At 40.0% G+C, this 288,358-nt stretch overlaps 5 protein-coding genes across 21 annotated transcripts; 3 read left to right on the forward strand and 2 right to left on the reverse strand.

The window, feature by feature from the left end:
• Positions 1-65,454: 65,454 nt before the first annotated feature.
• On the forward strand, positions 65,455-135,978 carry gulp1a (GULP PTB domain containing engulfment adaptor 1a). Of its 14 annotated transcripts, XM_020099744.2 has the most exons (14): positions 65,455-65,790; positions 93,888-93,973; positions 112,530-112,611; positions 121,801-121,862; positions 127,763-127,834; positions 130,511-130,609; positions 130,700-130,837; positions 130,941-131,057; positions 132,099-132,185; positions 132,861-133,091; positions 133,276-133,414; positions 133,557-133,651; positions 134,658-134,668; positions 135,141-135,978. In XM_020099744.2, exons 3-14 carry the CDS (start codon positions 112,584-112,586, stop codon positions 135,160-135,162), a joined length of 1,101 nt encoding a protein of 366 aa, XP_019955303.1. In that variant the 5' UTR covers positions 65,455-65,790; positions 93,888-93,973; positions 112,530-112,583; the 3' UTR covers positions 135,163-135,978. The 14 variants fall into 14 exon arrangements, with proteins under 14 accessions (XP_019955303.1, XP_019955302.1, XP_019955296.1 ...); XM_020099737.2 differs by lacking the exon at positions 134,658-134,668 and having other exon boundaries at positions 65,461-65,799; XM_020099740.2 differs by lacking the exon at positions 134,658-134,668 and having other exon boundaries at positions 65,461-65,799; positions 93,891-93,973.
• Positions 135,979-136,884: 906 nt separating this feature from the next.
• Positions 136,885-174,038, reverse strand: col5a2a (collagen, type V, alpha 2a). Its single transcript, XM_020099713.2, has 54 exons — positions 173,687-174,038; positions 156,463-156,684; positions 155,993-156,012; positions 155,867-155,899; positions 155,722-155,754; positions 155,408-155,461; positions 154,382-154,474; positions 153,847-153,918; positions 152,439-152,483; positions 152,262-152,315; positions 152,119-152,172; positions 151,493-151,546; positions 151,299-151,352; positions 151,047-151,100; positions 150,880-150,924; positions 150,540-150,593; positions 150,316-150,360; positions 150,035-150,088; positions 149,723-149,821; positions 149,506-149,550; positions 149,318-149,416; positions 149,171-149,224; positions 148,874-148,981; positions 148,210-148,263; positions 147,987-148,085; positions 147,829-147,882; positions 147,593-147,691; positions 147,444-147,497; positions 147,177-147,230; positions 147,036-147,089; positions 146,872-146,925; positions 146,665-146,709; positions 146,482-146,580; positions 146,287-146,394; positions 146,111-146,164; positions 145,839-145,892; positions 145,507-145,560; positions 145,347-145,400; positions 145,138-145,245; positions 144,900-144,953; positions 144,652-144,705; positions 143,704-143,865; positions 142,675-142,782; positions 142,400-142,507; positions 142,258-142,311; positions 142,075-142,182; positions 141,786-141,839; positions 141,474-141,581; positions 140,736-140,789; positions 140,500-140,607; positions 139,985-140,291; positions 139,457-139,638; positions 139,118-139,360; positions 136,885-138,114 (listed from the first exon to the last, which is right to left on the reverse strand). The coding sequence occupies exons 1-54, from the start codon at positions 173,775-173,777 to the stop codon at positions 137,968-137,970; spliced, it is 4,485 nt and encodes a 1,494-aa protein (XP_019955272.2). The 5' UTR covers positions 173,778-174,038; the 3' UTR covers positions 136,885-137,967.
• A 25,084-nt stretch (positions 174,039-199,122) lies between these two features.
• Positions 199,123-251,374, forward strand: slc4a3 (solute carrier family 4 member 3). Of its 4 annotated transcripts, XR_011244356.1 has the most exons (24): positions 199,123-199,369; positions 206,636-207,041; positions 218,082-218,250; positions 219,172-219,422; positions 219,639-219,826; positions 224,166-224,392; positions 233,293-233,438; positions 234,261-234,441; positions 234,642-234,777; positions 241,216-241,399; positions 242,105-242,210; positions 243,197-243,381; positions 243,572-243,791; positions 244,285-244,500; positions 244,593-244,741; positions 244,862-245,056; positions 245,190-245,381; positions 245,839-245,928; positions 246,028-246,194; positions 246,313-246,566; positions 248,094-248,263; positions 248,655-248,828; positions 250,038-250,204; positions 250,465-251,374. XR_011244356.1 is itself a non-coding variant. In XM_020099763.2 (23 exons), exons 2-23 carry the CDS (start codon positions 206,988-206,990, stop codon positions 250,113-250,115), a joined length of 3,732 nt encoding a protein of 1,243 aa, XP_019955322.2. In that variant the 5' UTR covers positions 199,123-199,369; positions 206,636-206,987; the 3' UTR covers positions 250,116-251,374. The 4 variants fall into 4 exon arrangements, 3 of the variants coding, with proteins under 3 accessions (XP_019955322.2, XP_069389225.1, XP_069389226.1); XM_020099763.2 differs by having other exon boundaries at positions 250,038-251,374; XM_069533124.1 differs by lacking the exon at positions 199,123-199,369 and adding an exon at positions 199,413-200,015 and having other exon boundaries at positions 250,038-251,374.
• Positions 251,375-254,334: 2,960 nt separating this feature from the next.
• On the reverse strand, positions 254,335-259,198 carry LOC109637372 (receptor activity-modifying protein 1). The gene is made up of 4 exons (XM_020099657.2): positions 259,097-259,198; positions 258,220-258,265; positions 257,231-257,369; positions 254,335-256,116 (listed from the first exon to the last, which is right to left on the reverse strand). The coding sequence occupies exons 2-4, from the start codon at positions 258,263-258,265 to the stop codon at positions 255,846-255,848; spliced, it is 456 nt and encodes a 151-aa protein (XP_019955216.1). The 5' UTR covers positions 259,097-259,198; the 3' UTR covers positions 254,335-255,845.
• A 4,793-nt stretch (positions 259,199-263,991) lies between these two features.
• Positions 263,992-287,630, forward strand: igfbp2b (insulin-like growth factor binding protein 2b). The gene is made up of 4 exons (XM_020099644.2): positions 263,992-264,412; positions 277,562-277,713; positions 282,050-282,190; positions 287,282-287,630. The coding sequence occupies exons 1-4, from the start codon at positions 264,049-264,051 to the stop codon at positions 287,438-287,440; spliced, it is 816 nt and encodes a 271-aa protein (XP_019955203.1). The 5' UTR covers positions 263,992-264,048; the 3' UTR covers positions 287,441-287,630.
• The last annotated feature ends 728 nt before the right edge of the window (positions 287,631-288,358 follow it).

Raw genomic sequence — 288,358 nt, forward strand, 5'->3', positions numbered from 1 at the left:
GTGATTTCAGCATTTACCGGTATTTTCAAATTCACTTGACTGTGACTGATTTAGCTGAGACACGAAAGCTTCGGCTTCTGAACATGAATTAATGAGAAAAAACAAATCAAAACACGCACACGGTCTCCAGAGGCAAACAGTAAATATATAAATGAAAACTGAACTGCGATACAGTATGAGGAAAAAAACAGACAACCTGACAAAGACAAAGGGAAACACAGAGACTCTAAACACAGAGATAACTGAACACAGGCGAAACACATGAGGACAGGTCCAGACAATCACAAGGGCAGGAAATAGGACAAGGATGGAGGTAATGTAATGGAGATGCACAAGGAGTTTCAAAAAGAAACAGGAAACAAAGACTTCTGAACAAATAACCAAACACAGAACACAACTCCAGCGATGCAAATCCAAGGAAAACAAGGTAAACATCCATAATTTAGTCCATATGGTTTAAATCAAATTTAAACCTCAATATATATTCATCTTGATAACGTACATATAAACTGTATTCAGGCACAGAAAAGGAGACATAACATCTTGTAATATAGCAACTTATCATTTTACTGACAGATAAACAATTGAGATGCAGCATGTTGATGAGGTTTTCAAGGTGTTGCAGATTTCCTTTCTTTTGAACGGAGCCAGGCTGTTTCTCCATGTCTCCCTCTTTCTCTAGCTTCATGTTTTGCATATAGGCTTAACGGGATATCAATCTTCTCACATCTTGGAAAGAAAGCAAAGTTTTTCCAAAAAAGAGAAAACTAACAGGCTTACACTAATTATTTGGATATTTGAGGAAGACCCGCCTCCTGTTTGTCAATGCACAAATATAATCTGGCTCCTGCACTTTGTTGATTAGCCTGCACAGTCCTTAACTTTTAATGAATACCTTTGGGGTGAGGTGGAAAGATCACATGATCACTATTCATAACTCCACAACATTGTGCTGCTGTTTATAATAGACTTCAGGTTCAGATCATTTCTGGTTTGAACACTCTCGTTCAGTTCATTTCAAACCTATAGGTCAACACAACCACTGACCAAATGACCATGGAGCTTAAAGGTCAGGAACTAACTAAGTTATAGCATGGTTGTTTTTGTGACTGTCATGGTAGTATTGATAGTTATGATGAAGGTTTATAGCTTTAAAGTTACTTACTGGGATCTCTGTTGTTAGCTTCAACTATAGGTAAAGTTTGGGTTGGTCAGTTGTTTCGGAAACTCTTTTTATCTTCTCATATAACTATATCAATATATTAAATAATTAAAAAAGCCAACGACCAAAGTCCAAAGTCAACGAAGCATTTCATTTGGTCCAACGTTGAGTTACTCAGAAGTCAGCTTCTAGTGTAGTTTTTATAAGAGGGCTGATGGGAGGGGCTGGGATGTATTAGTTGCATTTTTGCCTGCTCTTGCTAACTTTTTCAGGATTACCAACCCAAGCGGTATTCAAATTCTTGACTAAAGATATAAGAGTGCCATTGATCAATTTATATATTACAGTATATGTATTGTGTATAAATTCTAAATGAAAGAAAGTGAAGGAGACTGTTTGCCAAACAGAGTGTTCGTGCCGGTCTCAGATGGTGCTGCAGAAGCCAAGAAAAGCTCTTCTTCCAGACAAGACTGTGACAGGGGGTCCTGGTTCAACCCCCAGGAACAGCTGGGAAAATCTGTGCAGGGAAAGTTAATATTTGCTTCCTCTTCCCTGAAGAGGAGTCAGCCTCCTGAACCTACGTCTCTCATGGAGATGATAAACAGCCAGCAGCAGCAGTCAGCAGTGACACGGTCAGTTCCCAGGAGAGAACGTAATGAGTGTGATGCAGAGCAGGAAAAGGGCAAAGATGCTCAGTCTACCTTCCTTTTGCAAATAAAGGCTTGGAATTAGGCAATACAAATCAATGAATCTCTCCAAACGTCCTCAAGATAATTGATTGTGATACGATCATGGAGATGTTATTAACTTTGTGACTCAGTTGAATTACATCAACCTCCCTGAGTAAACTATGACTATTTCATTTTGCATTGGCCAATATCAAACTGAGTAGCACCTTGAGAAAGTGTGTCATGGTTAACTAATATCTGAGGTGCAGTCTGCTGTGTTCAGATTTATAGAGCAGTGTGAATGTATTCAGCTTTAAAGCACATTCCACATGATATAAATCAAATTTAAGTTGACTGTAGCACTTTGGCCCCAGAAAACGAACTCTAACAGAGCTATTGTACACAATTTGAACACATTGGAAAAATTAAGCACCGAGAAAGAAAGATATTTCCTTCTGGAGTCGGTGGAGACCAAAACAGAGCAAAATGAAGAGCAACTATTAGATTCACAGAGAAACAAATGAATGCTAAAGTTGGCAAGTGTTTGCTAACATGTTCGCCAATAACAATTTGTGGCATAGGCCTGAGAGTTGCTCACACCTGCCCCCAAGAGGTCAAACAATGTAACAGTTCAGGTTGAACCTAATCGTTAACACTACAGTGGGCTTTTGGTTGTTCATGTTTAGCCCAGAATTGAATAAGCTGTCTGAAATTAGCTGTGTAACAAGGAGCAGTATGTATTTTCTGTTTACATTCATCATTTCTGATATAGTAGACTAAAACTGTTTTTAAGATGTGTTTATACAATTCATAAGAGGTAACATTATATGTATAGAAAATGTAAATAAATGCATAGCCAGATGACATTATCTCCTGTTTTCACTATTAAGATTCCTCAGAGAAAAACAAAACCAAACTTGGAACAGGGTGAATTATGTCCATGAGCACATTTGTCCTCGTTTGGAGAAAACCAGCATGAATCACTTGGAACACACCACAGACTTGGTACTTTGTTAGTGTGTTCATTTCTCAGTGTGTATACGCTCAGTTGCGCATATACGTGCACATGTGTGGGTTGTCAGTCGGACAAGAATGTGCCTGCCTGTGAGACTAATCATGCACTCACTCTCTTCAGGGAAACTGTGCCCCAGTGGTCTCGCCACCTTCTGAGTGGGAAAAGTGAGAGAGAAAGTAAAAATCCCATGGTCAGATCTGAAGGAAAGCTCCACTGGAATTTCCTGTGTTGTAATTTTCCCACGATATCATGACCTCAATATTTCTCACTCAAAAACCATGTGTTGGAAGAATAAACTGCTCACACTTTGTGGAGTGGAGCAGATGAGTTGTCATTGTCTGTCGTCTGTCCTCAAGAACAGTCTGGATAAATGGTTGGATAAACAAACATTATATACAAATGAATGCTACTATTCATTCATTAAATCATTTACAGTTTGTTTAGAAAGAAAATTGTATCTAACAAAAGTGATGTTTGTCTTTTGGGACTTTATTCTATACATTTAATATTCACTGCTTAATGTGACATGGTATAGAATTTACAAACATGTATAAAAAAGCTGCTGTTGACAAAAACAGTACAGCTTTAACATTCAGTGCAATATGCAAAACAGTGGCAGCCAATTCTTAGTACTCTGTTTTAGACCTGTGGTTCCTGAGACGGGGGCAGGATCACAACACGAACCTGAGAGGTCCTGAGATGATTCTCAATTTAGGAAAGGTGAAAAAAGATTATCAAATTTTGTGAATTTGTGCATATTTATGTCATTACCGTATGAGTTGGGTGCATCCAGATAAAAATTGGTGGAACAATTTCTCAAGTCATTTGTTATCAAGCAATTGGAGGGAAAAACAGTTTGAAATGAGAGAAATGAAGGGGTGAACAGTGACAGCATATTGGTTATAAAGGAAAGAAATAGAAATAGTCAGGCTATGTTGGTGGCGCAGCGTGGTGATTTGACAAGGAGACTAATGAAGCCTTCAGTGAGGTTGTTTAGATGGTTGTTGGGTTACACGAAGCAGCTGACAATTGACATAATACTTGTGAGCAAAGCTTCAGATCAATAATTAAACTAATGAGTCAGTACATATCTTTGTTTGACAAAGGATGGGCCTTTAGTATAACCCTGCAATGTGGGTAGAAATATGTGGCCACTTATAAAACAAAGTGCAGAGCGTGAGTCACATCTACAACACCAGCTGGCTTTAATGTGACACCCCCCATACACACTCACACACACTGGATCCTGTAACCACCTGGTGCACTTCATTATCCGTCTCGATGGAATCTCAGTAACTTCTCGACGGCACGGCGAACACAAAGCTGGTGCCATGACTACAGTCCAAACAATCATCCACCACAGCGTTACAAAATGTCTCAACTGTTCTTTTCCTTCTCACCGCAGCCTTGAAATTTAGTCAGTTGTCAATTCACCACCTGGAGCTGGAATACGAGCCGTCGCTCTGATGTGGAGTGGAAATATCATATCACACTGTACATTACTGTTTATAGCCTGGTACATCTGTTCCTTCAGCAGCGTCTGAAACCAGCTTACATTAATCTCAAGTGTCACTTAAGTACATGAGACGCTTTAATTGCATCTCCAGGAGGTGATGAGTCATTTTACATCTGGAGGGAGACAAGCTGATATTATATCATCACTCCTGAATATGCAGAGAAAAAGAAAGTGTTGATGCTTGTTGTGCTAAAAGTCACATTAGGGGGGGAATTTAAAGTACATTATTGGATAAGCACTTTTTAATGTCTTCTGTGCAATTAACATTTAAGCTGTGCAAATGGAAACAAGTGAAAATCAAACATCATTTAGTGTCACATGCTCAGTGCCACTAAGTGTCATAGTCATATTAAAGCAGACACCATCAGAGAGGGGGCATATCCACAAAGTAGTTTGCAAAGGCTTATTGGGCTCGAAAGTAAATCAAACACAGAGAAAAGATGAGATGTCGATTAAGGATTCCTATAAACCCGTCCTTGACAATAAAAAAACAAATATTCTCTAAAATAAATCTTTATGTCTGATGCACCTCCACATTAAATGCACTAAAACAATGTGTTTCAATTGAATAAGCCTATATATATATATATATATATATATGTCTATATACACTACTTGGATTGGCAAAAGATGGACCATTATTCACCCAATAATTTTAGCTAAAGATGAATGTATAATTTTTAAATGTGTGTACATATATATATATATATATATATATATATATATATATATATATATATATATATATATATAATTACTTCATCTACTTTGACGCACGTCAGACCATATGACTGTATGGTGGACAACACATTCAAGATTCAAGATGTTTATTGTCATGTACACAGCAGATAAACACAGTTTACAGCATATAATGACATTCTTACTTTGTTTTTCAATCTCCCAGTATACAAATATTATAAAATAAAATACTATTATAAGAAATATATAAAAATAGAAATCATCACTTTCTCCCATAGTACAAAATAAGCTAAATTATTTGGATGTGGATGCTGACTTAAATAATGGCGTTTCAACTTGTTTTATTAGCATCAAATATAATTTACTAAGTAAAATTAACACTTGAACATAAATCTGCTGTATTTGCTGAAGGTTGGCAGTTTGATATGGTCAGAATACTTGACATGTCTTAATTTGGTTGTTTATTCAAAGTATGACCTTATTCAGGTTAATCAGAAAATACTGTTGTACTGTACATGACAGTTAATGTGACAGTGACACTCAATGTGAGTATCATCACTGTATCATCAGTATGTTTCTGATTGGAGGAAAAAGACTTGTTGCAACTGTCTGCCCATCAGCACAACTGGAAGAAAATAAGACTTTTATTTATTATAGTTCTACAATAAAAACACAAATATAGTGTGAAACACTTCTCTAATTGATTTAAATGTGTTTTTCAAAGAGAAGACCATTTCCAGAAGTGACCATTTCACATTGTCTGATACTATATCTCTCCCTCTCAGCATGAATGGGTCATATCGTGCATTCACAAAAAAACAAGACCACTGGAACTTGATTAAATTGGAATTACGAACAAGGCTTATGTCAAACAAAGGAGCCTACGGGGATTTCAAGCTCATATAATTAGAAATAGGTTTATAAAGGCTTTGTTCTGAAATTAAAGGTTCATGTTCAGTCCCAACATGTGAGAATGTGACTGCGGACTCTGTGAAACTGCAGAGAAAGAGGAGGAGAGACAACGAGACGCAGGGGTGACACATTAGAGCAGGTCACCAGAAGAGAGAGGAAGCACAGGAGGAGAGGTGAAGGGACCTGACATGAGCCAGCAGGTGAGCCAACGTGCAGAAGAAAATCTCAACTAAAGCTGCGATGTGACAGTGGTCCCCTCACAGGTCGTGGTCAAGGTAGCTTTCCAGTGTCATCGCTGAAAACTGTCATGGTGACTCTAAAGACTGAAAGACAGGGTAGAATGGGTCACTTTGCAAAATGATAAAGGTTTGTTTGAGGACACCCCAGTATGCCTAACCTCTGGAGGATGAAAACATTCAATGATGAGCAACAGTACAGATGGAAACATGCAGATAAACTGGAGGAGTTACAAGGACAAATGCTCCTATAGATGAAATTAAGACGCTGCAGTCGAGTTGTTTTCACAAACACATTCTGACAAAAACAATGTTATCAAGTGTTAATTTGTCTTGCAGAGCAGGGCACAATACTAAAATGTAAGAAGGTACTTAAAATACACGGAACAACAACACAAGAAATTTCCAGACAACACATTTCACCCAACTAGGCATTGATTTCTGTGCCAGGGCCATCTAGTGGCCAGAGGCATCATATGTTTGAAATGTCCGTCCCATTCTTGTGGACGACATCTCAAGAACGGCTTCAGGGATTTTTCTCCAATTTGATTCCAACATTTAGTTGAACTCAAAGATGAACCAATTCGATTTTGCATGTTAAAGATCATAGGTCAAAATCACTGATTCGATTTGCGTGGTCAAATGTCACGGTCAGAGTGGTCTCACTAAACAGGAACATGATATCCCACGTCTGGATTTAGGGATTGTTTTGCAAATTGTGTCCAGTTGTCCCTCGGACAGTTTTTTTTAAATAAACTGAAACTGCACTGGTTGGTGGAGGCATACAACTGCAGGGCAGTAATCCAAATTTGAAAGGAATCAGTGGAATCCCGTTCTGCACTTTTCAAGCCATACAAGGTTGTGCTGTAGTGTTTGTTTGAGGAAGCTGTTTCTGTAAAAACCAACTGTGAGTAAATGATGATTATGAAACAGGATATTAATCTGTTCTGGCAGCTCATGATAAACAACACCTTATGTTGGATTTTTGGTGTCTCTGTTACTTGTCCAGTCTGAATTGCTGAATATTAGTGTGGCTGTATTACATCTTCATTCTTGTTTAACTAACAGGCCTTTTATGGTTGAGCTATGGAAGTTACATGACTGTACAACAGGAGGATTTTTTACAAACTTCTTTTTTTGAAGAGGGCTTGGTTACATTGTTTCCTTGAAGTGCTCCGAGTTTACTGACAATTACTGACATATTTCATAAGATGATGCACCAGTGAATGTGTCCTTGAATTTAATTTGTAGTTTTTCTCTGAATGAATATGTGATGAAAAGAAAACCTTGATCATTTCTGATGGCTGAACTTTTATTTTCCTTGTGTGCAGGTCGTGAAGCACACGGGACTGTTCCTTGACAACAGAATCATAAATGACACACTTGATGTATTCAGCTGGTCAATGTGGGGATGCCTATTACTGCCTTTAAGTCAGAGAGGGACATGCTGATAAGCCTTTGTCTAAATAATTACTTTTCGTCTGAAATGAGAGGCCATGCCCTCGATCCATTTTTCCAAATGACAGGGGCTTCACCTCTGCAAGCTATTCTCCTCCGCTGCACAAATAATGGGCTTCCTCTGAGGTGATGCAATCACGTCAGGCGATGCTAAGCCAACTCTCTAAAGCCTTTTTAATCGTCTCCTCCTTGACCGCTGATGCTTTGTCTGCAGGGTCCCAAATTCAAGAAGATGAATTGGGCTGTGACCCATCTACTGGATTATTTGCACCATCAACGTTCAATATGCATATCATTTCCTGTGGTTGCAGTCTCTTGGGTGAAGCACTTATCAGCGTCAATAGATTTGACTGCTGCGGGCTGCTGTACTGTGTACCACACCTAACCAATCAGGGAAGAAGCCACAAACAGTATCATCATTACATTCACAGAGTTCTCCAAATCCAGAGGTGTCTGGAAATGTCAGTAACAGGGACGTTCAGTGCCAACAAACCTCCCCGCTGCACAAAGTAATTAAGGAAGTTAGAAATCTCGGAGACTGCCGATGAAACCAGCGAGCAGAACAAACCACTCTACACAATAAAAATAGATGCTATCATTTAGAAAAGGTTGTGTGCAGTGTGCTCAATGTTTGGTAGGACAACAGTAAGTGGTGCAATTCATTTGAAATCTGCTTTTTGTGTAAATAAATTAATTTCAAGTTGAATCTTTCAACAGAGATCGTGTCTCCTCTTGCTGGAGGATCAAACTGAGGTGGGGTGTGACTGTAACTCAAATGCACTTGTCCTGACAGCTGCTGGTGATAACAAGAACAGAAGTGCTCGTGCTCTTAACACAGCTATTTATACGTTTGTGTAATCTAAAGATACTAATCTTGTGTCAGCATGGATAACTTGTCCTTGTCTTAAAATTACAGTGAGGCAGAGCTACTGTCACAACAAGGGTTTGACCACGTGCAGATGGCTGATTTTCCTTTATCAATTAAATTGTTTACTTACGTTTCTTACAATTTAATCAGTGTTACTTTAACAAGCTGTTACCCATTAACACATGCAGCAGCCTCGCAGCAACATTAGCAGTAATTAGGAGTTGTTGTTCTTGTGCTTGCTGCCCGATGCTGAGACTAATATCAGGCTGTTAATCTGCTTAATGTTTCACTATTTTCACCAGCTAGTTGCTAATTTTGTCTATTTGGTGCTACAAAGGTGGCATACTGTGAGTTTATCAGAGCTGGTTTTACTGTACTTCAGAAGATGTTTCAGATATCTGTACTTTACTTGAGTATTTATATTTCTGATGACTTTTTACTTTTACTTGCTACATTTGAACACAAACATCTGTACTTTCTACTCCTTACATTCTCAAAACTAGACTGTGGCCAGTGATTTTGTTTCTCTGGCCCAGCTCTGTGCAGGTTGTTAACAAAAGAGGAAAACTATCCTATTTTTCATTTCACTCAGTTATCAAAAGAGGCATTGTGTATCATCGAAGTTAAAAATGTATTTTAACTTTTGTACCTAAAGGAGTCTTTTTTTACACAAGTATCTGTATTCTTACTTCTACTGAATATAAAGATGAATGACACATCTGCACTTCCTTCCATTATTTAGAAAGGAAGCCAAAGTATCCCAATAAGAACGCTGCCACCTTTCACTGATCTCTTCAGTGGGAAGCAGCGATAGTGGGACGGGGCCGAGGTGTTGGGTCTCTGCCAGCACACGCACTCAATCGTGAGCCGGCCCCAACTGTCAATAATGACGTTCAACACCATTTTTATAGCATCAAATAATAAATCTAAAGCAAAGTTGCCGGAGAAATAAGCACTTGGAACATACATCAATGCGATCAGAGGATCAATGTGATCAGAGCTGTACCTCAAGTGACTGAAACCATCATTGCAAAAATAACTTTTTTAAGGGGCTTTGGTGAGTAATCATGTCGGCCATCTTTATGTACAGTATATGATTACACACTATGAGTGAAACCTTCTTCATAACATGTTATTCCACAAGTTAGCATTTAAATAGTCAAATAGAGTGAGTCATCATTTCATAAAATGTATTAATAATTATACTAATAACAAAGATAATAATACACAATGCCTAAATGACCTGATGGAAACTCTCAGGTCTTTATGGGCTAACGTCCTCCTATAAAACAAGACTGTTTTCTGATCAGAGGATCAATATAAAGAAGTTCTTACACAACGAGCAGTTTAAACTCTTTTTCAAAGACCGATCAGACGAATCATCCAGTGCTTGAAATTGAGTTTTATGATAGTTGAACATTTGTATTTATATTGTTTTGTTTGTATTGAATTGCTGAGTTTTTAGCTGTTTAAACATCCATCTTAGGACAGACAACTATTTCAGGCCATGAAGAAAATGTATTACAGCATCATTATGTTTTACCCTAAGGTGCATTCTCTCTGCCATAGTAATATGGTTGGAGCAAAGTAACCAAAATGAATTGTTGTTCCTTTTATCCATTAGTAATCCCCAACCTAACCAAGTCTTTATTATTGTGGTCATGACAACGAACATGCTCTTGATACCTGAGGAGGTACTTATCTTAATTCAAACATTTTAATAACCAAGTTGTATTTTGCTCACCTGGGTCGTGTCTAGAGGTTGGGAAATAAACTTATTTGGATGTCATAAAAAAAACATGTATAACATATTAATGGAGCTGTAAATTTGAAAAACATTATAGATGTAAGAAAACGTCTTTAGGTGTCAAAAATGACTGAGCAATGGGAGTAATATTTTCTACAGATGTCAAGACAGTGGCTGATGAATTTCAGTCAAAGTGTTTCTCTAAATAGACAGATAGTGTTTTGCACAGACACTTGATGTTTGAGTGTATCTGGAACCTGTCTGATCAATAACTCTCTTCTGCTACTGTGTGACAAAGGTACGGCAGTCAAAGCAAATCAATCAAACGTCTCTATTTCTAACCTCATAGGTCACCAGTCGTTTAAAAAAGAGCTTCTTGCATCGAGAGCAACTCATATGTTGAGCTTTGTGTCTATCAGTAATGCACTCCTCAGGGAGGAGAGTAAGTTACATTACTTGGCTCAACATTGTGGACTCTGCCTTTGAGGGCAATCTTTTATTAAATCAAACAAGATGTCCAATAGTTGGATTTGATGCAGCGACACAGAGTAATCTCAGCGTGAGCTACAAGTCATAACTGCTGCTCCCTGCTGTCTGTCCTGACAGTTTATACTAGTGGGAGGAAGAAAATAAATAAACACACGTCGAAAGTGTGAGGAGGAAACAAGACACGAGAAATACCAGACATGATGTAAACAGAGACAAGATGAGCAAAGACGAGGAAATGTTTATAATTTATCAGTGCAGAATATTTAATTTGGTGATTCTTAGATAGTTGCTTGTAGCACTTCAAGTGTGTGGCGTTACATTCTTAACACCATGAATCATGTTTATCTGCCTGGGGCTTCATCCTCTCTTCTTTTTGACAGGTTCCTTGTATTTGCTCTGAAAGTCTTCTTCCCGGGACCTTGTGCATGTGAGCCGTCAATACTCGGCCAGATCCCTCATTTGCTACCTGTCACGGGCTTCAACAACATGACTAATGTGGTAAATAAATGAATCTCTCCCCCTCTGAGTCCTTTCAACTAAATGAAAAGCCGCTCAGCCGCACTGAGCTCTATTTTGAGGTTAGACTGCCTTGATGCGTCTGCCAGGCTTCATCAAGCAGCATTAGGAAGGAAATGCACTGCTGGAGAGGAAGCGGGAAAAGAAATTCTATCATAATCAATCCAGCGTATGAAGTGCAGCTCAGTTTTTACGGTGAATGGTGTTGGAACATTAAAAACATCTGCCTTAATGAACCCAGACTGACACATTTTATATATATACATTCAAAATCTTGGATAACTGTGGTTGTGCACGTCCTAGGCACTCCTGCTATACATATAATAAATATACCATCATACAGATTCACTTCAATTAACTCGAGGTTCTTTGCTTTGTTTCAGTTTAATCGGGTGAGACACACACACATATACAATAAGAGGATGTTACATATGGGTCACAAGGTGGTGCAGTAAGAAGGTTTCTGGTTTGAATCCTGGTTCAGTGTCTCCAGCTCCCTTTGGTTGATCGGAGACTCTTGACTGTAAGTGTGAGTGTGTCTCTGTATATTGGCCCTGTGATGTGCTGGTGAGCTGCTCAACTCCCACCATGATGTTCACATGATAAGTGGGATGGATAACAGAATGGAATATTACTTATTGGTTTTGGGTTACAAAAAATTCAAGTTGATTGCTTGTTCCATTCTTAGTCCCCAGAGTGAGAACATTTATTTTAACCCAATATGGGGGAAATGGACAGATTATTACTTGTATAGACACTTTTTTTTTCTGATTATACAGATAATATTTAAATGTTGGTGTTTTTAATTAATAAAATTTTTTGCCAATAGTATTTTGTGTCCCTCTGTTGTATTGGTTTATTCCTTAAAGTAAATGAGCTTAATATTCTTACAGCATTGATAACTGATTATTTTAAGCTTTGTCACAGACATATCAATAAATATCCAGCTGCTGAACAACAAACAAGTGCCTTTTTCTCTGACATAACGTTGCCAATGGGTATAGGGTATAATAGGGTGCTTGGACGTGTCAAAGTGGAATATTTTCAATTGGACAACTTTTTTATTTAATTTAAAATTTTTGAAAGTCAGAATTACAAAGTCGATTAGAAAATTATGAAAAAGTGATTTTCTGTATCCCCCCAGATTCAGTTCATCACAGGCTGGAGAGAATAGCTACATGCAGCTGGAAAAATAGAATACGTTAAAAGTTAAGAAGGTCAGTATGTGGGGTGTAGTGACATCTAGTGTTGAAGCTGCATAATACAACTTACACCGCCCCTTCATGGAGAATTTATGGTGGCCTTCAGGTATCATAAAAACACAATGAACATTCTCCAGAGCCAGCGGCTGGTTTGTCCATTGTGGGCTACTGTAGAAACAAGGCAAAATTTAAATATGAAGGGCTCATTGGAAGATAATGAAAACACTTTTGGTTTCAGTTAAAGTCAGTATATCACTGGCCTTTAACTCCATGATCTTCTTCAACGAAAGAGTAAAAAATAAAAATGTAAATATAACGAGAAAAATCCCTTCTCCCTCTGTGAGCTTGAGATGTGACTGATCCCCTTTACTTATATTAGTCTTCATATTTAAACTTATTGGCAAATCACATTCAGAATGAAGTGGCACGTTTTCTTTTCACGTCTTGTAAAGAATAAGCACATCAGGCTCTTCAAGTATTGACATCAAACAGCCAGTGAAAATGTGAAGTTGATGGAATTGTGGCATTTGCAAAAGCATCCTTTGTTCCTGTTAATTAGCTGCCTGAGTTCCCTTACATTATCTCATATATTCACATTTATGAAGCCATGTGAGAGTATGACGCGACACAGTATTCAATGTTTTTCTCCTTTGCTCGTCTTTTGCAAACACGTTTAACTGAAAAGCAAATGCCCATTCGAAAGGAAATTATTTTCATCTTTTTAATATAGCGATTTCCCCAAGGACAGCCCAACAAATGTTTCATTATAATTTTCATTCTTTCAGCATGAGTCTCTGTCCGTTACTCAGAATCACATTCAAACAATGGTGGGGATCAGTGGTGGAGGTCAGCGTCTGCGCAGGGCAGCGAGTTGAAATGCCGCCCATGGGGCCAGTGGCTGGCATCCAGGATGAAATGCAGCAGGCCCGGCTGTTTGGTGGCTCACGCCCACCTCACGCTCTGATGGCTCTGAGGATTCACCTCAGCTCCTCTGCTCTGCCATTGTTCTCCAACCCCGGAGAGCTGCTCCCCGGCAAGCAGACAAACAAAAACCGTTAGATTTCATGTATATTTATATACTGTAGACTTCTGTCTGACATAAATATCTTGAAATTCACCTGTATGTTCTGAAACAATCTGCATGGAGTCTTCTTTCCTTGCAGTTGCAGTTTTCTGATAGTGACCTTACAATAACCCATATTGTTTCCATTCCTCCTCACATCAGTGGAGTGTTTCTGTACATTCAGATCAGTGTGGCTCAGCACGGCCGCCGCTTGCTGCGAGGCTGGAGCAGAAACGCATGTCGTCACGGCTCGGCTCGGCACAGCGTGGCTAAAGTGGACTAATGGAAAAACCCTAATGTAACTGACCCTTTTCTAAACCCTTCCCCCAGAACAGCTAGTGTCCAATCACTGCTTAGCAACTGTTACTAAGCACAGGGAGCTTGTTAAAGTGCAGAGTCCTCCTCATGCTGAAGTGTTGTGCATGGGGCTTTAAAAAGAGCTCTACCGCTCGGCCTTAATTTCCAATATTTTCCATGTCCTCTGCATGGCTCATAAAATGATGCTGACATTTTGCCTTGAAAAGTGGTTCTTAACCTTGGGGACATAGATGACATAAGAATATGAAGTCAAAAAATGTATAAAGAACAATAAACAAACAAAAGTGTGATGATGTTGCTGTGCTTACCACTACAGTGGCACAATGACAAATGGAAAAAATACAAAGGTACATCACAAAACTCCCAAAAAATAAGGAAATACAACAGCAAATCAAAAAGCTGCCACAACCAATCCATTGTTTGTTCTTATTTGCTGCTGTTTCTTGTGATTTGTCTTTTTGTTTGTATCGTCTTTCTATTGTTTGTGCGTTCTCTTTTGTTGTTGTGATTTGCACTTCAGGGCCACTGAAGACCTTACTTATTAATTTCTCTCCCTATCATTTAATCAAATCAGAATGAATATAAGTTGTATTAATACAGCACCAAATCGAAACATGCATAATCACAAGGCACTTTACAGTAAGGTCGAGACCTGACGATATTAGAGTGAAACCCAACAGCTTCTATGAAGACTTGATGCTGTTTATGGTGTTGGCTTCAACTCTTCACAGCTCCGGGAGGGGAACATGCCAGGAAACACTGGTCATGACATGAGAATTAAATCTTACTTACTGAAACTAGGGACATTCGTTTTTTAGTCCAGTCAATCATTCCAGTCCAGTGTCATGAACTTGATCTGTTAGAGGGAGTTTTTCCTCTCCACAGTCGCCTGTGCTTGCTCATTGTGGGAACTGTTGGGTTTCTCTATGTTAATATTGTTTTAAGGTCTTGACCTTTAAATGTAAAGTGCCTTGAGATAATGTAAATTATGAATTGCCACTATATAAATAAAATTGAATTGAATTGAATTAAAAACAGGCTGATGGATTTTTTTTCCGAGGTGGCACAAATGTTCACTTGGATTCAAGGATGAACTTAATACATTTGAACTAAAGGTCAAGATCACTGTGGTCTTCAAAACCATGTTTTTAGCCAACATTCCAAAACTCTTACACTAATTATGACAAAGTTTAAGAAACTGTATAAAATCAAGGGATCACATTTCATAACCAAAGGGTCAAAGGTCAACTTCCCTGTGGCCTCAGTATGTTCCGTAAAAAACTTCTCTGGCAATTCCTGAACATCACTCAGAGACAGAAGGGAGGACTGAGATCCTATTTTTCACAATCTGACATATTGCAGCTGACATATCATAGCAAGGGAGTAATCGCTGTATATTTACTTAGAATGTTGCTTAAATTTCTGCTAGGAATTTCAAATGGCAAATCTGAATCATTTTTACTCGTCATCATGAACTGCATGCGTCAAGAAAAGCTAGAAAAGTGTATGCACAGTAACTACGAGGGTCACGGCTTAGGAAAAGGACCAAAACATAAGGGACGTCAGATTGGCACCACAGCAGCAACATAAATCTCATTTAACGTATACCACAACAGTGCGGTGTTACATTATTAACCACCTCACCTCGACGTCTCCGTGGCTGTCAGATCGGTCGTGACGAAAGTTTAAAGTTGAACAAGCTGATGAGTTTGGGTATCAGCAGCGCCACGAGGCAGGATGCTGACGCGTCGTCCCGTAACTTCATTAAGGCAAGAACGGCTGCGAACCTGAGCCGACGAACCAATTTTGCGATCTGCCCGGTTTTAATCGGGAGCAGCGGATTCTGCAGTGTCAGATTGTGTGGCGTTGTTACTCACTCCACCTGAGGGGACTGACAGTGGTGGTAATAAGATTCTCAGGCACCCTGTCTCTCATACACATCAGCAGCACTAAACAGCATGAAGAGAGTTGGGGATTACGGCTTTAAACCTCCTCCAGCTGGATGAGAGGCTGTTGCTTGTTCTCCTTCGCAGCTTTCTTCTCTTTCCCCTTAACTTTTCATTGCGTCACAAAAAAACATGTCCGCAATTGCTGCTTTGTGGGAGTTGTGCAAATGAATCAAGTGCAAAATACTTTTGGTGAGCATTGTCATCTAGCACAAATTAAATTAAGCAACCAACCTGTTCACACGCTCTGGGCAGGTGTGTAGTGGACTGTACGTAATTTAAATGCACTCACACTTCAACGAGCCAGCGGAACACCAAGATCCCAGTGTGTGTGTGTGTGTGTGTGGGGGGGGGGGGGGTTAGTAACCTCCATGTGTTGCACCAGTTCACTGTTCTGAAAGTATGAGCCCAGACAGCACCAGTTTCTGAAAGGATACAAACAGTGCACAGCAGAATGATTTAATATGAACCTCCTCCCTCTGGATACTGGGCTGTGTATGATGTAGGTTAAAGGGGACCTGGGAATTTCTATTGCTATGTAATAAACCACACACTTAACACAACAACACAGCCCACAACACAACAAAACTAATCCCCTCTTATGAGCCATTGTCAAATGAACAAACACTTATTAGTTCCTGCTTGACTTTTGTCTCAAACTGTCTGGCAGTGGTCTGTGTCTCTCACTTTCTGCGAGTTTTTCTGGGTTTCCCCCTTCCCATGTGGCTGTCCTTTGTCCTTTTGTTGTATTTGTTTGTCTCTTGTGGGCTGAATGTGGCGTCTCAGAGACTCATCGTCCAATAAACAAGTCTGATGCAACACAGAACCCCGGATCAAGCCTCCAGACTCAGATTCTTGATTCCCTCTTTGCTGTGCGGGCATCGCTAAAATTCTGTCTACCTGTTATTAAGTCAGTGGTGGTTCCTGATGAATTTCTCTGGAGAGCTACTGACGGTGACTAAGGTGACCCATTCAATAGGAACACCACCAACACACACTTAAAATAACAACAGCTCGGAATTATTATTACTTGGGAGTGTCTCTATGGATGATTACATTTTTGGAGCTGATCAGTCAGGGTGGGGGGATGAGAACGACATGCTTGTTGCATGACTGCACTCAGCTAATGTGGTATCTGCCAAGTTTATGCTGAATCCTGCCTGCCTTCCGAGGATGAGAGAGAGAGAGAGAGACAGAGAGAGAGCGAGCTGTCCTCCTGTTCGTTCCGATGCAACCCTGGCCTACATTTACTGGGTACCTAAACTTCGGATCCCATAAATGAATAACCAGCATTAACTATATGATCAGCACTTGCACACGCAGCTCTCTCTCATGAGGGATGGGGGGGGGGTGCCTGGAGATGGCAGAATTTGCTGGTTGTTGAGAGGTGGAGATGGTTTTTTTGGTCTCTCTGTTGGAGTCAGATCCTCTGTCATGATCTGGATCTCAGTAAAGAAAGTTACAGGTTCTCTACAGGACATTGGTTATTTGATTCTTTTAAGCTAACAGGACCTTAACTGGAAATAGCACCTCAGGGTGAACTGGGAGTAATTTTCTGATTAGGGTTAGTGATTCCATTCCTTGTGAGCTCACACTTTGTTCCAACATTTGTCCTTGAGCTGATCAAAGATCCTGAGGTGTAAACTAAAAGGGAAGAAACCCTCTACATAGTGGCAATCCATTTATCTCCCTGAATGGGATGTCTCATCTGACACCTGGGCCCCCTGTGTGATGTCTTCTTCAGTGATAGCGACCGATTTATATCCAGCTCTGTTACTTTCCCTTTTTTAAGAAAAAAAAAACAAGCCTTAGAAAGCAAGGTTAACACGAGACAGAATGAAATAGAAACAGCAGTTGTCTACAGACAGAATCACAGAAACAGTAAGGCAGTTAGAAAGATAGTATCGGTCATCAAAGTGATTAGAGAAGCCTCTTACTTGTATCAGGTTTGTGTGAAAGCAACGGGGAACACATGTAATGATAAATGTGCACTCAGACTTCTGAGGCAGATCTGAATGCAATGTGACCCCCATTTACTCCCTGGATGGATAATGGGTTTTATCCTCACAAAGAAGCTTAACAAATTGAAGAACAGAATGAAAGTGATGTGAATTATAATATACTAGTGTGTGTTCTATGTGTTAATGAAGCAGCTTCAGAATTATACCTTGTCATTTGTCAAAGGGTTCAATATACTGTCACTTTTTCAATAGTCTGCGTTGAAACTAAGTGAAACTTTGCGTTCATCCTACCTCTGTCTGTTAAGCATTTGACACAATTGTCGGAGACAATTTCAAAACTTTTCAAAAACAAAAGCTTTGTAGATCAGCTCGATGTAAAACACTGCAGCAGCCAAACGAACTGTGGCGGCGGGGTGTGGTTAGGGCGCCAACTGCTGGACAACAGGGAGGAGTGGCTCAGCCGGTGATCGGACAGCCGTGCAGAATCAGGTGATCAGGCAATCAATAAGAGCACGCTGGTAACCTGGTTCTGCTCTCTCTCTTGTAGTAGGCTGGCGCCCTGAGACCGGAGCAGCGGCGGACGTGTGTGGATGTGTGTGTGTGGGTTGAGAGACCCGTATATATATATATATATATATATATATATATATATATATATATATATATATATATATATATATATATATATATATATATATATATATATGCATGTGGTTGCCAGGAGAGGCAACCAGAATAAAGACAGTGTGAAAATGCCATTCTCTCCTCCCGTACTTTCCCGGAGTGGGCCGAGTAATCCCACACCAACATTGCCAATTTATCTGCAAAGTAAAAGCACAAACAGGAAGTGATTGGGTGGGAGTCCTTGCCCTCACAGAGATTAACAACAGACAGATATGTTGAAATAAAAATTAGAGATCAGGGGATGATTTTGACTCACGATTTGAACAAGCTGGCGACCACTGCTATAGTTCAGCCGAGGACATAGAAAATAACACGTTCAACACCACAGACAGAAAATAACACGTTCAACTCCACAGACAGAAAGCAAAGTGCCCTGTCCCCAATGACTGCTGCAGAAAGCTGGTCGCCTGTTTATTCGTATTTTTATTCATATTCTCCAAATTGCACCAATATTGACACTGCATTTCCCTGGGCCCTCAAGAATATATCCACCAAGGGTGAAAAAGATGAACGATTCACAAGATATGCTTTCAACAGACGGACTGGTTATATACTGGTTGATATATGAGCTTGAAATATACACATCTCCTTTCACCCCCTTAGCTGACAGATACAGATTTTTGAACCTTATGGCAACATCCTCAGGCATCCTTGATCATTTTCTCTCAGACTGTGACATTTTAAAACAACAGGATAAAGACGACTGCCAAATATACATCTCCCTGTCAGCACTTCACTACAGCTATAGACTTCAATCACCAATGAACGGTATAGAGGGAGAATGTGTCAGAGTGATGAGGATCTGCATTTTATAGCTTGTACTCTCAGAGGCGGCTTGCCGCTGTACCCCGGTTTTGCTGCTCGATAAAGCCGCACTTGTGAGCTGTGAAGTTATTTTTCGGGAAGAGAAGTCCTTTCTGCTTTCTTATTTAGAGACTTCATCAGCGCATCTGCTCCATTTCCCAGAGGAACCATTTCCCTTGTCAATAAGATCTTGTTTTTCTCATTAACAGAAGGTGTTTTTCTTTCTACTCTCTTTTAGCTTAAACTTTCCAAACTGACTCACTGGGCTTGGACTGGTCATGACTGCACTTTCTAAGTATTGTGAGTATTGTATTAGATATCAACTGATAGTAAATATTTACAATCCCTTTCTACAATGGATCTTTCAATATTATGAACAATTTTCTTACACATCCACTTATTCAAAAGCTTTTCTTCTATGGGCTGCAGACTGACTTGTGGACAGACTTTGACCTTGTGTGCTATTGACTGGTGTCGAAATCTTTCGAAGAATTTCTGAAAGCTTCTGATGGATTAACACAAATCGCTGAAGCAACAGTCTGGAACAACAAGGCCTCAAACTTTAATAACAAAACAGGCCATTTGCCTGTGCTGTAAAAACCACCCATTAGATTTGATTGCTTGGTCAAGATCAGAAAATGATCTTGGTCACAGTGAAACCACAGGTGATTGGAAACTAACTGATGTCTCTGGTGGTGAAGTCATCTGATTTTTATGCTTGACAATTAAGTCTAACCTCTGAACTTCAATTTTCACAAATCACTTTAATGTTGCCAGCAGCTTTCTTTCTTTATCTTTGAAATTAATAACTAAATAAAGAAAAGGTGGATTGTTTTTTTATGAAGAGCCACATTACTGGAGAGCTCAGGGTCATTTTACCCCAGGTAGTTTTATAGACTTGTATCAGCAATAACATGGCTGATGAATGGAGCAGATCATCATCACCCTCCCGTCCTGCTGATATCTGGCACCATGGTGGACAGTCAACAGTTGTCTAATGAGTCTACATCTGTGTGTCATACAAACATTGACCTCAGCTTAATTAATGTTGCCACCTGCCTCCCACCAAATGCAGGAGCTTTGTGTGCATTGTGATTTAACGCAGACCATCTTTAGTTCAGTTAAAATGACCTCAAATCTGTTTAACAGACGCTATTGGTCATATGTCAAACCATGAAGATTAAGTGTGCAGCTACAGTGCACCCACCAATAGAAACCCAACATCCTGAGAACAGGTGAGGAGCCAAATGAAGATGAAACACGAGGGCTGATGAATCAAAGTTTCTGATTTGATTTATGGATTCTGGTTGTAAGGAAGACTGTGGAACCTCAAAACTCCAAAACACAGTCAAAAAACAGAAGGAAAAGAAATGAGGACAAACTCATGGGAAACATGCAACAAGGAGAAACACAAGGTTTAAATAAAAGGGCTAACAAGACATGGGTAAAACAAAAAATGGTGGAAAGGTAATCAGCAAAGCAGGGAAACCAGACAAAGACAGGAAGAGAGACACACAAGGAAAGATGTTTCACAATATAAAAGGAAATAAAGAGAGGTATGAATCCAAAAGTCCAAATATCCAGAAGTATGTCCAAACACAAGGCGACTATCAGTCCATAAAATTCAGTCCAAAAAAAGTCCAAAAAGTATTTTTAAAACATCTCAACAGAAAAAGTATCTGAAAAGTTCAACACCCTGCACCGGGGCAGAATCATGACAACCAGTGGGTCACAACAGAGAATAGGCCGCCACTGATTCTTCAAATGTTTTTATACTCGTCATCTTATACTTGCATTTGCTTCAATTTGGCTGAGCACTTGATATCACCTTTTCTATGTGATGAAAATCTTTCCGGTGACAGCTGGAATCTCATATAGTCAAAGACCAGAGCGCCAAAAGGGACTTGATTGTAATAATAGTTCTGATTTTATGTCAAACCTGTCTCCTAGAACGTATGTTTAAAATATTTGAAAACATTTTCTCCACCACCAGCTGTCTAACTACGACTACTTTCTTATTGTTTCATGTCACGTCAGTTTTTCTAACCTTATGACTTTACCCATTAACTGGATGAAGACGTCCTGATGAGAGGAAAAGAAACAACACAAGTCAAGTCCACTTTTAGTATCATTCATCCACATCCAAAGTACACAGTTTAAGGAAACATAAGTCTACATATAAAAAATACACCAAAAAACAATCAATGTTTATTATGAAATGTTCCAAGAGTAAAAATAATGGTGGATCGTGGCTGCAACTGATTGTGGATTATGATTATAATTAGATACTCAGATATATAATATGCTTACTCATAAGTACTACCGTTACTGAAAACACCTCTATCATAACATCTGTCATTACCGCTCCCTTTTCATATAAATATTTAAAACACAATGAGACCAATAGTGATTTGTGAATATGGGCTATTGATTGATTGATTGATTGATTGAAAGATTTGTATCATCTTTAGTGAAATACAGTCACATATTCAACTTTAGCTCATGTTTTTGAGCAGCAGCACCTAATGGACAGTGAACGCACCAGTGGAAAACTCTGAATATTCCCACTGGGAACGTTTTTTTCCAGTCCAGAAGCTATTCCGTGCAAGGAAGATGTTCATGGCGTATGATGGGCATAAATACTTCAAGACCAGGGTTAATTATAGAAAACTGAATGTCCTGTCTGACTTCTTTAATATCCAACCAAGACCAGAGTCATTCCCTCATGTGGACCAAACACCTTGATTTGAAAATCTAAACAGGGTCGTTTTTAACTTTTGAGCATTTATCTGTTAAGGAGATTTATACAACACAAATAATCTGCGACATAATTAAACACACTTGCAGGTCATTACTGTAAATCAGTGTAATGAACAAACTAATGAATATGCAGCATCACATTGTTCATCACAGTGATTGCATTTTGCCACTGATGCGGTTCCTGTGTTCATGGGTATTCAGATCACATGTAGCCCAGCCAGTAGTAAATTGCTGTGCGTGGCCTTTCCCTGCCTGACCTTTCAGTGATGAATGCAGGGCCAGTGCCTCTGTGTTAACCTCCCAACACCTCTGACACCCGCCTCCCCTCAGCTGCTGCCTCTGACATTACTACAGACAGATGCTGGACATTTTGTGGGCAGTGTGTAATGAATGTGTTTGACAGCACATGAAACCGAGAACACTGAACGGTCCAATAGTTCCTTGAGGAATATATGTTCCATGTTCTGTGTGGCACCATGCTGAATGCTGAAACATTTGCTTTGGATTTTTAAATGCATGGATCCCCCGTGATCCTCGTGAAAAGAACGAACAAACAAAGTTGACTCTGTTGCTGTGGCATTCCTGGAGACTTTTTCATTTTCTAAATGATGATCGTGTTTTACAGCTCCAGTCTCACGCCCATGACTTTGGCCATCAATTCTGCTGGTAATGACAACAGTGTGTGTGACTCTGAGATGACTAGATGTAATAATATCCCCAACAAAATGCTGAAATTGAATCTAAATTTATGAAACAATGCATTAGTCTACCACAGTCTGGTTAAGTTTGTGTAAACATTGTGTTTAAGTTAAACAAAACATCCAAACTTGGCTAAGGTTTAGAAAAGAATGTGGTTATGATCACATAAAAAGATTCTGAACATCTTGGACGTAATCATCTGAACACACAAAGCAACGGGATAAAACCGAATCAAGGGAAAATGAATTATTTGAGAGCAGGACACAAAGCACTGGTGCTCCAGAGCTTGACAGTTTTACACCTAAGGCCACAATCACAGGTATTGTTCAACTAAAACATGTGTGCGACCACAAATCATTTCCAATCCAATCACACAAATACCAAACGTTAACAAGATGATTTCAGGTTGTCTTGCAGAGAATGTATAATAATGTCAGTGTGTTCAAGTTAGCAGTTCATCTCACTTTAAATGTAATATAATCATAAATATACATAAATATTCATGGTAGATCAAGAAAGTGTGTCTATCACTAATAAATAATAAACACGTGTGTGTGTGTGTGTGTGTGTGTGTGTGTGTGTGTGTGTGCGTGTGTTGTTCAAGTATTACAGATGTTTTGAGGACCTACATCTGTTTCCACAGTTACATTATGAGAACTTGTCTTCCTAGACCAACATAAAGTAAATCATTCTATAAAGACATGTTCTGAAGTTAGGTTAAGGTTAAGATTGGGTTTAGGTTAGAGATAGGCTTAGGGTTGGGCAAGTAGTAACTATGGTCACGGTCAGTGTTGTGGGCTCGTTTGTTGGGGATTGATTTACGATGTAAAAATACTGCTTCATTTTCTTTCATTAAAGTTCATATATTTAGTTGTAAGGTGTCGGTTTGCACTATCCGGCTTGAAGTGCTGAGAGAAAAGGGATTGTTAGGTGGGAATTGAGGGATTTTGTGTTTGACGTGTGGACTCTTCGCAAACAAGAATCCTATCCAGTCTCTGAAAGTGACTTCAGATGATTTGATCTTCTCTTTTTTGACCTGTGATGAATCGTCCAACTTCTGCCTGTAACTGTGACCACACCAACACACTGTTATTTCAAAACCACGATGATGACATGAGTCACACTTCCTGTGACGCCAGTGAGAGGCATGTGACTGAATGCAGATGACACATGAGCTACTAACGACCACAGTCCAACTTGTGCAATGGCTTTTATCAGAGTCTGGTCAGCAGGGGCTGAGATAATGCATGTGATTAATACATGAACAGGGAGAGCTGATGTGAAGTCATCTCCCTGATTTATGATAAGTAACAGATAATGGGCCAAAAGAAAATAACCTCATGTATTTCATTCAACAGCTCACACTTAGATTCCTCTCTCCTGGGATTAGATTCATCTCTCCTGGGATCCAGTATATACTGGATTTTTAACACAGAATACATACACAACCAACATAGTAGTATTACATCATAACCAAACATGTGACATATAAAAAACTATAGAGGAAGGAAGTCAAATAACTAACTGATCTCTGTCATCATTTGAAAGTATTTTCAACATAAGCAACACAACACTATTTTGTTCCCAAAGTCAGAATGATGTCTTCTTGTTAGCTATGGCAACGTCAGCTAATGATCGTAAATGAGAGGTCTCTGTGTAATTCAGAGAAGAAAAGAGGTTAAAGGCATCAACTGGATGTAAAGAAGGACGCATCTCAGCTGCCAATCATAACGCTTCACAGTCGAATGTTTCTCAAAACAGTGATTTTGGTAGATGTTTTATGTCCAGATGACATAAAACATGTTGGTTAAATTAAAAAGTTTATTAACACCGGTCTGCATATGAATGCAGGTAAATACAAAAAAGATTGCCAATGCATTTAGGTTAACATGTTCCACCTCTTTTGCTCTCAACGCAGACAATCAAAACCTGCTCGAATGTGATTGGTCAAATGAGAGACAGAAACCAGAAGGCTCGTCCCATAATCTTGTCCATCATCTTACAGATTCTCTAAGTTCACATGTGAACAAATGAGTAATTTAAATGTAACAGCAGAAATATCCAATATGACCAAAAACACAATCTTAGAGAAAAATCTATTGTTCGTGTCCCCTCCGCGAGGAGGCAGGGTTTAGGAAGAATACACTTAGACACATGTCCTGCAGCTTTTGACCACATCACATGGTCCTCATCAGCAGACTGAGCTCGGTTCATGATTAAGAAATTATTAGTGACAATATCAACAAAAACCAGAAGTATTGCTATTATCCAGTCAGCTTAGTGTACTTTTCTTTTTTATGTTGAGGAAAGTTGAGGATATTTTTCAAAGAGAAGTTACAATGGATAAATTCTGCCTCCTGCCTCTTTGAACGCGGGTTTCACTGTGTAACAGGATTTCATTTTCAGTGCTGATAAAACATAAGCTACATTTATTCTGAGGAGAAAAGAGAATAACTTTATGTCATATTCTCTATCATTTCTTTTTAGCCACACAGACAGAGCCCCTCTTATCACCAGTCTTACCTGGTCCGTCTTCCCTATGCCTATGTTCCATGATCCGTTGGGTCGTGAATTGTTAACCCTTTCAGTAAGTATTTCAGAACCATTGTTTTTCTATAACCACAATGACCTTCACATTGTCCTCGCCTCCAGACATTCCATCGTCCACCTGCCTGGTTTTTATCCTCCAGTATCTGTCGGGTCTTGTGTAATGGAATTTTTTCAATTACGTACACACATTCAAACACTTTCTCTTTTGATCTGTCAGTGAAAATCCACACGTTTCCAGTGTGAAGACGTTCTCTCCACTTCCCCTAAAGCTCTAGGTCTTCATTCGAACACCAGCTTCCTTTCGTTCAGCTTTTGGTACACAAACGTCAAAGCATGTGGTATATCCAGAGTGAATAATCTAATCCGAGCCCACACAAAGTATTTAAAGAAACTTGTGAGATCAAAGTTGCACATTAATCGGAAAATAATTTGCATTGGGGGATTTGCTGCTATGTTTGTGTTTGTTATTCAGGGAGGTCTTAAATGACTGATGCAGAGTTTGTTCTGAACAGTTTGTTCTTGGCAAACAAACCATTTTCTATCCCTTCAATCAATAGCAGGTTTCTTGTGAGTTGATTGACCTTCTCACACTGCCGTGATGGTGAAATACGGAGTCGTGAGTCTCAATATCTCTAACATGTTGCGACGCCACATGACAGAGTGTAAATAAAATAAAGCCTTGTTGCCTTGAGTGTCGGATTTGGCAGGCAGATGCTGCACTGTTTTACATCTGTGTCCAGTCGTGTGCTTCCTTTGAATAACAAGTACACTCCCGCTCCCTGCCATACTTATGATTGTTGATGGCAACTGTTGAAAGGATTCTCTTTCTATTATGTAAATCTCCTGGGTCACGCCATATTTGCACTGGCCTTTTTTCAAAGAGAGGCCAAGTTGCACTCACATCTGAAGTTTCTTAAATCATCTCTGAGGAGAAGCAGCAGATTACCAGAAATACTTTTTATTTATTTTTTACACAAATCAGAATCAGGAATACTTTATTGATCTCAGGGGGGAAATTGTGTTTGTTACAATTGCTCCATTCATGAGTAGAAATAAAAGCATTTAAAGATTAAAAAAGAAATATAAAATAAAGTATATAAAATGACAATATTGGCAGTATTATTTATTCATTTATTATTGAAAAAATGTTAATTACCTTTATTCCATGTCTTGTACCTCACGGAAAGAAGCACAAACCGTTATTGCTTGGTCATAGAAAACTAAAACAATGAGAATTCAAAATCCATACATTTTGTATTGTATGTAAATGCAAACAATTCCAACGCATCAGCACAAGGCGGTGTCTTACTCGTATCGATTTCCTATATCTACAGCACAACCCTGCACTCATTACGTCTCCTGAAAGAACACCATCTGTATGCATATGTATGACTCCAGTCTGTGTGTGTGTGTGTGTGTGTGTGTGTGTGTGTGTGTGTGTGTTTTCTTCATGAGAGTTTTTGTAAATCTCTTCGTTTAAATCACTGTTGCCACAACCCTGCGACTTATCTGTATTGTTCATGGTTGTGGTAGCGTCAGCAGTGCTGTATTCACACGTCATCTGCTCAGACACTGTGTGACTTTGGCCACTTTTGGAATTCTGGCCGCAGCTTTGTTACCTCAACGATAACGTTCCAGTGAACGGTTGAAGTGATGAGTCGGGGACTTTACACTGCAGTGTTGATTCCTGGATGAGCTCCAGGTGGACTTACACAGGGTGATTGGGAATGGAAGGATGGCTAAATTGCCACGCCCAGCACACACACACATACACACACACACACACACACACGAGATACATCAAACACAGCCTCAGCAGAGCTCTTGCCACTGCCAAGAGCCAACTGTCCCCTTTAATTCAATCAAGCTGCGACAAATTGCACACAGTCATAGAGGTCTGTTCCCTAAATAGGTTAGTTTTTTTTTACTCGATTTCCATGAGTTATTCTCAGGGAAATAGGTGAAAATGCCCTGTCTCCCATATTCAATCTTCCATGTCTCGTCCTTCCACCTTAAATATTGTGAAAATCCAATTTGTGCAAAACCCTTCTGACAAACAAACATGGGAAAATATGGACCTTCCCATTTTCACTTGCAGTCTGTGCATTTCATTTTTTTTATGCACTGTAATTAATCACAGTGACAAATGTGTGTTTGATAGGGGCAGAGGTAAGAGAGGAAGGGTGCGTCAAGAAGAGGAAGGTGAGTGAAACTGAAGTGAAAACCATGTAAACATGTTCTTCACAGTAAACTTGTTGGGATTGTGGATTGGGATTTTTTGATAATCTCCTGGTTCAGTCTGTTTCTGTAGGTTTTGTGACTTCTCCTCATGAAGGGTGTGCCGCTGGCTGGGCGTTGTCACCTGTTCCCTCATCTCCCACAATTCCACTGCTGCAGTATGAACCTGCTTGAAACACCACCAGCACCTTGTGGTAAAAACACTTTTAGCCGACTGCTTGAGACCTTGGGCCTGGACCCTCGCTGTTGTTCCTTTCTGCCCTGGTTCCCTCGACCTTTGGTTGGATGTTCCTCTCTGCCAAGAAGGTTCTGTTCTAACCCCTGTGTGTTTGTCAATAGGATTATTTGCAAAAAACACAACACAGAAAGAATCCATCAAAGTTTGGCGTGAATCTGGAAAATCATAGTCATAGTAAAAAGTATTTTTAATGTTACATCTTTTAACATTTCATAGTTTTGATAAGAACATTTTCAAAAGCCTTGTTCAGCTTCAATGGAGGTTAAGGTTTCATGATCTGCATTGTTTTGTTGACTTAGCTATAAAGTTCGAGGGGAACTGTTGAGCCTTGGTGGAGGTATGTGCTCTACTGAATGCTATTCAAATTATCTTTTGCTGTTGTTCAGCCCCCCCCTACAATATTGCTTTGTGTAATTTCCATTACAACTTTGCTTTTGAACCGTCTCAGTCTCTTTTTTTCCAAAACCGAGTTGAGCTGAAAAAACAGAAAACTGTTAAGAATATATTTGGCCAGACAAAGATGAACTTGATGAACTCAACTTACTTTGAGGAGCCTACTCTTTTTCTTTCATAGATTTTTAAGCTGTTTTTGATCTCAGAAAAACACTATGGAAACAGCAGATTCACATAATGAATTATCTTTGGTTTAATCACTATGATTCTTTCCTCTTTCAGTTATGTTAGTCATTGTCATTGTGAATGTGGTCGGGCACACGCGGGCCTGGTTAAAATTTAGGTTGAACTTTCCCCATGAATACTCAAACCATTTAAAACAACCACAGATCTTCTGCAGTGAAGCAGGTGGCAGCAAATGGTGGAGAAAATGGATTACAAAATGGATTTACAACTGAAAATACACTCATTTCAACGTTAACAACTGTAAAATATATGAAACTAATATGATATTAAGCCAAAAGCTATAATCTAAAAGTCACTGAATTATGGGGAGGTAGTAAATGATGGCTGGTTACAGCTGCAGACAGTGGGAGCACGTGTCCATTCAGGTTGTTATCGTGTTACCATGCACTTGTGCTTTCTGCCTCTAAATGGAACAGAACACGCAGTGAAGATGACGACAGAGAAAGAATGGCACTGTTCCCTTTGCAGTAGAGAGCCATGAGATGTGGAGGAAAGCTTAGTGGACCTTGTGTAATGATTTACTTTAATATTCATTCATTTCTTTTTGTGAAGCTGCTGTTTACAAGGTTAGGAATGAATGCCCACACAAACGCACTGAAAAGCTGCATGTTTACCACCAGCGTTATATTGCGGAGGATGTTTCCAAACACGAGACACTCCACAGTTTGCTGTGTTGTGAGCAGCAAATTGAAATAAATGAGAGCTTCGCTGATTATTAATTCTGCATCATCACTGACGGCTGTGGAGCTGCACGACATTCACGATGATCAAGTGTCACACTAGAATCATATATTTCACAGATGCAAACGCTCAAATGCAAATGTTGAAAATAAAGTGGACAATATAGAAATAATACATCAGGGAGGTATTGCAGCCTCCACACACAATTGTCATCCACAATGGATCAGTGGATACACATATAACAGTATAACGATGAACATAACACTGAAAGATAATCTCTGGAAGATTATATGTCCAATTCACAAATACGTTACATATCTGCATTCATTTTTGAAATTGCACAACATGCACGGTGCAGGGGGATTAATTAGTTGGTCTCAAAATGTATTTTATTAACTATCATAACAATGTTTTAGTTGTGATTCCTCACTCGTTACCCTCACTACTGTCTCTGGGTATTGTGGGATTCTTTAATTTTACATTTGCAATCGTATACTGTCAGTATCAAACGCCTCATGCCCCCAGGACGTCCCTGTTAGACCTCTTCCTTTCTGTATGTTTATTGTCATAGCCGCAGTTCCATGAAGGGGGAAAAGCTCTTTTGATTAGTGTTCCCTTTGTTTCTTCTGTTTTTGTCTATGCTCAAAGTTTAGTGATGTAAAATAGAACAGCATCTTTGAGCTGGAACTTTGATGTGATTCGGTTAATGGGAGCAGGAAAACAGTATCTCACTGTCTCAAGTTTTTTCTACTGTTGGGAAATTATACAAACATTTTTTTTATTCTCAAGTCTGGTGAATGCAAACAAATGAAATAGGTGTTAAAGAAAATTAAATAACTGAGAGTTGGCTTTGACCTGAAATATGGCTTCCAGGGGTTTAGTGTGCCTCTGTATTCTGGGATAAAAGCACAACCAACAGCAAACAGACTAAAACGCCTTTGTCTCGATGAATGTCTCCCTGAAAGCCCACGTATGTTGATGAGCACCTGTGTGCCGACAAAGCCAGTTTCCCCTCAGCACTCCAGCAGAAACATCAATGTTATTGCTGCTGACATAGCCAAGCCCCGACTCTTTGATTTTTTTCCCTCTTCCATGCGCTTCATTGAAAACTGACTGAAGGCACATTCAAATGTCAGTGTGCTGCTGAAATAGTAAAAACACGCTACTGATCTGCCAGACTGCATCCACATAATGTTTTCGACTTTACATTTTAACTACTGCATCACTGAAACATACAGAAAACTATGCTGTGTCTTTTTTTCACTATAATCTGTTTACATTTTGAGATTTTGAACTGTCGACATATTAAAGCTTAAAAAGCTTAATTTTAATGAAACGTGGAGAAAATGGGCTACTAACAGTGTTGGTTAGAGGCAAAATACTCCTCTTCCTCCTGTAAGTATTTATAATCTATAAGAATATTATAATGTATTATAAATATATAAGTCATATAAGAAATGAGCCCTCTTGTTGTTTTATCCTAAATATAGAGATAAGCAAGTGTTGTGGGCTGCTGTAAACAATCAGCTCAAAGACAGATTTGATTCGTTTCCATGTGAGTTTATTTTTCTCATGAATCTCTCATAGATGTATTTGTCTTAAAGCTGCAGATGTCAGAGGCAGTTTATTTCAGTAGATGTGCAGAGAAACACTGCAGGACCAGAGATGGGTAAAAAGAAAAGCACCCTACATTCACTATTTCAGTAAATTGTATTTACAGACACAGCTATTCTGATATTAACCCAATTCAGATAATGGTGCTCAGAAAAAGCAACTATCAAACTAAGACATGCAGGGTATTCTGACTGTGTGAAAATAATGACTAATTCTAAATAAGGTCAATCTTCTAATACAGAAATAAAGGTAAATATAGTCAGTGACATGCAGCAGTTAGAGCTTCAACAACCACATTCAAATCAAAATCAAAAAAATCTAATCCAAGCAGACTTAATTGTCATTTTACCAGACAAACAACAGTCATGCAGGCAGAATTCAATGACGTTTCCCTGGATGAGATGGAAAAAAGGAGATAACACAAACAAAAACACTATGAAAAACAGCCTTACAGAACCTTATCCAACCCGAAATATCTAACGATAACAATTAGTCATATCTTTTTATACTCAGAAATAATCTGCATGTTTTGGTAAATGTAGTCTACTGTGATTATAAAAATTAAAAAGAAAGATAAAAGCAGTGACTGTGCTTCATGCAAGTCTTCATTAACTGTATCTAAGTAAGGACTCTTCCTACGTGGATGGGTATACGTGATGGTGTGCTAACACTTGTGGAAACATGAAGGTATATAAGGTTGGGCTTCTCTCTACATGCAGGAGCACATGTAGGAGAGTGTTGCCACTGGACACATCTGTGCACTGTGTATGCTCAAACTGAGTTTCCCTTTAACAGTGCGCTCAATAAAAACATGATTAAGGCAGAGTGAAAATATGGGGCTCGGCTGGAGACTCCTGGGAACAAATCTTGATCTATAGTAACTACATCAGCAAAATGTACAAGTCAAATCAGTTTCTGTGGCTATCAACCATCCCTGATCCATGGGGTCCTCTCCCCTCGCTGGAATCCATTCTGTGTTTTCATATGTCCAGGTATGCATCAAGTGGCAACCTCATGATTCAACGATGAGTGCCAGTCAGATATAATTTGAAAAAAGCAGCAGTTATCGCTCCACGTCTTCCATATATCCATATACTCTCCATATGACTAACTCTTCTTTATTGAGTAAGCTGGTAATAGATGTGGACATAAATTAACAACAGCCAGTGTCCCTGGAGAACACTCTTTGATTTCCAGCCTCAGCGCTCGAGGCCCTGCTGCTACTTCACTACATTTTACTACTTCTGCTACTTCAGTCAAGATTTTTTCCAATTATAGACTATATGCACTTCACATGCGACTATGCTACAGTGTGCTTTACTAGGTCTGCTGATGGTTGAACCTCAGTCAGGTCTTACTGTACTCCGGTGTTAGAAACCCCTCATGCGACTAAAAGCTGCTGCCCCACACCTGCTCTCGCCCCCCTCCTGCGGCTGCATAAGCCTGCGTCTCAGTTCCCGTCCTGCGTCATTCTCCTTAAAGTACAAAGGTAAATTAGAGAATGGCAGAGAACTGATAGGTGTCAGTTTGAGTCTGAATTGCTTCTCTGGGGCTCCTCCACACTCGGGAATGTATCCTGTCAAGTGCTTTGACCTTGGGAAACTTTTACTTTGCACCCAGAAGAGATTTGTCAACATTCCGGTGGAACAGCTCTTCATCATAGCTGGTCGAGGAGTTGAGGATGTGAACACGTCACACGTCAGATGGTATTAACTAAGTATAATTTAAAAGTCACAAGTTCTTCCACAGCTCCAGGATTTAATCACTTGTCTCTCTTACAAGCTGAGCCTCTCACTGTCGCAATGTGTTGTATTAGACATTTTCTCACATGTTTTATTTTAAGAGAAGGGTTTGAATTTAGTTGGATTAATTTGTATTACTAATCTAGTCTGACATACCTTTTACTTTTGGATCTACTACTACGACAACTATACTATAATTGCACAAATGTGTCTGTCTGTCGAACACATATCTCACGGCCCGTTCATCTTATCGACTTCACTCTTGGCAAATCTATTGTAAATTGTCCAGGGAAGTGCAACATCGATTTTGATGCAATTTGGACACGAGACATTCAAAATGATTACAGAGCTTTGCTTCTCAGTGGGGGCAGGACAGCAGGATAACAGTCAGTTTGCGGACTGAGTGTTGAACATGTCTTCTTCTGCGTCCTGGAAAAAACCTACAGCAGTGGTCTGAAACTGTCTGAGGGTCAAAAAAGCCTCCAGATCATTCTGAATTTACTTTTATGCCACCATATCAGACTGTCCCAGACGCAGACAGACTGACCCACAACGGCAGTCGTGGTAATTACATTCACAGAATCACTTCCTATTTGTCTTCAAAGTAAAAGCACAACATTGTTTTTGTTGCTGCAATGTCTCATACTGAGTGTGATACAGATATTTTACTTTGAAAGTTTTTGAACTTGTGTCTGCAGATTGTGTTGATGGCTTAACAGAGTCTGAAATATCAGACAAAAACATTCACTATTAAAAATTCATTGTAGATAAACCAGATAGGATATCACAAGGTTGTCTAACTTCACTCTGCACCATAGACTGTTTATAAAAAAGCTCTGCACACAATGTCCAGCACATAAACAATAAAAGTGACAGTTTATTGTAGAACTGTCTGAGGAGGACTCACTAATGACATTGCTCTGGAGCTATTTCATAATTATTCACAGAGGACAAGAGAACAGCCCATTCCAAACAGGCAGGTTTACAACAGGCTCTGTACTAATCAAATATAAACACATGAATCACTACAATAAAACCAGATGTTGGTGAGACTAGGAGACACAAACATCTGTCAATACATTTAATGTAACGCAAGAATATTTGAAAAAGAAAATCATGGATGAAGCCTCAATATCAAAATTCAATGCAGATGAACAGCACGTCTTGTTGCCTTTTCATTTATCTTTTATTGACAAAAGCCAAAACGTTGAGTATCAGCAGCCTTATCCTTGAACGGAAGACTTGTTTTAACATAAAATTATATTATATTGATGGAAGAAATAAAGGAGAAGCTTTGGGGGAAACAAAGCCTGGAGGATATTAAGCATCTCATAACAGCAACATTCTGAAACATCTCAAATAAAACCCAGAGTAAAATAAACACATTTCAGTGCAAGTGAAAAACAGTCGTCCCTGTGGCTCTGTCTCACCTGAACACTTTGGATATGAACCGTGAACCACCATGCATGAAGCACCAGACTGATCAGAAGCTGCGGAGCCTCTGTTTAAAAGTTCACTGCTCCCGTTTGATTGATCATCATACTCATTAATTTCCTCGGGTCTCGCTCCTTTAAATTCATGAGGCGTGATGAACGATTTGAGACTTAATTGGTGAAACAAGCATCTCCCTTTACTCTCTCTCTCTCTCTCACTCTAACGCTCCCCTCCCTCCTTTCCCCACAATTGACCTTCAAAAGTGACGAATGTGAAAGCGGATTGAGGTCAAGAAGACAGACATGATGTGTCTATTTGCTAAATTACAGTACACGCAAAAAAGGTCAAATTTGCATGAGCTGCAGCAGGTGTGTTTAGTGTTGGATGATGCTGACACGGTGGGTTTGTTTAAAACAAGGTGGCTGGCCGAGCGTCCCTCGCAGCCTCGTTTCACAATGAGACTGATATGATCTGTGATATCAACCAATGGTCTCTGTGCTCCGAGGTGGAGCAGTGTGAATAATGACCTCAGACACAGTGTTTCCTTTGCTCGGCAGGGAGAGTGACACAGATGTCACAACAACAAGTCAACACCTTGATCAGTGTCTCCTGTAAGAACACACTGGTTACCATCTGCTCCTGACAAGATGTTAACTGATTGGGGACATTTGGTTGATACACTTATTCACATTGTTTTAGAGAGTTAGGCTACATCCATACATGTAGTTTTTCTGCTATGTCTGCTGTCCACACTACTCCCAAATTGGAATCTAATTGTTGAAACGATGAAGTAGACTCTCACAACCGCTCGCTGATTGTGTCTTTTCAGTCAACAACAACATGGCTTACGCTGATATGGAAGCTCCAATCACATGACCCTCTTCCAGAAAAAAAACAACAGACCCTGTTGTCTTTGCTAACAGCTGTCCTGTTTTTAAATTCAGCATTTTACAATCATAGACCTGCATCATTTCTATTTTTAAAGGCACATGCATGTCGAGTGCATGTGACTGGTCATGTGATTTGCATTTTCATGTGTGTTAGAATGGACTGGGATTAATACTGATACAGAGCCACAATGATTGTATGGACAAAGATGGAAAGCATAGAAGTGAAGATGTAGCCTTAGATGATACGTTCACGCTCACTAACGTCTGCTTCAGTTGTGTATGTCTCTCCGGCTGAAGTCTTGTGCAGTGAGAGCACGAGCAGAGGGCACACATACAGACAGGTCAGTTAATGGCAGACAGGTACAGAAGCCAATCCTTTCATATGGTCTGGATTAAATTATTTTTTTTACAGTCTTGCAAGGGCCAGAGAATTTGTCTTTTTTAAAATGTTCTTTTCCTCCAGGGAGCCATGTTTAATTCACCACTCATACAAAATCATTCCCATTCATCCATTGCTTTATCCAAGATCACGTCGTGGAGGCAGTCAGCCAAGTGGTCATTTCACATTTCCTAATTGATCCACAGCAAAATAATTACCCTTGCAGCCAATCAAAACTTTTCTTGCCTGAACTTAACCGCTGGATAATTCTTTACAATACAAATGTTGCACCATCACTGCTTGACCTGTTGAAGAAGTGAGGCAACATCTCTCCTGAAATCTCAGCGATCTGTCCCATAAATCTGGGATGTGACCTGGTTGCATTCATTTTGTAATTTACTGCCCACTTGTGGTAGCATGAGGCCAGGTTGACTACCAGCTGGTTTCATGGCTGTGACTCTTAGACTTTATACAAAGATGGACGACATGACAGATGCACAACAGTGAAGCCAGGTCAGTTTTCTACAGTTGAAGGAAGTGAAGATGCGTCGGTTATCTTTATTCAGTGGTTTGACCGAGGGGAGAGCCGCTTGTTTTGGACTTTTGCACATTGAGGATCAAACCTGCTTTCTATCTACTGTTTCCTTTCACCACTCTAGCATAAACTCAATCAGGAAGACTTTCCATATGTCCCATTTATTCACAATTCACTCTCACTCTGTGCGCCTCTTCTAATCATGTGACTGTTGGATGTTTACAGTCATCAGATCAGATTTTGTAATGATCTCAATCGGCCAATCAAGTAGTTGCTGACAAACTGTGAGTATTTGTTTTTTGAACTGGACCTGAAAGCAGACATGGAGAGGGATTGGTTAGTGAGAGAGAGCAAAGAGTCTTTAATGAAGCGCAGAGGCAGACAGGTAACAAGCTGGGTGCTGGCTGAGACTGAGCCTGTGATCCAGTGAGCTGGCCATCCTGAGGCACATAAGAGAAAATAGCACCAGGAGGTTTCACTACAAGCAAACCAAAACAGTTGTCACTAGAAGGCATTAAGATCGGCCGAGAGTGTGTACCACTGACTGAACAATCTGGCCGTGAGTGGAGAGGAGACTGGGGTTCTTGTAGGCTGCTGATGAGGTGATTGTGACCAGGTGATGGACTCGGGCCAGGTGCCAGGACTGCTGCACTCACACATTCTCTCACATCACACACACACACACACACAGGGAGGAGGTTAATAGGAGGGGAGCGGAGAGAAAAGGGAAAACACTAGAGGAACGGCCTGAACCGTGACACAAACTTTATAACTGTTCTCCTCTAGCTCGCTGTGAGCTGTCATTTCAGTGACTTGCCGTAACCCTCCTCCTCCCCAGTTCCCTCCATTCTCCATTTCCAGAATCCTAAACGAGCCAAACTGAGTCCACACATCTCATATCATCAGATCCTCAACATTTTCTAGATCCCATCAACCACCTGCACCCTGGAGAGCTTCCTGTGCTATGCAGCCATGCCCCCTTTCAAGCTTGATGACATCACAAGGGGTCTTAGTGCCAAATAGACTAATTTACACCTCATCACTTTCATCTTTTAGACTTTCACAAAGTCTCTCCTGATTGAACTGGTATTATTATCATCACACTGGTTATTTTGTGGCTCAGGCGTTATTTACATTCAACATCCAGATGACTACTATCACATGTGTGACACTATTTCACATTGATGATGGAAACTTAGTTGAAATGGTTTCAAAGTAACTGTATCATGAGCTTTAAGTTACTTCGTATACAAACCGTGTTATTATATAATATTTTTGATCCTTGCCTAATGATTTATTTGTGCCCATACTCAGCTATATAGATGCAACAAATTTTGCAGCTGCACTTTTAAATCTGTTTAAATCTGCATTTCTTTGCAACCACTTTGTTTTCAACACTTCAACCTCTTGCCAGGTTTTCAATTCACTCCTCACGATCCACTGTTGATTATTCCAGTCAAACTCCTGCTGGTCTTTGTGGACATCTGCAATCTGCAGTCTCTCTCTTTCTCTGTGTGTGTGTGTGTGTGTGTGTGTGTGTGTGTGTGTGTTGAAAAGAAAAATGGAAATTGCGATGCAGCCAATGGAGTCTCATAGTTAAATGATTAAATCCTGATGTGTCCAGCACAATCACTTAGTTTTATTTATTTCTATATTAACACAAAATCTGCCGATTAAAACACACAAAATGCTTTGTGTTCGATAGTGAATGGCATAAAAGTGCAGCAAAGTGCCCTGTGTACATACACAACAGTGTGACGGCCCACGCAGTAAAATTGAAGCTCCTCCAGGAATATATTTATCGGCTATGTGACTTGTTTCATTGATTCATCATTAATCCAGATCTTTGCTGTCTCAAGCTTGTCTGCAACAACAAAGTAGACTTTATTCCCTCAAAAGAAAATGTCTGGAACCAGAGGCTGCCCCAAAGGGTTCACAGGAACAGCTTCGATGCCAGCACTTCAGCTCAGGACATAATGCATCCTTGTCAGAGAGATAAACAATAAAAGATGTGGCAGCACACACTCTCTTTGTGTAGCGTAGTACGCCAGCGAACCTACTGCCCAGGGCAAGATAGAGATGCAGGGGGGAGAGAAGGAGAAAAGCACTTGGCATGGAGATCGTAACAGATGCTCTGGCACAGTGGGGAAGTTTCAGTCGGCTCTGCATGGGGGCTGCTGGGAGGCATTGTTTTTAGCACTATATATACATTTATTTAGAATGATGTCAGGTATATGGACTGCTGTGTAGTTTATACTTTACTATTCCCCATGGAGGAGTTATTCTTATAGGTATTAGCTAATTAGTTTCAGGAAACATACTGTGAAGTAAATCTTGATACTGCACAGTACACTAAATATACATTCTGCCAATTGTCAGCTGGAACATTGTTTTTCTTCATAACCTGCACAAAAGATTAGATTTATCAAATCAAATAATTTAAGCCATCAATGTGCATATAGACATTTAACGTAAACTAAAATATCAAACAAAAAAAGAGTTCATGTTGTAGAACAGGTTAGTGTTTGGTGTCTAGGCTCTGACTTAATCACTCCCCCAGATATGATTACACAGATGATGAGAGTGATGAGCAAATACTCATAACCCCCGTCAGAGCCTACAGGTGGATTCTGGGTGGGGTGGAGCAACTGGTAGCAATACTGACACAGCAGTGGGTCAAGCAAAGGGAGTGATGGGAAATGTTCTCTGTTTAAATAGACCGCCCAGAAGGTGGGTGTGTATTATAGATGATTGTTGATAGCGAGGTATGTCACATGATGTATGTCACATGATTGTAGCACTGCAGCTCAAGTTGGCAGCCTGAACAACAAGCATTGCTCCAGTTAGAATTCAAAAGTAAAGTGCATTAAACTGTCTCTTGTACTACAATGCTGCATTCTCACCAAACACAAAGCAAATCTTCGTGTTGCGTTTCTGGCGTGAGGATCATTTGTTTTCTCACGGCACACGTGTAAGAAATGGGAGTAAACTGGAATTGAGGAGACTACTGGCGCACACAACTCAGGGAATGTCTTCTCCGAGAGCTGCGTCTGGATGACTGCAGGTTCCAGCTCTACCTGAGGCTGACCAGTGTCCAGTTTGAAGACCTGATGGTTTGGTGCCAGGATCAGTAGATGTAAGTCAGCCTTTTCAATGCTGATCGGCTTTTGGGACATTGCAGCATGCAAATGTTTTGTTCAAGTACAAATATTTCAATATATATAATCTTGAAAAATTTGCTTCACGCTTGGCATAAACACACTTTTTATTTGAAAGCATTGTAGCAGTAAGTTAAGTGTCAGCAATCACATGTTTTGCATTACAATACATACACATGTTACAATACAAAGGGTGGTGAGATAAGCACAGGGGATTTCCGAAATTGCTTTTTGACAATAATGCACGAGGGGATCATGGAGGTCCCATGACCAGTTCAACCCTCTGACTTTGAACAGAGGCTACAACTGGTCAGGTAGGTGGCTGTTCCATGGAAAGGACTGGAGATATTAGAGAACAGTACAAACATTGCCATTCTAATATCATCTCACATCCCAAAATAATATGGGTGCTAATCCTGCTGATCTAAACTTCCACCTCCAAAGAGATGTATACAAGCTACTACCTGTATTTGTGAAAAAAGTGCAATTACATTACATCAAACATCATTCAGCTGATGCTTTTATCCAAAGCGACTTACAATTTTCTTCAAAAAAAGTGCTACAAGTAAGTGCAATAAATCAGTGCAACTATTTTTTTTTCTTCTTTGTCTGCGGTGGAAGATGTTTCTATAACAACGATATAATGCCAACTAATAATAAAGTGGAGTCACAAGGTTTATTTCATTTAATTAATTTATAAGCACAACATCATTCATCAGGACTTCCCTCAATGGGCAAGTCTAAGCCAGCTGGCTAATTTTCAACCGCAGTCAGATGTCTCTGAGAGCCATGTGGGTGTTCTTAATGCAATATTCAGAAAACCCATGTTTGTTAATTGGATCTGTGTCCGTAAGGTGAACTGCAATCAGCATCTTGTTCTTACTGCTTGTGTGTGCTTTCACTCTGATGTAAGTCAGCCTCGGGCAGATATATGTTACATATACATATAGTACAGTTTGACTAACCCTATATGTTTATAACATTCATTTGAATTAATGCAGTACCCATCCTAGAAATGCTGGTTTGGAATGTGGTACTTCTGGTTGCAACTTTCTTTCTGAAACTATAAAAATGGCCTGCAGTGATACTCTGCAAGTAAAGACCTGCTGCAGGACTCTGTCCACAGAACCATGAAGCTGCAACCCTGCTGCTGAATATTCAAATCCGACAAAGGTCGGCTCATTACGCGGAACTTCGAAATGAAGAATCAGTTGTTGTTGCCGTTGTCAACAACATCGCTTACGTTGATGAGTCCCAGCCGCCGCTACCACAACGGGCTGGTTGGCTGGCTTAAAAGTTTATTCATATTGAACTTTTTCAAAATAAAATAAGAAAACTTCCTTATTTTCTATTAAATGTTACACTGTAATGCTATGAAAATGTCCAAATTGCACCTAAAAAGGCAGGCAGCTATTTCTGGATAAATGATCAATGTAGTTTTTAGCAAATGTTCTTCGAACTGGTGTAAATATTGCATTTTGCTGTGGACACCATGTATGTGACACTGTAACAGTAAGGCTGATTGATGTGGGAGACACTGAAGAACAACGTATATCAGGATGGAGCAAATGATACTTACTTAAACGTATATATATATATATATATATATATATATATATAATTGATTTTTTTCATGTCATTTCTGGAAATTGAAAAAGATCTATTGCCGCCACCAGACTTACATTTGTACTTAACAGAACATATTGCCCAACTTAAGCTGCACAGGTAGAATTCATAATGAATGTAGATATCTTGTTTGATGGAGCTGAACCTAGATTTAATCGAGCGGTGTGATAATAAAAGGATTACTGAGAGTGCATCGTGAATCACATTAATCACGCCCTGCAAAGCCATGAGACGAAGCTCTCCTCCATGTCGATCTCCTAATGAGAGGTTTCCCACTGTGGCCTTGCTGAGAATGCCTGCACTGTGTATCATTTCCGGCCATGCACACTAATAATAAGCACTGTGCTTTTCACTCGAGGCGTGGAGAGGGGCTGATTGCTGGCCCATGCTGTAGCCCTGAATGCTCCATTCACGTGAACCATGTTGGCCTCAAAACCAGGCCCTTCGCCGGGGCCATTTTGCTTTGCAGAGGAGGAAATGAACAAATCACAACTCTTGTGTTTGTTTAGTGGGCTGCTCCACTGGGGACATGCTTGCCTGGTGGACTGCCAAGATCCATTAAAGCCTTGCCCCACGTTCTTGCGTGGCCTCTTGGACGTTGGCAGCTTTTTTCAGTTGTTCTACACAATTGTTTTATTTCTCTCTGCCTCTCTCTGTCTTTCAAAGGCCCTCTGTCTGTCTTTGCAGCTAACGCGCTCTGTGACACCTAGGCCAAAGGATGTGGTCTCAGCACATTGAAAAGCGAAGGAAGTGTTGATAGAGCAGAAAATTGCCCTTGTTGGTCCCTTAAGTGAGGCTGGGAAATTAGATAGCCGTGGTGATATACCTCCATAGCTGCCGCAGAGGCTCCACTTAGCAGCATACCACACAGGGCAGCCATCGACCACTGCTTTTCAGGCAGTCTCAGCCTTACCTGCTGATAAAAGAAAATCAAAATGCATTCCGACTCGGGGTAAGCACAGGGCCAAACCCAGGAGGACGAATGACAGCCGTGATCAGTGGCCTGCTTTTGTGTGTTTGTTTGTTCACCTTTTTTTTTTCCATTTTTGGCTGGCATTTAGAGCGAGACTAGCCATCGGGGGGGTGAAAATGCCTGAGTGTGGAAACATGTTGAAAAATATCTGCAGATGCATTCCTCACCCACTGCATTGTCATTTAATTTCTCCGAAGATGAGATTCTGCTAGCCAGGGTAATATTGCTGCAAGGCATTCCCACTCACACACAACCAACAGCAGGCCTTCCAGCAGTCTGATGAGCTGTCAGGATGCTGTCACTATAATAGAGCTATAGACTGACCAGTAGGTTGTGTAGCCAACAAAGCAGTTGGTTCTTACGTCCTTCACAAAGCAGTAAACAGTATATTTCAAAAACAGTTTTCACAGAGAAAAATAGAGAAGAAGACCTCAGTGGATAATCTCTATTCTCAGAGTGTCACATGTGCTGATTACATGTGAGGAATTCATGATTATACAACCAGACGATTATGCTACAGCACACACACGTCATCCATGCTCACTGAATTGATATGCTTCAGACAAACATTGTGGCTCCTTCCTCACACACTGGGTGACAGCCAAACGGGAGCGTATCCAGGGGTGGGGCCAGGGGAGCGCTGGCCTTCAGCTGAAATCTGTCCTGTATGAATAAATATTTACCGACAATACTGACCTTTGGCACTTGGTTAAGAAATTGTATTTCCTAAGAAAATCTCTGCTAATTCCACAAACATCTGTCTGTCTCACTGTGGAACACATACGTCAAATATTGTTTATCTCATTGGTTGTACACTTTGTTTTTGATTGTGAATCGCCAGAGAAAGTGCAGTGCCGAGGTTGTGCAATATTATATAGTATCATGGCAATAACTCTAATAGTATCACTTCCTCTTATGTAAACTGTCTTCAAAGTTACAGCACACTTGTTTTGTTGCTGCAAAGCTGAATTACAGCTTTTATTTTGAAAAATAGTGAACTTAACATACCTCTGCAATAGGCAATATAATTTATGAACTCAACATTAAATCATTCAAATGTATATATAATCCACGCATATGAACAGTAATAAAGCAAATTCACTTCACTCTGCCCCATACACTGTTTATTAAAAGCTCTGCACACAACATCCAGCACACAAACAATAAAAAGTGACAGTTTTTCTGAGTAATAATTCTGAAGTAGCTCAGGAGGATTAACACAGAACAAGAGAACATCTCTTCCAAACAGGCACGTTTACAATATATGTGCTGTATTCAATAATGTGTGGCTCTGCTCAAACAGCAAACAATAAACTAGGAATTACTTAAATGTGCACTTTCCTGTATAATACAGTACAAATCCCTCTCTGTCAAGCTTTGTCTATAAGGCAGCAAGTACGACCAACAGGTCTAAACAGTTTCCTCCTGAAATCCACTCAGTGTTTTTATGCACCTTCCTCCCATCGGGAGTCTTAACGGTCGGAGTGCAAATTTCTTTTCTGATGAAATCTTATATATGGTGTGATTACTCTTAATGAGCCAATCTGCTGGCACCCTGCTGTAAAATCCTGCTCTTAATGGTGTTAATGTGCACTAATGTGAGACCACATTGCCTCTCGCCTAGTTAGAGACCACACTAAAATATAATAGCTCCTCGAGGAGCCTTCATATGGCCTATTCAGAATTTGGGTCAGGTTTTGATTGATTAAACTGTAATACATTTAGAAATTTGGCTCCATGTAGGCTCTTAATGTACACACAACGAGGTACGAGCTTTTTATCAACAGGATGTGATTGCACTCTTTACAATCAGGGTAAATAGAAACATTTGCTTAAAGCAAATAAAAACAGCCTGGTGCAGCGCATTAAGACCAGTGGTGTTTTTGTTTGTGCTCATGATTTCTCTCACACATCTTTGAAGGCAAGAAAAAAATCAATGTCTGAGCTAAGTGATGAATTCCTACTGGCCAGCAGCAGCGAGCACTGGCACCACCAGCTGTGCATCCTTGGGCAGTCAGGATCCAAATAGAGGCTCCAGATAATGTGCTGGAAAACAATTTCACTCCTCACAGATGAGCCATAATTCACCCTTTAAAGGCTGCTCTCACCATGACATCCTTATCAATGCAGCATGCTCCCTCAGGCTACTGCCTCTTGATTGAAGTCTGAAAAATGTATTATTTTTCGTTTTAGTGCAGTTCATCATTTCCCCTACTGTTAGGAGAGGAACGTTTTGTAACTGACAAGAGGAGCCTATTTTTTTCTATGATAGATCCTCAACTGCGCTTTTCTTTTCTTTGTTCACTCTGCGTGACTGTTCCATATCAGAAGGGATGTGTGAAATTAGAGGGGGTTGGCGGGAATTTTGTCATCTGAGATATATTGTTTGAAGGGGTAGTTCACCCAAAATAAAAATTGTAATGCGAGAACTTGCGAGTATCATGAGAACCTCACGATAGCTGCAATTACTGCAGCGGTAACTGGGAGGATAACAACCGTGGTCATTTAGGCTAAAAACATGATGTAAATGACGCCATTTTGAGTCAATTTGAATTTCAAGGCTTACGGACACTTGGATGACATCACAGGAGCAGTATGGAGGCATTTTCTGTTTTTTTTTTTTTCTATTTATGTTTGAAGAAGTGGTCACTGCTATAGAAGTTATCTGGAAGCTTGTGAAAGGAGAACTCAGGCAGCAGCTGATGCAAAAGATTTTAATGTGGACTTGATGCATCAAGGAGACCAGAAGGTGCCACAATATACAAACAGTAACAGAGTAACATGAGAAATTGTCACCCCCAAGTCTGAAGATGCCTCCCACAGTATCCCCATATATCTTCCTCTACTTGTGTCAACCATTCTAACAGCACATCCATGAATGGCTAGAATTGGTGTAATAAGCAAAAGAGTGGAAGTTGGTGTCTCTCTGTCTGGAGCATCTGAGTCAGATATGAATGTCTCTGAGCGTAGACACTACAATGAACTGTTGGTTGGTACTTTATCTAAAACCTGACCTTGGGTACTGCTTAGAGAGAGAAGGGAGTATCTGTGGATTTACCCAGGCACTCTTCTCTTAGTGGTGTACAGATATAATGTAATATACACTATATATACATAATATGGTATATAGTGGCATATACAGTAATGTGTGAGGATATACAATAATTCCTCAACAGTGACCAGTTACTTCAATTTTATTGGATTTGGCTGCAACATTGTTTACCCCTGAAACCCCCAAAGTGTTTTGTGGACTTGAACACTTCACCAACCCCTCCATCGGCATAGTGGTGAGTTAATTTTCATTTTTGGGTGAACTATCCTTTTAAGCTGTGTTAAAGCAAGAAGCTGGTTTTCTTGACTGTTGCACCATTTATATGATGAAACTGCAACACCAAAATTTGTCTTAACTCAGTGTGATGAAACACATATTTCAACATGACAAACAAAGACCTCCAGCCCTCAGCACATTTCATCCCATCACTTAATTTTGAAATTGTTTAACACCCTCAAGATGTTTAATAACAGTTTAAGACCTGGTTCTTGTGTTCTTATTTTTTTTAAATGTCACAATAGTGTACAACACTTAATATTTTTTACATGCAAATGCCGGCACTGCAGTTGTGATCCATTTGAATCTATAATTTTGCGTAAACACGAGTAAGCAGAATGTGGAAAACACACAAATTGAATTTCCAGCTGATGGAAGCTATATATCGATGAACTGGGACAAGGAATAACGGAAAACACAAAATAATTCATTCCGAGCATAGATTATCTAACTTGCAGCTTGTCCACAGGACATGAGCCAAACAGCAGGCGGCATCAGCATGCAGGAAGCTATTAACGGATACAGGGGTGTGTCTTGGCTAGGAAAGTTCAGTCAGGGAAGTTTGTTGAGAACAATTGAGGAACAAAAAAAATCTGCTCCCACTTTGCCTGAAACATTACTAGGAGTTTAGGAGGTGGACTATTGCCAGTGTTTACTTTTGGTGGACTGTTTGAGTTTCAACACATGCACTGTGCTTTTGAACTAAGTAGGATTTGTTGCATTGCATATCCTCCTGACTTTCCAATACTGCACCGCCATCCTCGCCACAAACAGGAAGAAATGTTGAGGTGTGAAATTAGGAATCACTTGGAGCGCCATGTGTTCTCCTCTCTTATCAGCTGACCCATTTTTAATGGGATTTCCAGCTCCGTATGTGCTGCGCTTGTGGGTGCAATCTTGTGTGGTGAACACATTTGGTCATCGCCCACCGAAAGAGAGAATTAGGGCTCCCATCATCCTCCTGTCCACACATACACATTCATTTACAGTATAAATGTGCACCCCACCAGCTAAAATCCCCTTACATGAATACCTGTGTCACACGAGCAGACAGTTGCATTTTATACACACTCAGAAACCAAGTTTATTAATAAATGTGCCTGTAGAGAATTGTCATCATTATGTGGATGAGTAAATTCACAGCTTTTACAACACACACACCAGGACTTTGCTTTTACCTCCATTAGTTGTGGATGCCTTAACCAAAACCTTATCCCTCATCTTAATTAAAACCTAACTCCAACTACAAGTCTCATCTCACCACAAACTTTACAGGACCTCTGAAATGAGGTCTACCGGTCCTGAAAAGGTCAATGTTTATACTGAAAAAGGTCCAAAAGACGTAACACGAATGCATGGGCACATGCACTCTCACACACACACACACAGACACACACACACACACACACACACACAGTCATATCTCCACCACTTCAAAGGACTTACATGATTTCCTGGAGACTTATTCTGACCATAACTATACTTGCCTAACCCGAAACCTAACCTTAAAGCATGTCTTCATCTTACACTTAATGATTTATGGTATGTGGACTTCAAGTCAAGTCTCTGTAGTGTGACCAGTGGACGCTGCCTGGCACTGCTGCAGGACTCTGAACATCAAAACTGCACTCGGAGATTTGTACACAGACCATTTTCATTCAATAATGCCAGTGTTGCTTTTTACAAAAAATAGCATTATTACTGATTAAAATTGTACAGATTAAATAATGCCAGAATTAGCCTGGAGAGGACAGGACCACGATGGAAATAAAATATGGTCACATTTAGAGAAACATTTTTTGCTCTGTGTCATGTTTCAGTTTTGTGCACGGACATGTTTGTGTCACATGCACAGTATTGAACTATCCCCTGTCAAACGTGTACCCTCAGTATTAGCACTTATCATTAGCTCTGTTGAATACATCAAAACTATATATACAAAGAGAAAACATATCTGGCTGTTTAGCTGCTTCATCAAGTTGAAATTCTATTTTTCATTGGTATAAGAACCATAGAAATGTGCAATGCTCCACTATGTTCGCTGATTAGTCACTAACTTTGTTCATCGGCAGGCTGGTGTTTGCCGGCACAGAGTTTCTGGCTGCAAATTATGAGAGACGGAAGAGACTGAAGAAACAAGTAATTGACCAAAGAAACTAAGCAGTGAGCTAACACAGCCCACAATGGTTCCATATAAAACAGAGAGGAGCTGCAGAGTCTGGTGATTTGTCTCTATGAATTCATCCAGAGAAGTGACCTTTTAAATATCAAACAGAAGATGTTCAAAAGTACATTCACTTCATTACTGGACTCATGTAAAAATTAAAGATTTAGGTACTTCTCACTAATACTCCACTGCATATATCAGCAAATATCAGTACTTTCTACTCCAGTACATTTTTAAAATGTGTGTTGTTCCATGTCCAAACTGATATTTATAAAAACAATCAACAAGTGGGGGATTGATTCACTGATCCAATCAGAATGGACAGGTACGATCATACCCTTCAGCAAAAGCATCACTGGTGAATTTTTGACCATTAGGTTCCTGTTTAGTTCCTGTTTCATTCCACATATGCTCACTTCTCTCTCTAAGCAGTACCCATGGTCATCAAGGGCCAACCAACAGTGCATTGTAGTGTCTACGCTTAGGGACTTTCATATCTAACTCAGATGCCCCAGACAGAGACACAGTGACACGATGTACAGACACACTGTGATTCAAATGTGCATACTTTAGACTTAACTATCTAATCGGATGCAAACATGTACTTGTAACATAGAGAGTCACAGCAATTATTGCCATTTATGGATGTGCTGTTAGAATGGGTGACGCAAGTAGAGGAAGATACAGTATATGGGGATGCTGTGGGAGACATAATAATAATAATAGCTTGAATTTGTATCGCGCCTTTCAAGTAACCCAAGGACGCTTTACAGATATCTGTGAGGACATCTTCAGACTGAGGGGTGACAGTTGCTCATGTTACTCTGTTAGTGTTTGTATATTGTTGCACCTTCTGGTCTCCTTGATGCATCAAGTCCACATTAAAATCTTCTGCATAAGACATCAGCTGCTGCCTGAGTTCTCCTCTCACCAGCTTCCAGAAAACTTTGGTATTGATGTAGTAGACTGTTCCATTAGGGAATAGGTTACACTCAGTATTTGTACCTTTAATACTTTCATCCTATTGAGACACAAGTACTTACTTTTACTCAAGTAAAAAATGAATGTAGTACTTTTACTGGAGTATACTAAAGTTTGAGTACATACAATTGTGGCTCAGGAGAGGGATCTTCCACAAGTCAGGGTCGACAGCTGGATCCCAGTTGCCCCCATTCCTTGGCAAAACTGTCCTTGGGCAAGATACTGAACCCCAAATTGTCCTCGAAAGATTTAATGCTAGTGTGTGAGTGATGTACGAGAGCAAGTGCTGCACATAAATGCGTTATATGAATGTGTGTGAGAATGGGTGGATAACAAAAATGGAGCGACGCTTGCAAGTTAGTTCAGGCAGCCAACTCGAGCTGCGCTGCTCCAACCATGCGACATACATCACATGACATACCTTTCCTCTCTACAATCATCTATAGTACACACCCACCTTATTAGGCAATTTGTTTAAACTGAGAAAAATTCCCATCACTCCCTTTGCTTGCCCCACTGCTTCATCAGTATTGCTGCTAGTTGCTTCAGTCCCCCCACCACCCCACCATCCACCTGTAGGCTCTGAAGGGGCTTATAAGTATTTGCTCATTACTCCCACACAGAACCCTGATTTCTGATTCAACAAAATATATATGTAAAGTAAAAATTGAAATTATACCTCACTAAATTGAACACAGTCCTTTTCCCCAGTTGGAGAGATGCAGGTGACTAGAATAAAAAAGCCATGTTAATATCATGTTATCATGTTATTTAAACCATTTCCATTATTCTTAACATACCTCTGTTACTTGGCCTAAGCAATTCCTCCAAGAGTCTCACATTTTTTAAATTATTTAATAAATCTTGAGAATGATGCAATGAAGTATAAAATGTTATTCATGTTCTTCAGTTTCACTTTCAAAGTCATCCCATTAAACACATTCTCTTAAAGGGATCCTAACAAATCAAACACCAAACAAAAGCTGGCCTCTCAGGTTTGCCTCAATGCAGGAAAAGGGGGAAAGGTGAGCTTCCCACCCCCTTTTATAGACTCTGTCCCCTTTACCAGGATGGCTGGACTCCCTGTTACTTTTCCTTCCACACTTACATAGCTGGAGACCTTATTTGGATACAGCTGATCAAAACAGGCAGAAAGTGGTAACACTGGCTCTCCATCATTGGCAGAGCAGATGGTTGCACTGAGCCAGACAGAGGCCTGCTGCACACCACAAGAGCCACAGATTCTGTACAACAACCCACATTAACCCTCCTGTTAGAGTCTCCTCCTTATCTAACCTACAAATCTGTCTTGTCCTTAGCTTGTTGGAGAAGTGATCAAATAAATTCTCATTTGGCAAGAGAATTCAAGCCTAATGTCAGTTTGCAGGTGAGTTGGCTAAGTATCTGCTCAGCTGCAGCACATTCCAGAGGATGTGAACAAGTCTTTAAATGTCACTTAATTGTGGTTAGGTGCTGGTGTGCTCTTCACTCCTAAACAGCACTAACGATACACTGGCCACCAGTGACATATGGGCAATAACATGAGTTTGTTTACTGCCTCTTGGTCCCTAAAGTGTAACAGGGGTGCTCCTGCAGCCTGCCTGCTGCTGTCAGTGCAACACAAACAATGTCTTACGCTGCCTGAGACAAAAAGAAGCATTGCTGATATTAGATTTAATCATGAAAATCTATTAACAACACATGGACATTATTTTAGACTGGTAAGGGAGATGAATGATTCCAGTTGGATTGTATTATTGTGTGTCACTGTATTGAACTAATGCCAATCTATACATATACAGTCAATAAAGTCTAGTTAACAGCAAACATTAGCTGTTAACATTGCAATGGAATGAATCGTCAAATAGTCTCTAATTTCTATGCACTTCTATACAAACGTCTCCACAGTATCATGAACTAGTGATTTCAAATTACATAAGAGGTTCCATTTATCTACTTAGTTTCAGTATGTAAGCCTCAATTCCAACACTTATCAAGACTTGTATTGTTTTTTAGAATGCGGACACTAAATGTATAAGCTTCCTCTTGAGATTCACCTCATTGGAAGCTTCAAATGAAGTTCTTGTTCTTCACATACCACAGACACACACTGTGGCACAGTGGTGCAGTGCTGAGCACTATAGCCTTTCAAAAGAGCCAGCCAGTGACTGTCCATGTCACCACATGTAGTTTGCATGTTCTCCCTGTGCCTGCGTGGGTTTGTGTGAGTCCTGTGATGGACCCCCTCCCCCCCCCCCCCCCCATGACCCTCAAAGAATAAGCTATATGGTTGGATGGATGATGGATGGTGCACGGCCACTTACACATGTCATAGATTAACTTCTCCTCAGTGATGAACTGAACTGCTGAATGTTGCATCTTAAATCTTTGATTCTATGGTTGCCTGTTAACTTCATACGCTCATTTTTTATTCAACACTTTCCAGAGCAGAAATAAACCATGCAGAAGCCTGTATAGTGAGCACACACACACACACACACACTGAGTGTGTAGCAGCCACTCAGTACCCAGATGAAAAGTCATCTCTTTGTGGCCTTTGATCCTCTGTTTCTCTACATCCTGTTGTTGCACAGAGCTGGATAATGATTCAGCGTTGACGCTCCTGAATAATATATCTCGGCATGGATGCAGTAATTCTATTTCAAAGCAAGGCTTTGGCCTTGTCACATCAACAACGAGCTACAGCAGCTGAGCTGAAACTAACCAGGCCTAAAGGTCTAAACAATGGATCTGAGACTGTAAATCAACCTCTGGACTCCACATATGACCTTGTTAGTGGAATCAAGTCGTGCAGAAAACAATTTATTAACTACGGTTGAGACAATTCGGTTAACCGAAAAAGTCATGGTCACTGCTGTGTTAAAATAGCTGTTTACATAACGGGTGATGCCACAGATGGACATTGAAAGACTGAGCAGTAGCCTGGTAGCTCCTAGCCTGTCATAAGGCAATGAACCATGATGGCCTTCAGGGTGATCACAGTGGAGTTCTTTATTCTCTGAAGCGATCTGTATAACACAGTAAAGGAGCATTACATTGCAGAAAAAGCAAGATCAGGTTTTTCATCCTATACATTTTCCACCTTACAGTAAGAAAAGGCAAATGCTGCCACAGGCCCCTCAAAGGCAGCTGTATAGATTTATGTTTACAATCCATAAAACTCCATCATACAAAACCAAAATTATCACTGTCGTAATGGTTCTGCTCCCTTTATTAAGAGTCTGCTATGTTGTGCTCAAAGTTACCTTGAACCTCTGACAGGCCCAGAGCAAGGTTGTGGCCACAGCAGTTATTCTCCTGCAGCCATGAACCATGAGTTTTCTATTTCTCTGAGAATAAAAGGACATAACATAGTTTACTGCTGACTTAAAGGCACAAGCTGTAACAAGCATCTGACCCATAACGCACAGACTAACAGTAAAATAAATCAACTTTCGAGATTGACGTATTCATTTCTAACAGCAAAGTTCTGGTGGATAGTCACCAACAAGATGTAAATAACCAGCAGAGCTCCATTCACAGACCTAAGTGGACACCCAGGTACACAGGAGAGTAGTAAGCCATTGATGCAGTTGAGAGCAAGGGAATGTATTGCTTTAAAAGTTTTCAATGACATTTTTGAGATCAGAATGAAATCAATGTATGTGTAACAAGTGACCAGTACAAGTTGTGTTCATATCTCTTGGTGCGTGCTTCCATCAGAGCAGCCCTGACTGTTGCCATTGTACAGTTCATTACACTTATCAAGACAAGAGAAATACAAGCATGTATGACCTTTGGCTATCCAGTTGGTGACACTTATATAATCCAGTTGTTCTATGTTGTACTAGTTGTACTATGTTGCTATTGGAGGATGGAGCACACGCTCGACCAATCGTGAGTCAGTCTCAACTGTTAATCATGATGTTTCACCCTGTCATAGCATCAAACAGCAAATTAAAACTAAGCAGAATAATAAACACATACTGTAGATCAGTGTGATAAGGACTAGGCCATGCTAAAATAAAGAAAACAACATTTATTTGACGTGTAGTTTGATTTTTATAGTTTGGCCGATGTCCCAACCACTAACACGGAGAAGGTGGGACCTATAGTGGAGCCAGCCACTGGATGGCTATTGAGAAGCTTTGGCTGCATGAAAAGGACAGTGTGAATGCAGTATGGAGCTTAAGCCAGGAGGTGATTAACTTAGCCAATGTAATAGAAGAACTGCGTATACCACATTCGCTGTAAAATCAGACAGACGGTGATTTATCATTTCTGTTTAACATTCAACAAATGAGCTCAGACATTTAGATTTGTGTCTTTTAGTGCTTCAAACAGAGCCAGGCAATCTGTGTACCTTTCCTTCCTGTATTTATACTTAACCTGATTGTTCCATGGTGTGAAGCACCACACTTAATGCAATGACATGAGAGGGATATTTATCTTCTATTAACTCTCGGCTAGAAGGCAAATAATCATTTAATGCGATACGAATATCAATTCATAACATTCTTTGTGTCATTGAAGTTAAGCATATTACAGTGGACCTGAAAAATATCTTGCTGTGAAAAGCCCCAAACTATTTTGCAGCATCTTATATCAATGCACAGTTCAACTGTCATGGATATGGGTCAAAAAGAAATGGTAAATAATTATTAATGTTGAATTAATAAAAACTGTCAACAGCAAATCCATGTCAGACATTGAAATTTCAAGAGAAGGAACCTCAAGGTCGGCTGATGTAGAAGTCACTGGAGAAAATCTGTTTCACGACAGGGATTTGAATGTTTTTACTTGACAATGCAAGTTTTTCAGTAATCAGCATATTTCCTGCCTTCCGTTTTTTTAATTGTAAGTTCTCAGGAATTAGTTCATTTATTTTTACACCATATTTCTCCAAAGGATAGTTCATGCACAAAGACAAAAGTTTCCGCCAAACATATTCTTTCTTTTTATAGGTTGCCGTCACAGCGGGATGGTTTAGTCCTACAATAAATGGCATTGCATGGTCACACAGACCTACGAGAACCTGAATCTGCTGCCGTCAGGATTGAGAATGAACCTGGTTCATGCACTGAAGCAAAAATGACAGTGAGCCCCTCTAATCCACTGCTCTAATCCACTTCCTCGAAAGGCAACTCGCCTGCTTTTAGCCGAGGTACAGAGCCAGAGCACCTGATTCAGCAGGCATGCTCGCCAAATGGCAAAATGAAATCTATTGCACACAATTGGAAGAACATCCTGTTATCATAATGCGATAAAAGAGAGAGAGAGAGAGAGGAATTTAGATACATGCACTGTGACCAGTGACGGCTTTGGAGGCATTAAATTATTTATGATATCTCTGATATGTTCTGTGGAATTCTCTCTGTGTTAAAGGAGAATAGAATAGATGAAATGATTGTGTTCACTACCTTCTCTGGAACACTATGAGCTGTATGCAATAAAATACAGGACACAAAGTATGTTTTATTTTTTTATGTGAGGGAATGAAAGCCAGTGATCCAGTTTTCCATTTTTTACCCTCCATCTCCTCTCTTGCTGTAATATATCGTATGTGCCCATATGCCTGAGGAAATACTGTGGGCGGAGTCAGTAGCCCCCTTTAAATTAAAGCTCACCTAGCTTTATTGTGCTGGGAGGTCATGCTTAAATTTCATACATTAAATGTTTTATCATGTTACATAACATGATACAAAAGTATTCAGTTACAAAGAATATCTATTCTTTGTAACTGAATTGTTCTTGTTTTTATGTATTTAATTGTCGATTTCTATGTATTTTTAGTTTAGCAGGCAGGAGGTTAGTCTGTTTTCAATCTCTGCTGTAAATGTATGTCTGACATGATCTTAGATGTACTTATTACATTCAGGCTTTTATCCCCATGATGGTCCTGCTTGCTGATGGAGAATGGTGTAAGTTTGCTGGGGGATTTCTCAGGCCCGCAGGCCTCTTATAACAAGAGCACTAATTGGCAATGTCTTTAAATAGGGTCACTTAAGATTAAAGAGGGTTCTGCATTGGTCTCTTGGAGACTTGCCTTGTTATTTGATTGATGGGGTTTGTGAAATATGTAAAAATGATGACCTCTATATGAATGAAGTTTTTGTAGACCTAATCTGTCATCTAAAGAGAAACTCAGCACATCCTTATGAAAGAAATCAGGAAAATATGGGCAAGTCTTTTCTTTAAAGTGACAAAAAAGCAGTGGGTGGAAGTAAGAGATAAGCACAAACCTGTCTGCCTGTCTGATATCCTCTGAAACAAAAGCCAACAAGGTGAAGTTTAACTAGGACGGTGGAGTGGGGCATCGCTGCTCGTGATTTTAAATTGAAGTTTACAGATACTGTCCGTTTTAGGGTGCAGTGCAAGTTTACCACGTCTAACACGCTGTCTCTGGCTATTACCTCAGGTCCAGTCTGTTCTCTTTTGTGTTCCACCGAGGATCACAGTAATGAGGGTAATAACGTCAGAAACACACAGACTCCTCAGCTCAGTAATGGAGGTTTGATTTAGTTGTATCTGCCCTCTGGGTCTGAGTTGCCTGAGGCTGAATTCACACTCAAAGCTTTTAGGTCCAGTTCCTTTTGTGTTTGACTGTTTTAATGGGCTGTACGTTTCTGTCTCTTACTATAACATGAAGTGAGTACATACATAGGGAGCAATTAAGTCATTATTGTGAGATCAATAAGAGTCAATAAGAGTAAAGCAAAACTGGTTCATTTTTAGCACATTAGCCTGTATTTAATCCCACAAACGTCTGGATGTGGAACGCACATCTTGTAAACTGTTCATCTAATCAGTTTCACACATGGCATCTGTAATGTAAATTACCCAAGAAAGTCCAGACATGCACTACTTTCAAAATGAATAGAAATTGAATAAGCAGGCAACCAGCTCTCTGTAGCAGTCAGTGGGGTCATCATGCCTTCAGTCTACAGATCGAGTTGAACATGTCTTCTTCAGATTAACTTTCACAGTAATCAACCACTTGGTCAAACTGCTGACCAAAATCATGGCCAGATTATTTTAATAATTTAATAATTTATATCTCACCAGATCAGATTGAGAAACAGACACAGACCGACTGACCTGCAACTGGTGGAGGTCTCTGTCAGGACAACATTCTTAGAATCACCTCCTGAGTGTCAAAGTAAAAGCACAACATCTAGGGTTTCTTAACAGTCCTCTGAAATAGCCGACTTGTATTTGATTATAAAATCTTCATTGCAGATAAACCAGGTAGGATGCACTAAAGTTTTCTAACCTGCCTCGCACCATAGACTGTTTATACAAAGCTCTGCACACAACGTCCAGCACACAGTACACAATATAAAACAGTATATTGTAGAACTATCTGAGGAGGACTCACTAATGGTAGAAGGTCATTTTTTCCATTTTTGCTTTTCCAATGCTGATGACCAGTCAATGAGCTTTACAGTAGAGTTTTACATTCACACACACATTCATACAGTGCATCTACATGCAGCACTTTCTCTGATGATAAGCAATTATTCTGAAGTAGCTCTAGAGCGTTAACACAGGCCAAGCAAACAGCCCATTCCAAACAGGCAGGTTTAGAACAAGCACTGTAGTACTGCAAATTTGAACAAGCACCAGAAATATATGGATACATACAGCGATGGCTCCTAAGGCTGATTAGATAATAACATCACTTGTCATGTATGAAGCTAAAAAAAAAACCCTTTGTCCTCGGTGTGAAAACAACCAAAGGACTTCACCACTAGCACATTTAACAAGGATGCGGAGAGGCAATTACAGTTGTTGAGAAGTTTACTGTGTATGTCGTTCTTCCTAAGCTCAAAAATGTTTTGAATAACCATCACGATGAGCACAAGACATTGAACACCAGCATTTATATTGTGGACTCCCACGAGGCCACAGCAATCACTTGTACTCGGAGTGAAAAGGGACAAAGAGAGAGAGATGGGCCTATTTACAACCATAATAATGGTTTGTAAAATTGACTGTGCATTCAAACCGAAAACCGACCTCCACATAACACACCGGCGCTCTCCCTGCACGGGTTCCTGCAGACAATGATCCGAAATGAAAACTAAGTGCTGGAAAATGAGTCATGTCCTTTGCAATACTGTTATAAGGATTCAGGGACACTTGAAACTCTGAATCACATCAATTCAGTGAATTTATAAAAGAAGTAGAGAAGTATTTTTATGCAACCACAACAGCAACTTCACTTGTATAGTTACAGTTACTATCTGCACATCTATCATAACCCTTTATGATTTATTTTAGGCAAGGCAATTCAATGTTTAAAGCACCTTTCATACAAAGAGTTAGATTCAAGGTATATGTACAGGGACATAATAGAAGAAGCCCAAAAATACGGGGACGAAATTAAGAGAATATTACATATAAAATTACATTTTGATAAAATAATATATATAGTGTTATAACGGAGGGAAAAACATTAAGAGAAATAAAAAGGATAAATCAAAATGTAAAAATAGATTGAGAGGGAAAAAAGGCAAAATGATAAAATAAAATGTTTTCAACAGGGTTTTTAAAATTGCAATGGATGGGGTATTCCTGTGATCATCGGGCAGTTGGTTGCAGTGCTGTGCTGCATAGTGACTAAAGGCTGCTTCTCCATGTCTAGATTTTAGATGGATCAGAAAATGACTCGATTCCTCCTTCTGGAGGTCAGTCACCAATTTTATGCTTCTGTCAGTTAATTTCCAGGACTTGTGCAGCAGCCTTAGCATCCTCACTTCCTCTTTTTTTGTCAGATTCAACATTCTGTCCTTTTGATGGAGTTGCTTTTTTTCCCTGAGAGAAAAAAAACGTGATTTTCTGGTTAGAGTCAGTCACACAAACAGACCTGAAAACAGCCCATAATGATGATGACACATGACAGCATTATGTCACAAAGCTACACGTTGGTGTAATTGATTGTGACCCAAATGCGAGAAGCTCGCCGGCTGAGCCGAGTCTGAGGTTGTGTTTTATCCTGATGCTGCCATATTCTGGCGTCCTGCCTCCATCAGATCTCCTCAGTGTTTTATTTTGCCGCTGCCACCGCGCTATAACTCTACATTCTTCAAAGATTCATGAGGGGCCGTTTCTTTTACCTTGTGAAGCTTTTAAGATCTCACCAACAAGCTCGGCTGGGCGTGTAGCTTTGCCCTTTTCTTGCTTTGTTTAGAGATATTACCAGATCTAGCTTGAATAACAAGGTCAGCAAATTTTAAACTCAAGGTGAAGCAGTGCCATCTTTGCAAGACACGTGATGTAAATCCCAATAATGGTGCAATTACATTTCTTGCAGGGGGTTATTTTTATATTTAGAGACACATTTATAAAGTGACCTCATTGGGAGCTTGCTTCTGTTTCGGTGTCCCCCCTCTGCCAGCATCCTGAACACCTAGTAATGGAGGACGTAATTGATGTGAGTTAGGCGTGACAATGCATGCATGCATGAATTTTTTTTTGCCGATACAAAGCGGTTGAAGGCAGATCCCTAATGGTTGCTTTATGTGACATCAGTGCTCTCATCTTCTGGTGAGATTGGCTATACAGGGTATAATGCTCTACTTTTGAAACAAAACCTAGCTCACAAAGCTGCTGCATGGATTTCGAATCCAATTACTGCAGCAGCAGATCACAGGGCTGCTGAATTTGAAATAAGCCTGCGCATAAATGAAGGGTTGACTTGATATACTGGTAGTATACACCTTAGAACAAAAATACACTGTACATTGTTTTCTTCAAATACATTTTTCCCCTATTAATAATGTCAGAAGGTTTGTACCGTATATTTCCACGTCTTTCTCTTTTGTATATCTCAATGTCAATTCACATTCTACTATGTTATAATGGAGGAAAACCGTTAAAAGGAAGCCATTAGACAGAGTCTCTCAGAAGGACGCACTGAAGCTCAAGTATCCAAGCAATATAGAAACATAGTAAACAAAGCATGATCCCTCTACAAAGACACAGCAATATAACCTGCATATACTAGATAGAAACAAGGCTGTGAATCTCAAACTGTTGTGCTGTGCCACTGAACTTGCAGTCCCTGAAACTGTGTATATTGGCAATTATGGGTCTCATTTTCTTGGTTTAATTCCAGAAAGAGACAATGATGCCCTTATCATCTCTGCTTGGGGAGCGTTGAGAGGAAAGCATGGTAATTCTCTGCTTGTGCACCTTTTTTTTTCCATTAATCTTAGCAATGGTGGCTGCGCTGATGAGCTGCAACAATGATGGATATGTAGATGTGTGTCTTAATGTGCAGAGCTCATATCACCAGATGGAAACGGATGAACTTGGTCTGCAGGCGATGAGTATATTTTCCGAGAAGGAGCCCCGTATTATGGCCTGAAAATGGGATTGAAAAAAAACTGGTATGAAATAGAGGCTCAAACAAGCTGCTGAGGCATAAAGAAGGACTTTCAGTGCAACTAGATAAAAAAAAAACTGTCTATATAAGAATTAATGATCAGGATGGCGATGGGGCGAAATTCTAATCTTTGCCTGAAAATGGCTGCGACACAGACTGTACACTAAAACTTGTCAGAAACAATCAAGGAGACGGGTTTTGCTCCCAGTTAAAATCAGCAGGCTTTGACGTATGGAGGAGACAGCATCTGTAATGCAGGGAGCTGTTTTTATAAAGCATATTTTTCCATGGCACGCACTGTGAAACAGAGAAGCTCCCAGACAAAAACAAAAAGTGGAAAAATCTATGCAGTAAAGGTTTTTCTACATCAGTATAAACATATGGCCACAAGCACAAGCACCATTTACTAATATAAATAAACTGTATGATAAAAGTTCATACAGTATAAGCAATATTTGTTTGGTTGGCTAGCCCGGGGGGGGGGGGGGTTATTCCAGGATTACACTGTTAGACACAAAATGAAGGTTAATTATTACGACACCAAAGCCAGACTCAACAAAAACAACACAACACACGATATGCCAAACCTGTAGTCTCCATCAAGTTGTCGAGCAATGCTTAGCCTGCCGCAAAAATGGAGCCTCATTATGTCTAAGAGACGGTGGCAACTTTCTACTGCATTTGCATTTTTCAGAAAGATGTTTTAGGTCTTGCACCACTGTCGTCATCCACAGTATGTCCACAGACCCTTTGACACAGCAAACAGGGGAAGCAATAAAAGGCTTTACTAACACTACATCCAGTTAGTCAACTCTGTTTCTCATAACTATAATTCTATTGCCTTTTTATTATTTTGTCTAACTCTCTTCAATAGTTTTATCTTATCTTATCTTATGGAATTATCCAGCCTGATATCACCAAATGCCACTAATCCATTTAGTGTGTTATCACTATCCTCCCACCCACCTCTTTGTGATTAGGAGAATAATTTCCCCTTTACTCTAACGTTAACCAAAAATAATGCTTAAAATGTGTAGACGTAACATGCAAAATATCCTGAAAGCATTATATGTAATTCTATGAGATCACATAGAATGAGGTTATGATGAGTTTATCGGTGCTGCTCCGGTGTTATTGTGTTCTGCAATGTGTTCACTTTTCTCTACATTCCAACACAGATACACAGTGAGTGAACAGAACACTGCAACTGACTCATCCTTGACAATAATCTGATGATCCAAAGAAACACTTAGCTCCACCCACCAATCATAACAAGCAAGAAACTGTCTCTTAGTCATTTCCTGTCTGAAACCCAGCAGTGAATACTATACTTATAGTCAACAGTATAACGTTTTCTTAAAGCAACGAGGGCCCAATAAATGTTTTAATACCAATGCTTAAACTCTGATTACTCAGTTATGGGCTGGGGAAATAGTAAAACAACTATATAGCCTATGTAACAACAAGGACTTGAAGTTGTGGGATTAGTTGGTGATTGGATTGTTGGTGCAAATCTTTCTGATCTGTCATCATCAACATCATGTCAACATCAGGCGGACTTACTCAACCCTCAGTTTAGAAGAATGTTGATCAGTCAGTCTTCCTCTCCCACCTCGAAGCAATCTCCAAAATGAAGTCATTTTTTTATCAGTTGCTGATTTGCAAAATGTAACATGCTTTCATATCGTCTCGCCTTGATTACACTAATGTACTTTACTCATGTATCAGCCAGAGCCCCCTCCACTGTCTATCAGCTGATACAAAATGCTGCTGCCCAGTTTATCACTGGGACAAAAAGGCTTGCCTCCCTACACTGGCTCTCTGAGAATTTTGTATTGATTCTAAAATCGTATTGCTCACTTTTAAGGCCTTAAATGCCTTGCTCCCAAATATCTTTCAGATTTATGGACCAGGTATGTGCCCCCTCGACCTTGGAACAAAGAGTGACTGAGCTGTTGCAGTCAGAGCTGCCATATTATGGAATTTGCTGCACATTGAACTCATAGACTTAATTCTCGAGCTTCTGTAAATCCCTTCTTAAAACGTTTCCCTTTATCAAAGCTTTTACAAATGGTTGACATTTGTGCTTATTTACACAGTTTAATCCTACTTATATGCTTTGTCATACACGTTATATTTTCTCTGCTCATGTTCCATTCTTTTATCCTCATTTTATCTACTTTTCTGGTGTTAATTCCTTGTGAAGCACTTTAAAACTAAAGAAAAAGTGCTACGAAAATGACGTTTATTATGGGATATTAGCTTGACCTTAATCATTAACTTTGTCTAACCTCTTTTGTGACAGTTCAAAGTACCACGAAAGCACAACAATAGCAAGGTGTCGGCCCATCTCTCAATACTTTTTGTTACTTTGTGGAATGAAATTGAATGGGCCTGAACCACAGACATGGATGGAGTTTTTTCTTTTAAATAAAGAATTGGTGCGTTGTCTTGCCTAACTTTTATTTCTCTCATTTTTCCTTACACATACAGTAAACTTGGTGAGGTCACACTGGGCTAGTGGATGCTTTGAGGCAATGTCACTAAAGCAGATATTTGATTCCTTTCCAAAATCTCCCTCTGAGCCAGTTAAGCACCGAAAAGAGAGAGAAAGAGAGGGACAGAAAGAGAGACACCTGCACCACCCAGGTCTGTGCCAGCAGGCTGACAGCAACAGGGGCAGCAACACTCAGTAGTAATACTCCTTCCTTCTCCGCCTCCTCAGGCTGTACTCAGGAGGCAGATGCATAATGTGCAAGGCTCAATGCATCAGCTTAGCAAACTGCAGATACATTTTTTTCTCTCTTCTTTTATATAGACCTACAAATAGAAAAATGGGGCAGTATATTTAACCTTCATGCAGATGAGTATAAAAGAAAAATAGAATAGTAAAACTGAATTAATAAATAAAGGAAAATATTAATATGTGTGGCTATATGTTGTTATAGAAAATTAAGACGAATAATGTTATGTATGATTTAAGGCATTTAACCCATAGATGAATAGGAAAAGGGAACACATGGATCATACACTTTTCTTTGGAAGTATAACACCAGATTTTGGACATTTTAAAGGCATTTTACAAACTATGTCCATTATGACCCTCCAATATTCCTCATTGCAAACTTCAGCAATTTTTGTGGCAGCCCATCAGGCACTTTTGAGAAAATATGCAGCCACAGTCTCAATCTGAACCCACAATCTCATCCTTCCAATTCACAGCTATCAGTCTTTTAGCTGTCTGGTTTATTAAATTTGTTTGGTTCCCTCAGCAGGAGCTATTTTTCTGTTTGCCTGAGTTAGTTTGGCCCCATGTTCTGTTTTCAGGCAATTTATTTTTGAAATATATAATAATATGAGGAGCCAGCCTTCATCCAGAAGTGGTGTCCCCTTCAAGTGTAGCCTTCAAATCTTTGTACCTTGAAGGACCTATGATTTTACTCAAGGCATTTTCACTGCAGTTCCCTTTTAAAATGATATATGTTTTACAGTTTTCAGGTCAATACGAAATTGTGTGACTCTTTAATCCCTCCTTTGTTTTTATCCCTTTGTTAGTGCAGGTGGACACAAATGCAGAAGACAAGTTTAGGTAAGAAAACAAAAAGGTATTTTAATTCAACAAGGCTCTTTCAGAAAGCAGGGTAAAAAAAATATATATATAATCCGAATAAACTATGCACAGAGAAAGACTAGAATAACCAAAAGCACAGGAACACATGACTGATGTGGAATAAAGGAAACAAGACAGACTGACAGTGACAAAGGGAGGCACAGAGAACTCAGAGCAACCAACCAAATAGAACACAAATCGTTCAAGAGGCAGAATCATGACAGTTTTACTAAAGATGCTTTATAAATACCGAAATCTCACCTAATTTTACCAAATAGTATATCTTTAAAAAATACCGACAATTTCCCACAGAGTGGTTTTTACACAATATCACTCAAACTGGATAAAAGGAAAACTGGATAAAAGGAAGGTGTAAGTGGGACAGAATCAAAATTATCTAGAGCGCCCATGGTGGAGGACAATTAGCTTTTCTTTTCCTGACAATAGGAAAAATAGGCCACAAAATATCATCACACTTATTTTTTAATCAGAGCCTTTATTGCCAAAACCCACCTCTACCATTTATGTTGAGGAAATGTTTATATTAAGTTTCCAGGGAAAATAAAATAGTAAACTATCCAATCAGCAAGCTCGCACTTCTTCATTCTTGCAGAGGGGCCTGGTCCATTCTTTTGGTTTTCTGTCCTGAGACGGGTCAGGCCATTCATAACCAATGGGAATGCAGCTGAGGCCTTGGAGGGGTGAGTTTAATCTGCTATGAGGATAGTCTTAAACAAACTGGACGGTATATTTTCTCTAAAAGAAGAACAAACAACTACACACTGTGGTCACTATAAATTCTTCTGTGGCTCTGAGCTACGTCACATGATTCCTGACACATTTGAAAAAGTGAATAGGTCTAGTGATGTCACGTTAACAAAGCATATATAATACTGAGGATGTTGTATGGTATTATTCAGATTTCATATTCATATTATTTATAATCACTGACATTGAAATCCATCAGAGGAATTCATCACTGGAAAAACTGTCTGCACTAACCGCAAATCTGGAAGGATTGTGCAGTGTCATCAAGAAAGTATCTCAGTAAAGTAAGGGAATATAAATACTGTGACAGGGCTGGGCTGATTTTCTTGATACACTTTTAGCAAACTTTAGCTGCAGATGAGTGGAAGCCATTTGAAGCTGACTGTCAGCTCCTCTGACACCGAGGTCCATAATCCTATGCGAGATATCTAAGCCACTTGAAAAAAAAGTAATTCTCTTTTAAATGCTTTAAACAAGAGTCTGGATTTGACAAACGTGGCCACTTTTCTCTGTTATCATGCATGCAGGGACTGACCTATTTGGTTTTTGTTTCGAGAAGGGGGATTTATATCAGAGGGATTTATATTTTTAGTTATGGTTATATTATATTGTATTTCAGTACAATGCAATGTGTTACTGATCTTTGCAAGAAGCTGACATTTTGCTTTTCCCTAACCAATCTACTCAAAAGCATATTGTTTCTGCAAATTTATTTAAAAGGATATACTGAAAAACAATGTTGAAATAAGCATTCCGATTCTTCAAGGTTGGCTCAGGTGTCCGATGATGTCTGATGTTTATAGACCTTGACTGGTGTCCACGCTGAATTCACACTTGTCTAAACAGGTCTCACTGCTGTTAGTATCTGAGCGTCCAAGGTGTCTGAGACGGGCAAAACTATTTTCAGCATTGAAGGTCCCAGAGCCACAGTAGTCTCCATTTTTAATTCTTAGACCCCCCACAAGTGTAACTGGTTGTGAAACTGTCTTATTTTAATTGTGCTGCCTATTTATGACCTACCAAAGCAAATAAGACAATGAGGGAGAAAAATTGCTTTGTCTTTAAACTAGGCTATGCGCTAGGATAAAGGCTAAGTTAATGGCTAACCCAACCAGTGTCCCCTAGTCTGTTCTTTGCCAACTCCAGGTCTCTTGCAAACGAGATGGATGAGATAAGAATGAGAATTACTCTACATTACCTCATCGCTATGCATCCTGCAAACAGCTGTGTGTTATAGTGAGGTTTGATATTCCAGCCAACTGGAAGGCCATATACATTGAGTGACTTAGTATTGTCTCGGGTGGGATATTCCCTTTGCCCTCAAGAGGAGGGGGAAGTATGGATTTCTTGTACCTGTACAAATGTATTTAATACTTTTGTTAAATCAGTTATAATATTGTTAAGGACTGTCTTTACTGACAGTTCAGGTTTTCATGACAGAGGACAATGGGAACGCTAAAGCTCTTTTGTCCACAGAGGCGCCAAAATCAATGGAAATGAAAAGTTCCTTGTAGGACCTTTACAGAAAGAAGACATTTGCAACAAACAGGACTCCTAGTTCTGGCCACCTGACAGCACTGAGCAACTGAGGGACAATGGCCACCCATGGCCTTGGATTCAACTGTCGTTCATTATAGTTTAGCTACAACACTTAGCTGTTTTTGTCACTTGAGGGGACAGTCTTTTTTCTAGATGCTGAGGCAGAAACTCCAGGTGAGCATCTGCCCAAAAAGCTTCTTCATTAGCAAGGCAGACATCTAGCCTACTTGATTTGTATTTTCAAATAGTAACATATGTTAGGTGACTTAAGTGTCTCTCCATGAAGATATATTTAAAAATGCCTTTAGATCACAGTGCTGGGACTGAGACACACCTTCTTACCTTTCGCTAGATCTAAATGATCTAGGTTGTCTAGCCATGAGAAACAACTCCAGTAGCACCAGACACACTTTTGTGAGCTAAATGTTTAATGAAGTAGGCCTCTAGTCTCCAGAGTTTCCTGACGGCCAAGACCGTGGTCGTCCCAAGCTGTTTGAACCGTTGGCACAGGCAGCTAGAGCAATGACAGCCAAGAGTAAACTGTGTCTGAGAAACATAGTGGTCCCGAGCCGTTTGAACCACTGGCACAGGCGGCTGTCTCAGCTAGCTGTAAAACTGTGTGTGTGCGTCTGTGAGAAAACACAGACAGCCGAGGAGCATGGAAAGGATGGGGAATGTCTTTGAGTGGTCGAAGATGTGGTGGTTTAGTTTCAGCATAGATTTATAAATTAGCACAGCTTTCTAGATTCCCACTATGAGCGCTCGCTGTTGGCGGGGGGCTGCTTACCTTTGAGTCGAGGGTGTTAACATTTTTATACATGCCATGACGTGGACGACCCAAACTGTTCACTCAACATGACCACTGACCCCTCAAGGTCGGGGCCGCTTTGAAACAGTGGGCGGCGTTGCGGGGCCATGTTTGACCCATAAAAGGTGATTTAGTAATAAATGTGATATTAAAACCATTTAAACAAAGCACTCCTGTAATTTCAACAATAACATTTAAAGGAATAGCTTGTGTGGCTTGTGTTTGAATGTGAACACAGTGCCGGGCTGAGGATATCAGAAGAGGTCACCATTTCGATCCAGTTATGAGACTCTAACCATAGCGGTGACTTGATGATGAGTGAATTTTCATTCTTCAGGTGAACTACCCCTTTAAGTTACATAACTTGATTGTTTGAGGGGACCCCCCCCCCCACCCAGATGTGAGCACCTGCCAAAACCCCTTCTCCACCAAATCCCTTGAGCAAGGCATGACGCGCAGCAGCACACATCCACTGGACGTGCGTTTTAAAACCTGACTTTAGTTTTCTTCTGATGAGCTCGGGGATGGTGGTGGTCGCCTCCCCGCTTCTTTCCGGCGGCGTCGCCCCCTCCTCCTCCTCCTCCTCCTCCTCTTCCATGTATTATTCAACTTGAGACCACAGAGCCCGGTGACGTCAGAGAAGTCGCCGAGCCGCCGCCGCTGCTGAGCCGAGAGTCGGAGGAGAGGGAGCGAGCCGCTGGATGTGGAGCTCGGACTGTGGAGCTTTTTTTTTTCCTTCTTCCTCCTCGGGACCGCTCGGACTTCTTCTCCCCCTCAGAGTAAGTAAAGTGAGTCTCCCCTCCTTTCCTGCACGCCTTTCTTTTGACTCCTGAGATTCCTCCGCTGCTGCTGCTGCTGCTACGGAGTTAGCCGTCCACTTCCTCCGCGGCTGAACACTGTGGTTGTGTGTGCGACTTTACTTCCGACACCTCTGTTCCCTTCTCCGCGTGTCGGTCCGGGAACACGCCGCTGCTGTGCCTCCACCGCGGGTCTAACGGGAAACTTTAGTTGCGCAAGTCCGCGCAAGGTGGACTGAGCTAACCCGTCGAGTCCGTCCGCTCTGCGCGGTGGAAAAATCTCCATCTTTCACCACGCGTCACTTTAAAGTTAAAAACAAAACACGGGGAGAAGAAATGTGCGTCAGCTCCTTCTCCTGACTCCTTCGCTGGATGTTAACTCGAGTCGTGTGCAGTCGCTGTGCCGCTACTTCGTAATGATGGAGGAATAAACAGTGTAGAACTGTGCACGTCGGACCCTCACTCTGCCAGCGAAAAGTTTCCACATTCATCCATTAGAATATTCTGTGTTAACATGTCTAACGCATGTTTCTTGTTGTTCCCTCGCACAACCAGACTGACATGTAAATAAATAGTCTATGTGAAATTAGTCCAAGGGAAATATATGAGAGGGGGGGTGGGAGTGTTTTACTTCTTGCAGTAAAACAATCGGAATCCTCTTCCGCAGAAAGTCTCTATATCTGACACTGTTTCTGTCACGACTCTGTCCAGATCTGGAGTCACATCTGTTCTGCTCTGTGACCAAACATGACACATCTCCCAAGGCACTGCTTTACACTTTGGCTCATGCGTGCTGTGGCCGTGTGCAGCCTCCATATGGATCATGCATACATGCATGCATGTCTCTGAGAATGTAGGGTAATCCTGTTTGAGAGCATCACTTGTATTATTTACTCAGGCAGGGGAGGCACAGCCAGACACTCAGAATGAACGAGCTCTGCGCTTTTTAGCTCTTCATCTCCACATGTCATGATATTTTGTCTGCGTAATTGCTTTCAGCCCCACAACAGAGGATTCAGCCTGGTGTCAGCGTTGCAACTTGTTTGGTGTTTCTGAAAACTTCAGTAATAAATGCAGCCAGTGCTTTGAGGACGAATAAGCATCTGTCACTTCTAGTTTCCCTTTTTCCCTAGTTCTCCTTTCTTGGCTGAGGAGTCACGGACTTCTTTGGTTGTGAAACAGAGGTTTGAGAAAACCTGTTGAAGTCAGCCCTTTTTGGACAAACGTACATGTGCAGTTTCCAGTCTGCCTCTGAACTGGTTGATGGTGTAACATCCAGTAAACGATCTGTGGATTATGTTTTTCCCAGCCACTAGAGGCAGTAATTGAATAGCTGTTCTCCAAGTGGCTCATAGTGCATGCTGTGGAAAATCTGCATGAATTAGCCTGTGGGCTTCTATTAATTGAGATTCAGGGGGACAGCTTTCACTTCCTCTAGCTGCTTTACAGCACTAAAACAATGTGCTCATGGAGATCTGAAATTAAGAAGCATCACATAAAGGTCATATAAATTTATAATAGTCTTGATTCAGCTGAAAATGTCTGGGCACCCAGTGCGATGCCACCTTTTGTTTTATGGAGCTGGATGAGCTTTGGCTTAACACAAACATTTCTAAGAGTGCGGTTGAAATATAGCAGCCGTGCAATACCTTTTGCCTTGTGTTCAGGTGCCATCAATTCAAGTGCATATAAGATATAAAGTTCTTCTCCATTCAAAGTTGAGCCAAAGAGTGCATTGATCCTATACATTGGGAGGTTATGACAGTGTTTCTGAGCTGCAAATGCACATATTTAATACACAGTCTTCCGCAAAATGCCCTTATTTCACATAAAGATATGACTATAATAACCCAAACAATATTGATTTATCAAGACACATTTCCATGAAAACAAAAGCATCCTTGTGGAGAACACAAAGACGAAGAAGGACATATTTTCAGCCCATCTCTGCTCCCGCTAGTGTCAGATGATAACTGGCTAACTAATGGCTAATGTTAACTCTTGGCTGCTCTTCCTCAATTGCCTCTATTTATTTACAGACTTTTGGCAAGACCTTTCTTAGCTTGGCATGTCATGTGTTGTTATTTTCAGAACAAGCCAGGAAACTCATCAATGCAAGACATGGTTTTGCAAGATATTTAATAGCAAAATATTTACTTGATGAAAAATTGTCATCTACGTTTGTGAGTAATTTTTTTTTAAGAATTATTAAAACTGATACCGTAACTATACACTTGATTTAGTGACATTTTATTTGGATTTCTTAATACATGCAATATTACCCAAATAACAAGGGAAACCCAGAATCATATTTACTAAGCAAAATAAAAGGACACAACAACAAAAAACAATCTCAGTATCTCAATAAAATTGAATATCATATAAATATCAATAAATACAGATAAATTAAACAAAATATATTATATATCACTATATCTAGTATCTCTATCTAGTATTTCCACATTTTGGTGAGACCAAGCACAAATTCAACAGACGTACCATCCTTTATACTCTTATTATGATAATATTGTCCACCTCGAACTAATACCTTTACTGACCACACTCTTAGGAAAGACATTTTATTTGTACTTGGGATATTTTTCCACTGCAATTTGAGTTGATTTATTTTAGTCTTTAGTCTTTTCCATGTTTAAATGATCACACGTCTGTTTCTTCCAGTGGTGTAGTGTGGTCTGTATTCGAGTCACTTTTAATATCATGTTATATTGTTTCATGGGGTTTAGGTAGTATAGGTAGTATAGGTATGACTTGTGTGTCCATACTCAAGCCTGAGGACAGGGATGTGGGGGTTTGGATTCAAAGTGAAATGTAACACTGGGTTCAGTTGCATCAGTACATTAAGCACTGGCAGCCACACAGTCAAGACACTGGCTTTAAGATACTTGCCGCAGAAGATCAGCAAGGAAATGGGTGGGTGGAGGTGGGGGGGACACAATCAGTCACCTGCTGAGCTGAATCAGACTTCTCCTGCCATCCTGACTTCTTCTTGTTATCAGTGTTGTTACTAGAAGATGGATCAAACTGTGTGACATTGTGCCTCTCCTTTGCTTCTCCCTGAAGCCTAATATTCCTAATAGTTAGAGGAGAAGTGATTAGTTGAAATATGGTCTGCTCCTGCTTTGATAATTAATGAATTCTTTCAGTCATTTTCTGAGCCAGAAATGAAGAAAGAAGTAATAATAGAGGGTTTGCTGCTCGTCTTTGTCATCACTGTAAAGTGAATATATTTGGTTTTTGACTGGTGATCAAACAATACAAAGAGATATTAGGACCTTAAGACCTCTCACTATTTTACATATCATATGCCAAATTGAAAACAAAAATATTACCATAATAAAATATACTGAAAATTAGTAGTTGTATTAGTGAGTTTTCTAGACATAGCTGTGGCACTCTCTCCTCAAGCTGAATTATTATTTGTCACTTTGTTTTGCAGGGTGAAAATTACATTATAGTTTTTGACAACATGAAACTTCATATGATTCACATTTTGAAATATAAATATCACCTACATTTATATACATATAGGTATATATATATATATATATATATATATATATAATATTTAGAATAGCCCAACAGAAGTATCTGTTTTGTGTGTTTGATTTTTGGAATAATTGTGTAAGCTTTAAGATGACAGCAGGGAAGTCTGTCTTTGACATACCATAGGCTACTCTACATCACAGCATCCTTCACAGGCCATAATAAATGAGTGAGTATATATATCAAACTATAATCTCTGAGGTCATGGCAGGAACTGTTTCTCTTTGGTGACTCATCTGATGTCAAATGGTACTGATGATGACGATGATGCTAATCACAGCTGATTTTAGCCAAAACAACTTTCTCAAATAAATATTCACCTCAGTAGTGGCATGCACAGTACACAGATAGTACTTGATGCCTCATATCAAACTCTGCAGTGATTTCATGCACAAACATGTTGGTCAGTATTTGTTATGTCTGTTGTTTTTTGGCATTGTGTTCCAGATAAATAATCTGCTTTGTTAAGATTCCTTAAAGCAACATTTACTTTGCCTGTTTTAGCAGTTCCATATTACTAACAAAAATCAAAACGTACTTGTTTAACATTGTCTCAGTTGGTTTCTGTCCTGCAAAAGCTGCCTGTTGGCCAAATAAACCAACTAGAAATGTTATTTTCAACTCATCCAATTAAGCTTCCGACTATAATGATGCTCGACTTTGACCTTTTCTATCAGAGCAAGTGCATCCTCACAAATTAGACACACTGGCTTGTCTTTTATGTTAACAGGAAATAACTTTAACAAGTAATTGTCCAATTCTCTTGTAAATGGAAAAATATCTACTTTTCTTGTCTTGACAGTCACCATGTTGCTTGTCAGCAATGGTTTAAAACAACTACCTGTGTGTTTTCTTCACCCTGACTGTGACCTGACAGGCAGACAGCTAGAACAGACCACCCTGAAGGACATGTTGATCTACTGTTTTTATGTTATTTTATGTTATTTTAGAAATACAAAAAAATCTCCCGGATTTTTTTTCTTTCTCTGCTACTGTAATGTTGACAGCACTCATATTTTACCCCTCCTGCATGCAGTCAGTAGGTTCAGCAGACACTTCATGTACCAGTGCGCGATCCCACAGTGACTGATTACATCATTACTATCTGCCATCGCTTTCGAATTCCTCACTGTCTCCAAAAAGTCCTTTCCACCCTAAGCTATTGGAAAGCAGAGGTGACTCCGGCCTCATTCACCATCAGAAACTGTCTTCCACCACCATCATTGTATCTGTTACCTCTGGGATCACAACAGAGCAGGAAAATTATAATGCTAGTAATTACTGACTCAAAGTTTTTATCGAGTCTTTTTCAAAACAAAATCCTCCTTATGCTAAGGCTAAATCAACACCAGTGACTTGCCTGAATCAAGATAATTGATATTTTTGTCTTGCTGGGTGAAGCTGTTGACTCTCGAAAATGTCAAAGCCTCTAGTGTCACCATCTCTGTGATTGAATTAATCTACTCAGCAGTTATCATACATCTCAATTAATCATGGGCTTTGACAAAGGAGATAGCTGAGGGAGCTTTGGGTCTAACCATGCTGCTGCCTGTTCATACTCGTGTCCTGTTTCTTTTTGTCGTTTTGTCTTGGATGAGACTGGTATTCTTTTGTTAACTAGAGGCTCCTTTCAAGTGCTAATGGGTCTTTTTTTTGGTTCCCATGATGTGTCACTCTATAAGTATATTAAGATCCACAAAGAGGGAAAAAAAAATAAAAAATTTAAAGTCCTAGACACTTAAAAAGGTATAATTTACTGTCAGAGCTTTGATGTTTGAGCTGAAAATAATACTTTCCTGCCACGGTCTGCAGCACAAATTAAGCATGATTTTATACTGTGATGTATTTCGAAGAATTTTTAAGTGAATTGAAAAGATGTGACACTATGACATTTATATTCAGTCTGCCATAATAACGTGGATCCAGGATATGTTCACAAACCAACAGAATGCAAATATTACACATGTTTCATACAGTGAAAAACAAGTTTATAATTTTCAATGTCACATCTCAAAAGATCAAGGTTTCTGTGGCGTTTTTATCTCTGTCAGGTCAGAATCGACCAATCCAAACTTAAGTCATGCCAAAGTAGTGACAGTGCTTCTTCTTCTTCTTGGTTTATCAAGAACTGTTTCAGAATAGATAGAAACATTTACATTTAAACAGTTATGTGGACCTTGATATGTCAGTAAAAAATGTGATAAGGGGGAATTTAAAGAATCATGACTAGTAACAGAAAGTGGAACCACATAAAACATTGTAAAAAAGCCTTAACCATGAACATTGTCTGGTCTGGACAGACGGTTTACTGTAGCTGGACTTGCCTGCTTATGAAGCCAAATCAGTTGAGGGTAAATACAAATTTTAAACAAGTGAAGCAAACAAAGTTCTAATTACAACCTTCAGCATGATAAATGAATAATCTTTTTGGCCTTTCTCCTTGGATGCCACTCAACAGACCGGACCAGAAATGGTTGAAAGTGTCTAAACAGGATCAGAATTTAGTACTTTCTGTGCAGTTTTGTTTCACCATGGCACCTGATTGTGGTACCAATGATCAGTCTCATTAGTTTTTTGTCCGTAAACTGTGCATATGGTCAAAATTGAAATAATCTGTGGAACAAACAGAATTGTGATAATGATATAATTATAATGATGGTGTGTCAAAGCCCTTACTATGTAAACAATATCTTCTGTGTGTAATGTGGGGTGAAACCAAATGGTTCTGTAATCATAGCTTAATTAAATTAAGGTTTAAAGTTAATCTTTTAATGCTTATTAACACACTTTATCTTGTAACCTTGTATTTTTTTGCCTCCACGTCTGTAACTATGGCTACCACCACATTTATGGGTGCTCAAAAGGGCGCAAATGTATTCGCGAGATTGAGTTTGATGCCAAAACTGTGTTGGTCTGTATCTTGCATAGACATTTGCATTATACTTGTTGCATCTCTGCACCAGGTTTACGATATGGCCCATTTGTCTTTAAGCTTTAACCACAGCCCTTTAAACCTTATTTTGTAAGGTGGACAACAGAAGATGTATGAATGTGAAATGTGTTTTTGTATTCATAACCATCTGTTGAAAATTGACATTTGGAGGAAATGTCTTTAACTGTCTGCGGGATATGCCAGAATGTAAGTAAATCACAGCTTAGACAAGGGAAGCCAGTGATGGAGAAAAATGAGCAGGCGAGCGTTTGAGAAGAAAGCTCCCATCAGCCTCATTACATTATTGCTTTCAAAATGTGACTTCAGACTTTCTCTCATTCGAGACAAATCCCAGCCACTAATTTTATTTGATCTGGTCTATGGCTTTCTGAGCAGCCCTACATGCTGGGTGCTGTTTCTGCCTATGTCATACTTTTTTGCTTAGTTGTACAGTTTCAGTCTATTCATTTCATTATTAATTTTCTTTATTCCTTCAATGTGTATTTTACCTGTGATGCACTTGTCTTTGTGTTATTCAAAACTGAGTCACATCTGAATGTCAATGAGGATTGCTTGTCATAGATTGGACATATAAGGTTGTACATTTTGATTAATCAAAGTCTCTCTGCAATGCAATTTCCTGACAAACGTGCTTCTGCCTGTGTAGGGGATAAGCTAATGGGATGGGAGACATGGCTTTTTGCAATTAGTGCTCATAGCTTTCAAAATTTAATAGTGATGGTCACTATGAATGGAGTCAGCAAGCATGGACCGAATCCTAAATCAGCTTGTAGTTTTGACATTTTGCATCTTTGTCCTTATCACAACAGTGAGCTCCAACACATATAAAGGAGTTGACCTTTAATTTGCTGTGGAAAACAAAGCTGTTAAACTTCTCTTTAACTGTGTGTTAATGGTCTGAAATATTTCAAGTGTCAATCCATAGGTTGATGTATTGCATATTTTTTGTTTTGGTGGTAAATTTATATTCCTGCTGCTCAGTGTATGATCAAGACCCCTTGGCAGCTTATTCAACTCATGGCTTACCCACACTGTAGTACAGATTTAGTTATCCACTCAGTCATGAAAGCCTCAATTCCCCTCGCTCAAACATCGAATGAAAAAATCCTAGTGGCTAAAATAAAATGCCTTTGCAAGAAGGTCTTGGAATCCAATTAAAACAGAATGGCTTCACAAAATATCTGAAGGACAACTTGGTGATTCTATGTCACATCAACAGATTGTAAAATATGAAAAAACTCAATGTAAACCATGCAGGGAAACATGATAAGTTTAACACAGCAAGTAACTGAAAACAAATTTAGACAAAACACCATGTCTGACACCTTGGTTTTGCTTTAAAGTATTATGAGATTATTTTCTGCATTTTGTTATTAAAATGCTCTTCCCTCAAAACTCTGAAATTTTGAACCTCCTACGAAAATACTATAACACACACACACACATATATATTTATTATCTAAAAAAACTATAAGATCTGAGTGTTGTGGAAAATCTGCTGATCAGTGGTCAACTCATCAATGATGAAAGCGTTCAGGAGCCCTTTGACATCTTATGCTGAAATATTTATTGAAGCTTGGCCAAGGAGAAAATCAGAATTCATCCACACAACATCTGTGCATGATGCTCTCTCATATTCTGAAGTCTGCTTTCCTGCAGTCACACTTTAAACCCCAACAGATCATTTAATCTACGGGTCTGCTTGTGCCTAAACAATTAAATGTATTTTCTAGTTATGGAGACAGTGTTGCGCAGTCTCATATCTGTGATGTCTAGGGAGTGAAGCCTTTGACCTTCGCCAAGCTCTCGCACTTCTCAAACACAGCAGCCTGTTGCACTCTGATCCTCGGTGTTAAGGAATTTTCATAGACACTGTCTCTTGTCCTCTCTGGGGCAGTGTGAAGATATAGTGGACTCCAGAGCATGAAATAGTTTATAAATCAGTTTTCAGAGAGCTATAATTTGACAAAGATATCTAAGACATTGAAGGAACCTTTTAATGGAGAAGAATCCCTGGAAATATCAAGCATGTTGCAGGAATAGGTTAAAATGTAATGATGCAAGGAACTTTTCAATTTATCAGTAACGCCTGTTTGTTGGGTCACAACCCCTTTTTAAAGCCTCCGTATCTCAGAAACTAAAGAAGATATAAGTAAAACATTGTGCACACTACTAATTGAAAACTATAATGGGCTAGTTGGGTTTGTGATATCACTATATAATACAATTAATATGAAGCAAATCGAATGTGTTTATTTGGGCTTCTCTGCTGGTTACCTCTGCCAAACTATTAGACTGATTACCGTGAAACTTGGTGAAACTATGGGTCATGGAAAAACCTGCATGCTTTTCAACAATTCCCTTGATTTCTCAGAGAATAATTCATTGATCTTGATGAAAAAAACCAAGACATGTTTAAGAGGAATGTTATTTATGAGTATGTGCAATTTGGTGCAGATCCAAATAAAGATTTGCGTCAAGTAAATTTAAATGTGGCAGAGGGAACTGTTGGCCCGGGGTATGCACTCTACTAAGTGCTATTGTAGTTTGACATGGAATGAGACATCCACTGAGGAGATGAGATGATTCAAGATTTGTTTGTCTTATTGAGTTATCTATGTGAATATGGACGTAGGCAGGAAAATATGCAGGACTGGCTAGTCCATCTGCTACACTGCTACATTAATGCAGCACCAGTGTCCCATCCATTTGACTTGCATTTTGTTAATATCGGGAACGACACTTTCTCCAATGAAAGTTATGTTACTTGAATAGTTTTTAGTAATATATAAGTAACTAGAATTACTGCACTGTGGTTCTAGCCCTCTGTCAACCAGTGCAAAAATTTGAAGAAATTCCCTCAAGGCCTTCTTGAGATGATTGCTGGACAGAAAGACAACCTGAAAACTTGATCTACCAACTGTCGGACAGGTTTCAGTAAAATGATAGAAAGACATTTCAGTAAATATCTTGGTAGCAATAAGTATAAACAAATATAAGATATCCTTATCTGAAACATATCTTTTGAGTATTCAAACCCAAAACCTAGAAAACCAGTCTTAAATCCATTATTAATAGCATTATTAAAGAACAGTAAATGCAAAGGAAAACCTTTTAGCTGTTTGCAACTACAATGGCGTTAAGATAGCTTTAATCACTGAGATTTGCAACCAAATGCTAACTCCTAATTAATCTGATTAATTGGTCTAAGTAGTTGGAAAAGCAGAAGATCTATACATATTTTGATGTCTGGTATCATACAAATACAGCCACTAGTGAGCTGGTGAGATGAAGAGGTGTAGGTGACAAGCATACAGTATGATGCATAATATAGTGTGACATTTTCCTTTTATTTTTGGACGAGAACATGGAGCTTGGGGTATCAGACATTAGCCTCAACTAGGCTCCTCCATGTATTGCCCTTTGTCAATTACTGAAAAGCAGTGTGCACGGCATAGACAGGCTTTTGATATCTATATTTCATCATGCTATCACAGATTCTGCTCAGCATTCATGGAGCTGACAAATAGCATTTAGATCTAATGGCTCTGAGCAAATTGGACAGGCAGACAGACTAACACTGGTGTTTCAATTTGGCTGAGGCTTTATAACGCATGTCTTCTTGATCTGGCCCCCAAAGAATACGCCCGTGCAAGGCATCCCTAGCTAACTCAAGAAGTCATCAAGTGTGAGCAAAAAGGACTGCTTTTTATGGCTTTTTTATTTCTTGATGAGTACCATTAATTTCAGGGGGCAGGCCTCACTGCTTTGCAGCTGGCATGTTTTTTATTCACCATTATCCTCCTGCTGGTAATGAGTTGGCAGAATTATGTGTTTTTTATTAGTGATGTTTAGCACTTTAGATGGGAGACTGGTTTCTCTGTTCATTCTCTGAGTAGACTGCATATCTCACCCTCACAGGCCTGAATGGCTATTTATGTGTTGTGGATGTTTTGCCAGGGCTGCAGTCTGGAGTAAATACTTATACTTCTCAAGTGCATTATTTATTTACTTCTACACTATCAGCCTGGAAGCTTCCCCCATAAAAAATCATTCACATTAAAACTAATGAGATTTATTTGGGCTCATTACAGTTCCATTTCCCTGTGCATACATAGTCAGGGTTTTAGTGTGGTTCTAATACTGTTATTTGTGCCACACACACACACACACACACACACTTATATATATAAATATATATATATATATATATATATATGTCGCTTTCCAACTTAGACAAAAAATGATAAAATTGCATAGTCAGAATTATTTTTTTGTGCAAAAAAGTCTCTGGACTACACTTCTTCAGTTCTGTCATTTATCCAGTTTTTTTATGAACTCCAACCAGACACCAATTTTTGCATCTGCTGTACAAAATCTGGCATGTACCCAAAGCCACTTCCCATGCATCTGACATTCTGTCAACTTTCCAACTCTTCTTTGCTCTAGCCAATGGAAATCATAGTAATTGAATAACAAACACGGAGGAGATGGCACAGTATGGTAAGGAATGACAGGCATCAAGTGGTTTTCAATCCACTTGTAGTTACATTTTTGTTTTTGGTCAAGTTTAAATTAACACATCTTGAAATTGCAAATTCATTTAATGTGTGGCTAAAGTGGGACAGTTGCTGATTGACCAAAGCAAAATGTAGTGAGGAAGCATGGAAAAAGACTATAAATCATGACGCATGTGATTTATGTTCATCATGATTTATAGATAAACTTCCACTCAGCAAAAATTAGACTTAAATCAATGCATATATATATATTTTTTTCCCTGTTCTGGTCTCCACCAATGTTACTATCGACCTCAAGCTGTTAATGCTTCTGTGTGTCCACCAGCTAGTTGCTAAATGTGTCTGGTTGCTGTGAACTATAGGTTGTGGGCTGTCAAATTTAAACAATGAGCTTCAAAGCTTTGCAGAGCTTGGTTCATAGTTCTCTGTAGCTATTTTCTCCCGAGCAACAACTCCACCATTACATAGTGACTAGATCTATTGATAATATGATTTCAAATAATTTAATTAAAGTGTTTGTTCTGGAAATGTTTGATTTTGTCTTGTCATAGCAAACTTCCACATTGTATTTTATAGCTGTGGACTTTATATTTAACACTACTGCATAATGATATATCAGTAAAACCAATAACTAAATGACAATTGGATAGTACAACTCTAGTGTATCCCTGTAACAACACAAGAAGATGACCTCTCATTACCTTGTTAGTGGCATTTAAATATTTAATCGTGACTGAATGTAAATACATAAATGAAGATGATGGACATGGGAAATTGAATAAAAATCAATACTTAAAAATAAGACCCATCAAATTTTCTGAGGTGGTAAATGTAGATTATTTTCAGTCCCCTGTTTTGTTGTGTCTTTGCTTTATCTAGCTCACCAGCTTGGTTGGTGGTTGTTTAGAAAGCTTGTCTGGCAGTAAGGCAAAAAATGAGGCCAGTGAGGAAATCCAGTGTGTAATTGCAGCGCTGACAGCAGTCCGGGTTAGCTCTTTGTGCAGGGGCCGAGAGACAGACCTGGAGGGAGACTCTTCTGAGACTGTTGATGCAAGCTTGGTTGGATCCTGTACAGTCTCTTTGGCCCACTGCCACAGCAGCTATAAGATCATTCTTTCGGAAGAGTTATAAAAGAAAATTGTCCCTGAATTATAAGTGCTTCCCTCACAATAATTTTTACCTTAATATCCACTGATCAGCCACAACATTTAATCACCTTCCAAATTTTGTGTGGTTCCAAAACAGCTCTAACCCATCAGGGAGCGGACATGTGTGGTGTGCTCAAGAGAGAGAGAGGAAAGGTAAGACATCTGGGAAAGGAGCACTGCACACACGTAATGATCTATTATGCTATTAGAAGTGTAAAGAAATTGAGGTCATTTTATATCTGTGTTAGGACAAATAAGATGTCTTATTAATAATTGGAAAACATGGCACTTGCTACAAGTGCACCAAGAGTAAGGCTTACTGCAGCAAAATCGAATACTATGGATGTCTACAGGTACGAGCAATTTAAGGAAAACATTTTGGGTGGGCAATTCACATTTATATGTGGCATAATCATAAAATCTAGCTCCATGATTAACTAGGAGTCTTGAGCTCTAGTAGGCCTGGGCTGATAATCAATAAATCAATTAATCGCACGATAAATTAAAATGGAAAACTCAATAATTTTGCTGGCCTCGATATATATCGCCATGTGCATGCGTGTTTGTTTTCCTGGTCTCTCGCCTCCAAGCAGGCTGGATGACAAGAGGGTTCACTCTGTGCTCGGTGTCAGCACCTGGGGGCATTTGTTGCGGAATGAGTGAACCCTCTTGTCAGTCATCCAGTGTCTTTGTCTCTGTGGGGGGAGGCGGGGCCGCTAGCATTGGCTCCACACACAGAATGCAGCAAGTGAGCGTCGTGCGGAGCAACGCGAGGAAAAAAGATGATTGCAAAGCCAAATGCCACAGCCCCGGTGTGGGAATGTTTCGGCTTCAAACCGAATGTGCAAGGTGAGCCCATCAACACGGACGAGCCAGTGTGCCGACTTTGTTCAAAAGTGGTGGCAACAAAAAAAGGCAACACAACAAACTTGCATGCCCACCAAAAAGCATAACCACCCAGTTTTCCCAGCTGGGGAAAAATACTGCACCTCGAGATGCAGAGCCTTCGTCCCGACAGTCAACACTCACTGAGGCGTTTGGTTGACAAAGTAAATGTAAACGGAACAGCGCAAAATGGTGTGTGCTCACAGAAAGTGTAGTTCGCGACATCGCTAAAGAAATGCTTCCGTTTAATACAGTTGAAAAGCCAGCATTGAGAGAAATGCTGCAAATGTTTGACAGACAGTACAAATTGCCTGCGACAAAATACATGTCACAAATGGCCTAAAAGTGCAATTTTGTTTGTCGAGACTTGATAAGCCATTTTATTTATTGTTTTGGTTGTGTGTGGTTTTATATTTGAGTGCTGTTTTTTCTTAACAGAGACGGGGTCTTTTTTATTGTTTTTGGTTGGGATTTTTATTCAAGTGCAATTTTTGCTAAGACTGAGAGTCCATTTTATATTTTGTTTATTGTTTTTTGTTTGTTTTATTTATTTAGGATTTAAACGTTTAATTACAATTATGGTACAAAATGGTAAAAAATAATGAGAAATAAAAGCTCATTGTATTTGAAAGGGTGTGCATTATTATGATATATTATCATGTTGACAATAACATCGTTTATCGGCAATAATTTGTGGGACAATATATCGTCCAGCAAAATTTGTTATCGTCCCAGGCCTAAGCTCAAGTTATAAAATCTGTCTATTAGTTTGATATATTTCAGCTGAGTTTGCGGCTGAGCTCTGCTGTTGAATTAGATCAGCTAATCTACTTCTGAACCAGATATTTGTACAACCTCATCTGCTGTATGATTGTCTTTTCACCTGTCAGCAGTCTCCGGTGAGATGCTCTGGTATGTGCCAGGACACAATGATGGAGTTATGATCAATAGCATATTTCTCTGACTGTATGGAAATCTAGAGTGGCACTGGTTAGTAAGCAGGATTATGCAAAAACTACAAAACAGATACCACAACATGTGGTGGAAGGATGTGGTAGGGGTCAGGAAAGAACCAATTAAATTTTAGTGTGTATCAGAATCTGATTTTGTTCCAATTGTTCCAATTGCTCAACAATTTTGTGATTTCTCAGAGAATAATTCATGGATCTTGAAGATAAATATCAGGTGTGTTAAGCAGATTATTGGGCCCTAGAAGATGCACTCTATACAACATAATGTTCTCAGTCTGTAAAGTTGATAGTAAATTATAGGCCACACTATTTGGATACAGCTAATTCAAAATAAACAGCAATCTCTTTACAGATTAATTCAAATGTTTGTCAGACTACTTAAGGGACAAAAACACCACCAAAGCATAAGATATATTGTTGCACCTGGTTTTATAATGCTTGCTGAAAAACTGTTGAAAATAACAAGTAAGGAAGAAAGACAGAAAATTGAATAAAGGAATGGGAGCAACAATCTGATGAGATGACGCCTATCTCAAGTTGTTCTTCTTGTAGTTGTAGGACAAATTTTGTATTTTGGCCAAAATTAATGCTGGCAGACATCGATTTACTGTTATTTTGAGTTTGAATTCTTCTTCTGACAGAGCAGTGGGTTTCAGGGAATTAAAGAAATGCCAGCAATAACAAATGGAGCTCTTTCTGCTTTGTCTTGTCATGCAGTCACAGCCTGTATTCTTGATTCATTAAAAACGCTACTTTTCAAACTTTCATATGGAAAATTGGAAGTCAGACGTTTCAGACACTTCAGACACAGGCTGTAGTTTTTGGTCAGTCTGGTGCGCCAAATTAGTGCTTCTACTGGGGGGGTTGGAAAAAAATGTGAGGGCTTGGTCATGCTCTGAAACCTTGCTGTAAGTTAAACTAGCCTACATTTGCATTGACATTTTTTTTGATAAATCTGCTGTGGGTACTTACAGTTTATTGTTAAGATGTGAGAATGCCCCACAGACTATATCTCTGTGACAGTTTATCATAATATGTATTAATATTCTACCTGTAGTGTACAATGTACAGGTTTTACTAATGCACCTTCTCAAGCTTCCCCACTCACAAACAATGGGTATTCAGCCATCACTGTCATTTCCTCAAAGCACATATTTTCCCAACCTTATCTTGACCTTTAAGAGCTGATGTCCCAACTTTGTCATTCGTTTCAGCAGACCGGGCTCATCCTCTTCCCTCCCTGGCTTCTTTCTTCTGCCATACTTTGCTGTTTCGCCCCCTAATTGTGTCCCCTTCATCTGTCACAGCCCTCTCGCTGTCTGAGAGGAACAGACAGTGATGGATGCTAATCACTTTTCCTGTGTGCCCGTCCACTCCGCAGCGCCTCGACAAGCTCAGCCCAGGCTTCTCGCCTTAAGCCTGTGAATAAATGAGCTGCTCTCCTCGTTGTCACTGTTAGTAATATACCTGTACATATTATAATTGACTCTGAACAGATGCAGTTGTTATTTCATTTGAAATTCAACACATATATTCCTACATTTTGTCTCAGCATATTTGCTGACTGAAACATATTCTGTAACTTGAAAATTAATTTTAATATTAGCTTTGTTGTTTAATACATTTGAGCGTACTGTGTTTAATATTTCACTGCACTGCGGGATTGGAATTCTGAAAATCCATTTTCAGTAATGAGCTGCTGACTTCCTTTGTCAGAAAAACATTTCAAGCAGTTAAATATTGATGAGAATCACTCATGGCTGTATTGAAAAGAGAACATTAGCTTTCAAGCGATGCCGGATTGCTATTGTCTTCCAGAAACCTGGTGAAAATATTGAACCATGTGTCAAAGGGGGCAGCGTTTAGCAGTGTCATCTTACAGAAGACATTTTTGGGTTTGACCCTGCTGGCTGACCAGTGTGGAGAGTGCATGTTCTCCCTGTGCCTGCGTTTCCCTGGTTTCATTGCACAGCAAATAGACAGGTGATAAATTAAAGACCCTACTAGGAGATTTTAACTGGTTATGAAACGGTCTTATTTTAATATTGCATAAAGAGGCAGCTTTATGACCTACACCAGCAAATAAGAAGAACATGGAGAAAATAGGCTTTTTCTATAAACTATTCTCAATGTCCGTGGTTGGGACGGATTACCCAAGAAGCATGCCGGGCTACGCACTAGGCTAAAAGCTAACCCGTACAGACCAGCATTCCAGAGTCTGTTCCTCGCCAACTCCAGGTCTCTTACAAACAAGATGGACACCAGACAGCTGTGTGTAATCTTTGTTTTTTATATGTATATTTACATGCGCCCAGGAACCGCTCTCTTAGTTTGCATTTGGAGCATTTGTTTCATGTTATGTCAGTACAGTAAAAAAGAGCTGCAATGTTTTCTTGGTATGTCCTGAACTACATATTTGCCTTTTTTAACTTCTGCCAAAACAAATGCCCATGCTGTCTGGACTAAGGTTTATACGACAGGTAACAGTGGAGACACTACTGTTTTTTTCCACAAACTCTACTGAAAAGTTCCTTGCAGGAGCTTTAATTGGAGACCCTAAATTGAGTCTGAAATATTGACTATGAGCACGGATGTCAGTCCTGTGATAGAATGCCGACCCATCCAGGTTGTACCCTGCCTCTTGCCCAATGTCAGCTGGGATTGGCTCTAGCCCCCCTGTGACCCTCAAAGGATAAGAGGTATAGATAATGGATGGATGTCTAAAAGTAGTAAATCGAAGGGAGCTGAACTTTTGTCCTCAAAGATAAAATTAATTCTCCTTTGTTTCTGGACCCCTTGAACTTTTTGTGTTTTGGATTGTGAACCAAAATACACAAATGCAACTGATAACCATTTTCATTATCAAATAGATTTGCTGATTATTTGCCCTAGACATGTCCCAGAAACAATAAAATTACCTTTAATTTAAGATTAGTTAAATCGCTTGTTTTGTCAACCCAATACGTCAAAATCCAAAGCTTAACTTTACTATCAGATAAGACAATAAAAGCAGCAAAAAGCAGTCTTTGGAAGCTGAAATATTTGATATTTTCCCTGAGAATACATCTAAAAAGTAGCTGTCAGTAAACTTTCCATCAGTTAATTAATCTGTTAAATAAATTGTTAGGAAACTATTTTAAGATGCATCATAAAATGGACCTTAAAATATTTTTCCACCACAGGATAGACTCAGAGGAACATGCTAAATAAAAACCTGTATTAAGTTATTTTTTCTTTTCTTTTTTCTTCTATTTTGTTTGGAGAAACTGAGGATGATAAAATTGTCAAAAACAGAGGTCTACCTTTTGAAAAGTCTCATCATTCTTCAAAATATTCCCCTAAAAAAGTTACCTACCCACAGTGGATTATGGGATTGTAAGGGCTGTGAAATATACTGGTATTATGTCCTACACGTTTGGGAAATGAGGGCTACAATGCCGGAGCCTGGAGTTAAGTTATGTTCAGAAATGATCCAGCCTGTGAACAATATCACGACTCCTGCTGAAATATAATATAGTCTGAGAAATCTCAGGCTCATTCAGTCTGGTAATGACATGTTTTACTGGCCAGTGAAGCGTACACTATAGTAAAGCTTTCATTGATCAAATATGTCAATAACATTTCATGGTGATTTTTTCACTATAGCTACATAGTTAAATTGACAAATGTTTACTAGTTGTGAAAGGTTGCCAGTTCAGCAAACCTGTATATAGACGACTTGACTGCTCCTAAGTGCCTTGCATAAACCACACCTTCTCCATGTTAGTGGATGGGACATGAACCAAATTCATTTAGGTAGTTCTTATCAGACTGATTACATTACATTTTTCCAATAAGTTATATTTTAACTAGTTATTTAATGCTATGAAAACAGGGTGAGATGTCATGATTGACACCAACGCTCCAAATGTTTATATTTTGGCTTCATTTCTTGATAGCAGGAAAGTGGAAACACAACCCATCTTTACACTGTCTATGGTTCAGCATCAAATGTTTTTCCTTAATCCTTCAGCTCTGAAAAACAAAGACAGTGACAACTCTTGCTTTGCTTGCATTTCTACAATGTCTTTGATTCGACTGAAATAAGCATGCTTATTAGCTAGGCTAAATCCAGGTTGCCCCTCTCATCACTTTCCAATACTGTAATGTATAGTCTGCCCTAAAGAAGTAATGATGCTTTAGGAGCAAATTATAACCTCTTGTCTTGTAAAACAGTGTCTGTCGCTCTTGGCAGGTGACAAGCACCACCACCCGCTGCCAAACCAGAAAGCTTTGCTGTCGGGTGGGCTGTGATGACAGTGATCGATATGTACAATCAAAAAGGTGCTAACCTGAAAAGCCCAGAAGGGAGGTTAGACTTTTGCACAAAATATGTCTATATAAATAGTTGATTTCTATTCAGACAGTTGTTGTAATACTGTGGCAAGATTATTAGCAGTGTCATGAATATTGTGTTATCATTGATTAAATATGATAATGTTAGAGATAACAATTTGTTTCTAGGTTGGGGCTTAATAGTCTAGCATTGAAAGATAACTTTCAGCTGGTTTACATGCTGTAATTCGGTCTCACATAGAGTCCGGGCCTGAATAAAAATTGAGGAATCCTGGCTTTTGAGTTGAACCACTAAATCAAGATGAGCTGGGAGAAGTCTGAAGTTGTATTTGGCTTGTTTAGTTACCCTCAAGGCTATTTCCTGTCACAGCTCCTCTGTACACTGACAGAGAAGGATAGTCCCTGGGGAGATTGTTTTGGCCATGGGCCCAAACATGCAATGAACTTTAAAGTTGGCATGAGGTCTGTCCTTATTTGTGTGAGTGGAATCCACTACAGTGAAGTTCAGTTCATGAGTCTAACATGCACAAGTGAGCAGAAACATATTGAAATGCACAACCTCCGTACTGAAATTAATGATTTAATTAATTAATTAATTGGCTCTAAAGTCATCACGCAGTCCCACTTCCAAGCAACTTCACCAAAAATACATCAAAATATTCTCCTACCACAAAAGGCACCTTAGTTCAAAGAGAGGTGCCAATATTGCCCTCAGTGGCTGAATCTGGGCTCAGTGAATCTCATTCAGTTGAACGCATTAATGAGCTTCTAACTTACTGTCTGACCAATGCAAGCATAGTGCTGATTAACAATGCTGTGATTGTAAGATCATGGTTAGAGCACTGCATAGCAGCAGATAGGAAATAGTAGTGAATGGTTAACATGTCGTCTTTACGAGCTGCATCTCAATCACTATTTCAAACTTGTTTGTTTGTCTGACGACAGAAAGAGAAAAACATGTCAATGAGAACAGCTTTATTGGGATATTGTCTGCATTGATATTATGTGTATGTAAGCACAGAGAGCAGGAGAGAAGCAAATAAACAAAGGGCTGAACCAGTTGACCCAATAACTTCATGAATTTGCTACTAAGTGTATTACTTTATCCAGCATCATTGAGCAAGTATTAAAGGCGGCTTTAGCTACCTTCAATTAAAAGTAATTGCAGCAGTTACACAACAGTTTCCAACTGCATCCTCAATGTGGGATAATGAACACTCAATGTCCAGCCAGATTGCACAGCCCTAAAGTATCTTTAAATCAGTTTTATCCAAAGTGACTTCCAATAAGTGCATTCAACCATGAGGGTGCAAACTCAAAACAGCAAGAATTGCTCCAAAAGCGAAACTACAGTGTGCAACTTGACTTAGACCATGTTCTTAGCCAAGGTTTAGTCGGAAGAGATGAGTTTTATCTCATTGTCATCCATCTTTACAGTGTTACACGGTGTTAACAGCGTCCCGCATTCACTTCCAGAGGCGACAATAGAGATAATGAAAACTGATGATTCGCCATCACAGGGGCGCAGACCTCTCATCTAACACGTCCCTGTCAAATTCAAAATCAAAACTGAAGTCAGCTGTCGACACATCACGGCCGCTGTGATGCTTACAAAGGTCAACAAATTCAAAGGTCGCTTTGCCCAGAATAGATTTAGACACCTTCTGAGAAAAAAGCACAACTGAGTTGAACCTCAAGATGAGTCTCTGAGTGAAAGTCTTCTGACTGAATTATGTGGGTGTATGAAATGCAGCTTACCCTCTCGGTGACACTGTGCTGATTCACTCACTAAAGGGCATTTTTCACTTCTCTGACATCTTTATAGCCTGGATTTGAGTCCCATGAGCTAATGTTTTTAAATTGAAAAGAAAATAATGAATCTATTACTATATGGTATATTTACACTCCTATTGCTCAAACTGCACTAAATCCTCTATCATGACAGTTGTAATGTTAAGCATTGATTCAACTTCATGGTCATTTCGGAGGCAGCAGTTTGTCTTGCTGTCTGTATTACATTTTACAGACAGTTGTTTTCTATTATCTTGACCTCTCCATTAATATTGATTAGATCAATGCTAAAGAAGAGAAACAACTCTTATGTCTTTCCCATAAAAAGGAAAGTGAAACACATTTGTGAGGCTGGGAGTTGTTGAAGAGTGCTACAAAGGACTGTTTGTGAGTTTAGATGAGAGTGTTTTCAAGACGCTCTCTGCACAGTCAGGAAGCAGGGATGAGCAGAGTAGAGCCCCTGTGATGCTCGATTGGCAACTGGGCCCCAGGGGGTGTGTGTGTGTAGGGGGGGTAGTGAGACTTTGACTCAAAGATAGATAAAGTGTAACAGCAGGCTAGGTGTACCATTTTCAGTCCATTTAGTGTTGGTTGTGTAATCAGTTCTACATGGCAGCCAAGGCCATGTGGATGTCTTTAGATGCAAACTGTTTCTACCTGTTTAAACACTGGCCATGATATTCTGAATCAACTATCACAGTAATCTAGCCTACTGGAGATAAAAACATGTTCACCCTTGCTTTGCATACCCTGAAAATAGGGGTTAAAATCCTTCCAGCCACTACTATGTAAAAGAGGTTCAGAAGTATCTCTGCCAGTTTCAGAATTTTTCTGGGACTCAATTGATTCCCTGAGCCTTTGGTTTTTAAGATGCTTTCACACATGCCCTGGACTCCGGATAATCTCCTGAAACCATCCAGAGGGGCTATATATGACAACGCAAATGTCCCTCAGTTAATGAGGAGCTCCTCTGGCCACCCCCTTAGTAAAAGTTCTGCATAATGTATGTTCATTTTCACCTAATCATACAATATGACATTAAAAGGGCACTGACTGTTTGCTCCCAGCTACCGCTACTGCCATCAGTACATTTCGTGTTCATTAAAGGAATATGCTGATTTCCGAGTTGTTGTTTCTGCAAGCTTACATTTATCCATCCATGCTTTGGCTCATTTTTGTGGCCATTTTTGTTTTCTTTTATTGTTTTAAATCTGGCAAAGAGAGACAATGAGCCCATTCTCAATACCGCCTACAGAATTCCAATCGACTCTGCTTCTTTGCGAACAAGGTAAACCGCTGTCAATGAGCACACAAGACCTATTTTAGTATTTAAAGGTGCAGAACCAGACTATGATGACTTTTTAAGAACTGGTAAATGATCAACCTGATTCAAGATGTCATTGCACATATCCTTGAGAAGTTGGAAGAAATTTCCATCGTGGAGAAGTTGTTATTCATTGTTTGTCCTCACTGTAGATCCATGTTCGCCTGAGCCCCATCAAGGCTGGTAAAAACATTTATAGTCTCCAGATATTTGGGTCTTGGAAGTCTTTGACTCTCTATTTAGTACTGCCGCCCATAAATATTCTCAGAAGGAACAGTATCAAAGAAAAAGGAACACAAATACATTACAAGAGTGAGGCCGCAAAAGCAGCTCTCTGGGTGTTAAGAAACCTCACAGCTTTCGTTTTAGGAGGACTTTGATAAGACACTCAGTGGGTCATGACTCCAGTGGAGATATCGTACTCACAACCACAAATACAATCATGAATAAGAGCAGCAAGCAAATAAATAAATCAGACCACCTAGCATGAAGTTTGGTCATGTATTTTTGTTTGTGTGATCGTGTTGACTAAAAGGTGACATCTAGCTGAGTGGGGGGTCATGTCTCCACTTTGTCTGTCAAAGATAAAAAATGTTCAACTGTTAGTTATTTTAATTTTGATACATGTATCCAAAGTTAGAGCATTTATGAATTAACTCAAGTATCCTAATTTTATATTCAGGTGAGAAACCCATTTGGGTTACATTGTCTGTTGCTTTGAGAGAGTAGTAATCTGCCTTATGCTTTTCGTGTGATGTCATTTATCTTTTCATAACCATAAGAGAAAACACTGGAATTCACTTAGACGCTAGCTCGGCTAAGTGGAATCAGAAATGCGGAATGCTTTAATATTTATTTCAAATCAAGTAGGTGCACTGAGAAATGTTTTATCAATAATACAAATCCCCTTGTTGCAGTTGCTTGTGAGCCAGCTGTCTTACTGTGTGCACACCAGGAGAGAAACTGATTGAGTCTGCTTTGCTCAGATGGAATTAAAGTTCAACCTAGCTTGACTGAAGTTGACATGGAATATCAGTTAGTCTTTTAACTGGGTCAGGTTGTACATTAAAGCTGCTGTAAGCTCCCTTTCTTTGACATTCTCCTGTGCGTGTGTGTGTGCGTGTGCGTGTGTGTGTGTGTGTGTGGGTGTATTGCTGGCAAGCTCTCCAGTCTTCTGACGTGAGCATAAATTGCGTTTGCACCCCTTACACATTTATCAGCTTTTCAATAGATAGACTTATTCAGACCTTATTTTACCATTAGATGTCCAACTCAATTTTCTCTAGCTTTGTGATATTTTCCTACACCTCCTTGATGTCATTTTTGAAGTTTTCCATCTTTCTGGGAATATTTTGCTCGCTAGTTTATTGCTCAGATGTTTGGATGGAGACAAATAAAAAGGAAAGAGACTGATTTAAACCATAGCACAGTAAAGGTGACAATCAACTCTAAAATCTGATTCTATGCATCAGTTCTCTCTCAGACCACAAGGGTTTCTTCTACACGTATGGCTCCTCTTTATATATGGGTTCATGTCACCCATTAATGAATGTAGTAGTGCTATCTGTTAGATTGGGGTTAGGTTAATCAAGTCTCCGATAAGGTCAATCAGAGACTCTAAATTGATCGTATATGTGAATGTGAGAGTAAAAGCTGTTTGTCTCTGTAACGGCCTATGATGGACTGGCAGCCTGTCCAGGGTGTAGCCTGTCTTTCATCCAAGGTTACCTGGGATTGGCTCTAGTTCCCTCATGCACCCTCAATCGGTATAATGGATGGTGTAGAACTTGAAAAACTTCACACAGCTTCTCAGATGCTTTTCCATGGTGATTATTCGCTTTGCTTGCTGGCGTCCTCCATTTCAGAAAAAAAAGAACATAACATTACTGGCTTACTTTACTGATAGGTCAAGTTGACAGTGAGTGCTGTCTGCTGGATTACAAGGCAAACCACATGAACAGTCTGATACCCTTTTATCCATAAAAATATTTAAATTCAAACCAGTCATTACAGTTCGGATGTCAACCTTTTCCTCACAGCAAGTTGAGATCTTCTCATTCCTGTTGTGCATGTTTGAAAGCTGCAGAACAGATACTAATAAGAAGCTATGGTTGTCAAAAGTGAGACCTCGACCTATTGCACAGATAGCTCTTGTTATCATTATAGGAGTTTTCTCTTTATTATTTATGCCACTAATTTGGAAGCAAAAACCAGAGTCAACCTGGGAGTATCTGCCTTCACCTTGTGCCCAGATCTCAGCTATAAAACCTGTAAATTCAATCCTGTCATAACCAAAATGAATCATGGCCCAGTTTACAGAAATAAGATCCAGGTTGTTAAAAGGGACTTTTCCATTACCCGGATTATCAGTGATCTTGTAGTCAAAGTTTTTAAATTAAAGTTATAATAAGGTTGAAATTTCCATTATGAGATTTCATCTAAAACGGCCTCTGATATACTTTATATTTCATGGTGGTCTTATTTAAAGCACACAGTCATAATCTTTTCTCATTGTCCTTTAATGCTGTGAGAGCACTAATGTGCCATGAAGGATGAGCTCTTTGGGAAACAAAATCTGTGCCTGTTATTTAGAGCAACAATATTTTCTCAAGTTTTCCAAAGCCGCAGCATGTTGACAGTCTGTGATGTCTGAGTGCAGGTCAGAACGCTGCAGGTTTTCTGATAACCATGCCAGCTTGTACCCTTTTTAACACACAACCTGACATCTGCCCGGTGCAGGCAGAGTTCTGCCCCTCAGGAAGTGAGATGGGCCAGAGCCAGTATGGTGCTATCAGTATGTCCCCCTGTCTCTTATCTACCACTTCCAGCATCTTGCCAACTAGATCTGTGCTGCTGCCCTCATCATGGTGTTTCATTATCAGAAAACGCATGTTCAGAGCCCAGAGGGACAAAAACAAGATATTTATGAAACATTTTTTTAATGAGAATTATTTCACGCTATTATATATATACCTTGGCTTTATAATATTAGATGTCATGCGCTGTATTGGGTTTGCTATATTGGTATTAGACATAGTATAACCTCTTTTTGGATCGTAATCCTATTTTCTCCACCAACTATCTTATTTAGTAATTACAATGTTTGTTTCGTCATCTACTGCAGCACTTATAGTCTGACAAGTATGCCATTCTTAGAGACCCTGGGCTGGGTTGATGTTTTCCAGTCATGTTTAAGACTGGTGCAAATAAAATAACTTCACTTAGAATAATATATCAAGGCTTGTTTTCTCAAGTTTGTTTTTTCAAATTGACTTTCTGTCTAGCTATCAAAACATGCCTGAGAGGATTAATCCACTAAACATTCCTCCCTTGTAACAAGTAGCCCTCCTCTGCCCTCTGGACTTTAACCTTCTCACTGCCAGTACATTTTAGATGTGATGTTTGGGGAATTTGCTTCTAATGACGAGGAGCAGGGTAAATTAATTTCAATTGATATGTACTGTCTGTGAACTTTCATTTTATACCATTTTTTATTGTGCACTTAAAAAGGGGAGAAGTTAGACTACAGTACTACTTCTTGAACTGTACTTATAGTGCATCAGCAGGTGCAGAAACCATAGACTGTATATAATGATGGACAACATGACAACTCCCCAAAAGTGAAGCCAAAGTGTCTTGATCACCACCTGGTGACTGGCTGCAGTTTAGGTCTTAAGTCCATGTTAGCGGATGTGACATGGACCAAACTAAAATGCAAAATTCCATGTCAATTAAACTTGTCTCAAAGATGATGTCTATCATTTTAGGTAGTACTTATTACAATGTTTAGTTTATCTTTTGGTGTGTGTTTCAGCTGGGCCTCATTATTTCAACTACAACCCACGATTGCTACTGCGCACACTGTGGCTCCAAATGCACAAGATGACAGTGTTCATACACAGGATATTTTGTCTTTTTTTTTCAGAATAGTGGAAGGAAGTAGAGACACGTCATCCATTTGTATTTAAAGTCTATGGTAAAACACGATGGTCCAACACTGTCAGAGTCAATAACAAAAGTGGGCTTCATGTACTTCCATCGTTCATCACTTTCAATGTAATGTACATCATTTTCAGTTTTTTATTCCTTAACATTTCACTTTTGACCTTTGTTCCATTCGAGATGACTGACTAGACAGAAATTTAAAAAAAGATGGAAAATGGGGGTGTTGGAAACATCCCACTGATAGTTTATCCCACAGTATAAACTATCAGTATACTGTGCACATTTAACACAGAGGGAAATGCTGAAGAAAATCCATTTTGCATTATTGCTCAGCTGGAAATTATTGGAGATATTCTTTCTTGTCAGATTTGTTTTTTGTTGCATTGGAAATGATAATATGTGAAGGGAAATAATAAAAGTAGGTTCACCTTAGGGGCGATCCAATAGCCAAATGATTATGGAGTATAGCCTACCACATAGTGGCATATGCTTCGAGCAGCAGATCCTCAGTTTGTTTCCTGCATGTTTGTCTCTCTGACCCATTTTCCTGCCTCTCCCTGAAAATCTGAATCTGAATCTGAATAAAGGCAAAACATATTATATATTTAATAAAGGTAATTAAACAGTTTATAAAAAATCCTTGTTCCATATATACACAGGTTTTGGACTTATCTGCATCTTTTCACTGTTGGTAGTAACAAGTCATTTTTCATCCCGTGGATCAGATGTTCATGAACTTGCAGAGCAACAAATATGATGAACTCAAAATCTTGGTAATGAAATTCAACACCAGTGTACAGAGAGGTGATTTGCAGAGGTGGAACGTAACGAAGTACAAATACTTTGTTACTATACTTAAGTAGATTTTTCAGGTACCTGTACTTTACTTGAGTATTTATTTTCCTGACGACTTTTTACTGTTACTCGCTACATTTGAACACAAATATCTCTTCATAATCTCTATAACTTTCTACTCCTTACATTCTCAAAACTGGCTCGTTACTTGATTTTACGCACTAACCCCCCCTGCTTGGGGAGACGCGCAGGCCCCGGCGGCATGTTTGCCATCGGGAGGGCAGCGCTAGACCCTAAGTGTCCTACTGCCGTGGGCAACAGAGATCGAGCTGCTGTACCGGTAATGGTCCTTCCTCAGGTTCACCCAAGGAACCTTGTTACAACTTTTACTTCCTTTGGATAGTCAAGTTTGGTCGTGTTCTTGGTGCTCTGCCAGGACCGTGACCAACTCCGGCGAGGCAGATCCAAGGACCTAACTCAACCATCCAATCAGTAGTAGGGACGGGCGGTGTGTACAGAGGGCAGGGACTTAATCAAGGCCAGCACATTCTCCATCCATTTATTTCCTGTAAAGAATGATCCAGGTGCTCATGCAGGACCTCGGTTCAGTTCAGTCTTTATTATTCTGTCTGAAATTTGGCAGCAAAACTAGACTGTGCCCAGTGATTTTGTTTCTCTCTCTGCAGGTTGTTAACAAAAGAGGAAAGGTATCCTATTTTGTGTGATACAACTTTTTGTGTATCATGTAAGTTAAAAATGTATTCTTACTTTTGTACTTAAGTACATTTACTTGAGTAAAGGAGATGAATCAGTAGTTTTACCAGTCTTTCTTTACTCAAGTATCTGTACTTTTACTTAAGTAAGTAATGTGAGTACTTTTGCCACCTCTGGTGATCTGCAGCAGCAAATACCAGAAAAAAATATTTCAAACCTAATCACCCAGCTGCCCTTTACATCTGTGAGTGCCATTCCTTAAAATTCCACAGACTTGCTGTGCTGCAGGGTAGCATATAATATAACAAAAGTTTGTATATCAACAACCAAGCTCAATCTTAAAAATAATGTGTTATTTTATAAATGACTCATCTGAAATTTGACATACTCAAAGATAGGAGAGTCTCCACAAAAGTCGAACCAGGGTTATGTTGGAGGATGGGAGTTTGATTTCAGATTTGCAAGGGCAGCATTTCATAGGTTTTTCTTTCCTTTCAAGATGGCATTTTTGAGAGTGATTGATCAATGTGTTACTTTGCTTTTTTTAGACCATTATTTAACACTGAAAGCTCACAAATCTCTATTGCGGATACTGTGCTATAAATTCATTACTTAAATTAATAAAAAAGCTTTATTATCTTGGACAGAAGGTAAAGCTTATGGTGCTTGAACAAAAACATTTCTTCTGTGCTTCCAGCAGAAAGAGCTGAGTCAGCACCTCAGTCTTCAAGCATACATTAAAATAATAATTATGGGAACATGTTCTCTGTGTTTTTATGACTGTAATTTATGTTGTTATTCATGCAGACCTGTTCTGTGTCGCCAGTCATTTGTATTTTATGCTGTCTGATCCATACACTTTTAAAGTGTTGATATTGAAGTGAATCGGAATTCTATTTGTCAATCAAATAAAAAATAGCTTTTCGGTGTGCCTTAATTTTTGAATAAATGCATGTATTTTTTATTTCAATTAACACATTCCTTTTGTTACATGAAATTGAATTAACAAACACCTTGTTAACAGATAAATACATATTGTTTAGTATGTAATCACTCCAGAAGTTTCACCGACCTTGTTTCTCTATTTCAAAACTTGATATTTAATTGTTTTCTCTTGTCTCCTCCTGCCGTCAGAAGATGCAGCACCAATGAACACCCATCAGCCTTTAGATGTGTGAGGCACAACAAAGAAACCTGAACATCAAGAGTCCACAGTAACAGTAAGACTCCTTATCTGCTGCCTTCTGACTGCCTGAGAAATTATCATTATCATTCTCATGCTAATGTTTATGCTGAGTAAATATATTTTGATTACAAAAACACTCACACATACAGCATCTGACACATTCCATATGTCTCACTATGCTATTCTGATACTAATATCAGTGTTAAAGTTACAATTTAATGGCCAAACAATAATGACACCTTTTGCCTCAAGTTTAGCTCCTGATATGCTTTACTTTCATAATGCAGTTACTTCTTTCAGTGGATACGATTTTTGGGGGAAAATGAGGGCTCGATTTATGGCACAAAGGAAATGCTCCTGACACTAGACATCCAGAACAGAAAGATGATTGTTCTTTTGTTTTCCCTGGTAGTTATTGGTAGCTTTTGAATGATCAAAAACGGAACAACCGCAGTATCATTACAAACTTCATTTGACAAAAGAAAAACTCCTATTAGAAGAGGCAAGGAAGGTGAGGAGGTGAAACAGGAGGAAAAAAGAGTGATCCTTGGATGGGTGTTCACTTGAAAGTCATGGTCGAACTAGGAAAGAAACCCTGGACTTAGCAGTAGCCATGTAGCTACCACTAGAAGCCAGAAACTATCATATTTTTTTGCATTGTTTCTAGTGGTAGACTTTCTAAAACGAGCAGTGAAGGAAATCAAGGCGTTGATGAAACTTAAATTGATCTAGACTTTTTAAAAGTGGTACAAACATCAGTACCACTAGGAAACACTGGGGAGAAAACTTGTGTACTGCCACTTTAAGTAAAAGAACAGGGGTGTTTTCTAAATGATAAATGTGCGACCTGTTTTTGCAGTACATTTTTCCAGATGGTTTTTATCCATTGTCGATTTAACTTTTTAGTTATACATCTAAGTGCTTATTTCATAAGGAATGTGTTTTTTTCATTCTGTGCTAAAGTAAAATTAACCGACAGTCACACATATGTCAACAAGCATTGCCTCCTTTTTTGTCATTTGCCTCTCTAGTTTGAAAGTGATGCTGCATTAGATATTTCTGCCCTGTAGATGATACAGTCCAGTGTTGGACGTCTCCCTTTCCCTGTCCATAGAATGTAGTGATCCAAGTATCTGTCACTGGGACGTCAGGTTCCATCGTCTCTCACTGAGTATAGTTTGTTAGCATTTCCTTGAGCTATCAAAGTATATTCTCTGTTAGTTACTGTTTCAGACTAACAGTTCGTCTGGAAGACCTGGCTGCTAAAGTGTCTTTTGAGATTCTGACAACCAGCTAATTTAACACGGTTTTAATATGGTATTTTAAATATTTAATGCTAACCTACACAGTTAAGTCTGCAGAATCCTTGTACATTTGCAATGAGCATTTGATTAGTAAATAAGCGATGAGGTAAAAATCCAAACTAGAAAACAGCCTCTTGTGTCGTCTTCAATTTGAGGCATTGATTCAGAGGCACAGTCAGGATGGAGAGTTATACAGAGGCACAGGAAAGGAGAGTGCCATGCTATAAAGTTGAACCTTTGATGGTTATAGAAAATGTGATCAAATATTTTCTTACCCACATCATGAATATATTTCTACTGTAGGAGCACCACGCTTACCATTTAAAGGAGGACAGTTTGCAGAAGGTCTTTATCGCATACACCATATCTGAGCTTCTGATGACCTTTTGGCTGTTGCTGAGTGCCTTGTCTTCTCCTCATAGACAGTTTGAGTGTCAGTGAGCGCATGCAAGGCCTTGAAAATCTTTTCATGTATAATTTGAGAATAAAGCTTGCCAGACTCCCCAATGCAGTCAGTACATTCAAAACAGTCGCTGACAGTAAAATATGGCCATGTATAAATGACTTTGTTTTGAAGCTGGGGGATGTCTTATCATGCAGAAACAGGGGTGTAGATTAGAAGTAAATTATTGAGGTAGATTTGGGTCCATAAATAGTCCAATGTAATCCGTCTTTTAGATTTATGAGTGTGTCACATCATTTAAAGTGCTATTCATTGTCTATGAAACAAAACCACAGTCCTCAGGCGATTTCAGGTGTAATGGCTACATGCTACAATGTTCTATCACCTTATTCCCAAGACTTTTTTCACAAAATGACCTTGTTTAAAAGTGAAATCTAATGTTCTTTAAAAGGCATGGCAAGTCAAAAATGTTTTTTTTAAAGGCAAGATGAAAGGGGAAAGAATTAGCTAGTGAATGGCATACTTATGGGAAGCAGTGTAAGCATCCATTCATCATCAGCCTCAGACGAAGGACCTTGACAGATGTGTTGAATCTTTTGTCCAAACACTTTGGAGGAGCTGCCCCTCCAGATATGCTCTGCTTTGTCAGCTGTTTCCAGAGATGGGGTCAGGATGTGGTTAGCTTACTGTAGCATAAAGACTGGAATCAGAGCGAAACGACGAGTTTGGCTTCGTCCAATACCTCTAAAGATGACTAATTTGGTTTGACCCATGCAACTACAGAAATGTAAAATCATGGCCTTTTGTTTTTTTTGGGAGGGAGTAGTGTGTTAAAACAATCTGTTAATAAACAACTCTAGAGTTATCCACTAAATATTTCTGTGCAGCTGTAGCCTGGGATGCCGGATATTTTCAGTTTCAAGTCTTGCACTGTCACTGTGAGGACAAGCTTTCAGGTGGCTGCTTCCATTAGCCAAAAAGGTATCTATTAACCAATGTTGTATTCATTTAGCAAGGGTATCCCAGGGTGAATGAATACAACATTGCACCACTTTACACTAGTTCACTGAACATGTACTTTTAAAAGGATTTCAGATCTAGACGGTTTCTACTAATATAAAAGCTCTCATAAATAAAAACCACCCTGGGTTTCAAAAACCACCCTGGGTTTCAGACTGTGACTATTAAGTCACATTTTGTGACTATTTTTGGAGACAGTGTGACTTCATTTTATAACAAGTGCAACTTGAAAAGATGCTCCCTGTTTTTTTCTTTTTAATAAATCCATTGAGGGAACTAGCCTGGAGTAGTTTGATGCTTAGGAGGCTGTACAGAGGAGGTTCAGTTAGGGCTGGAAGGCCCAACTACAAGGTGCCAGGCCCCAGTGGTCCTCTGGGGATGTGCTCTAAGGGGAAGGGGAGGAGAGGAAGTGATGATGATGATTTGTTTTACTTAATGCTAATGTTTTAAAAAGCACCATTTAACTTAATGAGACCTCTTAAAGCACTACTTCACTATGTGACTTTATAATCAAACTGCACATTTCTGTAATGTGTGAACATTTATTTGTAAAACAGTTAAGGTGGGGAAAAAATATGGATGTGTTGCGTTGCATGTTGTAAGTAGTGCACCTTCATTTTGTGTTGGTGCTACTGTCATTTTCACGTGATTCAATGTACATTCAAAGATGAAGATATGATTCTAGTGTGCAGTTCTTGCACGTTGTTCTTAGCATGGTTTCACATGAAGATTTATGGGGGACCTTCACTGTGACAGGCAAGTGGGACAGCTGCTGCCATTTGGTAGACATCCTACACACTGGGATTAAAGTTGTCCAATCACCTTGACAAATTTCTGTCAATTTGATTCCAGAAAGGCTGTTAATGAGATCAATCTATATAAAATATGATTTTACCTTTAGAGGGCAATACCCAGAACTGGCCCTCTAGCCCGTAAATCATCCATTGGTCCTGATTTGTTGCTCAGTGTAAGCTAACTGGAATTTGTCCTGGTGGAAGGTGGACTGCAGGAGAGCGTGCTGCTTGTGTATTTCAACCTCACCAACCCCCAACACCACCGTGTCAGAAGATTTCATTATTATGTTTTGATTTAATCCTTGTACACAGAGTTTACTACACATTCTGCAAAAATACGTATCTGCAAAGAAGTTAGTCTATCATCACTTCCTATTCACAGACATTCCAAAGAGGTAATTTGGAATCAGAATAGACAGAAACATATTTCATATAGACCAATCAAAAGATATTTTTTCTCCTCCTGATCTTTCCCATCAAAAAAACATCTGAAGGATACACTTCGGTGCTGCCATCTTTGGAAATGTCAGACATGCAAGATGTTTCTCCATGAGAACGGCAGTCTCTAACTTCTTTAAACAGCATCCATACACTATGTCATAACATTTTGTACCCCTGTGAAATACCACAGACATTTCTCAGGCAACATGTCTTGAAATCCTAATCTAATTTTTCAGCTCCTTAAATGTCCCTCACCTGTGGACTTAAAGTGTGTTACATAAAGGTGAATCACTGCAAACTGATGGTTGGGTCTCACTAAAATCCTTTTACAGTGTTCCTTATTTTCTCCCTCCATTACTTCCCATCCTCAATAAGCATTTATCATCATGGATTACACAGTTAGAGAAAGCAGTGATCCAATTAAGGCATATTTGGTACAACTCATTAACCTCTAACAGCTTAATTTGGTGATAACTTGTTATGTGGACTGTATCCTCTCTTGCACAGTAAAGCATAAATTATTGAGAGCAGTATTTGTTCTGACTTTTAGTATTTGAATTATCTGGAATTGTTATTGCTTCGCATTTTGTAACGTTTGAATTATGTTTTACGCTTCTCCGTCTGTCCCATTGTTTGTTAATATCTCGAGGGAGTTTCTTCAGATATGGCACATACGTTGTCAAAGGATGAAGTGATGAGAATGATCATGGGTGTCTATGACCTCACAAAACCTCGACCACGTGGGGAGTATGCAGATTGTGTCCTTGGAGGTAAAGTGCAGGCTGAAGAGTTAATAGGTGGGAAGGCAGGCTGACGAGCTAGCACATTGGTTGACAGAACTAACTGGAGACAAAAGAAAGGGATGTAGAGGGCTGCACGGGCGGTTAAAAAACACTGCGAGATTGGGAAAATACTAGTCTACAACAGACACAAATCTGGCACCTCTAGGTTGAGGCTACACACCTGCTCTGTTCTCCCCGGTCAAAGTAAGCTGCTTTTCAAGGAGCGCTATTCCTGACCAGTGTGTCAAAAGACATACAGGCCAGGGAAACGAAACAAACAACCCCATGAATCTCTTTATTAATAGCCTATACAATGACATGTTTTCTCATGCGGGACGGGAGAAGACACATGAAATCAATGCATCTCTATTATTGTGCAGGCAAAAAGTTTTGCGGGTTTGGGCGGGAGTGGACATACACATTGCGGGAGCGGGCGTGAGTGTAACACACACATTGCGGGCGGTAATGGTCAGAAATTCAGCGGGAGCGGGATGAAGAAAACAGTCCCGTGCAGGTCTCTACTGGGATGCTGAATCTTATGTAGTGGTTGATGAGGATGAATCAGGTGCTCGATGATCCAGGTGGAGGGACGAGTCATCACCGTGCCCAGGACACACACATGGGAGAGAGGGAAAGAAAGACACAGAAAGAAGAAACGGGGGAAAACACAAACAACAAGGACAGAGAAACATAAAACCCGGAGTCATGGCAGAACTGGAACCGGAAAAGCATGTAGTAAATTAATTGAACAGTCAAGTTGTGAATTCCAAATGATGGGGAAACAATCCTCCATATGGGACACTAAGCTGGACATGACTCTTCATACAAGAAATACAGTTCAATACGTATCCCGAGGTTCCACTTCTCAGTCACTAATGATACAGAATAAATCAGGTTAGAACCAAATTAAATGCCAAAATCTCAGGGTTAGTGACCACTTAAGAGTCAGTTGAGGTCCTCTTGTACCTGCTGCAGGTGAAACAGGTGAAATAAGAAAACTGTGGAATTCAAGTTAATTTATTCACACCACGAGTACAGCATGACAGCAAACATAACATGACCTATTGAGCTATCAAGAGCAAACATGCAGTTGACAAGAGGAACATTAACAGAAGAAACCCCTCTGCTTTAACCTTGTACTTCATGATATTGCATGGCAGGTCTATTTTAATTAACTTCCGATTGTAGAATCAGCAAAACACACTGGTTCATGACCTATTGAGTTTCCTGCTGCACATTTTAGAGGTACATTTAGTAAGTGTGTGATGAATGAAGACAATGTTTATGTTTTTAGATGTTCCATTGCCGATGGCTAACAATTATGAGAACACATACTGTAGTGGGTCATTGTTGGTCTGCAGATTATTGCATGCAGTGAGGTTTTTTTTCCCCATTTTGTTATGTTTCTGTTCATATGTAAAAAGAGACGGTAGATAATTGTTAAAACATTGTTTTTGAGCAAGTAAGACTGAATGAATCATTCTTTTTTAAATGTTTTTAATTGTAACTCAAATTTCACTGAGTAGAAAACTACTGTGCAGGTTTTTAGACTGACAGCTCCCTGGTGGCCCTTTTAGTATGCAACCCACAGAAAATCCTTTTTTAGTTCATTTAAGCTCCAGCATGGTTCATAATTATGGTCTTTTGTCTGTTTAGTGAAGTACCAGCTGAGATTTTCATGTGATGTGGAAACATTTGTTTATTTTTTTCAGGATATAATTGGGGTGTTCTCTTCCATACAGTCTTTTGTTGTCTTTTAGTGGGTTTTTGGGATCCAACTATTGATGGCCTGAGGGACTACAGGCACTTCCTGGGTTAGCAGCTTTTAATTGCCAGCTGTGTGTTAAGAAGACTGAAAAATTCCAAGGGGACGAGCGACGAGTAGTGCGTAGTGACGGTCACCTGCAAAGAGCTTCTTGTGTTTATTTGACAATATGTTATAACAATGGACCCTGGGTAGATCCTAGATAGGTCCCCAATTTTCAGCACATTTTTATAGCATCAAATAACCATTAAAACGAAGCTTACCAGAAAAATGAGCACTTGAACAGAGTGAAGCTCCATACAGCGCATTTTACATTTAGCATTTAATTCAATTCACTAATCAATTTTTGCATGATCGTAGAAATCACTAGAAATTACAATTTATAAATAGCATGGCATACTGTCGTTTTATATTTTTGAAATAATTCATAGTGTCAAGTGTTTTCGGTATCCCTCATGACATCTTTGTGCTACAATTAGACAAGTTTGTTTTAAGATGGTTGCAGTAAATATTATCATGAGGGTTTGCACAAGTTAGCTTCTAATCCAAGAGATGATCCTTTGACATCTTGAATACACACACGAAAACAGCCTTCATCATGTCAAATATTTCATATGAGAAAAAAAGAATGATTGGGGGAATTTTAACCTCATTACAATGCACACAGTTTTTCTGAATAACTTTAGGTCACCACAGTCTAGATAATTCATGGGAAACACTGGATAAGCTGTCACATTCTGTTTTTAGTTGAGGGCCCCCTCTGTGTGCTGCAGACATTGAAAAAAGCAAGAAAGTAAAGTAAATTGAGCCACTAAAATATAATTTGATTAATTGTATGTATGTTATTTCCTTTCTCAGGATGAAAGCCAAACATTCCCCAACCACTCACCTGTAAGGATTATCTGCGTGATCGCTGCAGTGTGAGAATAAGCCACACATAGTTATTAAACTGTTCATGTGAGAAGTTATATTCTGCAGAGAGGTAATGTTGGTCGTTTGCTGTTTGCCCATAAAGCCGTCAACAGCAGGCAGCTGAGATGAGATGGCTGTAATAATAAATGATGAATGTTATTTACTACAGTAAAGTTAGTGAACTTAAATACTTCTACAGAGCCTGAGGGTGACTGCCGCAGTAGAATGCATGTACAGTACTAGAGCGAATCCTATGATATATTTATCCTTTACTACCTTGACTTTGTTTCCTGTAAGACTTTATAGGCTGACTAAAGCATCTCTGTTTACATTTTAATAGTCCAGTCAAGTTCGATTTATTCATACAGCAGATTGAAAACATCAGGAGTTGAGCCAGAGTTTTTTACAATCATTGCAAAGGAAAAACCAAAGAATGGATAAATAGAAAGTAAAGAGAGCCAGAGGAAAAAAAAGTCGGACATTAAACTAGAAACAAAATCAGATTTAATTAAATGCAGGATTAAAAACTTAAAATTAGATTTGAAATTATTGATAGTGGGACAAGATTTAATGTGGAACAGAAGACTATTCCACAGCTATGGGGCAGGAACTGAGAGATCAGTGATATAATGAGGGGGCAAGACCAGGGAGATTTTTGTAATTTAATTGTAAAATTTGAAAATCCAGTTTTTCTTTAACTGGTAGCCAGTTTTGTAGAGTTTGCCAGAACAGGAGTGATATGTTGCATTATATTTGTACCACCCTGCCACTGCATTTTGGACCATTTGTAATCAGAAGATTAATTGATATTGACAATAACCCTTTGCTATAAACTGTATCTAATATTTATGTGTTCTGGACGAGCAATGAGATGTGTGTTTCACAGTTGGTTGATGCATCACTCTGGTCCAGATTGACGTCTCTCAACATCTATTGGATAGAATACCATTACATTTTTATATAGACAGTCATGGTGCCGCATGGATGAATCTTAACTTTGCTGCTCTCCTTTATTTCTAGTTATATGAACAGGTTGAAAGTTGAGACTTTTAGTGAAATGGATCAGCATCTATTCAATGGATTGACATTGAGTTAGGCAAAATCCACACCACTATGGTTTATTTGGCTTTTTAAAATCATGTTTCCATTCACGTTGACTGGGCATGTGTGTAAACAGGAAACAGATTGTCTACTATGCAACCAGTGGCTTACTTACAGGAAATACAGTGTTGAGAAACAGCAATGGTGAAAAGTAAGAGCAGGGATTTCCTTTCTTGGACTGACGATGGGGGTGGAACTGTTTACAAAGTTGTACCTTCACTGCAGGTAGTCCAGTAGTGACTGATTGAACCAATCAGAGAGTGAACATGGGTGACCGTGCCATCATTTACAAACATCTCTGTTTTTTCCTGTCTATACAACATCCGAGAGTTTTCAACCTACGAAAGGGCTTGCAAACTTCTTCTGATTAGGCACTTGGAAAAAAACAGAGTAGCAACAGGGATGTATTATAAAAGAGGTAGCAGTGTGGATGCAGCTTGAATTTGTCAGACATATTCAAAATGCTGACAGAAATGAATCCAGTGAATTGATGAATTGCAATATTTTGTATGAGTTTCAGTACTTTACTAATATCTGCCTACGATGTGCGTTCACAGACCCTCTGACCATCGCTTGGCTACATCCACTAGCTTTGCCACTTCCAGGCTTAAAACACGGTGTAAATGACCTGGTTTGAGTTGAATATAAATGTCGGGGCTTGCGGACACTTGGATGACACCACACGAGTAGTATGGAGGCATTCTTCTGTTGTTTTTTTTTTACTTTTGAAGTGTATGTCGCCACCCGCCATTTACTTCAATTGTATCGGTTTCATCCACAAATCTGTTTACCCCTGAAAATCCAAAATTGTTTCATGGACCTAAACACTTCACTCTTTGTTTGTGTTGCATGTGGAAGGCAGTTAGTCACAAACCCTGCTATTAATATTTGAGTTTGAAAACCCATGGGTTTTCAGAATGATTTAACAAAAGAGCTTTGTGACAACTGTCATTCAGGGATTACAGTGTTAGTTGTTTTGATGCTGTCTTGTTACAAAGCTATAGCGCCTGCGCTTACACTGATTCATGTCAGAGGACGGTGTCTCTGAAGCTCTCGCATCTGAATCAAAATGAATTTTAAGAAGTGTTGGATTCATGTTTAAAGTAGGCTAGATGTAAATCATTTCACACAACACTTGCTTGTGTTGTGAGATAGTGTAATGTAGAGCAGCAGCTGATGGAAATGATTGCTTGCACTCTTGGCTTTAGTCATCATCATTTTTGGCTCAGTGAGTGGCACAGGGACGTTTTCCCGCCATGCTTACTGAAAAAAAACATTGCAGGTATAACACACTGCTACTTTGCATTATTACTGCTTGGATGAAACACAAATCATGTTGAGGCTGCAAATCTGAATGAGAGTCCTCTGAGATGCTTCTCATTGAAATGCGCATTCCTGCTTCTCCACCCACTCCACACTCCCACACACACACATCCCAAGTGAAAAATGAGATAATTGGACTCTGAACTTGTATAAAACCACAAGAACTGCAAACATTAGTGCTGAAAGAGTTGGAGGTGGGATGAAGATGCATCGCATCCTCTGCATATTTTTTATTTAGTTTACTCTATTGTCCAGCTTCATTTCTCTCCTCGTACATTTTATCACTGAACATGAAATGAGGGGAGAGTTGCCGTAGCCTAGTTATCAAATGAAGTATGAAAATGTGACTCATTGATATTGATTTCACATGTTGACCTAGATGCATTGGAGTTGTTGTTTCTTTTCCACTGCTTTGAATGTTGTGTTGCTTCTCAAGACAAGTTTTTAAACATACCTGTATGAATAAAAAGGTATATACACCGGACAAATAAGAGAAATTGTGTCACATGTCATTAATTACAACTTTATCATACAAATGAAGTGGGAAAAATGTGAAGTATCTTTTTCTCAGCCTTTTTACCCATTTTTCCCTGGGTGTGTGTGTGTGTGTGTGTGTGTGATATAAAAGGCCTCCACTTTCCCGGAAAGTGTCTGGCCCAGCCACTTCCCTTACTCCCTCCCACAGCTGTTCATACAAGATGCAAACATGAAATGATACAGGGCAGAGTAAAGACAAACCCTAGAAAAATAAAGTGTGAACAGCCCAAATCCTGTTTTCAATGGCCTCTGAGGCACAAACCAAAGTTCTGCTGGCCAGCAAGAACACATCACCACCACCACCCTCTGCCCTGACCAAGCTGAATAAGCAGGAGAAGAAATGTCCCTCTCTACTTTGAATAACTGTCTGGAAATTGTTTGTGATCTTGAGTTTGTTTTTCACATAAACAACATTTTATTACAGCTCCTTAATGCTCCGGTACAAGATACACAACAAACTTGGCACATCAATAAACTAAAGGTCCAAAGCATGCTCATTATATGTAGGTGAATGTCTCCATTGTTGGGAAACATGATGAAGACCATTTAAAATTCCACTGCAGCGCCTGATCAAGGACAGCTGTGAATTTCCACCATTTTTAATGAAGATGCGTGATCCATTTGTATACTACAGTGTATTTTTACTTCTTATTCATCCTTTCTTAATAAAAAAAAATTGGCCTTTTTTCCAAACTTGCTCTTCTTTGTTGAAAATGTACATAATACAACACTGAAGAAGTCTTAAAAATTGGTCAGATGCCCTTCCTTAAGCAGTTGTACTTCCCTGAGACACTCGAATGGCTGTGAGGGAGTCAGACAGACAGTTTCCTGATTAGACCCGAGGGAGAGAAGGTTTGCATGAAGTTGTCAACGGGGGACAAGAAAGGCTTTGGTTGTTGGCCCTGTCCTCCTCTCCTCTCTTTGACAGTTCATCTGTGTGACAGAAAGGACAATCAAGTGACAGATTATAAAGTGGTATACACTGGGCGGCTGTGGCTCAGAAGGTAGAGCCGGAGGTCCACTAACCAAAGCACCAGCGGTTCCGGGTCTCCTCCATTTTGCTTGCCAAAATGTTCTTGGGCAATACACTAAGCACCCCCCCCGACGGCTGTGCCTGCAGTGTGTGCGAGGTATGATAGATTAATGTGTGAGTAGAAAACTGTGCTGTAAAGCACTTTGAATGGTCATCAAGACTAGTAAAGCACAATATAAATACATATCATTTCCTCTCAACTCTCAGGACACATTTTTTTGGCTTTTGTGTTTCTGTAGAAAAAAAAAAAAGATTATTTAAATGATATAATCCCACTGAGAAGCAGATTTTTGTCAATTCACATTGTTTTGCCTGAGTGGCTCTTTTGATTGATCTCCAATATGTTGTGCTGAGGCTCTTGTGAGTTTACCTTTCCGATCAAGAATCACACGCAGCAGAAACAGGGCCAGACTGCAACCTCTGGCATGTTGGCTTTATAGGTCACCTCTGGTATGTAACGGTGCATCGCAGTGAAACAGTTCCTGTCGAAAGGGGTCTCTCTTTTTTCGCATGCAAAACTCCAAAAGAATCCATTTTGAACAAACTGTGGGCGGAGGAGGTTGGGTTTGAATGTCAAGTATCATGTGTCTAGGAAAAAGCTTCTTGTTGAGTTTGCAAACCCCATCATCTCTGCTTACTGCAGTCCTTAGTGTACCACCATCTGGCCCACAGCTGAAAACTATTAGGATCTGCTGGAACTTCCTCCTCTCTATTCCTCCCCAGTTTGAAGGCAAGTAAGTAGCTTTTATCTCAGCTCTGTTGCTGTTTGCATGTTTCTCTCCATGGATCATTTTATGTGTTTTTCCTTTCTTTCTTCTCCCTCTAAAGGCTAGCAGTGCTTTTCCTTGATAGAGTACGTAAGGGTGCTGCATTTGATCCACGGCAGTTTAAGTGCCAGGCTGTGAGAGAGGAAGCCTGGCTTTTAGATTATACACCAAGACACCACGGTTGATTCGGCAGGAATTCTGGGACGAAATTCACAAACAGCTTGTAGTTTGCGATGTGTTGTGTGTTGCACTTATTCAGTAAGATTCCAGAGCTGGTGAGAGCAAAGAGAAGCAAACAAAGGATCTTTGTTGATTTTCTTGTCCAAGGCATTATGTTGGAGCCACAGTGCATGCACTGAGTCTATCCCATGTTAAAAGTCTGCAGCCTTTTCAGGGCATATGGGTCAGATTAGTGTGTGGGTGAAAGGCATTTGTAAATGGGATATTAACTTTGCCTTCTTTCTTTCTCTTTTTTCTTTATAATAAGACTTTTTAAACATTGACTTTTCGTCAACCTTCAGCATTTGGATTCATTTTGTTTGTTAAATGGTTGTATGGGCTGAGGAGTCGACATCACAGGGTCAAAGTAGGTCGCGCTCACTTCCAGAAAGTTTCTTTCCCAAATTCCAATAGTTTGAGTCACAGAAGGTGAGTTGTTCTGACTCTGGGCTTTGTTATTGCTTTGCCTTCAGATCATCTTTTGTATTGAAAGGAAGTAAATGAAGAGCATGCTTGTATGATTTTACTTATTGTCTATATGAATTTAAACTTAAGAAAGTGAAGACTACTGTTCAGTTCAGACTACATATTATGTAAATTCCAGGGGTTGTACATCTAAATGCAGAGATTGTGTATGTATTTTTCAACTTTTTTCTAAGTGTCATTGAGTGGTTTTGATGAGTTTGTGTTATAGCATCATGTTAGAGAATAATATAGAGTAACTGTTTTGGGTTTTAATTACAGTTTAATTGTGGTTTGTGGGTTTTTATTGTCCATTTAATTTGGTTATTGGACCTAATAAAGTTGCAAGATTCATAATGATGGAGGACAAATGTGGTGTTAGGTCTGCTGAGTGTACCGTGAGCCAGGTCTGCTGAGTGTACCGTGAGCCAGGTAAGGACTCTGTTGTAAGCACATTTCAGTGTGTGTGTGTGTTCTGGTGAGGAATTGAGCAGACCTAACCTGCTGCTCCCACTGCAGCGAGTAAACACTGAAAGGGACTGAGGAAGTTTGCAGCTCAGTGTTAAGTTACTGTGTGTGTATGTGTATGTGTGTCTCGGGGTCGACGCTTCTCCCAAGGGGGTGCTGTTGAATCACCAGACAGGAAGCTATTAAAACAGGCTGAACACTGGGGCCGTCTATCATAAATGAATGACATCACAGTCAGGTGTTAGGCGTGGCACTGAGTTATATCACAGTCTCCCACAAACAAGAAGGTAGCCAGACTTTGCTACATGTTGCCAATCCTTCATGAACTTAAAGCTCTTAATAGGGCATTTTAGGGAAGTACTGATTAGGAGAGGAGCCAATCAAGTTCTGTCTTTTATCAGTCTGTATCAGAGATCAAATTGCAGGTCTCTGTTTGTTGTCACCCATTTTACTCTGAGGATGTCGGCTGTCAAATTTGCCTCGTAGTGCTTTTTAAAATATTGGAACACAGCTACAGTGGGGAGCTAATTTAATAGTTTTCCTCTGTTTTTAAATAGGCTGCATTCCTCAGGTGCACCACACCCCTGGTGGGCTGCTTCTGGTTTTAAATATTTATTTTTTGTTTATAACTGAAATAAAGAGAGGTTGTCTAAATCCTTTCTATATCTCATGCCACAAAGGATCCACAATGTCCTTTATCCCTAGATTAGATTTTTTTTTTTAAAGAGAACAAAATGACACAACATAAAACACCACAAACCATTAAAGGGTTGCTGTATTCATAATGATGTTCTCCCTTGCAACAAAAATATGTCAAACTTGCTTTGAGGATGAAGGCACTTAAATCCAAAAAGCTGCTTCTCAAAAAAAGCTGTAGTTAAGTACCAGGGCCACCACTGCCAAGTTCTTAATTTGGCAGTCTGAGATGTGCAGAATCCTCTCCCACTGTATTTGGTGAAATGTAAACAATACTGTGCTTGTTCATCTACCCATGCAATGCTTTGAGCAGCAGCACGTTAGACCTGTAAATAGGGAACAGGTTGTTTTTTTTCTCAGCAGCAGAGATACTATGATTTGGCAGACTGAGGAATGTCCCAGTCTCCACCCTTAAGCTTGTTCCATTTAGAGTTTGCTCCTGCCCCTTTCCAGGGCCCGTGTTGCAGGAAAATATCCCCTTACAGTAAAAACCCACATACATTGTATTCGTATCTGCAAACTACATTTTCCTCAGCTATACGCCATATTAGTTTGTACTATTGCTTCACTTCACTTTTTTTTCCACAAGTACTTATGTTGCATCCTGATGATGATCATTTAAAGTCATTTTCCCCCTCTTCAGTCGACACTTGTAAACTTAAGCTGGACAAAAACAACACAATTTGATTGTAACGAACAAAAATGGCAGTTGTAATTATTTGCATAAAGAGCAGGAAGTGAGATCCAATCACAAGCGGTCATTCAGGATGGATGGTACCTGTGTATTGTCAGTTTGTAATCAGATGAGCTACTGTGCACTTGTGATGGGATCTTTAAGGATTGAGATCTGCTGCACTTAATCTTCTGAGGTCCACAATTCTTACATGGAGCAACCTGAGGTCCACAATTCTTACATGGAACAACCAAGACTATTCTGAAAGGTGACCACCTTTCCAAATTGAGCAATCAGAGGAGAAGAGTCGCCATAAGGGAGAGAAGCTAATTAGCAATCTGGCTATCCTATGTGATGATGGGAGAAACATTCTGAAAGGCTGCTCTCACTATAGCACTCCACTGTTTGGGCTTAATGGCAGAGTGGCCAGAGAGAAGCTCCTCATCAGGGAAAGACACGAGCCTGAAGGACCCTCAGACTGTGAGTAACAAGATTCTCTGGTCTGATGAAATCAAGATTTAACTGTTTGGCCTTAATTCTGAGCATCGGGAAAAACCCAGGCACCGCTCACTACTTTTCATTTCTCAGTCTAAGAAGACAGTTTGCTTAAATCATTGTGAAGCCACTTTTATCTAAATTAAGAAATAATTGGAGCTTTGTTTGAGGTGTAGTTTAAGGATGGTTTGTTTATCATCAGCTCCTTCCAGTATAATGCATTTGACTCAATAGCCTGAATCTATCATTTCGCACTGGCACCGTACTGCTACTCAGTCAAAGCTAATGACCCATTACCCTCCTGCATTACTGTGATCGATTTGTTTTCACATACTTAACTTTTTATTTTATTTCTCAGCCCCAAGGGATGATTGGTTGATGATGCCTGATTCATAAAAGCCTATTGTCTGAATGGCATCATTTCTGTCAAACCCTTCGTCCCTGTACAATGCAGGAATTCATTTTGAGAAGTGGAAAAACAAATCTGGGGTCTCTTTTATTAAATGTAGTTATATTTAAGTATTAAAATAGATTTGATAATTAAGTCATAATATTTGTATTGCAGCTCCAATAAACATGGAACTTAATCAAAATATAAACTTGTCCTGAATATATTCAATTAGTTGTGCTTGTTCGTGTAGTTTAAAGGTGAAGATCCAGCTGGTGTTTACATTTAAATAGAGGGATCCAATTGCAATTTAACCATTAATTGAGGACATGATGGATAGGTTCTGTATAATGTAAACAATACATAACAATGCATAACATTACTAAAAACTAAATACATAAATTGGCTGGGATAAATTATGCTTACAAGGTTAAAGCATCTGAGGTCATCAACAGGAACCTATATTGATAACAATGTAATCACAGAATCGTATTTGATGTGGTTGTAATGAGGAACTAGAGTGCATACTAGTCTGATATAATACAAAGAATATAAATAAGATACCAGAATCAATTAGCACACTAAATTCAAACAAACAATGATGGCCATGTGCTCTCAAACAAAAGGGGTTTTGGCTGAAAATACTCCTCCCTGTCTACAGAGAGGTAAATCCTTCCACCCACACATCACCTCACAGGATCTACACCCAATCATTCAGACTTGACAGTCTTTATTAAAGTAGATGTCCCTGATTTAGTATATCCACAGTAGAGATCATCTTCTGACCCACTAGAGTTGGTCTGCTTCCAGATTATATCCAGTTAAATCTGATGTGGTGGGGTACCATTGTATTTCTCAATACAATATATCAATATCTGTAATACCTGAATAGATCTGAGGTCTGTAACATCATCCCTGGAGAAAAATGTGTCTTCTGATGCGAGACGATGGGGGTGAACTGTAATGCTCTGAAAAAATGACTCACATTTCTACTCTTTCAACCCTTTGTGTCCGTGTGTAAGTTCTTAACATGGTATGATTCTTCAAGGTCTGCAGTTTTTTGTGGCTTGGGTCTAATTATCTGTATGTGAATCAGGTCGAAATATTTTCCTCCATGTTTGCCTTCCTGTATACCAGTATGCATCGTCTCCATTAACCTTGTTGTCAAGTAAGCAGTGTAAGTTCTATATCAGCTATCAGAAAAATATCAGTGCAACACATTCTTTCTCCATAAAAATGAAAACTTATTTTGACTATTCTGGTCCGCTGAAGAGAGCACACAGTATTTCATAATAAAGCAATGTTTCGGAGGATACAACATCTTGTCAGTTTGGTTATTTGTTAGGTTTGTTTTTCAGTCACTAAAAATGTAGAGTGACTTTTCTTGATATATTGAAAACACCAGAGACGGGAAAATGCAATTCATTTCCTAAATTGCCCAGTCACAAGTTTGTTTGCAAAGGGCACAGATTGAAGTAGCTGTTGTGGAGCATGTCTTGCATATTTTCCCACAGTAAAAGAGCAGAAAGAATATTGATTGTGGAGCTCGCTGACAGCTACCTCGCCCTGGACACTATGTCCTTGAGGTCCGCAAGATTGGCGAGCTCTCATGAGGAACTGAAGCAAAGGACTGAAAACAGGCAAGGCAAGGAGTCACATTTTTGACACGCTGCAGAAGTGGACATTTTGCATTTGTAAAAGAAATTGCTCCTTTTTTCTTTAATGCAGCGCAGTGTGGGTCGACTGCACCAGTTTCTGTGTAAGAGCATGTCAAGTACCGTAAGACTCAGAAAGAGAAAAACTGAGCACCTTGTTTTTTCGCTGACTTCATCCTGGCTGTATGAGAATGAAGTAATAATATAGTACCAGCACTGTTTGGGGTAGGTTGGGTTATTCCATCCACAATGTGGGGAAATTGTCTTTCGCTCCACAGGACAACAACAAAATAGTTTAAAAAAAATAATTTTAAAAAACTGTAAATCTGGAGAGGTCTGAGTTCAATCACAAACAGTTGAACTTCAACAGACCCACTACAAAAATTTCAGTACCCTCTGCTCAGGATAAAATATCTCTTGTAGACATTTTTGGTGGCTGGTGGCTGTTGAAACTTCATCCCAAAGAAAACATTTGAAATTTTGTATGCAAAGGATAGAACGGATCGCTTGTTGTGTCAAGAGCTTTCTTTTTGGCATACAGCTTACACCTGTCACTTAGTTGTATCTGTGGTTTCCCTCTGATGTTGCTTGCCGTGTTAACCCCTGTTGACAGTTTCACTTAACATTGAACTGTCCATACCAAGCAACCATGTCAGAAGACAAGATGCTTTCCACCAGATTCCATGAATTACATGAATTTTCACCCCCAAGTATCTATAGTATCTATAAGCTTAGTTATGACCTCTACATAGCCATTTTAAAAACAATCTGTTTTATCTGTAAAATTGAGTTGTCCATCCATATATTCCTGGGTATTAAAAACATCTCATATTTTCAACAGGGTGCCCTATGATTGTTTTTGAGATACTTTTATTCCTTATAAATCTGAAGATGATTAGACGTTAAGCATCTCTCGTCATGACTTAGCTTATAAAAATGGTACTGGATTCCATCTCTGTAACCCGTGAATGTGGAGTGTGTAGCTGAATGTGTTTTGGTGGATTGAACAAGTTGCACTTTGACAGAAACAACTGCTCTTTTTCCTTTTTGGAAAGATTAGAACATAAGGCAACACACTGTAAAAGAGGATGGGAAACAATGTTGCATTATTGCTTGTCTTTGATAGAGATCACCAGTCTCAGGCAGGTCCAATGCTTTAAAACAGTTAAGGCAGCGAGCACTTTATTATCAGCACTACAAGGTCAGGAGTACAGACTCCAAAGATGATGAGGCCTGGGACTTTCGGACAGCTAAACATTGCCTCACCCCCAGAAGAAAACGTCAGACTTTGTTTTTAGACTTCCTTAAGGTCAAAGCCATTTTTAAATGCGTTTTTCCTGCTGCTTTTCCAGGTGGAGTATTGGCAGTAACCCAAGAGGGACCTCATAGACGCACATTTTTCCACTATGAACCGCGCCTTCAACAGGAAAAAAGGTGAGCAAAAAATACTATTCCAGCTCAACACAGAGCCTTTCTGTCAGATGTTTCTATTTCTCTGCTGTGTGTGTTAAAGCTGAAACATCGTCAGCTTCATCTCTTTCAGTGTTTTTCTCTGAAATAATAAGGATTTATCTACACGTCGTGGAAAAAGATTTAGCTGGATCAACCTCTAACTGTTCCTGTTTCAAGTTTATTAAGATCGGGTTACTCATTTGTCAATCATGTAAAAAATAAGTTTTTGTTTTGAAGATTTTCTCAACTTTAGCCCTATGCAGCTCATTAATTCTGCAGGACTGTGAAGTTCTAAAACTTGAAAGCTCTTGCGAAAGTGACATACTGAGTGATGTGTTTATTATTTCATCTGATTAAAAATCATGCACGATGCAACTTCAAAGTTTGTATGACCGACAGAGGCTGCAATAAACCATTCCAGACTTAAGTTTATTCATTCCACAAAGCTGTTAATACAAGAATACAAACCAGCCACTAAAACTAAATGGACAAACGGCCATAACAACAAAAACAATCTACCGAGCTTTTGTCTCAGCGGAGGGGGTTGTGCAACACTTGTGTCTTGAGGTGACCCTGGCCAAATGTAGAGGGGGGGATATTTGGGACTGCAGTTTGCGAAACAGTTTGATGTGTTTACCACCATCTGTCCCACTCCCTCTGGTGGGAATCAACACTCCTAGAGAAGCAGTGGACAGTGTTGGGGAAAGTGTCCAGGGTCCAGGTGGTGCACAAGGCTTTAATGATATTTAGGCGTTATAATTCACTTTTTCACATTAGTTCCTCCATTTTAAGATGGTGATCAGGTGGGGCAGGCATTCTGGTCACATTTTATTTCTGTTTGATTGTGTGTGATAGAAATACAGCTCCATTCCTCCCATTTTACCTGGGATTTGATTTCTGGGAACTCCAGCTGCTACCCAGAAACTCGAAAATGTACTGCACCTCTTTGCACTTGTTGGAAGCTGTTAAGGGTACATCCAATCATCCATCCGTCAAATCGTGTTTTAAAGCCTTTTCACTAAGAGGACAACAGTCCCCTGGCCTCTGCAATGCGATAATACCTCTGAACACCAACAGATGCATGACCTTCTCTCTTGATTTAATTCCTACAACTTTTGTTAAAATCAATCTGTAGCGAGCAATGCCAAAAGGTTACTGACAGGTTGTTAGGTGAAAGCTTTCCCCACTTAGAGAGATGAGACCTTTTTTTCTTTTAGAGCATGAACCACAATGTATACAGAAATACCTGGAACCATGTGTATGCACAGTATATTTTATTTCTTGTATGCTTGGTGTATGCTTGGTGTCCCAGTTTCCTGTGGCTGAGCAAACTGTTGATGAATGTTTATCCTCCAAAGATTTTCACATTGAGGTTTAAATTGGTGTCTGAATGAGCTGGTATCTCAAAGTGTTCATAATGGAAATCCAATGATGAGGAAGATGAGAGGAGGCATGGTGCAGTTGCTCCTCCGCGGAGGACTCTGGACTTTAATGGATTCAAGAGATTTGTGTCTTGTGTCATCATGCAACAAATGGAGCGAACCCTGCGAGCTAGTTCAGGCCACCAACTCAGGCAGTCATGTGACACACATCATGTGACATACCTCATTCTCCACAATCATCCAGGATGCACACCCACCTTATGAGGCGACTTATTTAAGCGGAGAGAAATTTCCCATCACCCCCTCTGCTCGCAGTGCTGCTGCAGTATTGCTTCCAACTGCTTCAGCCCCTGCACCACCACAGCCTCCACCTGTATGCTGCGACGTGGGGCTGCAAGTATTAACTCGTCATTTCCATCATATCTGTGAAATCATATTGGGGGAGTATTTAAGTCAGAGCCTAGACGCCAAAAACAAACCATGTTCTACTACTGCAATAAACGTAAGAACGTGATTTGTCTGACTAAAATGGGGGCAGCAGTAGCTCAGTCCATAAAGATTTGGCTTGGGAACCGGAGGGTGGCCGGCTCAAGTCCAGCATGGAAGGTGGACTGGTTGCTGGAGAGGTGTCAGTTCACCTCCTGGGCACTGCTGAGGTGCCCTTGAGCAAGGCCCCATACCCCCCAATTGCTCACGGGGCGCTTCTCCTGGGGCTGCCCATCACTCTATTCTACAATCTCTCTCCAATGTGTGCATGTCTTTGAGCCCTCTGTGTGTGTGTGGGATTGGGTTAAACTGCATGTATAAAAATTAGTGTAAAAAGAATTTCCCCCCTTGTGGGATTAATAAAGGAAACTTAAATAAATTTTTTTTTCAATGTATCATCACATTTGACTAAAGTTGTGGATTAATATTGCCACCACATTCCCTGTCAGATAAGGGACTTTACATTTGCATCTGACAACCTCCCACAAGGTTTATTTGCCAATGATTTCACAGTAGAGTCAAGCTTGTCTCTTGTTGTGCCAGTTCACGCTGGTAGAAGTTGTTCTTGAAAAGCCTTCAGATCATGCAGGCCCACATGTACATAAATGTCCCACAGTTTTTATTAATGTGTATGTCTGTGCACCTTGCTGCTGCTTTTTGGCTGAGAGTGAAGGCTGGCACCAGCAACAGATCCACTCCACTGATTTACCTCCCCCTTTATCTCTGCATCTGGCTGTGTTTTTGGACTTGATCACGTCTAGCAGGTAATGCCAGCAGGGATCTTGATCATTTTTATCTCCCATGTTTATTGCCCCATGCTCTTGGACGTGAAATGCATTGAGTAGTTTGACTCTTACAGGGGGATCATGCGGACCCTCTTGTAAGTCACAGAGTAGCATGTTGTGAAATACAGCTTTATATAAAAGGAATCAGAGGAGTGAAGCATACCCTGTGTGCAGTATATACACCCCAGAGCTGCAGAGGTATCTTGGAAAATGTTTTTTTTTTTTTGGCCATATTCTTGTTGACCTGAGCTTAAACCGATCAGCTCTAAAAGTTAACCATGTGGACCTACTCTCCCAATTTACATTCAAGTCTGGTGAAAATCCATGCATGCATATTTTGTACACACAGGCACGAACACAGGTGAAAACAATACCTTGTGCAGGGATGTCACAATAACAGATATTTGACTGTGACAGATCAACAACGTGAAAACATTTATTTAAAAAAGGTCAGCACTTCATTTTGACGGGCTGAAAGTAATGACATTCATCACATTATGAGCTGTTGTTACTTTTAACTAAACAAGAAAATGTTCAACAACCAGCCAAAGAAAAGCAGTTCCAGACATCGCATTAGAGAGGTTAGTGTGATAAATGTGTTCTGTGATTTATTATGGTCCTAAGGAAGGATCTTATAAAATTGAAATGGCCCTCAATATGAATAAAGGTTCCCTACCCGTGCATGGTCTACATGATAGCTGGTGAAATTAAACCAACCAACGTGGCTGGGTGGAGAATCAGCCTCACAAAGTCTTCAGAACTGTGACGCTGTGTTTTTATTGTTAGTGAGGTCAGACGTCCTTCATTCATCATTATGATGGAATCAACAAAGCATTCATACAGAAAATGAGATGGAGGGGATACATGGGCTTTAATTTCCCTATGGCCATGTTAACTGAATAACTGGAAAATATAAATACCAATATAAATGCTGCTCTAAGTTTAATTTGTGGATGTCTGATTGCCATGTATTGAAAGGACACTGATGTGAAAGGAGAGTCTGGTGCTGTATGTGCCTGAATCCCTCTATAACTGGTTTATAAAGCCATCCGACGAGACCTATGATCCATAAGCATTTCCTTTTCTGGCTCTGTATAATCCGTATTAGCCTGGAATGGGGCCCAGATTTCCTTCTACCAGCAATATTTGCAGCACTTGATGGTTTTTGAAATTGAACAAACTCTTAACACACCTTTCAAGCAGAATGTACAGGGGCTTTATTCAAAACCATAAACCTTTACAATATAGAAAGTACATTAATGCTGCTATGAGGAGTACCATTTTGAAACCTGTTACTGTAAGAGAGTACATCTATGAGGCTCCACATGTAGATTGCTGTGTATCTGTATCAACTTGTATTAAACTGCTCCATCAATGACTCTTGCGCAGCCGAGACAAAACCTCAAGCGAGATTTTCTCCTGTCAATATTTCTGTCATAGCAACATCCTGCATAGACTGTCTTGCACTTTTACCTTTGCTTCATACACTATGTTAGTACTTAATGAATGGAGCCAGATGGATTTATGTGCCCACGCAGTCATACAGTTTAAAATGCTTCATCTTAAATGGAATACACAACCTACTGGGCCTCAGTAGAAGCGTGGTGTAGCTCTTCACTGCATGGAGGTTGTCTCCTGCATGATGGAGAACAGTGCAAATCCAGCAAGATGTCAGTGTGTCAGTGATTGAGCACTGCAGTGAATTAGGCTATTGCCTGCCCACTTCTTGCGGCCGTATAGAAAGACTGTGCATTTAAAAGCTCTAAAAGCAAAGAGCTAAGCTCAGAGAACGTTAAAGAGGGGAGAGCCCAACACTAAATAAGTGTTGACTAGGTATTACATACAGTTGGTACCGTTCTTGTTGTTTCCATCAGTAATAGAAGTGGTATTGTTATAAATATTAATACTAACTTTTAATCCATTGTGAGGATACAGGTCTTACATAGACAATTCATTTTTGATTTGGTTAATTTGACAATTACCTGAAGGAAGTCACCCACCTTTACATAGACAAAACAGTACCCACGCTGAGAGCTGTGCCCGTTAGCCAATTGTTTTCATTTCAGTGAAATATCTTATATAATATGATTCTTTTTTCAACTGCAGGACCATAGAAAAGTGTTTTTTTATCTTTGGAACCACATCTCATTGAGGTGCAGACTATCTTACCAATGCCTGGCTCCACTGTAAAACATGAGATAAAGAGGTGTAAGATAAATCCAAACACAGCTGTAAGGTTGGAGATAAGACAGATTGTTTGTGATGAAGGTCTAACAGATCAAACCACTTTTAATTCCACAAATGACCACAGTGTGCAGGAATCTTTTCCTCCCAAGTGACTTTACAAACGTTTCTGTTCATCCATCCTATTCTTGTGAAGGCAAAAAAGTTGGTATGAAAAAAGCAATTTAACGTGTGTCCCTGCACACATGTTTGAAAAATGATGAAGTGATCAAAGGTCAACTTTACTATGATGTTGGCTAATGAAGACTATGTAGCCATTGTTTGGGAAGTATATTAGCACTGAAAATACTACTTTACGCTTTATTTGCCTTTTTAAATTGTTTGCATTGAACCCAGGATTTTAAGGTTCAGGTTAGATTCTCCTTAACATCGTGACCGACAATGGATGTATGTTCTACAGTAAATTATAGAACATTCTCAGTACACATTCATGCTCGATGTTGGATATGTTTGTGTGTTCATTTCATCCGTTTTCATGCATGTCCTCTGTAGGCTTACGATAACCAACTCAACAGATTAAATGGAGAAGTACTGCTAGGATTCATGGGGGGCAGCGTTGCCAGTAGTTCAAGCAAGATGACCATAGTAATAATGCGTGGATTGCAGTAATACAACTTGTGTGGGTCAGGTGGGTAAAATTGTAAAAATTTACATTTCTTATTAATAGCAATTGGGTAGGGGTGGGTGAATGACAAACAAAGATCATTTTTTACATTAATGCAATGAGTGCTGCGTTTGAGGCCAGACAGAATGTCACTTTTTGTGCAGTTTGCAATAGTCTATGAAAACATAGGGCCCTTTTGTTTGCTCCAAGGCACACCGTGCAAAGTTAAATGTCCAGTGTGCAGTCTCTGTGCACATTTGGTATTTTGGTCACATGAAGTGCCTGAAAATGGGGAGCGATTGAGATGTACTGGTTGTGTCAGCGGCCTAATAACCAGACATCATTGTATTACTTTTATCCTTCCCTTTAAGTAGGTTTATCCTATGAAATGTATATTTTTAGCAATGGGAGAGTGAGAGTTTACAGCTTTACCATGTGATTTTAATTAAAATCATCCTTCTTAAGTGTAATATGTTACCATATTATAACAGCAGAGGTGGAGTGGAATGGTCATGCGGGTGCGGGTCTCTAAATTCTAGAAAATAATTCTGCCAGGTGGGTGATGGGCGGATGAGTCAAGCGTACACGGGGATACTGATGTCATCAGAGCTGATCTGCACATCTCTAGACCATAGCACTCTAAGAAGAAATTGCAACTATGGTAGAACTTTGAGGACTGGCTTTGCGAGTTTGTAAGAAATCATATGTTGCCCACCTGTTAACACAACCTCTTCCATCATTTGCATTTTTGTTGCTGTCAGACACTCAACTCTGCAATGCCCTCTATTGGATGTTTTGCTCAACAACTGTGTCAACATAAAATATGGAGGTATGAAGCCAGTGCCGCTGACATTGTCTGAATCGGACGTATCAATTTATACGTAAAGGCAGCATAAACAAGCCTAATAGTAATTTGCGTATGGTCATAATAACCTCACTGCTTTGGTATTATTACGGGGTTGCTAAATTATAAAATATCAATTTTCAACCCATGTGATTTCACAGAATGAAGAAACACGAAGGCATCTGTTGCTAATAGCAATAGTTACTGGAGTGTAACATGCATGAAGTGACCTTTATCCTTTCACAATCCCAACTGGCTCTGCAGGAAAGCAAGCAGAGTATAGAAATGATGCAGCCTCTGTGTCTAGAGAAAGTTCACTACAGCGTGACAGTGATGCATTGACACTTTTTCAGGCAGTCATTCCTTGAATTTTTCTCCCATCCATACCCAGCATCTGACAACTCAACCTCACAGAATGACCTTCAGACACCATCACCTATCGTCAAGCCCCAACAATTAATCTTCTTTTGTGACAACCTGGACACACTTTTGGTGTGTTGTCCTGGTTGCCATTTTATGCAGCAAAGGACTTGGAAAGAAGACAACCCCCCCCCGCACACCTTCCCTCCTTTAATCAGAACGGTGTCTGCTAAAGGCTTGAAAAAAAACCTGTCAGCCTACCTGCAGTGCCCTCACCACTCCTCCTTACACTTTCCTGGAATTTACAGTTCCTTAACCTCCTTAGCTGCGCACGAGAGGAGGAGATACATCATCCCTCTATCAACTGTCATTGAAGAGTCCCTCAAGGAAATTGATTGCACTTTGGAGGAGACTGTTTCCAAGGTACAAGCAGGGATAATCTCATTGCACAGCTGTTACAAACGCTTAGGAGGAGGACAAGTTAAGTGGAGGAAAGGCTCCCAGTTCACAATGCAGTATCTGAGAAGTGAAACAAACTTTACTTTTCACTATGTGTTATGTTGCTTGCCTCTGCATTTGTTTAATTCTTGCCATCAGAAGGATGTTCAGATAAATAAAACACAATCCCCTTTATGAGTCAGGCATTTTGCAGTTGTTTCCTTAAATAATATGATTGATTAGCAAACATAAGCAATCAAAAATAGCAAAAGCGGGCCACTGATTTAACACTAATTATAATAGACTTAGAATTAATCAAGCCAATTAGTCGACAACAATAATGTAAACAAAGTGATTACGGACTTTTGTAAAGAACATGGTAAAGTTGATTCACACTGTTTCCATCACCAATCAAAACTTGATTAACATAATCAACCGACAGTAGTTGAGTGCCCCAAGGTCACAGTTATTCATCTTTTGTCACAACATTCATTAACGGGGCGATAAGCCATTTATGAATGGGAAATGAAGAATGAGAAGGATCTCTAATCAGTAGATGATTAAGAAATGTTGAAAACGGCATAATTGGACGCTTTGAATTTTTTCATCAGTGACCTGTAATGATCCCTGAACCTTGGTTTAATCTTCAAAGACCGTCTGCAGGGCAAGTCGGTTATTAACTGTGTGTGCCGTGTAAGAATGTGCCAGAAATCATACTGGCACTTAAACAAAAATATTAAGGTTACTGGAAAAACTCTGGAAATTGAATTAACTTGGAAAGCCACAAAAAGATTCATGTGTTTTCGTTCATGGAATATACTTTATATGTTGTAATATTGGGATTTCTTAGACCTGATGTGACTATCAAGACATTGTTTTACACTTTAAGTCTGGTTTCAGTAAACTGTTGAGTTTAACCCAGTTACACCAGCAATAACACATTAAAAAGCACATTCAGTTTTCATCTGGGGTAATTTGTTTATGAGCAGGATTACACAAAAACTGGACAGATAACCATTTCAAAATGTTTAAAAAAATGTTTGTGCGGATCTGGATCTGACTCTTAAAGGCTCAGTGTGTAGAACTGAATGATATCTAGTGGTGAAGTTGCATGTTGCAGCTGAACACCCATCACTTTACCCTCCCCCTAGCCTTCAGTGGTCATAAAAACTCAAAAGGTGTTAATTTGTTCCAGTTTGGACGACTGTAAAAATCATGGAAGCCTCCATAGAGAGGACCCGCTCATGATGTAAATGTAAAGTATTTTAATTTAAAGGGCCCATCTAGGATAAAGAAAACAACAATTTGTACAATTTAGATGAAACACAAGTGAAAACACTAGGATTTTTTTATATTACATTTCTGCCAATAGATCCCTTTCACCTAAATCTTACACACTGGACCTGTCATACTCTAACTCCACAACTTGTGAGGTATGTAGTTTTCACACTGTGAAAACATAATGATGTTTAAATGAGGCACATATATTTCACAAATAGTCTGAGCTTGCAAGGATACATCCTCACTTTAATTTGTTCCCCCTATAGAGCACTTTCACCTGGTCACATCCATGTTACTTTGAATGCAAAGCACTGCTTATTAAATTGAAATTAGTTGAGTCACAGCACAGCAGAGAGATGGGCTTGTAGCCAGCAGGTCACTCATTTCAGTTTCCTGACTTTCAGCTTTCACCCTTTTCTAATTGCCACCATAGGTTTGCCCTTGAACAGAGTGCTTTACCCCCAGTTGTTCCAGCAGGGCTGATTTGTGACCAACAAATGTGCTGTGGTGGATTGTGGCCATATTGGGCAACTTTCAGGTGAAATAAGAGAAGCACTAACGGAAAAAAAAACCTCTCTGCTTAGAACTTTAGGTTCAGTCACTGCTTTTTCTGTGACATTTTGTGTTTGTTGTGTAATATTCTTCTTGACACCTTCTGTCACTTGTGTGAGAATTTACCTTCTTGTGTAGCGGATTGTACCTCTGCTGTATTGAACGAGACTGAGAGAGCTGTTTGTATCGTTTCAGATAAATCATGGATGCACACCCCGGACGCACTGGCCAAGCATTACATACCCTACAATGTCAAGGTATGTGTCACTGTGAGACTCCTTGTTGAGCACTTTAACTGTATTATAATTGAATAGACAAAGGCATGGGGGCAGTCTGATATTAAACAATGGTTAGGGGCTTTTACATTGAGGGGAACAGGGAAACTCCTGTCCTGTAGCAAAACAATCTTTTTCTTCTGCGTATGGGCCTCTCATCCATTTAATTCACCGAAATAGATTTTTACAATCAATTTTAAAATACAGATTTTCAAAAATAGTGGCTTCTGTGTAGAGCTGCACAATATCAGGAAAACATGCGATATGCAATAACACTGTTTAATATTGCATGACAATATGACTTGCAATAAATAAACACAAGCAGTCCCTGGCTACTGACACAGAAACCACAGACAGCTCCACAGCCGCGAGGAGGCACACAGCCCAGCCTCAGCACAGACACCAAGGGAGCCATGCCCATCTCCACTATGTCCACTTGCAGTGTTAATTTGAAATATTTTTATAAATGCTTGGACAGTGACATTTTTTATTTATTTTTTTACGTTTTTTAGCGGCTCTGTCAGGCATTTACATCCCCTCTAGTGGTTCTTTCATTCACACTGTGTGCTAACTGCGTTAAAGCAAACGGAGCGCTCCACCATCTCCTCCTGTTCTACATATATGTACTGAGTTTATAAATTCTGTTGTTTTTACTCAGAGTTTACACATGTCCACACTGTGGTGGGAGAGAGACAGACGAAAAGAGCAAGCGAGCGGGTGATAAATGCTCTGCTCTGAATAAAGATTTAACTCATTAATAAAAGTCTCGATCATGATGTGATGATCAGTGTTGATATTGTGGCAACAAACAAATCAACTTTAAACTGTAGCGAGTCAGAGATGTCAACAGAGAGGGAGAGGGAGAAACAGAGCCGCAGAGTCAGTGTGGGTGTGTGTGCACGCTCTTTCCCCTCTGGTTCTGGGATCATAAATAAGCTTCACAATTATTTTATATTATCAACTGCTCATAGTGATGAATTTTACTCTGGACAAACGTGATCACTACAAATTTCTAAAGTAGAGTTTAGTCTGGAGGAGGCAGATCGAGATTTGACATAGCTGCATTGCTCCTTCGAACGTGTTTTCTAATTCTCTGTTTTCTCTCTATGCTCTTCTTCAGACAATGATTCACTAACAGAAAAACCTGTCAATGATCTGAATATCTTTCATTTATCATCTAGGGCAGCAGGGCTGTGTCTGATCAGCCAAATATATTGAAATACAGAGTGTGAATGCATGGCGCATGAAACACCATTTATCGCTGTTCTTTGATATATCGTGCAGCCCTACTTCTGTGTATCTGTATGAACATGTTTGGGAAACGATGATGTCACAGCTTACATGGAGGATGCCCACTGTTGCTTAGCATAATGATCAGTTCCAGAAACAATAACACCAACCAGTTTCTCTACATTTGGTTAGCATTGCTAGTTCTTATTACAAATTTCCAGCTAACTTTAGCATTACTGCACCACATTCTGCTTTATCTGCCTCTCCCAATATTTTCTGTATCACACCATTCGTCTCTGGTATTTGACAAATCGTTGATGTTGACTTTATCGCCACCTACTGGCCTGTTATGCCTTTTTGTGAGTTTGTTGTAGTGTTCTCGTCTGAAAGGAGATGTTGTTGATGAGTGTAGACGTGGCATGATAAAGTAAAACCAAATCCTTTTTGTTGTTCCACCTTTGTGATTGTTTGCTGTCTTTATTGAGACCTGTCAAACTGACACACTTTAGTCCAGGTGTTCCATGATGCATTTCTCCTGAGACAACCAGGCCTTTCATTGAGGACAGCAGCTCACATTGTGTGATAATGTCCAGCTAAATGAGCTTGCCTGTCTCTGGATTTACTGTCTCAGGTTGAAGATGCATAAAGTTTGAGTTGCAGAGTTAGAGTAGGCTTGGGATGGAGCCACCAGAACAGTTCAACATCATTAACCCATTTGATTTCTCATGTTAAAACCCCCACACTCATCAATGATAATTTGGATTTTTTAGTAAATTTGATTTTCTTTCCAGCACACCTCAAGTATGAATTGTCAAGAAGTGGATTTGCTCTCATTTATCTTCCAGAGCAGCTGTTCTCCCTCGGTGCTGTGATGAGGGAAAATTCTCGTCAAACTTTGAGAGTTGCAGAGTGGCTGTGTTTCAGCCTTCCTGTTTTGTTTCTTTTTTAATGACTGTGTCATTCGAGGGGGATGGGTGTGTTGTTTACGTAAAGTGACTCATGCGTCTGTCGAAGCCTGCCAGAACCCCTGATGCAAAAGTTGAACTTGAAATGAAATGGCACACTCAGTTCTGACTGGAAACATGGCCTGTTACAAAACACCAACCAGCATGTCTTGATGGAGCAGTGTTTTACTTGGGGAGCTCTCCTCTGTCAGACTGCTTTTCTGCCTCATTTAGACAAAGAGTTTCTCCCCCAAGAGGCTCAGCCTACCTCCCCGCGCTACACAGATATAATGACGGACCTGAGGTGGAACTCTGAAACTACCAAATCCACCCAAATTGCTTGAACTGGCAAAAGACATCTCTAAAATCAAAGCAAGTTGTCAGTTTCCATAATGTCTGCATATCCTCAGCTTTCACTGACGAGCTGCCTGTCGGGATAAATTTGAGCAGATCTGAGGACAGCAGCCGTCACCGAAGGAATTCAAAGGAATGAGATAGCTAAAGTGCTGAGAAAGTGTTTGGCCAGTTCTTGCTGTTTAAAGCCCTTAGAAAAGTTGAAAAAGGGCTCAGTTAGCATTTCATTTTATATCTCCATATAAAAGAGAATGGGTCCTTGTTCTGCCTCAAGAAAAGATCTCAATTTTCACTGCTATTGATTCAAAAAGGTTATTAACATCTTTGATTTGTTAAGACTAGCAACGTCTTCCTCAAGGGTCTCTGAAAGTAAACCTGAGATGAGACATGTGACATGAGTATTGGCAGACCCTTGGGTATTGATGAGACATTTTACTTCACATTTTCTGTAGTTTTTGGCAATTACAATCGACAGTTAAAAGTCAAACATGGTGGGCATTTAATTTTATATAAAAAGTATTTTGGGACTTTCTCCTTACTTCTAATAAACCCTTTCAGACTTTAATGTCAGGAATTAAAATGTTAATGCTTTTTTATTATTGAATAGTCACTTAAGAGCTTAATTATTCTTTATTGTTAGTAAAGTTTCAGAAAGTGAACTATGCCCATTAAACTTTTCTAGAGCCCAAGTCTGGGAAATTCAAAGTAGTCGATCTACTCTCAGAACTTCAAGAAATCCTCACACCAACGAAGCTGCAACCAGAATGGAGTGATTGACATTTGTGCTCAAGAAAAGACGATTAATAAATTGAAGAGCAAAGTATGTGACAGCCCCAATCTCAAAATTTCACTTTGCTCAACCCAGAGACTGCAACACATAAGGAAGAAACCACACCAAAGTAACACACCAAGTGAAAACTTGTTTTAACAGCAAAATGTAATTAAATGAAGCTGCAGGACTGTGGAAGCCTGGCCGAAAGAACACAACATGAGAAGACCTGGACCAGCCACGCAATGGGCTGTCGGATCCAGAAACTTCCCCCTGACTATCTGAGTGAACTAACTAAGAACAAAAACTGAAATACCAGACACACAACTCAATGAAATAAACAGAAACAAAATAAATTGTGCCATGTTGCTGGCAGCTACTGCATCTCCATTGAAGGAGAGAAGTTTCCTGCTCTTCAGTCTCCCTTAAATCACCTACCATGTAATCATGGTCATCACGTTCACCTGAGAGAGAGAAAACGAGTGAGGGAAAGGAGGAGGGGGAGAAAAGGGGGAGCACATGACACCCCCACCCTGATTAAATGTTTTACAGGTCTGTCCTTTCTCAATAATTCCAATAGATGTTTCCTGGAAAGAAACATGTAATTCTGAGTTGATAATAGAGAAAAAAAAGAGATGCAGTTGTTGAAATTAATGGAAGCTGTTGAATTGGAGAGATGTTTCCTTGAAAGGACTGATTCATTTTAATTAAGAAAGGTCGTATGGAACTGCAAACTAAATTAATTCAATATGAAAATTAATCAAGAGCTGAAGGACGGGAAACATTTCTTTCTTTTTGAGGAAGAAAAGATGCACAGGTTCACTGCTGTGTTTTACTGATAACTACAAGCGCAATGATGATATTTTTCAATTAATCAATGCCAAACAAAATATTTGTCCTTTATCGATACTGAAGGAGCCACATGTCAATAAACCCTGCAGCACCACCACCACTTCAATGTCACTTTAATGTCCCGAAATTCCACATCAAAGAAAGACGGATCTCAGAATGTGGCGGTGCTTGTGGTATTTTCCTGATTAGAATTTTGTTAACTTTATTTTTTCATGCGGTGACTTGGACTATCACATACCTCTACCTCTCGTCTGTTTCCCTGCTCTGCCACTTCTGAGACGTCTTTATGTGTTTTACTGTTGTATGCTGTCGGTGCTTTTTGGGCTCAACCTCTGTGAGTCTCTGATATCCTCAAGTGTTATCAAGAAAGAACATGTCAAGAGGTGAATATCTGAGCTATTGAGATCTGACATCAACAATCATTTCACATCCAGAACCCACTTCGGCTGCACATGACAGATCCTGTCCTTTTTAAATGTTTGTTGGTCTCAGTGAACATATGACATCTGTGTTTTGTCTGGGGATATTTTCTCGAATATTGTTATTTGAGATTGCACAGCTGAGGTGTGAAATCTCACCATAGGGAAGGAGGGGGGCAGGGTGGGTTTCGTTTTTCCGCCACGTGCACCGGTTGATGGATGAGCCTCCGAGCTTGGCCTCCCTTGTGAAACCTCCCCAGCCGCACCCCAGAATGCACTGGTCAAAAACAACTTCTTCTCCACTCTATTCTGGGCATCTGTCATCGGAGCTCTCACAATGTTCTTAGGTCTGTGTGGAGTACATTTGTCATACAGGAGTGTGTGTGAGTGCTGACACTTTTTGTATAAAGCTACAATCTGTTTTCTGGCTGCATTGATAGGTGACACTGTTGTGCTGTCTCACTGGATTTAGAAATGTAGAAAAAGAAATTGAAGGCTCTATGTAGACACAGAACAAATACTGCAGTTTAATTAGTTACATAATTTGGAAGCTTAATTCCTTTTTGTATTGCTGTCAGGCATCAGCAAAATAACTGTGAATAACTGATTCAATTAATTGTAGATAACAAAAATAAAAATGTTTTATAGAAGCACCAAGACAAAATAAACCACATATGGACTACAGCATCATTCCACCTGCAGCATAAGGACAGCAGTCGGCACGAGTTAAATGGACATTAGCAGAGCCAAGTCATGGAAAGCTTCACACAGATTTTCTTTCGCTGTAAAGACAATCCATGTCTGTCTGCGCTTGTTTGCTCTGTTCCGCTGGGAGACATTGTTATTTTGTTTTCCTCAACCTTTGAGGGGCCGACACCAGTGTTTATGAAGTCTGATATTGGAACAGGCTCCGCACATTAAGCTCAGGAGGCACTGAAGCACGCTGTGTGTGTGTGTGTGTGTGTGTGTGTGTGTGTGTGTGTGTGTGTGTGTGTGTGTGTGTGTGTGTGTGTGTGTGTCTAGCTGCAACAATTGCTGCTGTGCCTTCCAGATGGAATGCACCATGTTCAGGCACAAAGGTTAATAGCTCCATCTGTTGGAGGATGGCAGAAGTGCTGTGCCTAAGTGTTCACTTCTTTGTGTGTGTGTGTGTGTGTTATGATAATATAAATATTTGCTCCGCTACAGGTCAAGGACTTGAAATACTTTTCCACAGTGCATTTTTTCCTCACCTTTCTTTGTTTTCATTCTTTCCTACTTTTGTTGCTCTACTGTCATCTCTCAAATGTTGCAACTCTCTCCTCTCTTTTCTAGTTCCTTGGAAACACAGAGGTTGAAGCCCCAAAAGGCACAGAAGTTGTAAAGGATGCGGTCAGAAAGCTTAAGGTAAAGTCTGTCCTCTGGATAAACTGTAGCCCAAAGCACAGATTGTTTTTCAGTGAGCGGATTGGACAGGAGACTCAGACCAGAGAGGGTGGGTGGGGAAGTGAGTGACAAATGCTCCCCTCCCTCAAACCATCAAGGTGCCCTTGGAGTTTTTCAGCTCCCTAGTGGGGATGCTTTTCACGACTCGATAAGCACAGCACTTAGCTATGTAAACACTCCTCAGGTATAAATGACATTTGATAAAAGAGAAATGTATCTGCCATTAAAACCTATTGTTAAAATATCCTGAACATAAATCCTTTAACATTTTCTTGATACAATCACTGACTGGTTTTTAATAAATCATGTCAGTGCAGGTACTTAACACGGTCAGAAGTCAGTGTCACTAGTAGTTCCTCATAAACTCTGTGATCTGATCAGATGCTACATGTTAAATTGAATTGAATCAAAGCTGCAGGCTCTAAAACCAAAACAATAAGCTGAAAGGTACTAAAGACACGTAGAAAGGACATTACAGACATGTCTCTTTTAACATCATTTCAAATCTATGTAATTGTGATCGTGGAGTGGAGCCTCTGACACACGACCAATCACAAGTCATCCTCATCTGTCAGTCATGAAGTTTCACTCAGTTTTTATAGCATCAATAACTAATTAAAAGGAAACTTAATAGGAACATGATACAAACAAAAATCTGTCTGATAAGAACTGTATCTCATTTGTACTTTGACTATTCAGTTTGGTCCATATCCCATCCAATAACACAGAGAAGCTTTCATGTGGAACATCTTTACATACAATCTGTGGTTTGTCATTTCAAGTGGCCGCTAACATTACACATATTAAATTAATTCAGTGTTGGTTTAAAAATATTCATTATTCCAGCAGACACTTATTGAATGGGGGCATGACCCTTTTGTTTTACTGATCATCAATGTTAGTTTACTTTCACTAGGACAGAACATTCCTCAACTGAGTGTCTGTGTTACCACAAATCAAGAAAATCCCCAAGAAACTGCTCAGTTTATCATTTTGACTCTACTGACAAAATTCTCATTCGTCATTTACCGATGTAATTAGAACCCGATTTCATGAAACTCAGCCCGAATTCCTTTCAGGACACAGACCACTCAACATCAGTAAGATTTATATGGGTAAAACTAACACTGTTAGCTTGTAAGCATGGTAACTGCTGCGACTCAGGCGTCTCTCTGTAATGTGGCTGTGCTCGCTGCCTGCTGGCCTCCCCTCTGTCTCCTCCTGCCAAGTGTAGAATCTGTGAGGCCACTTGTAGGGGAGGCTTGTTTTCCCAAACCCACACCTCTATTGTTACATTACATTTGATCCTGAAAGCCTGTTTGGAGACCAAGGTTACTCTGCCCAGATAAACTGAGAATCTGGACGAGCTCAGTTATATTTCCAAAGTTCATGTGGAGGAAAAAATGTGTTAGAAAAAGACGATTTGAGAGACAGCCTTGAAAGTTATAACATGTGTCGTTGCTCAAGATGAATCTGGTTGTAAAACATGTTTTCTCTGCGGTTCTGTTCATGTTTACATCTGCAGGCCAAAAAGAGTAGATGTCCTCAATCATTGAGGCTGAACTCAAGGTTGCACAAGGACTTGATTGCAGCTGAATACATCATCTCACCTTAAGCCAAAGTGTTAGAGTACAGACTGTTAAACTCCTGCATTATCTTTTTGGCACACGCTTTCATAAACACACTTTGTCCCTTCACAAACTGAATAAAGAACTTGGGTAAAGTGTGAGCCACAGGTTTGATGGTCTATGGCTTCATGAAGATTTGTCTGCATGTATATGATAAAATCCTAAATAATCGTTAGCTGTTATCGGCTTGCTGTAAATTTGCTTACTAATGATGCAGTTTCTGCTCAAGAGAGAGTTTTCACTCCCCTTTTAACAGACAATTTCATTGGTTATCGAGCTGAAAACTCTGCCAACTGCAGTTGGCATTTAAACCATTTGGCAACAAAACTGTGAAAGACTTAAAATGTGCTTAAAAGAGTGACCCATTAGATGGATTTCTTCTGGCGACTTCTATAAAACACTTCACCTTGATGATTAAATTATCCTAAACACTGTTTCATCACCATTTAACTATTTAACATGCAGCAGCTGTTTTCTGTTCCCGTCCTTGTCATCCTGTAAGTTTTTTTGGTGTCACGGTCTCCCCATGCTTGTGAGCCATTATTTTCAACTGTTCAACTCTTTCTACTACCTACCCAGCACCACGCAGCTAACAGACAAATAAAACCAGCAGCTTATAAACACAGTGGAGCATTCAGCAGTTGGTGGTGACTCAAACTGAGCTAAAATGTCAGTGACTCCTCGGCCCCTTGTCCAGAAACTAGACTCAGGATCACTGGTGATTCTTTCCTGTGTGTGCCAAATGTGTAAATAAGCAATTGGTTGCTATAGCACGATGATCATAACAACTGTTTGATGTGTTGTTGTGGTTTCAGCTTGTTCTGTTTCCCCCCCCAGTGGCAGAAAGTGTAATCAAACAGCTTTAAAGGTGTGAAAAGGGTTTATACTTTTTCTTTTTTAATGAGACTTAAAGTTGTAGTATTAAATGTGATAAGCATGTGATATTTGTTCCTTATGAACACTGCTGCATTAATAGTGTGAGCTTATGAGTTTTTTCCCCATTTTGCAGTTTCAGAGGCACATCAAGAAGTCAGAGGGACAGAAGACTCCCAAAGTCGAATTGCAGATTTCCATTTATGGCGTGAAAATACTAGATCCCAAGACAAAAGTGAGTCCAGGATTTCAATGACGGTGCTTGATTGGTGCATTGATGCTTTGAAACGGGTCAATAATAAACATATTGCTTCTGTTTTTCCAGGATGTGCAGCATAACTGTCAGTTACACAGGATATCCTTCTGTGCAGACGACAAAACTGATAAAAGAATATTTACTTTTATCTGCAAAGACTCTGAGTCCAACAAACACCTCTGCTACGTGTTTGACAGTGAAAAGTGTGTAAGTGTTTCCTTGTCTTTTTAACAACAGATTGTAGAATCCTTGCATATAATTGTTTTTTTTCAGTGAAATCCTCACAGTCTTTGTTCCTTTCCTGCTGCAGGCAGAAGAGATAACTCTAACCATCGGTCAGGCCTTTGACTTGGCCTACAAGAAGTTCCTGGAGTCTGGAGGCAAAGACGTGGAAACCAGGAAACAGATTGGGACCCTTCAAAAAAGAGTACGTCTCATATCCATTCACATCCAGTTAGCTCAGCTTGTTTGCTCTCACATAGACTTTAATGGACTCGTACCATATTGCTGTCACATCGATATCTTTATAAATTTACACAGAGCTTGTTTATATTAATTGTTTTATCATCCAGTCATCATCATCCAGTGTGGAGAGTCACGCTGCGTTGATTGAAAAGTGCCAGTAATGAATATTAATGTTCTGATAATAGGGGGTCAGAGTGTAATGTGCACCCTGCTGATAAACTGCAGCCTTAGCAGTGGTTTTTATTTAAACGGTTGTTTAGTAAAACATTTGTATGAATCTGCATGAGTGATGTGGTATTTAAACAGTGTGAGCTGCACTAAAAGGTTCATTTGCAGTATAGTTTCTAAAATGTGTTTAGCTATTTGCTACGCTCCATATCAACACTGTGAACTCAGCTTTTACTGAACATTCATCAGAGCTTCACTGCTGAATCTACACAAAGAAAACAAAGAAATAAGGCAAAAAGATCCTTCTTCATCTTGCAAAAAATATATATCTTTAAATAAAACCCAGTTATCAACAGAGAAAACATCAGTTATCAATAGCAGTTTTAGGACTTCCAGCAAAATAGACAAGCACTTACAAATATGATGTTTAAAGTTTGATACAAACATTTAGATGATATGATGATGATGAATATTGTGTATTCATATTTCTACTGTCAGACTGTTTATTCCAACCGTCTTCATCTCAGGATTTTTGTAGCATCTATGTACACAGCAGATTTTTTTTCTCTATTTAATTCAATCAATAGCAGATGTCTGCTGCAATTCACAATATGTATAATCATTTCACATTATCAAATTAAATATTGTGGAGTGAAAGCCATGAATACTCAAATGTAGTTTATCAGAAAAATGAAGAATGATGTGATTTCGCTTATTCGTGTTTGGGTTTTCACAGGTGAAAAGAGTTGATCAATATTTTCCACCTGTGTACGACTTGATGAGAAACTCTGAAAAAACCTCAGTTAAATAAGATGTGTCGATGTCTGATTTTTAGATTCAAGAACTGGAAACGGAAAACTCTGAGCTAAAGAAACAGCTTCAAGATCTTGAGGAGCAGCTGATGATCACTCATGCTCCACCGGTGAGGAGACAACAACAACCTCTTCAGTTTGACACTGAACAAAATGTGGTTCTTAAATGTTGGAACGAGCCCAGGTCACTTTTTTGAGCAGATATTGCCATATGTGAAAATAGAGGGAGGGTGGTACTGTATATGCTAAAGTGTGAGCCAACTGTAGCATAAGTAGAGTCATAAAGGCACCGACTTGGCTAACATCAGCTAACATTAGACACCTTAATCAGCACAGTGGCTCGTGTGCATTGTTCCACAGTCTGTAATGTAAACTACAGCTTTGCCTCTAATCTAACTGCCAATTTATTTTAAATGTTTCCCATCGGCTAAACATACACGACCGACTTTAATTATGAAAGTTAACAAAATGTGACTATGCAAGTTTCCAAAGTATTTTAGGGGACAGCTGGTTGTGCTGATATTGCTCCTTTGATTAGAAGCTCCGCCTCAGGCTCACGTTTGAAATGACCAACCCCACCCGGAGGGACTCTGCAGGGGTCTGAGCCGAGTCTGAGGCAAAGTAATCTCACACCTGATTGGTCTGATGAGGAATGTGATGCATCCACAACCTCACCGGCTCAAACACCAGCACTTGTGACAACCTCCTGCGAGCGCAGTCATGCACACTGAATAATATTGTCCCTCTCTGCTCGTGTTCTTTCTTCGACCTTTTTTTTCTCCCAGCCGCTGCACATTAACGCCTCCAATGAAGCGTACATGCTGCAGAGGCCCTCGTCTCTCTTCTGGTGTCACAGCATCAAGTCGCTGTCCTGTCTGGAAATCTCCTCTGTCACACTCACTCCTATGAGCTCGCCAGAGTCCAACTTGTCCAGCGGGCTACTAACTCCTCCGCCTGCCAAACCTGCTCCTCTTCCTCCTAAGCCTGCTGAAGGATACAGCATCCCGCGGCCTCGCGTAAACATCCTACGCTTTCTCTTTCTCTTTCTCTCTGCTTTGTTGCTTTCCCTGAAGCCTTATTATTTTTCACCTCTGTCTGCTTCCTTGTTTTTTTGCATTTACTGCTGTTCCTATATCTTTGTAGTTTGTGCATTTTCCATACAAGTAAGATCTCCCCTTCACCATTCCTCCTCCAACACAGGCAGGCAGTATCTCCATGAAACCGCAGTCCACAGACGTTTTCGACATGGTTCCCTTCTCCCCTGTGACACCGCTGGTGCCCACAGTGGCCAGTAACGGCTGTCCGCCACCACCGCCGACCACATTGCCACCAGATATAAGTGAGTGATAACTCTCTGACATGTTTTGATCAGTTTCAAGAGTATCTGTCGCATGATACAAAGAAAATATGAAATCAGTACCTATTGAAGACATGTTTCCTCTCCAGTCTGTGCCATATGTGTGTGCTGTGTGTGTTTGTAGGGAAGGACTTGTTTGGTTCAGAGCCTTTCGATCCGTTCACCTGCGGGTCGGCCGACTTCCCTCCAGACATTCAGTCGAAGCTGGATGAGATGCAGGTGAGGGTCTCCTGTCTTCTCTTATTGTCACTGTCTTCCTCTTGTTTATAAGAACGAAGCCTCCGTCCCACGGGCGATGCCTCAGCTGAGCATTTTGGAGTATTTATTAAAACTTCATATCACTCTGTTCTGTTCCCTTCAATGTCACCGAGGGACATTTTGACGTGTCTGTGGTCCGATGGATCAGTAATTGAAACAGCTGAGTTTGATATTGGATTCATTCTTCAGAAATAACGTGGCTCATCAGACACAGCAGTAGCTCCCTCACCCCCCCTGCTGCCTGGAGGTTATATAATTTAAAACCAGGCACAGTGTTTTTGCAAAGGGCTCGACCATGTTGCATTGTTTCCGTTGGAGGCGACAGATATTACTCCCCCCCCGAAACTGAAGCCAAAGCACATCGATCACCTCCTGGTGAAGATGGCAGCATTTATATCCAGGATATTTTGGCTTCATTTCTGCATAGTGGGAGCTGGAGGTATAGTTGCGTCGTCCATATTTATATTATAGTCTGTGCTGCTGATGCTGCGGCTCTGTGGTCAAGCTTTGGGGCGACGCAACCATCGCAAGAGAACGCAGAGAAATGTTGCAAAGGGACTTGAGTTTGATCATCTGATTCATGGAGTCACATCAAACACAGAAGGAGTGGTTTCCATTAACAAAGCTTCATAGATTCATCTTGATTCATGTGCAAGACAAACATTTTTTTTTTCTCCACTAAAAATCATGTTCAATTCTCCCTCTCTGACACAAGTGGGTTAAACCTGACTGGTCTGTTTAAGTCGTCTCAGGCTGGAAACAGTTTTCATTCATCATCAGAGGAGAAGGGACACTTAGCAAAGACTCGCCGACTGAACACAAACTGCTGAGTTCTAGCTGTGTGTTGCCAGTAGGAGGTGTTGTTTCTCTGACTCCTTTTCGGTGCAAACTTTTCCTTCCTTCTCTCCTGAACTTTTATTAACATCTGAATTCATCTCTTATCTCTCTCGTCCTTTTATACTCGCAGCGTCAGAGATGGTTTGTACTCTTTGCTCTGTGTGTGTGTGTGTGTGTGTGTGTGTGTGTGTGTGTGTGTGCTGTGACTCTGGTTGTGTTCCTGTCTTTGCATGCATGTTCTAATGTGCACATTGCATGTGTGGTTGTGTCATTCATGAGGTGTCTTGCTCTGCAGGGGATGAGCTTCTTTTGTCTCTGTGTTTTACTAACCAATGTAAGCGAGCACGTTTATTGTAAAAATGAGACGGATGCATTTGTTACATAACTTTTCATTGTGTTAATAAAAGCATGCTTTTGTGTTGCTGTTGTCCTTGCACTCGAGTTTATGATCTTGAGTAAAGTGCATGTTGAACTTTTCCTTCTTCTCTTAACCTCAGAGCTTATAGACCCTTTTTTTCCACTCACATTTGTCCGTGTTGATCAGCGACATGTTACCTCACGTCAGTGTTGGCGCCCGCCGCGTGTCACAGCTGTTTCCTGACTTTTCTTCCAGGAGGGGTTCAAAATGGGACTAACCTTAGAGGGCACCGTCTTCTCCCTGGACCCGCTCGACAGCCGCTGCTGATGCCAAGAAGACGCTCCTCGCCGCGTACTTTTAACTCGTTTGTATGAAGAAGTGCCAAAATCCACTCCACAGCTGAGTCAAGATGTCACACTTTTCATCTTGAGGTTTATATGCATTTGCATTTAGATTGGTTTTTTCGATATATCAAGGTGAACTTAGATCCATTATAGAAAAGAACTATTTTTGTATAAAGAATAAAATGGAAGGAGTCATTTTGAGTACCTTTGATTGCACAGGCAATGAGAGATGTAAATAGTGGGATATGTTGAATGGTACGCTCCGTGGCAGGATTTTCATATGAGACCATTTTGTGTGTATGCACCATTTGAATTGTGTATTGTTGACACATTCCTGTTTGTACGCCGAACACAAGCTGGCAAGAATTAAATAAATGGAACCTGTATCTTTAACACCTTCATCTTGCCCATAACATCACATACTGTAGCTTATTTTACTCAACATGAAGTCACACATTATGTAGCTCATTAATCCAGTTGAGATATGTACATGTATGTTGCTTACTTACAATTCCACCTTTTGATTTGAGGATATTTTTGTTGTTGCTGTTTTTTTTGTTTGTTTTTTAAAAGTATGAGTTGGCAGTTCCATATTTACGCATCATCATTTTTACCCTCCTCTCTTCTTGAACCAGAAGGCACTTTTCTGGACAGACTGTCCATTCATGCAGTACTAGTCCCATTATTTTACTTTTGGTTGCATTGACTTTGCTGTTAAACACATTAAAGAAAATCTTACTGAAAAGAAATTACTCATTGATTATTTTGTCTGGTTGAAAGAATTTTTGTCTTTGGACTACTGTAGCAGTGGTGGCACGGTGGTGCAGTGATTAGCACTGTCGTCTCACAGGACAAGGTATCTCGGTTTGAATCCTGGTTAAACTGGAGTCTTTCTGTGTGGAGCTTTTCCTCGTGTCTGTGTGGGTACTCCAGCTTTCTCCCACGGTCCAAACAAGCAGATTGGGATTAGGATAATTGATTCAAATACATCAATGTGAATGAATTTTTTCATTAAAAACTCAAGACAGATTTGGTTTTAATATTCCCATTAGCAATCTAACATACTACAGTACGGTGGTGAGCAAGGAAATAAAACCTTAAACATTCGTTAGCATGCCTTCATCAGCATTTAGCTCGCTGCAGTTGACTCTGCAGATTTTATTCAAGCTCAATACAAGTTCACTTTGGCTTCGGAGAGTTTGTTTTCAAACCCTCCTGAGGCCGAGGCTATTCTCTGATGGCAAGTTTTATTTAAAGGACCAGATAAACTCCTCCTCAAACAAGAATAGGCAGAGAGAAATTATTTTCAATATTTATTTTCCAAAGGATGAAACGCATCTGCATGTGTGGAAGTCTCCCTCCTCTTCCTCCCCCTCGTGTGCTCTGCCTCTCGGGCGCTAGCAGGCAGTCGAGCCTGGTGAAGTGTCACAAATCTATAATAAATATTATTAAACATGAGCCAAACGGTCACAATGGAATTACTTGAAGGCACATTCACGGAAATTTGAAAACAAAGCGCTTTAACATTAGAAACAACTGTTTGACTTTGTCAAATACATTTGCTTTTTTACACAACAAAAATCTGTGAGTCTGTGTGCAAAATAACAAAGTTGAAGGACCTAACTGTACCTGAAGTAATATGACAAGAGCTTGGGGGGATTTACAAGCATTGTGTTTAATTTGTTGCATAGCAAGAAATACAAAGCAAACAGGCACACACAGCCACCTTATTCTATAAAAGTGATTATAAAAAAAGAGCATATAAGTCCAGGATACTGCAAAGGGGGAACCGACATGCATAAAAATAGAATATTCTGTGCTACCTTATACTGATATAAAGTTTTAGGGAAAGAAACGTGTCACAAATGACCACACACCAGTCACACGACACCTCATTCATCTCTCCATCTTCGACAGAAAGGTCTTTATTGGCATCCCCAAACCCTGCCCTGTACCGCGTAGCCGGGAGAAGTGCACAAAGATCACACTACTTACAAAACAGCACCGGTGAAAATCAAAAGAAAAAATTATAATACACATAGTGTCATCGTTTTCTCAGTTTCGGTGACGAGGTAGCTAACACTGAGGAATCGACAGTCTTAATGTGTCTTTAATGTTTCTACGTGATCGGTACAGAGTTTAAAACAACTGGATACAGACACGGCTCCATCAAAACTGTCTTGAGAAAATACCGGAGCTGGTGAACTTGTCCTCAGCTGTATTTGTTTCCTCAATAGCACCACAATCTTGTTTCAATATTCAGACAATGAAAACATTGAGAAATAAAAACTTAATAAAATTTTTTGTCGGGAGTGACATTTGACTTAACTCCAGCTGGGTTTTTTCTGGGATTGTAAACAGCAGTTACCAATAATATGTTAAAGCTTCTATATTCATGAATCTTTGGCAAAGTGGATTTGTAAATTAAAATGATGGTGTAAAGATCTTTGGACCAAACGAGACCACAGTGACCCTCAAAATGCACAAAGCTTGAAGTCAAACATACGCAAGAAGACAGAGGAATGATACCGATTTGTACCCAAAAAATTTATGTAAATTCCAAACATTCTTCTAACTTACAAATCGTCGATGTCTTGAACTGGGTCGAAAAGGCACAATAAATATCTTGCCGCAGGGCCAGAGTAGTTCTCAGTACTTGTATGTACAACGTGGCTGATCGCGTCAGCTGTCAGTTCAATAGTCTCAGGATTGTCCTCGACGCCTCCCAGCTATCGTTCTTACAAGAAGCACACGGGCCCGATATCGATGCCGAACTCTTGATCTGGGCCACCAATGTCCACAGGGGCAAGATCCACAATAGGAAGTCTTGCTGTTTTCTGTGTCCTGTACTCAAACACGGTCTTGCCCCAGTTGCCATTCGCTTGCTGTGGAAAGAAGACAAACAGAAACTTGGTAAGCGTCTTTCTTTAGTACACCTCAACAAACATGTTGCATTATCTTTTTATAAAATGCAATGTTCACGGTATGCCTGAATCAATAATTTTCTTGACCACTCAGTAGCACAACAAACTGTAAACTCAACACAAACATATTGTAATTTGAATTTGTCATAGCTAATGTGTTAGCATCAATATTTAACATTGATTCTTCTTTCAGCTCTGTTTTGATCACTAACTTCAGAGGAAAACATCTGGTTCCTCAATGATGATTTTTCTAAAGATGGACGCATATTTCTACTCCTTCCCACAATCCAGAAATCAAGTCCAAGTATCCCAGATATGAAGGGAACCATCTTTCATCGACGGTGTCATTTGGAACCAGAGTGTGTTCAGTAGCAGTTGGGGGATGGAATTCATTATTAAGGTCCAAATGTCAGTCTCAGCTGTCCATCATAATGTTTCACCCCATTTCTTTATCATAAAATAATTTAATAAAATGCACACCTGCCGGAAAAATGAATGCTTCGACAAACTTGGGTGTGATAAGAGGCCATTTTTGAGCCAAAATATTATTTGACGTGTACTTTGACATTTGGAGGAGGTGAGATTTGTGACCTATACTGCAGTCAGCCACCAGATGGCAATCATGAGGTTTTGGCTTCACTTTTACACTGTCTATGGACTAAACTAGGAGAGTCAGGGTTTCTTAAACAATGAGCTGAAAGATACTGACGTGCTTCAAGGAACTCAAGAGGAAGAGTCGGGTGATCATTTCTATGCGTGGCCTCTTCAACAGCACATTTATAAATATAATTTAATTGTATAAAAATATTGATAATGGAAGCTTTACGTAGAATCTGCTATCTCTGATTTAGTCATTTCATAGGCTTAGTTGAAAATAAGAGGATCATAAAATATGGCTGGCTATCACTACATTGATACATTGAATAATGAAGGAGTGTAAGAGCAGTCATGAGTGGGAACTTACAGAGCAGGAGTCCTGCACCACTGTGTATCTGAAGCGGTTGTTTCCCTCGGCTTTGAGCTCCAGGTCGTTGGAGCCTTTGAGGATTACGGCTTTCTTCAAGTTGCCCGTCTTCTCATCCTTGTAGCCCACAGAGTTCTTGCAGTGGTAGGTGACGGTCTGGGATGCTTCTTTGGAGAGGAGGCGGATGAAGGTCATCTGAACAGTGACGGAGTTTGCTGGCTGATCTTTGTTGCCGTAGGTAAACTAGAGAAACAAATACAATAACGAAGTCAGTAACTACTTTCCTGTGTGTTCGTCATTCACAGCACTGCTTTCAACATCAGAAATACGAGAGCTTACATGTGTTCCCCTGTTGATGTCGGCTCCGAACCACACAGGCTTGTTCCTGGAAGAGCTCCACCACGATTTACGAGGTATGCTGGCTGGGTTGGCGGAGATGCAGGTCTCTCCGGTGTCCATGTTGCAGTGCACTTTGATGGCGTCCTCTGCACTGCCTTGGTTTGGATCCACCCAGTACTCACCTACATAACATAACAATCAGGTGGTGGTGAGACTCTGCACTGATTTATTCTGCAGCTGCTGTGGTCAAATAAAGAGGTGTTATAACATGATAGCTTTGCTTTGACAAGATGTATTATGTAAGAAAAAGAAGCACCAAGAAGATGGAGATGAAAAAACACTGCACAAGAACATATAAACAGAGGACAAGGACAGAAAAATAGGATATTCCACATCCTGTGAGACCTGCCTCTCATCATGTGTGTCTGTTCATAACAGACAAACAAGAACTGGTCTGTATTGCTTGACAGAATCTGTGTGAGACAAATATGTTTAAGTCCTGTAAACATGATGGTTGCTGTCACTCACCACTCTTCTTAGTGGGGTAGCATCTCTTCAGGTCGTCGCAGGTCCTGGCTGGATGTTTCCTGCTGCCGTCCGGGCTCTTCATGTTGTCGATCTGGCTGCTGAGGGCCTTCAGCGTAGCCTGGACGCTGGGGTCCACGACCACGTTGCCTGAAGAGTTGCTGTTGGGCAGAGCCTCATCCTCGCTGAACTCAGGAGGAGGAGGAGGGCCAGAGTCATAATCCTGAGGGCCGAAGAGTTCGTCCAATGCAGCCGTGGGAGGTCCTGGGGGACCGGGAGGACCTGGGGGTCCGGACTCTCCTGGAGGGCCCTGTGGATTAACAGTGTCACTTCTGTGTCTAACAAAACTTTTGTTTCTATTGAGCATGTTTAAAGCATGTTCAGTCTTTTTTTTCATTGTTACTACCTAACACAAAGTCTTTCTGTTTTTCACCAGGTTTGCTGCTGTCATTCACTGAGTCAACATACTGTACATATACATACTACATTCCTCTGTGTACTGCATAATGAGACGATACCTCTGGTCCGATTTCTCCGCTGATTCCACGAGTTCCAGGAGGTCCCATGGGCCCCGACTGCCCCAGGTATCCTTCCTTTCCAGGAGGTCCAACAGGTCCAGGAGGCCCCTGAGTCACATTACAGATAATAATTGTCAGCATTCAGGATATTGATTCCAAATTGAATGTCAGAGTGAAACTAATATAAGATAATATTCCTTTTTCTTTTTCAGAATATTACAAAATATGTCATTTACCCTGGTGCCGCTTGGTCCAACGATTCCTGGAGCTCCTTGCTCACCTGTTGTACCCTAAAGAAATAAATATTCTTTAATCTCTTTTTGCTATAAATACAACATAATCTGTTAAACAGCAGGTCTATCTATAGGTTTTTATTCTAAATTATTCAGCTCAAAGCATATTGTTTCCACTATTCAGATGTAGTTTTACTACCAAAAGACCAGGTTATGGGAAGATGTGACAAACAACTGCTTTCTACTTTGAGAGAGAGAATGAATACTGCAGATTTGAGTTTCCTGGTGTTTTAATGATTAAATCTTCCATGTACAATAACTCTGGGTGGTTTTCAATCTAACATACTTTAGAAATTCTTATTGAAATAAGTTAAAAAAGTATTTGTCACTCTTGGGCCTTTCTGTAACTATTGAACTTGATACTGTTGGGCTGCTCCTTAAAATGACACACTACTGCACCTTTATGACACAGTGTGCAGCAGGGGGCCCTAAAGTGCTTTCACACTTATTACAAAGTATTTTTTTCTGTTTGACAGTGTTGGCAGGAGACATGGCTGATATCAGTCAGTTCCTGTTCCTGGGTTGGTGCTCTTGTGTAAAAAAAAAAAAACAGACCCAGGGAGCACGAGAAGTGAGGAGGAGACTTTAGATCAACCATCTTACTGAACCATGCAGAAACACTGTGAGTCGGTAAAAGCTCCTGACAACAGACTCTCATTACTGAGCATCTCTCTGACTTACCGGAGGTCCAGGGAGACCCTGCAGACCAGTGAACCCTCGATGTCCCTTCTGTCCTCTCTCTCCATGATCACCCAGGTCACCCTTATCTCCTCTTGGTCCTTGTGGTCCCTGAATTTGGAATAATTTGACACATGTGAAATTTGCTTTGAAACAGGGACATTTTCCTTTTGGTTCTATCAGCTGTTACTGTTGAACTAAATCAGTCAGAACAAAAAATATAACCTACAAAGCATCTAGAGTATGTCATCTCTTTTGGTGTAATCATATTTCACATAATGTCGAGATGTTACAAGTTTGATATCGGACACTCACCACTAATCCTCTCTTTCCAGCAGAGCCAGGTGGACCAAGAGGTCCTCTTGAGCCCTGCAAATGAATCGGATCATTATCAGACCCTCAGGAAGCACAGAGCTCTGCCAGCACTGAGGAACTCCAACGCAACAATCATTCCTATCAATTCATATTAAGTCCAGTCACAATCCAACATGCCTCCAGGGCTGGAATTAAGAATGCACTCATGTGTGTTACTCTTTTATTATTCTCCTCCTAATGTGCAGAGACACAAGCTCACAAAAACACAGGTGGAAAAACGTCCACTTACAGCGTCTCCTCGTCTTCCAGCATCACCCGGGGCACCCACAGGACCTGGGGGGCCAGGAAGTCCCTGAGGACCAATCATACCCTCTGGACCAGAATCTCCTCGCCCTCCCTAGAGAAGTAACTACCGTTATTCACCAAAAATACATAAAACAACATGTAGCGCACAATTTTACTTGTCTCTTACTCTTTGTCCAAGAACGCCATCCTTGCCTGGTGGACCATCAGATCCTGCAGGGCCCTGAAGAGCACACAGAAACACAATAAGACATATGACAACATGAGGGAAAACACTTTTTACTTGTGACCAAAACAGATTTAATACTTACATCAGGGCCTGGATCACCACGAGGTCCATTAGCACCAGGAGCACCAACTGGACCTGAGGGACCTTTATCTCCAGATGATCCTGTGGAGCCTTGTTTCCCTGGTGGACCCTAAGAAAACCAACAGGGACGTCATGATGCAGCCCTTAAAGGAGTTAAATCCCCCCCCCCCCCCCCCACCACACAGTAAACAGAAAAACGGTACATGTTTAACTCCTGTGAATGACATGAAGACAGAAGCTTGTGTGCAGTACAATCAGGACATTAATGATACAGACCCCTGGTCCTGGAAGGCCTGGCATCCCTCGCTCTCCTCTCTGACCAGGGAGACCCACAATGCCTCTTTGCCCTGTAGTTCCAGCTGGGCCTGGAGGACCATCAGGACCCTGAAGACAAGATCATCACACAGAATATTGAGACTAAACACAGACCTAAGTGCAATATTACACAAAAACCTCCATTCAGATTACCATGACATTTTTATAGATCAGGGCATAAACCATTTGTGGATTTTTTTTAAACTTTCTTTTACATTATGATTTTTTTTATTTCTCACCACTTCTATAATTCATGGATCTCGGTGAAAAACATCTGGTTATTTTGGGTGTGTGATATTAGTCGATTGAGTTTGAGTAATCTGGTGCAGATCCAAATAAAAATATGGACATAGGGGATTTAAATGTGGTTTCATAAGTGGACAGCTGGGTGTCATTCTAGTTTGTTTGTTTGTTTGTTTATTTGACAATAAAATTAAAATGATGACCAAACATGATGAAGGGATGGGACGTGGACCAGGAAAGAAAACTTTTTGTACACATCATACTGTAAGTCATTTATCACTTTTTAAATTAGGAAGTGAGCACATTTTCCATACTCATCAATTTCACAGGAAACAATGAGGAACTAGATGTAAATAATGAGACATTATTATGAATTTGAGATCCTACTTTGTATAATTTGGTGCAGAACTCTCTTTTTTCTTTTGTTTACTAATCTATGTGATAAGAGCGAGAGCTAGGCATTTGCAGGACTGTTTGGCCTGGCAGAGAAATTCACTCCACTGAGTACTATTCTAATTTCTAAAATGAATTCGTGTTTAGGAGCGATCAATAAACCCTGCAGTTATGATTAGGGAATTAAAATGAAACCAGTGTGCTGCGATCAATAAATAGACCTTTTACTTTACAACAATTTTAGTGCAGCACAGAGACAAATGTGGGTTTCATCAATTGAAATCCTCTTAGTTTGAGGAGATGTTTTTTCTCACAATATTCCAATTTGTAGATTCTAATTCTCATTGAGTTTACCGTGGGTCCGTCCTCTCCAGAGTCCCCTTTGTCTCCTGGGCTACCAGTTGGTCCCGATGGACCTCGCTCTCCTTGTCTTCCAGGGGGTCCATGGTCTCCACGAAGACCATGAGGTCCTTCTTTTCCTGGAGGCCCAAGGGGTCCGGGTTCTCCAAGTGGACCCTGGTGGGAGTGGTTTCAGTCAGTCACACTGAATTCGCACAAATACATAAGCACTGATAACTCTATACTTGAAAGTAGTTACAGTTACGAACTATGTTTTTGTTTGTTTGCTTTTAAATGATTCAAGAATCACTTTTTTTAAAATCTTCTTATCATTATCAGTTCATCTTGCGATTTTTGTGAGCTTTAACAGAACGGTCTGTAGCTGTGTGTGTTGGAATGTGAGTAACTGAGGAATGAGAAAATCCTCATGCTAATGCATCACAGATGTTGTTAAGAGGCCCACTTCTCTTACTGACCAGAATCATATGAGCAACATGACATGCATCAGAGTGTGGACACTTCAATGAGGCTTTTTCCAATTGGTCAATATTATCACGTTTTAAGCAAATGGTCAATCTAGTCTATTGCTTCTGCAATCTCTTTATTGTGAGACAGGTGTTGTTGACTCCTGTAAGGCATCTGTCTCCCGTTATACAGTTTATAATTAATAGTTTATAATTCAACCCATCATTGTCTGTGTGTCCTTATTGTATTCAGTGGAGTCATAAGTAATTTCCACAAGAGCTTTCTGTTTCATATCCTACATATTACTGACATCAAGGTTTTACATCACTTGCACTTTTAGTGCAGTATGTGGACAAATATTCAGTAATAGTTGGTGCAGTTTGATCAAACTCAGATTTGATATCAGCTACTGGAGTCTGTTACAATCATTTGATTATTTATATATGACATATTTCCACCTGGGTCATTGAATGTGTTTTCAGCGATAATGAAACTTACAGTTGGGCCTGGGGGTCCGACTCTTCCTGCAGATCCAGGGAAACCAGTGGGACCCTGAGAGCAGAGAAATAACACAAGGTTCTCAGATGCTGCTTTGATAACAGAGAGCAACAGCTTCTGTTTGACAATATTTCAAAAATAAGAATATATATGATAAGATAAACAATCTGGAGTAATGCTCTTCCTTTGCTCATGCTCATCTAAATTCACTGTCTAATAACTCCTCTGTAATTATGAATTGGTCTTACTGGTGCACCCTGTGTTCCTCTTCCACCCTTCAGTCCAGCAACACCAACTGGCCCCTGAAATGATAACACGTGATTAGAGAAGCACTTATCAGCATGTATTGAAATCATCAACACAAACTGGACGAAACACATGTACGACTGATGACACTGTCTAGGATATCATGTTCTTGAAACAAATATTTTCAAAGCAATCAGCTGACAGCATTCTCCATGTATTGTCTTTATATTTGCAACTCACAGGAGGTCCGTGAGCTCCGGATAAGCCTTGAGGTCCTGGTGATCCAGCATCTCCTTTCTGGCCTGGCTCTCCAGGCTCTCCCTTGACTCCAGGTTGACCATCGGGACCCTGTAAATTGTAGGTAATGATGGAAAAAAATCGATTAAATAAAAAAATTAAAGTGAATAAACTAATGTGTACTACCTGATGAGTGTTTTTAAGCTACTTACAGGGGGTCCAGCAAAACCAACAGCACCAATTGGGCCAGGGTCACCTCTTGCTCCCTGTGGTAGGAGATGTATATATATATTATTTACATATACTGCAGAACAATAAACAAGGCCAAACCAGATTATGTACGAGTTGAACACACAGGACAGGTCAACTCACAGGCACTCCTCTGGATCCTGGTGGTCCAGCTGGTCCTTTGGGTCCAGGTTCTCCCTGCAGAGATGTCACGGTTTTAATGAAAATAGTTTTTACGATAATTTGTTGAGTCTGTGCCGTTCCAAAAATCTAGCATTTTATTGTTCATAAAAAAAATGACTTCACAAACTGGTAGATGCAGCCAATAAAATAAGAGGGAAGAACAGCTTAGTGGGCATCCTGGGAACTGACGCTTTGCTGAAAACAACTTCACTTCCTGCAGCTATAAACTTGAGTCATTGTGACGTGACTAGCAGCTCTTATTCATGTGTGCAAGAAACAAAAGAAAACTGTACCTTCTCCCCACTGGGTCCTGAAGATCCTACTGGGCCGACAGGACCTGGGGCCCCCTGTTGACAGACAAGAAATGTGGTGGGTGATGTGGCTCATCACTGTTACTAGGAACTTGTGCTGTCACGTCAGCAAACAGGATTCTTTGAACAAGCTGAGACAAGTCTCAGGTTTGCACTAATACATCTTCAGTTGTAGATTTTTTTGATTTTCTGTGTTTTTTAGTTTAGCAGCGACTGTGTGTGTTAAAGATGTGAGTGAAAGATGTGTTCCTTACTCTTGCTCCATCATTTCCAGGTGTACCCTCTGATCCTTTCTCGCCAATTGCTCCCTATAGAGACAGCAAAATAAACATTTTACATTCAAGGTTGATTTGTGCTGTTATTTGGAGTATATGCTATAAAACAAATTTGAGTATGAATTAATATGAGAAGAACATGATGAGAAACTGACTCTGTCCCCTTTGGGTCCTGGAGGGCCAGAGATGCCTCTTTCTCCTGGCATCCCCTGAAGACCTGGAGGACCCACATCACCAAGTGCACCAGGAGGACCAGGACTTCCCTTCAGTGAGAAACACCAAAGGTTGAGGTTTTGTTTTTGTTTGTTTAGTTTTTTTATCCATTAATGGTTATGCTACTGCAATAGTACCTTTGGTCCATCTGGACCAGGTGCACCAGGGATTCCTTTAGTTCCCTGCAGACCATTCGGGCCCAGGTCTCCTCTCTCACCAGGAATTCCACGCTCCCCCTGAAGAAAAAAATATCATCAGTCTCAGACAGTTCAGGGTCACTATCTATTTCAGAGTAACTCAGATTGAAGAAAGTCACTTACCCTTGGTCCAATTTGACCCACAGACCCAAGCTCTCCAGGAATACCCTGAAAATCACAAACACTGGTATCATCTCATTCATGATTACTATTGTTTATGTCATTTTGAATGACTTAACATGGGTTTGGACACTAAATACCATTAAAGTTTTGATGCAGTAAGAATGTGATAATGCCCAAAGCAGGATTGAAAGCCTCTGTTACACTCACTTGATCACCTGGTTTTCCAGATTCTCCAGGAGGGCCCTGGTTTCCAGGCAGACCCTAAAGAACACAAAAGAACACTTAAATATGTCCATGAGAGCATGTCTGCAGCACAGTGTGATGTTTGCAGTTTTTTAATATTTCATCACCAGCAAAATACAATTACATACCTGGAATCCATTTACACCTGGAGGTCCTTGCTCTCCTCTTTCTCCTGCAACACCCTGTGAGTAAAAACATTATTGAGAGTTATTTTTAAAATCAGGGTTATAAAAAAACCAATAAATTAAATAGAGAAAGCAAACACTTACAGCTGGACCAGGGGGACCAGCAGGACCAACTTCTCCATCTTTTCCTGGAGGACCCTGAAAACAAGTGACTGTTGAAAACCCGCCCACTGCACATCCAAGATATAAAAAATTACATAAATGTGATAAATAAACATTTATCAAAGACGGTTCAAGTGACAGAACCAGTCACCAGCATACACATATAAACAGTTTTCCTTTTGTTATCTGCTCCCTACTGACAGATACATAATTGTCCATATGTGAGTAAAGGTGTGGAACAATACTCACTCTTTGACCTGCCACTCCAGCAGATCCTTGTTCACCTGTCTTTCCTGGATCACCCTTTCAAAATTAAAACGCATTTCAGAATGAGGACGATACTGTAAATGATCAGACCGACTGTTAATGTAAAGTGTTGAGTGACTCAGCAGCCTTACATTGAAGCCCTTAGGGCCTGGAACTCCCATAGTTCCTGCTGGACCTCTGTTTCCAATGGACCCTGCAGGGCCTGGACGACCATCCTCACCTGAGGCTCCCTAAAGAAGAAGCAAACATCACTGTCGGCTCACCATCACTGAATTTATCATCACCTTCAAGCTAACTTGGGATTATAATTATTATAAGACATTTTACACTATGTCCAATGAATTTGTTATTGAGCACTGTGACCTACCAGCGGTCCTGGCTTGCCCTCTGCCCCTTGGACTCCAGGGGTGCCAGTAAGACCCTTTGGAAAAAAAGATTTAAAAAATGCATATTTGTTGTGCAGACAGAAATGATGGATTACCAGATGGTCTAGCTCAAAGGTAAAATGTCAAGCTTCAGTGTTACCCTTGCACCTGGTAGACCAGGTTCTCCTGTACGGCCAGGATCTCCTACAGAAGCTTTGGGTCCCGGGGGTCCAGATGTTCCTCGATCTCCTTGAGCACCCTTTAGAAAAAATATAAAGATGATTAATCCACAATGATGTTAGTACTGCCGCAATTGTAATACTGACGCATATATTCTGAAGTAAACCAATATATAGAAATAGTAAGTGTAAAATGTATTGCACCTTAGGTCCTGGGAGCCCATCAGCACCGGGGAATCCTCTGTTACCAGGAGCTCCCTATGAAACATGTCAACCAGTTACATACCAAAATATAGTTAGACTCTAAGTCACACAAAAAGGTGGTCACAACTAGTTACTAGTTAACAGGATCATTGGAGTAAAGATCACATTGTCTTAATAAAGTTCCCTAAGCAAAAAAGCTGCATCTAGATCCATAAGAGCAAATGTATCATGGAAAACCATCATTCATCTGTAATTTCAGAATCAGAAATACTTTAATAACTTTAATAATCTCCTTTGGGGAATTCAATAATTTAAACCATCTTTATTTCTGGTAAGTGTGAGGAAGGTCGCTCGTCTATAGGAGAATCAGACTAAGCAGTTTGTCTAATTCTTGGACTGTGGAAAGGACACACGGACACACGGACACACACACACACACACACACACACACACACACACGTTTGCCATAATCCATGAGTCCATATACTCCCTTCATAACTGGTATCATTTCCAATGTCACACACTAATATTGTTCACTGTCTGCCAGATTTTTCCTCAAAGGGATTACTGTTCTGAATATAACTCATGACTGCAATGACCCCTGACCCAAAGTGCAGCTCTGTCACTGATGACTGTTACAGTAGGAGGCAAGACGCTGACTCACTCTCTCACCAACAGGACCAGAAGGGCCAACAGACCCAGGATCTCCACGTTGTCCTCGCTTTCCTTCCTCACCCTGAGGTCCAATCACACCCTGGGAGCCTGGTGGACCCTAGAAAGTTGACACACAATCCAGACAACACATTAAACCAAGAAGCAAGACTTCCTTATTGTGCATGTCGTTGTCAAAAGTTAACTAGTCTGACTTTTACTTGTTTATTTAACTCATCCAAATTATTCTTAATGTCTTAAATAGCAGAATAGAAATCTTGACATTTCTGCAGACATATTTGAAACTTACAGATTCTCCTTTGGGTCCAGCTTCTCCTTTAAATCCTGCAACACCAACATCTCCCTGTAACACAGACATTCAAAAATGTTTAGTTTGGATTTTTTTAAAACTACAGTGACCAGAACTTTCACAGTTTTCAAGAAAAATCCACATTACCAGTTGTCCCTTGATACCAGGCTGACCGGTGCTTCCCTGAGGTCCTGGTGGACCAGGAGGTCCAGAATGGCCGCCAGGACCTTGTGGACCAAGATTACCCTGTGGAGAGTAGTCTGTCATGTTACATGTGACCTCAATGTATTCATATCACATATATACACACTGTAATTTAAGTAACTTTTACATACCACTGGTCCTTTGGCACCAGGGCCACCATCTGTACCCATGGGTCCCTTGGAGCACAAAAGTTCTCCAATTAGACCATCAATTCAGAGCACTGAGCAGTGATGACATTAGCTATGATGATGTTTCCCATCACAGCAGATCTAAAAAGTTTCTTGTTAAAAACATCCTTATGATGTTGATGTATGTGATGTGTCAGTATAAGTAAAGCAAGGAATTTACCGTCATGCCAACTGGTCCAGCTCTACCCTGATGACCTGTCTCTCCTCTCTGTCCCTGTGGGCCCACAGGACCCCGGACACCTGTGGGGCCAGGTTGTCCCTTTGGAAAACAATCATAAATCCCATTTAAATGTTTGGCTTTGAATATATTGGCTTCACTCTTTATATTTGCTTTCAGCAATAAGTCATACAAGTTATACAACATACAGAGAACCAAATATTCACTCTTAATTGTTCAATAATTAAAGGAGGCTATTAGCATTAGGCTGAGTGTATCTTGTAAAATAAAGATGAGAGCTTCCTCTGTACTTGCCTTCATTCCTGGGGTTCCTGGATATCCAGGGGGGCCACTGAGACCCAGGGGTCCCTGGTGAATAAACAGCAGAGTTTAATTAAGAACCAAAAAGTCTGCAAACATACTGGTGGTCCAGGGATAAGACAGTAGAAGAGTGCATCTGGCAAATCAGCAAAATATTAGCATTCACTGTGGACTCTTAGATGCACTGCTACATGTGTGTTTATTCTGATCATGATGATGCCATGCTATTTATTTAAGCATTAAATCAATCTGCAACATTGCGAATGCTGACTTACCATCGGACCAGGTTTTCCAAGATTACCAGGTGGCCCACGTTTGCCCTAAAAGACAAAAACGATTCACTTGGATGCATAAATCACCTTGATGTTAGGCACTCACCTTGTGATGGACAAGGTTTACAAATAGCCAATACTGGACGACAAGTGGCATTAAAAAGAAAAGGTGCTGTAACACTGATATAACTGATAAAACTGATACTTCTGAGTGATTAAATCCTTACAGCGATACCGCTGGGTCCAGAGCGCCCTCTCTCCCCTGGCATCCCAGCAGGACCCTGTTGTGACACACACACGAACACAGTGATCAATTACAGCTGTCTTCCATTCAGTGCTAATGTTTATGGTGAGTTAGTTCAGAGGGTTTGCTGTACAGTATTCTGGATTGTCTCATTAGAGATAAGAGCATCCGGTAAACTACAGAGTGCTCTAGTCCACGCACATTCATAGTAAACTGTTATTATTAGTATGGGCTGCCACAGACAAACTATGAGTGTCAGACTTCCTGACAGATTCAGCTCTTTGGACATCTTTAAAAACTTCAACTTTCAGAATATAACTTACCATGGGTCCAGGTCCTCCCATTGGACCAGGGGGCCCTGTGGCGCCCTAAAAACCAGAGACAACAGACTTGTGTGGTTACAGTGCTGATACAAAACATTTAGATTGTTTAAGTCAGCAATCAATCATTACTCCATCAAACAAAGGGACAGACTTTATGTAGCAGTTACCTTGGATCCAAGAGCTCCAGTTTCACCTTTTTGGCCAAGAGGTCCACCATGACCCTGGTAACAAGGAGAACAACTTCATTGTTGTGTTTAATGAGAATGCAGAGCTGGGCTTAGCAACATTCTTTGATGAACTTTATTAAAAGGAGCAACAGAGTAGAGGAAGCCCAGCAAAATGAAGTACATAAACCTTTAAGGATGGTTTGATAAGAAATAAGAAATTGTTCATAAATGTGTTGGACAACTTGTACTCACTCTGTGTCCCTTCAGTCCAGGAGGACCAGGAGTACCAGGAAATCCTCTAGCACCCTACATTGTGTGACATGAAGACCATCATCAGTAATATCTAAGAGATCATTCTTAGACTAGAAACAGGAAGTTACAACTTCTTCTCTGTGGTGGTGATATAGTTTAAGCAGTTGTGTGATGCATGTGGTGGAGAAGCTTACTGCTGATCCAGGGAATCCAACTTCTCCAGGATTTCCTGATTTGCCAGCCTCTCCCTGTGTGAGGATGTTGGACAGATTGAATTGAATGTCACTGAAACACACGTCAGATTTATTCTCTCTGGTTTAATGTTAGTCAAAGAGTGTTTTCACCAAATAATGCACTTGGTATTCAGGATGTGTGGAACTGGAGCTTTATACTGCAGATGGGTTTTTGCTTCTTGATTAAACAGTTAATAATCACATGTCCTGACTCTTCTACTCAGATAGAAGAACACCATTCTTAATGTAATCTGCCTCTGCTTGTTCTTTGTTTGGAAACAGCCACAATTACTGACGTCTTGTGGAAACCAAATCCTTTCATACACAGTTTTCACCAATAAACTTTGACAGCTCAGATCATGTTTGTGACAACACTCTGATTTAGTAGACTCCAATTGTCGAGCAGCTTCAGGGTCCTCCTCTTTAAACTATTATAAATGCAGGTCTTTGAAACTGTGGGAAATATTTTTCATGACTTTACAAGAATTGATTGCTATTTTAGAAATGCTGTGGTTTGTTTAAAACAGGATGGAAGATGGTTTAGTTTCCGACATGTCATGACAGACTAAGAACCCAGTGTTACTTACATCTTCACCTGGTTTCCCTGGAGGGCCCTCAGGTCCCCTTTGACCAGATGGACCCTGAAACACAACAACACAGTTACTAACACTCTCGTGCATGCTTTAAATTATGCAAGTCACAATGAATTTATAGGATATTTGTGTTGTACCATATGTCCTGGATCTCCAACATCTCCAGGAGGCCCCTGTTGTCCAGATTGACCCTACAAGAGGGAGAGAAACAATAAAACATTTAAATATAAACAAGGAGCAAATCAGCACAGTATTATTATTATTATTATCAGTGCTGTGTCAGTCTAAAAGTGTTGAAGATTTTATGGACTTACAGGCGAGCCGTTTGGTCCAGGAGGTCCTCTCGCTCCGGCTTCTCCCTAAAACCAACATGATGCCAAATCAAACAATGGACAGAATTCAACCTTATCCTCACAACGGAAATAAACGTGTGTGCACATGTACATATACACACAAATATACTCCCATCTACTTGACTTCGTAGTGATTCAGTTAAACAGTGACATGGATTGACATCAAGTCTGAGTGTGCGGTCGATAGATGGGTTGAATCTGATAAAACATTTTATGAATAATATTAAATGAGAGACAAAATTGTTAAACTCTTAATGATAATTTGTTTTACAACAATATATTATTCATGTCAACACAGAAACATTTGGATAACTTGAATACAATTATCTCAATCTGAAATCAGTAGCTGACAAACTATAAAACTCGAAAAAGATGATTCATGTTCTTCCAAAGATGTGAGTTTGAATTATTTCGAGTTCAATCAATCCATGCTCTTAAATTATTGCGCACCATAACATTTCCCATAGCTCAGCATGTTGCATTTTGAGGCCTAAGATACAGATTGAAGTTTTCAAGGATGATGTTTTACAACATTCACCACTTCCTGCACTAGATAAATCAGCCAAGAGGATGTGTTTGTATAAGTTTAGAAGTAAACCAGAGGTTGTACTGCAGTAAGCTACATCTGGAGAAACAACATAATATTGACAGAAACACTTCAGGTGTTATTCACAAGTTTCCCACAATGTTGTATGATAAGTCTTATGCAGCTCTGGAGCTATCTCTCTCCATTGTGTTATTTTAGACGATCATTTTATAATAGAAACAACCTGGGGTGATGGAAGCACCCTGCAGAAAGAGCATGGGTTTAGTGGACAGGGATGGTTCATCGAAATGCATCATGGGATATATAGGATCCAGTGACTTTAGTAACTTGATTAGCAGGTTATCTTAGGTTACGTCAGGGACTGTTTTAAGTCTAAATCAAGTAAAAGAAATGTGGGGACAATCCAGACTTGATGCGAGCAGAAGTCATGTTTACTTAAACAGCGGAGCTAACATAGAATGTGGTTCTCTAATTGTTTGTCTTACACTTTTGATTCTGACAGTAAAAATTAAATTAAATTCAAAACTTTTAATAAACAAAAAATAAATTTTTAGATTGTAAAATTTTTACAATATAAAAAAAAATATTGAACCCCCTCTCCTTAGAGCCTTAAAACGGATTTAAATAGGTACTGGCAGCCAGTGCACAAATGTGACACTGCACCATTGGGCTGTTCTTAATTACCAGTCTGTCACTGTTCTCTGCTACAGACACAGAATCAAGGCTAGTTTTTGCAGATGCTTTAGTCTCCTTTTTTGGAATAAGCAGCTTATAAAACACAGACAGATGAGGCTGGCTCATATTATGCTGACGTCTTCTTACCCTTGAGCCAGTCAACATGCCCTGGGGTGCCGATTTCCCATCAAACCCTGAGGCCATCTGGGATCCCAGACCCTGCAGGTGAGGAGACACACTTTATCTTAGGTTTGCTGTATTTAATCACAATGAATTTGCCATTAACCAGTGAGACAAGTGGGAGTAAATGGGATGCTAATGATGTGATCAAAACATGTCTATAGTATATACAATACAAATATGCTAAATAAATTAAACTTATGTCATCTGGTGCTTTAATATTGCCAGGTATGTATTGTATGTTAACCTGTCAGCTGTCTTGGTAAAGTTCTCTGCATAAATAACATTTAAAATCCCAACATGCACAGTGGTGGGTGCTGACATCATATAATTGGATTTAATCATGTGTGTAGAATTCATATGTATCATTCTATGGTGTGAACAATAATTCTGATGGCCGACACATCCTGAGAGATCATTCGTGCTGCGTTGGCTCTCCCTGCGCTGGCTTGCACATGCATGAGCTGTAGATGTACACGTGTGTGCATCTTGCACAGCTCACCCCTGGGTGCGATGGAGGCCCTGGAGGTCCTGCTTCACCAGGCTGACCAGGCACACCAGGCTCTCCATCATAACCTGCATGACCCCGCAGGCCCTATGAAGTAGAGAGACACACAATTACTGCTGAGTCACTTGTTTTATTTTACAACCATGCTCAGTTTAACATTATTATTCAGTGGCTATGAAAAATAACTTTTTTCTGTATTCATTAATATTTTTATTCTTAAATTGAAATTGATTTGATGAATCAATCGGCGTTGCTAGGATACTTTGCTTTTGGTTGCGATGTAGAGTGGATCTAGTTTGATAGAAATGATGCAGATTAATTTCTGTGGCTGTGCAGGAAGAAAACCATTGGTTATGTACTAATAAATCAACTTAAAATGCTGCCCTCAACTGGATTGCACCTCCAGAGGGGCCTATTCATTCATCACCCTGCTACACTTTTGCTTGGTAAGCACATTATACATCAACTTTCCACATTACATTACATTCTGACTCTTAGTCTCTTGCCCTTGAGCTGAAAAAACGTTTTTTAACACAGCAGTGTATTTATTTTCAGTTTGACCACTGTGGTACTTTGACAGATTGAAGAGTAACAGAGTCATTCTCATGACCTCAGTGTGATCACAGTGCAGATGTCATGTGAAACACTGAAGAGCATTAAGGGAGGCTCAGATGGACACTTTATTTAACCTTTTCATTAGTTTGTTAGTCATATATAATCGTCATTATGTCAGTCTGCATATTGACAAGACTGAGAGAGGCAATAGAAAACAAAATGAACTACACAGACAAAGGACTGTGAAACGCAAGACTCACATTGCATTTGTTACATTATATTACATTGTATATTCAATTTGATTATGTTCAATTATGTTTCATTGCATACTATTATATTCTATTATAGTATATGTTGTACTGTAATATATCCCTTTGAAAAAAGCCCAAATTAAATTTGAAAGATATTTTATCTGGCACTATATGTTGTGCTTTTTTTCTGTGGACAATAGTGACTGTGACATACAGGCCTTCCTTTGTTTCCACGTGGTCCTCTGTCTCCTGGAGAGCCGGGAGGTCCCTGTTGTAAATCAACAAAAAGACAAAGCGATTACATCACAACAACGTCATCGTCGCTGTAGGTGCAGGTTTTAAAGTCACTTTGGCGACTGTAGCACCGTGCAGACTGTGTAGACGTCCTTTTAAAGTGAAGTTATGGACGAGGTAACCGTCCTCTCATGCCATCTAGTGTCAATTCAGGTAGTTGAGCATTCACTCGCAAACTGGGGGACATTTTCAACAAACAGATATATCCTGAAACTATAGAATATATAGTCTCACCATAGCTCCAGGGCGGCCTCTGATACCAGTGACCTGCAGGGATAAATAAAAGAAAAAAAACGGTTAGATCCTGCTTCTAGATTGAGCGTGTTTAGGAGATTGATTAGAAGCCTGTGTAAAAGGTTTAGATTTAGCAAACACTCACAAGTGGGACATCCCCTGGTTCACCCTTCTGACCCTGAATACACAGAAAGAGAACAGGAATAAAGATACCTTTCAAACTTAAGTGTTAAAAAGCAGAAATATCCAACGTTATGAAGCTGTGACCAACCTTATAGACCCGGTCTCCGCCTGCGCGAAGGAAAAAGCAAATACAACATCTCATTATTCATTCATCCAGCCACATCTACACCGTGACTGCAAAGTGACCCAGTTATAGAGAGAGTCATTTGCCATCATTATGCAGGTCAGACAAGGTAAACAAAGACAAACCAGTCAATTAACACAATCGATCTGATGTCACTCATTCTGAGAGTGTGAGTGCAGCGGCCTGATAATGGCCAACATTTGTTCATTGGTTCTGACACATAAATGGATCCAGTCACTGACAACCTGTCAAAACCAAAGCTTCTGTCAGGGTCAGGATGTTGTTTTACTTATTTGAAAGTTTTTAAACTTTACGTTTATGTGTGTGAGGAAAATTAATGTGACCTCCCCCTAATACTAAAATCCATACCCTTGAACAGACATGTTTATTTCCTACAGGTGACAAATAACCACTGAGGGCGGCTGCTCACCCACCCAAAGTGGTGGTTCCTCCGGTGCTGGATGAGTCGGTCTGACACACAGGGCAGCACTCGCCATCCGGGATGACCAGCTTCTCACAGTTAGTCAGTTCATCGCACTGGATTTCATCGCACAGGACCAGGCCGTTGTCACACACACAGATCCGGCATGGCTCGGGCTTCCAGATGTCCCTGTTTGTGTACACCTGGCCGTCGGCCGTGCAGCTCGTGTCACCTCCTGGAACAGACGGTGGACGCTTAGTTTATCAGATGTCAGTTGAATTAAAAGCAAAAGAAAAAAAAAAAGAGTAAAACTACTTAATTGGGATTCTAAACTCCACAAAAGGGTTTGCCAAGAAAACCTGTTCTCAATCATGATCCTTTGAAGGCTTAAACCAATAAACCAGGACATAAACTGAGACATGACGAAATGTACCTTCAGTCCAAGTGTCCACATGCAGATACAGCATCACAAAGAAGAAACCACATGTTTCTGAATCCTTTAAAAAGGCAAACAAAGACTAAACTATCATCCAGCCTGCTCCTATCAGCCCTGCTTTCTGTTTGGGGCTATGGGGGCTGAGACCTGCACTAACATGTCCCAACAGCCTCTGGAAATTAAACTTTTTAATCCTCCTCCGAGCACCTGCATGAAGGGGACCAGTCACTGAGTTACTATATATCCTGTGTGTTAACACTGCAGCAACATAAATATAATGCTGTACACAACCAAACAACATGTATATTCTGAATGCACCGTGCATTTCAGAGAGCAATATCCTGCACAAAGACTCAGACAATCCAGATCTGGAAAACATAACAATTTACTGAAGACTCCAGTCGTTAGACATGACATCATTTCCTCCAGAGGCAGCGTCTCAAAAACTTGACACATGTTCAAAAGTGAAAACCTGCAACCACTGACTGTCTCTCCCAGACATCTCATTTACCAGTTTTTGTTGAAATTTCATACCCTCAATGTGCACCAAGAAAAACTGAACATGTGGCCCACGGTACATTGCACTTGCGGCACAAATAGTGTGTATAAACAAAAATGGATATTTTCATAAATAGAAAATTCATGCTTATTTGTTCACTCCTTTTTATAAATAAAAAAAGAAGCGAGAGTAGAGGGAGACCTCCGGTTGGTGGGTGGAGGTGTCTGACTTTCAACAGGACCCTCGTGTTTTGAGATCCGAGCCCACATCTGTCGCATCTGCAGACAGGAGGCTCGGAGGCCTTTACCTGTTCCCATTGCAAACAGCAGGTGGCAGCTCCGAGCTTCACACAGGTAAGTCAGGCTGGTGTCCAGCCAGAAACAAGAAGCTGCAGAGCGGAACCTGACAACTGATGGTTCATATAAGTGTGTTTGATCCACAGAGAAGCCGCATTAAAGACAGGGAGAATACAGCCTCAGACCTGTGGTGGAAACCTCACTCGCCTCAGTCTACACTGTGGAAATGGTCTGCTCATACTGAGGCCTTGTGGAATAATGCAACATGTTTAATTCAGACTAGCATGGGACAGATAGTAGCTTTAACCTGTGAAATAAACTTTAAGATAGAAAACACAGTAAGAATCAGACTAAAATTGATCATGAATGTTGATGCCCTTGATTGAGCAGCTCTCAGGGAAATTAAAAAGGCGACTGGGGTTAACCAACCACGAACAAGTATTCCTAAAACATAACAAACATTATGTATGCACTATAATAATGTCTTTGATAAAATAGGTGAGTTAACGAGACATAGTCACAACATATTGACATCATAAACAAATTGTAAGCGCAACACTTTGCATCAAAATTCCCAAAATTCATTATCGAGGAGTTGCTGCATGAAAAAATATTTCATAATGTGGAATATTTTCACGATAATCATTTACATTACAAAAATAGTTCTTTTCATGTGACAGATTTTTAACTTTGGCGTCCTTTATTGGAAATATTATGTGGTAGAGAGTAATTCACCCTAAACACCCACTGAATCAGACTGACTGATTTATTTTTCATTTTGGAATAAATTTGATCAAAATCAAAGGACACCAGATCTTTTAAATTCACTATTTTGCACAGGTCTAATATGCAGTGATGACATCAATGGTCCCTGTGTGAAACTTTATAAAAGAGGAGACACAAAGACTCTTGGGACAAGATCAGACAAAGTGAATGCAGTTAGAGGATGATGTTAAATGACATTTAAACTTGCCTTAACAAGATGAGACATTGGGACGGCATCTAATTAAAAGGAAACTCAAGGTTTGGATTTTGTACGGATGCATCATGTAATCAGACACATAACGCTCATTACATCTGATCTCACAGAAATGTTCAACTATTCTATTTAGGTAAAACCCACGGACCACATTTCTTTTTCCCATCATTTTTATTTATCCAGTCATCTCTCCACTTCTCTCATTCATACTAAAATCGTAAAAAGTAAGTAGTTTAAATATCATGTTTCCTAATCCACATCAAATTAACATAAAACTATTGGTACTTGGTTGGGGAAATTTTCCATCTGAGTATAATCTCCACATATTGAAATTCAAAGCATCCTGGTGTAATTATCTGGCCTCGGTTTGGACTCTCATTATAAAACATAAGAAAACAAGGTGACATTCACCCTCATGCAAAAAGCTGCAACTGTAAACGCCCCTGGACATACAACACAGACTCTATCATCCTGCTTCTCTCATGCAGCTGTGTTGGCTGAGGACCACAGCCTTTCTCTGTGTGTACAAGATCAACCTGAAGGTATGCTTTCTCAGTCGGTCTTGTTCTGTCGGCCGCAAAGTATTTTACGACTCTAAAAACAAGACATATTCCAGCAAGGGGAAATTTCCTGCCTTTTAATGTCCAACGGACTGAGTTGTGGGCTGTTGAAAATGAGATCCAGAGCTCTGAGTAACAAGAAGTGTAAAGTGTTTCAAAATGGCCTCACAAATGACACAAAATGCGCCACTCTTAACACTTTGCTCCTCTTCAGGCTGCAGAACGATTTTTCCTGACGGGTTTTGAGGGATTTCAGACGCTGCTTGTTGTGAGAGTTTGAAATTTACTGGAAGAGAAGTGTGGTTTTCGGAGCAGCCTTAAAATCCCTACCGCAAGCCTTGAGGGGGTGGAGGAGAGGGACGTTCACTTTTTCCCCTCCTCTCAGCTAATTCATCGCAGGCCCCACACTTTTCCACAGACGCCGTGAGAGGCACAGTTCAAATCGTGACAGCGGCGAAAAGGTATTCTCCCTCCTGACTGCTTGATCTGGATTTTCCACTAGTCAGCGAAGTGGGCAGACGGTTTCCTCTCCTGGTTTTAAAACATGGAGTCTGGAGCTCTTCAACATGACTCATGCGTCTAAGCCTATCATTTAGCGCACTCCATCAGACAGATAACGAAGAAGCCAGCCTCCTCTCTGAGGTCATCGAGAACTCAACCGTGTGGGAACATTGCCACAACTGTGATGTAGCTGGCAGATGTGAGGAGGTAAAAAAAAAAAAAAGTGGGTAGTTTATGGATTTTCCTTGGCTAATATGGAAATACTCAGAGTGTTTGGGGAGAATCAATTGCAGCCAGAAGTCGAGGGGTTAGAAAATGACCTTATGGAAACAATGAGTCATTTTAAACTGGATCTCTCATTTCCTTTCGCAGAAAGAGTGCAAGCCCAAAACTCACAGCCTCCATTTGACTCATATTCAGAGAGATAGCGCCATCGAATGCTACGATCATGGAATCAATGTGCTTCCATTCTTCTTTTGAACAAGCTCTTCATCGCAGTGAGAGCAACTTGCCACAATAACATGGTTAATAGCGTGAGGAGCGCAGCCTGAACCCTTGTCCAGATGCAGATGAGTTACAGCTGCTGAGGGTGGCTCTGCAGCAGCTGCTCTTTCCTGCTCTGAACCGCTCGGTGTCCGGGCCAAACATAAATCTTCCCCCCTGTAAAGGACCTTCAGCTCAACCTGACAGGTCCTCCGATAAAGCTGTCCATAAACCGGCCGCGCAAACAACGCAAACATCAGTCGAAGCCTTCGCCTTATTAGCCCAGGGCCTGAGTTGCAATGGGTCAAAAATGAGGACAGTCACCTCCTGGCTCACACGTCAACACGGCGTCTTCCTTCAAAGTGAGTCTACTCCCTTCTATTAGCCCTCGCCCTGTTGGCGTTTTCAGTGAGGATTTTAGTATGTCAAAATAAAGCACCCTGTCTGTTCAATACTCTTGCAGCGTGGAGGATCTGCTGTGTTCTGTTGACAGGGCTTGAAATCAGAAAGAACGATCTAGTTTGAACACGCTCTTCACCCTGGCTGCCACTTACGAAGCTCAGAATCTAGAGGGAGGGGTAGAGGCTCAGGCCAGGAAAAGTTGAACTGAATAAGTAACTCGCTGATTGCATGTCGAGGCTTTTCCAGCAACAGGCCTCGTCACCAACGGGTCTTCCTTTAAAGAAGCAACCACAGTTATGATCTGTTATGTGGTCCTGCTAAACTATAACCCCTCACCCTGCACCCCCGGCACCCTCTGGTCTGCTGACGGACTCTGTTGCTTTGGATCTGATTAATTTCCATCTGTGTATTTTAGACAAGAGAATGTGGTAGTGGAAACCTGCATGGTACAAATCCCTGCAACATAAACAATCTAAGAATTATCTTTTTTTTTAGATTCAGTTAAATTAGCTTTAGGAAGGAACATGGCAAGACACAAAAAAGATATCCAAATCATTATGTATGTTGCCACATTTTCTCAAGCATCCCTCACAGAGAGATCCTCAGTCTTTGAGCGGCTGTGGCTCAGGTCATCCACTAACCAGAGGGTCGGCAGTTCGATACCAGTCTCCCCAAGTTCCGGTTACTGAACTCCATATTGCCCCTGGCGTCTGTAGCAACAATTTGATAGATTTATGACAAAGTGCTGCCCGTACAAAAGCTCTTTATAAATACAGACCTTCCTCATGGTTGTATCAACCACACAGGTTTTGCGTCTTCACACCATATGGAAGATGAGGTTTACAGCATGTGGTGGTGCTGCTCGACAGATGGCATGCTCCCAACTGAATAATATGCTGTGATTACAGAATTACAAAACATAAGCTGTCGCAATGGAAATGTGAGCTACTGCACAGTGAAGGTGTCTTTACTATAAATGCCAAAAGCTTAACCCTTGTTGGTTCTGCCTGAGGCTTTCACCGAGGTGAGGGTCAAAGTTCAACACCAGGTCAGCATTTCCTGCTCAGGCATTAAACCACTGCGACAAGAGCTCCAGAACAGAACATGATCTGTCCTCATGAGGAATATTCTTCTGGTTTGTCTTATTCTCAACTCTGTGGCTTCGTGTCCAGTTCTGTTCATGTTACTCTGTGACCACATACGTTCTTTGGATCTAGTCAGTTTTCTGGATCAAATACGGTGCAGAAATCTGACGGCACAGAGACACAAAAGCTAATTTCCAGATTGTATCACAATTCCCTAGAGCTGTAAACACTGATGTTTATATCATCATAATCCAGTTTTATATTCCACTTCTTAAACCTCGAACATCTACAGTTAAGTAAATGTCCTGGTCTCATGTATTTTGGTCAGTTTAATACTGGTGAAGTTTTTTTTTTTTTGAATTTGTGTGAAAGACCAGAACTGTTTCACTTTACCAGCTGCATCTTTTTGATTTGAAACAAGATCCTGGTCGAACATGTGCTTCCCTTATCCCCTCAGGATGGTTCCAGTGCACATACCCTATGTGACAAATCATAACGTGGGCCATAGAAATAAAATTTGATTGATTGATGACATCGATCAAACGAAATAAAAACACACTTCACCAGATGTGAACAACCTGCTGCAGCAACGGCTCTCTCTTTATTCATTCGACAAAAACTAGTGCATGAACCTGACTGTCTGGCCATCGCAGGAGAAGAATGACAAAAAATGATCCATGCACATAATCAGTGCAACCAAAATATACTGCGTAGGATTTCCCATCATTCTTTAATCACCACTATATATTTGTCCAGTTCCAATAAACCTGTTGAAGGTGTTGATATGAATAAACACCATAACTTTTGGCTGGTTCACGTAATAGCAGGTATGCAGTAAAGGAAAATGGGTGACGTCAGATGTTCCAGTTTACCGGAGCAGAGCGTTAACGTATACAAGGGGTCGGAGCTCCCTGGAGTTTTACATCAACAGAGAGCACGGCCAGATGTGAAAGATAAACTGTGGATTCTGTTCACAGAGGAGCTCAGAGTTAACGTCTCTTCCAGCACAATATGTTCAAGAAGGAGAGTGTTTCAGTGAAGATACTGCAGTCTCCACAGTTTGACTTTTGTTTCACTTAGAATCCGACTCTGCTGTTGCAACAGATACATTTATTTATACATTTTATACATCAAACAGGTTATTTATGAAATGTGCCTTTAAACTCTATTCATTTACAACAAATATCTAATTAAATGGATTTAATCAAGCTTAAAATGCAGGGGGAAGCTTTTCCCATCCTGTGTCTAACTCCATGGAAGAAAGCTGTAATGGTCATCTTTTTGAATGTGTTGCTTCTCTCTCAATTTAAAATCATGAGATAAAGCCAAGCGTGTTAGAAATGGACACATTACATTAATGGTGAAAGACAGAAAGAACTACAATAATTCTATAGAATCAGAAATCCGAAGAAAACTACTGCCAGTGTGTTCTGTGGATTATCCAGAGTAGCAGGGACGCTTTCTGAAAAAATATCAGCCAGCTAATGAAGTTCCACAAACTTTCAAATCTCAGAGACAGAAAAGTCAAATTTCAGTTCATCAGTTAATGCTGATCTCATCGATTGCAGCCCCCCCCCACCACAGCCCCTCACTAGTCTCACCGACTCACTGTGATCATGTGGGAGAGCGTGAGCGTAATCACAGATGGTTGATGATGAAGATTGTTGCATCAACATAAAGTGATAATAATTTCCTTGAGTCTGAACATCACACTTGTCTGACAACACACTATCATGTACAGACCTTAGAAATCAGACAACAGACAACACAACATACTATGTAGAGTTAGTAGCATATGGTCACAGGTTAAAAGTTACATCTCTCTTTCTGGAATATTCCTCGCCACTGACTTGCTGACCTGTGAAAAGACTGGACGGCACATGTTCAGCCATTGTCATTCCTGAGGTGGGGAAGGTCTCTGAGTTGTTTTATGATGCGTCCTGTAATGGTGGTGAGGAGAAAGCCCAAAGGAAAGAGATTTATAGCCTGCACATTTTCTCTGACCTCCGTGCTACAGCAGTTTAAGGATACTGCACCCTCTCCTCAAACCAGATGGCTGCCGGAGGTGCTTTTTCAGATCCCACTTTTTCTTTCACATTAGCCTGTGTTTTCTCATATCCTCCTCAAAGCTCTCCCATCCTCCTTCCTTTGTCCTGATCTCTATCAAAGCATGTGGTCACCTTTTTGAGTTCACCCTCACGCTCCGCTCGTTCTTCCCTCCTTGCTATCCCGTCTTTTTCCTCTTCTAGTGTGCTTATGATCAACTAATTATTTCTCTGCCTCTTTTTTTGTTATTGTAGAAGCTCAGAGAAATGATGCAGCTGCTCGGCCATGACACCAGCGTAAGTTGAATTATATGATCCGCGCCTCAGGCAGGGGATGTTTCCCATAAATATTTACTTTTTCAACTGGACTGCACATTACAAGGCCATGGGCTTAACATTATTTATACTTGCATTAGGTGGTGAGATTTAGCCGTTTCTCTTATCCTCAAAAAAATAAAGGGTAAAGGCAAGAACACAACCACTAAGATAATCTAAAAGTCAATTCAATCGTGTCCCTTGAGGCTAAACCTGTTTTTTATTTATTCATGGGTGCACACTGTTATATTGATAGTAATATAATAAAAAATATTCTATTCTACATAACATTTCACGACCTCTTTATCAAAAGAGGTTTGAGGGAATACAAGCAGGTGAGGGAGTAGACTCAGGGCTCGGTGCCACAACATCCTGCAAAATGTTTCCAAAGCAGAAAAATACTTCGTCCAACACACGTTCATGTTTGAAAGTTGATTAACAGAGATGCAGTTGTGTGACTGTCCTGAAACTCAAACACAGAGCTAATGTTATTGAGAGGCTTCTGTAATCAGAGACTGACTGAAGAAAAGTGTGTCTGGGCAAATGTTTAGGCCAAAAAAAATCCCCCAAACATTTGTTTGATTTGGCGTGAGCCAGGTATCATCTCTAAAATGGAAACCATGACTTAACTCCAGGTGAACAACATCAACTCTTCTCTTGCCAGAGTTATCCATTATTACTTTCACCTAAAACTAAAAACAGAAGGATAGACGCTCGGGTAGTTTCCAGTGACTGCCTCTCTCTGCAGGTACGAAGCACTGAGGAGCCTACATGACTCACTCTTATCTAAGGCCAAACAGAGACTATAAATATGAGCTGTGGTTAATACTGGGCAGATATCTGAGCAGAGAGGAGAGCCTGCGAGTGGGCCCCTGTGGTGACGTCAGTCAGGCCTGAAGCCCCGGGGGACACGCGCAATTTATCACTTTCCCTTTATTGCTAAATGAAGCCATTGAAGTTTTCTGCAACCTGCATTTTTGTAAGTGTCGGGGACGGAGACAGATGTGATGAGGTCAGAGGTAGTGCACCGTTGCGATGCAGTCAGGTCAGTCAGGACTAGAAGTGGAAAAGGTTTAACCTCTGAAAGTCACTGATTGTGTCTTTATCTAATATTTAATTTGCAATCATTGTGTTTACTTTGACCGGTTATTAACAAGACATTGCAGCATTTAAATGCCAATGAAGTTATTTGAGGCTGTTTATAAACAAGGTCTCCATTACATCATTTGTCCACTAGAGAGCAGTGACAAATTTTCATTTGCTCAGAACATGTTTGTATCACAGTTGTTTATTTAGGTATGTTAAAACTTAGCAAACATAGATCTTTGTTTTCAGTTTGTTTCCTTTAAATCTCTCAAATTGTATTAATATCAGTATAATACAGTCGATCCAATCAACAGCAGACAACTGAAATGAGAGAATTAGAGGAGTAAACTTGTTGATTGAATTGAACTGTTACACACTCTACTGTGTGTAAATGTTTTAACTTATTTAGTAATTAGTTCAATTGAATCAGTTTCATCAGGTGTTAACATATGAAGTAAAAACTACAAATAAAGTCTATGTTGGAGGAAAAATGTTCCTTTATCTAATGTGATATAAGTCTGTTACAGACTGGACTTTAGCTTCAGTTTATCACTTTCTGGTCTCTGCAGTAATTGTATTCCTTCATCGTACAGGCTGGGGTGCAGCTGCATTCAATTTAGCTGTGTCTCAAATAAATGTCTCCTCAAACGAAATTGTTAAAGTGTGTCTGGGCCACTTGTTAGTGACTTTTGAAAGATCAGCCCATGAAATGCCATATTACTTAATAAAGTTTCATGTTTTAAAATAAATAACATCCAAACTTAATTACAGACAGAGACCTAGATTTCTCTAATGAGAGAAGTGTGATGTGTGCAGCTGGATATATATATATATATACACACACACACTTTGTCGAATTTATGCAAGTTCTTTTTACTGAATACAATGCAACCAAAGATGTTTGAGGTTTAGAAACAGTAAAAAAGAGAAATTTTGCCATATGTGATCAAATGTACAGTATTTGTACACACACACACTCACACAATATCCAAACATCCAGTATGGGTCAGGCTCTAATGAGGACTATATATTCCCACATTGTGACATTATGGCCGGAAAGCAGTGAAACACTTTTGTAGCTGAAAGAATTCTTATAATGTCCTGAGTGCCAAGCAGGGGGGTTATATCTTGCAGATGTGTCGCAGTTTGTTTGCAGTAACTCCTCCCTTCTATCAGTAACAGCTGCATACTTTATTCAACATGTCATCAACAGCTGTGTGAGCCTCAGAAATGTCTTCTCCCCAAAAGGCAGATTCCAACAGAAAGAGGCTGCAGTCCCACTTGTTTTCAAAGATAAATCAACAGCAAAAGAGCAAAATTAAAAGGCATGTGTGTTTCTACACTGAGTTATCACTGCTGGAGATTGAATTTATTACATTTTCTCAATTTCATGCTGCACAAAAGGCACAGAAAGCATCAAATAACGTTTTGTTCCTATGTTTTGATGGGGCGTCTGTCTTATCTTTCGGATAACAACGTCCAGAGTCAAAACATGCGCTCTTTCAGAGGAAATTCCACTTTGACATGACTTCCTGTGTTGGATTCAGACCAGTGTGTTGCCATGCACAGAGTGAGGGTATTTTCTATGGTAGACATGTATCAATCTGCCCTCTGGGCTTCCCTTGTTCTCATTTCTTCCACACCCTCCACATTCTCACTCTTGTTTTTTTCTCTCATTATGGATTCCAGCTCTTAACCACTGTTCCTGCTGTGACTCCTCTGCTCCTCTTTTCTCTCACATATCTGAACTCCAACTGCTTCTTCTTTTTCATCCCTCAAACCAATAGACTTTTTTTCTTATCCCATGTTAAAAGCTAATACCAGGCCACATCAGTGACAGGCTTTCAAACAAGAAGGAGGAGATGGTTAAATAGAAATCAAGACTCACAGCCTGTAATTTAGCCCAGGGAAATAAAGATTGGCATGTTTCACTACACAGTTAAAGTTGTTTAAACCTGAGCTATTGTTACTGGTGTGGATCTGAAGCCTGATGTGCAAATGTCTATACAACAGTAATACATGGTTACTCTGCCGGAAGCTGTTTCTTTAGGTAAAGTAGCATATTAACTGTATTAAATCAGTGCTTTTAGTTGAACTCCTGCATTTGCATAGCTTCAAAGTTAGTGAGTAAGTAACAATGCCGGATTTGGATTTGTTGCTCTCTGGGTTGAAATGCTTAGAATTTTACATGATGAACAAACAACAAAAGGTTTGAGAAGTACAGACGTTTGTGGGAACGATTTGGCAAAGCTTTAGTTTGAATTCAAAGTCTGGTTCTTTCAGACACTTCTCTGCAGCAGCAGTTTATCCACTGGGTGAAGTCATCGAGGATGAATGGTAGCCATGAGTCACCGGCTACAAGCAGACGATTCCACATGTCATTGGTCGAGCTTAATGTGAGAAGTGTCTGTATGGGAACACTGACTGGACATTGCAGCCAGTGGGTCAGGGGCAGCACAGACTCACATTGTGTCACAATTATTTACTCAATAACTGACTTTCCTACTGGATGTTTTTTAAAGCTGTCGCATAGAAACCTCGATGAAATGTGCATGACGACCATTTTCATTTAACAGACGACGATCCAGTTAAACTAAAGTCGCTTTAATACCTAGAATCTCCTCAGCTCATTTATCACATGTGACTTCTGCTTCACGCTGGTCCTGCTCTCAGCTCATAAACATACTTGCCTTGCACGCAGTCTGAATGTAGACGACATTTCAAGAAACAATGTACTCTGTGCTGAGATGTTGGCAGTGATGCAGAGTAAAGACGCCAGCATTGTGCATGCTAGGTCTCCACTCAGCTTAATATTTTTCCCCCTGAACATGAGCCTTTTGGTGAATATCCATGTTTTATGGGAGACCTTGGTACTTTCATTACGTCTGTTATCCTCTCTGCTTTAAGACTTTGTTCCATTCAACTGGTAAAGGAATATTAAGCACATAAACAAGCCTTGAGTAAGTAAGTAAAAGAGTTTATTATAATATATATATAATATCATGCCATGTAACACATTGCAGTAATCTGATTACTGCCAACGGAGGACCAGCTGGATTCAAAAGCAGCTCAAGGCCCTTTGCTGCACTTACGAGGCATTTCACTGTTAAGTCAATCAGCTGTCCAACAAGTTGTTAAGGGCCTAAACATATCTGGGACCACATTGCTAACCCCACCAACACCCATGTAGCTCCACTGGTTCACCCTCACAAGTCGTAATATGACAACCAAGCCACAACGTAGAATTTAGGCTGAAGCCCAACATGCAATTATGGCCGACAGTCACCATACTGTGGTATATATAAACAAGGAGGTGTTGGAGAGTCGGATACACGATTTTGTCAGAGTTTATGAGGTGATACAGCAATTAAAAAGCTGCATCTCAAAATGTAGAGGTCACTTAATATTGAAATATCAGCACATTTAAGGAGAAGCTAAGAAAATATCTTATGACATAATTTTTCATTACTGATAATAAAACTCTTCTTTGCTTACTTTGAAAATCCACTTAGCATCAAGTGTAATCTAATTTACAGAATCATTACCTGGTCATAACCTCCTCACCACAGCGAGAAACAGGCTCCCAGATGGGACAGAGCGTCTCATGAAATTGGACGATTTAAAGCAATCACAGAGCTCTTTGAAATTGTCACCAGGGGAGAGACAGAGAACATGTGCGAAGGTGGTGCCACATTAGACTAAGACCTGCCAACCTACAGAGAGCTCCAGAGGGCAAAAGTCATCCTGGAAAAAAAGTACAACCAGCTGTACAAACACTCACTGTTCAGGCAAACTTCATGTGCAGCGGCGGCCCACTCCTCAGAAGCAGGAACATGATGCCAGTCATGTTTGCTTTCCTGGCACTTAGTGATGGACAAATATTACTTTTTAATTGTTGAGAGAAATAATGTGAGCCTTCCTTTGACGACAACTAACAATCACTGACTTTGGGAATGACTTAAGGCATATTCCAACAGTTTCTAGCACTTCTATGAAGAGTGACGACTGACAGGAGGCAGAATAAAGAAGGAGTGGTGAGAACTGAGGTAGCACATGAAGACATAGCATTTTAGTCTTCAGTATCAATCAAGCTATTAAAACACTAGATCCCATGTTTCCCATCATGCAAGTGAATATGCCTGATGTTTGCTAACTCATATCAAACTCATCCTCTCCAGGTTGTAATACAGACTAATAAAGATTTTTCTAGTCTGAAATACAACCCTGATGATGTCATAAAGGTTACATTTCTTTCAAATAAAGCTTTTTTTCCATGGGCAGCCCTTGAGCAGAAACTCCAGGAGGAGGATTCAGAGGAATGAAGTGAAGAAGGACAACAGAAGGATGGAGAAGTGTGCATCACTTCTCTATCATCATGTGTAACTTGAGATTGCTGGACAAGAAGATGGATGAGCCAGCAGCCTGCTGAGTGAGGAGACAGAGGGAACTCTGGGAGTGTAGTTTTTTGTGTTTCACATAGACATGGCTATAAGTGACCATCATCTGCTTTCAGACAGGCAAGATGAAGCGTTTCTGCAGCTCAGACATTAACCTTATTGGTGGAGCTGCAGCCGTAATACGTGACACTGTTTACACCCTGCCCTCCGCTAACCTGGCACCTACATGTGACATCATCAACCTGGAAACTGAGGGACACCAGATCCTGCACATCTGTGCACACATGTTTTATTTCTATTCACTTACTGCAGCTATTAGGACTTTTGTGAAAGTAATTACTTTTTTATGTATATTAACTTCCTTTTTCCTGACTGTGTGTTGTGCAGCTGTAACAAACCAATGTCCCTGCGGCTGTCAATAAAGGTTTTTCCGATTAGAACATTTTTCCACTCCTTTCACGGGCCCAGTTGCTCCTCATGACAAGTAAAATGAACCTCGTGGGGGACATTTTCAACTTTTTTTCTCAACATACATGTAAGATGGGATACACCATACACGTTTAACACTATATCAACTGTAATTAGTTTAATCTATTCACGTACAAAACGTCACATGCAAACCTATCGTTGTATTAGTAGGAGCACTGGCACATTTTCAGTCAGAATGAAATTGAGACAATTACAGCGCTTGGGAAACCCAGCCCGTCGTGCGTTTACGCGGCCCTGTCATCCTCCCACATGGACAGGCTGAGAGGATCACAGGGAAGACCGGTGGGTAAGTGCCAATCAAGCAGTGGGAAACCTGACAGGAGGAGCCGTAATTGCATGGCTTTTGAACAAATAGTTACTTTAACTTGAACCTGTGGAGGTGTCCAGTATACAGATTAGGAGATTATATGCTCTCAGGCTGTTAAGGAAAAACCAAGAGCCAATGAGCTATCCATGCTCAAGTCGCCCTTAAGTAATATTGACACATTATGTCTTACATCAGCCATCCTCCCCTTCCAATGATCTCGAAGACTAAAGCTTTTTTTCAAAAAAAAAAAAGCTGCCAAAGCCACTATTTTAACATCTGGAAGTCATCCCCCCCCACCCCACCCCACGCCTCCATTTGCTGAAATTGGTTTATAAGAAGTTCCCATGGTGCAGTCAGGCACAAGCTGCATTAAAAATCTATCAGCTCCATCGTCTGTGCCACCGAGACGTCCCAGGTTGAGTGGCAGATGCTACACAATAGACAACTGATAGGATCTTTGTCTTCCTCATAGTTGAGACCATGTGCAATCTCGTGAGCAAGACCCCCTTTAACTGTGGAAGAAAAGAGGCGTGTAATCAAGTCATAGCTCAAAAATGCAGCATGTGTTTCTAATCAAAGCCGTCTGTGGACCTGGTTGAATTCACATGTTTGGACAATTCAGCTTTGCTACAAAACAGCCCATTTGTTGCAATGTCAGTGATGTGGCAAAAACAACTGGAAGCAATTTAGAGGACAGAGTGAGTTAATGCAGCTTTGTTGATTTGGATTTTTTCGCTCTCAGCTTCAGTGTTTCTCTAAGTGAGGGAAAACTTTTACAAGTAGATCTGCGATGGCTGTCAAATACACTGTGACGATGAGACGATGTAAATCTGCCAACGAACTCGAGTGAGCTGCTGGTTTCACAAAGACTGAGCGTTTAGTGTCTTTGATGTAAGGCGCTAAGAGGCATCTTTGAAGATGTTTTACAGCTATGTCAGTGTCTGTGAGGAATCATGTTTACACACACACACACACACAGGCCTGCATCTCTGACTCTGGGCACAGAATCCCATTTTTATGTTATTGGAGTCAGTTCTCTGTTGCAGCTTTTTTTTCCTTTTTCCATGTTCATATCACCAACCCTTACTCCACATCTCTGCTTCTTCCAATATACTGAGAGCTGCAGGTTTTGTTTCAGGGCTGTACTGTATTTTTATCCTATAATCTGTGCTGGCGTCACCATTTCCAATTGTGAGCTTAAAGTCTGCTCCTTGATCTCATTTGCCAACAAATGTTCTTCTGCAAGCAAACCTTCTGCACATGTGCAAGCATATGGCTTTCATAGAGACCTGTATCATTGTACTGACCAAACATTTGCAACATTTTCTTTAAACATGTTTTCAGTCTTGAGGCAGCATATTTGATTTTAGAATTCCAAAACGTTGGGGCCCTGAGAAATCTTTCCAATAATCTCAGTGACCTCAGTAAGGACCTTTTCCATTTTTGGAACAGACTGAAAAATGTTTGGTTAAAACTTTTCTCAGAGTTTATGTCTGCTTACAATTTTGTTTCATTAAAATTCAACAATAGTCCATTCGAGGTCGCAAAATTCACTGTAAAAAGTTCTAATTAAATGCCGCTCCACTGGTAATTGGACCCATGACCACTTACAATACTGAACCTCAGGTCAGTGTTCGTCAAACTGTAATCACTTCAAGTTTAACTTGTTATTCTGGGAGATAATTCTGGATAATGGATCTACAGTACATCTATTCACACAACTTCACCATTGGTGAAGGTAAAATGCCAAGAAGTCTGCACATCAAAAACCATTCCAGTTACACACACACATATACACACAAGAACATTGTCTCAAAACTCTGGTGAACCACATTTTCCCTTACTCTACAAAATCCACCAACTTTCCACTGTTTGTATTTGGTCGAAATGCAATCACCTCACCCACCACTATTCCATGGAAAGAAGCAAGATCACTGCACTGCTTCTCATGAACAAATATGGACTGAGACTGTTTCCTAACAAGGGTGGAGGAGCAGATTCAAACACAGCCGCTAAGAACTTGTGTACTACTCAACACAAAAAGACTTTATTCAGTCTTTTTGCCCTGCTCATCTCAAAGCAGCAGAATGATGGAGATGAACAACTTCTTCAGCACAGTTTAAGTTCACACTAACAGCATGAGACACATTATGGGCTCTGTGTTTCATTCACCACAAGGTGGTGCTATATCTGGTCCCCTCTATCACACTCCTGTCTCTGCATATTGGGTTGAACTTAAAGAGAAAAGCCAACTCATTTTAGTTAATGAAATAATGAAAGAACAACTTAAATTATCCAGAGGGAAAAATGGCTTAAAATAATATACAACACTGTCTGTGCTGCAATGCTCAACGCCAAACTCCATCAGGGGCCCCATCAAATAAACTCTCCAGTGCTCAGTGTGGGACATGACATCATGTATGCAGAAACAACACAGTCCCTGTGACGACACAGGAGATCAAACACTCCAGTTGAGGAAAAGACGAGGGAAGCACAGTTCAAGTAAAACAAGAACACTCAGGTGTTCCAGCTCTTCGTGTTTCCAGCTAAAGACATCAGCAGCCGCACACTCTCAGTGACTCAGAGCGTCCAACAGCATCTCTCCACCTCATGTCTCCTCACATCTGCCCTGCATTAGCGAGCAGTCTGTGTTCCCTCAGAGGCGCATGAGCTCCGCTGCTGAAATTCTTTTCACAGATGTACAATGTAGATCGAATGAGGAGGGGGGGCGGTGGGTGGGTTGGGGTAACACTTAATGAATGTTCCAAAGTGCTGGAGCAAATGTAAAACCACGAAGGTGCTCATTTCCCTCCTCTGCACTTTTTCACTGCCTGATGGTGACATCACCTGCAATCACTGACAGATGTCCGCAGGACTGTTTCCTGACATACAGGACTCTGCCAGATAATCACAGCAGAGCTACTCTCATCTCCTTTGACTCTTCTCTAAACGACCCTTCAATGACCAAGTAGGGACTGTCTCAAACGCCAACAATAGAGATGTTACTTCTCATGTTCTGTGTTGTTTCTACATGAATTTACTGCAACAAGGCATTAGAGAACGAAGTTGTCCTTTACCAGGAGGATTATGTTCGGCAAAACAAAACCAAAATAAAATGTTGGAAATTAACAAAATAAGACTGATCCAAACTAAACTTTCCCTAAATCAATAAAAACCACACTGTTAGGAGTCGCTAATATAAATGACTTTAAACCACAGAGACAAAAATAAACTGCTACAACTAAAGCAAACTTTTTCACAGTTGACACAAACAAAAAGTCAAATGCAATGATTGAGAGTCAGCCAACTTCACACATTAGAACCAAACAGCAACTAACAGCAGAGGGGTTCACTTACCAGCGCTCCCATCTTGACATGTAACAATCAAAACCTGAGCCACGGAGACCACCAGAAAAAGGAAAGTCCTTAAATGCACAGAGCTCATCATGTCTATAAGAAAGACATGAGCCTTCTGTGTGTGCAAAGAAAAAAGGAGAAAAAATGCTCAGGTTATCACTGCACCACCATGAATACAAGAGTGCCTCTCCTTGTAAGCAGCAAGCAGACCCAGCCCCGACTGCGTGAGTGCCTTTTTTTGTGTAGTTACAGCTTTAAATGAGAAGAATGCTGGCGGGCCTAATTTTCCTCCCCCCTTTGTCAGCCCTCTCCCATAACCATCTCACAGGCTTTGTGGCTGTGGGAGAACTACACCCATGTTCACAAGTTCTCATAGTTTCCAGTGATTCTTTCAGTCTCGTGTCGCTACCTCAAAATGTGATCATCTGAACTCAGAGCCACAGGACAAAAAGATGCCAGTGAAGAGATAAGGAAGGAAAAAACATGACTTTGCTTGTCCCAAGATGCCACTGATTTCTTTGCCTCTCTTCAGAAGTGGTTGCTAAGTAAGATCATAAAAGTGCTGTTTTATTGCAGTCTGTGAGACACAAAACAAGTCACACAGAAAGCTGAGAATCCTTTTTTTACAGGGCAATTAAAGGCAAAAATAGAGTTTTATCACACTATTGTTTTCTGATGAGAAATTGCAGTTAAGAAAGTGTAGCAAACGAGAACGCGCGTCGACTCGTTTGCTTATAGAATCAGTGGCATCTCTTAAATTAGTCTCTCCTGAGTGAAAAAAGAGAGACAGTCACTATGGGTGGTCGTGATCCTAGGTGGTCATCCCTGAGAGTTTAAATTTAGAGAGAAATCTGAGGTCAACACCTCTTGACTTATGGCGAGAACATGGAATCCAGCCATTGAGCAAGTGGGAGTTTTTAATCTGATTAGAGTGTAACATTTAACTAAGGTAGTATAAACTTTCATTGTGAGGCACCAATGAGGTTTTAAAGTCCTTATTCTTGCCCCTAACATATAGCAACATAATAGAGGGACAATATTAAACCTGTTGTTGGGATATACAATTTGAATTCAGATTGTATGCACATCTTGACAGTGTGCATACGAGCCATAAACAGACGTACGTTGTAGTTCCACTCTGTACGTCAGTGAAACAAAGAACTGACATGAAATTCACCTTTGGAAAAATTAGAGACATGGAGAAATGACGGATGAATGATTCTCTATGGGACAATTTTTCACTGGCTTATCCAAATATATCCAAATAGGCTCTGAATGCAAACATGATGTTACCATCTATACAAATATATTAAGTTGGTGACAACTTTGAAAACATATAGAAGTCATGAAGTCAGCCCAAACGTGCATATCAGCTACATCTTGTTTTTAGATGTTAATCAAACTCACAAACTGTGAATTAATAAACCTTAAATACACACTTGTAGCCATCTACCACTCAAAAATGAAATCACACATAACTACTTGAAATGACACCGAGGTTTCTCACCCAAGCTTTGCCACACACTCTGAACTGTATGACAGGAAACAGCTGTGTGTTGTGCTCACAAGGTGCTAAAGGCATCAGGTGATTGACTTTCCATCAGACAGAGTGTGTGTGCGTATATAGAAAGACGGGGTGGGGGGGATGGGGAGGTGTTTAAGAGACTAGAGCAGAGCTAATGAGAAAGACAGCTGTTTTCTAGGCGGCCCTTCCCACTACAGGTCAGCCAATGAAGGCCCCTCAGCTACAGGACTCACAAGAAGCATCAGTTGTATTTTCTCTGAGAACTGACGGATAAAGGAAACACCAGGGCAGAGCTGACACTGCCAGTTGCAGCTCTTTAGCCAAAAAATGTTGTCAGTACAGAGACTGTTGCCAAAGGGAGTGTAGGAGCTCTGGGAATCAGTTAGTGTAAATCATGGTCAGTCCCCTGTGGTCCCAATACAAGATTGCTTTGCGAGTGATGTCTTCAAAAGTAAACAACATTAAGCTGCATCCAGCTGTGATTGGTGCACTCGGTAGCATCGTATATCCGGCAGACTCGCCACAATTTCTGAATCGAGTTAAAGGAAAGAACATCCGCTAAGTAACATTCACCATTGTTCTAAAGTAAACAGAGACGCCAGAGAATTTGTACATAAGCAAACCAGAAACAGGAAGACGCTCAACACCAGCAAAGACACTCTGCCACCACTAGTGTTTCGGCACCATAATTGCAGCATGACTCACACACAACTATGAATGCTCGGCCCGTGCGTAGGCTACATTTAGCTTCGAGGCAGAAGCATGAATAAGGCTTTAGTCAGAAGTCACCTCTAAAATATTGACCATAAGAAAAATATATTAACGTTTAATTGAGCCAACTGACAAAAGTACTTTTGTATCGAGTTATTTAGATAACATTGGTGAACAACAAGAATATGCATCAGTCTAGCTATGACAAAATGGCCTCTGCAAGCAAAACCAGAAAAGTGTGAATACCCATCACAAAGGCTGCTTTGCTGCAAAGTTTCTTGGATTTCTTCATGAATTATCATTCATTGAAGAAGAAGAAACATGATATTCAAACTATTCCACCTGAAGGTTGTGTTCTTTTTGTGCCATTATTATAAAATATGTCAATATAAACAAATTAAGACAATGAACGTACCAAATATGAAATGTCATAGATACACAACACTGTATATTGCAACAGCATATATAAATAGCAGAGGGTAAGAACATTTGGTTGATTTTTAATAGTTGCCACAAACCTAACCTGTGGATACTTAATTTTTATACTATGAAGGTTTTGCTTGCATGTCGTAAGATGATCCTTGTGCGATCCGCTTCCTGTCCAGCAGGCATCAATCTACAAATTCCGGTTTCTTTTTCATAAAAGGCACAAGGTCATGAACACATGTCAGGTGCTGTCATTATCCTGTCATCACGAACAGTACCATATAAAAGAAGGATTATTACATTTTCAGATTTTGGAGATGATTATCCAACTCTGCTTCCTGCCTTATGATTGTGACTTTTCTCTCTTTTGTTCAGACTGAATGAAGTGGTGTAGGCTGGAGAGGCTGCAGGGTATCAGGTCAAGGTTATAAATAATGTGGCTGGAGCAAAGATATACAGTTGGTGAGTGTAACTGTATATATTTGTATTTCGACCGAGAGCATGGAAAAAGAACTGATTAATCCCAGTGAATACCATATATGGTCTACTGGGTTTGAGGTCGCAGTTTTGTTGCTTAATTAATCCATTCTACGTCTACCTCATTTCATACTGTGTGGTAAAAAAACATTTTAAAAAAAACGTGCATAATGCAGGAGACACAGCAAACCACATAGTTTACATCTCTTACATCAGTCAAAGATACATTGGTTATCTGCTGCAGTCATCAGTTGTTGTGTTTTGCTGTAGATGAAAGACACCGCAGTGTAACCTTTCTTTTTCTTTGTACTGATTTATTCATTTTCATTCAGCTCATTAATTTAGTTGTCCCCCCCCCCCAAAAAAAGAACAATTTATTTAAGTTTCTTGCACTGGTATCATTGGCTTTAGACTAAGAGCTTGATTGGAGGAGGACTGATATGACTGATGTACCTTATGAAATGATCTTTGAGAAGAAATGAAATCCTGAATTAATTCCCTATAAGACCACAGTGTACTGCTCTCAACCGTCCTCCCTCCACCGGCAGACTGCAGGTCCACTCTGTCTAAATGTGGCATAGATACAGCACGGCCAACACTTAGCATAGTAGTTGATGTTTGCCAACAGAGCTGTAAAAAGGTCTGTTGCCCATCTGCAGGCATTTTCACACCTGAATGTCCCGACCATTGACCAAACCAATAAGTCCTTGTCTCCGTTACATTAATCCAGTTAGTTTGGGTGTCACATTGCAATTTAGGGAACAAACTAAAAACTATTACTAAAATAGTTACTAAACTAAATACTAACTATTGTCACATGGGTGACATCATCACCCATGTGAGCTGTGTCTACCTATATTTGACATTGATGATGGACATGCATCTGATGTCAGCCTGTTGTTAAAACGGCCATCGTATTCATTAACTTTTGTGAATGAAGTTCATAGGAAAAAAGGTAGTCTTTCTGTTTTGAATGGAGAAAACTGGGTCATTTTGTTAATTTCATTGCCACTGTTATTTTATTTTTATCTTGTTTTACTACCAGGGAAATGGACATCATGTTGTTCAAACATATGGTCAAACTGCAAGCTATCCAGCACGCTGCTTCCTTTTTTTCTTCTACAGTTGTTTGTTGGTGTCTCAAAATCTGAATTACCCCCCCCCCCCCCCAATGGTTTTCACACAGCAAACGAACCATTGTTCTTTTAACACAAAGCAGGACCACCTCTTATGTTTGCACTTAATTTTGTCAGTTTTTCCAGACCCATCATAATTGAAGAAAGGCACAACAGAACCCAGATGCACAACACTGGAGGCAGATAAAAGTTCTATAGTCTTCTTTGGAAAAATGTTCAAGGATATCTGAATCAGAACAGCAGAATCTGAGTTTAAACAGCATGGGGCAAAAACAGGATCAGTATATCTAGATTAATACAAGAATACAATGCTGCAAAGCTAAGGCACATGGTACTAAGACAAACAGAGACAAATGGAAGTGGACCAGTTTATATAGAGTGGAGCTGATGGGGAGATGGAGAACAGGTGAGAGAGGAGGTCGAGCAGCTGAGGTGTTTCAATTAGCATGAGCTGGTGGGAGTGGCTTGGCCAGCAGACAACAGTGAGTGAATGAATGAATGAATGAATGAAATAAACCAAGACGCTCAAATCATGACAGGAAGACACTGTTCACAACTTTGGTTCAGACTTAACTGAAAAGTTTGAAGGACTGGAACAAGGTAAATGTGAAAGTCCTCCATGTCAGCTGACAGCTTTAGGTTCACTCGGATCTTAAATGACTCACAAAGTACTTCTAATCAACATTTTAATTGAACCTCTAAAACAAAGTAGGATTACATAAATACTGGATAATGAAATAAACCACATAGGGGTTTCCTTTTCTCCAGCAGCTATAGATTATTTTAACAGATTTTTTTCTATAAATCTTAATAATTTGTAAAAGTAATTCTAGGGAAATGTGTTACCAATATTAAAAATGATTTATTTACGATTAATAATTTTGTGTGTAATTTTCGTGTGCTCTTTCTCCTGAGACATGTAAAAACATATTCTGTCTTCCAATCTACTAAAATATTTAAGACACAACTTATTTCTTAATACATTTTGTTGACTGCTGTTGAGGGGTATTGCCATGTTTTTTTTCCCTTTGTGTTTTTGTCACTTGTAGGTTAATCTGACTTGAGATTACTAAAGTCAGAGTTTTGTTGACTCAGGCTTTCCCTGCAACTTGAAGCAGGAGCCAGCTGCTTTCCTGCAACATGATGCCAGTTGTAGAGCAGATATTTATGTTTTTCTCAACCCAGATGTAACTCTGCATAGCAAGCAAAGGTTCACTTGGTTTTATTCAAGTTTCATGCTGTGTGACTGCACTTTGTATATTAAATGAAATAGCAAATACATGAGTGTCACTTGTAGGCTTTGCTTGTAGTATTTAAGTGGAGACTTTGATCAATGGTATGAGCAAGAGTTACGATGAGACACAAAACCTCATCTGTAGTTTGTTAGACTGGGAGTTGTACTACTGATCATCTTTTCTATTGGTTACACTTCTATGATTGTTTGATTTCAACCACAAACCATACAAGTAAGAATTACACAACCTACGCTGTTCCTCTGGTAGAGTCTGAGTTGGAGTTGTGTTGCATGTACTGGGTGTGCAGCTTTTCGAGTGCAGAGGATTAGATTTTCATCCAAGAACATTATTTTGGATAAGGCTACAGTAGAAGGAAGTAGTTAAGAAAAACTGGCTTCATCCTGCATTTCACTCCAGCGTCTCCTCCCTGACTAATAAACTCCTCCTGTTAAGACTTTTTATTTCCTCGTAATGAGGAGGAGCCTCTGTAGAGTAGTGGTATCCCATGACGGCCAACCAAAGCCCTTGGTTCTATAACTTTGCTTTAACTGCATAACAGCCCACGTCACACATTCTCCTCTGCTAATACTGTATTCATTTGACTCTGTAGCTTAAGGAGATGACTGCAGCTGTTCTGACAGCAATGCTAAGTAGGCAGTTACCATGTTAATTGCCCCAAAACACTTAAAAAGATTTAAACACGATATGTACTATCAGTATTTTGTGATCTGAATGTTTTTCTGTGAAAGGACATTGTCAGACATGCTCGCTGCACATGGATCTGATGGTATTGATAGACGTAGCAAGGAGGCTTCTTTGATGCAATCTACAGTAACTCTGGCTTTGGATTTGACCACAGGCTGGAAATAATTAGCAGTGTCTAAGTCACCAAGGCTACGCTTGCCAAAATATTGCGATACACAGCCTCTGAAGACAGAGCTCACACACCACCAGTTCACTATCTGTCCATTACCAAGAACTAGTATCATTTCCAACTGAGATTTTCAAAGATCACATTTTAATCCACGGCCAGAATTCCTCTTAGTTCTGTTGCTGTCTTGTAAACTTTGCTATTGGAGTGGACAGGAAGAATGTTGAGCAGATGGGATGCACATGGTGCCTATTGTAAAATGCATACCTCAGTGTTGCATATATAACAGTATATGATCCTGTCAGAGATGAAAAGAATCCTCTAGATGATATTCATTTTTCTACATACCTGACCAAGCTGCACAATAACACTTATATTATTCCTGACGTTATTCATACAGCACTGCTGGACAGAACAAAGTAGACAGCAAGATTTGTGAAAACAATAATATTCAATAATAAAGTGAGGTTTCAAGGGAGATTTAAAAGACAATGTGGAATGAGCCCTGGTGGTCGAGGGCTGGAACATTAACACTGTAGCTTTCCCCCTCTCATTTAGTTCAATGCCAACATTTATATATTTATTTGTATTTTGTTCAATGCCACTGACCATTATGGATGAATTTAGATACCAACTGTTAAGTTGTGAGTAAGCCTAATCAGAACGGCTTATCAGATGGTCTAATAGCTTCAGAAACCTCCTCTCTTCATTGGAATTAGGGCAGAGGGCTGTGTCTACTGACTCTCAGCGACTTTCCAAAAGCATCAGTCCAGCATTCACACCCACTGGACATCATGAGTGGCCAGCTGTGCAGAGGTGAGAGAGGATCCAAGGCTCCACAACTATTTCTGTTACTTGTAATTCGAGCAACATGAGTTCAAAGTCTTCCAGGAGAGCCTGTCCAAAAATGTGTGCTGTTCTACCGATATTCAAATGATATCACACCCCTCCTTCTCTGTGATGACAATCTATTCACCCCACCTTCGAGTGTCCCTGTTGGTTGCTGACGTGGGTGGGTAACACGTTGTAAGACCCAGTTCTTCTCTAGTATAGCCCGCCCCTCACATTCCCAGTTTGTGTGTGGCGAGGGACCTGTGTACAATGTAATTCCCCATCTTCCTCCCCCATGTCCTGTCATCTCTCGTCCTGTTGGCTGTCTAGTAAAGGTGTAAAATGCTCTATAAATAATGTAAAAAAATCTGGATTGGTTATAGTTATTGCTTCAAGCAGACTTTTCCAGAGTCTGGAAGCTCTGACCACAAATGTATAAATACTCGAGGAGTGTTTGAGGAGTTCAAGAAGAAACTTATTGGCAGACTTAAGGGCACATTCCTGTGTATAAGAAGTCTACAATGGAGGTTGGAGCTGAGCCATAAACCACTATAAATGTGATTAGAAGAATCTGATCAAATCAAGTCCAAATGTATCTGGAAACCGGTCTATCTTGGTCATTTGAGCCTGGCTGCTGTGTTTGGGGGCCGCTGTAAACAGATGTGTTTTTCAGTGGAGTAAACAGAGCTGGAGATTAAAACATGACTTACCTTTTTTTTGTTGGTAAAACAAAGACATAGTTGAGTTGTGGAAACAGTATTTATCATGGATATGAGTTTGTGTTTTAACTTTGAGTTTTTGTTTTGTATTGGGATCCACATAGTGGCAGTTTTACATAAATCCAAACAAAGCCTTTGTTCAGCACTGTAAGTGAAACTGACAGAGCAGAGGAGACGGGGAAAGAGCTCCGACAGAAAACTCCTCGGCAGTGTGAGCTGTTAGTGGTCTTCCTACAGCGGAAAAATCTCCCCCGTGCTATCTCCTGCTTGTACTGAAGCTGAGCCTGAATCCCCCTTCCTCCCAACATGTATTTTCACAGTCCTGGCTCATCTGCAAAAGTCATCTCGCGCCAACCCCCACCCCCTCCTAACCCAGAAGACATGTGAGGCCAACAAAATAGAGTTAATAACAGGAGACAACTTTAAACAAGATAATTTATTTTCCTAGAGACTTGCATCAAATGTACAAATGTCCAACACAAACAATATGAAGTCAGACTTTTTGAGTTCCTCTGCTCTGGTGAAACTACAGCCGTGTGCCTGTCTCCAGAAATGATAAAATATACTTACTGTATCAATCAACAGATTAGGATTAGAGTATCTGTTTTTTAATGGAAATAATAAGACACCAAGGCTGAATAATTTATGTATTAGAAAAGTTCCATTACTTTTCTTATGTTAAAACACTATGAATGTTTGCATTGCAGATTTTTTACTCTTTCACACCCCCTGGTTTGGTTTAACCAATGCCTGTAAGGTCCTGTAATTGAGGATTAAACCCTTCTCACCCTCAATTGCTTCTTTGAACATATAATCCGTGAGTCTTCTGGCCTGCAGGGGTATGTTGTTCTTAGCATGTAGCACATTTCCGTCAAGTATAAACGCAGGAGACTTTGTAACCTACACCAGGGGCCCTCCTCTGTCCCAACATATGAACACGGTATGCTGCAATCGACCCCAGGTCAACGTCCTTTACCCCAAAGAGAAATTAATTGTTTCCTCAGACTTCCTGTTAAACTCTCAAGAGAACAAGAACACAGGCCAAAGGAATCCTTCGCCATGAGACGTGTTTCATAGAGGATATATTCCCCTCTTTGAATTTTCATCTAGATATGAAATAAATATGGATTAGAGTAAAGTTAAAGCAGAATTAATCAACTCACTTTGAGACAGCAGAATTATCATGCTTTATTAAATTCATGAGGTAAAAGCAGGCATGTAGCACAACATTAACATTTCTTTTTGGAAACATCAAATAAATCCCTTTTTTTTAATGTTCTGACTCTACAGCTAGTAAATACAAACCAGCTAGCAGCTTGCTATATGTCTATATTTTGGTTCTAGACAGATAGTATGTAGTCAGTATATACATTTTTTTCTACTGCTGTCTTCTGTGTCTGGATATGGAGTTACTGAGAGTGAAAGTGAACGGTGGAGTTATATGATATAAAATCAAAAATAAAATTACAGACAACCATTAAAAGATCTGTAGATGCAGCTACTGCCTATTAGTGCAGCTTCAAAGATACAATTACTAGACCAATAACTCTCCTTATGTTTCATTCATAAAATCAGGCTCCTGACCCGTCTAAAGAGGCTGACTGAACGGCAGTTATCCTTCATGTGCTCTCTGTTCAATGTGTTGTCGTTCTATAAATCTTTTTCTGCACTTCGTTTGAAATTTTCTAAACTCTTCTATATGCCTGTGTTTTGTTGAGGACTTCTGATTTGTTTTTGTGGATCTTTTGAAGGACTCGTATTGTGTTTATGGGCTTGGGCCTTGTTGTTTTTCTTGCACTGGTTTTTTTGTCTGTTGTTGAACTCTGACTTTATTTCCTGCTTTTACTTTGGTAATTACTGTTTATCATTTCAGATCACTTAACTTCCTGTCTTTGGCTGCCTTACAGCCCTTAGTTGATTAGCTGCTTGATTAATGTGACTTGTGTATTTAGTGTTTTTTCCTTTGTTCACCACCAGTTTGTCTCATCAGTTCTTCTGTGAGTCTACCAGCATCTTCCAAGTGTTTATTCACTGTTTGTTTTGACCCACCTTAATCTTTTGACCTCTGTTTACTTGCCTGCCAACCTTTTTATCAAATCTATAAGTCTGTGTATTTGAACTTGCAGTGACGGAAAGAAGGACGTGAATGTAAGTGGCCGTCACAGCCTTGAAGATGGGGTAAGGAGTTCAAACATTAGGAGAGAGCTTGGAGTACAACAGCTCCTCCTTCACATCAAAAGGGGACAATTGAGGTGGTTTTGGTATTCAATCAGGAATCTTCCTGGGCAGTTGGATGTTGGAGGTTTACTCTGCACACTCAACCTGGAGAAGATTCTGGGGTAGACCCATAACTCACTGGGGGGATTATATTTCCCATCCGGCCTGGGAACGCCTCTGAAAAATCTTGTCTAGGGAGAAGGCCATAAGGGAAACCCTACTTGGCCGGCTACCTGCCCAACCTGTGCCAGGATAAGTGGTAGACAACGGATGATGGATGGATAGGTGAATGGATATTTAAACTTTCTTTGGGTGACGTCTGTATTTGGGCCCTCACCTGTTATCAGTCTTGTCACGTTTTCCCTGTAAAATCATCTCATTAAACTGGTTTATGGACGATTGGATCAATGGGTAAAGCTTTCTCATTCTGTTAAAAATGCAATAAAAGAAAGCAGCACGTTAAATAAAGCAAGCTGTGAGTGAGGACTGATTCAGATAATAATTCTCTCTGCTTTTGTTTGTTCTGCTTTTGAGACACCTCCCACATAAAAAATATATTTTTTAACCAATATTTTTGAAAGGATATTAATTAGTGAAGTGGAGCTTGAGGAGAGAGGGCAGCATTGTTGACCTCTTCTTGCAGATTTGTGAACTGGCTGAAAAAGCCAAGTATCTTACATCTATTTACCTTTCACTGCCTGTTTCTGCACAGTGGTGCTGACTTTATAACGGCTATGAAAGCTGTTAAATAGATGGTCCAAGAGCTGTTGGAACAAGTCTCCACAAACTTCTCAAACAGAACACCCAGGAGGAATGTTGGTTGACAAATGAAAGTAACAAAGCCATAACACAACAGTCATCATCAATCAAAGTCTCAAAGCTCACAGGCAGATAGCAGGTAATCTGAGGAAGGGATTTCCTGTGGCAGGACTAAAATGGTAAGTGAAGATATTATGTATGGCAAAAACATGAATTATTTCAGTTGAAGTTATTATAGACAAAGAGGTTGGTAAGATGTTTTTTTCAGCATTTGCATAGCATGGAACCGACCCCGCAGCCCTGCATGCAGGGCACCCTTGTCATTAGAGCTGCTTCCAGACAAGCCCTGTACTCCAGATAATCTCCTGACATTCTGCGGAGGGACTGTCAGCCAGCCTCCAAGTAAATCCTCTAGATGAGCCTTTGGAGGATTCACTGCGAGCAAGTAGGTGTGTTGATGAAAAAACAAAAAGAATACAAATACCTCAGGATGAAAAAGCATTGCCATATGCGTAGAACACACCAATACAGATGTTGAGAGCTTTTGTTGATAAGGGTCAACACCGGTGTCGATGTGCTGTAAACAAAAACATGTGATATGCAGATGTGCCTCTGCTTGCTGCGCCACCCCCCAACTGAAAACTCCAGAGATATCTATGTTGTGGTGAACACATCTGAGCATCTCCTGCTGAGTTGTTCATATGTGAAAGACACACTGCAGAGACGCTTTAGACCCAATTGTTTGGACATTCTCCTAAGGTCATGTCTGAAAATTGCTTAGGTGAGCTTGCATGCGCCCCAGGAATTTTGATGTTAACTAAATCTGCTAAAATAAATGTGAAAGTAAAGAGTTTGTTAAAGAGTAACACAAGCTCTGATTAAAACCTGATACAGATAAACACGGTAAATACACAAACGTCTGCCAACAAATATAAATGTTCTTTCTCTGCTGAAGGCAAATAGGATGGGAAGCTGCACTCCTGCTGTAGACCTTCAGCCACTCACTGGTTGTCTCCTGTAGGAACAACCAGGGAACTGGAACAGCCAGAGCAAATAAGTGGTGTCAAGGTTTTCAGAGTGGCCTAATGTCTAACCACATGTACATTTGGTTTTACATGGTTGTGGAGAAATGATTTGCACCTTGTGGAAAATGTGAGGAGGACTGAGGCGACTGAGCATGAGTCATTGGCCAGCTATCTCTGAGGGGGATGGAAGTCCTGCCTTTGAGCGCCGGACTCAGACATTTGTTTACTTTCCAGACAGAGCAGCTGAGAGGCACCAGAAGGGGAAAATGGTGGGTAGAGATATAACTTCACACATTTCACTAGTACAAGCGATACAGTGTTCCTACATCAAAACTGCTTATGATTAGCGACATCGTAGACGTTCTTTTATATTTACTCAATGTTTTAAAATGAGCTAAAACTCTGCATATGATTGTCACCAGGACGGAAAAAAATTAAAAATGTAAATTGTTCTGGTGCAAATGGGAGGTCACTGAAGTAACTATTAATTTCGGTTAACTTTTTTCAGAGTGTTTTTTGCCTCTGTTGATGGATTTCCCATGAAATCATGGCTGCTCAGAGGAGGCAAGATGAAAGCGACAGGGAAAATGATGACAATGTCTCAATAACTCATCCAAATCTTTGGTGAGATGTGTGGACTGCTCACTGTGACCAGCCACTGCAGAGCTTTACAAGAACCTTTTTTAATTCATTGAATCTTAGCCTTGAGCATGATTCTGATTATGTAGTTTTGAAGTTTCACCCTCAACAAGAATGAGCAGTTGGCCTGTCTTAAGTATGTTTGGTTGAGTCTAATATCATTTTTATTTTGCTGCCTACAGTATATATCCTCCTCAGCTCCTATCAGCTCAGATGTGGATTTAATCAGACTAACGATTCCACGTTATAACAATATTTTACTTTGTATATCTACTTTATTAACATTTTTTAGATAGTCAAAACCTTTTGTTTAAACATGCACAAATATAAAATGTGAATATAATTTTTTTCTTAAAGGATGTCATTAATTATTAAGTCAGGTGTCAGTCCACCTCTATCATCCTAAACAACTAGTATATCGATTGCCATGGAATTCTGGTGAACAATCATGGTTTCGACTGAATGGAACCTGTTTGGTGACTGGGTGATCACCTCACTTCACCTTTAACATCATCAGCAACCATGACATGGAATGCATTACATTTTCTCAAAGGCCCCTGAAGAGCATTTTAGATTTGTACATCAATAAAGGTAAATACAAATGGTTGACCTACTTTTTCTTTCCACTCTATATCTTAATCATAGTAAAGACTTTAACTGTTTATGTGTAATACACACTGTTGACCTGCTAGTGATAGATAACAAATTACCATTAGTTAGCAGGACCAACACTTGGTCCAGTGCGTTGCATCTTGACCATTTATCAGAGATAAATAGTCTCGGGAAATACTGGCAGGAGTCACATGCAATTCGATGTGGATTTTTATGATCCCCGAGGAATCACTGTGTTTTTTTACTTTGTTTTTTTTTCGTGACCTCCCAATCTTTCCTGTTGAAAAGTTTCCACTTAAGCAGAAGAAGTATCAAAAGCTAAATCAGAAAATGTGAAGCCTTAACTTTTCTAGCCAAAGTATCCCTCTTAAAGCCTTTACCATGGAGCAGGACTGAACTTGAATGTTTGCGAGTGCAGCAGAGGCTTTATAGAGTCTTAAAGCTCTTTGCATGGCCTCAGGGTTTTGAGCTCTGTTGTCAAAATGGAAACTGGCAGGAACTTGGCCGTGTGCTGATGTTTGATGGGCTTAGACTGGACTTGAAGAGACAAAAAAGAACTTGAGACATTTCAGCTCAATCCGACGCACTATGTCCCAGACGTCCCAGAGGCATCATGGCATAAGCCATGCAGCGAGAGTTTCAACAACGAGAGAAGAGGATTAGAGAGTGTGTGAGGTTGAAGAGGCACTCGTAAGATGGGCAGTTCCCTTGTCTTTTCAGCAGTCCTCATCAAGCTATTGAATAGATAGTTCTCTTCCCCCAGAAGTAAACAGTTGCTATCAAATATCTGCAAATCAGAAATCTCATAAGATACATTTTGGAGAAAAGGATGTTTGAAGCATATTATTAGCAGATATATCATTATATAGCAAGACATCTGCAAGATGTATTGTATTTTGTGCAATGCACTTTATTGAACTGCACTTTATTGAACTGCATTTTCCTATTTCAATTATTGGTAGCCATGCTATTTTTCCAACATCTTGTCTGTTCCTGGGTTCTTCAATTTTTTTCTGGTGCAGAACAGAAGACAGCAAGGCTGTGGGGCCCAAACTGTGTTTCTATAGCAGGGACCAGAATCTAAATGAAGTTGCGGGTAAATCTTTTCACCCCCCAAAATGTTCTTGCTCGGGGGTAGTACTTTACATAGTACAGGGAACCTTTGGACTTGCTGCACTGAAGATGCCTAATTGGTCAAGTACTTGTTACTTGATTCACTTTTTTCCAGGGTTGACTAAATTTATCTATACGTACAATCGTAAATCACACTAGCATAATATGAATTTCCTCCACGTTCCCTATTGTTGTAGTGTCGCTCCTCTTATTAGTCGTTGGTGTGTAGTTTTCTGCATTACTGCCACCTGATGGACTGGAGAGGAACATCTTTTTGTAGCCATTGGTTGTAGGCTACATACATCATCATGCTAATTTGCTAATCTTCCCTCATCTTTTGACCATGGCGGAAATGCAGGTGAACAACCGTTTGTTTAAATTCCTGGATCTAAAAGTTCAAGACACTTTTGGTCGAAGCGTGGCTATAATCAAAGCTATAATTGAACCTTTGCTAGAGCTCATGAACTCATTTCCCATGTCTATGACTTAATGAATAATTTTGCTGCTGGGATTGGTTTATCTTATCCATCCATCCAGTTTCTAAAACAAATTGCAGTGGTTTTGCTAAACAAAGTAGCTGATTAGTCCTTAGTGCTTCCCTTAGCTCCTCCCTCTGTTGATGTGAAGGAGGAGTGGTTCCACACTGTGCTCCCTCTGGATGTTTGGATGCCCACCCACTTTGCATGAGTGTTCCCAGACACCTTGCAAGTCTATTTTGGTTGGTTAAGTATGTGATCTGATCGTGCTCCTCACTACCTACAGCTTATGTTGATAAAGAACATACTGCGTAATCACGTTATTTTGATTGGACTCCATTAAAGGTACAGTGTGAAGAATTTAGTGATATCTAGAGGTGAAATTGCATGTTGCAGCTGAATACCCCTCACCTCCCCCTCCCCTTTAAAACATGAAAAAGAACCTGTGGTAGCTTCAGTTGTCATAAAAACTCAAAAAGATGTTAAGGTTGTCCAGTCTGGACTAATGTAAAAAACATGGCGGCGTCCATAGAGAGGACCCCTCCAAGTATTTAAATATAAAGGGCCTTTTCTAGAGTAAAAAACTACAATTTGTACAATTTAGATGAAACGAACTAGTGAAAACATCCTGAGGATTATTCTACATTAAATTTCTGCCAATAGTTCCCTTTCACCTAGATCTTACACACTTGACCTTTAAAACTTCTCAAACCATTCCTACAGCAAAGTTTCTATCTTAAGCTACTCCGCTGATTGTGTGTCAGTGTTTCATTACGTTCCAAACACATAGTCTAGCTAAACATCATGTATTATACTATTAACCTCACGGAGACACAGCATGATGCCCTTAATACAGATTTATAATGTAAAAAAAAATGCTTCAACCATCCCTGAAAGTGAGACCTGCCTTCTTAAACCACAAGATCTGGGTTAAAGTGATCATATTTTCCATTTTGTTTCAGAAATATGAGCTATTTCATTCTTTCACTTCCATTTAAAACCACAGTATGCGCAAAGCTGTGGTTCAATTAGAAGAATTTGGTGAAAAAGCAGAAGCAGTTTTCATCCAAGCCCATGTGACCACAAGATGGGGAACAATTCTGCACACGGATGCAGAAAACATCCAGGCCTCATAGAGCTTGGTTGATCTTGATCCATCTCTCCTTACATTGCAGAGAGGATGAGGTTAAATGAACTCCATAGTCCCTGGTGATGTCAAAAAAATATATCCATTTTTTAAATTAGGCACTTAATCACGACCCACTTCCATCACGATTAGTAGTTGCAAGCAACAAAGACGTCTACTCATTTCTCTACGTAGGATCTACTGACGCTTGTATCCAACAGCATTCAGATAAGTGCGTGTTTAAAACATGGTTGTAATTTGCAACAGTTTGAATTATTTCAAGTAAGAAAAGTTCCAGACAGTGGAGCCTATTTTCTTATGAGAAAGTTATAGTCCACAACACAGGCATAATCACTAGGTATAAAACAAATGCGTGTACTCTGGTGATGTCATACTTTTATTAGGATGGTTTGTGAGCCCTTTCTTTCCACGACCAAGGGGGGAGAGAAAAAATCATGGCCCTCATATTCCAGTCGCTTCTACAGATGGGTAAACCACCCATGTGTGTCTGGTGAGTGGGGGTCTCCTCCAGCCCAAACTGGAATGTACCAGAGTAATTTATCACTCTGAGGTCTGTGAGTCAAGAGGAAAGAAGAAGTATAATTCCTTTTGGAAAGAAAAAGAACCATGGAAATCTACGTGAGGCATCGAACAAAGACAAGCTGGAAAAGCGACCGTTGAACAACAAAAATGCCATCAAGAAAAAAGGGCAACAAATCGGATTTGTTACTAATAAGAGAAAAGTGAATGGAAACTTGACACCACTTAGCCACAGCCTGTGAGAAAGCCATGGTTGTTAAAGACTGCAAGCTATTCTGAATAGCAGCAGCACGAAAGTTATCACCTCAGCCTCCCTGGACTCCTATAACAACAGTATCTGTTTGCCTTACAATGTTCTTTGCTACACGCCTGCTGCATGCCTGTGCAGACACCCCCTAAATGTATTCAGAGGCCTTAACGCAGAAACACTCGCCTTCACTACAGAGCTGAGTGATGGAGCAGGAAGGCTGACCCCAGGCAGGTAATGTTACAAATAGCTGATGGCTGAGTAATGGCAGCTCATCAAAAAGTTATTTAGTCAACCATGTCAGGCTGTGGTTGGTACAGGTAGGGAGCGTTCGCGGCGCTGCTGGACTCCGCCCACAGCGATCTGCCTGTGTGTCATTCAGGCATTGACAGTGTGTTAAGTTTCCTCGCCAATAACTCATGGACTACACCTTCCACGTCTTGTACTGACTTGTAAAGCTACAAAAATGAGTAGAGCTCAGCAAGTACTTATATCTTGTGAGCAAATCAATTAGATTTATATGTTTAAATGTAAATGTTTGCTTCCTGTTTGGCAGTTTTTCCGCCTGGTGAACAATTGACCTGTTGAGAAAGTATGTTTCTGCATTGCTGCCTGAATGCCAGCATTACAATCCAGAGTGGTTTTTTTTAACTCATATTGTTATGTAAGCCAACATATGAGTTGTCGGGGTGTTCCATATGACTTCTGCTGCAGTGATTTGGACTAAAGTCAGCCTGACGTGTTGGGATTTGTCCACCATGCAGACTGCATGCACCAATAATCTGCACGTGTACCATACATGAATACATTCACATGTACATGTACATGGGCATGCACTGCAGAAAACACCTGGTGCAAATGTAAATCAGCCTTATCTTCCTCCACAGTTATTCCAACTCACATTGTGCAGCCATCAATTTGTAAAAACCACAGAACTTCACTGTTCCCAAAGTTCCTAAAGATTCCAACATTTAGGAAATGTGCATGTCAACACTAATGCACAGGAACAAGACATAAAAAACAAAGAAAATGGGGTATGGAATTTGACTATTCTTTTTAGTATAACCACTGCTTCAATAAAGAGCTAGAACCAGAGGATAAAGAATAGTCAGCCTGGATGTTAAGTAGTTATCTTAAAGCCACAGTATTTTACACGTTGGCCCTAAAACCTATATATATATCGACTGAGCATCCACAGCCAGTGTGGAGAAAAGCACAAAAATCCAAATGAGTTAGATCATCAAAGTGACATCAAAAGACAAAAATCTCATCTCGGTCACTCCAGGTTCTTCCAGAAACAGTCTTTAACAGAAGACACTTTGCTTGAGGTGCATACTTTAATTAGAGCAACTAAAGTAAAATCAAACATATAAAATAATCTTTCTATTTTTTTAAAGACTGTCCTTAAAAAATCTAAATCATACACCTTGACTTGTACACTGTGATTCACGTACTGTTCATAATCACAACTGTGAAATTAACACATAATCTGTCATTTACAAAACCAACAACTGGCCAGATGGATATCACACAGGAAAAATCCAGTTTGCTTCTCCAGAATTGTTTGATATGTGCGCCTCATTATATCTGAAGGCAGTCTTTCCCTTCAGCGTCCTCTGTTCCTCTAATCCAATTAAACCGTAAACCAGGAGTATCTGCCTTTTTTGGGCCTGGACATCTGAAGTATTACATATTCCCATGCCCTCAAAATGAACACTGGGATTTTTGTTTTCCAAGATGAGTCATATTTCAATCTGCCTTCACAGGCAGGGGCTTTCATCCTCACAAAATCAAGCATGCATTTTTTTAGTTTCTCCCTTCAATATACAGGAGTTGGGTTGTGTTACAGCCTGCCAGTAATAATACTGCATCTTTAAACTCATGAGCTCCATTGTGTTTGGCTCTTTCTCCGTTGGCTTTCCAGTCGTCATCAGAAACCTTAATTATTGTAAGAAATCAAACCTATAAATTATCTTGATGCTGCTGTTTTCCAAACCTTCAGAGGTTTTTATCTCGTTAAAAATGAAGATTATAGTTCACTTCATTCAGTCATGTTTTTTTTTAAGTACTTTGAGTTATGAAAGTATTTGCACAGCGAGGGGAGGATCCAGAGAGAGAAAAAAGGAACCAACCCCCCCCAATCTGATATGAAGGCTTGAGGATGACTTCATGCTCAGATCTGTTCACCACATTGGACTGGAAGGGCTGTGCTAATTGCACTCGTTTCCTGATGCAGGGGCCCAAGCAGGACTGCCCCCACTCGGGTGAAGGTTGAATCAGCTTGCCCTCTATGGAGTGGTATTTTACTGCTGAGTCACATTCTCTAGAGGCGTTGGTGGAACAAAGGCATAGAGGACACTAAAGTAACAATACCACAACATGTGCTGCTACAGTGTTTGGGGCTAGTGGCATGTGTGCTGCATGTGCAGGATGGAGTATAAAGTCCAGCAACTGGCTGTGGTACTTCCTGCAGACTGTGGCCTATGAGCAACATTATATGTCTTCCCTTCTGCACTGTTTTGTGGATGCCAGACAGGCTAGTAATTCAACTCCTTGTTTATACAGCTCTTGTCAGATGGCAGACCGTGTTTTCTTCTATGTAGATGTGTCTGGGTTTGTGTTTACGCAGGAGTTAGCATTTATACTGCCATCCCAATAAAAACTGTCAAAATCCAGCAGAGGCCTTGACGCATGGCTCACATGTGGGCAGCAATTTGCACTTTAAAGTGGCATTCGGCATTTCTAATCAATGTGCCCTACAATTTGGTCTCAATCATAAAATACACAAAGGTCAAAGAATGTTTCTTTCTAAGCCTGCAGGAACGTAAAGAGACACTTTAAAGATACATCTGCCCTTTAAAAGAGCATATCAATTCTGACCGAATTTCACTGTGGAAGAAAAATGTAATTTAGTATTTAAACTGAGCCCTACCATCAGGAGAAGGCAGCTAAAGGTTACTGGACAAATCAAAGACTTTCAGTGAAGTAAATAAACATACAAAAAGATACACCTTTTTTAAATTGTGTGATAGTAAATGTATTTTCCTGTTTACTTATGTGATGTCAGGGCTCTGTTATTAGAGTATAGTCTCAGTGGTGTCAGTCGTACTTCTGTTTATAACTAAAATCCAGCTTTGTAAAAGAGCAGAAGTTAGTATTATTTAAGTAAGGGCTATAGTGTTTTTGTTGTTAATGCAATATTCATGTTTTAGTGGCCTTTACTGTACATGATTTCTAATCATGTCTTGATATTTACAGGTTACACATCACAGCTCAAAGGATAATGAGTGTTGAGGGGTTGGGGCTTGTTCAGTCATGTCTGTGATATCACACAATACAACCCCTGGAACACACTACATTTTTTTCAGATAGGCTGACGAAAGAAAGGTTATATGAGAAGTGCACCCCCAAAGTTTTTTTCAAGACTTTGGACCTCAGAATTATCTGAAAGCTCCAAGTTCCTGAGTTGTGATGTGTTTGCTAACACTTTCAGAACTAAAGGCCATGGAAGATCTTTTTTAATGTACGCACAGGTAATATATTGTGATTTTACAGTTATAGGTTTTCTTCACATGTTTATAATACGTTCCCCTCACTCTTAACTTTTGATATTTGTGCAGTTCCTCGGCATAAAAACAACTTTTCATGTTGACTTCCTCTGAGTGATCCTTTAAGGCAATTCACTGCTCCATGTGCATCTTGATAAAATACAAGCAATATTTGTACGAGCAAAAATCGTTTTTCTCTCATGACCAGCTGCAAAAAAAATATGCAAAAGTCACTTTCAGCTGTCATGATGTCAGTGTAATCCTTGCACGGGGAGTTTCACATATTTGTGTTGGTACTTGCTCAGTTTTAACACTAACCACACATCATTTTCAAACAGTGTGCTCTTTCACTTTCTCATTTTAGTTTCGGAGGGAGTTATTGTTGTAGAAAAAAAAGTGAGGAACTAAGAATAAAGATTGCTTATTGTTTTATGACTCAGGAAAATCTTGAGAGAAATGTTGGGTCGCATATCGTTTTAGATTTGCGTTTTAGGTAGCCCGTTGAATTCAACATGACCCAGTTGTTGTGCTGTTAAACTTCAAACCCTTTGGATCTTTGTGGGAGCTGAAGCAACACAGATGTCGCAAGTGGTGTAATGTCTCTTCTACTGTTCTCCTCCTCTCGTTGTGGGGCTCACCACAGTGTTTCTTTCTTTACCTCTCACAGGGAGCCAGTCCTCTGCTGGTGTGGGTTGTCTCCTTTTGACAAGCTTTTTTTTTGTCTGTTTTTAATACACTCCTGACACTTTTTTCAACATCATACTTTAGACTCCGATTCTCGAGCACATCTCAACTCATGGACTGTTCCTTTAAAAGTTTCAGCTCTGTTCAAGCAGGCTCCCAAGGGGCATGTTTTTCCTCATCTGCACTGTTGCAGCTTCCCAATCCTGCCAACTTCCTTTCAAAATGTCTGCTGTGGCTTCACTGAACGCCATTTTCCAGCACAGACATCTACTGGCATTACTCGACCAATCCCCATTTGCACTTTATTTAAATGTTTGGGCAATGTGCTCCTAAAGGAAATATTCAGTGCTTTATTCTCTTCATGGTCTCCTCCTGTTAGAGTTAATACCCTAAATAAAAAGAACAATACCCATTAAAAAACAGTTTAATGACTGGAAAAGTTTTCATTAAGAAGAGAGCAATGTCACTTACAATACGATGGCCTCAATCCATATCGCCTGCACAAGTATCAAAACCTGACAGTAATATGTAACTGGTGTATTTCAAGTTATGTTACATTTAAAAACTAGGTAAATATTTTCATACCTACTACTTTTAGGAGAAAGAGGTACCATGCTAGCAGTGCTAATGACCTGGCATCCAGGTGATTGTGGACACATCTGCCTGGTTCTGCTCTAAGCTTGATGCCAGATGTGCTACAAAGGCATATTAAGATGTGGTTTGGCAGTTGGCACAGAAGGAAATGGAGCGACAGGCTCTGACTTGATTATCAGACAAGGAATCTGCACACAAAATAAATTAATAGCCTCAATAAAATTCCATAGGAAACAGAGAAGCCCAAGATGTTGGATAATATCCACTGAAGAAGCTGTTCAGTTACCTCATTATTTCTTCTTTTTGTAACTGATATGTAAAGATTTACCCCTTTGCCCGGTGTGACGCCTGATTTTTACTGTGCATATGACAAGTGAGCAACTTGAATCTTAATATACAAACACTGATTCGTGCAGCTTTAAGCAAACTAATGGAAAAGATATGGCAGTGTGTTGTGGTACAGCATGGAGAATGAGTTGTCACTGTAACACAAAAGAAGAAAAGTGTTTGAACAGAGGGAAATAAATGACTAGTTCTTCAAGTGTTATTTCCCATTGCAAGACCTGTAATCACTTGACCAACAGCTTTGCCCCAGGGCCGCGAGATCCAAGCATCAGGTAGTGACGCAGCCAAATGAAACATCCTGTAATATCACTCAGTGAAGTCTGTCTGAGGTCACATCAGGAGACAAGCTCAAAGCAAGCGGCTGTGTCCCCTGTAACTTCATTCAAATATGAGACGGACCTGTTTCTATGCACATTCAGCATTTTGCAAATAAAATCTGATCCATTTCTTAAGCAACAGCTGATCTCCACATTAAACTCTTCTCCTTCTCTGCCTCTAAAATGCTGAGCGTAGTAAGTCAGATCCCTGTCTCCGTGGCAACAGAACAAGAGTTGTTTTTTTTCTTTATTAAACAATGAGAGGGGAAACTGTTCCATCTGGACGACCCTCCAGCTGTGAAACGTCTGGGTTGCAGGTTTTAAACATCTTTAATCTTCAAACATTAACATGGTTTCCTGCCGCCTGTCATAGTGAGTCTTTTCCTGTCTTCAGGATAACGTCTTTCAACCACTTCAACCATTCACAAGGAGAATAATGGAATAAATTATACTTATTAAATCTAAAAATGCATTAAAACGTGTTTTCTATGAAATAGGGAGCTTTCCTATTGCCATAGAAAAGTCTATGTTGTTTACTTTTATGTATTTTACATTCTATCGCATCATTTGATCAACTTTTTTAGTAATTATGTAAAGATACTGTGCATCATACACAAGTTGCCCTATATGGTTTTTATTTATCTTTAAAGTTAGGGCCCCCTCTAGTGGACAGAATCCATAGTGCATATTGGCAAATGCATGAATCGTCTTCCCCCTGTTTCAATGTTTTTGCAAACTCGGCCTCACAAAATGTATTTAAAATGCGTTTTAACACATTTGTGTTTATTTTGTGCACAGCTCTCTGTTACTATAGTCTTTAAACTTGTAAAACTACTCAGGACTCACAAGGAGGCAAGACTGGGACAAAGATCAAAACTGAACATAGATAGGTTGATAGATTTCTTTAGCTTTTAATCAACTTTTTAGTTTTGTTTGTGAGATACAGTGAGTTGTGTACAAGTAACTCTCAAAATGTCTCATTTTTTAATCTTTAAGGTTAGTGCATCCTCCAGTGGAGAAGACCCATATTGCATTTTGACAAATGCATGCATACATGTTCATGTTCAGAACATCACCAAAGCTTAATGATCTGAGCAGAGATTGAGAGAGTGAGTGCAGTCGATTTTACATCTGTTTCCTCCCGTTACATGTTTGAATCAGCATCTGGAAAAGTTAAAGAGGACCTCCAGACTTTCTTCAGACATCCAGACATGGTTGATGATCTGTTAATAAAGATGATCCAGAGTTTCTTCAGCTGTACCTCTCTTACTTGCACACAATGTTTGAAGTTATATCCGATGCTACATTCAGTTTTTCCCTTTTTTGAACTTAAGAAACGGTACATCACCTCCATAAGATGAGAAAGTTGTCACTTTAAACATTTTTGATCGACTTGAATGAGGCTGCATCTGTGGTGACTTAAAAACACTTTGAAGAACATCTGTCATATTTATGGGTAGGCTTGGATTTCTTTATTTTTATATTATCAATGTATGTGTGTTTCAGCTCCCTACAAAGGATGGTTCACAAAAGTGCTGTGCAGCTTTTAGGCCAATAGAGGGAAATACATGTTTTTATGTTTATATCGAGGTGAATCACAGAGCTTTTATTTTGCAAAGTTGTGAACTTGGATCTAAAGAGTTGTGTCAATGGAGTCTGATATAGCCAATGTGTGTGAACAACATTAGTTCAGTAAATCATTCAAACTTAAATATACAACACACTCTAACAGTAACTGAACACATCAAGTGTCATCTTATGAAAATATTTATAAAATATGAATTGCAGGTAAACTAGTAAGGATTAACACAAAGTTTTCTGACTTCACTCGGCTCCATAGACTGTTTATAAAAAGCTCAGCACAAAAACAATGAAAAGCAACGGTATAATGTAGTATAATGTAGAACTCTTTGAGGAGGTCTCAATAATGACAAGGAGTAATTCTGAATTAGAAATGTCATAACTCAGGAACAGAAGTGGAGATTGCTTGGCGGAGGAGTTTATCTACAAAGTGGTAATTACCCCCGCCAAGGAGGTTATGTTTTCACTCCGGTCTGTTTGTTAGTGTGGTTGTTTGAGTAAGATTACACAAAACAACTAAACCATAAACTTTGATGCAGTCCTGCGAATCCAGGAATTGTTTACAACTTTCTTTAACATTGTGAGATGGGGTGTTTTCAACATTTTCACTGTTTATCCAAGTAATAATTCATGGTTCTTCAGGGAAATAATCCGGCAATTTATTTCTATGAGTGTGAAATTTGGTGCAGCATGATTGAAGGTAAGGTTACTGTTGGGCCTTAGCAGAGGTAAACATTCTAGTTCTATCTTATTTTATTCAGACTTTTATTTTTAGGTCAATATTTGAAAGGTGATAAGAAAGAAGGGAATGCAGAGCAGCAGAATGACATGCAACAAAGACCTGGTGACACAGTGGCCACAGTAAGTAAATACGGTAGCTGATAATCACACAGAATTACAAGTCAGTCATATAACATGGGGCTTTAAGGGGCCACAGTGGCTTTAATTCAATTATTTATGGGATGACTTTATTCCCACTTTATGTTTACACACCCTGAGCACTTTATTAGGAACATCTACACCTGCTTACTCCTTCAAGTCCTTCATTCAGCTGATCATGTGTCAGCAGTGCATACAATAATCCAGATACAGTAGTTAATGTTCAAGTCAAACATTAAAATGGGGGACGATGCTGTCACTTTGACTGTTACATGAATTTTGACAAAGTTGAGTGTTTCTCTAACTTCTAACCTCTTGATTTTATTAGGATATTATCATTATCATTGTCATATTTGACTATTTTATTTTATCAACTTTCTCTAATCTCTCTTAGTATTTTACTATTGTGTCTTTATGTTTATTCTCATTTATTTCAGTGTATTATTCATTTTATTTTATTATTTCATCTTTATCTTATTCTCACCTCTTTAGGTGTTTTATTATTTTAACTATTTGTCATCTCTTTTAGTATTTTATTATCTCACATTCATTCCTTTATCTTTCTTTGTGTACGTGCTTGGTGTTTACAATTTACAGATTCATGACATTTATGGTGGCGTTTCCTCTGCTCCTGTTTTTATTGTTTTGCTCTGTGTGTGGATGAGGGGGTGGGTGGAAGGTGTAAAGGGTATTTATTATGGTTTTTATTTCCTTTATCCTGTGAAACGCTTTGTGTTGCATTGTTTGCATCAAAACTGTCCCAGATCAAGTCTGATTGTGTGTGTGTGTGTGTGTGTGTGTACTCAGCAGTAGAGGTGTTTGCAGCTCCCTCTGTTTCACCTGAGTGGACATGTTGTTGTTGATGTCCATCCATCAGTGACTTCACATGGGCAGGTTGTCCTCCAGAGTCACGTGGTCACGCTGAGCATCCTTGGCGGATGCAGCGGCTGCGTGTCGCGTCCTCTCTAGGTTTCATGGATCAGCTTCACCGCAGCGTCTCCTGCTCTCACTTTACCTCTTCCACCGCGGGGCTGCTCAACGAAATCGCAGGTAGGTCCGCGAACACGTTGCTTATCACTGTTTAATACATGTTGAAGCGCTCACGCGTCTCGGTGCCATCAAGACACATGATGCTGAGTCGGCGCACGGTCACTTGACATGCAACAAAGACATGCATGTGGCTGAGCCGAGCACATGTGACCGTGCGGGGTTGTGAGCTGAAGTTTTTGCATCCATGTAAATAGATGCTGCAGGAGAGCGTCCGTGCAGAGGTGCACCGAGAGGCTGAGACGTCTTCATCGTGTGCAGGTGGAGCATCAGTGCTCCGGAGGCGGTGTCCTACTCATTTCAGTGTGTTGACAGTGGTTGTGGTTGCTCTGCAGTGTTTTGGACTGTGCACATGCATCGTCCTGACACCAGGAGCTCTGCAGGTGATTTAGAGTGCACACATGCAGCGGCTGGGGGAGGTGGATATAAGGTCACTCACATATAGTAATGACTCAGCAGCCATCGTCCACTGAGGAGAGCAGCTGGCTTGTTTTTGTTCTGGAGGAAACCAGATGGTTCTGGTAACGAGACACGCTCCAGCCTCAATGTTTTATAAAGAAGGAATTTCAGAATTGAGTGTGAGTATCGATTACTGCACCACTCATGTCTGAACCAGAGGCTGCAGGAACCCCAGAGAGTAGAAATCCAGGTAAAGACCCCTTGTAATATATCTGACCCCGTCACTATTTCCAGTATTATTTTGCACCATAGCTCAAGGTAAAAACTGTTAATTAAATAGTGTCAGTTCATACTAATTCCATGTACAGTGCATCATTTTGTCCTCTAACTTTAAAGTACTATGCAAATGCTATTTCTGACATTTCTGCTTCTACTCAAATACAATTTAAGCTAATTGAATTTTCTTCATTTGGCTCACTGCACTGAAATTGTTCATATCTATTTTAGCCTTTTCTTTGAGTTAAGTGCCAACATTTGCATGCTAACATACACACAATGCTAAAGTTTAGCAGCTATAATGGTCACATCCCAGGTTTAGATTGTTGTGCAAGTAATTCTACTGTACTCCATGTACTCATTCTAACTGCCTTTAAACAACTCTTAAGCATCCACAGCCACAAATCACATATTTAACACAAGTAGAAATAAGGGTTGTGGCAGGAGACAACATTATGGGTGTTCCATGGTATTTATGCAAATATTGATTAACTTGCCCGCTGACAGACATAAAACGTATTTGATTTTATTTTGTTTACCAGTGGTAGTGTTCACATTCTTCAAATAAATAAAAAAACTCTATAGTTTATAATATAATATGTTGTAATTTATGTCTGCTCCGATTAGCAGCAGTCGAGTTAAAGGATGGTAAAATATAATATGGATGTTTTAAGGTCCACCAGCTCACCAACGTGTGGGTCAACATTTTAGAGGCAGAGATACTGAGCACATAAAATGTCTCCTGTAATTAGTAAAACTGGTGTTGTCACAAGTTTATTACTAAAATCAGAACACTGCAGCATCCCTAGCAGTGAAATAAACAAGACTTTTTGGTTTTTGCTGCCGGTCCACACCTTATGCTATCAACAGCTAGCTTAACGTAAGCTACACATCGCCGTCCTCCCAATTAAGCTTTAAGGTTCACCAAAAACCGAAGGCAGGTAAGAATACACAACACTTTATGTAGACGGCTTTTGAGATAAGACAAAAATCGAGCAAACACATGCAGCCACGTCTCTACCCTGATACCAAAAGACAGGGAAACGTTAATGCCTAAATGTTAACGTGTTACTGGATAAATAAGTGAAAATAAATGCTAAATAAACACGTCGCTTACCAGAAAAGGTTTCCCCATCACTGTACATCATTCAGCAAATTCATTTCGGTAATGTTTTAATTACTTCATTTGTAAAAAGGTATCTGTGGTTTATTCAGAGTAATGGGAACACGTTTTTTTCGAAAGATGTTTGACGTTGAATATTTTAAAATATTTTTCCGGTCTGACCACCGCAAATGAAACGTGGTTCACCTCAAGCAGAAACCTGAGATTGATATCACAAATCCAAGGTAAAACAACTGCCAGTTGCCACATATTTTAGCTGACAGATAAAACTTTAGGTTTGAGTCTCATCAGATCCTCGTTTATCTCATTTTCTCACCTCTGGTGTCTGACTGAATGACTGACTCATCGATGTAAACAGATATTTCTTAATCTACATTATATTCTTTCTTTGAAGCTTATTGATGGGCTCTATCTCCAGTAACATCACAGTGTGGAAGTTTGAGGCCTTTGTAGAACTACGAGCTACTGTTTGCTGCCCACTTCTCTCTAAATATAGTGACACATCAAAAAAAGCTGGCAGCTGTGCCTGGAGTTTCTTATTCTGACTCACTGGATGTATTCTGAGAGTATAAGCCTGCCACTGGCCGTGCATTTAATGCGGCATTCTCCTCCCCTTACGCTATTTACATGTTACAAAATATCAAAAAACCCTTTGCTATCGGAAGTAACAACCTCCAAGCTAGCAAGACACATTAAAAACAGCTATTTCTGTGTATTTAGATTATTACTGTGAGGAGACAGGGCTGTTTGGTTCATTCTAGTAAATGGTTGTAAAGATCTACAAAGAACATGTTTGAATCAGCCATATTCATCACAGAACTCACCTCGCCACTTGCAAATGTTCTCCCAAACCAATTTACCACTTTAAGACTAACTTGCAGGGGCACTGCTCCTGCACATTAGGCTTAGTGCTTTTCAAGATGATACTGATTTGTTTTAAGAAATACAAACAAGCCAGGGTTTTGTCCTCTATAGCAGAATGATAATGCAGCCCGATGTTGGGAACTGTGGGTTTGATCTGACTGGCTTTCTGACAATATACAATATAAAGGTGGATGATTACCACCTCCTCCCACAACTCAGTAATGAAGCCATAATATTCCGCTACGGATGCTGTCCTCTTGCACATTTGGAGCCAGAGTGGTTCATGCTTAAGGGATGGAGCCACGGTCTCTAAACTTACTGCAAAAATGGTGGTTTAACAGGTTAATTTGCAGCAGATCTTACACTCTCCCTCTGCACTGTGAGTGAAATTGTGTCAATGCTAGTCAGTATGTACTGTGAAACTCTGCAAGATGTCTGTGCACTGCTGCCAAGACTAATTCTTGTTCAGTTTCTGATCAAAGTAATGATTCTCCACTTTGATGGATAATACTAAAAAAAGTTTTAGTCACCTCACCACTAATTATATATATTTTTATCCATAGCAGCTTTTTAATTAGAACATCCTATTACACACATGCTTTAGTGCTCATCAGCCCCTGTTCTGTCTACAGACAGACAACCAGCTCAACTCCAGTTGTGAAATAACTTTGTCAAAGATGAATAAAATTTCATTTCCAATGAATCTCAGAATGGACTAAGCTTTGCATATTGACATTAACACAAACCTGATGTGTTGTAGATGCATTAAATAAACATAAATCCAAAACTAAGAATGTAAATAAAGCTGCCAACCAACTGAATAATTTAAGTGATATTACCTGTAATCATTATTATAAGACAGTTTGAGATCCCTCTGCTTAAACTGAAGGAATCCCTACAGTCGTATAGAAGCAAAAGTTTGGTTCAAACACACTGCCATAATGTACATATATGACCCACTGTGGTTACTGTGATTCAATGATGTGCAGCAAACACAGGGTGTTGTAAATGAGCAGTCTCCTGGTCTGTGTGCACCAATTAAAAGTTCAATATCCCAAGTCTGTCTCTCCTCAGGCTTAGCTTTTGATTTAAATTGCCTAGTGTCATTTCATTTAATTCTCAAAAGGTATATTTGATTAAAATGCGATGTGACCAATTCATATTTAGTTATCTCAAAAAGTAGTAAGGCTGCACCGAGATGGGCAAGTTAATGCAAATATGCATTTACATGTGATCGATTTATTGATTTGATTGCACAAATGGCTTGAGGAAAAAAAAACTATCATTTACATCTTTGACAGAAGTGGTATTATAGTGAAACTGCTACTAAATAGAGTTGAGAACATTGATTGTTGGTTCACCCCTGTCTATTATTGGATGGTTGGTTTGTCAGCTGGATTGTGCAAAAACTACCTACCAGTTTTCCACAAAACTTGGTGGAAGAATGGGACATGGTCCGTGAAGGATCCTACTACATTTTGTAATTCCTGGATCCAAGCCTTTGTTAAAAAAATGGAGCATCTATTGGTTGAGAAAAAAACTGAGCAGATAATCAGTAATGGAAATAAATGTTTGTTGCAGGTAAACTAATAGAAACAAGCAAAAAAATATTTGTATTTAATTTTAAATTGTGTAAATTACATAGCATTTGCATGGTCTACCCATGTCTGTGTGATATTTCTCCAGTTACTCCAGCTTCCTCCCACGGTCCAAAGACATGCAGGTTAGGTTGATTGGAAAATCTAATTAGGTGTGAATGTGAGTGTGAAGGGTTGTTTGTATCTGTATGTCAGCCCTGAGATACACTGGTGACCTGTCCAGGATGTTCCCTGCCTCTCACTCAATGTCAGCTGGGATTAGCTCCAGCCCCCTCTGTAGGGGTCAAACAATAAGAAGATAATGGATGAATCAAACATAATGCACCGACAAATGGAAATACCAATAAAGGTCCAATACAGTTCAAATATTTGTACTTTCCATCTCAAGACAGTGTTGTTTCAGTGTGCTTCCTGTTTTTTGGTCTGTGTGTGTCGACATCCTTAGCTGCTCCCACCATAACATTATTAATGTGCGTCACTTATGCATGTCAGCATCCCCTTCACACATTTAAAGGGCTCTCTGATTACCTGCTGGTATGAGGGGGCTGGGACATTTGATATTACCGCAGCAGTGAGTTAAGTGGTGTTAGGGTGGCAATGAGCTTGCTCAGCTTTGGCCAAGGTGATCACGCACTCCACTGGTGGGCAGTCAGGATGACACCCGGGCGCTGCAGGCACATCTGAAGTCAGGGGCATGAGAGGAGAGCATTATTCCCTCTAGTTTAAATGCCACGTCTACAGAAACGTAACAGGAAGTGGAAGATGCTCAGAATAGGTGAGTCTCTGGGGGACACTCTGTGCGGGGTTATGTACAATTCAATGCTGTTTATTGAGCTGTTAATACAAACCTAATTTGCTTCGTAATGTGTGTCGCCAATTAAGCTTGTGCTTGTATATATATATATATATATATATATATATATATATATATATATATATGAATGACACCTCTGTTTTGTCTATGGCTTCAAAGTTAAAGTTAAAGCTAAAACATTAATAATGTTGCACAGCAAAAGTTGAATAAAGTGGCTACAATTTTGTGTTTATATGCTTTGCACCACATCATCTGTAAAGATCATAACTTACAATTGGACCTAGTAGCTCATTGTAGCCCAATCTTTTTAGCTGTCTTGTGATAGCGACATTTTGTACACTATAAATGTCCTAAGTGCTCAAGCAGTAACCCCCTAACGGTGCTGCATCTCAACCAGGCACATTTATTTGTGCAGTGCTTTGTGGAGCATGCCGACGATGAGACAGCTGCAAATGTCTCAGAGGGAGCGAATGAGTCAGCGGAATAAAACTGAGACAGATGTCCAGCCTCTTTTTTGTGACAGTGGGAAAACAGCAGCTCCAAACAGAGCGAGCCATTTGGGATTTATCAGTTAAATCCCGTCAGTTTCCATGACTGATTCATGTCCAGACTACCTAATATTCAAATGCTGTTTTGGTGCTTACTCAGTCTTATACAGTCTTATACATTTCTTGTTGTTTTGCCATCTGACTCATACAAACCTTGGCAAAACACCACACTTTTAACTTCTTCATGCACCTAGTTGAACAGAATAACTCTTTGTTATCTACTAGTCAATTTGAACTTACCCATAATTGATAGAAGAAGCAGAAACTCTGGAGATCATAAAGTAAATGGTGATTGTTGTTGCCCGGCCCTCTCCCACTGCCCGGAAGAATTACAGACCAACAATCCCTGGCGTGTTTTCATTGATACAATTACACCTGTTTCCTCCACAATAAAACCAGAATAATCAGCGGCATCTATTTTGGCATCATGAGGATAATGAAGCAGTCCTAAGGTGCTCTTTCTTGTTTGTTTGCATGTGTACTTTTCAAAATCTGTCAAAATCTGCACACCAGCACCTCTAAAATCTCTTATATCGTATTAGCTTAAGTCGTAGAAGTTGTTGTATGATCACCACAGACATTGTATGACAACCCGACCATATAGAAAAGGAAACTGATTTCTTTATTTATGATTTTCAACAACAATTTTCAAACAGTCAAGGTTTTGCATGTTAAATAAGGAGTTTTACACAACATCCATATATCTAAATATCCATATATTTCCTTTGAAAGTGCAGTAAGTCTGAAATGGAGATGTTTGGAAATGATGACACTCACAACCACTTGCCGATTGGGTCTCTAGTCAGGACATAGCCTATGCTAATTAGTCAGGCTCCTCATCACAAGACCCCCCTCCAGAAGAAAACATCTGGCATCAGCCTCGCAATTCTGTCCCCTGACGTGTACATGAGTGGTCATGTGATATATGTTTTCAAGCATGTTAGTATGTAGTATATAGAAGAAGAAATCCACAGCATGAAATAATAAACACAGCAGTAGTGAAATGGGTGCAACCACATCATCCCGACTTTGAGTGTTGCATGTCACCCTGCTCTATCACCATAGCAACTGATGAAAACATCACACAGACACGTGGATCATACATTTATTCATAAAGAATACTCAAATACCATCTTGTGGGTGGAAGCATATATGAAATGTCATGTACATGTATGTATGTATCAGAGTTAGCTGCTTGATTTGATCATTTTGTGTTTTTAGGGCAGGTGCAATATTCAACTCACTTTTTCCTGCATTATTATTCTGGGTCTTACGTGATATGTCCTATACTTTTTTTTGTTGTTGCTTGTTGTAAAATGTACTCTCCTGCAGCTGCTGTAGTTCTTTGGCCTATGACTAATTTCCCTATGGGACAATACTGTATAATTTATTTGATTAATTGCATCATCTAGTTGAATCATGTGGATTATATTTCAAACTAATTCAATGATTCAGTTTATTTTTTTTCCAATATTCATCACATTTGAGAACTGGAACATAAGCCATGCCTTCATATGTATTGAACTTATCTCCAACAGAATAAAAAGATCATTTATCGGGTTTGAAGTACATTGTGTTCGGTTACTGTCAATATATTGCATGTTTGTATTCATTCTAGTAATTTAGTGCCTCCTGTCCATTCTGCAGGTTATGCCACCCCAAAGGCTTCCTGGATCCCCAGCCGTGAAAGAGAAGGGCTGATCTCCATTCCCCCCCCCAAGTTCCTGCTGCTTAGCACCTTCCCCATTCTTCCCTCTTATGATTAGTCCCCTCTCCCAACCTCACTAGCCCCTCCCGACTCCTACACCTGACCCCCTGTCATCCTCCACCCAATAGGACTTTTTGTCCAGTTACATCACCTCCCCAACACCAACACCATACTTAGTTTCTTCTCTTACATTTAATCCGGACTCGCTAGCTACACTCTAAGACTTAGCCTGCCAGTCCCCTGCCCTTGCCTGAGACCTACTCTTTACCTACGAGCTGCACGCCAGGCCCCATGGCTACAGGAGGCCATGCCCCTGAGATAGATGTGCTGATCAATCAACAACAGGTACAACTATATTGAAATGTTTTTTGTAAAGATGAATGTCGTACAAAATGTTTAAAACATGTAAAACAGACACTAATCTTTCGATAAACATTAACATGAGGTTTTTTACATGGTGTTAAAACGTGTCTTTTCTCAAGGGTTGTGGCTTCTTTTCATTTTGGAGAATTTAAAAAGTCTTTTTTCTCAAACTTAACTTTTAAAAAACAAAGAAAATCAGTTCCGCTTTATTGAATCCAGAACTAGTTAGTCCTTCCCTGGGAGGATTCTGCAGTCTTTTGTCCAGCAGCCCCCTCAGGAGGTTCACTGCCCTCCCCGATGTTTTGAATGGTCCGACCTTGTAAAAAAAGGCAGCAGCTTTCCGTTTGAATTTAATTGACCTCATTTAACCCAAGAGCTCTCTCAAACGACCCTGGAGTCCCTGGAGCAAGCAAGGTAATGCAGGTTCTTACAGTTTTGTGCTCTGTGTGTTTTTTGGTTGATCCAGTCTTGTTTATTCCTTGTATACATTGGATTTCTATATAGAAAGCCTTTTTGACAAAGGAGGAATGCTTTTTTCATTTGGTAGGATTAAGTTGTATGTATACATTTAATGTAATATGTACTTTTGGAAATATGATTATTTATTTTCTGTCCAAAAGTGAGATGTGATGATAAACGGCTAATTACTGAGCAGCAAGAAGTCATTAGAAGAGAAAAAGGAATAGAAGAATACGCTTATGTTGTTTTGGCAACAACAGCAATCAAGGCATATTTTCCTGACACCTGGACTGAATTTAAATGGCTAGTCTATTTGCAATATGAATAATAATAATAAGGCAATACTATACACACTGGCAGCAGTGCTGTTTTGTAATGTGGGATGTGTTGGTAAGAGATGTTAAGGTTTCATATCGGAAATTGTTCTGACTGCAAGTTTTTAGGACGGAAATCAGGATGTGTGTTATGGATGATTTTCTGGAAGCTATTGAAAGGAGAACTCAGGCAGCAGCTGATGTCTTATGCAGAAGATTTGAATGTAGACTTGATGCATCAAGGAGACCAGAAGGTGCAACTATATACTAACACTAACAGATTAACCTGAGCAATTGTCACCCCCAAGTCTGAAGATGTCTCCCACAGCATCCCAATATATCTTCCTCTACTTGCGTCACCCATTGCAATAGCACATCCATGAAAGGCTAAATCATGTTGTATCCTTATGTCTTGCCACTGGTGTAATACCTAAATGAGTATGAGTCTGGTGTCTCTCTCTCTGGGGCATCTGAATAAGATATGAAAGTCCATGAGCGTAGACACTACAATGTACTGTTGGTTGGCCCTTTATCTGTGACCTTGGGTACTGCAGGGAGTATGTGTGGAATTAAAACAGACACTATTCTCCTAATGATGTACAGATTTTATGTGTGAGAATGGTCAGACATCCCTCAACAAGGTGAACTGAAAAAATTACAGAACAAAAACATTCCCAGATCTTTGAAAACAGAGATATCTGGAGTACAAGTGTGGAGCAGATGTGTCTGTGTCAGCTTATACAATGGAATAATTATCAGTGAGCCTGTAAAAGGGTCATTTAGAGCTGCAGTTTTTACTCGGAACATTAATGGTGGCAGCTTGGCTGAAAGCCTTAGACTGAAAAGTGAAGTGACAAAACACGTCTTCAAATGCTGGTTTGACACAAAGCTTTGAAATAATTTTTGATCAAGTGTTAACTCCGTCCTCAGCTGCAAAAGCAGATACTGTGACACATTTCCACAATCTTCACACCAATCAGCTGCCAAGCAGCTTCTTTATTATGGACCAGTGAGCAATTCCTGTGGTTCACATACATGCTGTAGGCTACTGGGTGCTGAAAAATGTGTTGGATTCTGTGTTGCCAAGTTGTGCATCTTTGCAGATGGATACAGTTTTTCAAAAGGAAGCATTTGGCTATTATAGTATTCTAACCCTCAGGCAAACCCTGCTCTTTGAAACAGCCTGCGTATCATAAATGTCAAGAACAAATAACATGTTTATGTTTCAATTGAACATTTTTTTTTGTTGCAATATGGTTGAAAAGAATTTCAGTGAGCTGTGCCTGAGGTTGAAACATAATCTTCATTAAGATAATAAGAGGGGCAGATTATTTACGATTATATACAGGTACGTTCAATACCATCTACCTTTGCCTTATAATGGTCTGCAGACATGTTTCTTTAGGAGCTCAGTTTATAATCCAGCAGACACTGTTGAGTGGATTGTGCAACACTGCTAAACTATGATAGCTTTCTCTTTTCCAAGATCAACAATGTTAGCATGGTTTGTTAGTGGTGAACATACCAGAGGTGTATGCCACAAGCTGTGTCCCATTTCAGGGGTAGTCTCTTTTGAAAGATGCGTTCTGTGCAGCACATGGAAGAGGCGGCCTCTGTGAGCCAGGAAATTAGATGGTCCGGTCAATGGCCATGCCACTTTCTAGCAACAGAGCTTCATTTTTAATGGACCTTCAATTGTAAACATACAAAGTTAAACTCTTCACAGATTTACGCAAAACAGGTTCCAATCAAATTATTTACTTCAGCTGTTGAACTGTCAAACACTGGTATTATCAAGGTATTTGTCTCTGCAAAGACAATATAACGAGAGAATTGCGTCACGCAAAGACATGATGATTATCTGGACTGAAAAGTGCAATGACATGTCTTCAAAACTGAATTATTGTTCCCTCCAGTGTCTCAGCACAGTCATGAGTCACACGTGGATCTGTGAGAAATGCTCTCGTCCTGCATAGCCGAGTGCTTTCTAGCTGTTATTCAAGTGAAACAGATTAGCTTGTGTTCTCAGGGATAACGAGCTCCGCCAGCTAAGTAGGGGATGTGTCATTATGCGCAGTGGGGACCATGTCATCCACAGTGCATAGCATATTGTGCCACTGGTTTGAAGGAAATAATAGGCTCAACGCTACATAAGTAGACCCTTTAATTTCCTACCCTCATTTACTCTGTAACCACACACATACACTGCATCCATAGAGACGGAACAGCATCTTTGCACCATTACCCCCATAGGTTAACAATGTCGTTTGGGACTATGACAGACTTAGGTGGTTTGGTGTGAGGAAATATATTACTAAGCTCTCCTCTGGAGTCTGGGTTGCCACAGAATCATCACCAGCTATGACCAGCTCACATCAGCTGTAGTTTTTGAAGGAGACACATGTTGAGATAAAGTATTTTTTATTTGAAGGTCTGGGGTTTAACTGGAAACTATATTGTTGTTGTAATGGAGCTAAGTGCGCACAGGTGACACAACTGCCAATGGTTTCAAATTATTCCTCCATAGGAGGTGGTAATGCATCAAGACAGATATAGCCACTATATACTGTATATTGTTTGATAGCCACCATAGTAAATTCTCAAAGACTTTAGGAAGTGGATTCATCACTGGGGCAGGTATTTGAATCCCCTCAGGAGTAATGACTTTTAAAGACCATTGGCTCTTCAAACTGTTGTACAAAATATTTTTCAGAGGTCTGTTAAGCATTCATCTCAATCTTCAGACCCAAGTTCAAAACTTTTCAAAATATAACCTCTGCATGTCCACTCAGTGTAAAGCAACTGCCGGGAATTCTGTGAATGATGTTGCCATGATGGAGATCAGTACCTGTCATGGTTCATCCTTCTGTGCCTGTCAGTCATATGATGAAATTAAGTAATTAAATAATTAAAATAATCTGGCAATGTTCACTCGTTTGACACATTTTTCACTGAAATTTGTTTTTTGAGCTAAATTACATAACTGTTCTTTGGTGAAATACATTGTTACTTTTAATATAAAATTCATCACAACATAAAAAAATAAATCTACATCAATGAGTTGAACCTCCCAGTGTTTCAAACTGTCTTGGACATTTCTTAGCTACTGCATATGTAGAGGATGTTAAGGATGTATATACGTCATTATATTACAGCAGGGTATGCAAGTACTAGAGTCATGACATTTACAACCTTTAATGACAAGGTATGCATCCAGCACCACCACCAGTAACTGGTTGTGAGGGACAATCTTGAGAACCTTGTTCATTTTTTAGTCTATTCTGAAACGAAACCCTTTTACCACCACATCATCAGTTTCAGATGTAGTAATTATATATGATGTCATATATGATGTGTAATGGAAAACTTGCTTATGAACTTTGTTTGAACTCTTTCCTACGTCTGATCAATGCTCGTGTGCTGTGTTCAACAATAACTCATATAGAAACACAATTGTGGTCACAGCAGAGGAACTGCCTGGCTTACGTGCAGACGGACGATTTGAAACTAGAAAGACACCTTTTACTTTTTTACCTTTAACTCACAAATGCTCTGAGTGTTGCTATGCACTTGGCAGATGTAACCTCAGAGTTTATGTCCTTTCTTGATGATGAAGATCTTGTTGACCCTGATCTGTGCAGGAGCAAACTTCTTCTTTCATACAGAAGCAAAAGCAGACAGCTTCCGGTTTCAACTAGACGACAGGTGGCTTCAGCTTTCATGCTATTACTCAGAAACAGTTGTCTCTTATGTTTCCTGTTTACCTGACTGTATACAAACCTACTTCTTTCCCTATTCGGGGTTGTTCCACTTTGAGCATTCATGCTGAGTGTGCAACCCTCTGCAGAGCTTTCTATTAAATGACCCAAAGACAAACCGGTCTGAGAAACTCTTTATTTCACATCTTGAGATAAATTTCCACCACAGATGTTTCTTTTGACTGTTCTTAATGGTGGTGGCCAATGGTGTTTTGTCAGTCTCAAAATCTGCTCACATGAAAACTATGCACGTGCTATGAGCAGACAGAATCTACTAAACTCATGAGAGGTTATTTCTAGTTCAAGTGCACAAATGTGCTCCTGTGAGAATACGGCTGTGATGACAGTGAACTCGACCATCCTCACTGTCTCACATCTGCTCAACACTGATCGCTCATCAAGCTGACCTCCGAGCTGCTCTGCCCTTGTGGTCGGTCACTTGGAATACTGCTCATGACCTTTGATTGGCTGTTTGGTTTGCAATGTTTTGATCCTCTTAAAAATATACAAATGTGAAAAGATGACATGATGATGACATTGAAGCACCGAGCTCTACTCCTGCAGGTTGTGATTTGGGTGTGAGTGTGAGATGGTTGAACTCTGCTCTGGCTCCGGCCCATTTGAACCCCTGTGTGCATGGGTTTAGAGACTTAAAGGCCAGAGCTGCTGGTGTCTGATAGCGACAGTGTAGAGGAGGTTAAGTACCAAAAATCACATTCAGGTAAAAGGCAAAACATTTACCAATAAACATTATCTGTTCAGTCAAAAGCAAAACATTGATGCTGGCATTTTTATTAGTTGTGGTTTGCTCGTCTGAGAAATGTGACAGCTCCTTCAAACAGACCAGGATGAAGGAATTGGGAAGCAGTTTTAAATACTGCTGAGGGAGAGGAGCAGGAAGCAGCTGAGAGTAGAGTACTCTGCAGAAGCAAACAAACAGACTTTTAAGATGTAAGGTGATTATTGAAGTATATGTGTCACATTTTAAATTGACTGTGTTTCTCTCTGTCCAGGGCCAGCAAGTTCATAGTAGTTGTAAGATTCAAGGTAAACCACAGCACATTGTTTCACATATGAACAATCTTTATAGATGTACTTGGTCTCAAACTGTATATATGGATCACATGACTACTCCTCGGAAGGAAAGCCTGAGCGTCTCAATGGCCACATGGTGGCTGGCTGCATAAATCCTGAATCTTCCATGTATATCCACAAGGACGGAACAAAAAATTCAAAGTACACGACAAAGACATTGGTGTCATTTTAGCTAGTTCATATCACACTGATGTATATTCAAGCAGAGGGAAAAAACTAAAATGGGATGAATGTATGATTGACAGCTGATATTGACTCGTTATTGGTCAAACGTATCAATAATACCACGGAAGACTTTAAATGGTTTCAAAAGGTGCAAGTAGCAGCATATTTTGGCTTCATTTCTTTATAATGTAAAGAGTGGAGATGAGTCTTCCATCTTTATAAACAGTCCATACCAAAGGAGGTTAGATTTAACCTGAGGTATGATGCAATGACAACTTAGGCTGCAGCTCAACCGTGCTCCGAGCAGTTTTTGTTAGTGGTTAACTCGATGTCACTCGATGTAAGCACCGCCCCACTGCACACTATCCAGTCAAAAGCTGCTGCAGGAGGAGCCAACTGGCATCAGATTGAGGATTGTGAGAGGCTTTTTCCTTTTGTTTAGCACATTTAAATCATCAGATTAAATTATCTTTGTTGACTGCTTTGAGAAATGTGTGAACACATTGCTAAGAAACGTTCTGCTGCGATGAAGTGATGATGAAGATCTAATGGATCCACTCTCATCAATTGTGATTTAGCAAATTAGAAAAACTGTAAGGATGAGAAGTAGCCATACAAATCACTTGATATAATGTTTTTATATTTCATCCTGATTTGCTGCAGGTGAATTTTGCAGCTAAAATGTGTTACTCAATACAAAAGCATCACACACAGACAGTCTAAGTGCCTCAGTGCTTTAGAGAATATCTCATTTCATTATCAGTGAGAAACTGAGTGCGTATGTAAACTCTATTTCAGTGTTTTTACATAATTAATATCCAGTTACATGTCAATCATATTACAAATAAACTAGACAACATGTGCCAGTAAAAATCCCTTCTCTTATGAAAGAGCTCTGTCTGTAATGTGTTTTAATAAACCTGATGTTGTTCACTGTCCCAGTTTCACATTTCACTGTTAAGTTAGTTAACACAGACTTAACAGACCAACCTCTTAACCAGCTTTAACCGTTTTACACAGAGTCACTGAACCAGGATTTATCAACCCCGACATTAAAATCAGAGTAGGTTGAACCAGCTTTTGTAGTACAGGCCCCTGCCCAGTCATCCCAGTGTTTTCATTGGCTACACATGTGGATCTTAAAGTCAGAGTATAGTTTGTGTCTGATGTATTCATGTTGCATCATTATTCATTGTGCTTCTTGAGCAGATGTCACCTGAATAGAGATTTATAATGTTCTTTTCTTTTTTTCCCTGTTTGTTTGCACGTGTCATCATGGCATCATGTGGTCATGGAGAGTGGACTATCATAGTGGTGGTTTTGCGTGGTAGTGATTTAATTTATTTATTATTATAAACTAATTAACTTGATATTTGAACTTGGATAAGTGGCAGGTGAGTTACAGCAGTGCAGGCAGGAGTGGTTACAGGTGAGTAAAAGCTGAAGACACAAAGGAGCAAAGTCCGACAGTGTCTATATCCTTTGATTCTTGGAGCCCTGTTGAATTTTTGCCTGAGTGGGCCGTATGAGTGCCACTGTGCTGAGCTGGCGAACTGGCAGAGAATGGAAGGCAGAGCTGAGCATATATACTGCAGTGGAGAATCGGTCAGCGACGCCCCTGTAGATACCTGCCACACGCACACACCCACCCAACACACGAGAGGGGGGAGAGAGAGACAGAGGCACAGCCAAAATCCAGACAGTAACAGTAATTCTTACCTTATGAATAAACCTGATCTTGGACAGAAATAATATAAATATACTGGACTTCATCACCAACACACATATTAAGTCAGCAGCTAATAAATATTTGATTGTCTATCTTGCTCCGCAATCCTTAAAATATGAAAATTAATATTATGTAGTATGAGTTGGAAGGTTGATGATGTAAGACAGTGTAATGGCCACAAACAGAAAATGAAAACGAGGCTCAACTTGTGGCCACAACATAAGATAAGGACATAAACTGAGTACTTAGTTTCAATAAAAGGACAAAGTTTATTTACATAGGAAACAATAATCTACCAAAGCTATGAGAGTCTGGAGGTCTGGCCAAAAATAACAAAAGATGAGGAAGTCTGGGCCAGTCCACAGGGATCGTAGGACCCAGAGCTTCCTCCCTGAAACTAATACACCTGAAGGTCAGCCTAAACTAGAAATAAAGCCTGAACACTGGACTAGCAGCCTCAACACAGGAAGAAACCCAAAGAACCAGAACCACATTCTCTAACATCAACACAATAATAATCATCAAGCTGCTGCTGGGAGAGCGGGAGAGTGATTGAACCTCTTCTGCACCCTCCCTTAAATACCAGTCAGGGCCACAATCAGCTGATCCATCACACCTGGAGTATGGGGGGGAGACACAGGAAGGTGGGAGCATGTAACAGACAGCATGGTTTGAACTGCAGCTCAGCTCAGACCACCTGACTGTTCCTGTTATTGAAGCCCCCAGACACAGATTTTTCATCATGATATCATGTTTGAAGTACATATTGTGTTGTGCTGAGATCTTTTATCCAGCATTTAAATAATAGTTATTAATACAAGGAACCTTCAATAGCTTACTGAAAATGGATTAACAAATTGTTTTGTGCTCTGTAAGAAGGTTTATACCAGGGCTGGGAAATCAGTAATCACAACCTTCACTCACTAAATAATAATGAGACTTGTATTATGATAAGCATCATTATCAACTGACATGAAGTTCTTTTGTCTTTTTTTGCTGTTTGGCCATATCATCAGTATATACAGCATGTCAGTGGATTCACTCCGTTCACACTGTGACACACATTTAAACTAATGTCAATTACCAACTTTCCTGTTTCCCATTATCAATCTAAACTTTCGGTTCTGTTAATCGTATTAATCGCGTATCGTGTTATCTTAAAGGGATAGTTCACAGAAAAATGTACATTATCTATCTACTCACTACTATGTTGATGGAGGGATGGGTGTAGTGTTTGAGTCTGCAAAACACCTTTGGAGTTAAAGAGGTGCGTGTTAGCATTGCTACTTTTGAATGTCTGGGCTTATGGACAAAAGAGTTTGTCTCAGTTCAAATAAAACTGAACCACGGTATGGTTAGTTTGCACTGGGAAAAAAAACTGGATAGATTGAATAGTTCAGTCTTTTGGATCCATTTCAGGAAGTTGAGACAGCATTAAACAATAGAAGAAGCAAAAGAAGCACAAGCCGCTCATAGGATTGCTTACAGTTTTTCCCTCTGATGATATAAGGTCTGAACAATAAGGAAGTCCATTAGGGACATTTGAACTAGTGTAGAGTATTGTGCCTGAAGTTAGGGTCGCTGGTAATAATACCATAGTGATATCAAAGTGGCAACTCTCAAAATAAACCACTTCATTCATTTTCTCCATTCATACAGAAATACTACTACAGACTACTACTCACTGAATTATATATCATAATATATCAATATCAGCCCCCCTAAGTTCACTATTCACATAGTTTCTCCACCGCCTGGGCTGGGGTTGCCCTCCTCCTGTGTCCCCCCACTCCACCCGACTTCAAAGCTGACATGAAAGAGCTTCGAGCCATTTGCTCCAGTTGGAGCATGAGCAAAGCCCAAGCAGGTTTTCACGACCAACAGCTGTTTCAGGTGCGAGTATCATTCCCTCTTGCGTTAGGATGATTAAAGTCATGGTTTTAAACTGAAAAGGAAAGGATGTCACGATGTGAGAGGCTGGAATTAATATGAAAATCGGTTTGGTTTGTGGAAAAACGATGCGATTGAAACGAGGCTGTCTATATCTGCCTTCGGCCATGTGCAGATAGGTAGCTGAGATCATTAAACGTATCCTGTCCCTTCAACCCACTGGTAATTAGGAGGTAATGGAGCCCTGGCACAGAGAAATTTGAGACCACAGAGCTGTAGCCAGAGTGCTTACCGTGCCAGCACCAATGTGAGGCACAGAAGCGTCCTGTCCCAGTGACTTGACCTATCAGAGACACCACATGACTCTGGCAGGACACTCCCTTCAGCCTCAACAGTCTCCAGGGGCTGTCTAGTGCATTAGCTCTTTTCTGCTTAGCACTTTGTTGTATTGATTTGATGTCCTCCCTACATGAAGTGGAGGAAATACAGACATGGTGTGTCTATTCTACTGTGGAATTATCTCAAAATACATTTCGACATTTATACACAAAGCAAAACCAGGGTTTTGACTTAAACGTGGGTGGTAACAATAAAAAGCATTGTTAGAATCAGATTGTGTTGCCATCCACATATTACAATTTTAGGTAGTTGGACGCAGTGTGTTCTCTGTATTGGACACAATGTTTAAAAATGTCGTTAAAATAAATTTAGTTGTTCTATGTTCTTGAAGGTTTTTTAATTGTACTTTCGCCTGAATCTGCTCTTTTTGCAGCTTGTGTTTTTTATCTCGGTGTTTAATGACTGTCTGACTGGATTATCCACTTGGCCAGCGCAAACAATACAGTAGTTAGAAAGAAACTAATCATCAAATGTATTGTGATGGTGATTGCTGTCTGCATGAACACATGCCACATGAACAGGTCTCAACCTTCAAGATCCACTAGATTTCTTAATACATGGAAAATAGACTGGAAAATCTCTGAGTCAGGATTCACTGATTGTGACCAGACCAGATATTCCATATGAATATACCTGCACTTTCTGCCAATGAGGTTATTCACCCCTGTGCATTTGTTTGGTTGTTGGTTGGTTGGTTGGTTTGTCAGCAGCATTATGCAAAAGCACTTGCTGTATTTTCATGAAACTCAGTGAAATGATGAGACAGTGGTAAAGAAAGAACCAATCAAATGTTGAAGAATCAAGGAAATTCAATCACTTTCCTAAATATTGTGACACTTTTGACTTTTTGACATTTCCCAGGGAATAATTCACAGATCTTGATGAAAAAGGTCAAACATATAATGTGACTGCTGGGCCTCGGCAGAGGTATGTGCGCTACTCACTTGTAGTTCCTTTTTATCTTTGAACTTTGTGTGAACACAAATGTCTGTGTGAGAGCCTCTGGAGTTTCTGCGGACTTTCTCCGCTTGAATTAAAATGTTACGTCCTGCGCCAACCCTCACCTGAACGCTTTGTTGCTGTTGTAAATGTGTCTGAGCAGAGACTCTCCCACTGCATTGTTTTTTTGTAAAAGGCAAACTCTAGAGTAAGTCCCAATTCTCCCTGTTTTCTGTCAAATTAAAAGTTTTTTCTTTCCACCTTTCTTCTCCAGGTGAAAGTGGAGGAGGAGGATGAGGAAGGATCACTGGAAGAGGAGGAGGAGGAGGAGGAGAACTGGGAGAAGGCGCTGTCTGTGGAGCGCTTTGGCGACATTATTGGTGACTCTGCTTCTACCAGTGGAGACAGGATGGGCCGACACTACACTGAGAAAGACTTTGAGAGTAAGACAAGTACCATTTTCATATTTTACCTGCAATTATGAATCCAGTTTAACTTAAAATAGGTTTGTGATTAAGAATAGGTGGGTGGAAAAAAAATCTATTCATATACGGTATATCATATATATATGATTCCTATCTTTTAGAGCTGTGAGTTGATTTACAAATGCCAATAATAGATTTTTGAAACCTGGACAGCACACCTAAAGTTTCATACAAAAAAAGACTGTTAATTACATAAATGAATATGTAAAACAGCAATAACTGATGAGTAAAAAATACAGCCATAAACCTTTCTCCTCTTTTTTACTGTTAATAGCAAACATCACATTGCTGCTCAGTTTGCAAAGCACTGCAGTCAATTTTTAACACAGAATTCAAATCCAAAATACACAGCCCTGTCTCTCTTTATTGGATCACAACCATTTTGAATCAACGTTCAACTCTGAAACGAATCATGACAAGAAACAAAATGGAAAGTTACTAAGCCCTGTTACTGAACAGTTTAACGATTACTCACAGTAAGCCACTCAGAAAAGAAAATGCATTTGTGTCCAAACACCTACAGCTACAATTAGCCTTTCATTGGATGGATTTAGTATGAATGGTACTCACTGACCATATTTTTCAGTAAGATAGAGAAATGTGTCAGAACCATTTGGTTGATTGCCATGACATTTGGAACAGACGCTGTTCATGTTGTATCTTTAAAGTGTTCTTTAAGACCACTTTTTCCTTTTTTGTATTTAATGGATTCAAAAGCGAAGTCTTACGACATTATGATTTACATCTATAAGACAATATGTGCTGAAAAGACTTTGTGGGTGTCTACACATCAAACTATGCTCTGCAGCTGTAATAAAAAGGAGACTGAATGTATATCATGATGTGTATTTGACCTTGTGTGTAATGTTTTCAACACAGATCACAGACACACATTTCACCATACGCACCACCCCTTGTCCACCCACCTGCCCCTGCCCCAGCGGTTACGCAAGAGGGTGCACAGCGCGGACCGAAGACGCAAAAAGAAACGGAAGAAAAAAAAGACATCTTTGCCCCCCTCCGATGTTACACCCACAATTCACGAGGTAGACGAGGAGGAGGCGGAGTCTGAGACAGACGGACTTGGGGTGGCTGCCACGCCCACCGACCTACCTGGCATGCAACCACGGGTAAAATAAGACTAAAGGGCTGTGGTTTCTCTAAATGAATGTGTAGCATTGTCTCTTCTGTGCTTGACTGGCTGATTACCAAGGTATATGTAAGTGCACTGTGCAGGAGTGTTTAGGCTTAATGCACCACTAATAGCTCACAGTGGTGTTAACAGCCTACTCTAACTACATGTTAGCACATTCCACTCCTCTCACTGATCTTCCTTTTCCTCTCAGTTTAGTTTGGGGAGCCAAGAGGACTTGGAGGAGCCCCTTCCACTTTCTACCTTCCACAAGGAAAACGAAGAACATTCATTGTCGAGGAAAGCTGAAGTCACTCTGATAAAGGGAGCAGCTCAAAATGGGGGAAGTGGAGTTCTTTGCCAGGATGAGGAGCTGGGTGGGGAGGAAGTGGATTGCAACAGGTACGGTATCACAACCATCTCAGGTTGTTCTGTTTGTATTGCACGAAACAACTTTACATAAAATTTCAATTGTTAACAAACAAATAAATTGCATTTGTTCAAATTAAAGTTAAAATGTTATATTTAAGGTCCAGTGTGTAAGATTTAGGTGAAAGGGATCTATTGGCAGAAATTGAGTACAAAAATCATAGTGATGTTTTACTAGTGTTTCATCTCAATTAAATAAATGATTGATTTGTTTACCATTTCAATGGGCCCTTTATATTTACTGCTTTATATTTATATCGGGAGCAGTACTCTCTACGAAGGACTCCACAGGTTAGGAAGGGGAGGGGGAGGTGAGGGGCATTCAGCTGCGACATAATAGATGACAACTTTAATATGAGAAAATACCTTGAAATAATTTTTCCAATCGGTCAACAATATTTTTAGTATACTGATGAGGCCTTTCTGCTGTCTGCATTGGCTCAAAATGCATGCGTCTTTCCAACTGTCATCATGTTGTTTCTGATGCAGAACTCAAAAACAATTTTGACTTGTTTCATGTAAATGAATGTGCCCTCTAATGTGGGTTTCATGAGATGTCATCTCATAAATCAACGATGGATTAAATGACTCTGAATAATGTGAGTGGAGTCGATTGAATGTAGTAATGAACCTTAAGGAAAATGATCATCCAACTCAAAAGTTCCTCTCACTTTTACTGACATTCTATCATCTAATTTCTGGCTCACATGATTTTCCATGACAAATCTTATGAATGTTATTTTGAGGAATACATTTTTGAGGGTGCAATCAGCTACTAGAGTCGGACTTATTATCAAAATGAACAAATATAATGCTATAATTGGACGCTTTGGCCAACAGAACCCACCATAAACACCTTATTGTGTTTGCTACAGCATTATCGTTAATCTTGAGTAATGTGTAAATCTAATATTCACTTTTCTTCAGACTCTTTTTCTTTCTTTTTTGTTTCTTTTTCATTGTCTTCATTGACTTCCAAGGAAAATACCTGGGTCTTTAGCTGCTAAGCAAACATGGCTTATCTCTATAAACAGATTTTGAATGTACCAGAGCCAAAGGGCTGTGAGATTGGTTAGTGCCTAAGTGTTTCAGTCTGATGTGGTGCTGGGCTGCTCAGTGGGTTTCATAGGAAGCTAAAACTGCTTCCTGTTGTGGCTGGAGACAGGTGGGTGGGAGCAGTGAAGCACATTTGTGGGAAATATAACTGAACATGTGAGTTAGAGATTCTAAAACCCTCTGAAGAGCTGAGCAACTACAGTGTTGGATGATTGTTGGAACTAATATAATTTAATTGATACAATAGCTGTTCTGCTCATCAGACTGATTCTTTATTGACTTGCATAGTGATTCCTGATTGATTTTCTGTGAGGGGGAAAAAAAAAGGTAGGCACACACTGCAATGCACAACTATTGATTTTTGATTGAATATCTTCTCAGTGAATCTTTAGTTCAGTCAGGCAACTCATGTTCAAATGTTTATTGCAGCAGTAGAACAGGTTTGTGTTTGGCGTCTAGGCTCCGACTTAATCACTCCCCTGATATGATTCCACAGATATGATGGGAGTGACGAGCAAATACTTGCAACCCCCCGTCGTAGCCTACAGGTGTATGCTGGCGTGGTGGAGGGGCTGAAGCAGCTGGTAGTGATACTGCAGCAGCAGTGCGAGAAAAGGGGTTGATGGGATATGTCTCTCTGCTTAAATAGGCCGCCTCATAATGCGGATGTGTATAATAGATGATTGTGGAGAGTGAGGTATGTCTCATGATGTGTGTCACATGATTGAAGCAGCGCACCTCGAGTTGGGTGCCTGAACTAGCTCACAGGGTTCGCTCCAGATAAGGGAATATCAACACAAATAAGCTATGGTTGAATGTTTAAAATGCAGAAAATGTTAAAATCATAACTGAGCTGTGGCTTTGCTGCCTTGTAATTATATCACACATCACATTATTTAACAATTAGCTTTGGTTATTTGATGTAAACACAAGTCTATAGAATGTGGCTGCAGCTGTATTATTGATTTTGTTAGCGGCATCAGGCCCATTCGGACTGGCTCCCCCACAAGATACTTTTTCATATATAAATGCTAATAACACTGTGGCTCGGCTCAACAATTAGAAATATTCATCCATATTGCCCAGTATGCCCAGTTAATCAACACTTCAATATCTGATCAATAGTTAATGTAATTCCGTTGTCTCATCGTCATCTCTTAAAAACATGGCCATATGACCATGTGTCGTCACACCCACATGTCTGGAGTGGGCCTCTTGCATTAGAAGGCAAGTCCATTAGCTTTTATCAAACATAATGACTAGTTGTATTCCACTCACGTTTGTCTGGCACTAAGTCACAGAAAGCAGACCTGGAAGTGACTGGCAACTAAAACACAGACAGACCAGTGTTAGTGTACTAACCAGCTCAAAAACCAGTTCAATACCCATGGAGGTGGGCAGCTGAGAGCATCACAAAGTGTGTGTCTGTGTGTGTGTGTGTGTGTGTGTGTGTGTGTGTGCAGCCTGAGCTCTGTTATCTGAAATATTTATTTATAGATATTATTTGTGTAATTTGCATACAGATTAGGTTTACCCAATCAGCAGAAAATGATTTATTTGCAGAAAATCTCCCGGCAACCCTTATATTTATCTGTGGGTTCGTCACATATCACATCTCACGTCTGATCCATTAATATAAACATAGGACTTTGCAGCTTTATCTGTATGGTTGTTGTCAGTGTTGTTTTTATACTGTTGGTCCATTTCAAGCATTAACTAGTAAAACAATAAATGTTTTGTCAGCCAAATATATATTAGAGGAAGACACAGATAGCAAAGCTGGAGTAAAGATGATTTATTTAATGTTCAAAGGTTTATTTTGCCTTCTAGATTTGGAAGTGACCACGTCCATCACATTCACCAAGGCACATCATTCTCTGAGCAGCAATGGCTACAGCAGCACCAAACTGAAGGAAGCACGCACAAGCCCAGAGTTGTTTCTATTCCTATTACCATCATATGCTACAACCATAGATTTATGTGAACTTTACATTAGCAGCTCAAAGTGTTTCATTATGTACAGGAGCAACTTCTAACAAACAATCAATATGTACAGTTCTTAGGGTACTTGTGATCCACTAATGGTCAGCTGAATCCCGGACATGAGGAGACCCATCTGGCCCGGAAACATGCAGAACCATCACAATATGAATTATTTGGTGATGCTTTGAATTATGCATGGTGTTTGCTGCTGGGAGGTCAGGGTCTCCATGGTGATTCAGGTATTTTTCTCTGCTAATGTCTGGTTGTTAAAATGCAGAAACCCCATCGTGCCTGTGCCGTGTGATACTGTGTGTGGACAAACACAGCCGGGGATGACTCAGAGGCTCACTGAGGAGACTCTGGCCTGTTGTTGTGTGGTGAAGCCCTCTGCTGGTGAATTCATAGAAGTACAACAGAGAGGCACATCATAGAGCAACTTTGTTTGCAAATTGGCAGTATTTTCTAATGTCAACTGAAGCTGCGGTGACAATTTCCTTATTACTGTTGTGTAATCGAGCGTCTAGTAACTTTTCAGTCATAAACAGTATTCGCAAATAAACAATGCAAAAAGCTTCATAGATTTTACAGCGATTTCCAAAACCTGTACTGTTGACACTTCTGACACAACACATCCATCTGTGGCAGGAATCTTTCCCTTTGAATGACACTCGCCAGAAAGACAGTGCTATCACTGGATCACGGTGGTGAACAGGCACTGATTCTCAGGCGTCAGGCTGTCCCTTCTCTAGCCTCTTTGACGGAGCAGTTGAGCTTAGCGTCCCAGACTTTAGACATGCACCGCCTTTACCTTCAGCCATGAGTTCCAGAATTCTTCTCTCTTGTGTAATCCTGCCCACAATGCAAAGTTTGAGGTGGCAAATGTCTGTGGAATAAGAGCAAAGTGGAGGTTTCTCTTTGAGATTACCTGCATATTCAAATACATGACATATGCAAATGAGCACAAGGAAAAGGAATTAGCAGTGTTTTTCTTAAATGCTGGCTGGGTCACGAATTTATAAAATCTTAACTGCTGAGTTACATGAGATGCATCTGGGCATCTTCAAGATCATGTTCTCTTGTCTTGTCCCTGGACATCGACTGAGATGTTGGGGATTTGATGTCTGCATGTTTTAACTCTCACATAGGAAGTGAAAGAAAGGTTAAGTCGCAGTAATCAGGCCGAGTACATAGGACCTGGACTTTTCCATTACAAAGCTAATAATTGTAACATTTGATGCCTCTCATCAGTATCTCTGTCTTTGCTCCTTGTCAGTGTTCCCCGAGGATCTGACCCCTCAACTTCAACCACGGCCTGCGGCTGGTTTCGCAGGAAGCCTGTCCACCATCGCCTGGCGGGCGCCCAGCGGAGCAACTATGACCTGCGGGAGCGAATCTGCATCGGGAGTATGACCGCTCTGGAGACCGCTGTCTACCAGCAGGTGCCCACTGATGAGGCGGAGGCCCAGATGTTGGCCAGTGCTGATCTGGATGACATGAAAAGTAAGCAAGGCCCTGAATGACAAGGTGTTTTCAGGTCAAATACGGGAAACCATGTTAAGAGAGTTCAGCCTTGATTGTGTTTGTAGTCACAAAGATAATGTTCAGGTCATCTTTTGATATTGATATATATATGATGTCAGAATAATACTTTGTTAAGTAGTTGCAAATTATCCTCATAATCATTATTCAGTGTGAAACTGTTTTCATGTTAGCCATTTTCTGTTTGTAAAGATTCAGCAGCGAGTGAAAATGAAACAGCCAACACTGATCTATTCGCCAATTTGTTAAATGATAATTGATTCATCAGTTAAATATTATTTTGCTGCTTTGACTTATTTGAAAAGGGTAAAATAAATGGTTTCAGAGATTGTCTGATAAAACAAGATGTTGTAGAAAGTTGCAATCTTTCGTTCAGTGTTTTGTGGCATTTAATGTTCAAACCAAACAAGGAATCAATGAATTGAGACAATCTGTAGATTAATTGACAGATAACATTTTCATACATATAAAATTAATGTGGAATCTCCACTGATATGAGGATTTACGGTAAATATGCAGTCCTAAGAGTTGCTGTTACCAATTCTGCCACAGTTCCATCCGGTAGATTTAAAATCCTGATCAAACAGATTATCCATTGACAAAATTTGTGTAGGTGTTAGTCTAAGTGGTGATTCAATCAGTACTAGAACTAAGAAGCACCAGATTGAGTGCATACTGCTTTAAGAGGCACAAAGGCACAGACTAAAACTACTGCTCTAGCTGCCTGCAGTTTAATGTACAATACCATGTGCACTGAGGAACTGTGCGTTTGCTGTGTTGTGTTATTCAATTAGAAATATTTAAAATAATTAGAAACAAGTACTGTCTGTATATTCCGTATATATGATGAGAATGATACACCCAAGGTTGTTGCTATTGGTGATATACCATTATAATGATAGGTCTTATTATGTCACACCTCCATGTGTCTCAAGAAAGATGTTTTCTCGTGTGGACAAATGTTAGAAGCCTGCATGCAACAGATATTATTTTCCCTGTCTACAAATATGGATTTGGATGTGAATATAAATCAGGTACAAAGTGATGACTACTGAGGGGAACCTGACTGTAGCCAGCTGACTGGAAACTACCTCTTTATAAAGGTATAATGATAGATGAGTTCATCTGTCCTTCTCAGATGACTCACTCAGTACTTTTTCAGCCACTTCATAACAGCCCTGAGGGAAGATCATTGCGAGGTGTCTTTTTCTAGCCTGGTGGTTATATTAACCAGTGACGGAGCAGTAGCAGCTCCCCATTATACCTCCATGACAGCCCCTGAAGCGGTGGTAGCAGTATCTATGATACAACTACCACGTTTGATTAATTGGTGAGTAACAGATTATACTAAGATTAAAGTGAAGAATAAATAGCAGCATCCAATGTAATTTTGCTCACTCTGAGAAATATGATAGATTATGTGTGTCAGAGCAGGAACAAATGTGTGGTTGAGAGAGATGTGAAAAAGAACAGTAATAGAAGGAGACAGAAGATTTATTTAGACATTAAATCGGACCAAGGGAAATCAAATTACACACACTCTGTGGCTAAATACGTTCAGATACAACACAGCATTTTTCTACAGTTCAGTTCCCTCTACTGGCAAAGACACATATCACTACACACTTGTCTTGTTAGCTTAAATACTTTGTTTTATAAAACATAAGGAATGAAACGTATCTGCTTGTTATGATATTTGTACATCTGTTCCACTCTCTTCAGTAAATAGATCCTGGGCACAGTAACGGACACAATATGTTTTTTGTTTTTTTTCATTTGAATTTAAATCAGTGTGCTATCATTGACTTATCATGATTCAGCAGCTCCTTGTCATTCTGCTAAGCAGGACAATAACTCATGATTTGATTTAAAGAATATTGAATATAGATACATACAAAATGTGTGTCTTTTCTCATTTTAATAGTGAAAATGACATTTGTTGTCAGTTTAAAATTGACATTTGCTGATTATATTCATTTTAAAACACCTCCTAGTCAGAATTATTTCTCCCGAAGAATTCACAATGGTAATGCAGTAGAACTAGACTGTGCAAGATCCAAGACCTACAAGTATATATTTATGCTGTTCATTCTTCAGCCTTCATCTGAAGTGTGATGAGACCTTGATTAAGGCAATCTGCATGAATGATTTATTTACAGAAATAACCTCAAAAACTGATTTATTACCATGTGTCAAATGTAAAATGCATCAAAACTGTTTATTCTTACTAATTAGGAATCACTGCAGTTGAGAATGTTAATGCTGTAATTATTAGCAGGTCCCACATTCAGGTACATTTAGTTACCATCCTCATCTGCTCTTTAAGCATCAGATTCTCCACATAAATTGCCGTTGTTGGAAGACTTGATTATACCAAGTGTCTGTCTGAAGTATGTGTTGGCAAGCAGTGGCAATATAAAGCTGCTGATCTGCCACAGGAATAAATACAGAGTTAAAAAGAAAGAATGAGCAGTTAAGAAAAGCGTACAATTTAGAAAAACAGAGAAGAGGAGATTGATGGAGTCAGAAGCTTGTGTGGCCAGAGAAAAACTCTCTCTCCCAGCATCCATGGGCATTAATTAACAGAGGCTGCAGTCGATTCCCCTTCAGCAGCGACCCTGCCCCTGGCCTTTCCTGCTTTACCAGAGCACGGTAATCATTGACTGTTTAGGATCTGGAAACTCAAAACAGGGCAACCAGAGTCACTCAAAACAAGCTATCGGATTTGTAGGGAGTGCACATTGACAGGCCGTGTATATCACCACTTTATGTCTCTCTGTTCCACTCTGGTTATTTTATTCTTACTGTGCTCTCGGTTGACAATTTCCTTCCTCTTAGGTTTGAGGTCTTGATGGGAATTAGGGTTTAGTCTTCATCACAATTTATCTCTGAAGCAATAAAGATTTTGTTATTAAAAGCTTGAAGTAGGAGGGAAAAGTTTTTCCTGACTGAAAAAATAACAGTAAATGAATCTCTGTCAGTAAACTATAACAGTCCTATTAAATGTATTAGTCACTTTGCCATAGAATTTAGTTTGCATTGTCAGACTGCAGAAGATTATATCTCTCCAACATGCTTGTTCATACAAAAGTGTTAAATGTCACAAGCTCTACAGACAAAAGTGTACAGATAATCTAAGAGGCTTCGTGTTGTTTGGACATAAACTGCTTCCAGACATACACTGAAATCTGGATGATCTCTCCCTGACATTCTCCAGAGGGGACGCAAGTGTCCGATCGAAAGGTTCTGGACTTTTTCTGGAGTTTTTCCATGAGGGCCTCCTAGTAAAAACTCAAAGGAGCCCATTTTTGAGAAGGCTGTGTGACGTATAGATGTCTGTAGATGAGATTACTATGAACTTTTACATACCACCTGTTTCTGTCTTGAAGGGGAGTAATAATGTGTTACTTAATGATTAGAAAATAATTACAAGAAAAGTTACAATAAAATAAGTATTGTGTAACAAATGCCCATTTCTTACCTGTAAGTGCTCTCAGTGTACGCAAGCATACAAACATAGACACTCTATCTAAATCCCACATGTTGAGCAGCTTTTAAACGACAGCTTAATGTTTGACTCACACCTGTTGGAGTCCAGTCAGACCTTGACTCCTCAGGCCACACGTGGTTTCTATGGAAACGCAGGGACAGGAATGGTGCAGCTGGCTGTGATAATTACCAAACGTGACATCTCGCAGGGCAGAGTGGGGGAGCAGATTCCCTGTTATCACATTATTCTCTTATGGTTTCAATTCAATCAGTCCTCGTGTATATGTTCGTGCGTGTATCCGTGTGTTTTTTTGAATTTATGAAAGTCGGTTTGAGACGTCAACCATTGGATCCTGACTTTAACCCCCAAGCATCACACGATTGGAAATTGATGGTGGCACCATTGTAACTCCACTTCATGTTACTCTCCCAACTGCCCAGTGGATCAATGTGATGTGGACATCATTAAAAAAGGGCGGCACCACCATTCAGTTGACAGGCCTGTCCCATAAAGTAGACCATCCCTTCTCAATACTTGCTTTCAGGGTTGCAATGAATGTTTGCACCATTTATGCTTCTTGCTGATCGTGGATCCAACAGCGGAATTCTGCCTGAGGGTGTAGCTCCAAATTTTGCATTTAGTTTGGTCTTGAAGAAAAAAAGATTTTGTGATTTTGATGATCTTGTGATGTATATTTCAGGTGGATATTTTCAGTCCTCTCAAGGTTCAGATTTTCTGTTCTTTCTGCTTCAGAAAATGTAATATTCAAAAGTTGAAATCCTCTACCCCAAGCTTTTCATTTTTCTTAGTTGTGCGGGACGCCACTTAGGCGCTGGTTATTTTGGACATACGCTATTTTGCACAACCAGTACGAAGAGGCAGGCTGCTGGACCCAGGCTCTTTGGAACAGTGACCCAGGGTGAGCAACGGCGTCTGACAGCTGGAAGCCCTGGATGAGCAGTGTGTCCACTCAGAGAGAGGAGGATAGGAGGAGATACCGACCGTGGAGATGACAGACATTGAGGGAAAGGAGAACCAGGGGCAGGAGAACTCTGATAACAAGCTTGCCGCAGACCACCATGGACCACCAGATCATCAGAGCAGTGCCCAGAAGGGCACTCCAAAGCAGCACCAACGTGACCACCACACCTCTTTGCTCAATGAGGCTGGGTTTGAGGACTTAGAAGAGTTCGTTTTGGATTTTGATGATTATGACTTGCTTGAGTCAATCCACACTCAGCTGGGGTCGCCTCTCGAGCCTATCCGTAAGTTCTGTGCGGTTGTGTTTCTGTGGAGATTCACTTCCACCTCTTGCTTAATAGCATTACATATTTCTCTACTCAGTGAAGGTGTTTTAAATGACACATACAAAAGTAGTGAAAGTTACATCAAGCTTGTGAGGCAATGGCAACACGATGGGAAATTCATTTGGATCAGCATTTTATTCTATTTTTAAATGCATAATCAATGTATGGGAGTTCATGTGTTTCCATTGATTGTAGCCCACTGCTAGCTTAATTAATGGTAATATGGAGCTTATTCATGGCCACAAACAGAACAAGGTTGTCCACAGTATTGAGCGAATTGACACAGTGCTCAACTGGTGCTGTTTCCTGCTTTCCATTGATCCAGTGGCGCCCATTTGGCTTTGGGCTCAGCCACAGCTAGAGCAGAAAGACATTTTATTGACAAACTGTGTGTGTGGTTCTGCTGTTTTGTTATTCCCATTTGGAAACAGCACATTAGTCATGTTAATAGGGTTAGGGTTAATAGGAGAACACCAGACACCTAGTTCCTGTATTTATAAAATGTGCAACATATGTGCAGATATGGTTGTTTCTCTTATAATTATCTCATAGCATATCAAGCTAATAGCATAATAATGATATTTTAAGTTTATTTTAGTGACTCTGATGGAGATGGTCCACTGATCCACCAGTCAATACTGAATCCTTTTGATAACTACATAGATTGCTGGTCCCCAGAGGATGAATCACCATGGCTTTGTTGACCCTCTGATATTTTCTTTATAACAATGAGGTTGATGGTTATGGTTTTGGATGAAATGTCACAATAGAGAATTATTTAATATATCTTTAGTGACTTTTCATCTGGATCCAGCAGATTTCTTTTAATTTCCTGAAGTATCTCCACATCTGGTGAATTGGCACCTTGTTTTAAAGAGATTTTTATTACACCCTTGCAAAGTGAACTAATTGCTTTCACGGTTAATTTTGGTTATTCACTTACTGACAATACTAATGAACTGAGACTCAGCTATACTTTAAAGCTGGATAGCAAATATAAGCCTTATAGCACACAAATCAAAGATAAACACCTGATTAGCCTGAGCATTTAAATGAGCATAATAAGCACTTAGATAAACACTGCTTTGCCAAAGTACAGTCTCCCAGAGCTGCTGTGACTGTAGACCAAGGACAACCCAAGTGTCTTTTCTAGTTTTAGACCAATGCAGTTATCATTTTCCCATCTGCCACTTTTTTTCAATAGCAAATGTAACTAAGCCCATCAACTTTTTCATGTGGTTGTAAATGAGGCATGTTCAGGTGCAGTGGTGGCACAGAAATCAATGGTGCTTTGAACAACAAAAACCTGGTTTGGGGTCTGTGGCCATGTATTTCACTGTTACTTTAAGTTCACATTATAATCCTATATAGATGGGTGCAAAAAGTACATCCACTGCTTGTCCCAGACACAGATGATTCAAAGATGATTCAAGGTGCAAGCCCACTTGGTTATTAAACAGAATGGCAGATGTCACATTGATTGGGTTGTCGCATATTATGTCCAAAACACATGAATGATGAATTGAGAGACCATTAAGAACCATGCTGCTGCCACAGCAAAAAAAATCTGTTCTGTATTTTGACATATGTCAAAATATACATTGTCACATGTGCACAGATCATTAAAATACAAGATAGATATATATGGGAAAGGACAGATACTGTTTTTATGAGGAACTACGCATGTGACCATCACTCTCCTATATTCTCAATTTCATGCATATATTAAGATACCTAATTTATTTGTCACTTTAATGTGGAAACACTCATTTCAGAGGTTCATGGCATGTCTGCTGACTGACTGACCTCATGAATCCAGATTTGTGGGCTCTTGCAGATTGTTATTCCTGAATACGTCAAAAAAGGTTACCCTGCTGTTTTAAGTAAAACTAGATTTTGGATTATTTACTTATAGATATGCTGCATATCAGATTTGTGCAACAATTGAATTTCATCCAGGCTAAAAGCACAAACAAATAGAAAATCAGATATGTGGACAGCATGGTACCTGCCAAAAATATATATTGTGTAACCATTTTTGACATTTACTGGATTTGCTTTTCAGTCTTGGCACTCATCTAATTTCTAAATTACACAGAGATGAGTATTATAAACATGACATGGTTGGTAACACATTGACATTTTCCCCTAAAAATTACTATAATAATGTCCATGTGGGTCTTATCAGTGGCCCAAGTGATCAATCAAGACTGGGCATGATGCTGCACACATCCCCTAACAGAGAGGTTGTTCTTCCAGCTCACTACTAGAGAAATAAAATTCACAAGTTTATGAATGCGCTCTAAAGCCAGAAATGTCTGAAGTGAACAACAAATCATGTTTGAATCCTAGTTAGACTTGGCTTTGCGTTTTAAAGGCTGCATCTGTGTCCTTTTCACCCACAGTTATTTACAGTCATTGCCTGTGGTGAAAAAAAACAAGGGCGTCTGAATCAGCTGAAGTTCACATAAGGACGACCTGTGAAGCTTCTCCCATGGGAAACTTTACAAAATGAAATACAGCCAGATTTAATCTCCATTTCCATTTCTCTCTGCTTCCCTAAGGAGGGCATGACGCAGACGAGTGACACACACACACAGTCAGTCTCTTGCGCACACACACTCACCCACACACACGCAGTCAGTCTCTCTCGCACACACACACACACACACACACACACACACACACACACACACACACACACACACACACACACACACACACACAACAAACATTGGTTGCCTCTGGGTTCTTGTGTGTAAGATTGAAAAAGACAGTCTTTATTTAGTAAGAAATCAGATTCAGTCCTTGGCCAGTGTGACTGGTTGGCAGCAGCTCTACACTGGACACAAACTTAAACACACCAACCACTTTTGTGCCTGTGTTTGTGCACGCTGCGGTGTAATAATGACAAACCATGTTCTGCAAACACTTCTACTCTCACATCTGGACGATGAGGGCCTCCTTACAACCATTAGAAAGAGGTTTGAGAATAGTTTCCTGTGCATTAGTGTCACATTCTGACCAAGATCATTGATTTGGCTGCACAGTGGTGCAGTGATAAGCGCTGTCTACTCACAGCAAGAAGGTTTGTGGGTTGAATCCTGGTTTGGCCGGAGCCTGTCTGTGTGGAATTTGCATGTTCTCCCTGTTTCTGGGTTTTTCTACATTTTCCTCCCTCACTCCAAAGACATGCAGATTGGGTTCAGGTTCATTGGAAACTCTAGCAAGTGTCAATGTGAAGGTTAATGGTTTGTCTCTGTATGTTGTCTGCTGGTGACCTGTCCAGGTTGAAGATTAGCTTCAGCTCCCCCTGCAACCCTCAAAGTATTAGCAGTGTAGATAATGGATGGATGAATAGAAAAAAATTATGCATATGTTAATGTTAGTATAGTGCTTACAAGTCAATTTTATAGACTGAAGTCTATAGGACGAGCATCAACAATTTGTTCGGAAATGAATCTAAACACAGTTAATTTAATATCAATATCATGTTGTGTATTTTCCTCTAAGAATCTCAAATGTAATTGTTCAATTATACTTCATTTCCTTGAATGTCACCAATTATTATAATTTGTTCTTTCAGTACAAAAACAAATACTGGACCTCAAATAAATACTAATGAGTTATGATTTTGCCAAATTGTTTTCATCACCAAAAGTCATTTTCTAAACACATTTCCACACACGCCTCTTACTTTTTCATTTTCCAGTTCCTTTCTCCAAAATAAGTGACCACCTAAGTTTCCCAGCCTTTTACTTCTCGAATGTTAGACAGGTCCTCAGAAAATCTCCTCATTATATAAAATTCAATATAAAATGATTAGCAAGTCAAGGAATTTGAAATTGGAATCACTCTCAGCTGACAAAACCACCTCTGTAACAGTTTCCCATGGTGCACAGATTCTCACTCACCCATAAAGCTTTTGTTGCTGGGTGGAAGATTTTGTTGGCTGGAAACCTGGACAGACATGGAAATGGTATTTGTAATTCTCTAACGTGAAATGCTCCCTGGTAAGTTTGTCTCTTACACATCAAATCTTGATGTTGACCTTCTGCTCTCAGGCCACAGATTTGAGGACAACCCCGGGGTGAGACGCCACCTGGTGAAGAAGTCGTCCCGATGTCAGCTGACCCGGGCCAGTAACAGCTCCACGCCTCTCTCCAGTCTGAAGAAGAGGAAGAGAGCTGCTGAAAAGAAGACACATGAGGTTTGCAGCACAATCACAGCAATGCTGTTTTCTCTCAACTGCAGAATTCTACATATTGACCAGTGGATGGAGACTTCAGCATGCTGGAAACATACAGTTTACACTAGTTTCTTTTGATATAGATTAGTATTTTGGATTGAGCCAGTTTTAAAACACAAATGATCCCTCTTCCATTAGTCGTCATTTCTCTCACTATTAATACTGTATAAAAACGCAACTCAGACTAAATAACAGCTAAAAAGTAGAGGAGTGTGATCTAATATTCACTCACTTCAGTTTTACTGCAAAAAAAGGCACAAAAACTCAAAGTCTTTTTGTGTTGCTGTGGTAATGCTCTGTCAAACATCCATTCATTGCTGGAATTTAACAGAATTTTCCTCTTAACCATGTGGTTATCCAATGCTCGAGCCACACTTGTGTGTCACAGAACTTCTTGCTTTCATTTCATAGCCCATGTTATCAGGTTAGAGCGTCCGCACTGCCTGTGTGAGCCACGTGCCTCAGGTGCATCTCCTGCGTGTGAACCACGCAAGTGTTTTCTCCGTTTTCACGGCCGTCATGCGCTGCACATGCACCCAATGAGGATCAACTGTCCCTGATTACCAGCAATGTTTTTTCCGATTTGTATGATATTTCTTAGTTTTAAAAGAATAAAAAGGGGGAAAACAAGCAGCCTTGAAAGATCAAGGAGAGACATTTAATACTGATCATCTGGTAAACATATCCCATCTCATATTCCAGTATCTCTGACTATTACTTTGGTATGAAAAACCATGTGTCTTGTGTTTTACTGATTAGTTTTGTGTCCTGTTTCATCTGCAGTTGTTTGTGGAGCTGAACGAGCTGATTGTGGAGAAGGATCATGAAATGCGTTGGAAGGAGCGAGCTCGCTGGATCAAGTTTGAAGAGGATGTGGAGGAGGAGACGGACCGCTGGGGCAAACCTCACGTGGCCTCGCTCTCCTTCCGCAGCCTGCTGGAGCTTCGTCGCACCATCACGCACGGTAAAAAGATCCCGCTTGAAGATGACAGTGCAAGTCCTATGGTTGGCCTATTTCCAGAGGCACATATACGCAAAGTGAAATGATAAAATCAGTGCAATGGAAATAGTCTTGGGGCTATCAAGCACTGAAATACTTGCTAGACAAAAAAGTCTTAGCATCCACTGATGCCCCATGTCATCCTGTACATTTCACTTCATTAGGTGCCATCCTTCTGGACCTTGATCAGAACTCTCTGCCTGGAATCGCTCATCTGGTGGTGGAGACGATGATCATCTCTGATCAGATCCGAGCCGAGGACAGACCCAGCGTTCTGCGGGCTCTGCTGCTCAAACACAGGTCAGTACCCTGTCTGATACTAACTTTGTGTACAATCTCAAGTCATGTTCGTCCCTCAAAGAACATATTTTTGTCCTGGCACTAAATGAAGGGGAAGGTATGGGGATGTAAAAAGCCTAATGTATAATATTCATGACTAAGTTTTTAGGAATGTGTGAATGTCTGCTCAGAGGTGAAAACACAGGCCCCATTTGTCCTGGGATACAACACTACAATGACTTATTCTAAAAATCAATTCCAAACTATCTAAAGGATTCCTCCAAGCATAGAATACATAAAGATACATATCACACACAGATATACTTTAAGTGGAGACTCAGGAGGAAAAGTGGGTCGTCCATTTTCCAGAAAGTCTGGTTTGATCCTGGCTCCACCAATCTGAATGCCTGAAATTGTCCTTGGCAAGATACTGATCCCCTCATTGCCCCTGATGGCTGTGCATTCAGTAGTCAATCAGACTAGAAAAGTGCTAAATAAATATAGAAAATAATAAAATATATAAAAACAGTCAATTGATGTGAATCCATTTACCATGTAACCAACATCCTTTCACTGCAGTTATGGAATATGAGCGTGTTTAAGAGCTTATACTCGACCAATCACTTTCTTGAAGTCCGAGAATGAATTTCAGCACAATTAATGTGTAGCACTACAGTTAGCTGAATGCTTAAACAGGCAAAGTGCTTTTACAGTTAGATGCAGTGATTTTTGAGCTTCACAGTTGATTTGGATGTTCTACTATAATGGTTTTTATGCCTCCGTGCTAGGGCCAGTGGCTGGAGGCATTATGTTTTCGGGTTGTCCCCTCATCCGTGCCAATCTTGTGTACATGATATCACAAGAACATCTTGAGGAACGTTTTTTAAATGTTTGTAAAAACATTTACTTGTACACCCAGATGAATTGAGTAGATTTTGGTGGTCAGAGGTCAAGGTGACCTCTCAAAACCTGTTTTTGGACTTGTGAACACAGCATCTCAGGAACACTTTGAGGGACAAACGTTCACTTGGACTCAAACATAAATTGATTAGATTGTGTTGCAGATGATCAAAGGTTGAGATAATGTGTAGTAAAAGATATTTTGGTAAACATGGTTTGTCATTGGGGCCGTACCAAATCCCATCAATAACCTGGTGTTGCTCTTCCCTGCAGCTCCCTCAAATCGACTGTTGAAGTAGATAGAGAATCATTAAGCATGAGATTCCTATTCATACCTGTTTTGCTGCCGGCTTTGCAGCTGCATCTGCTCTTGCATTACCTTGAGGCAGTGGATCTCAGCTGTGCTTCACATTTGCATACAGCAATCTCTTTTGGAAGGAGGATAGCATCCAACAATGCAGAAGAAAGTGTATGATGTGCACTAGGTTTGCCAAAATCAACTCCAAACGCATATGTGCTGTCCGGGTACATGTTAATAGATTTATCTTTTGCAAATTTGCATGCATCAGCTTGTGCTACTAACTCAGCAGCTTGTGCAGAGAATGTACATGGTAATGGTTCTGCTTTAAAAAAGCATCATGTGCAGTTACCTCTGCAAAACCTGTTAGATTTTTTTGATGTCTCTGGGTTGCATGATGTTGATCCATCCTCAAGAAGGGTTCAATGAGATCTGGTCTGTAGATCTGGTCTCTGGGAGCAAACATCAGTTACTGCTACAACACAGTTATGCTCCTCACACTCCCCTGGAAGAGGAAGAGGAGTCAGAGGATTAAGCAGAGTGCATCTTATTATGGTTGTGTTAGGCAAAGACATTAAAACAGTGTGACTATCGGGTTATAGAGAAGTGATGTTTTGATACCACGTGTGGAACAAAGAGTGTCAGTGGGCTGTGACCAACAATGTCTCTTTAGGCAATGACAGCCTTCTTTGTTGCTGCCACTGCTCTCAGACAGAGAGGGAGTCCTGCTGCAACTGGGTAGAGTTTAGCTCAAAAATAAGCAACAGGTCTCTGACCTCATCCATGCAACCGAAGAGATGTCATGCAACCTTGTTTTTCAGCAACAGTCTGTATAAGAGATCCCAATGTCAGTGTAGATGTAATGCTTCAGTTCAGTAAATGATTTGTCGTCAGTCCAAGTCACTTCACTGAGGGCTTGTAAGCTTTTTCCACGTGCTATAGCAGATAGAGGTGCTACCAGCAACACACAGTTTGGAATGAATGTTCTACAATATCACTTGTTTTTCAGTGAGTGGTTTTTGTATGTTTTGTATTGCCTCTATTCTCTTGGCTGAGAGGGATTTGCCCTCACATGATCCAGAAATGTAACCATTTCCAATACAACCTATAATTTAGACCGGCTGGCATTGTATTCCAAAATTTTTCTGTAGTTTGACCTTATCTGTTTCAAGTTGTTCTTTTGTTGAAGCGCAGATCATACAATCATCCACATGTTGCAACAGTGCACTTTCTGGCCTTAATTACAATGAGCTTAAGCTTTCTTTCAAACAACCATTTTAAATGGTGGGTGACTTGGCGTAACCTTGGTATAAGCAAAAAAGTGTAAAGGCCTTATCTCCATACTGAAATGCTAACCACAGTTGGCTATCTGGGGGCACAGGAACACTAAAACAATAAGTCAACCACAGACTACTACTTCTGCCTGTAACACAGACTTAAAAACTGGCATAATCACATCCATAACGCCCTTACTCAAATTATATATGTTCACAATCAGTAATCAGATTTTGATGGGATCACAACCGATTTGGGGCATTTTATTAATCCTACATGATATTTACTCTTTGCCCAGAGGGTGCTACCATTCATCAGAACTGAGACACTACTGCAAAGCAAATCTGATGAGCCTCCCAGGGAGTCACACCAGTTGGTTCTCGTAGGCCAATATGTGTTCTGTGAACCTTAGTGAGTCTGGTCAGGTACAGAGATGCAGGCTCACCATGATCCTGTTTGCAGTTCCAAATACGTGTCATATTCATCCAGGCTGGAAATTCCCCTCTGACGCACCACCACATGGTGCATTCCTGTCATCACCCCAGTCTCAGTGGACAATTTTCATATAATTTAAAATAGCGCCCTTGACCAGTCTAAGCCCATCTTTGCCATCAACAGTCTCCTTACTTAAAACATAGTTGGCAGAAAACAATTAAGTCTCCTCAACATTTTCGTCCATTGGGTTGTCATGGCTGTTGAAATGTCTAAGGCCGTCCAAGGTCTATGGACTAAAACTTCTCCATCATCATCAGGTCTCAATGGGATACCTGTGATAGTGCTTTGTTTCCATAGCCTATTATTCCTTCTATGAGATGGACCTGGGAGTGGTGGGTGAATAACAGTGAGCTGGGACTTCTTTGGCCGGACGACTTGTTCTTCCTGAGTTGGCTTGGCTTTCACTGCTTCCTATAATTCAGACACAGAATACAATGGCTGCCACTGGAGGTTTGGATCATATGGTGGTTGGGCTGGTTGCAGGTGTCGTCTCCTGTTCTGTCTGAGGTCGGAGTCCAGCATCTTAGCACACTGTGACACACATGAGATTCTCTCTGTCCCTGCCTTATTTTTACTCTCCCTCTTGTATGCGCTTCATCCAACCACATACTATATGAATGCCAATCTCCTTGAAAACAATTTATTTTCAGGATGGATCTGACATAAGCACATAAGTCATGACTGTAAATTATCAGTTGGTGGTAATTTAGTGTGAGTATCGTCAAGCTAACATATGCAGTCAATTTGCATGAGACATCCTCTTCCTCATCAGTCATTATTCTGTAGTGAAGGTTTAAAGGAAAGATTTACATTTAACCATACTCAAATCTCATCTGGTCTACTCAACCAAGGTTGAGTAATTACTAGTGTCACCGTCTAATAGCCTGGAACTTTAGATCTAGAGATTCTGTTGCTGCAACTGTTTCGACCTTAATCAAAATCTCTTTCGTGTCTGTCCTGAGATTATAATATATGAACTTTATAGCTTCAGTTTTATAGTTCATTACGATTACACTACAGAGGCAGTTATTTGGGTAACTTCCATCCAACTGACATTGTTTAGTCATTGCAGACAGGGAGTTTTTTGGTTCTTTGTTTTTTCTACATGAGCAGGTTCTTTCCAGACAAACACATTATCAAGGTCAGTGGTAAATATTATCAAGTGTGATGATTTAATCCACTGGAAGCGGAAGTGTATTTGTACAACTCACCCACCTGAAAACTACAGACACGAATCCTCACAATTGATCCTTTTTTTCCACAAAACACCAGAGGAAGTAGTTACATCAGATCCTGTGCACTGGTTAATATACATCAAATGAAAAGCATGCTCTCCATCTCCAGCTCTTTCAGCTTATTGATTGGCACTTGTATTGACACAACAGCTAAACTGACCTAACACATGGCCAATGGAATAGTGCGCTACACACCCAGCTTTATAGATTCTTCAGAGTTACATAATGAAAAGACCAGTTCACTAAATGTCGGCTGTCAGACTGAATTACCAGAGGAGAGATAAACTATGCCTGTTAAAACTACAACGAGAGTAGCTCTCATTAGAGCGCATACATCTGTCGAGGCTGAGCAGTCCACACCCTCATATCAGTCCCATAAATACGCCTGATTTTCTTTCTCACAATGTTAAAGAAAGTGAAAAGGAATTGCCTGGATCAGACCCCTGATCTGGATTTGCACCAAAACTTAATAGGTTCTTCCCTGACTCATACCACATCAATGTTTAGTGGTAATCGGCTCAGTAGTTTCAAAGTAATGCTGCAAACTAACATACAATCAAACAAACTCATGCTCACTTTCTCCTGTTCATTTGTTCCACTTAAGAAGTCACTAAAAATAATATTTAATGTCTTATTACAATATTGTCATTTCAGATGCATAACCATGTAGCGTAGCTTCAGACACAAGCTTCTTTCTGTGTTGGAGCTTTTGATCACATTTCCTCAGCAGACAGATTTTGTCCAGTTGTCCAATTTTCATTTTTCTAAAAAACTTGAATGTTTACTTGGATGTTTCCTCACCTTTATAGTGTGGTGGCATTGAAAGCAAGCAGGCAATGAATGGACTTAAGAGTTAGTTTTTTTTGTCAAATGCAGTTTTCAAGATGGACAATGTTATTTTCTGGTGATTACAGAAAATACTTTGATCCTTCTAATGTTATGGTGACCAGATTCCCTAGCTGAGCAGAGCAGCTTCTTAGCAGCAGGCCATCATAGATTCATTCCATCTTTCACAGCCTTTCCTCATAAATTCCCAGCATGTTACCAGGGGATTGTACCAGTAAAAAAAGCAAGACACAAGAGTCATCACCAGTCAGAGGAAACAGATTTATGGAGTGAAAAGAAACACATGGAGATGCTGCTAAAATGTAGCTCATCGCTCTCTCAGACCATGTTAAAGATCCCCCAGAAACACGTGGAGAGACTCTAAATACTTCTCTTTCACGTGCTGATCGGTCACACAGATCAGTCACCAGCTGTGTTAGTGATGTTATAATGCAACTGTTACATTCCAACAATGTTAAGCCAGATTTTGTTGAGAACTTGATAGATTCACGAGCTGTGTTGCTGTTGCGTGAAGTAAAGCTTCTCAGCATGTCGAATGGAAATGGTTGAACAAGAATCACAGCTGGGCTGAGTATCTGTAGAATCAAAATGATCCTGCAGGTCTCTCAAAAAATTAAAAACTGCACTATTATCATATTGGAATCATAATTATCATCATCCTCAAACTAGAAAGATAAAGGGAGGTTATTTTGACAATTTCTGTTATTTTTGAGGGAAACAAAAAGCCGAATTAATTCTTGAATGTATTTTTTGGACCTGTGGAAACATTTGTTGAAAAGGAATTTTAATGGCAACTGAACCAAGTCTGTTCAAACGGAGCAAACTCCTCAGACCCTCCTCCATGCTGCTGGGATTATCACACTGGTACAAGGCAAAGGACTCAGAGTGCAGACTCTGAGACAGGATCAGCCTCAAAGTCTTTTAATCCAAAAGTTCAGTGCATAAAAACAGTCCAAGAGACAGCAGATGTATCAAATCATGAGGCAAAAATCACCACGTGCATCAGAGGTCATAAACAAAGAAACTGTGTTAAACAAAGTTCTGGAACTGACAGAACTGCAGAGAAACTCAGAGTAAAGACAATAAGACACGGGTCTGACACATTAGTGGAGGTGTGGGTCATCTGGAGGATCAGGGTAGAAACCTGATGAAATCTGAGTATCGAAATAAGACAGGAAATGAGACAATGTGCAGAATAAAAGGTAGATGTGACAGAGATGAAGTGTGTAAGGCTGATAATGATTAGCAAGTGTCTTCCAGATAAAGTGAAAATCTAACTTGTGTTTTCGGCCTTATTACAAAATAATAGAGAACTTCTGTACCAATCTACACAGTGCTAATCGTGCACTACACAACTTGTTAACATTATCAATGTGAACTCTTTTTTTTCTTTCTCTTTCTCCTCCACAGCCATCCGAGTGATTTCAAACATCGTTTTCACCGCCACCACTCATCCAGCAGTCTTCATGGCAGCTTCAATCACAACAACACCCATGACACCAATCTGCCGCTCGTGGCTGAGGAGCACGATGAACACCAGGATAACAAAGGGCCGGTATATGACCCCAAACAAGACGTGTTTGTCAGCCTCTTTGTAAGTTTGCTTCTTTTTTATGGACATCTTTTTGTTCCGAATTGTGAAGCAGTGGTTTGGATGGAGGTTTGTGATGTAACTATGCAGGCAGACTCCACAGCAAATGCAATTCCCCAAAGCCAAAGTGATTAACCAGTTTTGACAAGAACCCACTTGGATAATAGAGCTCAGCTATCTAAACGAGCAGAGATAAAAGCTGTCTCGTTTGACTTTATGGTTTGCATTAAGTTCTAAGGATCGGCAGTAAGCACAGATTTGAGCGTGATTACTCTAAAGTCATGATGCGAGACCTGTGGCTATGATATTGTTCTTTGAAACACCCTTCCATGAGGTCAGAGGTGGCGTAGGTAGCTCTTGAAGTCAGAGAGAACAAGCCTCTCTGGGTCACATGTGTTGACTTATGATTTCAGTCAGCTTACAGGTGTTTCTGCTTAAAGCTTCCTGATGCATTAACTGTGAAAAGTTAATGTTCCCCATGGCTTTAAATGTTGGCAAATTTAAAACAGCCTGTCATCAAAATTCTCTTCAAACATGAAGAGGCAGTTATGTGGCTGTGTGGTGTAAAATGAATTGCATTAATTAATTATTGTTCAGACATACTGTGCATTGCTATCTGCACAATAATGTCTCAGTACTTGTCCCATATGATGTCACATCACACTGGAACAATTATGTGGATCATCTCTGTACTTGTCTCCCTCCAAGAAATCTCTCCACCCTCTGCCTCCTGAGAGCCATCCAGCTGCAGCCAGATCAATGAAACTGCTTGCCAAGATTCCCAAAGACGCAGAAGCTGTCATTGTTCTAGTCGGTAAGGGAAGGTAGATTAATTAAAAGAATGATTATTGATTCCTTTTTATAAACTACCAAGAGAGGAATCTGCTTGTTGTAAAATGTTCAATACGTTTGGGCTTCATATTCAGTATAATTCAAATAAATTCCATCTAACTACTAATTGCACATACTGTCTGTCAGTATGTTTAACGCATAATTATTTAAACATTTATTTTATAGACTTCACACTACTCATGTGCATTTTAAATTGCCCAGGAAAGTGCAGTCCCTACTATGGTGCAATTTACACGTACGATATGTTCAGTATTAATGGACATTGAAGATGAGTTGGAGATGTCGTCTTTTTCGTGAATTAACAATAGCAGTGGCCGGCAACAGAGTCAAAACTGCCACCAGATGATTTTCATCCTTAGATTTTCTTTATGTCGAACTGAGACACAGAGTACAGGTGCTGATATCTGTCATGGCAACAACATTCATAGAATCGCTTCTTCTACAGCAAGTTGTCTTCAAAGTAAAAGCACAACATTTGTTGTTCCTGTAATGCTTCATAAAGAACTGAAAAACAGAGCTTTTATTTTGCAATGTATGAAAAAATAACAGCAGTTTAGTAAATCATTCAAACTTATATATTTAAACTACATACATGAACAGTAATAAAGCAAATTCTGTTTCATTTTATGAAAAACATCAACTATAAGGTCGTCTTTGCAGATAAACCAATAACATCCAGCACGCAAACGATAAAAGGTGACAGTATATTGTTGAACTGTTTGAGGGCGACTCACTAATGACAAGGAATAATTCTGAAGTAGCTCTGGAGCATCAACACAGGACGGAGAATAGAACGTTCCAAATTGAACATCAGGCACTGTACTTTTCAGAATAATAAGCATCACCATTGCACCCATTGCATTCCATCCAGGTTCACAAATTGTGCTCCTAATGTGGAGCTGTGGAAGATCGCTAATAGTTAACCTTTTTTTTTTTTTTTACTGTCAGGCTGTGTTGAGTTTCTGGAGCAGCCGGCCATGGCGTTTGTCCGGCTGAATGAGGCTGTGCTACTGGAGTCAGTTCTGGAGGTCCCCGTCCCTGTTCGCTTTATTTTTGTCTTGCTTGGTCCCAGTCAGTCCAACATGGACTATCATGAGATCGGACGCTCCTTCTCCACTCTCATGTCAGACAAGGTATTGTCCTAATTTCAGTCAGAGGAAACAAAGCAACAGAATGCAAACAAAATATTCCTCTCTAAGAAAATAATTTAATAGATATTTATATATTTCAAAGCAAACTAGTGATATCTTATTTTATCATGTGTGTCTTGAATTTCCTTTCTTCATCATTCAGGTGCTAAAATCTTTTTAAACTTTGCCGTAGAACTTCCATGAGGTGGCCTACTTTGCGGACGACAGACAGGACCTCCTGAATGGGATCAACGAGTTCTTGGACTGCAGCATCGTCATTCCACCCTCGGACGTGGAGGGCAAAGACCTCCTGAAAACGGTGGCTGACTTCCAGAAGCAGATGCTGCGCAAGAGGAAGGAGCGGGAGCTTAAAAAGCAACACTCCACGTGTGGAGTGGTGCAGGAGAACAAAGGTGCTCGGTCAAGTCTCTCCACACCTCCAGTTGCAGGGAGGCACCTCTGACTCTGCAGACCAGCGGAAGTCCAACAGTGCAAATATGGCTTTTACAGCTAGACATTAGCAATCCAGATAGACATGATTCCACCAGTAATCAAACACTGGAGCAAGAAGGTTACATTCAGAGCTGCAATGATTAATCGATTACTCCATTAGTATATCCAATTGGTTTGAATCAATAAATCTTTTTCAATGAAAAATGCGAAACATACTTGTTGCATGTACTCAAATGTGAGAATGTGGTGCGTTTCTGCACTCCTCACATACACTCTCAGCTGTGGATCTAATACACATAGGTAATTTGTTGAAAATAAGAAAAATAAAATTATAACGTTTCTCTCCATCTGTGATATTGAGGTGCAGTATCAACTTGATGAGCTTGTGCCTTTAATGTTACCTTTATTATATTCAGTGCTAGTTTCTAATTGAGTGTTTAACAACCCTCCTAGAGGTGAGCCCAGAGGAGGAAGGAGAGGAAGACCAGGAGGTGGATCCGTTGAAGCGCTCTGGGATCCCATTCGGAGGCCTGATCCACGACATCCGCCGCCGCTACCCACACTATGTCAGTGACTTAAAAGATTCCCTGGACATGCAGTGCGTCGCCGCTGTCATCTTCATCTACTTCGCAGCACTGTCGCCCACCATAACCTTCGGAGGCCTGCTGGGTAACCTGAAACTCTAAACAACATGAGAAAACTGAATTTGCCACTTTGATAAAAACAGCGGCATGTTTCCCATGTGTTTATTTTGCACACAGGAGAGAAAACAGAGGGGATGATGGGAGTGACTGAGCTTATCGTTTCGACTGCAACTCTTGGAGTCATATTTTCGCTGCTTGCTGGTCAGCCCCTCCTCATCATTGGCTTCTCAGGACCATTACTGGTGTTTGAAGAGGCCTACTACAAGGTACCTCACCTGGAGAAATTGTATTTTTTTACCCCCTGTAGAACCCCCAGTTTATCAATCACACACTCCAGTGTCTGTGGTTCACCGAATATGCACTAATGTCTGCGTCCCCTCACTCAGTTCTGTCAAGCTCACAACTTTGAGTACCTGACGGGTCGGGTGTGGATCGGTTTCTGGCTCATCATCATCGTCCTGGTGATTGTGGCGGCAGAGGGCAGCTTTCTCGTCCGCTACATTTCGCCCTTTACCCAGGAGATCTTTGCTTTCCTCATCTCCCTCATCTTCATCTACGAGACCTTCTCCAAGCTCATCAAGGTTAACTGATTTGGACACCACAGTGTTTAGAAGTTAATATTTATAATTTTATCCTTTCCTGGTCCTTTCTGCAAAAAGCAGAATTTACAGTCAGTTGCTGGAGGATAAATTGTGGCTCCTGTCTTGTTTCCAGGTCTTTAAGGAACATCCACTGATGGCCATGTACACCAGTGATTTAACCCCAGCTACTGAGCTTCAGGATATCGAGGGCCCCATCTTCAACCAGCCCAACACTGCTCTTCTCTCTCTGGTCCTTATGATTGGCACTTTCTTCGTTGCTTTCTTCCTCAGGAAATTCAGAAACAGTCGATTTTTAGGTGGCAAGGTAATCATTTAAAAACCTTTAACTTAAACTGTATGTACATTGAATTGAATGGAGCTTTGTTGTGAAAAGATAAAGCTATGTAGAGGAAAAGTGATGAGCCTCCTATGTATGTATCTTATATTATGAAATATCCCGCAAACACTGACAGATTTTTTGGGAGAGTGATTGTGGAGATTGTAGCAGTGAAATGGCCACATTAGAACTTAATGTGTGTACTAGCTAAAAAGATCATTTTGAGTTTGGTTCATGTCCCCTCTAGTAACTTGTAGAGGCGGGGGGGGTGACCTACATTGGAGGAAGCCAAAAGGAGTCAATCCAGATGTTAAAGCTTCACTTTTGAGGAGCTGTCATGTCGTGTTTTGCTGAAGTTAACATGCTAACAAGCCAGCCCACATGTCTGTGGCAGAGAAAAGTTGCTGACGCCTTTTATTTATGTTTGCTTTCTCAATGTCCTCAGGCCAGAAGAATCATCGGTGACTTTGGCATCCCTATTTCAATTTTGGTTTCAGTGTTGTTGGATTATGCCATTACTGATACTTACACACAGGTAAGTGCACTGTCAGTCACTTCAGTCACATTATTGTATTACAGCTGTTGAAGTCAGTGTCTTTTCTACTTAAACATAACTACTTTATTCTGATTTCAGAAACTCAATGTGCCGTCAGGTTTTTCGGTCACGTCCCCTGACAAGAGAGGTTGGTTTATCAGTCCCTTTGGTGATAAGCAGCCTTTTCCAACTTGGATGATGGGAGCAAGTATTGTACCTGCGCTTCTTGTCTTCATCCTCATCTTCATGGAAACTCAGATTACATCGTACGTACAGTGTGATTATCTACAGTGGTAATACATAGTACTTTATACTTTTTACAAACCGAGCTATAGGAGATTTCCACCTTTTAAACATTGTCACATCACTCTTTCAATCCCTCAGATTGATAGTCAGTAAGAAGGAGCGTCGTCTGGTTAAAGGCTCAGGTTTCCACCTGGATCTGCTGCTCATCGTCATCCTGGGTGCCTTCTGTCCCCTTTTCGGCCTGCCATGGCTCACCGCAGCCACTGTCCGCTCTGTCACTCATGTCAACGCACTCACGGTCATGAGCAAGGCCACGGCACCTGGCGAAAAGCCCATGATCCAGGAGGTGAAAGAGCAGAGGCTGACCGGGCTTTTTGTGGCTGTGCTTGTTGGTAAGAGGAAATGGGACCATGGGAAGAATGGGGTGCTTGTTGACCATTATACCATTATTAAATGTCCCCTGATAGCATACAGGTCTACACACTGAAAAGTCTAATGCTTGTGCAGTAAGCATTCTCAACCTACCTATATGGAATGGCCTGTTTGCTTGGCCTGTGATAATGCTGGTTGCAGCTTTCTTTCTGAAACTGTACAAGTGACCTGCAGTAATTTACCTGCAGCAAATAAAGACCTGCTGCTGGACTCAGGTGAACAGCTCTTTGTGCAGCAGTGGTGGTGCAGACTCAGGGATCTCTGGACTATTTATTCATACTTCATTGAAGCTCAGCTCAGTACGCAGAACCCCAAACTGCGAAATCAGTAGTCATGCCATTCTAAAGAATTTGCCCATTGTTGCATCACATTGATGAGTCCCTGCCACCACTGCCAGAGGGCTGCATGCCTCTTCATTCAAAGTTTAATACTATTGAACATAAACATGTTCAAATCACCCCAAATTGGACACTGCACTTTCCTGGGCCCTAAACAATACCCATGCCAAGTGTGAAGCTGATCAGATTATTGGCTCTGAAGATATGCGTTCCACATACTGAATTGAAATTATATGATAGGTTAAGGGCTATGTTTGAATAAATGACATTTCAATTAAATATTGAAGATATATGTTGCTTTAGCCCTAGTCTTTAAACTCAATATCATGCCCTCAGAACCCTTTTTACAAAGCCGGAGACCCACTGTTGCAACAATCACATCAATTATTTCAGTGGTAAATCTGCAGATGTCCTCACTGTACTTTGTATGTGCTAATAGGCTGCCAGAGCGGTAGCCTGAAAAGCAATACAATGAATTGGTTAGTGGAACGATCAATTTGTGTACCGTGAAAAATGTCATGTGTTTTGTCTTTTTAAATCTTTTTTATCTGAGAGAATGACTTATAAATTGACCTTATTAAACAAGAAAAACCTTGAATTCCAAAAAACCTGTCTTGAATCGCATCAATACAACAGTCGAATAAAGAAAAGGTCTTGATTTTCCAAATGATTGTGATTCATGTTGAAGTCAGCCTGTGCAATGTGAAAATGATTTAACACTCTGTTTAAAGATTTTCTTCAAAATGAACAGACATCGAACTAAAAGCTAGTCTGTTTTTGTTAAACTCAAAATACAGTCACCATATCGTATTGTTTTAATCCACTGACTAGTGCCAGCATGTCAGCAGAATATCTTGTTTCTGTTCATTTCCTAAAGTTGTCTTAAGCATAGTTTGGGTATACAACCATAACGAGCCATCTTGATTGTTAGGCTTTAATTTGATTATAAGTAAGATGTTTGGATGGGCCCACAAAGTGCTTCAACAAAGTGACCAGTGAATGTGTTTTAAATAAGCAACACTCACAGCGTGTTTGTCATGAGGGCTGCCACTTCATCATTGTCCATACCTGCAAATTATTATGCATGTGTGTTTCAACAACAGCAACTTAATTTGAAAAAGTCACTGTTAACCTGTCTCCATCCATCAGGTATGTCCATAGTGATGACAAATGTGCTCTGCCTCATCCCCCTGGCTGTGCTCTTTGGTATCTTCCTGTACATGGGAGTCACCTCTCTGACGGGCATCCAACTGTATGAACGCATCACTCTGATGGTCACGCCTGCCAAGCATCACCCTGATCACATCTACGTCACCAAGGTAAAACAAAAGCAGCCATAATCATATTCCATAATTACAACACCATATTCTATGTAATATATAAAGTATATATAAACAGCAGGGTAATGTGTTAACATGCACAACATATTTCCAAGATGACTTTAAATCAATAAAAATAAGTATGTAAGTAAGTTTAAATTACTGGTTTATTCCTCAACAATAATAAAAATAAAAAATCCATAACCTTCATTTGTCTCATTAATTTACTCCTACAGAAATGCATGATTTACCACTAGATGGAGCTAGAGTTTCATTTTGCTGGGGCACAGTGTGGGAATGTGTGTTTCATGTGTGAGGGCCTACGTGTGTACTGCGGTTTATTGTTTTTTGGTTTTCTACCCATTAACCAACCACGCGTTTGTCGCTTCAGGTGAAGACATGGCGGATGAACATGTTCACCATCATCCAGTTGGCATGCATCGTGGCACTTTGGGTAGTGAAGTCCACTGTGGCCTCCCTGGCGTTCCCCTTTGTCCTCATCATGACGGTGCCTCTGCGCCGCGTCATCCTCTCCAGGATCTTTCAGGAGCGTGAGCTCCAAGCGGTAGGTTTGGCAGCAGACGCTTTCCAGGGATGTTTGAACCTGTGCCACAATCATCTGCTCTGACATACTGTAACCTTACTTATTTTACATCAAATTTAACATGAGATGGATGTTGGCATGAACTTGACATTCTTCATAATTTTCTCCTGTGTGATTATGGACAGCGTTCTCATCCAAATATTTTCAAATGATATGCAAATATTTCTTTTCACCCTCGGTTCTAACCAGAAAAAGATCTGCGACCCATTGTGAGGCCACACTTCATGTTTTCTTGGTCTGATCCCCTCAACCCATATGTGTCATCACTGTCAGATTCAAACCTTCTATTTCCAAAACGTCCACTTTTTCAGGAGCTTGGATAAACAGCTTTGTTCTTAGCTTGACCACCATGTGTGCTGTGTTCATCCAAAGGCCTCATGAACTTGAGGAACTAGAGAATTTCCTAAACCACCAAAAAATTAAGTTAAACTTGAAAGTTATTAAAACTAGACCTCCATGATGTTAGATCCCTCCAACCTTCATTCTTACATACACATTGCTTTGTACATTTCAGTCTTTATTGTATTTCTTGGTTTGTTCTTTAATTATTTTGAACCAAAGAACTCCAAAGTGTCATCTTTTGGTGTGCTGGCAGTGGCCTTATACATTTAGAGTCTATATATAAGTGTATTTCTAAAAATATTTATCTTTGCCTGTCATTAGTAGTAGGCCTATCAGTAGTTTAGCTTTTGAATTAATACTTAAATACAATATCAGCTATCATGATATCTACCAATGTTTCCCTTGAAGTGAACAGACACCCAATTTTATGTCAGCATTTCCTACACTTAATTCAATCACGCACAAAGGTCACCATCTAAAGACTGTGAAAGATGCACGTGAGAGAAAGAACTGCAATGATGGCAAAACTGCTGCTGAAACTATCAACTCTGACTGTCTACGTGGTCTGTAAAAACTTTATGGATCATAGCATGAACGTGCATCAAATAGCAGTCATTAGTGTAGAAAATGCTTTGGTGCATTTTGAAACTGTTGAAGAACAAATTAGAATATGTCAGGCTGCCACGGTCTAGATAAATACTAGGAAACACTGAATGTTGTTGATTGGATATTCAGTCCACAGAGTTTGGTTGAAGCCAAAAATCTAAATCCAAACAGGACCTGAGCAAATTACATGGAACTGATTGAAGATCATTTGTTTTTTCGCAGCTGGACTGTGACGAAGATTCTCCTAACTTTGATGAAGACGGACGGGACGAGTACAACGAGATCCACATGCTTGTGTAAATCTCAAATGGGCCCAGCTCCATCCTGCAGCTCTGAACAATCTAAGCCTCTCTGGAAACCTCAGCAAAGCAAGAGGAGCTACCATAATGGTGTTTGTAAAATATACAAAAGCAATGGCTGGATAATTACTTAGCTTTGTTTATTCCAGTTTTTCAAAGAGCACACCTAACGTTAGATCTCTGTGGTGGTGGTGGTGGTGGTGGTGGTGGTGTGCGTTAACCTCCCTGAAGATGTTCTGTCAGAGGCCAGCGAATAGCTTTGAGCAAATAGCTTCTGATGCAAACCACCTGACTAACATGAATCCTTAATCCAACTTTTTATCCCATCTATCCCTTTAACTACTCCGCAGGTTCTGGGCAAAAGTGCAATGATGATGGTGACCTCCTGGACAACAGCTGGTGATGATGATTTAGGCGGATTTTGGCACTGAAAGTGGGAAATCTGGTCAATTTCCTCTCATTTCATTCAGGAAACAGACATTCATCAAAATCTATTATTGTTCAGGTGACGTGACCCTAAAACTTAAAGCCCTGAAAGAATTCACTGCCTTCATAGTTTAGCAGCCTTTACTACCGACATTTCCTGTAGGTTGCAATGATGTGTGAACAAGGAGTTAAGTAGTGTTCCTGTCTGTACAGACTTTTAGTAATGAGCACTGTTGTTGAGTCACAAAGCCTCCTCTCTGAACGAAGACTCCTCCTGATAGTGAAATCTCTACTGAGCCTTCAAGAGGTGTTACTGTACTTTGTTAGGTGTTTAATGCCCAACATACCAGTCCACTGGGCTTATTATTGTGACCTTGGATGTATGACTAAATAGCTAACATGGTCTCAACCTTATTTTTCTACTCTGTCTTATTTATTTTGTGTCCAGATCCTCAGTGCTGTTGAGATTTCAGATAGCTTCAACAGTTTAAGATTAAAGATGAAATAAAAAACAACGATATGTAAGTTGATGCACTAAAAAAACATGATTCATCCATTCTTTCATCTTTTCTGCAAGATTTCGACAGTGTTGTGCATTTTATAATGTAACACTTGACTGGAAAAGTATCGAAACTAAGCAAACATACAAGTGCTAAAATTGTCGGGGAACAGTTGAGTGTTGACAGAATGTATGAATGATGCTTTGTACAGTAAGACTGAACTTTGAATTATAATGTACCATCTGTGCTCAGAGTTGTTTTGAAATACCAAGAGATTTAGTTTTCACCTCCCATACTGCGAAACCCATTAAAGAATTGGAACACTTCTCAGAAACCTTACTTCTGCCGCACAGAAAACACTGCCAGAGCTATACTGTTCGGAAAAATGGCACCAAATTTCACAAGGCATTTAGAAATAGATGTGGTTTCACTTAGACTAGTGTGTTGGTGTGTTCTGAAATTCCCAACACTCAAAATACTCAATGTTGCAAGGGCATTCCATGGATGTTGCCTAAGGTGAAGAATAACCAAGAAAAAGCCATAAGGTCAAGATTCACTGGTAGTTTCTTGGATGTTCTGTGTCAGCTCCTCTTAACGTGATGATGCGAAGGACACAAGTCAAAATGAAAGAGGGCTCCTGAACATCTTCATCACGCGTCTGAAAACTATAGTTAACAAACATTTTCAAAAGAAATTGTGTGCAGAATTCTGTAATCTCCTAACACGTGTCATATTTAAACACACTGCACGGGAACACTCGAGTGTAAGTAGCAAACACTACACAGACACTGTGAGGCAGCTGAAGGGGTTTCTGGAAAAAAATACATTTGTCTATTTACCAGTTTACGTAAAAAGAAAAAAAAGCTGCTTGAAAGTAAAGCACAGATAGTGACATTCTAAACATTAACCCTAAAATTGCTAATGGTCAGCAGTGTATTAAAATGTATGTATGTTAGCCACAAGTTAATTTCACACAACCATGTCCTACATTATAAGCCATGCAAGAATTCTGTCTCAGGGGAAACTGACCTTCGATCTGTAAATATTGGTTCCCAGCCTTTAGTTTGTTGTTGTCCTTTGTACATAAAGCGGTCAAGGCAATCCAACATGTGCAATGTAAAATATATACGGCATACATCCCAGGATTTTGTGTTACACAAAAGAGAAGAGGTGAAGAGGGTCAAGAAAAGAGAATGTGTTAGCTCCATTGAAGTGACTTGGAATTGAACTGTAAATGAGGCCTCCACTTTGATGTGCAGCATCCACCTGCTGGAGTCTGTGTTTCATTCTGCTGCTCAGAGAGTTAATGAGTTACTCAATGTGCTTTACATTAGCGCTGTGTAGCAGTTTCATTCAAAATTGGCTGCTGTGCTGTTAATGGACCTTTTCAACCACGTGTTCATGTTTCCGCTTTTTGCAAAGACTGGAATTTGTCTCCATTATATTTGGCCCCACTGTGCTCATGACATTTTAAGTGCTAATGCTTGGCTGCCTGTGTTTTCAGGCACATGATCTTCCTTGTCAGATTCAGCAAAGCTGATTCCGATTAATGGAAGACTTTTGACGACAAGCTAATGTTCAGGGTTAGAGATGCCTTGAGGACTCAAAAAGGATTGTGAGTCAATGTCAATGGCTAGAATTTCAAAATTTCCATTAATGTGAATATTAACCCAAGTTTAATTTAGTCATTTTTTTGTTGTTTTAATTAATTCAAAAAACGTCTTTCACAGTATCCCTGCATGATTGTCTTAAAGCTGTTTTCCCCCCTTGAACATATATTTAAAATTTAAGTACAATTCAGGTCGACAAATTAGCCAGAGAAAAATAAAGGACCTGACCTCCAGCTAAGGCTCCTCAGATATCTGTCTTCAAAATCACACATCCTATGTTATGGCACTTTACATTGGACTCAACCTGGGATATAATTAGGTTATAAGATTCACATTTTAATTCCGAACCTGATGTTACTTCAATAGCTAACTTCTATTCAGGGAATTAAATGCGAAACACCTACAAATGCAATCTAATGACAGACATTTGATGGACTTGATCAGTAGTTTTAACCTGATAAGGATCAAGCCATTAAGCTTATTTAAACCAAGGATAATTGTGCAAGTGTTCATTTCTTAGAACTGAACCTAAAGTAGCACATTAACAGCTGTGTGTCTGGACAGTGGAGTTGCTGCCATCTGAATCCAGTGGAGCTCACACGGATCCGCGTCCTTTGTTTTTAGAGAACACAAATCTGCTAAGACTGTTCAACACATCCACGTGCTTTTGTTATGACAAGAATGGTTGTGTTGGAGTAGGCAGCAGTCCGGACTGAGCCGGCCAGAGTATACTTAACAAAACGTCCCTTCAGTATTTACACAAGGGAGAAACGAAATCGCCAGTATTATTTAGGATAATAAAAGGTGGGATGCTGCCACTTGGTTCTGTCTGGGCGGTGGATGTTGAAACATTTTTTTTTTTTGACCCACAAAATGTTTTACCTTGTTAATGTTCCGAGTCAACAACATTTCGTCACCTTATACGACCACAGTAGCAGGACAGACCACCCACCCAAATCTAAGCATGTGTTAAGTCTTGAACCTCTTTTGATTCATCTCTGTGGGTTTGAATGAAAACATTGAATTTGTTGAGTTCTCTCATATGTAATCATGTATTATTTAATTGTTATTTAACTAGAAATCAGATGTCATGCTGATATTCTCAAGCTCAAAAGAGTAAAAGCTACAGCTACAGAATGCCATTATTTTTTTCTTAAATTGTGCTGCATACCAAAAGTTATAGTTAGAGTGAGTTTCCTATTTTGGTTTTGGTGATATCCTTTGCTGTAAATACAAAACTGTCCTAATAAATGGTATATATTTTATTATAACATTATTATTGTGACGGAATTCTGATGATGCCACAATAGTATGTTTCAGTTTTACCACCTATACCACTAATTTACAGCTACAGTTTCTATAAAATATCAGTATTCATTTCCAAACACTGCTAAAGCTGCAATAAGCATTTTTGAACCTCTAGAGCACAGGCGGCCATTCCTCAACACACTCACAGCAACAAGCCTTGATCTGCTACTTGTCGAGGAATGTGAGCACTGTTAAATGTGCTGTTTCATGGAGCTTTGTGTCGTTTCGACGGCACAGAGATGGTCACTGTGAGGTCAACACAACAATCCGATGATTGCAATTTGTAACTCATCCGATTACAATGCAGTTTGTTCGTAACACAGATCTTGAAGAGCAGCTCCATCTTGCTATTGCTGTAAAGAGGTTTTCAAAAGACTGTAAAATGTTATTTTTTTGTCTGAAATAAATATTTATTATGTGTTTCAAATACAAACAGAATCCTTCATTTTTTCACAGAGCAAGCTTTTCAACATCTCACATACACTTTGGTGAAGTCGGTGTGAAACAGTGCAGTAAATCTTTGAGCCTTTGTTTTGAATACTTGCTGTAGGTGCCAGACGGGTGGAATTAACCATGGAAAACAAAATAATGACTTCAGGAGGTTTATACATTCACAGCGGAGTACTCAGACAGTCAAATATCATTTTTCTATGTCTACAGAATTAATCACGTGCTAGGCGTATAGTGATTTACAGAACATCATGGCACACCAAGCCATATGGATACATTTGACATTTGAGAAGAAAAAACTTAAACAATAAAAAGTTTGACAGTTGCTTAAAATACATATCACTCAGTCACAGTGCTCCTCGGATATTAGAAAAAGTAATGTTTGAATATGACCATGAATTTGATCACAGTGAATACTAATAGAAAATATGGCATGTAAGTGGGCATCCTGAAAAGAAAGCTAGAGGAGCGTTATACTTTATGTTGGTGTTTATATATGTTTGTTTGCATGTAATGTATTTTAAGACAGTGTTTTATTTCCACAATTACCAGCATCAAGGACATCATGTTTTTGCCCTGTCCATTGTTGAGTGATTGTAAAGCAGATTATGCAAAAAACAACGACTACCGATTTCCAAAAAAATTGCATCGATGAGATAAAGCCCAAGAAATAACCTTTTGGGCAGATTTGGACTAAGGGACTTTTTTGACAATGTGAGAGTATTTTCTGACATTTTCCTCGATTGATCTTAATAAATAATCAGACATATGTAAGGAACTGATATCTATGACTGACTGCAATTTAGTGATTTAATTTAAGTTCTGTTGGGCTTTGGTGGAGGTATTCACTTTACTGAGTGCTATTCAGATTATGCACCTTCATATAGACAATGTAAAATAAAGATCACAGCTCAAGCTTCAATAGCTTTCCTTTATATTTACGTATGTCAACCACTTGTTTATCAGTCTGAAAGTAAAGTATAGCTGCACTGGAATAACTATTGTTGCTAATATAACTTTTTTGCAAACCAAACTAGTTAATTTGTGAAATTGTAATTATAATATCTCTGAAAATCACAAACTAAATCTACAATGCCGAAGTGCTAGCAAAGACAAAGATCTATCCAAGTGGCAAGTTTGATTAGCCGACAAAGGTAAAGGCAGGGTTGGAAAGTTGTTTCTGAAACATTTTTTATCTCATTTGTTGAAATCCTTTTCACAGTGTGAGATCAATAAATAAAGTTGTCTGATAATAGAAATCACTGTGCATGAACAGATTCTTCATAAGCTACAAGTTAGCAAGAGTCATGGTAAAGTCCGCTTCTAGCAGAGGTCAGTCGGTGCACGTTCATGTGTTTTGGGGACAATGTCAACATATGCTGTTGTGCCAGAGGTTTAATTTACCGAGTATACGGGAGGTAGAAGTGTTAATTTAGGTCAGCTCAACTGATCAGACCTCCAAAATGTCAAACAAGTGAGTCCTTTGGTGGTGAGAGAAAGACACAGAAAAGGCACAAGGAGGGTAATAATGATACAAGGTGATATTAACATGATAAAAGTGATGAGAGGGGGGTCTTGGACCAGTCCACAATGTGAAAAGTACGTCTGGTGGACAGCCAAGAAGACCTTGTCGACCAAAAACCATTTACCCCTGCACCAAGATTTTTTGGCCCAGGCGTCCACACAAAGGCACAGTTGGTTGTAGATGCTGCAGAGATTGAGATCAAGTCAAAGGACAATGTTAAAAGACTCATACTTGCTCTATAGGTTGGATTTTAAGGATCTGGTCATTCTGTTGATGAAGCTTGATGACCTTTACAGTTGCATAAAGCATTGAAAACATATCCCATTCGTTGACCTTATAGCTAACTGCTGGCCTTTTTTTTTCCCTTGGCTATCAATGAATTCAACCCGACACAGCGTGTTTAGTTTTGGCAGTTCGAGAAGAGGCATATGAGATATATTAAATACTTTGAGATGATGCAAAGAGACATCAGTCAGAACATGTAACGATGGAGACTCACAGTTTTTTATGGATGGAGCAGTCACCCACTGATGAGGAGGCAGCTTATTTCACCGTTAAGTTTTGATTGTCTCGTCTTATAGGTGGGTAAACGACCACAGTCTCACTGAAGCCGCATAAATTTAGCGAGCAATTCTCACCAAGAGACTTTAAGGGTGGAAAACATGAAACACATTTAATTGAGCCTTACAGTTGGAAGCCTGATCAACAAGCTTGGCTCTTTGTGATGATGGATGCTCCACCCTTGCAAACCATTTGAGCTCCATGAGAGTACAGCCTCAAACTATGTTAGCAGTAAAATATGGATTATTACAGCCATAATTAAACCCCACCGCAGGCAGAACAGCAAGAGTGAAAGACTCCACAAGCAGCTGCTGTCTGGAAATATGAGCCCAGGAGCACCAGTCTAGTACTTTTTCATTAAATGATGACTAATTAGCTGAAACTTTGACCTGCACCAAATGTAGCCAGGAAACGGCAAAGTACCTGACTTTTCCAAGACTAAAGGTCATATATCTTGACTGAGACTGCCATAAAAAGTGTGTAATGTGCCTCTTTGGCCAGCCTTCCAGTGTTTTCACCCACTGGGCTGTGCAACTTTGAGCTCAGGAACAGCTCCTGGCCACACATGCATAGCGACGATTGAATAGAACACAGACTCATGGATGCCAGAAGCATTTACAAAACAGATTGCTAATAACACACAATCAATTATTTCAGTGTTGTAGTGTGGACTAATTTTGTATTGTATTGTTTTTAGGGAAAGAACAGTATTTAAGATAAAAAAAATCACATTTACCCTTTTACTGTTGGCCATGGACACCTGTCCTGATAGTCGCTCGTCTTCATGCTGTTGTTGAATGCTGACAGACAGTCGTCAACATTACTGTCGAACATGTGCTGGTCACATGGCCGAGCAACAGATTTGGCAGCCATTCCTGAAGAAAATGACACTCAGCATAAGAGACAGAGTGAGCAGTCCTAGACATTGATTGTTCATTGGATATTTATCCATCACACATTAGACAAAGTAATCTTCAAAAAATGACAGAACTCCCTTTAATTAGAAATTACATCAGTGTTCATGGTTTTGTGGTTAATATAGCAAAGAAAGTATTTGTGGAAAATCCTTTATAGAAAATAGTAGACAAATAATTGAAATCATTCACATTTGTCAGTGTTATTATGTGTTGATAGCATTAGTACAATGTGACTACATGGCTTTGTAATTTATAATTACATTTCATTGTGCTGATGCTTTTATCCAAAGCAACTTACAATAATAGAAATTTAGAACAGTATGGTTCTCTAACTGCCACTCCTGCCGTGGTCCATTTCCACATTTAATATTTTTTGCCAGAGATGATGTTGCCTAAATGGTATTTGGCATTTACGGTACAAATCACATTCACCCATGTATGCACAAATTCACACAGAGCTTCTTTGCAAAGCACGTTTTCAAGGGGTTCGAACTACTGGACTTCACATTAGTGGACAAACCACTCTACCCCCTGACCCGCTCTATCTCCTGCGCCTCAACCACCCTAGGTATGTACAAATATGACTTACTGACCATGCAACGCTGCGTTTCATACTAAGCAGCCAAATCTGAAAACATATTTAAAGCAAAGTTGAAAGTGGTGGAATGGATACAGCCCAGTTATTTGCATAGTCTCAGTTAATTTAACTACAGGTGTTCCTCAGCAATAATCCAGTGGTTCTTAAATTCAAAAGTCTCCCTGAGCCTCAGCGAGCTATGTACCTGACTGGGTCAGTGTTACGGCTCACCTGTCCAGATGAGGCCAAGAGCCAGAAAACATACAGTCAACACCATCTGTCGGAGAAAATGTATTATGTTAAGATGAAGGACTTGTTCTATAAACAAGAAAAAAAACGGACAAAGAAGATGATTTCTATATGTAGAGTGCAATGTTTGTTTTTCATTAAAAAGTATGTGAGGGATGAGTTATCTGCTTCATCTGTAAACCCTAACCTTGCAGAATATTTGTCATCTCAGTTTGGGAGTATCTGTCAGCATGAGAAACTATTTTCTCTGTGTCCTCCTCCACACTGGAGAGACCATGCACTAGATAGTCATTGACTGAATGCATGACCAAATAACAAAGGCATTGTTTTCCCGACAATGTTTTATACACAGTTAGAGGGAGAGCAAAACGACCCATGCTCAGACTCATACTGCTTCTCCTTAAATGTAGAATTACATTTAGATTCTACCATTTCTTCAGTTCAGAACCACGTTTAGAAAAAGAATCACATTTTTAACAATAACATTACGTTCTGCATGAAACAGCCATGACGGCCATCTGCTTCCTGTACATTCCCACAAATTAATGCATTTATCTTGTGGCTGGTAAACACTGAAAACAGATGTGAGGAGAGAACGCCTCCACCTTCATACACAAATGCACACACACACAAAATCTTTTGCTGCTTGTATGAAGAAAATATGATGCCACAGTTGACACTACAGATCTGTGTAAGAAATATGAAAATGTATGAAATTGTGAAATAAAAAGGTTTAATGCTTTTCACTGTATTTATACTAGTGAAAAGCATGAGATATTGAACTCAATACATTTATCAATAGTCTTATACAGATATTAAATGTAAAAAGTAATAGAGAATGTAATATGCATGTGCATACCTTAGATTGTTTGCTGCTGTTATTGTTCTCCGTTTTGAATCCCTGGTTAAATCCTTGAATGTTAACAGCCAACTAACATGTGCACAAGTGCTTGGTCATAAAAGGCTTCTGTGGTTATCTCATCCACTTTCCCATTGGTGCAACCCAGAGATAATTGCATCATATAGCAGACAGCCTGCTTCCTTTCCCAGACGGGGCATAGTGGTTCCCATGCTACCCTATGACATGTTCCACACAAGGACCCCCTGAGAGATACATGAACAGAGAGGCCTCAATGTCAACAAGCCTGCTGGTATTTTATATCCACTTAACATCAGTGTTTTGTTAATGTTCAGGATCAGGACTGTATTCTGCCATCAGGGCACACATTCAGCAGAAGGTGGAGAAATACCTTGAGGTGTTTTTTCATATTTACACAGCCAGCATACAGAACACACAAGCAGAAGGACGGATGTCTACAACCAAAAGCACTTTGGGTGTACTACATATTTTAGGAAATATGGTTTTAATTCCTTAATTTCCTGAAGGCCTTTCCCTTACATGAGAAACTGAAGTTCAGAAATGAATCCACTGAGAAATACAAAAAACTTTTACACTAATCTAGTTTACTTTAGTGTAAATATTGTGCATAGTTGGAGATAAAAGTAATAGACATAGAGAATCATTAGTTTACTAGAGGGAATCAAAAACATTTCAACACCTTCAATTTAAGATGACCTAAATGCTAATGACTGGCAGTTACTAAATCTCACATGAGTATTGGCACAAACATTATCAATGCACCCTCATAATGCAAAACATCGCTAATTCATATTCTACTTGAGGTAAACAGAACAAGCTGGAAACAAAAACACTGAAATATTATCAAATTCAAATGTTGTTTTTTAGTGCATGTGTTAGCAATCACTCGGCTTTTTACACATTAACAATCACACGATGTGTTTCTGTATAACTCTCTTTGCACAGTTTGTTCTGTAACAACCCCTGGGAGAAAAGTTTCCTTTTGTTGCAGGTTGCAAACAATGGTTTAATTTCAGTTTTTTATTTGATTTATTTATTTATTTTATTATTAATTCAGAGAGCAGCTGCCTGATACATAGCAGTGTTGAAAGCTAGCCAAAATGTAAAGCCAAAAACCAAAACAATGCTGGAAGATCATAAAAGACATCATACTAAAGGCTCATTTCCTTTTCCACTGGTCAAAAAACCCACAAACATCTGTCTTTTTATCTGCAACGGGAATGACATCGATCGGCATCCACTCCTGGTTCAAACACACAGGTTTTTTTAGCTGAGGTTCCCATCGGCATTGATGAAAACATGACCCTGTACCCTTTGATTCATGACAAGCATGATGAGAGAGCTTCTTATGTTCATGACATCCAACATGACTCATCTGGGGGGAAACAAACTCCTCTACTGGTAATGGAAAAGGATTCTATCACATCTATTTTGAGCAGGCAAATTTAAAAAACCTACGTATACATATTCATTTTGATATAATAGATGAATGTTACTGCCCCTTAGATGGAGTAGTGAACTAACTGTGTGATGGGGAGGCTGGAATTCATGTGCTGCAGGACCAGCCTCTCAATGTATTGTTTGATGATAAGAGTGAGATCTGTGCATTAGAACCGCATACAAAAGTAAAGAGCTAATCATTTCCCCCAGAAAGTTGTATTAGTCCTTTAAGCTCCTTTGATTACCATAACCATGGTTTCATGTGTTTGTTCTTTGTCTCTGGATTTAAAAAAAAGTACTGAAGCAGCTGAATCTTTCAAGTTTATGCAAACATACATACAAATGCTCTGGAGCAACATTTACCCTGAGGTTTTACAGAATGTATTGTATATCTGTGTCTATATCTAGCTACAATCATCAGTCTGGTTCGTTTTTAATGATATTGCAGAAATGTTCCTTATTCAAATTGTTTTATAGGCATTTACAAACCTTTTCCTTTACCAATCACACAAAGTATTTGTTTGTACTAATCCTGCTCTCTCATTACCAATCGCAGAATCCTCCTGAATATAGGCTCTCTTTCCACTTCACTCTCCATACCAATGTATTTCCTGTGGAAAATGTAACCGCCACTCTGGTATTCCATTTGTCGACTAATGACTCTCTGAAGATGGATCTCTCAGGAGCCCAGTTACAACGTCTCTCATTGCAGCACTATCAAGTCGTTCCACTTACAATTAAACGTCCAGCTATTACACATTCATCTGGAGTCGCTAAGCAACATGTATACATCATAAAATTGCATTTGTAAGTGGAGACATTTTGAGAAGTGGTCATAAGAAAGCATTTCCATTTGTCTAAATTTAAGACATAATCATGTGAGAGCAAACAAAGTATAGACAGTAATAGACAGTTTGGTAAATGCTGTGCACCTGTGAAAGGCAACGTATGTGCTTTTTGGTCATGGAAAATATTTTCTCTGCTAGAAACAAGAGTTGAAATAGGAGGCCATGCAATGTAAACACACACCTCACAAAGATGGACATAATCCACTCTTTGTGGGTGGGGGGTCCTGACTTGAATGTACCCAGTGAGTCTGCAATCAGATTACTTTCCATTTTTTACAATGTACACTGTAAAAGCTAATACCGCTTTGATGCAACTCGTGTCATGTCTGTTAAAGGTTCTGTAATTTACATGTCTGCTTTGAAAGTTATTTGCTATGACTAGAGAATAACGCACAGTATGCATACAATATGATCATTCAGAGAGTAGGGTTTAATTCATTAATAAATATATGTCTTTATTTAACTGGGACACTTGAATTAGAATGGAGATTTAAAAAATACTGTCTCGGTAAATAAAAGACTTAAGGGGTGTATCTAAACTATAGATTGTAAATAAAGATGAACAAGTTTTCTCCACTCCTGGCTTTCAACAAAAATGAAGCCTAAATATTATGGACACGGGTGTTGCCATCTTGCAATTTAAATATTATTTGGAGGCAGAGCCTGTGCAGTAGTGATCAATGTCGAAACCTGATCTCACTCATACTTATAAATAAATAACATTTTCCAAATTTTCACACCATTCCAACAAAGGGAACCTTAAATACCTTCAAATAAATAAATAAAAATGCATGCATCTTTCATTTGATTCAATGACATGCATATGAATCCCTCAACAAACAACAGAGTAGAGACACCCTACAAATAGGGGAGGTTTGTAATCATCTGAGAAATTATGATTGAGAATGCCTTTCTTGCCTTTTAGAATTAAACATGACAAGTAAACTTGCGATATTATACTTAATTTCATGCCAGTAATCATTTACTGACATAAATGTTTCTCCAACTTAGTTTTTTAGACGTGGTGACTTCAGTTTATTTGTCAGACACTAATCTCATAAATCTGAACCTTAGAATTCAGACTTGTTTAGTCAGTCAGTTCAGTCATTACAAAAACATTACCATTGAGAAGCTTTTCTTTTTTTCCTCATTGGTCCTGTATAGTAAGTGCTTTTTTCCGTCTAGAAACTGTGTGCAAATGGCTAAATCAGGCAAAGTGAGGATTGATGGCCCTGACAGACATTACTTCATAGTCTCAGACTGGTTACATTGAAGCATGTTTTACCTGCTACACTGACATCCCACTGGAGCTGCACTGCGAGGCTGGAAATCCTAACACGCACCCTATAGGGTCAGGCAAAGATGAGGAAATGTCCTCCTTGTGTAATGGGTGAGAAGTTCCCCTGAGCTCAGTCCCAAGTGGTGCAACACACACCTCTTTATATGACTGTGTTGGTCCACCTTTACATTATATCTCTCTGTGTGATCATCATTCATGCTCTGCCACTCTCACAAGCATAATCTTATAAAACTGAATTTTCTGTTTGAATTAAGGCAGCAGAGTTAATACTGTATTAAATATCTACCTACTAATTCCACAAATGTCTGTCTGTCTCTCTGCAGGTGGAACGCATATATCATGAATCCTCAGCTAACACTTGGCATGTGTATTGTTAACAGTTTGAGAGAGTGCAATGCTGGGTTTGATTTGATTCAGTTTGTTCATATCAATAAAAAATTGAATACAAATTGAATGAACAGGTCCCAGGTCATATGTGGGACATTTTAGTTTCATTTCTGGATAGTGGGAGGAAGCTGAGATGTGTCTTCTATCTTTGTATAATCAGTGCTTTCCAAAGTAATTCTACAATATAGGTATAATCCTTTAAAATGTTACTGTTACGGATGTGGAAAGAATGTCTGAATCGTAAAATAAACACCAAGGTGAACTGAAAAAGTCAAGTATAGCAACGAAAGAGCACAATGAGGTCAGCCTTACATCACAACATAGCTTCACAGGGTCTAAGTCAACAGTCAGTGGAGCTGCGGCTCATCCAGGCCATGACAACATCGGTTCTCCAAGTGAACTTGGTGACGACCACCTCTCGAAAAAAATTAAGGCTACATAGAAAAGCAGAGTAATTTTTTGCGTGCTGTTCCCCTAGAGCCCTGGCCGCCCTGGTGTGCCAACTGTTGCAGTAAATGAACGGGACATGTAACTGACACTCAGCACTGACTTTAATATTCCAAAGGAAAGATTTTTCTAGGATTTGCTTTTAGTTGAACTTGTGATGTTGAGTCAGTTGTAGTTGTGTTTGTCATATGAGCTCGGCGCTGAAATGAACTTAAAAAATACAATCCATCGTCTGCTTATCTTCCAGTGCAGTTTGTAAAAACATGCATATATTTTTTTTTTACACACGAATAAACCAAACCACAATCAGTTGTTCCAGTATACTTTGATGGAGACTAGTGGACTCTTTTGTTTATCAGTCAGCAAGTAACATGGGAGCAGATAGGACCCTGTCAGTGGCATCAGAATGTTTACCCACTCCACTGACATTCAGGTTCGGATGGTTCAAACTGTTGCCTTCCAAAGGTCATTTTGGATTCCACTGGACAACAAACATAGCTGTTGTTAGAATGGTGATATATTTTACATACGGGTTGCTGTTTACATACTTGGCCTTGCCTGGAATCTTACTTGGGGATTTAGCCTTCCGATGTCCAAGTTGTACTGCGGAGCGCTTGGCTGTGTGCCCCAAAGTCACAGCACTATGTGCAGAAATAGTGAGGGAGCCAGGCTGTGGCTGCTGTCCAATGTGTGCCAGGCTGGAGGGGGAGCTGTGCGGGGTCTACACACCGAGGTGCTCCAGTGGCCTGAGGTGCTACCCGAGCACAGGGGCTGAATTACCTTTGCAGCAGCTCATCCAGGGTTTAGGTCGATGTGAACAAAAAGTGGAATTAGATGTTACAACAAGTCTGAACAACCAGGCAGCAACAAATGGTAAGGGCCACATTTAAGCTTCACTCATTTATATGATAACAATTAATCAAATTATTATGTGTTGTATAAAATGTGTCATCCAATTCTGCATCAGCATTTTAGTCTCTTTTAGTTTACTGTTTTTGCCTCATGACATGCAGTGTGGGCTACCTGCCCAGCACCTCAAGTTAGCAACCAGGTAGTCAGTGTAGCATTTGGCAACTGTAGAGCCAGATGTTTTCCTCAGGAGTTGATGGAGATCGAAACAGAGCTAAAAGGGCCACAGACACGGCTCTCACAAATGAACCCTGATGTTGCTGCATATCTGCCAACAGTTCCCAACATGTTTAACAGCATCATTATAAGTCACATGCTCAGCTTTCAGCATCTTGTCACAGCCCATAAGTGGGGCATGAAAATAAATGATGGTTTGAGTCTTTGTTTTGGTTTTAATGCTTTTTTAAATTTTAAATGCAGCAATACCCAGGGGTCCTTCTATCAACTAATGTTCCTGTTTGTCCCATGATTTACAATGAGAGGGTGCAACACAATTACTATAGTCATGTCACTCTTTCAGTGTCATTTGATCAATGGATCAATTATTTTCTTTCCCCCCAAAATCCACCAAATGCAAGTCATATGGTACCATAAATAAAACATTCACTGTCAGGGTCATAGTACGTTTAGGCCGTTATCATTGTAGAATCTTTGTGTAATATTTGAATATACATTTAAAATATGAACCAATAGAATACATAAACTCTCTAATGACCAAACATATAAAGGTAATGACTTACAGGTTCTGTAAGTGCTAAATCAATGTCTCCATTCTCTCAGTTATAATGTAAGTCTGGAACTTTTGATGAAAGGATGAACATCAAAGTGTGTTTGATGCATATCCTGAGGCATTCATTTATGGATCATGGTATAGTGTTACTCTGTGTGTGATATTATACTGCAGTACTGTAGATGTGGAGGGTTTGTTTAAGCTTCTTTAATAGATCCTACAATTGATCCCCTGCCTGCTTCTGTAATTTAATACAGACTAGCCAGTCAGCTAGTTTTGACCCGTCATCATATTTGGTTATGAAGGTCAATCAATTACCTTAGAATAAGGAAGTTAGACAGAAAGCTGCCCACTGAGTCAAAACAATATTTTTCACTGCAGGACTCTTTTTATGTGTTCTACATCAAACGAATTCATTCACAACAAGGACTCAAAAGAAATGACCCAGAAATCCTGCAGGGACACAGACATGTTTTTCTTTGCTCTCCCACGTTATAGTTATTTTAGGGTCAAAAGGTTTCTATTGATTCCTGAAAATGAATGTTGACATATGCAATGTGTTTGGCAGGCAATGGGAGGCCCACATCTGTCAGCGCGAACAAGTAGTATCCCTACGGTGAACCCGTAACATGTCTGTAACCCACGTATCCTCAAAGCTCTCCTATTGGGAGCGTCTCATTTTGATGAAGGATTAGTGGCACAATAACTTAAAAAGTTGAGAGCAACTTCAATTTTGCAGTGTATGGATGATGAACACCTCAGACTCTCTTCAGAGAGTTGTTGGGAAAAGCTGCAGATGTCCATGGCAGCAGGTGCCACCTGATTTCTCAATCTTAGGCCCACTCCGTGAGAAATGTATCTGAAATTTTGTCTGACTTAAAAAGAGCAGAGGTGATTTTTTTCCCTGCAGGAATCTTCATTTGGTTTAAGTAACCACAGACTTCGAGGTTTTGGTGGGAGAGGCTTGTAAAAACAAATCTAATTCCATCCCCAGTAACTTTAGCTAAGCCTGATGGACCTGTCTTAGCTCTCTGCTGAGATTCGCCGTCTTTGGTGTTCAAACCAGTTAGAACACATGCAGAAAAAGATGAAAATTTGTGTCAGTTGAAAGTGCGGTTTGCCCTCAGTTCACTGTGTTATGCTTGGCTTTTCAAGCATGAGTAACTGCTGGCCGTCAGATGTCAACATCTGCCTCCTTTGTACCTATTAAAATGCACATTTTGACTTTCATTTTGTGGAGTTCTGTTGTGGTTATTTGGTGTGATGCTGAGTTCAGATGGAAATATCCTCACTAAACTGAAGTAAACAACACTGAAGCCTGAGAAAACAGTCCAGAGTTCAAATAAACCACTGCAGCTGTGACACACATCACATCGTCTTTCAAATTTTGACATAATTTTGTGCTTTTACACTGCTGATGTCATTGATGTAGCATTTACCACCTCCGCTCCCTCTCCACCTCCTGTACTTTGACCAATTTCCACATGGCAAATGTGACAGAAAACGGCAACACTGATGTTTGAAATCCATGGCTTTAGTTCTTCCAATCTGAAACGCATGGCACATCATCTGCAGTGTTTCCAGTTCAGCTATTTTTGTAATGGGAGTGGACTCAGTCATGGTTCACGAAGGTTTTTTGACGAGTGTGAGCCGAAATCCCCAAATTAATCAAAGTGTTTCTCTTCCTTCAAGTCCTGGTCAAAGAAAATGAACTGAAAATGAATCTCTCATGAGGTATTGAAGTGGTGTGGAGCATCTGTCAGTGACATGGCTATATCATTAATCAACATATGTATTAGCCATGAACAGTTCATCATGTACTGCCTGTATTCTTTGTTCAGTAACTCTGTGTCCATACTGTAGCCGTGGCTCAGGAGGTAGAGCTGGAAAAAAAACTGTAGTGTAAAGCGTTCTGAGTGGTCATCACCTCTAGAAAAGTTCCCATGTAAATACAGACCATTTACCATTTAGCCAAACCCAATACTTCTATTCTGCAGCATTATTTTCAGTCCTCTACCAGCAACAGCTTAAACCATGTTTGGGCAACACTTAGGCTACGTCCACACCTTTACCTTTTTAGTTTAAAAAGTGTTTTAAAACGAAAACAATCTCTGTCCAGAATGATCATCCATCGAGTCTGAAAACACACATCACATGATCATAGTATTACCTTGTTCGTGACAGAAAATGCAAAAAACAGCAATGGTGAAAAATATAATCGGAGATTTCCTTTCCTGAACCGATGACAGGAAGTTACTAGTAATTATCTAATTCATGCTGTATTCACCACCGGTAGTCTATGGACTGACATGACGCTACCCTATTATTTCCACAAGTCTCAGAATTTATAAAACTAAAACTGAGGGAAAGGAGAGTGCAAAAGCCAGTCTGTCAGTGTGGATGTAATTTGGTGTACTTAAATCTAACACTCGAAAAGTAGGCAAAAGAATATGTTTGTATTCACAAATGCATTATTCCGATTTACATATTGGGGTAGAGAGGGAAAATAGAATTGCACTTAAATCAGTTTGGATAGCCACGACTCTCATCCCCTTTCTCTCTCAGGGATCTCCACTGGATTTGCCTTTTTTATTCTTTAGATTATATCCAATTACGCTCCACAACTGCTAGAGGTAGCTGTAACAAAACAAGAAAAAGTGCCACAAAAACCTCTAAAGGGAGACAGCAGTATTTTGCTTGTTTCATAGTATAGGAAAAGCGTTACAAACAGCATAAAGGATGGTTATATTCTGCACGTCAGCACGACCAGTACCAGGACCCTGAAACTGAAGCAGCTAAATCCAATTCATTGTGTTAAATTCCTGACATATCAAAATGTATTCACTGAAAGTATGTGAGGGAATTTAAAAACGTAGAAGCCAGATTTAAGGTAAGAATCTGAAGCTCAGTACATCTTGTCTCAACTGATTATTTTTTATGATGTTGGCCATGTAATGTTGCCATGGAATCCAGAACTGGAAGCTGTTTGACAGTGACTTTGGCGAGTTGACATGTTAAAAGTGCACAGTCCAAAACCAATCTGGCATTTTATCCAAATGTGTCACGGGTCTCCGAGAAGGCAGCCAAGAGCACAACACAGGAGGCAGGAGGAAAAGTCTACAAGTCTTAACTTGTACTTCTACACAGCTTCAAAAATCCCAGCATGCAGGAAGACAAAGGTCAAAGGTTAGAGCTGAGGTAAAACCCAGAAAACACAGGCAAGGTCATGATCATGGCCAGGCCGGCTGGTATTGGTACTGTATAGAGAGCTAATGAGGGAATGGGAAACGTCAGCAGGTGAGAGGGGATATGTAGAGTCTGAAGTGACAGCAGATTTCAAACACGTTTGCACAACAACTGGAATGAATGTGTGGATAGAGGAGACAAACTGTAAGACTGGTCTTTCAGGGAATTACATACAAATCCAATGCTGATATTCAGAACTGATAAAGGAGGTAGTCTGCCCCTTATGTACTGATGCAAAAGGTGAGCGTGTGGAGGTCAGGTGGTGGACTTGGTCGTAATGTCAGATTTTTATGCAGGGAACCAGAGTCTACATACTGACGAGAAGGAGTTGAAAAAACGCCCAATCTTGCAATGTCAAAGAAAGGATGCATTTTTCTGCCTGAACCCAATCTCCCCCAGTTCGAGAGAGGTGTAACCGAGTCAGACCTAAACCTGACAGGCATTCTATCTCCCATCAAAATGTCAGATTTAAAGGTCCAGTGTGCAAGATTTAGGTGAAAGGGATCTATTGGCAGACATTTAATGTAGAATAATCCTCATGAAGTTTTCACAAGTTCATTACATCTAAATTGTATGAATTGTAGTTTTCTTTACCCCAGAAAAGACCCTTTATATTAAAATACTCCATATTTACATCGAGAGGGTCCTCTCTACAGAGGCCACCATGTTTTTTACATTAGTCCAGACTGGAGTTTTTATGACAATTAAAGGCTTCCACAGTTTCTTTTTCATGTTTGGAAGGGGAGGGTGAGGTGAGGGGCGTTCAGCTGCAACATGCAATTTCAAGGAGGAAGGAGGAGGGTCAGAGCAAATTACTGAAATGACAGCTGACTGCGACAGAGAGCAGAAGAGATTTTAAGATTGACAGCAATTACTTGATTGGCTGATTGAGATCATGGCAAAATCTGATTGGCCCTAAACATCCAACAGTCAGCTGATAAGAATATGCAGGGAGCGTGAAAGACAATAGTTAAGAAATTAACTCTTTTTTGATTTTCAGTGGCATGTTGGTGCAATGTTTAGCTCTGTGCCTCACAACAGGAAGGTTCTTGGTTTAAATGTTGGGTTAGCTGGGGCCTTTCTGAGTGGAGTTTACATGTTCTCCATGTGTCTGTTTTCTTCTGGTTCTCTTTCTTCCTTTCTTCCTCCCACAGTCCAAAGACATTGGGGTTAGGTTATTAATTGACCATAGTTGTGTATGCAACTGGAGATGGACTGGGGACCTGGATGTCTCACCTAATGTCAGCTGTGATTGGCTCCAGCCCCCCCAGCACTGTTAATGGATTTGCGGTATAGATAATGCATGGATGGATTCAAGTGTCAAGCCATCACTGTGGCCTTTTTAGTTTTAATTAAGGGCCAAAAGATACAAGCCACTTAGCACCACTGTTCTAAGTATAAACTTATACCAGTCATTTCAACCAAATCTATATTTAGGTTTGAACATTATTTGTGGATTCACTATACACAAGTTTATAATATGGTACAGAGCCTCTAATACATCTGGTGCAACTCAATGCATAACAAATTCACATTCTCTTTTCTATATTCATACATTAACCTTCTTTGTGTAACTTCTCTGGTACCCCACACATAATTAACTCCTATTGTATTTATTTAATTTATGGCCAATTTGTGGGGGAGAAAGAGTGGTTCTATAAAACAAGAACTCTGATAAACTGCTGTAACCCTGCACGTCCTGCAAACCTGGTTATGACGACTTGCTAAGTCGTATTCACTCTCCTCTCCCTGATCCTCCTCCAGTCCTCCCCCTCCCTTCCATTGTCAGAGGGGTTCAGAGACTCCATCTCTTTCTCAATTCTCTGCCACTGTTCCAGCTGCTGTTGGCCTGTGACGACTGTCTCTCCAACATCTTCTGTTTACAGATGCTGGGGCCGCTCTTGGGTTCACTCAGATGCTGAGGACTCTCTCTTTAAAGCTGTGGCAAAGGTGCTATTCTGCCCACCTCTGACCTCTCCTCCAAAAGCTCTGACTGCCTGTAACCACTCTCTCAGCTCAGTGCTTGCTCCGGGCTCTCATCGTGCTCTGGTCCCGTTCTGACTAGTGGATGCTCTGTTATCTGAGGAGCATGAGCGCTCTCTTGTGGGGTCCATTGCTTGTCTCGGTGAAGCAGCTCTGTCACTTGTCTCTGTCACTCCTCGGGCTGTCGCTTCCTCCAGGTCCCTCTTGCTGCTGTAGGCATGTGGCCACTGAAATACAAATGTTCTTCGTGCTCAACAAAAGCTGCTCTCAGCCAACCTCTTGTTGTCGTTTGTTTTTTGGGCCCAATCATTCACATCCACACTTCACTTCATGACAGTCTTTGATGTAATGCTCGATGCAGTTACAGCCAAAGCATCACCATGGTGAACGATGGGGCCACTGAAGGGACAGAGGCATAATGACTTTAGTAAGTTGTCTCGTTGGTTTTGTCGTCATGCTGGATGCTCAGTACTTTCTGACTCTTGGTTAACTGGCTGCTCAAGCACAACACAATAGCAGCTCAGGTATAGCTCCACATCGAGGCTGCAGAATTGGCCTGTCCAAAACCTGACAATTACATTGAAACAGTACTCAACGTTAAGTAGTTGCTTATTAGCATGTATATTCAGAGCATATTGGCTCTTGATTAGTCATTATATAGCACCAAATGATAATGTGTCTGCATAATCATATTCTGCAGCTACTAAAAAAGAGGTTTACCTCATCAACCTCCTAATTACTGATTATTTAAGGTTGAAGAAAAGCCATTCATCCTTAGTAACACTTAATAATTATTGTCTGTTCTTATGTAACATAACATAGCTACCATAACGCTACCCTGTATAATCTTTTTTGTACTTTTGTACATGCCCCTGTCTGTTTCTCTCTCCTTCACCTTTCCTCCTGATGTCCATGGCATAACTGGCTATGTTGCCCTGCAGGTAATCCTCTGCTGAGACTTCCTCTTTCTCCTTTATTCACCATCATTAATTACTTTATGTAGATGTGAGTGCACATAGTATGTGTGCAGTGCACATCCACAGGAAATGGTGAAGCTATTAGAGGTAACTCAGGGTCAAAACTGCAGGCTGGCGCCTACAGTTCCCCCCTGAGGTGTATATAGAAAGCCCAACAATTCAAGTTGAAAAGTCACATGTTTTTTAATATGATTACAATGTACTGTCAAAACAGGTACATGAGTAAAGAATGGCTGAACTACATTTACTCAATTACTCTGTACAATTCTGAGGCACTCAATGCTAGTTTATACTTTGACTCAACACATTAGTTTAAATTTTTCAGATGACTTACAAAAAATAGAAATGTGTATATATAATTACATATATATATATTAATTTATGGAGAAATAAAACTTGTCTCAATAGTGAAAAGCATTGATTTTGTAAAAGTTAGTCACCTTGACTTTAGAGTAGACTTACTGTCTGACGAATGCTGTAGTGTTGCCATTTGGCAACAGTTGTCCCTTTAAACTACAAAGGCAACTTCATTTTGTTCGGATGACACACACCGAGAGACACACACACCCACACACAGCCACATGGAAGCATAGAAACATCAAGAGTTGAAAGAAATCGCTAACAGTGAAAAGGTTTGAGGGGAATCTCTGGCTAAAATCTGCATTATTCAATTTCTGTCTGTACAGATGCCAGCAGTGCAGTGTTTGAAGTGGTCGAGCCTATGTGAATAGCTGTTTGCACTGACAATGGTTTGAAGTACTGTAAGGCCACTTTCTCGGCCATGGAAGTTCAGTGAATTGTTTGAGGCACAGCTCCAACGTATAAGATAACAGGGCCAATACATTAATGCTAAGCAACTGTGGAAAGACATTACTCATTCTGGTGCTGTGAGAGAACTGTGAAAGCATTGCTCAAAGGCAACACTTAGCGCCAAGACTCCCAACAGCTTGAGACAGGTAGTTTCTATGGTACTGAAGACAGAATCAACAACACAGTATGTAGATGACAGCTGTTGGCTGAAGATGTGTTTTCTCTTCTCCATGAAACATGCTGTCATGAGTTTTGTGTGTCTATAGAAAACAAGGTCTAAAACCCAACTATAGAAAACCTTGTAATTCTGTCTATATTTACATTACGGTTAGCTTGACAACAATACAGCACTCTCTGTGACCTCATGATACTTAAAATATTTAAAGCGATATACTTTATTAGCAAATACCTCTGAAGACAAAGGAACCTAAAAGATTAAAAGCCCTCAAACTGTCTCTTGCATCAGAATAAATGGGAGATTCTATGATTGTGTATGTATGAGTGAATATCTCAACACAACTTGGACCACAATTCTAGGCTTGCATGCTCCAATAGAGTTTGGACTTGGGTTAGGGTTAGGTTGACTTACCATAGTTGACAATCTGTAGTGATTATAGTGCAACTCGGGTGTTGTGGCCACAAAGGTTTAACTCTGCCAATGAGTAGTGTTGCCTTTGTGCTTCATCAGATTGATAAGGTTTCCTTGTGTATAAACAAGGATGTTATAATGTTAAGTCAGATTGAATGTTGCCTTGGCGATAGCCATTTTGGACAATGCCCAGTGGTTTTTCCCACAGGGAAATATCTCATCAAACGCTTAATCAAGCACAATGTACCCTACTAAACCTGGATACCATCTGGGGCTTTATCTTGGCCTTCCAGCTGCTGATAGAGTGAAACCATTGAACGTTTGCAGGCCTGTAGACCCTTGTCTGCTAAAAACTGATTATTGCCAAGTTTATGTGTCTACAGCTGCTTTTATTTGGTTCAAACAGTGATAATGTGCCAATAACTTTATGTCCATCCATTGTAACAGCAAAGTTGTGACTTCGTCAACTGTTAATGTTTCTTGTAATCAAATAATAAAAGCCCAGGAAGGTTGTCTGGCATGTAAAGGGGTAGTGGGGTGAGTGAGGCAGTAGCTGGTGGTGGTGGTAGGTGCTAAAGATGGTAAATGGTCTTAATTTATACAGCACCTTTAATCTGGATGATCACTCTAAGCACCAGTTTTACATTCACACACCACATTCATGTGATGCATCTATGTGCAGCACTTTTCTGTATGACAAGGGGCAATTTGGGATTCGAATGAAATTGAATTTACTTTGAGCAGAGGAACAGACTTTGGTGTTTAGACCCCCTGGAAGCAGTGCAGATGGAGACAAGTAAGGACAAGGACAAGTCATTTCTACTAGTGCAGGCATTTCTAAATTGTGGTTTTCTAAACTACACTGAAAACAAATTACACTCCCTGGCAAATTTGACAAAAAAAATGACATGAAAGTCACTTTTTTGTTGAAGTGTAGCAGCCACACTCACCTAATTTTTTAACACGTGGCAGAATGTGCAAGACAGAGTCATAATATGTGTACACAGTTGTGAAGATTGCTGGGGGGCCTTTCTCTCTCAGGAATGATTTACAACCTCAGGTTTTGATAGCGCCAATTACACACAAACACACACACACACACACACACACACACACACCCACACACACACACACACACACACACACGTACCTCTGGCAGGTAGGTTATTTCCCCACCCCCTTCACAAAGAAAAACTTTACTCAGCAAGAAAAGTCTTCAGCTGACACGCTTCATCATGAGTCTGGACTCACCTCCAGTTACTGGCAGTCAGACTCTGTCTTTTAATTTAGTCGCAGTTGAAAAGAATCAAGACCTGTAACGTGTTCTTTGAAGCAAGTTCACTTACCCAGGATTTGATTGTTTTATCTGGTTTCACTGAACGTAACACTGGTCCTTTCTGCTAACCTATGAAGTTGGAAATAAACCATCTCTGTTAACCCCATTTCCTTCCAACCTGTGAGTGCATTCACATGAAAGAGAGCCATTAATTATAGATGACATTGTGAGAAGCACAAATGAATTACTGAATATGTCACAAGGTCGATAACTGCTGTTCGAGTTGGTTTCAGCAACAGAGAAAATGCAACAGAAATACTCTGATCACATAACTTGAAAAGAAACAAAAGGATACAAATGTTACTTTATTTTGTTGTACTTAGCGTCCCTGTGTGTTACGGCTGGCTCTGTGCCTGAGGGGCGCTGCACGCCATCTAAACTTATAATAAAGAAAGGTTTAATTCAAGTCAAGAAATAGAAATCAAGCAGATTTAACAATCAGTGTAATCATGAGGTGTGTGAGTGTGTTGACTGACGTATGGTGTGTTGTAGTGGTGCTGAAATAAGATTACAAAAACAAACAGTTCAGGCAGCAGTGATCGTGTGGTGAGAGGGAGAGAGCGCGCTCTGACAACTGAAGGATCTGCTTTTATAACCAGGAACACTGGCCAGGTGCTCCCAGTTAGAATGATCCCCTTTGCTCCTCCCAGCCAAGGTCCTGAAAGACACACAAAGCAGAACAAGTACCAAGGCCAACACTATGGGGCCGCCACACTGTGTTTTGTCAAATGATGAGCAAACTATTATGAAACACAGGGATGGGCAGTATCTATGATACATGTATACAAAATATGTACTTGAAATTCAGAATTGTATTTTGTAATTTGTATTTGATAGGTTTGCTGAAAAAGGATTCATATTTTGTACCAAATTACTTCAGTGTTTTGTATTTTTGTAGTATAAAAATATTATTAAATACTTTCTGTGCGACATGTACATGATGACATCATAACAATGATAATGGATGCATGCAGCCTCTGATTGGTGTCTACTCAGTAAATTCTCCAGGCTTGTTGAAATCAGAACATTGAGGTTCAGAAAGTTGATGATACAGCACGAAGTGAGACCCAGAGAAGAAGAAGCCCAAGGTGTGAAATGTGTTGGTTGCCAGCCCTCAATCTATTTTTTTAGCATAAATTGCTACAATTCTTAACTACTCCTGTGAGGTTTTGCTGTTGGTTTTAGTATTTGAGGCAAAATCTACAGTCTACAATCTAATTTACAGAGTGTTCTAGCAAATTATTTATACTGAGTAACGTTAGCAGTCCCCACAGTTAATGTTAGCTTGCTACTTTCAGCCTACTTTAAGTTTTCATCCGTTGTGCACAGAAAAAAAACCAATAAAGCCTTTCAGAGCTGTTGTACAACATCACTTTATAAAGCCACAAGATGGTTTCGCTTAGTAAATGCACACATGTTTTGTGCCTTATTGTCATTAACAATGTTGTGTTGCAAAGTCTAAGTGGGCAGCTGAGTGTAGGCTGTTTTGTGTTTAGTGAGAGTTGTTCTGAAATAACTCCTATTGTTTAGGCAATTGAATGATTCATTAATTAAATACTTAAAAACTGGTTGCTATGGATTAAGGTGCTATCAGCTGTCTGCTATGAATGACTTTGCTTGTTATTGCCCTTCATTACTGTAGGTCGGACTATTGGACTGGTTAAAAATGGTCCACTTCACACAACTCAAATGAGTCAGTGTCCTGCTGAAGGGATAGATCAAATAGGATGATATAGAGATAATGTGTCCATTTCGCTCATCCCTAATGACACATGTGATGGAAATTTAAAAAAAGTTAAAGTGATGTCAGACTATGCTGCTGAAGGAGAGAGGATTTGTTTAGTTGATGTGTGATGAGCTCGGTCTGACTGGAATCTATCATCTAGGAAGTATTGAACAATAAAACAATTTCTTTGATAGAAGCAGAGGCATCGGGTTAGATGTCTCAATCAAAAGATCTAAATTAAATAAACTAATAATAGCTGTGATGTATTCATTTATTTTGATAAACTGTCCCTGCGTTGATTAGAAACTCTGTTAAAACCAGAGTGTACACATGAAAAGTCTGACACAGCAAAACAATCTATAAAACTCTTTTTATGCCTGTCAGCATCCTGTACATTGATGACAGGGATCTACAGTTTTTCCAGGGATCTGATGGTCAGAAGTTAGGCTGTTCGCAGGATTATTTTGATATTTCAAACTTAAAGCTGAGGTTGGCGATCCTTGAAAAGCCAGCGAGAGCAGGCTACACAAAAAATGCCACAGATTTCACCACCTCCTTGGCCAAAATGTCCGTTTACTCGCTCACTAATCTCTGGCTATCATCCGTCTCTGCTTCAGCAGTGTATGTCTCTTGTCAGGTGCAGTAAGAGCACAGGTAGAGTGCAGGCAGGTCCCCCCAACTTTCAGCCTAAATTATGTGATGGCTTATTACAGTCATGCCAGACCCGCAGACACAGGCTTTGTTTTTTTTTTTATTGAGACACATTTATTTATTGTTAGCTTTCAAGATGTGAAGACAATTTCAACAGATAAAAGGTGTTTCACAGACAAAATACCAACCCTACATTTGGTGCACACATGGTGATTTACAAGTGAACCAGCTTTCAAGATTTGCTTTGGAGCCTCAGTTTAACTCAGAGTTCCACCTCAAGTTACCTCAATAACCACAGATCCTGCTTCGAAGTATTGTGTATCCTGTGTAAAACATTAAATGTAGGCTATTTGTGTGTCACAATTACAATCATCAGTGACCTTGTGAATCCATTCGCATCGTTATTTGTCTGCTTCTGCTCTGAATGAACCTGTTGGCCTGTTGTTTGTGCTCTTCCCTCTCCACCACATGCTGAACAAGTGGCTGGAAAACACACAGTGACCCCACTGCTCACAAATGTGTCATAATCCCACTGTTATAAACCTAAATGATCTGGATGTAGAAAAAAAGATCTGAGCAGGTCTGTTCACACAGTCACTACAGTAATTACAGCCATTGCAACACCTGACTGTCCAGCAGCATGTGTCATATGAGGTATGAGGGATACAGGATGCCTTGAGGACACAGTGTGTCTTTGTCTTCTAATTCCAGGATTAAGATTGCTTATAAAAAGAGAAGGCCTGTTATTAGAAAAATATTTACTTTTAATAGCAAGCTTGTGATTAAAGAATAGGTAAATGTGTGTGTGTGGGGGTGTGTAAAACATCTGCCAATTAAATACATACCTAGAAGCAGGATTCAGATTACTGTCATGCTCAAAAACAGACTCTGAAGGAGGATTTCTAAGAACCTACAATTATCGAATGTCACATAGGGATTAAAAGCAGAAATGCTGAATTAGCTTTGAAAAGCTTTCTGTGGACCCAGGCACAAAGTCTGTTTCCAAGGAGATCAGGGCAGATGTTTCATATGTCTGACTTTCATTTGTGTGTTTATGTGTTCCAGAGGTGCACGGGACTGAGAACCCGCTCGTCAGGAGACCTGCCATAGATGCTTGGCATTGGCAAGAGTCCGCCAGGAAGCAGCACTTGAATGAGCGCAAAACCAAGATGAGAATAAATCAACTGGAGGATGTGCGGACCCAGAAATTGTCTCAGGTCAGGACTCAAGCCTTTAAACCTCTTTAAGTGACACTACGGGATGTCAGATATCATAGGCACAGACAAGCTTAGTGAAATATTATGTTGCATGGACTTGGGCCCCTGTTGCCAATCTGTTGATCATTTCCGCAGTTTGACAGTTCATGGCAAAGTGCAGGAAAATCCTTAGTTCCTCTGTGCTGTGTAAGCCACAGTGGTGCAACACTGCCCTCCTCTGGGCACTCTTCCTTTCAAACAAACATGTTTATGTGCACAGACAGGCACATCGTATCTCTTCTCATGGACTTAAATTCATTCTGGGAGACTTAATCCTACTGAAGCCTACTATTTGCCCAACTCCACGACTTTACCCTCATTTTAGCAAAAGCCAAGGTTAACCGCACATATTTGTGTGCAGTTGCACAACTGATGTCATGATGTTGTTCAGAATCTTGTCAGTAATTCAAGAATTTATGAAAATTACAATGATTAAAAAAATATTATTAAAGTCAGAATCTGAAATACTATATACAACTCATACAAACACACACACACATTTATATCAACTTCTGAGTATTTATTGAAATCTTTCTAATTATGTAGACATGTAGAAGGACGAGCTGCATTCAGCCGGAGTCTTAGCTTGAGTAACTGCACATAATGAGCATCTTCCTGATGAGACGTGATGTTGTTTTGCTCTCCACAATGGAATGTGTTTTGGCAGTTTAGTATAATCTATACAGTAGATTAAAGCCCGCTTTCCCCCATTCTCTAACATTCACCCAACATTTCACAGTCTCAAAAGCGGCTTCACAAAAATAAAAACAGTTCCTGGAACATCCTTAATGGGTCGGCGTAGAAACACAGATATTCTTTCTGTTTCATGCAAATGAGCTTGGACACAGAGGGCTACGCAGAGGAGGCCCGCATACATCTCAACGTGGCAAACAATGATATGCATTTGCTCATTTTCTCCCTCACTTAACTCACTCAGTTGCAGCAAAACAAAACCAAACAAAACGAGGAAAAATCATAAGCCGCCGAGGACAAAACAATAGTAAAGATCATTAGAAGCAACAAAAGAGAGAATGCAGGAAAAAGAGTTGTGCAGCTGGGCAGGGGGAGGGATTTCAGACAGCTGGTGTCAAGCATGGATGCACCTCGTTGTGGGTGGCCATGTGAGGTCAAATACTGTACACAGAGTGCATACCTCACTGTCAGAGCTGGGGTCGTGTCACATTTGTAACACGAATACCTTTAATGTGGAGATTCTTTTTCAGATAAAGCCTCTTTTGCATCACGTTGATGTTGTCATGCAAACACGCTGTCTTGTCTGAGGTTGAATCATGTTTTTTTCTCCATCACACCTTTTTTTCAACTTAACTTTGACACTTAAGTAATCTGTGTAATCAAGCGAAAATAATTCTTTGTTCGTGGACAACAGGTTCGGCAGACAGAATGCTTTCATTGTGATGAAGTGAAGATTTTTAGCGTGGGTATGTCATTAAAGTAGAAAACAATAAATGTTGCATAAGCTATTTGAAAATATTAATATATCAGCCAAAAACTGTTTAATTTAATGATAAAGTGAACTTTCTTTTATTTTTTGTATAAATAAATTGCATAATACCAAATTTTTATATACAACATATTTGTATATTTTGTATACAATATTGTAATGCCTAATTTGTAACATCTATATAACAATTTAAGTTATTTTGTTTGAAGCACTTTTTTGTGCTTTTATTTAGCTTCTTTTGGTAAATGAATGCTTCCCTCCTTTTATCATTTTGTCTTGGAAAGCACTTTGTATCTTTGTTTTAAAGGTACAGTGTGTAGAATTTTGTGATATCTAGTGTTGAAATTGCATGTTGCAGCTGAACACCCCTCACCTCACCCTCCCCTACCAAACATGAAAAAGAAACTGGTAGCCTTTAATTGTCATAAAAACTCAAAAGGTGTACACAAAAAAAATGTAAAAAACATGGCGGCCTCCTTAGAGAGGGTAGAAAGTATTTGAATATAAAGGGCCTTTTCTGGGGTAAAGAAAACTACAATTCATACAATTTAGATGAAAGCAAAAACATAATGAGGATTATTCTACATTAAATTTCTGCCAATAGTTCCCTTTCACTTAATCTTACACACTGGACCTTTAAAAAATAATGTAGTAGTTTTATTATTATTATTATTATTCGTCATGGCATTCTGATCAGAGAATGAAATCACACTCTGTCCGTATGTTGTGATTTAAACCTCTCTGTTTAGTTCCCGATGTAAGTGCATGTGAGTCTCTCTTTGTGAAAGTGTTGGCCCTCCCCATGTTAAAAAGAATGATGGCTCCATGCCCATCAGCAGTGATGTAAACATGACACCTGGGTGAAAACGCCAATTTTCCGTATTGTGACGTCTTCCAAAGTACACACACTAAACTCACCAGCATGTGTTAAACCATCAGACAGAAACTTGGGTGTTATCTCTGACGAGAACCTGAGCTTTGACACATACACTTCAAGAAAGTCGTTCAATCCTGTATTTCTCACTTACGGAATATTGCTAAGATCAGGTCTTTTATTTCAGTCTCAGATATGGAGAAATCAATCCATGCTTTTATATCAGCTCCTCTGGTAGGGTGCTGCTGGCCACTCAAGGTGTAGACTCAAAACCAAGGGAGGCAAAGCGTTTGCTGTGAAGGTGCCTACACTTTGGAACACAGTGATGAAACAGGAAACTGACTCGGCAAGACTGAAATCCTCTATTTTAAAAACACAGGGCTTTTATCACATGACGTTTCTCGCTGTTTTACCTGTACTTTACTTATTTTAACTACGTACTTTTGCTCATGATGTTGTTTGTATTGGAAACTGCCATACAAATAAAGTTATTATCATTATTATAAGTATTATTATGTGCTACACAAAGCACGGCTAACTGGCCATGCAGAAGACACAGAGGAAGATGTCATGAGAGTTTGGTTAGAGCGGCCAGTGTCAATGGGCTGTAAACAAAAAACACTTGACCTCCACTGCAGAATGAATGTGCTTCATCCCCTCTGTCTGCTGCTGCACCTCTCGCCTGAACACTCTCATAAACACTGGCTATTTTAGTTGCAACTTTTGTAGCCTTCCTCAACACCCATGGACTGCATAGGGAGAGGGGCCAATGAAGTAGTTGTTTTGGTTCAAGGTTCTGGTGCTAGTGTAACGCTAAGTAAATGTCATGCATAAAGTCAGTGCTGCCAGGGCTGAAGAACACAAGGTTGAAAATGATAGAAAACCTACAAAGTGTCGAGTCAGAAAGAAGTGATGTCACCAGACCTCTGTGGTCTGCTCATCATCTCAGCCAAGCAGCAACTATCGAACCATGCAGATAAAAAACAAGAATATAAAAAGATACTTTCACACAATATTTCCTTTGCATCCTCACCCCTCAAACTGGATGCAGAGCCTTGTAACTGAGTTTCTCAAAGTGCAGTCATATTGAAGATGATTAAGATGGCACTGCAACATTAAAGTTGGTGTAAAAAGAAAGTGTCAACTAGATCTTACTTATATGCAGCTGCCATCCAGCAATTAAACAGTGTAGTCGTATCATGAAGGGGTCTCTTTGAGGCTAGAAGGAGGAATAAATGCAGCAAACCATGCAATAACTTTTTACATTAAATGTATGGGAGCCAGGAGGCACCAGTGAAACAGATGGTGCAGATACTGAGGTGTGGATTAATGTGGGTCGTTATTATTAGAGACAGAGAGAAGCAAGGAGTCAAAAACTGAGAGAGAGAGAGAGAGAGAGAGTCACAGTGAGGAGGAGAGAATACTTTTCATCCATATGTTCAGATGTCTGATAAGGTTTGTGGCAGACTGCGCCTCCTCCTGCTCTTCTTTCTCTTCCTCAGCCAACTAATCATAAGGCTGGACCCCTTTGATCCCACTGGCAGACTGATACACTGTGTGTGTGTGTGTGTGTGTGTGTGTGTGTGTGTGTGTGTGTGTGTGTGTGTGTGGCCATGCCCACCTGCTGTGTTAGGCAGTATAGCCACTCATATTCCACTCCACTCCCCACATCCATAATATTGGCTGAACTTGCCTAACTGCACCTCATAAAAATGTAGCTATAAATGTGCATATTTGTGACGTTTTTACAGGACACACAGAAGCATTTTATTCTGCCTTTCTTTTTTCTTGGACAGAGCACATTCTCGGCCTTAAGCTCAAAATCTAACTTAAAGTATTTCTTTATTTGTCTTTATGACTTTTTCTTTCTCCCTCTGAGCATGTTTGTGAATCTGCTTTGTCATTATTCTGAAGAATTAGCATCAGTTTGAATAACTGTCACCTGTCTGTCCTCTCCTCAGAGTGCCTGTCAGCAGGAGCTGGACATGGTCTTAGAGGAGATCTCCAAAATGACCGCTGAGGATAACAGAGGCCCACTGGAGGACCTGTATGGGCTCAAATTTCCAAACTGTGACAGACATGGATTGTACAACCTCAAACAGGTGAGCCACGGCTAGTGTTCTCACAACGCACTATACACAAACCAACTCTGTTTGTTGAGTGAGTTGGGGGGCTGCGTAAGAGTCAATAGACCCCACTGAGTTGGAGGTCAACAAAAAGGTGCTGCTGAAACCAAGAACAATTTATTATTTAGTGTATTAACCTGAGACTGGGAAATACTTCATTAAATAAAAAAAACATAAAATCTGGTAAATAAGAAACTTTTCATGAGCTTCAGGAGGAAGACTTACCAAATGGAAATATCATTTTAAAGAAATAAATCCAGGAAGATGTTGAAGAAGCAATATTGCATAATTCCCACATCATGGTAGCCCCTCCACCAACTCACTATCAACATTTGTTTGTAATGTTTAATATGTTTACAGTGAGCATCCCTTCTTATGGTCTGTGAAATGTCAATTCAGATTTCTGACTGTAGACATATGTACCATGGCAAGAAAATGTAAGTGAGCCCCCTGGAATTACCTTTTATATAAACTTATCTTCGAACATGGTCAGATATTCACGTGGGTTACTACACTGATCAATCACATACTAATCATTGTGTTGTTCTTGTCCATGCTGGATAAATCATCCAAACATTCACAGTGTGGGATGGAAATATGAACTCTCACTGACATCAATACAAGCGATTTGTAGTCAGGAGTTAGCAAATCTGTAAAATCAGTAAAACAAGACTAAAGATTAAAGAAACACGGAAAAGTTCATCTCAGAAGCTTCAAACTGTCCATACACGATTTCTGAGATGCACGACTCTGTCTCGGAGTTGGCTCATATTTCAGCTCTGAAATGCGTTGATTGTCGTGCAGTGTATGGGAGGGTGCGAGGGGCTGATGCTCCTGACTGCCTGAAGGACAACTGAATTCATTTCTCACATGTAAGAAATGTGTGTTTGCCTTGCTCATGCTCTCAAACAGTTGATGTATAGGCATAAGTCAATTATGGAAACTCAGCACTTTTTTTTCTCCTCACTGTGCAAAATGGCAAATTGGGAAAGAAAAAGAGACGGTATATGAGTGTCGCTATTGATCAATGTCAAAGCTTAAAACACAGCTTGCAAAAAACGGAAATGCCCACGTCTTCCACCTGCATGTCCATTTACGCCTGCACCAATTTTGCTGATACTTTTACAGTATAAAGCACATGTGAGTAAAGCAGCTAGTTTCTCACATGTTAGCATTCTTTGCAAGCAAAGTTCAACCTCTTTTTCTTTGTCAATGATGTCAGGTCCAGTTGAGCCAATGGCAACTTAGAATGTGAGGTCAAGTCGCGGCTTGACAAACGGACCGTACAGTGTGAGCACATAAATCCGGAGCTTTGGCGTTTTGTCACAGATTATAGCTCTGTCTCAATTCAGCAGCTGCATCCTTGGAAGGCTGCATTTGAAGACAGATTGCGTCACAGCAGCGTGACTAGACTGCCTCAATAGTAAGGCTCCTCCAAATGTGGCCGACAAATGCATTCTTTCACCCCCAAGCAATGGAGGCTCCATCAGGTGGAGCCTTCCGGGCCCAACTTATCCCATGATTCATTGCACTTAGGTGACAAGTTAATTTTCAAAGAGGTAATGGCGGCAGCAAGCGAGGAGAATCGGAACTGCACCAGTTAAAAAAGACATCTTTTCAGCGGTTTTGACCAACCGAAAAACATGCTTGTCCATAGTTCTGTTGTAATTTTACTTTTCTAAAGTGCACATCAAATGCCCATCTTTACACTGAAGATTTGTTGAGTGGTATAAAGCCGACAGGCTTAGAGTCACTTCCAACATTTGATTCTCAAAGTGACAACTAACAGCTTAAAGGAATGATTGAATCAAAACTGCTACCCTCAAGAAAGAATATCACTGTGAACTATGGCATCCTGACACCCTACAAGGATGCTGGGAAAATGTTTTTGGACTGAAACGATGACTGGCTGAAACTGTTGCGAAGTGTTTGGAAGAACATGTGGCACATGGTGTGAAAAGGGCAACGCATACCAATGTGAAAACATCATCCCAGCAGTGAAGTAGGGTGGAGGGAGCATCATGTGTTGGAGCTGCTTCGCTGCCTCTTGGTCTGAACAGCTCTGAGGGGAAAATGACTTCCAGAATGTGTCAAGGTATCATACAGGATAATATCAGGGTGGCCTTAAGCCAGCCGAAGCTCAGCAGGAATCGAGTGATTCTGCAGGACAGCGTCTCTAAACACTGAAGTAATTCTACTGCAGAATGACTTAAAAGTAGAGCCCAAACCTTAGCACGATACAGAATCTGTTGAAAGACCTGGAGAGGTCCAGACATTCTGAAAATTTCACTGTGCCGAAACCGTAGGAAGAATTCCTCTTGAATGTCCAACCAGCAGCCAGTAGAGGAGCTTATTTGAAGTTACTGATGCCAGGGAAGATGAGACTAGTTATTAAATCCAATAATTCACTTTCTTTGTTCATTAAAGACACCACAGATTATAATTGCGTGTTATTAATTTCAGCTTGTCTGTCTATACTTGTGACTTAGATGAAGATCAGACCGATTCATGTAAAAAAAGAAAAAAACAGGTCACTGCAAAAACTTGTCGTGCAGACATGCATCATAGAGACCTTAAGAACTTTCCTTCCCAAAGTTTCCACAGACACCCTAAAGCAACACCATGTAACTACTGAGCAACAGCGCACTGGGCTCCACATCCAAGCAAATAAGTGGTTTTTATGTCGACAAAAAACAAAGCTTATCAATTTCTTGACCAGAGCTCGGACTGCATTGTCCCACTCACTGAAATGAAACACAGGTGGATATTCCTCATCACCCCCAGCTTCCTGAAACAGAAATGGTGCTACTGAAAAAAATACACCGAACCACATCTGCTTAGAACTCTTGATATTTTGAAAGATTCCTTGCTGAATATTGGAGATAAACGCTGGTTAGTTGAATTACATTGCAGCTTTACTCTCAACATCTTATTACTTGCAAATGTGTGAGACGGGGACCTTTGCACCATACTTTCTGTTCCAAGTCAGTGTACTGTCAAGCAACTTTTGAAACTTTTGCCATTAAAAGGTAAAGAAAAGTCGCATAGTGTTGCTTTAGCACAATATGGCAGCCAGAGTTTTTGGGGGAATGTCTATAAAATGGTGCACATCTAATAATGTAGCAACATTTGGCTCCTGAACTTATGTTGCAGGCCACTGGAAACATGTAATTCAAATCCAGCTCAGATGATGGATGATCCGTATCACGTCCTCTGCAAAATAATTGTTCATGTTTTCAAAATAAAAATGAACAATGAATCACACAGCAAAACAATTGGCTGCTCTCTATGGGTGGGAACTTTCGCAAATGTCAAAATGCTGGCCACACCCCTAGTCCGTGATGTCACAGCAGGTGTTTTCCATCCACTGTCAAAGACAAAACACCTGCTGTGACATCACTCATTAGGATTTGGCGCCGGTTGCTCCGTGGTTGACAGCTTCGGCCCGTGGAGAGCAGTGCCGCGGAATTCCCTGTTTCATATTGAAGTGAAACAAGAGCACAGAGCGGCTGGAGTGGTTGCAGATGTCATCAGGTTGTTCTGGTAGTTGTTGTGAGTAGAATTATTGTGACCAGTGACTTTGATGAAAGAAAAACGGTTTTGTTGTGAGCAGTAGCATTGAAGATTATCGTGCCTACACGTGTAACACATTTAAAGTTGGCCTGGCTTTATCTGTCATTTTTTTTCCCCCTCATTTCTTTCCTTTTCACCTCTTTCTTTTTCCTCTCATGACCTCTCTCTGCGCTCGTCTCACCCACACACTGACACAGACTGTACTGTACACATTAGGTGCAGCTCTTCCTTGGATTTCCCCTCTGTACTTTCAGTCTGAGTCACTCTCACACACACACACGTAAACACACACACACACACTCACACACACACACACACACACACTCACTCAATCAGAATTCTCTTGTATCGCCCCCTGGCAAAATCATCCTGGCAAAAGATACATGGCCACCCCTCCCTCCTGCCACCACTCTGCACACAGCAACCCCCCTCCCTCTTTTTTTTTTCATAATCTCTCACACCCTCCTCATCATCATCATCCCTTGCAGCCTGTTCTTAGACACACACACAACACACACACACACTCACACACACACACAAATGTGTGAGAGATGTTGTCATCGAGAATGAGGCAACAAGCTTCTGAGCTCAAGGTTACAAGGCAATAAAACTGTTTGGCGTACATCATGGGAAGACTTTCGTTAAGCTGAGGAATGAACTGAGCTTCCGACTGGGGGCTTGAGTCTGAACTCTGCTCATCCATAGAAATCAGACAGCGGAGGACAAACAAGGTCACATATCCAGTGTGGTCGTACGAGGATAGTAGAGGAGAAAAGGAGACTTGAAAAGGTGCCACAGTTTCTTAAAGCAGGGCTCTCAACCACTCAGCCAATTTTCATCACTGGTCACAAACAACAGCATTGTTTCGGACCGGAGTCCTCGGTTCCCAGGGAGGAACACTGTACCTCCTCACCACTCGGCTCCCTTTTGGAGTTGTCCCTCCTTGTCGCGCGGTAATTACTGTAACTGTCACTTTTTTTGTTCTTTTGCAGCGAAGGAAGAAAATGGAAAGTCTTTTCTTTGCCCCCAGCTCTTCGTTCTTTCCGCCGTCCCCTTCTCAGCCGCCCCGCGTGCGCAGCGTAAACTGTGTCCACTTCAATTACGACCTCATTTCTGAGTAGAGGGGGGCTCTGTGGGGGGGCTGGTCTACTGGCATGCCTCTGTGTGTTTGTGTGTGTGAATGTGTCTGTGTGAGTGTCTGTGATGGCATGTGTGGCTGTGGATGGGTTGAGGGTTGGGGGCATGACCTGAGGATGGGCTGTTATTGGGTGAGTGTTGTCCCACCCTTACCATAGCCCTCACTCTCATCCAATGGCCCCCCGCCACCGATTGCTACACACACACACACACGGACAAACACACACACATCATGAGCCACCATACGCCATGCTTCATTAGTACACCCCCTGCTTCCCACTGTGCATCCTTACCCCTCCCTCCTTTTTCCAGTGTTTTCCAACTTGTCTAGTTTGTGTTTTTCTTCCCTCTCTCCAGTGCAACATGTCCACCCACGGCCAGCGGGGTGAGTGCTGGTGTGTTAACCCTTTAACTGGGGTCCAGATACCGACGACGCCTAAAGTCAGAGGGGACCCCAACTGTTACCTGTTTCAAGAGGAGATCAGAGAAATGCCCACTGCAGCCACCTCCCACTAATACAGTTCGGCAAACCATGTGACAGTGTTTTCTTCAAAATTCTGTCAGGATTTTTGTTATTGCTAGCGTGGTTCAATCAGCATGTAAATAAAGTGAAAAGACCTTTGTCCATCTCTCAATGGTTTATGACTTCTTTAAAAATCTAACTGTATTTGTTCCTACTGAAATATAAAATTTGAAACAAGAAGAACTAATATACTCTTGAGTGTCATTTCTTTTTAAAAAATGTAGGTCCTGAAACCACTGGCCGGCAAACTGAGTAAACTGTTCACTTATGGTTGATTATTTTCATTTATATCTAGTGAGTGTTTGGTCTGCAGGACAGACTGAGAGGGACTCAATGCTTATTGTCTTTGTATTGGAAAGAAATGTGTGTGTGTGTGTGTATGTGTGTGTGTGTGTGTGTGTGAGTGTGTTCATCACACCCATGGTTTCGCTGATTATCTTTTGTTCTGACAATCAATGAAACGGCATCTCAAGTGGCGTCTTCTTTCTTTTTTTCTTTTTATTGACATTTTTATGACATTGTGTTAATTTAACTAATCTAAAAAAACACAATTGTACCCATGAATCCACACCTACCTGTGTCACCAAGGATGAATTCCACATTACAGTTACAACACTGGAAACTGCTGCAGGGCATTACTATTATTAATCACTGCTTTGTGTGCAGACATTGGTGTATGTGTGCGTGTGTGTGTGTGTGTGTGTGTGTGTACGTGTGTGTGTGTCTGTTTATGTTGCCGGGTTACTAATGAAGTGTTGACATGAGGAGGGATTAGGATGGGGGGGCTGACATTGACAAATGTAATACTGTATGGGTAAAGATGTCTATGAATAAACCAACCTTACACACACCCACAAACACCAAACAGATACAATATGAATGTGTCATATTAGACTCAGCTTAGCGTTCAA

The sequence above is a fragment of the Paralichthys olivaceus genome, chromosome 10 (assembly GCF_024713975.1).
Source record: "Paralichthys olivaceus isolate ysfri-2021 chromosome 10, ASM2471397v2, whole genome shotgun sequence".
Taxonomy (NCBI): Eukaryota; Metazoa; Chordata; class Actinopteri; order Pleuronectiformes; family Paralichthyidae; genus Paralichthys; species Paralichthys olivaceus.

Bases quoted from the DNA above. Each gene is read 5' to 3' on its own strand.
- col5a2a (XM_020099713.2), bottom strand. From the start codon at position 173,777: ATGATGAGCTCTGTGCATTTAAGGACTTTCCTTTTTCTGGTGGTCTCC. The intron at 152,316-152,438 runs GTAAGTCCATAA...TCCCTCTTGTAG, and splicing joins CTGGACCAAACGGCTCGCCT to GGTCAATCTGGACAACAGGG. The intron at 152,173-152,261 runs GTACAACACAAA...GTTGTGTTTCAG, and splicing joins TTGGAGATCCAGGACATATG to GGTCCATCTGGTCAAAGGGG.
- gulp1a (XM_020099743.2), top strand. From the start codon at position 112,584: ATGAACCGCGCCTTCAACAGGAAAAAAG. The intron at 112,612-121,800 runs GTGAGCAAAAAA...GTATCGTTTCAG, and splicing joins CGCCTTCAACAGGAAAAAAG to ATAAATCATGGATGCACACC. The intron at 127,835-130,510 runs GTAAAGTCTGTC...CCCATTTTGCAG, and splicing joins ATGCGGTCAGAAAGCTTAAG to TTTCAGAGGCACATCAAGAA.
- LOC109637372 (XM_020099657.2), bottom strand. From the start codon at position 258,265: ATGGTGTTGACTGTATGTTTTCTGGCTCTTGGCCTCATCTGGACAG. The intron at 257,370-258,219 runs GTGAGCCGTAAC...CATTTTCTTCAG, and splicing joins TCTTGGCCTCATCTGGACAG to GAATGGCTGCCAAATCTGTT. The intron at 256,117-257,230 runs GTAAATGTGATT...CAATCTCTGCAG, and splicing joins CCATGGCCAACAGTAAAAGG to CATCTACAACCAACTGTGCC.
- igfbp2b (XM_020099644.2), top strand. From the start codon at position 264,049: ATGGTGATATATTTTACATACGGGTTGCTGTTTACATACTTGGCCTTG. The intron at 277,714-282,049 runs GTCAGGACTCAA...TCCTCTCCTCAG, and splicing joins GGACCCAGAAATTGTCTCAG to AGTGCCTGTCAGCAGGAGCT. The intron at 282,191-287,281 runs GTGAGCCACGGC...CCCTCTCTCCAG, and splicing joins GATTGTACAACCTCAAACAG to TGCAACATGTCCACCCACGG.
- slc4a3 (XM_020099763.2), top strand. From the start codon at position 206,988: ATGGCTACAGGAGGCCATGCCCCTGAGATAGATGTGCTGATCAATCAA. The intron at 218,251-219,171 runs GTAAGACAAGTA...TTTTCAACACAG, and splicing joins CACTGAGAAAGACTTTGAGA to ATCACAGACACACATTTCAC. The intron at 245,057-245,189 runs GTTAACTGATTT...TCTTGTTTCCAG, and splicing joins CCTTCTCCAAGCTCATCAAG to GTCTTTAAGGAACATCCACT.